General features: G+C 39.4%; 4 protein-coding genes, 1 non-coding gene and 1 pseudogene across 6 annotated transcripts; 3 read left to right on the plus strand and 3 right to left on the minus strand.

Moving 5' to 3' along the window:
* Nucleotides 1-23,589: 23,589 nt before the first annotated feature.
* On the minus strand, nt 23,590-73,352 carry PEX6 (peroxin 6). Its single transcript, XM_089163570.1, has 16 exons — nt 72,923-73,352; nt 65,524-66,165; nt 65,187-65,430; nt 64,604-64,745; nt 55,380-55,557; nt 41,660-41,851; nt 40,975-41,250; nt 40,657-40,728; nt 36,226-36,312; nt 35,989-36,111; nt 35,757-35,867; nt 35,619-35,657; nt 35,397-35,518; nt 35,166-35,310; nt 33,833-33,910; nt 23,590-24,084 (listed from the first exon to the last, which is right to left on the minus strand). Exons 1-16 carry the CDS (start codon nt 73,199-73,201, stop codon nt 23,995-23,997), a joined length of 2,820 nt encoding a protein of 939 aa, XP_089019696.1. The 5' UTR covers nt 73,202-73,352; the 3' UTR covers nt 23,590-23,994.
* LOC149010950 (transcription factor TCP4-like) lies at nt 36,486-37,681 on the plus strand (annotated as a pseudogene).
* A 17,189-nt stretch (nt 73,353-90,541) lies between the features above and the next one.
* LOC149010951 (uncharacterized) lies at nt 90,542-91,015 on the minus strand. Its single transcript, XM_089162518.1, has one exon. The coding sequence runs from the start codon at nt 91,013-91,015 to the stop codon at nt 90,542-90,544; it is 474 nt and encodes a 157-aa protein (XP_089018644.1).
* Nucleotides 91,016-98,987: 7,972 nt separating this feature from the next.
* Nucleotides 98,988-119,886, plus strand: LOC149010952 (ARM repeat superfamily protein). Its single transcript, XM_089160642.1, has 21 exons — nt 98,988-99,482; nt 100,018-100,150; nt 100,809-100,945; nt 101,063-101,108; nt 102,523-102,735; nt 102,823-103,326; nt 103,405-103,539; nt 103,664-103,879; nt 103,961-104,050; nt 104,157-104,404; nt 104,487-104,575; nt 117,063-117,103; nt 117,238-117,268; nt 117,375-117,497; nt 117,595-117,812; nt 117,912-118,007; nt 118,091-118,203; nt 118,735-118,870; nt 118,956-119,060; nt 119,172-119,479; nt 119,562-119,886. Exons 1-20 carry the CDS (start codon nt 99,208-99,210, stop codon nt 119,370-119,372), a joined length of 3,150 nt encoding a protein of 1,049 aa, XP_089016768.1. The 5' UTR covers nt 98,988-99,207; the 3' UTR covers nt 119,373-119,479; nt 119,562-119,886.
* Nucleotides 119,887-129,525: 9,639 nt separating this feature from the next.
* Nucleotides 129,526-198,988, plus strand: LOC149010953 (Glycine cleavage T-protein family). Of its 2 annotated transcripts, XM_089162986.1 has the most exons (13): nt 129,526-129,885; nt 132,283-132,384; nt 145,604-145,637; nt 164,077-164,256; nt 168,043-168,116; nt 168,233-168,298; nt 168,417-168,481; nt 172,648-172,735; nt 172,873-172,938; nt 187,836-188,001; nt 198,001-198,084; nt 198,159-198,286; nt 198,363-198,988. In XM_089162986.1, the coding sequence occupies exons 1-13, from the start codon at nt 129,658-129,660 to the stop codon at nt 198,540-198,542; spliced, it is 1,461 nt and encodes a 486-aa protein (XP_089019112.1). In that variant the 5' UTR covers nt 129,526-129,657; the 3' UTR covers nt 198,543-198,988. The 2 variants fall into 2 exon arrangements, with proteins under 2 accessions (XP_089019112.1, XP_089019113.1); XM_089162987.1 differs by lacking the exon at nt 164,077-164,256 and having other exon boundaries at nt 198,363-198,984.
* Nucleotides 198,989-201,327: 2,339 nt separating this feature from the next.
* Nucleotides 201,328-201,434, minus strand: LOC149010954 (small nucleolar RNA R71). Its single transcript, XR_016174883.1, has one exon. It is a non-coding gene; the product is annotated as a small nucleolar RNA R71 (small nucleolar RNA).
* Between the last annotated feature and the right edge of the window lie 18,910 nt (nt 201,435-220,344).

Genomic DNA, 220,344 nt, shown 5'->3' on the forward strand with positions numbered 1-220,344 from the left:
TCATCCAAGGTGGCATGCTTACTGAGTCTCTCCAATGTAACTCTCCAGGGGATGCCGTGTCTTTGGTAATGGAACATGTAATCGTTCATGCATTCCTCCACCACCACCATGACCATCATCGTCATCATCATCATCATCATCCCTTCGAGTTCGATTGGGACTGGGAACAAGGGTGTCATTTGGATCATCCTCGTGCATGCTAGGCTCCACCATCCAATCGTCACCCGTGGTGGCCGCAACCACATGTACATGTGTCTGGCCCTCTTGAGATGCCATGTACTCATCTACATCAACTCCCGTAACTTGAGCAATGACTGGGTCTGGCCTACCTCCAGGCTGATCTAACATCGTCTCTTCCCTATCCAACAACCAATCAGTGAGGGGATGCTGCTCATCTACAGTCATCTGCAGTGACCTTGTCGAGCTGGATGTCCCTGTCCATGTCTTAGTAAGCATGTACCCTGGCATGCTCCAACTTCAGCCTTATGTTGTTGTGGCAATACACGAGGTCATTCAAGCACTAACTTCCCAACCTGTTCCTCCTCTTGGAGTGAATCATGCCAAATGTACTCCAGTTCCTCTCGCACCCAAAGGCGAGCAAGTCTGGGAGAGGATATTCATTTCCACTCTTTGGAGGTTCTTTGCATGCCTCCATACAAAATCCACCACGTAGCTGCATTATCACAAATAAATTAAATTAATACTTTAATGTTGAACAAAAAATTATATTTATATAGTTATATACTTATATGTAAAATGTAATAATAATAGTAATAGTCATGCATCTAACCTGGATCATAATTTTGTCGATTATGTACATCAGCATCCGCCCCCAGTGCATCCCTAAACATCTTTATCTACAACCATTTGAGGGTATTGATGGTTAGCTAAACTCTTTCACAAATAAAAAGCAAGTACTAAGTTCTAACCTTCATATGGCAATTTGATTGGACCACTGGGATTAGCTCCAACATCAAGATAACCTACATAATGGCATTGAGTAGGTATGACTTCAACCCCAAATGTTTGCTATACTGATATTTGGGATTGAGATAACAGGCTGCATAATTCACAAACTCATAGTTAGACTTAAACCTTCTTTTTTTTTTTTGGTTGAATTTAGAGACTTAAACCTGCCATTGAATGAATTATTAATATCTACTACAAGTTACAAATTAATAACCCACACTAATTACTCACTCGCCTTATGCATCGGATGCATTAGATGAGCGGTCCATCTAGCTTGTACAATATTCAGGTAAGTGGTGCAACCTCTGGGGTTAGCTCTTTGTATTGCTATCTTCATTCGCTCAAGGGCTACATAAATGTGGGGCATAGTAACCCCCTCAGGGAGGAATCAACCATACGCAAGACATTGATATGGGATCCAAGATCTCCAGCACAATTGTCACATTCCTCCAAAACTCATCAGACGGAATCGTTGTCTGTGCGATGCGCCCGCTACTTGTACTGAATTATCACAAATGCATTAAGTTAGTAATAAATACTACATAGTAGATATTCATAGTATAAATGTATAAGAACTTGTTAAATAACTTAACTCCAATAGGATGAGCAGGAGAATATATATGAAGAACAACTATCTATGTAGAGAATTTCTGTATTCTAAACAAGAGAACAATTCCCTCCAAAGCCCCTAATAGACACAATCTCATACACGTAATAAATGAGTATCAATGATAATAATAGTTGAGTATTCCACCTATCTCAATTGATTGTTTGGGTTACCAACTTGATATGGGATTGATGGTGGAGTTTTTTAGGAATGCTTTTAGTAGATAAAGTCGAAATCCAAGGGTCATTCCAGAGGTCAATATTTTTGCCATTTCCTATTTGTCTGATAACAAATTTCTTAAGATGGGGTAAAGTAGATACTAGACTATTCCAAATCCAAGAGCCTCTCATTTTTTGGACTTTGGGGTCAAAAGGAAATGAATGGGGGAAATATTTTCCTCTTATTACCTTAACCCATCGTGAGTTGGGCTCTGATAATAGATTGCACCTTTGTTTAAGGAAGAGCATTTAGCTATGGATTTGGGAGGGATAGAGACCTTTGTCCCTTTAGTGTCGGGGGAAGAAGGGATTTTTTAATTGGTGATGATTTCTTGGTTGAGCTAGAGTTGCCATGCCATAAATGGTACATAATTTGGTCTAGCTGTTGGCAAGTTTTGATGGAAAATTTGAAGCATCTCATATAAAATGTGGGGATGGAGGAGAGAACCAATTTAATAAGGGTTTGTCTACCTACATAGGAGAGCATATTGAATTTCCAACTGTAATAGTAAGAATATTAATCTTAAGGAGTTTAATCAAACCACACTCCAACAATGACTTACCTATATAGCATATGGATCCTCCTTAGAATATCAGAAGACACTAATTGTAATAGATATTACTACTTTGTGTACTTGCAATTATAAGTAATATCAAGCTTCTATTCAGTATAAAAAAAAAAAACAGTTGAGACATGAAGCCACCTTTTCAATTATGAAGTTCAAATCTTTATGCTTGGAACGTGTGTTGAAAAGGTAAGTTCTAAAGTATTTGGACGAGACTTTATTTAAGGAATCCCAAGAATTTGAGATGAAAATGTTGATAATGGTTAACATTAGTGCTGAAAAACATCTTGTTTTGCTCAACAATATATTCATTTGTTTGTACCCAAAAAAATTTTTTGTCAATTGTACCGTTTAAAGTGATATGGTGGCTTACGTGACTTTTGAAAAGTTGTCTAATTAGAGTTTGAAAAACTCAAAGCAAAAGAATCAAATGTGCAACATTGAAGTCACACTAAAAGAATCAATAAATCATCTTCCATGTATAATAACAAGAAGTACTAACGGTATCCCCTAAAGAGCAAAGGATGTCCAGGGCGAACTACCCATCTTGTACCTATATTCATTAAGAGGATTCATTGACTAAGGAAGACAAGAATATCTATCAAATACAAATCATCAAATTTGGACATTCACTGGGGGCAAACCACCCATCTTTTAGTTCATAATAGTTACTATTGATACAGAATCCTGCTCGTCCTTCCCTGTCAAGATTCTGCAAAATACATGCTCGACCTTGTGTGGTCGAGGTACGTCTCCGATGAGCAAGTCAGTACCAAGGATATGATCTCAACTACTTAATAGAGAATTCAAGTAATTGATCTCACAGAATATGAATGCTTACCCCATTATGTTTACCTGAGATGTTTATATAATGTCAGATGGCAGAGTCAGATTCAGAATATGACTCTAAGACAAGTTACTCAAGGAGAATAACTCTATGAAGAGTTCTTTACTTGATCTATCACTCCAAGAAGTTAATAGATGCTAGGAGTTTATTTGTGTCAGGTTCCCTAAACATGTTGTTCGAGTACTCTTGACGTTGTGGTCGGTTCTACCATGAACCATATGGTCGAACCATTATAAGTAACAAACCTGGTCGGTTGAGTTTAGACCGGTAGATACAGAGTAACCAATTTTATCCTTAATATAAGCCCCCTAGTCCATTGAGGTCGAGAACTAGGTGTTCGGCTCAAGGGATTATAGCATTCTCGTACATGTATATTTTGGTCGTTCCGATCAAGATCATCTTTATGAAAACTGTAACGTCCCACTCATGAGCAGCCGTCATTTGCGCACGAATATCGAGGCTCATCTTTCAATGACTACGAGGCTTGGACACGTGTCATGTTATGTCCTATCGCATTAAATGCACGTCCATCATTATGGCAACCTTTCCTCTTCGGCCGTCCACCTGCTCCTTCATTTAGTCGTTAGATGAGGATCTTTTGATGACTCAATCTCCACTGTTCATTTATTGGGTCTGTACACCCTGGGATTGGAATATTTTGTATATATATGGGGATAACTGTTGTTTTCTTCCTCATTTCTTCTTCTGTTTCCTGCAACTTCGCGAGGGAGAGATTGACGTTGCTTTGTTTCCATTGACGGGTTTTTCTTCTTGCAAACCATTGGTGTGTTTTGTCTCCTTCAGCTACTTCTTTAAGAAGTAAGTCTTCTTCACCACTTTCTTCTATTTCCTTATAGCGTTGTGTGTATTTTTTCAACAGAAAAAAATTATGCATTTTTCTATTTCCTTCTTCTGTTTTTTATGTGCTTTTCTCCTCTTCTTTATTGTGAACTTCGTGTAATGACTTTTTAGAAAACCATGGTAGTGGTAAAGAAAGGTTCCATAGTCATGAGATTTGGGGATGACTTAGATAGGAAACCCTTTGTTCCGTCATCTTCGACTGGTAAGAAAAGCGAGCACCCAGTAGTTCCCGGTAGCCCTAGTGGTAGGTCCGATGAGACCTGTGAAACTTTCTCTGGTCATGATCCAACTAGCAATGATGCTGAGGACATAGAAACCGGTGTTGATTCCCGACCACATTTAGTTGGCCTTAGTGCTCGTGCTAGATTCAAGGCCGAGCGTAAGAAATGGAAAGATAGACTTACACTTGAAGAGTATAAGCTCAAACAAGCTAAGGACCTAACTCCCGATCATATCGATTATGACCCATATTCCATTGGCCCGGATTTTTTTCCTTCCCAAATGACTGAAGACCGACTTGATTACCTTGGCAAAAATATGAGATACCTTCTAATTTTATTCTTAGAGTCCCGTCCCCAAATGAGAGGGCTAACTCTCCTCGACCCGGGGAGTTTGCTCTCTATGAAGATGCTTTTAAGAGTGGCTTCCGTCTCCCCGTACAACCTCTCTTTAGGGAGATAATGTTCCATTTTAGAATGTGTCCGGGAATGTTTGTACTGAACAGCTAGAGAAACGTCATATGCTTCTGGGGGTTCTGTCAGGGAAAAATGTTAGGGCCCAGCCATCCCTTGCTTTATTTCTTCATTTTTTTATGGAGAAGAAGCAAGAGCGGGATGGGTGGTTTTATTTGTCTAAGAGGACGTCCTCCCAGTGTGGTTGGGATGGAAACTTCATCGGTACTAGCACCCTCCCGTCCAACACAAAAGGATGGAGACCCAAGTTTTTCTTCGTTCGACCACCTACCAAACCATCTTTTCCCGTGTATTGGGTTCGTGGTCCAGCTGAAGGATCAAATGATTTTCCCACTTTGACTGAGGTCGAGGAGCATGCCAAGGAGCGGATTCTCAGACTCCCTATCGAGGACAAGAATGTGTTTGCCATACATGGTCATTGTCCGGAATACTCCAATGTGCTCCGTTATTGGGGATTCCTCCCTGGTGAGTTAACAGCCATCTTTATTTTTTCGTTAGGATTTTTTCATGTTTGTTTGGTTGGTACTGATTGTGTATGCCTCCTTTGTAGTGAAGCCTTAGTTCATGGAGTATGAACAAGCAGCTGAAGAAGAGGCCCAAGATGCCGAGGCGAGGGTCCCGACTAAGGTGGTACGTAATCGTTCTGACCGCAGTAAGTCCACTGTTACTGCCTCGGTCTCGAAGAGATCTAAGGATGCCCCGGTCTTGCCTCCCCGTGCACCCAAAAGACAGTTTACCGAGTCTTCTCTTTCTGGCTTGGGAGTTGATGCTTCTCCTTCTTCCCCTCACAAAGATGTCTCAACGAGTGGATCACCAAGCACACACTCTTCGGTGCTTCAACCTTCTTGGTCGCTTGGTACTGATGCGCATGTATTAAATCACAATACGGATGGTACTGGGGTTGCTAAGGAATGGTTGTCGGGGGTCCTTCTTCCTGCCAATTAGAAATTTTTGCAAGAGATTGGTTCTTCTTGGACATAGGACGTAATGACAAGGTAAAAATTGTTAGTCGAGTGCTCCTCTTATGCAGCTTTCATTGAGTTTGTTTGATTCTGAATACTCTTTTTTCTTAGACTTATTTGTGTGAAATCCAGCCCAAAACCTAAATTAGACACCCTATTTGTTTTGGATGAAAAAGAACTTGTTTGATGTTTGACCTTGAAGTTGGACCTTGAGTATGGTGTTGATATGTTTAGAAGGTCCTAGGAAGTCAAGTCGGACCTCTCCCTTAGTGTAGATCTAAAGGCCCGAAGAGAAGTGAAAGTCAACTATAGGCCATAGCAGTAGAAGACATGGTGTTCGACTCCGAACCCATGGAGTTAGACAATGATGCCCCATACTTGAAGACCTTGGTTGATTTAGAAAAGAGACTACGCCTTGATGAAAAGAAGATTGGTTGATGATCTTAGAGCTTGGTTAGATATGATTCGAAGCCATTTCTCCATGCTAGGTAAGTTATAGTATATGTGTTTAAAGTTTCGTTTGATTTCGAGTAGTGGAAGGCCCTCAAATCCCTGTTTCCGGCTAAGTTGACAGCATGGGTCGACTGGGTCAGTCTACCCAGCCAATCAACCCAAGGATGCTGAACTCGAGCAGAATCTTCTAAATAGGGTTATGTTGCTATATATACCATAGGACTTCGTGTTTTTAGTATCCCTAGCCTCCAAAACACTTAGAGAACGAAGGGAACTCATCTCCAAGCCTCCATTGGTGTGGAAGAAGATCTACATTCAACTCTCAAGCTTTCTCTCTCTTGTTCTTCAATCAAAGGTTAGTATTCAATCTATTATGTTATTGATGCATTCTTACTATGATCATCCTCTTCTCTGAACTGAGATTATGAGGAAGATATTGCATCTTTGCAATCATATCTTCTACAATCTCTTCTCATTCTATATGCTATGATTTCATATTCATTCTCAACATGATTTTCATGATTTCTTCTTAAACTATGATCATGTTCTTATTTTGATTTCTTCTAGCATATTAGATGCATCTCTATGATCATTCTTACTCTTGATTTACTGTATTCATATACTAGAATGAGATCTCATCATCTCTAGTTCATCTCTTTCATTCATAGCATGTTTTCAATGAAAACCATGTTGTTTTCCAAATTAGAAAGTATGATTCTAAATTATAAAGTCATGAATTTTGATCATGGATGGTGTCTAATCCATGCTAGATAGTCTTAGTATGTTTGTGTGACGTTCTCCTTTGAATTTCGGATCAGTCGGACTTCAAACGAAGAAGTTATGACTGATTTGGTGTTGTTGTCGAACACTATTCTGGGCAGATTGCCTGGGTCGACTGAACCAGTCAACCCAGCCAATCAACCCGAGTGATAGCAACTCCGTTTTTGATTCGTTTCGACTCCAATCTTTTGGAATCGCTTCTTATGACCTATACATGTTTTGTCAAGCTTGTTTAGGTGATTTTGGATCTGTTCTCTGGTCTCTTATTTGAAGACTATAAGTTCGGATTACGAGGTGAGTATTCCAACTCACAATATGCCTATTTACATGTCTTTATGTATTATAATATGAATGCATGATTTAACTACTATTGTTTGGTTTTCTTTACATCATGATACTTTTGCAACTACAGTAGCTTGTCCACATTGTTAATTTCATATTAGAATTGATTATTGATTATGAGAATGTGATATGGACTATAATATGGATATGGATGTGAATATGACTTGTATGGAATCATGATGTGATGTGGATGCTTAGGTCGTAGTTGTGGAATGGGGAATGCCCTATTGGTGTTTCTGTCTTTGGACATCAGTGGAAGTGGCATGGGACGCTTTCCTATGGTGCCCCTTGACTCTTTCCTTAACTACTGGTTGACATACCTAGGATTGGTCTAGCAGTGTTTGGCTAGGAATACCCCTGTTATATCAGACCCGATTCGGAAGGGTATTGAGACCGAACGACCCGTGGTAGCAATGGGGATTCATGGGCACTCAAGAACGGTAACCAACCCATGAGGGGACATGAATCACATTGTGGGGGCCCTTTATTGGTAGGGTTGCATATGGATAGACTTGGGCTCACGGGCGCTCAAGACCGGTAACCAACCTGTGAGAGGACATGAGAGCTTCCCGTTTACTATATATGGATGACCAATAGGGTTGATGAGTCCGTAGTTTGGGACTATGCTCACTCTAGTGTGAAGGATACTGGAAAGGATCGCCAGGGGCGAGGAATGGACGTATCTGGATCTGAGTTGATATGACTAAGTAGAAGACTTGCATTGGGCTAGGCTTTACCCTGACATGCGCCAATACTTAGACCAAAATGTGAAACCCAGCCCTAACCTTGACCCGGAGACCCGTGTTAGTAGGCCGACAACCCGAAGAAAGCAAGAAGTCAGCATGGGCCATCCCAGGGAAGACTTGGTGACCGGCTGAATCCATGAGGTTGATGCGGTGTTCCATTATGGAAACCGATCCTGATGAAGACGGATAGTTGATGGACTTGGAGGCCTCGCATGGTTGAATGCATTCACCACTAGGTAAGTCACTGGTGTGTGTGCAAAACCCCTGATGTTTGGATTTGATCGAGCCTCATTTCCCGTTGGCTCTTGTTTTGATTGGTTGACTCATTGGTCGACGGACCAGCGACCAACCAATCGACCAATGGGTCTGTTTTGCAATAGGCGCTTGCCTATTTAAGTTCAATCTCGAGCTACCGAGCTGCCTCCAAACCTTGGAACGCCGAGCCCTCGCAAGTCACTCCCGCGCCTGGGTTATCTGACGGATCTTCGTCAAAACCGGCTCTACACAAAAAGGTAGTGATCCGTGTTTGCTTGATTCGTCGTATTCTCCTCGGTTGAGGACAGAGAGAAGATGTTGTATCTCGTGCAACATCTCACCATTCCTCCTCCTAAGGATCTAAAGCTGGTGGATGATCTCATCAAGATCATCACCACGAAGGAAAGCGATCATCTCCTATTTAGATTGATGTTCTTAGCCTAGCTCTATTTCTTTGAGAATCCAGCAGCATCATGATTCCTTATCACAAAGTGATCCACATCCATTGTTCTTGTCCAGATACTATGAATTCTCAAGAACCATGATTGATTAAATGGTAACGTCCAATGTAACGAAGACGATTTGATTAGTGTTGGAGTCATCAAACAGTAACGCCAGTAGACCCCGTTTAGTACCCGAATCACCAAACGGCCTCAAACTGAGAAGGCCACGCCGGTGGTTGACTCATGGTGCGAGGCGAGAGACCAAGTCAACGACCAAGAGTACAGAACCCATAGGCGGGATGTTTGATACTCCCAGGTACCCAATATGTTGTATACACTGTTTAGGACCCCCAAGTGCAAGACACTGATTCCAAGATCCTGTGGATAAAGTAAGGATGGTACCCAACACAAGAATGCAACAGCATATTGAACGTAGATCAAAGATCTTACAATGTTATACTATGTTGTACACTGATTAGAGCATTACTGTTTAATAAATTGATTCAGATGATTTACTACCAAAATAGAAGTAGATAAGACCCAAAGAGGTTACCAAATGGATGATGGATTGATGCGGTATGCTAAGATGGTTTGGAAAGGAGAGGTGCGACACCGCCGGACTACACGGGAAATAGGGGTGCAGAGATGTCCAGACACCCCAAACCGTGGATGACATATAGGACGCAGTAGTGTGGCAGGACTCCGAGCAAACCCAACGAGGGGATGAGACCGAACGACCCGGGAGCAAGGGGACAGGGCGCCAAGACCGGAACAACCGGAGAGGACAGGAATCACAGTGGGGACAACGGAGGGTGCAATGATAGACTGGGCTCACGGGCGCCAAGACCGGTAACCAACCCGGAGAGGACGGAGAGCTCCGACCAATGTAGATGACCATAGGGTGATGAGCCGAGCGGGGACTATGAGGACCAGTGTGAAGGAACCGGAAAGGAGCCGGAGCAAGGAATGGAGACCGGACGACGATGTAACCGAGAGGAGACGCAGGCAGGCGACCCAACAGGGGACAGACAAGGGAGGAGAGAGGGGACCAACCCCCAACCAGGAAGCCCGAGGGACGACACACCAAAAGGCGGGGATGAGACCCCAAAGAAGACGGGCAGACAAAGAGCAAAGAGACCAGCAACAAGAGAAAAAAGAAGACAACAAAGCAACGCGAAGCGCAAGGAGGAGGAGCGAAAACCGACAAGGAGACACCGGGGAGAAGGCGAGAAGAAGCGCAAGGAGAAGAGGAACCCAAGAAGGTGATGGGAGACAAACGAAGAACGGGGGAGGAGAGCAGCCGACCAAGAGGGAAGGGGCAGAGAAACAAGAGATGGAAAGAGAGAACAAAGACAGAGAGGGAAGAACAGAACGGGGAGAGGGGAGACAGAGAAGAAGACAAAAAGATACCAGGAGGACGAAGATAATGTCAAAGAGAAGGGAGGAAACCGGGGGGGGGGTCACACTTGGGATGCCGGGGGGGGGGTGTGACATAAACGGTTATGTGAGAGAGCAGTGACTTAAACCCCAGCCAAGGTTGTCCGTAAGGTGTACCGACCCATTGCAAACCGAGGATGAGTGAATTGAGACCTAGCCAAAGAAGTATGGTGCTATGACTTAAAGCATGTCTGCCAATAGAGACCAGCATACATAGATAGAGTTAGAAGCATATTGCATTTATTGTTTCATATCATTGCATAATGTTTGTTTGTGAATGCATGTGAAGATGCTTATTGTGTTTGGATTACTTGCTAAGTTCTTTTGAGCTTACCCTTCGGGGGACTTGTTTTTAGATGACATTGCAGGATCAAAAGAGAACTCGTGCCCAGCACGGAAAACCTTTCCTTATATGGTTCAGCTCCAGAAGTCCTTGGACAAGATAATGAACAGCGAGGAAGCCAACACTCGGATTTGGACTGCATTGATGGCTCCCATTGACGGCAGCCGCCATCGTCTTATTCGCCGATGGGATCGTGTGCTAGATGCTGATCTGAAGCTTCAAGAGCATGACCCTAAAGTGAAGAAGATGAAGACTGAAGAAGAAGAAGAGCCAACTGAAGATGTTGATTAGACTCTCTTGTTTCTTCTAGACTTTTATTGTATTAGCTTAGAGCTTTACTTAGATTTCGATCTACCTTCCGCATATGTTTGTGGGGTATATTTCCGCTATACTCTACAGTTGTCTTTTGATTGGTATCTTATTGTTCCGCACTCTGATATTCTTTAGTGATCCTTCTGAGATCCTTTCTTGACTTTTATTAATAAATACTGGAATAAAATGATTTGTTCTTGCTTTTGATTATGTTATTGTGATAAATGGATATGATCGTTCCTAAACTTGATCTTTGGGGCTGTGGATCACACCTCCGGGTATTCTAGATAGGGTACCGGCTGGCGGGATGTGACAATTTGTGCCTTAACTCAAGCCTGGGGAGGGAACGTGGAAGTTGCCCGGCAAGACTAATCCGCCATCCATCATCTTGAAGAACAAATAAAGAGTATGAGTGCTCGGATGGAGAGTTTGATCGGTGAGAACACAACAATTTTAGAGGAGAAAGCAGTCTCCGTTGCTTGGGCAAAAGCTGCCAAAGAACTTTCTTCTTCTCTTAAATCAGAGGTGACCGATCTTAAGAAATCCTTGGATGAAAAAGCTGAGAGCACTTTCTGTGGCTGAGCAAGAGAAGATTGAGAAGGATCAATTTATCAAGGATTTAACCGATCAACTTGCTCAAATGTGCTCGGCTTCCTTTGAATCTCTTAGTAATGATTTGCGTCATGAGGTTGTTGGGAGATGGGTTCGAACACGTGGATGTCGCGCGTTCATGGCTGAGGTTGCTACTCCGGGCTTCAAATATGGTCCGCGTGCTGCCTTCTCAAGTATTATTGGGGAGTTCCGAGGATTAGATCTACAGAAGCTGGAAAAATACATAGATCCGAGCATATATGATGACCTCAAGATTCCTAGGCTTGCTTGGGTGGTTGGCAAAAAGGCCTTTGCTTTACCGAAGGAAGTGGATGTTCGGGATTTTCTTGACTCCGACTGGGAGCTAGCCCCTGAGGAGGAAGATGAAGCCGGTCCTTCGACCAAGCTTGCTGATGGCAACCAGGAATCTTTGGAAAACGTGGCTCCCGAGTAGCTTATGTCTTGCTTTTCTCAGAACTTTGTTTTACCTGCTGTGGCAGTTTTAAGAACAATTATTTTGTTTATGTATGCAGTAATAGCTTTTTCTCTTGTTTTGAAACACTTTGATGGTTGTCTAAGTATATTTGTTCGGTTTCTTTGTCATAATATACTGCTCATTCATGACATGTGTATTTGTTCGGTAGTCACTTGATAGGTAAACAACAGTTCAATCAAATGCTCATGTTTTTTCATCAAGTATCTTTGATCGGGATATAGATTTCAAATGGAACATATGGTCTGCACTGTATAATTCGTGTATGCTGGTTGTCTTTATAATGGGTTCGGCCTTTGTTTTTGTTGGTACCGAACATCACAAAATTTCAACGCTTCTTTTATGTTCATCATTCAAGCCACGCTGTCCGGTAGGGTTTGTTCGGTCATAAGTCCAAGTACTTGTTCGTCAACAATTGCTCGGTCATAACCTACTTCCCCCCGAGCATGATAACTTTGAGTATGATGAAAAATTCTCTGAAGTTTTCGTGCCTAAGGAGTTTTAGGTCTTTTTTGCCTAAGAATCTTAGGTCTTTTTTGCCTAAGAATCTTAGGTCTTTTTGCCTAAGTAGTATCTAGGTCTTTTCTACCTAAGTAGTATCTTAGGTCTTTTTTTCCTTAAGATTCGTAGGGCCTTCCTAAGAATCTCAGGTCTTTTCCACTTAGGTCTTTTCTGCCTAATTATATTAGGTCCTTTCTGCCTAAGAACAAATCTTTGGACTTTCTGCCAAAGAGTAAATCTTGGGACTTTCTGCCTAAATATTTTAGGTCTTTGTGCCTAAGAAATTAATCATCTTAGGTCTTTTCCGCCTAATTATATTAGGTGCTTTCTACTGAGAATAAATCTTGGGACTTTTTGTCGAAGAGTAAAAATCTTGGGACTTTCTACCTAAATACATTAGGTCTTTGTGCCTAGGTCTTTCTGCCTAAGAGCTTAGGTCTTATCCGCCTAAGAATCTTAGGTCTTTCTGCCTAAGAGTCTTAGGTCTTATCCGCCTAAGAGACTTAGGTCTTTCTGCCTAAGAGTCTTAGGTCTTATCCGCCTAAGAGACTTAGGTCTTTCTGCCTAAGAGTCTTTGGTCTTATCCGCCTAAGAGACTTAGGTCTTTCTGTGCGTCTAGTTGAATTTATATGAAGTCGAGTAGCAATTTGTACGATTGTCTTCATTTATTTGATGAAAAAATTTGAAATATTGGGATTATGAATCTCCCATATTGTCTACACAGTGAAATAAATAACAAACTGAAATAAATAACAAAATTTGTCGTATATGCGACATTCTTGGTGACTATGCTCATTGATAGTATTTTCGGAGATTGTTTGAATTCCATGATCAAGGGATCTTGTCGCTTGTTTCCGGGTCTTGTAAATGATACGCTCCAGGGGCGACTTGTCATATGACTATGTATGGTCCTTCCCAATTTGGGGATAGTTTCCCTTGATTGGTTGGGTCTGAAGTGGCCGTTCGACAAAGCACCAGTTCACCAGGCAAGTATTGTTCATTTTGAACCTTGGCATTATAATATGTTGATATTCTTCGCTGATATTCTTCAAGTCGAATTGGGCTTTGTCTCTTACCTCATCGATCAAATCCAAATTGGTTTGCATTCCTTCGATGTTTGCTTCTTCTTTGAATTCTATTTCTCGAAGTGATCCAATTTGGATTTCTTACTGGGACTCTTGCCTCTACTCCATAGGCTAGTCAGAATGTTGACTCTCCCATGGTCGTCCTGGTGTTGTTCGGTACGACCACAACACGTTAGGTAGTTCATCCACCCATCTTCCTTTGAGCTAGTCGAGCCTCTTCTTGAGCCCATCAAGCATAGTCCTGTTAGTAACCTCCACCTGGCTGTTACTTTGGGGATATGCTATAGAGGAAAACATGTGCTCGATCCCTTGTTCCTTACAAAATGTTGTGAATGCTGCATTCTCAAATTGTTTTTCATGGTCGGTCACCAATATTTTTGGGACTCCATATCTGTATAATATGTTATGCTTGACAAAGTGCTTCATCTGCTCGGTATTGATAGTTGCAAGGGGTTCAGCTTCTACCCACTTTGTAAAATAGTCCACTGCCACTACCAAGTATTCTCTTCCTCCCGACGCTTTTGGTGATTTCCCTACCAAGTCTATTCCCCATCTTGCGAATGGTATCGGGGATAGAATTGATGTCAAGGGAACTGCTGGTGTGTGGGAGACCTTCGCGTGTGCCTGTCACTTGTCGCATTTTTTAACAAAGTCTTTGGCATCCTCTTCTAAGGTCGGCCAATAAAATCCTTAACGTAAAATTGTATTAGAGAGTGTTCGGGATCCTACGTGAGATCCACAGATCCCTTCATGTACTTCTCTTAAAACTTGTGTAGCTTCTAGTGGTCCAAGGCATCTTAGAAAAGGTCGGGTGAAGGATCTTTTGTATAATAATCCGTCCCTGATTGTGAATCGGGCTATTCTTTGTCTTATTGCTCGAGCAATTTTTTGGTCTTCTAGGAGCTGGTCGTTCTCTAGATAATGTATGATCGGCTCCATCCAGCCTTGCTTGGTTGAAATTTGCATGTGGTCGATCATGTTTATGCTAGGGCTAATAAGCTCTTCTAAGTAGACCACAGGTGCCCAAACATCCATACCTTCTGTGGCTAAGCGAGATAATGAATCTGCCTGGTCGTTTTCTGCCCTTGGTACTTGAGTAATTTCCAAATTTTGGAAGTACTGTTTTTAATTGTTGACTAGGTTCAAGTATTTCTCCATTCTTCTTTCTTTGGCTCCGTAGACTCCCTTTACTTGATTTACAATCAGTTGTGAGTCGCTTTTGATTTCTAGATGTTGAACGCTTAAAGCTTTGGCCATTTTTAGCCCTGCTAACATGGCTTCATATTTAGCCTCGTTGTTAGATGCTTTAAACTTGAAACGAAGGGCATATTTTATTTCAAACCCCCCTGGACTTTTCATTAACAAGCCTGCTCCGCTTCCTTGTGAATTGCTTGACCCATCCACGAACAAAGTCCATCTTTTAATTGATTCTGCAGTTTGCTCGATATCATCTTGGCCTAACTCTTGTGTTTCAACAATGAAGTCTGCTAGGGATTGAGCTTTGATACTTGGTCGGGGCCTGAAGTCTATCTGATGCTCGCTCAATTCTATCGCCCATGTTACCAACCTCCCTGCCAGGTCTGGTCGGTGCAATATCTTTTTCAGTGGTAAATTTGTCATCACTGTAATGGGATGAGATTGGAAATATGGTTGGAGCTTTCTGGCTGCTACAACTAGCGCCAATGCTTGCTTGTCCACTTCTGGATAGCGAGTTTCTGCATCATTTAAAACATGACTAACATAATAGACAGGTTGTTGTATATTACCTTCTTCCTGCATGAGAACAGCACTAACCACGACCGATGATGCAGCCAAGTATAATTGTAGTTCCTTTTTGTTGGTAGGCATCACGAGCAAAGGTGGTCGGGATAGTTTTTCTTTTGGTTCCTAAAATTCTTCCTAACACTCATCATTCTAGATGTTGCCTTTTTTATTCACTACTTGCTTTAAAACTTTGAAAAATGGCAAGCATTTTTCCCCTGATCTAAAAATAAACCTATTCAATGCTGCTATCTGACCAATCAGACATTGGATTTCTCTGATGTTTTTTGGTGGTTTCATTTCCAAGATTGCCTTGATTTCCTCTAGGTTGGCTTCGATTCCTCTTTGAGACACCATGAATCTGAGGAATTTTCCAGAAGACACCCCATTGTTCAGGGTTAAGCTTCATCTTATATTTGTGAAGTATTTTGAATACTTTCGCTAGGTCAGTCAGATGATCTTTCTTTGATATGCTTTTCACCAGCATGTCATCCGAATGTTGTATGTTTTTCATCTTCATAATGCATAAGGATCTGATTGTATCCTGAATACGCATCCATAAAACTGAGCATTTCGTGCCCAGTCGTTGCATCTATGAGAAGATCGATCCTTGGGAGTGGATAGTGATCCTTCGGGCAAGCTTTGTTGAGATCTGTGTAATCAGTACACATCCGCCACTTCCCGTTTGCTTTTTTGACCATCACCACGTTAGCTAGCCACTTTGGGTGATCAGTTCACTTTATAAAGCCAGATTGTCTTAGTTTTTGTACTTCGGTTCGAATGGCTTCATGATTACCTGTAATATCTAGCCCTATTCTAACCTTGACCCTGACCCGGATCCACTGTTGTATTCAGGTCCGAAGACCCGAAGCGGTGGAAAAAGAGATTTATGGACCATTCTGATTGATGATCATAATTCAGAGACTGAGCCCATGGACATTGACAATGATACCCCTTGCTTAAATGCATTGTCAATGTTTAAGGAAAGTCTGCGCATCGGAGAAGATTAATATAGTTGATGTACCAAATGACCTCCTGTGCACAATCCGAAGGTATTCCCCGAAACTAGACTCCTTGATTGAATTGTGGAAGAAAACCTCACTCAATTTGACCTTGTATAGCCTTTCAAATCCCTACTTGAAGTTGTTGTTCTAAACCTTAGCTTTCTGCTGGAAATATTTTGGTCGATCCTTTTGGTCGATACCATCGACCAAGGACCATCGACCAAAATATCCCAGTCTGCCAAGTTAATGATTCCATGGAATATTCCTTTTCTATTTATTATAACCTCGAGTTGAGCCCTTTTGCAATCATTTTTTCATCTGGAAACGTGGGGAGAGCTTCCCAAAGCAGCTCCTTGGCTAGTGTGAAGGGCACCTCATCAAAAACTCTTTGTTTATCATTGATTCTTGTCTTCATCTTCCACACTAAGGTATGAATCACCATTCCACTCTCTACCCTACCATTTTCTACTCTTTTCTATTGCCACCTTGCTGATGAGACATTGGGAATGGTGCTGCAACCTTGCAACCACCACTCCAAGTGTCTACTCATGTTCAATCCATGATTTCCTTAGCTATTCATTGATGCTATGCCTCTATCTCATGCCTAGCATATGTATTCTATGATTTATCTATTAACATCATGCCATTTGGTACCAAATTGAGTTATAGGATGTATTATGTTCATGCTTAACATTGGCATATGATTCCAATCGAATTTCTATTAGTTCCTCTAACTATTACATGCCATTCCTCATCAATGCAATCAATTCCAACTCATGCCATGATGTTTATCACTTTAACTTGATAGCTCAAATTGGGACTTTTTGTTTAGACCATTGGATTGGGTAAATTTCTTGATTTATAGTGTCCTACTACTATTGTTAAGTATGCTTCCAAGTTCCAGATTGATCCGAACACCGGAAGACTCATTTCGGATGAAAATCCACATTTCTGTCTCGAAGGAAATTTTGGTCGATCCTTTTGGTCGATACCATCGACCAAAGACCATCGACCAAAATGTTGGCAGACAGCAACCTTGGCCAATTTTGATCCAATTAACATCCGATCTTCCCGACTTCTTTTCTAACTTATTATTGATGTTTGTTTAGGGCCTTAACAATTCTATTGGACTATTCTTGGTATTCGCAATTCATCATCAATTCATCTAAGGTAAGGATGGTTATCTCCATAAACATATAAGTCATCAAATATTAAATTGTGTTTTATTTAAAGAATGAAATCTCTTGATTTCTTTCAATCATTATAAGACTATTACATATGTGTTAGAACAGTAGCATTTAAATCTTTATACTCTTGTTGTGTTACTTTATCATTTTGATTTGCTTATGTTTATAATGATTCATTTCAATATCATGATTTAATTACTATTATGGATATGCATTGGATGCATGACAAATGATGAGATTGGATATGTGATTGCTTACGTGTGACTTGGGATTGGGGGGTGTCCCATACCGACATCTTGGTCCTTGGGCATCGGAGGGAATAGTATGGGATGTTCTCCGATGGTGCATATCGACACTCTCCCGGGTTATTGGATGACATACATAGGACTGTCTAGTTGGGTGGCTAGGTTTATCCTTGTCGTGTCAGACCCGAATCGGAAGGGCATTGAGACCGAACAACCCGTGGTAGTGTATGGTTGGATGGGCGCTCTAGGCCGGTAACCAATCCGGTAGGGGACATAAACCATGCTACGGATACCCGAAAGGGGCCATTTATTGGTAGAGTTGCATATGGATAGACTTGGGCTCACCGGGCGCTCAAGACCGGTAACCAATCCGTGAGAGGACGTGAGAGCTTCCCGTTTACTATATGTGGATGACCAATAGGGTTGATGAGTCCGAAATCCGGGATTTCGCTGACTCTAGTGTGAAGGATACCGGAAAGGATCACCGGGGGCGAGGAATGGACGTATCTGAATCGACTTGACCGACTCGAGTAGATGACTTGCATTGGGCTAGGCTTTTGTTTGACATGCCGCCAGTACTTGACCAAATGGTGATTGTGAGAGAGCGGTGACCGATCCCCTTACCACGGTTTTTTGATGACTTTACCGATCTTCCCGGGCATTCCCAAGATATGGAAATGGGAGAGTGACTGATGACCCAGAGAAGTACGGTGCTATGACTTAAAGCATGTCTACCCTAGAGACCAGCATTCATAGAGTTAGACTCATATTTGCATCATATGTTCCATATCGCATTGCATTATAATATGTTCTGAATGTGTATGATTTCTAATTATGGAATAACTTCCTTGATGGGTTCTTCGAACTCATTCCTTTTGTGCAAATGTTTTAGATTATATTCCAGGTATCGAAGACTACGATGGCACCTCCTTTGAGGTGGACTATGATTCCACATACTACCCTCCGGGTAGTGGCGTCGGTGAGGATCCGTATATTGGAGCCGAGGAGGATTACTCCGCTTTCCGCACCGGGTTTAGCCTACGTCTTGCGGGAGCGGCATGCATTGGGTTTACTTCATCCGTACTATTGAGGAGACTACCATTAGTATAGAAGAAACCCTAGCTTAGTGCCCCATTCCCCTGGTGTATTTATGGAACCTTGGTCTTGTAACTAACTTATCTTTGAGATTATCTTTTGACACTTGGACATGTAATTGACGTTATCACACTTCTTTTCCGCTGCTCTGAGAGAGTGGTTATCATACCCTCTCTCGCCTTTATGATTTTGATTATACTTTACTGTTATTGTCTTCCACACTCTGATTTATTTAATCTTATCTTATTCATGATACTTAGTATTAATTGTTTTTACCACTGATTATTATTGTTCATGATTATGTTACCGTGTATGTGGGAGGCATGGACCTCAGATCATTGATCCTTGGACTGTGGATCACATCCCGGGTATTCCAAATGGGGTACCGGCTGGGTGGATGTGACATTACCAATGGCGAAGTTTCTTCTTTTTTGAACCACAGGAATGGCCTGTGGATCGATACAGAGTTTATGTTTAGCAACCTTCCTGTCAATCCCTGGCATATCTTCAGCCGACCAAGCGAATACGTCAGAATTTTTCTTTAGAAAATCGGTGAGCTTTGATTTGAAATCTGCTTCTTGTTCGGACCCAATCATGGTGCTTTGCTCCTTCTGGTAGGGATTGAGGTAGATTCTTTCTAGCTTTTCCACTGGCTCAGCTCTTTGCAAAGTTTCTTCATCGCGATCATCCCTGACTTCAATAGTCATTGTTGAGTTCGTCCTTATCTTCTTTGGCATGTAGTTGTTGTAACTTTGCCGGCTAGTTTTTTGGTCGGCCGTACATTCTCCAATTCCCTCTGTGGTCGGGATATTCATCTTCATGTGCAACAAAGAGACCACTACTTCGAGCGTGCAAAGAGTTGGTCGTCCTAGAATAGCATTATATGCTGATAAGTCTCATACGACCATAAAATTGGATTGTATGACCCTATCTCTTGGATGTTCTCCGATCCGCAGTTCTAATCTAATCGTACCTTCTGCTTGGGTGGACGAACCTGTGAAACCGTAAAGTTGGGTTTCACATGGAATGAGCATATCCTCCCTTAATTTCATCTTTCTGAATGCCTCCAAAAATAATATATCTACTGAGGATCCAATATTTACTAGAACTCTATGAACTTCAATTCCTGCCAGGGTAACTTTGATTACTAGAGCATCATCATGAGGGATTGTGATGTCTTGTAGATCTTTAGAGGAAAAAGTAATTGGTTTCAACGATATATTTTTACTGGTTTCAGTATTTCCATTATATCGTGCCTTTCTCTTTGTCTGTCGGTTTGATTCCTCCGCCGAGCCACCGAATACAGTGTATATTGGACTTCTTTTTCTTTGATTCTCATCCGCCTCAGGTTGGCGTTTGGCCGGACTTCTTCTTTCCTCTTTATTATCCGATCTCCCTCTCTTCCACAGACTTGTCTTGTGGTCGACCTTCTTGCTTAGGTTGGATGTATTTCTTCAAGTGTCCTCGAGAGATTAAAATTTCAATCTCCGTCTTTAGGTTTCTGCAATCGTTTGTCCAATGAACGTGATCTTTATGATATTCACAGTACTTTTTCTTATCACGATTTCCTGGTGGTGCTCGGATTTTACCCGGCCACCTGAGAAGTCCTTGATCTTTGATTTGCATCAAGATCTCTGACATTCTTACATTGAGTGGAAGATTGCCGACCTCTTGATTTTTCTAGGGTTCTACTCGACCATTCTTGGTCAAACTTATCCCTAACATTCTGGTCGGAGGTGCTCGTTCTCGACTATTTCTTCTTTCAACCCTTGGCTCTCTCTTCCGAGATTCTAGAGTCTTCAATATCTCCGCTTGTTTATGGCATCTTTCGACTAGTTCTGCATATGTTTTTGGCATATCAAGGAGCAGTCGCTCGAGCAACCCTTCATGGGTAAGTCCCTGGCACAACGCATGGAAAGCAATCTTATTGTCCAAGCTTTCAATTTGCATGGTAAGATTGTTGAATCTGCCAAGAAAATTTCGTATGGACTCTGTTCAACCTTGTTTTATAGAGAACAAAGTATCTTCTTTCTTCTTCATTCCTACTCTGCTCTGAAAGCGTAATACGAATACTCGACCTAGATGATCAAAACTTTTTATTGAACCCTTTGGTAGTGCCAAAAACCAATCCAGTGCAGCACCGGTCAGAGAAGCCGGAAAACTCTGACACATAATTGCTTCATTGTGTTTGTATGTAGACATTGTCGATTTGTAGCGTGTGATATGGTGTTTTGGGCATCGCGATCCATTGAACAAGGTAAGAGTAGGGCACTTGAAGCTTTTTGGCATCTCCACTTCGGATATAGCTTGGATGAAAGGATCCTCTTTCAGAAAAGCATATAGCTCGTCTTTGTTCGGCTCTTTCATTTTCTTTAATCTCTCGTCTAATTCTTTGATCTGTTTGTTCATGTGCTCCTCACGTTTACTCGGACCAGGATCGTTTCTTTTGTTTTTTGGATCTTTGGTTGGATCAGCACTACTACCTTGATCACTATCCTTGTCATTCAGAGGATCCTTTTTTGGAATTGCTTCTTCTGGTGTTCGGGATTTTTCGCCAACCTTCTCTTTCAGCTTTTGTCGGCTTCCTTGAGATGGTCGAGGTGTTTGGTCGGGAATAATTAAGAGGTCATTCTAGCTTTCTTCTGGTATCTTCGGATTTTCTTTGGTGCCTGTCATTGGTGCAATTATATGACGCATGGCCATTCTGACCAACTCGTTTAGAGATGAAATCTCCTTTCAAAGCTCAGATTGTTGCTTCTGGAGTCCACCAACTTGATTTACTATTGCACCTTGACTGAATTGCTCCAATGGTTCAGTATTCTCCTTTCTTTGCTCAGGATTCTCCCCTTTGTCATTGGGATTTTCCTCCCTTTGATCGGGAATCTCTTCCCTTTGATCAGAGTTTTCCTTCCTTTGCTCGGGATTTTCCAATAATTTTTGGCAAGAAATCTCCCTTGTTGACCTCATCCTCGACCTCTTTTTCACTCACGATCTTTGATCTTGTTCGCACCATGACTCTTTGATACAATTTCCCATAGACGGCTGCCAATTGTTGATACGGAATCCTGCTCGTCCTTCCTTGTCAAGATCCTGCAAAATACGTGATCGACCTTGTGTGGTCGAGGTACGTCTCCGACAAGCAAGTCAGTACCAATGTATGATCTCAACTACTTAATAGAGAATTCAAGTAATTGATCTCACAGAATATGAATGCTTACCCCATTATGTTTACCTGAGGTGTTTATATAATGTCAAATGGCAGAGTCAGATTCGGAATATGACTCTAAGACAAGTTACTCAAGGAGAATAACTCTATGAAGAGTTCTTTACTTGATCTATCACTCCAAGAAGTTAATAGATGCTAGGAGTTTATCTGTGTCAGGTTCCCTAAGCATGTTGTTCGGGTACTCTTGACGTTGTGGTCGGTCCTACCATGAACCGTGTGGTCGAATCATTATAAGTAACAAACCTGGTTGGTTGAGTTTGGACTGGTATATACAGAGTAACCAATTTTATCCTTAACAGTTACTACCCATCTTCGTTAAAGGATCCATTAAGGAAGAGAAGAATATCAATTTGGGCATTCATTGATGGTTGAAGGTTACTATGTGGCTGATTACTCCAGATCAGCATTTTGCCTAGTCTCCAATGGAAGGTGTGTCTTGATCATGGTGACCTCACAAGGGACTGATCAGACATAAAGAGCATACCAAGGGACCGTTCAGACTGAAATTAAGGAACAATAGATGCAAGGGTTCAACTCATCCACAAGGCTGACAGATCCGACTCCTTCTCTTATAAGAGCATTCTCTCTCTGAGACCAGCTTTGGACAGCAAATTCTGCTCCAAAGCTGGTCTTTATTCCCAAGAAAACCAAATAACAATCACATTGTTATAATGATCGTACAACACATTACATCAATTCCAAAGGAAACGTCTATTAGACATTTATAATAGGGAAAAACAATCAATTGTAGTTCAAAAATTGACTAATGAAGTCCCTGGCTTGAGGAATTTATATGGTATCAGCTGGTTTCAGGCCGATCCTTGTATCTTTTTGTTATTCTCCATTTCTCTAAATAAATATAGAATCGCTACAGTTCCATTTGGTTTTAGGTGTTGCTCCAAACACTTGTTCAACGTGCAGGTGAATCAACCTGCAAAACACGAGTTCGACCAGGTTGGTCAAGCATCGTCTCCCACGATCAAGTCAGTAAAAGCACACGACTTTAGAAGAAAAGGATACTAATTGCAAAGCTCAAAATGCTAGGGAATAACCAAATAGTGCATACCTGATAATGGTAAGAGTGCAAGTTTATATAGTATTTGAGAGAGGTTACCTTGTTGGTGCAATTATAGAGTTCAACTTGAACTCTATGATTGTTTTCCACTTCCTAGAGGAGTCGTATCTGCCGTGTTTTTGTAGCCGTTGCATCCGAGCATGACTTCTTACCAAATATGGACTCCGTAATTTGTCAAAGACCTTAATTACTTGATCCTCGGATCTAAACATTCCGTATTTAACTATGAGTCTATTCCGAGGACTCCCAAGGACAGTTGAACTCTACTAACGTCCTTCTGCTCAAATCATACGATTATAAACCTTGGTTTGTCAATGGTTCAACCAGACCATGGTCGGTCCGCATCAAACCTGGTCGAATCTATATGGTCTATTCATACTCCACCATATGACTAGTTAACAACCATTTAAGAAATTTCATTTAATATGGTGATGTTTTACGCACAACCCTAAAACTTATAGGGCAATAAAATGCTCCATGTGATGGTAGTATCTTTCACTATCTGATAACTTCGGTCTATAGACAACATTACATGGTTTACACAAAGCTTCGGTTGAAATGGATACAGGATATATGAGAAAAGAAGAATCTCATCATACAATAGAGACACGCTAAACCAGTCTCACCACGCTGTAGGTCTTCCACCAGTTATGGTAGTCATCCAATCAGGGATAAAAATGGCACTGCACTGGCTTCTCGACATTCATGTGCTAATGCCAATTAACTTTGTTCTTCATCACAATCCTTTAGAGCACCAAGCCAGTGACAATAACTTCATACAGAAAAGCAACATCAGGCATACACTGAATTTCAAGGATGGATGAGATCCAGCAGCAACTGATACTCTGGAACATTCGAAACAGACAGATGGTCAGCAACCTGTTGGTAAACTCAACTTTCATCTTGAGGCTCCTTCAAACTGATCACGTAGCTTTTCATATCTCTTAAGTTCAGCTAATGACAAGGAAGGAGACAGTTCACCCAAAACCTGTTGAAGACCCAAAAAAGTAATGTGACCAAAAATAAAAAGTATTTAGCAAAATGACAATTATTCCAGTTACTCTACATGCCGCACTAAGATATTGTAAATGTATCTGCTGGATATAGTATATTCCTGGTACACTGAAACAAGATGTGACGAAGCTGGACTGATCACCCATCAGTAATTGGACCCAGATGCTCTATAGGTTCTTTGTGGTCAAACCACCATAACAGGTTAGTGGACCAGCCATCTACACTGACAACCAGACTATTCAGATTTCAGACCATATGATTTGATCCACACCTTCAGTCTATAGTTTTGAATTTTATATTTAACTGCCACAAGCTGGTGTGGAGGTTCCCTCTAAAAACAACAGTATTTGGGTCCACTGGTCATATACTGCATTTAAAGGACTCAATCTACCATCAAAGGGTTGCTCAATTGGCAATGACCAACACCTGTTAGTGAAGAGGTCAAAATTTGACCCCACCTGGTGGTATATGTAATGTTCCCACACCCCCTGTATTAAAAGCTACCAGATCCCTGGAAAAAAAAAAGGACTCCATCTAGATTGTCGAACCACCTCATAATCACTCTTGGGTACCGAGGAAAATCTGAAACACGGGGACAAGGCAAAGCCAATGATCCAACACTTGATGGGAAACGGGAAAGGAACCTGCATGTGGTAGACAATTGGCACCCTATTTGGCTCCTCAATTCTATCAAAGCTTGTGTTGATCGCAATTTCAAATCTATGAAATCAAAATCCATAGAATCACAGTTCAGTATAGTTAACTATTTGGTTACCTAGATCCTAGGAACTGATTCATCTTGGAAATTACCAATGATTATGTGAGTCAAGGGTGTTTTCAATTTTTGCTACTCAGGGTCAATGTGGAGGAATCCATGGATTTACCTCAAACCATGAAAGTCAAATAATTCCAATTTTAGCTAAATTCACAACTCAACGTGATAGTTGATCCTGATGCAAATCCTTTGACAAAACCAAATGGTTATTAAAAGTCGGATTCATGATTCCATGGAATTGGAATCCATGGAATCATATAATTAAATGCCACTATAGGGAGTCCTTATCAAGAGACATGGGGCACATCAGATGTAATGCTGGACCACAACAGTTGGAAAGGGTGGCTAGAATCCCACAGAATGGTGAATGACGGGTTAGTGCAGGCAGATCTCCAGCTCTATTCAAAGTTTGGAGGAATCTACCAAATTTAGACAGAATCGGAGCTGGAAAGCAAGACCTAGTGGTGTGGAGAAGTACAGGTACAGGCTTATTTACAACAAAGTTAGCATGGGAGCCCATCAAACAGATTTCTCCTAGGATGGACAAGGTGGGCAGCAGTGCCTGGAACAAATCCCAAGGCACTCCTTCACAGCCTGGAGATGTCTTAGGGATGTTCTACCAAGTAGGGAACTACGCTTAAGGAGAAACATCCAGGTGCAACCAAAGTGCATAATTCTATTGGGCTGGAATCGTAAGAAAAACCACTTCTTCTTCCAGTGTAAATTCAATTCTACTCTCTGGAAATGAATCTTTGTTCAAGATTGACCGACAACAGTAAGAGTCTTGACCTGAGTAGAAGAGGCAGCTTTATAGGTGTGATACTATCATGGGACAAATGGAGGAAAAAGCAAGCAATTGTTTCCAAACAATCTTCAAGTTTCGCTGAGACTTCAGCGAAATCTGAGAATTATGGAAGTATTGTGTCTAGGTCTGTTATGGTCAAAATTTCGACCGAAACAGACTGTTTTGATGGGTTCGACCGAGTTGGACCATTTTGGTCCATCTTCTTTACTCTTAAGTTACTGGTTTAGACCAAGATCTGAGAGTTTCACATTTCTCAGTTTCAATTGCCAATGTAGTTTCACAAGTTTTGACCTTCCCAACCCCATTGTTTATTCTAAACTTCTATCCTTCCACAGTCCTATTTTAATGGATTGTAGTGGACCAAAGCTCATTTGAAGTTTTGGTATGTGTGTTCTTCCCCAAAGCTTGGATTCTTGATAGTTGATGCAACAAATACATGTTTGTTCTTGGAGAAGTTTCTATTATGGAAATGCTGCCTTGCTACCCAAGTTTTATGGTACCATATGTTGGCGACATATCGCCGTGTTGTTGGGACCCGACGCGACACAAGGGGGTGACATGAGATTTGCCAAAAATCAGCGATAAATCACCCAAATTCAAAATATCAAAGTTTTATAATCTATATCTGCATCTGCTCTCTTCGTTTTTCACGGGTTCTCATCTTCTTTCTCTTTCAGAGATTTTGACCTCGAAATTGATGCACCGGCGGTTTGAATCTCTTTGTAGTTGGAGATTATCAATCAAGCAAAGGCGCGGGAGGTGCTTCTATGCTGGATCGAGCGGATGCAGATTTGTCCTCTCTCTCTCTCTTTCTACACCCTCTTATCTCTCTCCCACTCTCTGCACCGTCTTCTCTCTCTCTCTCGCTCCTCAAACTCCTCCTGAAGACTGCCATGACAACGGCCTTTCTTGAAGAGAAGGAAGAAAGAAATATCGATCAAGGAAAGAAAGACTGACTTGATCAGTTGATCTTTGGCCATTGCTCTTGTCCTCTGCATTTTCTTTTGTTTCTTCACTTTCTTGTCTTCTCCACACCGACAACCCCATTTAGATGTCGGCAATATTTTGCCGACATTTCTGGGTTTCGGTGGTTTCTCCATCCACCAACACCCCTTGTGTCAGCTATATTTCGTACCCTGGCTGCAGCCTAGAGTTTCCTTTTTGAATACTTCATATTGTCCTTTTGTTTCTATTTTAGTTACTTTCTATTTTAGTTGCTCTCTATTTTAGTTACTTTTTTTTTTTCTTATTGCTTGGTCGACAAGTAATCTCCCTAAGCTAGTTTCATTTTTAGTAGATTTAGGAGATTTTATGCAACATGTAATTTTCCTTTTTGCTATAACTCAGAGACTTGATTTTACATTATATATAAAGTACTAGGGGAGGGCCAACATATACATAACAAGCTCTCTCCCCCTTCTCTTCTTCTTCTTCTTCTTCTTCTTCAGTCTTCCTCTATTCTTCTTCTTCTTCTTTCTAAATTTCCTTTCAGTCCCTACGTTGATTACAGGAGCTGAAATTCTAACAACTATAAATAAAGGGATTGAGATTACATTGATCATCCAAGCATTCAGCCTAAATCATTTTTCTCCACATGGTAACAGAGCCAAAAATTGATTAAGGAAAATGAACTCTCTCTCTCTCTCTCTCTCTCTCTCTCTCTCTCTCTCTCTCTCTCTCTCTCTCTCTCTCTCTCTCTCTCTCTCTCTCAACTTCCCACCTTACCGCTGCCTCTCTCTTTCTCTTCTTCTTCTTCTAATGCCGCCACCGCAACAGCTGCAACCCCCTCCCTCTCTTTTACTGCTGCTTGTAGTGTCGATCTCTTTTTACCGCCAGCAATAACCCCCTTTTTGCCCTTTTTAGGGCAGCATCTTTGAGGTGATTCTATACGAATCGATGTTGTCCCTTAAGCTACCTCTATGAAAACCTAAACCTATTCGATTGTTGAAGTTTTTTTCCAATTCCTGCAATGTTTCAATTATTTCGAAGGGCTGAAGAATAACAGTTTTTCTTTTTCTTTTTCTTTTTAGAAGAGGGGGGGGGGACATGTAACAATTAATGGTACTACTGCTCCAACTGGTTATGAACATTACCTTAACCTTACCCCTCTTTCGGCAAGATTTGATGGGACAAATTATTTGATTTGGTCTCATTCAGCATTTCTAACTATTGTTGGAAGAGGACTTATTGGCCACATTATGAACACTACAGTCAAGCCTACAGCTGCAAGCACTTCTCAGGATTACTGGATTTTAAACAACTCTTATTATGTCATTTCTTCTGAATTCTATGCATCCAAATCTTGCCCATAGATATTTATTGTTTGATACAGCAGCCCTGAATTGGAGGGCTACTACACAGACATATGGACAATCAGGGGATGATGCACAGGTCTATGAGCTACAAAAGAAACTGCGTGAGACTACCCAAAAGGAATTAACTATAGCTTAGTATTATGCTGAATTGAGATCTCTCTGGCAGGAGTTAGATAACTATGGGATTACCAGCCCACTAAGCCTAACGGTGTGGCTGCTTATAAGAAGCATGTTGATAAGATTCGAGTCTATAATTTTCTGATTGGTTTGAATGTAGAATATGATCAGATCATAGTGCAACTGTTGAGCCATTCTCCCTTTCCCACACTGAAACAGTCCTATGCTCTTGTTCAGTGTGAGGAAAGTCATCGTTTGGCTATGCTCCATGCTCTTATTGTGGAAAAATCTGATCTTCAGTCTATGAACACCATCTCTTCCAAACCTAAATTAACTAAAGAAGTAGTCAAGTGGGAGCGCTGCCACAAGCCTTATCATACCTGTTGGCGTCTAGAACTTCTTCAAGAGTCGGATAGATGAATAATCTCTTGGAGGCTTCTCCAACCGAATAAAAATAGCTAAGATGCTTGCACTCACAAAGATAACAAGAACGGACCGGCCAAGTCTTGGCCGGGGAACCGCCTCCAACGCCTAAATTAGTCTAGGTAACAATAGAAGACCTTGAGAGAGTTCTCAAGGCATAATGAATAAATCGTAAGATGACTCTCGTACCTTTCTCCTTGTAGGATGAGGGTTTATATAGAAGATACCTGGAGGCGGCATTTCCTCGGATTTCGCATATTCAGTTGAAGAGTGGGTGAGATATCTTAGGAATCACGTTCCCTTCTTTGGTGGGCCTAATAGAGCCGTTATTTGCTTATTCATCTCCCCAATTCTCGGAACGGATATGTTGAGTAGTTATCTGTAACTAGCTCTTTTGACTTGGTCGTCTTCAACGTTACTCTTGAACTTAATCTTGAAGGTCTTCTCATCTTTCGTACTCTTCTCAAGCATGGCTCCCGAAGGGTTAATACGCACTTGCCCGAGTGGGTATGTGCTTTCTCCCGAAAGGGTTCTCTGAGTCTTCTAAGGGAAGGGAGCACACTTACCCGAGTGGGTGGGTGTGTCCCTCCCGAGGGGGCTCTCTGAGTCTTCCCGAGGGAAGGGAGCACACTTACCCGAGTGGGTGTGTGTGTCCCTCCCAAGGGGCTCTTCAAGTCTTACCTGAGTGGGTATGTGTTTCCTCTCAAGGGGGTTCTCGGGTTACATATCCTCCACAACAATACCAAAGCCACGTGTTAAAAGCTCCATGGGAAGCCAGCTGATTTTAAGCAAAAAAGGGCACAACAAAAGGGCAAATCTAAGGCCAATCTTTCCGAGACTGTTCCTCCCGCACCTACTGCAAACATTGGTTTTTCCTAGGAGGATTTAGCTACTCTACAATGTATTCCGCAGTCTTCCACTACTAATGCAGCCTCTACTAATACTCCTTCCACTACCCATTCAAAACCCTTATCTTCCTACATCAGGTAAACCTTTTATAGGCTTCTATGTTTCTTCCATTTCTGCTTTACGGATCATCAATACTGGAACCACAAATCATATGACAAGTTCTACATCTTTTTTCTTACATTATTCCCCTACCTAAAGTTCGTATTACTGATGGTTCTTATTCTTCCATGCTGGAAAGGGAACCATTCAGCATTCTCCTCCACTTTCTTTATCATCAATTTTGCATATTCCGTCATTTTCTACTAACCTTCTTTCTATCAGTAGTCTCACAAATGACTTGAATAGTAAAGTGACTTTTTTCCCTTCTTAATGTGTCCTTCAAGATCTGGTAATGAGGAAGGAAATTGGATGTGGTAAACAATGGACTTTACTTGTTAGAACCAATTGGAGGATCTACATTTGATATGACTGCATCTCCTCATAGGTCAATTTGGCTTTGTCAAATCTTCATCAGCGCCATCATAGAATAGGTCACCCCCTATAGGAACTCTAAAGAAAAATTTTCCAGATTTAGTTTCATCTTCTAGTAAGGAAGAGTTTTTTTGTGAAGCTTGAATTTTAACTAAGCAAACTTGTTCTAGTTATTTACCTTCCATCGATAATAGAAGCTCCATTTCTTTTGTGTTGGTTCATACTGATGTGTACCTTACAAACTTGTGTTTGTTACTAGCCATAGATATTTTGTCACTTCAATAGAATGTCACTCTCGTTCCACATGGGTTCATGTTTTAAAACTAAAAAAAAAAAAAAAAATCAAACATTTTCAAGATTTTCATAATATGATTAAGACTCAATTCAATGCCACTGTCAAAATCCTTCACAGTGACAATGGAACCGAGTATATTAATCAAGAATTTCATAGGTACCTCTCTAACTCTAGCATAATACACCAGATTAGTTATGTTGATACGACTACCCAAAATGCAATGGCCGAAAGAAAGAACAAGCTCCTCTTAAAGATAGCTTCTTCTCTCATGATTGTCATAAATGTCTCAGAACAATACTGGAGTGATGCTATACTCATAGCTTCTTACCTTATAAATAAGATGCCCAAGTCGATACTTGACTTTAAGTGTCCTAATGAGGTTCTCCAAGGAGCCTCTTCATTCATTGCCCCCCCCCCCCCAAGGTCTTTGGTTGGGTGTGTTATACCAGAAATACAGCCCACAAGAGCAAGTTGGCACCCTACGGCCTACACTACATCTTTTTGGGGTACTCTGCTACTCAAAAGGTTTACAAATGTTATCATCCTCCTTTTAGGAGGACAATAGTATCCATGGATGTCATTTTTAAAAAGTCTAGTCCCTACTATAAAACTATCCAGGAAAGAGTCCTCGAAGAGAGGTGTTCTTTCCAAATCTAGACGTTCATGCCACATGTATACTCACACATACCACCACAATAATAATTAAAAGTTCAAAAGATTCCTATCCAGAGAAGAATTTGGCCAGCATACCCGAGGACTCTAATTCTTCCCCTCCCTTTTTTGAACCTTGTGAACATCCTATTCAAGGGAAGACCACTCCTATGAGGCACATTATTAAGGTCTTTTAAAACAAAATCGATCAGAATAAGGAGGTGCAAACTTACCAGAGAATGAATCACAATCAACAAAAGCATATGGAGAAAATTTACATGTTTCCACTTCAACCTGTTGCTCCGAAATTAGATTCTACTATTTCCCCTAAAGGTATCTTCTTATGATCTTCCTATTGCTATTAGAAAAGGAGTTGGATCTTGTTCTCAGCATCCTATAGCTAAGTATGTCTCATATGATTCTTTATCTAAATCCTACTATGCTTTTATATCCCTCTTTATCATCTATATCTATCCCAAAAAGTTGGCAGGAACCCTGTGCCGATAAAAGATGGAAGGCAACAATGGTAAAGGAAACACAGAAAATAAAAAAATGATACTTGGGAGATAGTTACACTTCCTTCAGGAAAAAGCCAATGGGTTGTAAGTGGGTGTTTGTGGTCAAATAGAATATAGATGGTTCGATCAATAGGTTAAAGGCTAAAATGATTGCAAAGGGGTTAACCCAAACCTATGAGATTGATTATCAAGAGACTTTTACCCCTGTTGCAAAAATAAACACCATTAGAGTCCTTTTGTCAGTAGCCATAACCAAAGACTCGGACTTGCATCAATTAGTTGTAAAGAATGCCTTATTACATGGAGAATTGGGAGGAAGAAGTCTACATGGAGATTCCACATGGCTTCTATAATAACGGAACAATAGGAAAAGTTTGTCAGTTAATGAAGTCAAATTATGGGTTAAAACAATATCCTAAATGCTAGTTTGGACGTCTACAGAAGGCCCTAGCATCTATTAGCTATAAACAGAGCAATGATGATCATACACTATTTGTTAAGAAGTCAGGTACCAAAACCACTCTTCTCATTGTTTATGTAGATGATATTGTCATCATTAGGAATGATGGTGAGGATATACAAAGGCTAATGGACTTTCTTGACAAAGAATTTGAAATTAAAGATCTAGGAAAGCTACAATACTTTTTAGGAATTGAGGTTACTAGATCAAAGAAAGAGATCTACCTATCCCAGAGGAAATATATCCTAGACTTGTTATCTGAAGTGGGAATGTTGGGGCGAAAGGCAGTTGATACCCCTGTCGTAGCAAGAGCTAAACTTAAGGAAAAATAGGGAGAACAAGTGGATAAAGGAAGATATCAAAGGCTGGTAGGGAAGCTTATTTACTTGTTCCACACCAGGCCTGACATTGCATTTGCAGTAAGCCTGGTAAGCCAGTTCATGCATGACCCACATTCAATTCACATGAAGGCTGTCACTAGGATACTTAGTACTTGAAGGCTATTCTTGGAAAAGGAATTCTTTTGTCACCTATAGATACTTTGAAAGTAGAGGCATACACAGATGCAGATTAGGTTGGGTCTCCTAACATGAAATCAATTTCAGGTTACTATACCTTTGTTGAAGGTAATCTAGTTACTTGGAGGAGTAAGAAATAGAATGTGGGAGACTTATCTAATATAGAGGCCGAATATAGAGCTATGGACAGAAAAGTACATGAGCTACTATGGCTAAAAGCTCTATTAAAAGACATTAGAATCCAATATCCAAGGCCTATGATGTTGTATTATGACAATAAGGCTGCTATCAATATAGCCAATAATCTTGTACAACATGATCAAACTAAACACATTGAGATTGACAGGTTTTTAAGTCTAAGGGAAGTTGGAACAAGCGCTGATTTGCACGCTTTTTGTAAGGGCTGGAGACCAAATGGCTGATATTTTCACCAAGGGGTTGAAGGAAATAGACTTTCTCCCTATTTTGGGCAAGTCTGGCCTGATTAACATGGTTCAGTTATTGTTTTAATTTAGTGTCATTATTTCAGTATGTTATTTCTTATATTGTATTTTTCACATCATTATAAATAAAGGGCTTGAGATCACATTGATCATTCAAGCCATTCAGCCTAAATCATTTTTCTCTACATTGTTTAACCCTAATCCTTGGGTGATTTGAATACCCCAGTACTAAGATCCCCTACTTCGGTTTCCAAGATGATTAGATCCATCATAAACCCAGAACCAACAATTTCTAAGATGATGTGGATATGGATACTGAGTTATCAAAATTTAGTCAACACAATCTCTATATGATTGAAATGTCATTTATAATCTCCATCCAACCTATCTAAACCTCACAAATCCTTTCCTAAGACCCAAAATTTTCCTCTGAAGAATGTCATCAGCACTTCTCTGTTTCTTAATTGAGTTCCTCCCCTCAATAATGCCATGTTGGAGGAGTGGAAAACGACTCCAGGTGGGCGCAAGATGGTATAGGGCACTGCACATGTTGTTAAGGTGGAATGACCACAGACAGTAGCTAAGGGGGTAAGGGAAAACCTCAGTGGAGAGTTTTTCAAGAAAATGCTTTATTGGATAACTTTTTAGTTTCAACCCAACCTGTCAGCACTTTCCTAACCCTTAACTCAGACCTGAAGAACATTGCCAACAGTCCTCTATTTCTTACTTGAGTTTCTCCCCAGGGTTGAAGTGGATAAAGGAGCTAAGGGGAGGTTAAAAGTCTGTGTGGAGAAATTTCCAAGAAAAATGGTCCATTGGGTAGAGATGGTCTTACAGAGTATAGGGAACAGTGTATGGTCATTGCCTTGGATACAAATATATTTTAAGTGCAGATGTTCTTAATTTTTTCCACCACTCAAGACTCAAAAATATTAAACCAGGGCAGTGAATTCTCCAAACCAAAACTTAATCTAGAAATGGGATAGATGAAAATCAATTAAACCTGGAAGGCAAGGCATTACCTTTATAAAATCATCATATTCAACAACAACTGTATCAGCATGATCATCCTCGTGCAATTTTGAATCTGTTCCCAGAACCTACAAAAAGGATGGTGATTAAAAAGTAGAACTGAATTTCAATAATAAAAAAAATAAACCAACTGAATCATTAGGAGTAGCATAACATCTGAATTCCCTAAAGATTATGGACCATTTTAATGAACCACTCCCTTGAAGCCTGATTAGCTTCCATGTTTTAGGTGCATGTATAAGAAATGGTTGTCACTGTTGAAAATTGTTTGTGCGGCTCCAATTCCAATACTTGGTCCAAAATTTAAATTTCCTCTACAACCTAGTTCCTCTAGGGTACTTTTTCAGTCAATAATGCAATTCTGGAAATTTCCTCACAGCTATACACCTGGCCTAGCATGTTAAATGCTACTTTACTAGGATGCACGTGGGGCATCATCTTTCAGCGACACAGTGCCCTAGACTCAGCAAATTCCAAAAAATAGGAGAGGACACAGCAGATGTATAAGGTTATTGGTATTTTGGAATACAGCTAAAATTATTGGAAGGTCAAAATTAATATAGGTTAACCTACGAAGTAGGATAACTTTTGACTACCCAATGACTAAGGAAGAGCTTCTGACCCACAGAAGAAGAATATTCTAAGAAAGATTGAAATTGGGGCAGCTACTTGTAGCTTAGAACCTGAGGTTCATTATTTTGTTTAAATCAAGTTTTCAGTGAGGAACCATAACCTCAGATGCAGCTAAGCCTTCTATATAAGGTCCACAGAGAGAGCACAGGGAGGAATTTGGAAAGCACTGCTGGAGAGGAAATAGTGACAACCAGGTACACCTCCACAACAAATCTTCTGTCTCAGTCATCACTATTGTAATATTCTTCTTCTCCTCTGGTCTTGCCACATATTTGACTATTTTTACTTTCAAATCTTTTAATAGAATTAGAACAACAAAGGGCTCAAGAAATCCCCAACCATAAAGTAAGAATCCAGGTTAAGGTAAAAAGAAATAGAAATAAATTCAAGATCCTAGTTTTTTACCAAAATAAACTAAAACAAGTAGCACCTATGCTCCCACAAGTCCGAGCAAATGCTGATAACATGCGAACCACCTCTTATATATCATATGGCAAGTGCCTCCAGGAAAGTGAATAGTGTACAAGCATCACTCATTTGAATTGGACTCATTAATATACTTATTTTCTATTTAACAAAAAAGCCTCTCATGTCAAACCATATCTATTGCCACTAAGGTCCAATAGAAGATCCAAAGCCAACTGAAATAGAGAAACACTTATAAGGGATTTGATGCCTTCTATAACTCACCTTATGCTGTGCGGCATGAAACCAAGCATCAGCACATAACGCATACATATCTGCTCCAGTGAAATTTGGTGGACATTTCTTTGCTATAGAGTACAGAGACACATTTTCATGCAGTGTAAACTTCCGTGTAAGTGCAGCCAAGACTCTACAGAAGAAAAAGAAAGGGGGTAAGGCAACAAAATTCTCTCAAAGTTATGATGAAGTAAACTCAAAGGAGAATTAGAAACTCACCTCTCCCTGTAGGAGGCGTCAGAATTAACTCCAACATACAGCAACTTATCAAAACGACCAGGACGCAGAAGTGCTGGGTCAATGAGATCAGGTCTGTTGCTTGCACCAATTATAAACAAATCCTGAAGATCCAGGATGAGTAAGGATACAAGACTCAGTTCAATGATGACAAACACAAAATGAGCAACAGAAAGATGAACAGATAAATCATATAAAAAAGACCTGTGTGGAATCATTTAGGCCATCAATCTCTGCAAGCATCTAGAACCAGGAAGACAAATCACAATCAATAAATGCTGAAGCGAAGAAGGTAGAAATTAAAAGAAAGGCATTGGCATAAAAGTATAAAACTATTTTCACCTGAGAGACCACTCTGTCCATTACACCCCCAGAATCTCCAGAGGCTCCACGAGCTGGAGCAAGAGAATCAAGTTCATCAAAGAAAATAACACATGGACGTGCCAGTCTTGCCTGTAAAAAAATAAGAATCGCAACTATAAAAATCTGGTAGAGAAACTTGTAGTTTCAACTTCACTAGCTTCACGGACATGCACAAAAAAGGGTCTTCCCCTCAATTTAAATAAAATTATACCTTCTGAAAAATGTCTCGAACATTTTTTTCAGATTCTCCTATGTACATATTTATTAGCTCTGGGCCTTTTACACTTAGAAAATTCAACGAGCACTCAGTTGCAACTGCCTTTGCCAATAGAGTCTGAAGTATCAGAAGAAAATATCAATCAGAATCATATAGATTCCTAATCAAAACAATAGAAAAGAAATGCCAGAAAATTATCCATAGATGCTCCATGATGGTAATGAAAACTACCTTCCCCGTCCCAGGAGGACCATAAAGGAGGACACCAGAGCGCTTACGCAATCCAGACGAAAATAAATCCTTGTGCAGAAGAGGTAACTGCAGCCATAATATTTAAAATTAATTAAAAAACACAAACACGCGCGCGCACAAGTAACTGAAAACAAAGTAAGGAAAATTTCAGGGAGACCCCAAAATAAATAGCGAAAATCAGACACCCAAAAAATATACCAAATTGGCAAACACCCCAAAATGTCTATTAAATTGGCATAATGGTATACTCCGTTAGTAGATTCCGTTAAGTCATCATTAGGTAATTCATAATTCCTAAATTGCCCTTAATGTCTTGTGACTTTACAATATCACCTTTTATCACTTTTGTCTAATTCTTATAATTTTACAATGCTGGCCCAAGTGGAATGAAATCCTAATTTGATAATTCCAATTAATAGATACCTGTCATCCATCTTCTTCCTCTAAAAGGAAGAAAGAAAAAACAAAAAAGTCATCATCTTCCATTGCAAAACTCCTGTTAGCATGCCCTAAAGCCATCAATTGGATCATCAAGAAGGCCAATGCCTCAATAGACAAGCTCGCCCAGCATCTCTCTTGGACCCCAACCACTACCACCACCACTAGCAGTACTGCAGCAGCTCCTTCCACAAGTAGTGCTACTAATCCAGTTGAGCAAAGGCCAGAAAGAGGAAAACATGCTTCGTTCTCTACACAAAACCAAAGCTCCATTAGTTGATTCAAGTAGGAGGCCAATGGGGGCTGCTGACCCAAAGGATTCTGGCTACGATTTTCAGCATCAGAAGCAGGTGAACAATCCAAGCACAGGTCTAGCTTCCTTCTGCTTTCCCTAGATTTTGACACCATTGCCCACACCATAAAATCCTTCTTCCCAACAGGCGCTGCCACATCCCTGCACTCCAGTAATTTCCAGAACTACCCACCAGACTTAATTTCTAAAAACAGTAACCAAGCCCAAGACCTTCGTCTCTCCATTCACTCATTCCAAGATCAATTCTTCTTAACCAGCAGCAGCCACACCACCATCCACAGCCCAATCCTTTAGCCAAAATGGAATACAGGCAGCACCTCAGGAAGAGGTGAAGGAGGATTCATTTTCCATTCTCCACTGCTGCCTCAACCTTCTCTTGGCCAAATCCAGTTCTTTTCTCATAGGGGACCCCTTCAGTCCAGTAACTCACCTTCAGTTTGCGCTTGGATTGACCAGCAGATTTCTGCCTCCAATCATCATAATCATCCGGCAGCTTCAGTTCACTATAACTGGCTTCAGATGTGCTTCTGGTGAATTCTTCAGCATCCCTGCACGAATTCAGCTGAAGAGGAGCACAATGCTGCGTCTGACAAGCCGTCCACAGGCTCCTCTGCTTCTTGCCATTCATTTAACAAACCAGAATTCTCTCTTCGCATTATAAATCTCCTCTACTTTCATCCTTAAAATGTTTGTTTTGGTGCACTTTTCTATCATATGCACTCCCTTACCCTCTTCTTCTGCTTGTTCTCATAAGGGCGTATGTCCCAAAGAGAAGATAGTACAATTTGATATCTTTCTTAATTATTTAATTTTAGTTGAAGCCATTCTAAATTCAATTTTTTGTTCACAATTCTGATTTTGGTGAATGGGTAAATGTAAGTTAACTGGAGAAGTAGAGTCTTAATTTTTATTTAAAAAAAAGAGAGAGAGAGAGAGAGAAGAAAGAAAGAAAAGAAAAGAGAAGAAGAAGAAGAAGAAAGAGAGAGATCAAAGAGGAGAAATGAGGAACGGAGATAGTAGATTTTGATAGAGGGTATATTGGTTAATCTAAGTTATAATATATTAAATCGGGTAAAATTGTAATTATAATTTTTAGTATAGGAATACTACTAAGGATATATTAGTCTTTCCCTCCAATTCAATTCACCATTTAATGGAAAAGGGGGCGGTTACCAATTTAAGAGACATTTTGGGATGTCTTTGCCAATTTGATATTTTTGGGTGTTTCTGATTTTTGCTATTTATTTTAGGGTGTCTTTGAAAATTTTCCCTTTTTATTATAATAATGTTCTATTAGAGCAAATGTTGTACCGAAATGGACAGGCAATTCTCAGCCCTAATTCTAGTCTAAACCTAACCCTAGACCTCCTCACAATTAGAGATCCAAGCATTGGGACCCAACCTGACCTAGCAGCAGGGTTCCTTGAGAGTTTTGAGTATTTTATCTGCTGTTTTCTGAGTTTCAACCTAAGACAGAAGGGTTTAAGGCCTAGATTGCTTCTGGTTCAATTCAAGAGGGTCCTGAAGATTGGTCCAGACCCTGGGTTACATCACTGGTACTGGCTGTAATGCCACATGACTTCTCATGGGCTGAATCAAATAACAAAATAATGGTAGAAATAGAGTCCTAATAGAATTCTGCTTCTAACTAAACCAACTTGGACTGGACTAGCTCTGCCCAAAAGGACCAAAATGCCCTTGTTGATTGAAAATTACTCCATGCGAGGCTGGGCCATAAGGTGCTGGCTTGCAACCCTAGGCCCAATTTCAACCATTTGAAGCCCTCTTGGGGTGGTCTTGGAATTTCACATCAGACTCCCAGAAAACTTATGACTTGGATAAAGAAACAAATACGCACATTAAATCATGGAAATCTTACAAGCTATTAAACTGGCAAATAGATAAGCAATAAACTATTCAACCCTTAACCTAAATTGGACCATTTACTAACTTATATTGAACCAGAGCTGAACCATTGGTTCAATTGAGTTGACTAAGAGACTTAAAAATAAACAAAACATAAGGAATTTCATGTTCATCATGTACCCAAGTTTTAGGTCCATTAAGTTGGGGAATTACGTGGGAACCCATGGCATGAAGGCCCAATACCTACATGACCCAACCCAGGACCTATTCCTACAAAACAAAACAAAACAAAAAAGAATCCAATTTGGTGGTGAATCTGCATCACGACGAGTTTGTCAAAACTTAATATTCAAGTAAGTGAAATACCCTCCATGTATGTCCAATTATCCTCACGTATATCCATAAAAACATCAACTCTGCAGTGATCCAACCACTATTATCAGCATGGTACAAATTTTGCAGACCTCACTGAAATAAAATTCGAACCGAAATGAAGTTGTCAGTTGACTGATATTTCGGTGCTTCAGTGAAATCTTATTGAAATTTCAAGAATCTCACGGGTTTTAATTGTAAATTGTAATTGAGAATTGACTACTTCAGGGATGTTCTACTTATGTATTTGTCATGTACATCTTAATGAAATTTCAATGTTTCCTTGATTATCCATTGAAATTGCTTGTCATTTATGCCAATTGATACTTCAACCATATTTAGATTTGTGAAAATACAACAATCAGTTTCATCCATATACAACCGAGCATGTGCAAATCAAGAAGACCAATTTGTATTAAGTTTTGGTAAGAAAATAACCTTGGAAAGGTGTTCATTGACCTTAAACTAGGTTGTCCACCAAAAACCAGGTTAAAACTAGCACTAAAAGTTAAAACGCACCAAAACCATCAACTGTAGCCTTGCACAATCTTGTACCAGGTTTTGCCTGAATTTTGAAATTTCGGGGTCTCAACTTGGTCCAACCACCAAAACAGGACGAATTTTTTCAAACCTTGACTATGAGTCTCCCATAGTCTTGGATTCTACAGCTTTCTTCTGGCAAACTACTTCCTGCCTGACATGTGAACAAGGGCCTACAAATAAACCTGCCACATGGACAATTTTTAAAGCTGTTCAGGAAAGCCTCCTAAGCAGACTGTATGAATGTGTACTAAGTCCATGACAGTTCATATTTATTTCTGGTTGCAGATACAACCAGAAAAAAGGGGTGTTGGTTTGGCAGATGATACAGCTAAAAAGAAAAGATTAACAAAGGGAAAAATAAACATTTTCAGAAGCGTTACAAATGACATTAGGGTAATGATCTTAAAGGAGACTTTGATAAAATGTTTGTAAGACTTGTAACACCTAACACAGCAGCGTATAACTCTTTTAAATGTGCTAACAGCTTTGACAAAGTGCCCAATCTGAAGGTACCTATCCAATATTTTTTTAGCAGACTTGGCATGAAATCATTCAGGCTGAATGATTGGCAATAAAACAATCTCATTGCTCAGCCCAAATGTCTGACAGGAAACAAAGAATTGGTAGTCAGGAGCATTGACCATGGCATTTTTGCTTGATGGTCTAAACAGTTGGGACATAATCCATCATAGTTCAAGTTCCCCCAGAAAAATCGCTGTCTATCCAATGGTCAGAACTGCCACAGTATCCTTCCATGCAATTCAAACAGGTCTCACACAGAGCTTGGCAGGTGGATGAAAGAAATGCATTTGTAGTAAGTCACAAAAATATGAAGAAACTGGTAGTTCACGCAACAATGTAGAGACTAGTAGCTGTACCTGAACCGTGTCCAAGATAGATTTCTTCACATCCTCTAGTCCACCAACATCTTCCCATTTTACATTAGGCACCTATCACAAGTATATAGTGTCAACATCCCCTATACAAGCTGTGAAAAAGATGTTTCCGCCTGGGAAATGAAAAAATTGTGTTCATTCATAGGATTTGAAGTCCAAAAAGAGCATCTTAAAAATTCTTCAGAGAAAATTTACCCAAAATACACCCCAGAAAAATCTTTTGGTTAACTGTAAAATTACCAATGACAATAGCACATCAGGAAAAACTGATACTACATGAAATTTCAGAACTTATATCACCTTTGGAGTACCCAATGCCGATGCATTCCTCTTCTTCGATCGTTCCAGAGCTTTAGTCAAGTCTTCTTTCCCCAGATCCTGAGTTGTATGTTCCTGAATCAGCTTAACCTGGGCCGAAATGTTACCACAATTGTCTTTTCGCTCAGCCTTTTCATTTATACCATTAAGTCTAGAAATTAGATTTGCACCAGCATCAGCAATTAAAGCACGAATGTCCCTTGGCATGAAACCAGATGTCTGTCCGGCTATATCCTTAATAAGGTCCTTCCGATCACTCTGCAAGGAAAAATTGTATGACACATCAAAATCAACGGCAAACTGGAGCCTGGAACTTTCCTTGAAGAGATTCGGGATCTCAACATTTCATGAAGTCTACTCCTAAAAGGACTTTATTATGAGTTATGACAAAAACCAACTCTTAAAATTTCAGTCACTAAAACCAAAAAGAAGCATGAATATTATACAGTCTATGAAATGGTTCATTATAATATCTTGCAAGTTGCAACCAGAGAAAAATCTAGTTTGATCAACTTCCAAGGTCAGAACTGCCAAGAGAGAGAGCCCAACCTACACTTAAAGAGTGTCATGTACATCAGAATTCATTCTGGTTTATACTTGAAAGGGGTAAAGCTTGAATTTGATTAGTAGATCATAAAAGCATAAAGGATAGGTTCTGTTCACGTACATGAGGAAGGACTTCCAAAAGACTTCGCATACATTCGGAGAGCATTTCCACCCTCTGTTCCTCATTTAGAGGGCCCATGTTTACTTCATGGCTGAAGCAGCGTCTAATACCTGGTGGTAAACCGTCACAACTATCAGCAGCAACAATAAGGAGCACTCTGTGGCCCGTTGTGATTTGAGAATTATCCACATGCTGATCCAGGAAGATGTCAGAGTAAGCACATTATCATCTCTAATAATCCTACAGAACAAAAGGCTTACTCAGGGCCTTTCATAAAATTTATTTCGCAAAGTCATCTTCTGAATTGAAAAATCATAGAGATAAAAGAAATGGACTTGGGATCTAAAGGAATCTGCAAATATTCTGTTTTATTAGTTCATACTAGTGAAACTTTTGCCAAGACTGTAGAAGTTAAATTCTAGCAAGATGGATGGTGTGCATTATCTGGAGACTGTTTCCAAAAATAAGGAAATAAATTCATAAGCCACTAAAGCAGAAACCAACTTGAGAAAGATTTTAGTGATTGACTCTAGATGCCAACTACCTATCACTACCACAAACCCCTTGATACACGTTAATCAGAAACCTAAGCTACCAATTTCAGAAGCCATGTTCAAAAATGTTAAATGTGATATAAGCAAAATATGACAATGTTACAAGTCTCTACAGTTCAGGGATACCAATTTCAGGTATCAGGTCAAATTTTATTTTATTTTTAAAATGAGGTACATGTACAGCGAGTTTTAAAACATTGTTCAGTCCATATAGTGGAACCAGCAGACTAAGCCTAATACACAAGATTAGACTGAAGCAACAGAAATCAGTGCCACCTATCAATCAAACTTATACCCAGTATGCTGATTTGCATTTGGAGCTAGTTAGATTGCAGCAGGGCCAAGATCCTACCTGTTCAGAAGTTTGGTTTTTTGCCACTGATGATGCAAGAAAATCTGCCACTTAATTTGTCTTTCAGTAACAGTGGGTAATCATTCATATGTGTGCAGATAAGATTGTACCCTCTCCCATCTTTGTAAAGCAAAACATGATAACTGACATTTGTATACCAACACTACTGCTGCTGCTGAATGTGTTTAAACCACAACTTCGCCCCTCTGAGTTGCCTTGCACACTCAACATCTCAAATGCACACTCAAACGTTCATCCGTACACCCAAGAATGCTCTGAAGTGATAGATGATTTTCAATGTCAAATCTCTTATCACACCCCACCCCACCCCCACCCCGCGCAGCTGGCCTAACTGGGTTACCCATGGAACTGCCTGCCGTCAATATTTAATTTCCACCATTTCTCAATGGCAACATCCAGTGCACTTCAAAATTCAAATGGCATCCTCTGTTGCCTCGGAATGAGCTTAACACCTATTCTTCAATTATTATTAGTCCTCGTGTAATATAAGAGCACCTCCTGTTGTACACGATGGAATGGGCAATTCATTTTGGAGAAACCCATCTCCCTTCATGTAGAAAATCTGCTATGTGTCCCATAACCTGTGAATATATCCACCAGCAGCAAAGTACACTTCTCAATTGCTAAAGGGCCAAGCAGTTGGTCCTTCCAGAATTTTACTGTTTTGCAATTTCCCAGTCCACTGATCACATGCAGAAGTTGTTAACCAAGTTTTTCTTTCCTCATGTAATCTTGAGGAGCCTCAGTAGGAACTTTTCAACATTCTATCTGCATTTAGGAAGCGAGCTCACACAGCAAAGCAGGGGTAAGGCTGCCTAGAAAGTCCCATTATGGATTTTCATTTTTTAATTTCCAAACTAGTGGACATAGGCAAGCAACGTTTACATCACGTAGGCAATGAATACCAAGGCCACCCTCTTCCTTTGATCTACAAACATGATCCCATTTAACGGTTACTGTCTTTCCATTCTCAATGTTCATGAATTTAAAGTAAACGCAAAGGCAAGGTATCATGTAGCCAACAAGTCGATCTCAGGGAGATATACCACTTAACTTTAATCCTCTTAATGGTAATGCGAGAGTGAGAAGTTATAATAAAAAATATAAAAAAATGGTTAATTAATTACTTAAACTAAATTAGTGGTCCTAACAGAGTAACATATACATCTAAAGAATTGAATCGTGAACAAAAATAACCTAAGACCATCTAGAATGAAAAAAAGGGATAAATAAAGAATAATAACAAAATACTAAGTGGAACAACAATTAAAAAGGGAAACCTTAACCAAAGAGAGGCATGACTGTAAGCACCTCTGACCAAGGACCTAGGGGATGGGGAAAGAGTAATAAAAATAGCAAAAGAAAAAAAACAAAATAATAGATACACAAAATAATAAATAAAAATGGAACCAAAACCAAAAAGAGACACGATTGTAGGCATCTCTGATCGAAGACTCAGGGGGTGGGGGAGACAATAATAAAGTGTTGAAAAGTAAATCCTAAATTAAGAAGAGAGAGGGGTAAATAGAAGCAAGAATGGAGGGGGGAAAGAAGATTATTGACGAATGCTTTCTTGAAATCTTAAATAACAAATAAAAACTTGATTGATTCGAAATAGACCCTAACAACCAAATCTCGAGTAATCCAAATATGGAATTGTTAGACCTAGAGAAAAACAAATCACTTCGAACTTGAAACTTGAACTTGAACTCGAAATTGCATTAATTGAAATATAAAAAGTACACTTTCATTAATTAAAGACAAGGAACAAATTTCGGTCGATATGGGAATTTAGACCTTGCAAAAGGCTGAAATTCCCATAATAAACACTATAGAAATACTATTTTACTAAAAAAACCATTGAAAATGTAACATCCAACTTTCCAAGTATATACTACATATGAGAAGCGAGAATGTTACTAATTACAAGTGTACTCTATTCAATGTCTCCCTCTTCCATCTGCACCCCATACAAATGACAATACAAGTCCTATGATGTTTGCCCCATATAGTTGTCAACGTAGTCAACAGCTGCAACTCTGTACGTGGCCTCATCCACATGTCTAAGATTTCCTAACGGTGGGAAGTTGTGAATCTCCAAATAAGGAACTGGCTCAACTGCATATGGAAAGATTGATGGTGGGCCTAGTGGCTATGGAATAGAGTGGAAGATCTGCTCAACAGAAGGATAAGGTCCATATTGACAATAAGGTCCCAGTGGCTAACTCCAATAGATGACAGTGGGAGGGACACCAGGAGCTTCATAGGCTGCTCCATAACCATAAGGCTCCACTAGTGGCTAACTAGCCTGACCCTGATTCTGATAGCCAGGGGGGACACCATATGGTCCATAACCATAAGCTCCATAAGTCGACCCAATAGAACCAATACTCTCCATGGCAATATCATATAAGGACTCTGCAAGCCTATGCCATCCGGATCCTCTGGAGGTGGAGGAGTATCTAGAATCATCAATGCTCATCGATCTCATAGATCCCACCAAGCTCTCGGCATCAACCGAATGGTAGGACCCGTATGATGGCGTGTCCTCGTGCTACAGTCGTGCTGTCTCCCCTTCCCCTTCCTTGAATATGTAGAGGAAACATTTTGGCCTCGAGATGCAGCTCCAATATGGTCTGAATCCTGTGTCGCATGGGTGAACTGACTCTCGCCTGTGAATCTCGGTGGTCATCCTCCCCCCTTAACTCTCATGTATTGCCGGTGCTAGTGGTCATGTTGGTCATGGTGGTGGTGGTCTGTCCCTAGGATCAGCTGAATCCTGATCACGAGGTCCAACACCCTCCTCATCTCCTCCATCATAATCATCGTCATCGTCATCATCACCACCATCATCATCATCGCCGAGGCCTGAGTCACATCATCCTTAGTGTGAGGCCAGACAATCAAATCCTCACTCTGAATGGATGCACTAGGGTGTGGCACAAAGGGACGTGCAGGCACTACATGTGCACTCCCCTCCTGGGCCATGAAGTCCTCCACATCAACCCCCATCTCCTCTGGCAACTGTCTACTAGGACGACCTCCCTCCTCATCCAGCAATGGCTCTCCACCCAGATCCAGTCAACTACTGGGTTATCATCATCATCCATCTCAAATATGTGAACCAACTCGATATTATTACTCTCTCTGTCCATCCCCTGTCTAATATGATCCTCTCTCAGTCTCATATTATAGTGTATGTAGACTAGGTCCTCTAAACGTTTCACACCCAATCGGTTGCGCCTCTTCGAGTGAATGAGGCTGAAGATGCTCCAATTTCGCTCACAACCAATGGCAGAACATGTCTGGGAAAGCACTTTGCTTGCAATCTCACTCAACTGGGGTGAGTCACGTCAAAATTGCAACCACCACTTAGCTACAACAAACATAGACTCCAAGTCATTTCAATACTTAAATAACTAAATCAAAGATAGAATATAATAATTAACTATATAATGAAATAATGAATGAACCTACCCCCGGGGGCGGATTCCCGTCCCGATACGGCCAAGGAACGACCGAAGCTCCCAATGGCATCCCTAAATGCCTTTATCTAATATATAAAGAGAAAAAACAATAACTAGTTACTAGGTTAATGACTTAGTATAAAACTATGAATTGTGAATATCAAATGATTCAAATCACTATCTCACCTCCATAGGATGATACTTGTTTATATGGATCCGGTTCCAACTTCTCCACTACAGTTTGGACGGCATCCATCAAATCTTGCCTCATCCCAAGATTGTCCTTGTAATGGTACTTGGGATTTAAATAGTATGTTGTGTAAGAAAAAGTATATCATAAAAGGGAATAAATAATGCTTAATAGTGTGATAACATAATGAAAATTATTAAATACTAGACTTAACAACTCACCAGCCTTATGCAGTGGATGCCATCTAACTTGGATGATTTCGAGGACTTTCTTGTTGCCGTGTGGGTGGACCTGAGCAACTTGCTGCTTCATCCTTTCTACTACAGCAAATATGTGTGGTAGGGTAGGTTTTCTCTATTGATCTACCATCCTCAACACATGCACCACAGGCTCAGGCATCTTCACCACTATCCTCACATTATGCCAAAAAGTCTCATCGAGTATGGTCAACTATGCTCTCCTTCCTCCCACGGATGAAGAACCCTCCCAGCTAAACCACTACTTTGATGCAAACATGCTCCTAAGGCCAGTTTTCCTACTCTCAAAGCTCTGCAGTGCTATCCAATTAGTAGCAAATTTGGTTACGCCTAGCCTCACTAAGTCATCCTGACACTTGTTCCTCATCATCTTTAATGCATATGTGTGGTTATAGATGAAGGTGTTAACTTGTCGAGCTTGCTCCACGGTCTTCTTCACAAGCTTGACCTTTCCAACGTCCTTCAGCATTAAGTCAATGTAGTGAGCAACACATGGAGTCCAAAAGAGCTTATATTTGTCCATCCATCAAGCCAACACTACAAAGTCATAAAGTGTACATGTAATGTAAATATATGTATTTAAAAGTGAAAATTAATACTATATGTTTAGATACTGGTGTTCTCTTGCATCTTCAACCCAGCTTTCTTGTAGTTGGAGCCATTATCAGTCACAATTTGGACCACATTTTCCACTCCAACCTCCTTCACCACTTGCTTTAATAATTTATAAATATATTTTGCATCCTTCTTATCACCGGATGCATCTACTGACTTGAGGAACACTGTCCTCCCATCATAATTCAACATGAAATTGATAATGGACTATCTAATGGGACCAGTCCAACCATCAACCATTATAGTCACTCCATAATAAGCCCACATGGGCTTTAATCCCTTAATATACTCATTTAAGTCATCTTTATACTTAGGCAAATAGACATTATATAACTCATATAGTCATATGGAGTGGGTCCCCCTGTATGCCACTCCCACTTTGCCTATCTCCTCAATCATATTTCTATAATAGGGCCCTTGGGTTGTATGTGTTGGAATACTATGGTAATAAGCCCATTTGGAGAAAGTCATCCCCACTTTTTCCTTCACGCTCCCCCATAAGTGCTTCAACTTTCTCTGCTTATGCTCAAGCCTCGCAAATAGGGCCAAATCATTGCGAAGAATCTCCAGATCCGGATCTGTAGGATGTGCTAAGGAAGCTCGACCCCTTGTAGGGGCCCGTGGGATAGGAACCTCCTGCCTCACACTCTGACTCCTCATAGAGACTTGGGAGCCGCCTGTGCCTCCTATACCTACTGGCTCTCTAGAGGATCCACAACCAGAGACCTCTGTTGCCTCCTCATGTCATCAACCCTTTGTTGCTCCCTACTCATCATCGCCCTCTTGATCTATTCGGCCTTTGGTTCAGGGTCACATCCATACTCTCCTGGCCCATCTAGACCATAATCCTCGGGATCTGGAAGGTCATCTAATTCTAAGCATGCATCCTCGAACTCCTCCCTTTGTGTTCTCTTCTCTTTCCTCTTTTGCTTTCTCCCACTAATATATGAGGCCATTGCCTTCTTGACCTCTACGGGCACCTTTTGGCACCCTACTACATCCCTATTTCCACCAACTAGATGCACCTTCAGTCTAGTGGTCTCACCTCCTCCTATTTGTTTCTTGCAGTAATTACACTCGCTCTTCTTTCTATCAGTTGTCAGTGGCCTCCCGTGTTGCCAAGCTATATCTAGCATCTTTGAAAGAGAGTGCCTGATACAAGAAATACACACTAAGTATCTTAAAAAGCTCCACAATATGCTCTAAAAATGACATATATGCTTTTAATAATAACCTCCTATTTTTAAATATTAAAAAAAAAAATTATATATATATATATGACATACATGCTTCTAATAATAACCTCCTATGTTTTTAAATATTAAAATATATATATATGTAGTTTTTAATATATAAATAATTTAAAAATATATAAAATATACACTATCTATCTTAAAAAGCTCCACAACATGCTCCAAAACTTGCATACATGCTTCCACTAATACTCTCATATTTTTAAATTTAAAATAGAAATTAATTAGTCTTTTTAATATTTAAATATTTTTTATTATTTAAATATATATTAAATACAGTAAAATTACATAATTAATAGGAATAAATTAATTCAACACCATCACAGCAATATGGTGTATCAACTCTCACATACATTAATTTCAAGCTCATACATCTACTATACATATACATTTTTAGCAAAATACATAATTTACTAAATAATTTTTAATAACAGAAAAATAAAAAAAAATAGTAGGAAGAATAAAAAATTAATTTTGACACTACAAATTCATAGATCAACACTCTAAAGTAAACATACTTCATTTGGAAGCAATCTAAGATGATTTAAGGCACAAACAAAACAAAAATCAAAAAATGAAGAAGTTGGTTACTCACCTTGCAAGATTTGAGAAAATGCACAAATGGAGGAGCAAATCTATTGTTTGAATGAAATGGAGCAGTAGAAATTAGGTGAAATGAGGGATGAAAGCAAGAGAAATCAACAAAAAATTGAAAAGAGGGTCGAAATCACCCTGGCAATATCGCTCGAAACAGATAAAATCACCGATAGGTCAAAAAAATGGTCGACACAAGACACTTTATAGGCTAGCAATGTGTCATTTTCGGCTCGATACCATATCGGGCCGAAATATCATGTCGTATCGACCGAAATATCGGTCGAATTTCTGTCAATACGATACGATACAGAGCACTTTTCGTGCCTTTCCTTGTGTTTCGTTTCGATTTCAAAAACGCAGGCATTTTGACGAAATTTCGACCATTTCGGTCAAATTTTGTTCCATGATTAAAGAAACTAAATAACATAAAATAACTATTGCATTAAATAAGAAATTGAAACCTAAACATCCAAACTAAAAACTGAAACCCCCAACGAGGGAGAAAAAGAGAGAGAAAAAAAAAAAAAAAAAAAAAATAAAAAAAAAAAAAAAAAAAGAAGGAATTAATGTTGTTGGGGGGGGGGGGGGGGGGTGTGGGTGGGTGGGGGGGGTGGGGGGGGGGGGGGAGGGGGGGGGGGGGGGGGGGGGAGGGGGAGGAAGAGAAAAAAGGGGAAAAAAAAAGGAAAGGGAAAAAAAAAAAAAAAAAAAAAAAAAAAAAATATAGAGAGAGAGAGAGAGAGGAAGAAAGAAAGAAAAAAAAAAAAATAAAAAAAAAAAAATGAGGTAAGAGAAGGGGGGGGGGGGGGGAGGGGGGGAAAAAAAAAAAAAAAAAAAAAAAAATTAGAAATAAAAAAAAAAAAAAAAATAATAATAATAATAATAATATAATAATAATAATAATAATAATAATAATAATAATATATACACACACACACACACTCAGAGTGGACGGAAAAAGGGAAAGTGGATGGAGAGAGAAAGAAAAGGAGAGAGAGATTGAATGGAGAAGGAAAGGAGTGGTACGTTTGGAATGGACTAGAATGGAAAAGAAAAGAGAGAGAAAAAAAATAATAATAATAATAATAATAATAATGCTAATAAAAAAGTAACCTAATGAGAGTGAGAAAGGTATTCCTAATCTTTAATTGCTTGTGGACCCCATACATACACTTGGATTTTTTTCCTTTTTCAACAAAGAAACAAAATTCTTACTAATCTTAGCCGTCAATCAAAATTGCCTTCTTTACTTCAAAGATATGCTTGGAGTGAGACGATCTGGCTCAAAATAGCATCTCGATCCAGTCGTGGCCCATCATGCTCAGAATCAGGTATCTCCATACATGAGAAATCAAATTGAACCTCTTTACATGTAAAATAGCATCATTAGCATGTATTGTATTAGAAAACTCCAAATATTCGCTTAACCCCTAAAACATCCTAAAATCTGCAAAAATAACAAAAAACCCAAGGTAGCTCTACTCTAAGTGTGTAAAATGCATGCTTTATGCCATAAAATTTTATACATAACTCAACTTTCCTAGTGCACAAAAAATTCATAATCCATGTACTAACTGACCACTAATATACTGAGAAATTATGAATTGGTACACTAGAGATCACTGATCGAATTAATTCCAGCCTCCTTGCATGTGATAGGAGTTTCCCCTTCCATCCTTGCAGACGGTTTTTTATTTTATCAAGGACTGACAGTAGTTTTCCCTAGAAGGTTTTCCTTTAAACAAATACATCCCAAGATATTCACTAGGAAGGGATGCAGACACAATATGTAGAACCTCTGAAAAATTCTTTCTATGTGGTGCATCCTTTCCAAAAAATGATTTACTCTTCTCGTAGTTTATTTTTTGGCCTTCTATCTAGCATGACCTCAAACAGACCTTATTGGAAGGCAAGAATCCATACAGTCGACCCCATTTAGTTGGGACAAGGCTTACTGCTGTTGTTGTTATTATTGTTGATGTTTATTTTTGGGCCTATAAACTCTTAGTACCTCTTAAAGAAGTCTTCTAGGATTTTCATGTACTCCATAGAAGCACTGGAGAAAAAAAATTAGACATATCATCAGCAAATAAAAACAGAGTAGGAAGCTCCACCTCATGTGGACCTGATAGGGGTCTCAGTTGCCCATCCACCACCAACTTCTTTAAGTTCCTACATATTTATTCTTCTGCAGTGATAAACAGCAGGGGGGTAAAAGGTACCTAGTCGTAATCTTCTCCTGACACTAAATTAACCAACCACACTACTCAAAAGCAAAAGTACTAGAGTAGATAACATAAAGCAGCGAACATTTTCAAACCATTTTAGTGTATAACAGCAAATAAAAAGTCCCATGAAACTGTGACATGGGCTCTTTCAACATCGAGCTTCATACCCAATCCCCCACCTTTTACAGTTGTATCCATCAAGTTTGCCAACTCAAATACCAAGTAGGTATCCTCTGTTATAATTTTTCCTTTTGAAAGGCCCCTCATTCTTCAGAAATCAATTTTGGCAGTCAAAAGTGTCAACCTTGTTGTCAATTTGTCATAACCATGGAGAGCAACTTGCAGAATAAGTTTGCCATGCAGATTCATCAAAATCCCTCTAAGCTTGCGGCTCCTTCCACCTTCAGAATTAGGGTTGTAAAACAGTTATTAACACCCTCAGGAATGAAACCACATCTGAAGGAATATTGCACTGCCCTACACATCAAGATGAATTGTGTCCCTTTACTTTCTTAAGAAGGATCCTGGTAAGCCCCATCTGGCCTTGGAGAGCTCTCTGGATCCAAATCCCATTAAGGGTATCAGTTTGGTAACAGTAGTGAAACTGCCCATATAAAATTGTCCATCCAAAACCATTTCAAAAATGATATGGTACGGTTTTTAAAAGCAGTTTCTATCGCAGTACAGGACGATGACAGTTTTGGGTGTGTATCGCAGTTTGTTCCGAAATTGTACCACATAAAACCATTAATAGCATTTTCATAACATTTATACCATTTTACCATTTTTATACCATACCCACACCGTAACTTGATAGTACAGTAATGATTTGTAACTGTAGGCACAAAATGATACGGGAAGGTTTTGATTTTGTGTATTCATATTCTGTACCATACCACTTGACATCCTTAAATCCCATACAGCCACTTTGATTTCTTGCAATGAGGGAATTGTGCCCAGAGCCTCTAAACCTACTTCTAATAGGCTCAACAGGATCACTTGCAGGATTTCTGGATGCTTTCTACTTTCTACATATCGATGGAACTCCTCAAAATGATTTGATATACGGTCAACCATTATATAAATTTCGGTCAAAACCACCGAAATTTTGGTTTGAAAAAAAGGAAATGAAACACGGGTGGAATCAAAAAAGTACCCAGGTTCGAGCAAAACAGTCAAAATTTCGACTGAGATGGATCGAAACCTCAAAACCTCCAAGATCTCACAAGTTTCAACCACTTCCGCCAGATTTTTCTTTTTGAGTTTCAACCCCTAAATCATTTTTTTGCTGGTTTTTTGTGATTATAATCTCTTTTTCACCCTAAATCAGTATTCATTTGCCTTCAATCACACCATGTGCTCCTCCTATTGGGATTTTGGAAGATTCTTACAAGATTTGTTCCAAACTTCACATTTTTTCTACTTTTGCTTTACTGATGGCTTGAATGGTCTTGATTTTGCTTTGTTGATGGCTGGAGCAGGTGTAGTATAGAGTATTTTTGCTTAGACACATTTCCTAGGATGGGATATCTACATTATATTAATGACTGCACCTATAGAACACAATGAATCAGTTCCTAGACGACTTTAGGCATAACATGTCATGGGAAGCTTTCATCCCGTATTCATAGTACTACTATAGACAAGCGATGGATCCCCCAATTCCAGCCAGGCACTCAGCTTGGATCTAAAGCCTGGGACTTTGTTTTTGGTTATTGTATATTGTTGTATAAGTAATTTCAATCAAACGATTCATTTATGCAATATAGTTTGTTCAATATTACAAAGTTTGTATTTCTCAAAACCTCTCATATGTTAGCATACTTGACTGATAACTTCTTCTTCTTCCTCCCCCCCCCCCCCCTCTTCCAAAATCCCAGTTCCATTGTGTTCATTATGCTTTAAATAGATTGGAGGCAAGAAATAAAATGAAAAACACATCATATAAGGGTTGGAACCTGCTGTCAAAACTTGGGTCAAAATGTTCCAAGTTTCGACTGAAATTTCTATTTAAAACCAACATATCTCAGTTTCTAGCTTGGTCGAAACTAGCCTCTACACAGATTCTGATCCTTGCATTCAACCATAGTTGCCACAGCGACAAGGCAAGGCGAGGCAATAGAAGGCAACGGAAAAAAAAAGGTGACACCTAGAAAACTATGCGTTCAACAAGGTTCGATCGACTAGAAAACATGGGCCATCATCCTTCTTCAGAGTGCAAATTTTAGTTTTCGTATGAACTTTCGCAGAGAGGAGGAAGAATTTTGAATTTTATCTCCATCTCTCAACCATCTCACTTCAGCTTCTTTTCATGATCTTCTAGGGCCTTCCCCACAAATAGATCATCACATATTCAAATTGATCAATAGACTCTTGTACCTTGGTGAAGTCAGAAAAGCCTTCCCTAAGGCCTCAATTAGGTTAGAAAAGAATGTACTCGCCCAAGGTTTAAGAGCAGGTTTTAGCTCTTTTAAGCCACAACAAAAGACTAAAATCAGCTGACCTCCTTGCCTTGGATTCCAAGAGCTTTTCACAAACTGCAGGAACACCGCATTATCCATCCAAAAGTTGTGGATCTGAAAGGGGCATTTATAGTAGCTTTGTACTTTATCTGACACCAGCAAATCAGTAAGTCATCTGAGGCTATAGTTTGTAGGAACATCTGGAGGAAAAAAAATCAAAGTGGTTCAGCTACTCCTCTGAATAGAAAATTCTATCTAGCACAGCAGTAACATAACCTCTCCATCTTTTGTTTGACCATGTGAACTTTCTCACCTGCGAGGATGCCTCAATCAGTTCCAGTGTCCAACATGTCGCAGAATTCTGCAACTGACCAAAGGTTAAATGAACCAAGCCACTCCTTTCAGAGTGACCTCAAGGTAGCGTTGAAATTTCTCATAATAGCCACCCATGCTTCAGCATGAGTGGAAGGGTCGTACAAGGTTACCCAAAGAGTTCTTTTTACCCTGAGAAGAGTGCATGCACAAACACATTGCCCAATTTATTATTCAGCCAATCTACTTCCACAGCAATCACATTGACATAAGCCATTATATATAAAATTCCATCAAAGGTGTCAGCAAAAGGATCCACCTTGGGATCTCCTATTACCTGCAACACCAGCGCAGTCTACCTTAGAATATCCAACCAAAACACTCGGCTGATGGGGACAGTAAATGCTCCCTTGCATGCAGTTTTATCCCAGACCGCCTCCCAGGGACTCTTATCACTAATGGGGTAACCCAGAACTCCAACAGGAAAAGATATGTCAAGTTTGGTAACAATAAGGTAAATGAAATTTCTCTACTTATCTCCTGTTCGTGTGTTTGTCATCAAATCCCTCACAAACATCTGACCCACTCTTGTGGTTTGGATCCATTGGAATGTCAACTGGTTTAGAAGCAAGCATACCAGTCTCAAACAAAAGATTCTCATACACATTTTCTCTATGATGACAAATCAATCTCTTTTCTCCTTTGAAGTACTTCAATGCCAAGAAAGCACCTTACGGCATCCAATTCTTTCATCTAAAGATATTGTTGTATATAAGATTTCACCACTGCAATTCCAAATACATCACATATGATAATGTCATCAACGTACAACCAACATCGTAAAATCCCAGCAACAAAAACAATGTAGGATAATAAGAAAAATACTGGTAGAATATGCACCAAGTAAGTAACATTGACCTGGGCTAGAGTCTGAAGCAAATAGTTCTCATGGTCCTGAGTCCATTTTTGCCTTACCTTTAATATTCTGTATCCTACTCAGAGCTATCTCCTCAGAATGTAATCTTCCTCGTGCAATCATTCAATAAAAAAGGCTACTCAAGTTCCTGGAATATAACATATAGGAAGAGGAAGAGGAGAATGTCTAGTGAGTGGCAGCCATCTTTGCAACCAACAAGGATCATGAGGTTTTCAAATAAACACTACCTAGTCTATCCAATCCCCATCAGAGATTGCTGAGTCCTTTATGTTGAAATGGGATGACTTCATTTATCCTACTCTAAAATTTTTCTATCAACCTTCAAAATGTTCAATCCCTCTAGCATCAGTTTGAAGAACCCACAGCAGAAAGAATTCATAAGTACTACTTTTTAAGCCTTTAATATAACAACACTATCAAGATTTTATCTTTTCAACCACTACTTTTCGTCTAAGAACCCATCAAGAGTGGAACTTACAGAGCCGTTGTTTATGTTTTCTCCATCATTAGAGAATTCCTCTTCAGCCATTGGCTCGGTATATTTTCTTATAACAGACGCAACTTCAGAGATGACACCAACTTGATCAGATCCATCCTGAGAGGATATATTCCGGAACACATCAAAATGGTGAAGAAGAAGTATTGTTGGAGCATATCTGTTTTAAAAAACATGTTCAGCAACAAAAATAACTTCAAGAATAAGACTAAAACACACCCAAAAAGAGAACAAAAAAATACACAAATAGAAAGGTACCACTATCAAAATTTATGTTTTGTCCACCGATCCTACAATAAGAGGCCTATATTAGTGATGGACAGAAATTCTATTGTCACATGTTACTGTCACCTTACTAGATTGAAATTCAAAACCGCTAGAAGCAGGACAAAGACACTTATAGAGTTGTTAGATCACCCGATCGAAGTATATTCCAAAATCGAGGGTCTCTTGGAAACCATCAAACCTTAGACCAGACTATTCACTAATTGAATTTCATTTGTTAAGAAACTTATCTGAAGATTTCACTTGGTGCATTAGTCAAGTGCTTGCCTGCTGAACACTTGGTCATGGGTTCAAGTCCTGGAAACAGCCTAGCTGAAAATAGGGGTAAGGCTGCTTACATTTGACCCCACAACCTACTACGTGTGGGACCCTTGCAAACATTCCTGTTTCCCACCAGTCAGCTTCATGTTATTTCCTACCCTCAAAATCTGGGAAGTTTACAACTGAGAGAGTTCCGGCCTCCCTTTCCCTATCCCTATCATCCATCTGGATATATTGCTAAAGAAATGGTGGGGTATTTTCAGGAAACTCAAAGCTCTACCCCAACCTAAAATTTTCTTTAGGAGACTTGTTAACAATGGTGTGCCTTGTTGCGACCACCTTGACTAACTGGGCTAATATTAACCCAACTTGCTTATTCTGCCAACAACATGACGAATCAATTCCTCACCTTTTCTTGACCTGTGACTGAACAAAGCATGGTTGGGCCACAAGACCTCTAGGATTAAGGATGGACACTTTTGATACCACCTAATACCTTATAAGCTTCTGTATTCAAATGCATCAAGTTCACAAATGGAATTTATCCTCTCTGCTTTGGTCAAGAAGAAATGAAGGTCGATTCATGAACTCAAATGGTTCCAATCTGACTAGTTATTTCATTATATGCATATTTTTAGGACCGTTAGTTTAGTTAAATTAATTTTTCTTTCAAATCCATCTCATACTCTATGAGAGTAATTTAGTGGTATATCTCCCTGAGTTCGACTCATAAGCTACATGATGCTGTGTTCATGCAGGTACTTTTATTTTTCAAGAACAGAAATGTTAGTTTTTGGCTTGTTCGGCTCATCTCAAGTGTCTGCCTTTTGCAGCTATCTCACTTAAATAATGAAAACCAACAGTCAGCATATAGAGATTCCAGCTCAAGTCTTCTGTGATGCAGATCCACAACCAACATGGGATTTTAATTCATGAAATAAACCTAGGGTGTGTGTCTTATAGGGAATGTATCCTTTGTTCCATGGAAGCTCACTTGGTAATGGGCCTCTTCCATGGAGCTAAAAAATGTCTATCGATATAGTACACAAATTTAATTCTTTTCATGGTGTAGCCTCTAGATTGGGGGGTAGTTGTAACCATGGTCAACAGACACAATAAGGCCCAAAATAGCCCCCTGGGCTTGCGGCAGCAACAAGGCCTAGCCGAATGCTCTAGGGGATAGTTTGGTCATTTATCATACCCCTTGAGGTGTCCTAGGTCCAAACAAATTCCTTACCTCTTAAGAGTCTAGAGTTATTTTCTTTTCTGTAATTACTCATGTCATGGTCAAATTAATTAGGAGTCCTAGTTGCAAATTCCTTCTAGATAACTAGTATTTTATTTTGTTATTTTTTGTGGTCTAAATAAGTTGGCAAAGTAGTTAGAAGTTTACGAGTGTTTTGAGCATTGAAAATTTTTGGTTGAAATTATCGAAATTATCAAAATTTTGACCGAAATATCCGGAAAATTTGAAAACGATACGAAATCACTTTTTTCCCCTAAATTCCAATGTTTTGACTGAAATTTCAGTACCGATATGTTTCAACAAAAACACTACTTTCATATCTTATAAAATCACTAGTTTCGAGTGGAAACTCCAGATTTCAAGTTTACACCACTTTCGGTTGTTTCGCCAATGGAGATTCCAACTTGTTTCTAAAAAATTTGGGTTTTCTTGCTTTCATCTCTCATGTCACCTGATTTGTGGAACTCCATTTCAGTCAAACACTAGATTTGGTCCTCCATTGGTGGATTTTCTCAAATCTTGCTAGGTGAATAACCAACTTCCCCTTTTTTTATTTCTGTTTTGTTTGTACCTTAAATCTACTTGGATTGCTTTGAAGTTTAAGTATGTTTACTCTAGAGTATTGATCAATGAATAGTGGTGTCAAAATTAATTTTTGGTTCTTAATAGCCTTTTTCTTTTTCTATTATTAAAAATTATTTTATAAATTAGGTATACTGCTAAAAACGTATATGTATAGTAGATGTATGAGCTTCTAATTAATGTATATGAGACAACATATTGCTGTGATAGTGTTGAATCAAATTTTTTGTTGTTAATTATCTATTTTTATTATTTGAAAGATATTAAAATGAGCTTCTAATTAATATATGTGAGACACCATATTGTTGTGATAGTGTTGAATAAAATTTGTTGTTAATTATCTATGTAATTTTTTAAACATTTAAATATTAAAAAAAAACTAATTAATTTCTGTTTTAAATTTGAAAATAGGAAAGTATTAGTGGAACCATGTATGTAATTCTTGGAGCATGTTGTGGAGCTTTTTAAGATACTTAGTGTGTATTATTTATATATTTTTAAAATTATTTAGATATTAAAAAATACTAATTAATTTGTATTTTTATATTTTTAAATAGGAGAATATTACTATAAGTATATATGCAATTTTTGGAGCTTATTGTGGAGCATTTTAAGATACTTGATGTGTATTTCTTGTATCAAGCACTCTCTTTCAAACATGTCAGACATAGCTTGGCAACACGGGAGGCCACTAACAATTGATAGGAAGAAGAGTGAGTGCAATTACTGCAATAAACAAATAAGAGGAGGTGGGGCCACTTGACTGAAGGTTCATACAGCGGGGGGAGATAAAAATGTCACAAAACGCACCAAGGTGCCCTTAAAGGTGAAGAAGGCAATGGCACAGTACTTGGCTAGTGGAAAGCAAAAGAAGAAAGAGAAAAGAACACAGAGGGAAGAGTTCAAGGATGCATACCTAGATGACCTTCCAGAGCCAGGAGAACGGGATTTTGACAAAGGAGCCAAAAGAGTATGGATGTGACCCTGACCCAGATTCCACACGGATGATGAGGGCAATGATGATGAAAAGGGAGCAGCCAAGGATTGATGACATGAGGAGGTAGTAGAAGACTATGGTTTGTGGGTCCTCTACTGACCCAGTAGGTATGGGAGGCACACGCAGCTCCCAAGACCCTATGGGGAGTCAAAATGTGAGGGAGGAGATTCCAATCCCACGGGCCCCAACACTGGGTTGAGCTTAATCAACACATGCTACAAACCTGGATCTTGTGATTCTTTGTAATGTTCCGGCCCTATTCTGGAGGTCAGAGCACAAGCAAAGAAAGTTGAACCACTTATGGGGGAGTGTGAATGAGAAAGTGGGGTTGGCTTTCTCCAAATAGGCTATATACCATAGTATTCCAACAAATACAGTCCAAGGGGCCTACTATAGGGATATGATTAAGCAGACAAGCAAGGCTTGGAGTGGTGTACAAGGACCCACCATACATGAGATATATAATGTGTATTTACTAAGCATAAAAGGACTTGAATGAGTATATTAATGGATTAACGCCCATGTGAGCTTATTATGGAGTGACTGTGATGGCTGATGGTTGGACTAGTCTTACTAGAGAGTCCATCATCATTTTTATGTTGAACTGTGATAGGAGAACAAAATACATCTACAAATTATTGAAGCAAGTGGTGAAGGAAGTTGAAGTGGAGAATGGGATCCAAATTGTGTCTGATAATGGCTCCAACTACAAAAAACTTGGGTTGAAGATAATGGAGAACTCCAGGTATCAAAACATGCTTCTACCTACTAATTTTAATTTTTACATACATATTACATTACATATACACTTTATAACTTTATATTCATGCCTTGATAGTTCAATACATCATTACTAATTTGGACATTCTTATCTGGACAGATATAGGCTCTTGGACTCCCACAAGTAGACATGATGATTGTTGCATTCAAAATGATTGCATAAGTCATTGAACAACACCAAAATAATTTTTTCTACACAAATAAACAATCATGTATGATGTACCTAAGTATAAATGTATAACTAGCAATTCTTCATTTTATTTCGCCCACCACAAAGACCAAACTATCCCCGGACGAGCCAGAAGGCGGTGAGATTAGAACAACTCCGGGAACCCAAGCCTCGGTAAGTCCGGACCCTCACCAATGCTCGTACCCTCTCCTGAACCATCTCTCATCAATGCATTCTCATTATCATTTATGCATGAAAAAAAAAAAAAAAAAACCTAAACATCCCCGGAGCAACCACAGAGTCTCCAACAAATCCAAAAACAATCCGATTTGACCATGGACGAATATGCAAGCATACGCATGCTTGTGAGTAATAGCAATGAAATCCCCAAATCATGCAAGAATAGCTAGGATTCGAAGAAGATGCCATTCGTGATGAGAAATAAAAAGGAATATCGAAAACAGGAAAGACCACGCAGGAAGAAAAGCAACCCGGAGGGGAAGCGAGGAAAGAGGATCCTCACCTCCTCATCAAAACCGGCAGAGACCACCGCACGGCCGTGATAAAAGAAAGAAGAACCACTCTTCTTTGAACCCCTCGCGAGATAAGACCAAACCATCGACAAAAGGATACAACCAACCGAGAACCCATCGGGGGGAATGACGATTTTCAATCTCGACCTTGGTTCCGAGGAGCAGCGAAAGATGGAAAGAACCATCCGATTGATCGCTCAAGCCATGAGATGATCATCTTGGGTGATCCTTGTCGGTGGATGCTCCTATTACACTTGTAGTCTCTGAAGGATGAGAACCAACCATGTAGCATCTAAAAATAAAATGAAATTTTACAATTTTTTTGGCAAAAAAATAGGTTGTCCATATCAAAACCGATGATGAAGCCACATGGGCAACACTTGAGAAATACTTACATAATTATTCCATAATTTTCAAAACCTTTTTCCCCATTTTCCTCTATTTTCTCCATTTTTCATTATTGATATTTTATTAATATTTTAATAATTTATGAAAAATAAAATAATTATCTATTGGGTGGAAAAATATTTTGACTCCGTGAGTCCGTAGATCAGCTCATAGAGTTCCACATATGTTTTTTCTATCATCATACAACAGATATATCACTTAAAAAGTAAGCATTTTAGGTGTAAAAAATACAATTTTACTCCCAAAAATAAAAAAATAAATTACTTTGCGGAAAAAAATTCCAACTCCATGAGCTAGTAAATCGGCTCACAATATTCAACATACTTTAATTTCATAACCATCCAACAATATTATGGCATGCATTTTGTCAAAAAGTAGTTGGAGAAGAATAATTACTTGTGAGACGAAAAAACATGCAAATCTATGCGAAATCCCTCTTGATCGACAGAAACAATGTGATATCCACCAATAATTAAGCAAAATGTACTCATAGATCTCAAAGATCGGACCAAAATATGGTGAAAAGTGCAAGAAATTGGAGAGAGAGGCTCTAGAGAAGTTTGAAGAGGAGAGAGAAAATATAAAAAATCGAATTGAAATTTGGTCTAAAATTCAATCGACATTTCATTATATCAACAGAAACTAACGATATATCACCAATTTCTCAAAGATATATTGTCAACTTATGGTATAGATCATTTCGGTTGGGGGTCTCATGTCGCCCATAGGCGACATGGCGATATTTCGCCCTGTGTCAACTATATATCGCCGACACATTAAACCTAGGTCATAGGTAGTTACGAAAGAGCCACTCTACAAAGTGGGAGCAAGGTTGTGTATATTATGACCCTCCACGTACCTTGCAATGGTGGGTGCACTATGCATTGTTTACACTCTGTAAAAAAGATTTTAAAAAAGGACAAACATTTCATCCGACATCTATTCATTTACAGAAATTTGGTAAAGATTCATGACTTTTTCAGCTTTTAGATTGTTTATGAGTAGCTTAATGATTAAGTTCTGCATATACATGAATAGAAGTATTCATTTAACAAAATAAATTATACCTACTTTATCAAAAACCGAACTTCTCTTCTCCTAACCATGGTGGGAGATCTCACGTGATATCTCACTTTTTCAAAGAAGCGAGACGAGATGGAGACCGAGAGTAGAGAGTTGGGAAATCTCGCTTGAGATCTCGCCATATCTCGTCATATCTCATTATATTTTGCTATATCTTGTGCTGGATCTCTTTGAAACTCTCAATTTTCACCCATTTTTTTGAGGATTTCGGCTGGATTTTCACTTGCAACTACTCTCCTTTTTTTTTTTGGATGAATAAATAATTATATTAAAGACAACAAGCAATACAAAGCCACGGACAAAGTAGCACAAAGCACTCAAGCAAGGGAGGTAAAAGATGAGCGGAGATCCCAAAAACTAACAATTAACCTATTTCTGGGGGAGTCCGCCACAAGGGGATGGGGGATAGACAACAATCTGGAAGATACATCAAAGCAGATGGCGTTCCAAATCAGCTCAAGAGAACGAGATTTGGAGGTCCATCTTCTAATGTTTCGCTCCACCGAAGACTAGCTTGCCAAGGCGATCGCAAATAGAGTGTCCGGAAAAGTTCCTCAAGATCCATGACCAATCCCTAGCAAACCCAAGAGATCAGCAAGCGCGAGGCCAAATGGAGGAGAGGGCTCTGTCCCAAATGGAACGGGAAGGGGGCAAGGAGAAGAAAATGTGCTCAATGTCCTCAGAGGCAATCCAACAAAGGGAACATGTAGGGTTAGCGGGAATATGGCGGCTAATGAGAAAAGATTGGGTAGGGAGGGCGAGATTGAGAGCCCTCCAAAGGGTGAGTGCATGGTGGGGAATGTGACCTTTAAAACCAAACCAACCGGGACCAGGGAATAGAGGTGTGATGGGATCGAAGGAGGTTCCAGGCGGAGGCCGTGGTGAATGATTTGGTGGGAGAAGGGGACCAAATAGTGAGGTCCAAGGGATGGCTGGAGATAGGTGGAAGGGCACTCCAAACGAGAGAGAGGTTGTGATGAGGGAGCGGGATCCACGAACCATTGGAGATGAAACTATCCAAGGTGCAAGTCTTGGGGATACGGGTCTCGTAGGCAGCACGGGGACCCAGGAGGTATAGAGAACACCCATCGGATGCCAGGGGTCTAGCCAAAAGAGGGTGGAAGATCCACTAGAGATCTGAATAGAAATAGCAGAGGAAGTGCGGGGGCGGAGAAGAAGGATTTTCCTCCAAATCCAGGACGGGTTTGGGGGGCAAGAAACCATCCAAAAAGAGTCTTGTTGAAGGAGGTAAGAGTAGACCCATGAAACCCAAATCGAGTCATGCTTCGAAACTATCTTCCAAATGAGCTTCAGAAGACAAGCCAAATTGACATCAAGAATTCAACGGATCCCCAGACCTCCCTCGGACTTGGGACGATAGACAGAGTCCCAAGAGATGGGGTGGAGGAAACGAGAGGATTCTTGGCCTTTCCAGAGGAAGGCACAGAACAGAGATTCCAAGGAATGGATGACGGATTTGGGGATTGAGAAGATACCACTCCAATACAGATAAGACGATTGGAGGACTGATTGAATGAGCACGACTCGACCCGCAAAGGATAAAAGCTTGCATTTCCAAAGTTGAAGTCTTTTCCTTATATGGTCGAGCATTGGGGAGCAGTGGTGGCGGGTGAGCCGACCAGGGATGAGGGGAAGACCAAGATAGGTCACAGGGAAGGAGCCAGGGCTAAACCCTGAGAGCTACAAGAGGGAGCTACGAATGGTATCCGAGACTCCAGAGAGAAAGAGAGTAGATTTGCTAAGATTAACACGGAGGCCAGATAGGACTTCAAAGGAGTTGAGGGAAGAGACAATGGTGGAGATAGATTGGTGGTCAGCCTTGGAGAAGATCATGAGATCATCCGCAAAGGCAAGATGGGAGAGGTTGGAGGATTTGCACTTAGGGATGGGAGAGATACTTGCAACTACTCTTAGCACGTCTACAACATCGAAGGAAGATAAATCATTCTCTACTTGTGTTATGAACTTATGATTTAATGACTTATATAGAACTTCTAATGGTTGTATAATTTTATTATTCTATTCTTGAAAATTGAGATTGTGATACTCATATAGATGGAATTTTGATGACATTTAGGTTATTTGATGCATTTGATACACTTGTTTTTCCTTTATATGCCTTAAAGGTTCTATATTACATGTTATATAACATTGCATTCCCTAATCCTACAACATTTCGTTTTCACACTATGGGTAGACTTAGAAATCATACTTGAGGTTGTTTTCTGACAAATCCAAGGCCACCAATGTGTTCAAAAGGCCTTAAATATGCTAAATACCACGTTTAAGCCCAATTGGGACCCTAAAACCCACCGAGATGGCCATTGAGTTGACGCCAAAAAATTGCATATCTCGACCAAGATCTCGCCATCTTGGTTTTTCAAGATGGCGAGATCTCTCTCGAGGGCAAGATCCTCTACCATGCTCCTAACAAGACAAAGATGAGTTTGATTATTGTATACTTTTTTTTTTCCCAACATCTGAACGGAAGAAAAAAACATTACTATGCTCAAAAACCTCTAGGGAAATGTTCCTTTAATTAATTTTATGTATGCAGGTATTCCTATAAGCATATTTGACTAATGAAAAATATAACTTTATACTTCATTGGATGGATAAAGCTCTATACTCCATCGAATAGAGTTTTATATGGGCAAAAGGTTAATTGATGCACAATGCTGGGATGAATTAGCCACATTAATTGGAAAGGCATTACAACACAGTACGACGAAGATATGATCAACCAAACTAGGGGGGGGGGGGGGAACTGAAGTTGGAACAGAGATCTCAAAAGAACACTTGACAATTCCTTAACAATATGCTCTAATGCTTCAAGAGTACCTTTCAGCTGTCTTGAAAGCTTGAGCTAGTGCTTCAGAAGTCTTTCTTTCAGAGGAAGCCAAAAGATCATGACAGCTATATTCAACCACATGCAGGCCCAAATGATGAGCAACATACCTAACAACAGTCCGCTTGCCAGAACCTATAGAACATCAATAAATCAGTTGTTCCAATGAAGCCTATATTCTATATGATAATTGTTCTCACAGCAGAAGAGAAAAGATTAACAAAATATTTATCATACTAATGTAGTCAAGTGACACTGACACATAGCACGTTTCTCTACTAATGTATAGCTTGTCATCTAAACCCAACCCCACCCCAATATATACTGGTAGAACAATAAATAAAATAACTAAACAAAAGTGAAGTTGAGCATCCAATCATAGATATACAATAATTCACATCAAGAGTAAAATCAGTGACTAGGGTTTTGACTTTAGGGCTATAATTTTTTGAGTTATATCTTAATTTCATAATTCAACAGAATAAACTACATTGAGAATAATGATAAGCAAGCTCATCAAGAAACAAAATTCATGCATTTATACGGCTGACTAATACACCAGAAATCATTAATTACCTGCCAAACCATATAAAAGAATAGCAACTCTGAATTTTGAAGAAAGTGCTGATGGGCATAAGGGCGGGGTAAGTATGGATGCCAAACTCTTCACAATATCCCCCTGCAAAGGCACCAAGCCTTTTGAACCACCAACCAACAAATCAGGGGGGATAGCTGCAGGTATACTCCCTCCAAGCACCAGTGCTGTTTGATTACAATTTACACAAAGAATGGGAACATCCACTGGCTCCATAGCCATGACCTGTGAATGAAGAATTCCCATCAGTAAATGCCTGTTAGAATTAGCAAAATTTCCTGTTGTAAGCAATGTCTAGTAGTGCTAAGGAAAACTTACCTTGAAGTATATAACGCTGTCCATGGCATTTTCACATGTTCTTTGGCTACATGGGATGCACAGCTCTGAATTGCAATTCCAATTTATGTGAATGCAGAAAATGTCACCTCTAGCAAGATATCTATCAACTTTGAAGTAATTGTGCAATGCAGAATCAATCATTTCTTGACGCTCTTCAGCTTCAAGAGAAGAACTCACACTGAAAGACTTTAAGACACCAGATTCTGGTATTTTTACAAAAGAAATCCTCAGATGCGAAGCCAATCTAGGGAAATGAGACCAGGGAGCAACTTCTACACCAACATAGGAGTTCTCACCCAACTTCAGTTTGGTTTCATCCTCTTCAGCAAGAAACATAGAAGTTAAAGTCTCATGTCCCTTGTGAACAAGAAATTTCAGGCATGACAAATGCAAACCAAGGTTAAATGCAAGGAGAGGAGAAAGATAAGAAGCTTCTCTATCCAAAGGATTGGGGAGGTTTGGAGGAAAATTATAAGAAGGGAAAACAACCATTGCACGGGAAGATTGGGAAGGTGATTGATTAATCTCAGACTGGCATTCTTGGGCAACTGCGTTGGGTGGGTCTAGGACAACAACTCTACCAATCCTCTGTGTGCTTGTCTCAATGTTCTTGATAATTACCTTATGCATCAAAATAAAGGAGACTGTTAAATATTTGGAAAAAAAAATCAACAAGAAGAGTCACAGAGACAAAGTACAAAACTCTACAAATTGAACCAATGCAGAGTGACAAAGTCGAGGAGACATAATTGACAGATTTCAGATGGAAATCCATACCATGTAATCCAAGCCAAACTGAAACAACAAATTCCGAAAGAAAGATTTTCCTAGTGTTATTAGTCAAAAGAGAAACTGAAACCTCTTATCATTAACCTTCCTATCAAAGGATATGGTAGAAATTTTCCTAAGGGAAATCAAATACATAATAAACTCACTACATAGCATTTAGATCCACGCCCAAACACTTCTCCCAATTACATTAACACTATGCTTGGGTTGTGGACTTTTAGATTATCCTCAGTCTACAATCATCTTTAATACCTCAAAATATTCTCCAATACAAACTCTTGGATCAGCTTCTTACTGGAGGTTTCTTCTGCTTTATTTAAGCTTGAAGTTGGCATTTTTAAGTGGAAACCCAATTTGTAATGGCTTTACATAAATTGTGTACCTCATAGTAGTTCCTAATCTAAAGAATCCAAACAGACAAAATCTTTTTACCTAATAGACCAATCAGCAATCAACAATGACAAGTGAAATAGATTCGCTGCTTAGCAATTTCCAAATTGTACCTACCCTTCCAAGTTCCAATCAAACAAACTTTAAATCCTTTCCTTCATAGTCCCCACCACTCAAAAAGGACACCAGGATGCCATAGACTAAAACAATTTACTCCAACAGTAGTGCACTGTATGGTCATATGATGAATACTCCATTCTATCAAGTATAATTGCTTAAAGCAACTCCAGTCATCCAAAATATGCCCATTCCAGGAACTAGTGACACATCTATTGGCCAATTAAACTCCTCAACTTTGAGGGTATTGACATATTAGCAATTTATCTAGCACAAATATCAAGGCAACGGCCTCTACCCCTGTAGGGAGGCTTACCCAAACTCATACTGATGATAGAGACAGCTCTCCTGTTAAGGCCCATGAATGGAAAATAAAGTAATGTAGAAGGAGTGAAGGACCGAAGAAGTTATTGATAGATTGTATCCAACTTCTCAAATTCAGCACCCAATTAATGCAGTGCCTAAAGAAGCCTGCTGAGGTGGGCTGCACTGAGAGAGAATTGGAGAATAGGAAGGCCAAGGGGAAGGGAAAAATCACTCTGGAGTTTCTCTACTAAACTTCAATAATCAAATTGCATAACCAAACTCTAAAAATCCTCATGCAGTTACATAATAAATAGGCGAAGGCCTTGGCTCAAAAATAGAAATGCAGTAAACCAGAAACTAGCTGAAATAGGAAACTATAATTCTAGGCTAATGCTGAGAAAGGGATATAACCTATAACATAATCAACCTAAACAATAATAACACTCTAATAAAGTAATACTAACATTATAACTAATATTACTAATTCCAGCCTTTTCCAGACCAGAAATCTGGCTTAGCCCTAGCCCTTGGTCTGAGTTTCCAGAGTGGCTCAGATAGGTCCAAGCGAAGGCTACTGCATCACCAATCCTTTTGGATCAGAGTCCAAGATTTGAAATAAATTATTCTCCGTTGTTTGTATGCAGTGGGAAAGCTCTTGAGAGGATGCACCCCAAATCCCATCCGTTGTCTCAAAATGATTACTGCTACACAAGTGATGCAAGAAACCAGCTGATAGATCCTAGGGTGATGCAAATGTAGGTCCAAACTAGAAAACTAGAAAGTAAATAGCAAACCAGGACACAAGAATAGCTGAGGATCACATCACAAGCGCTGTTAAATGGGCTTGTCTTTTTACCTCCCTAGGTATCCTTACTAAGTGCCCTAAACTAACTTTTAGCTTCAATTCTATTTGAAAAGAAGTTCTAAAACTTCAAGTTTACCATGTAAGTATCCAAAACTAGCTCTGGTTAAGTCATCTAACATAAAGTGGTCACATGACCTCTAAAATATAATTATTAAAAAACTAATTAAAAGATTTAAATTTGTGTAACCCCCTTGGTATACAAATTTTTAGGCCCACAAGTCAATTCCATAACTAAGTAAACCCATGGAACAAATGGGCCCAACCATGGGCTATTTCTTTAGAAAAGAAGCCCATCCAAGTTTTGAATCTGCATGACTCTATTAGCTGGGCTGGTGTTTGTTTCCCCAAGGAGGGAAGTCTTGGTATTCACAAAATCAAAGAAGCCAATTCAGCGAGTATCATCCAGCTGATCTCGAAGTTTCCATCCAAGAAGAAAAGTCTCTATGTTGATTGGGAATATTCCAACCTCTGCGGTTGGATTCTAATGGATTAATTTTTTTTACTTTTTTTTTGGGGGGTTGGGGGGGGGGGATTAATGATTCTGATGGATTATACCTACCTCATTGGTGAATCTTGGGTTTGGGGAAAGATCTTGAATCTTACACATTCTATTGCTACGGCCATCTCCTCCCAAACTGATGATGGTGCCACCAGCTCTGTTTTGCTTAAAGAATAACACCCTAAAGCCATTCTCCTTTACTCTGTAAGTGCCAGAACCATCTACACTTTTGGTCATTCTAAACAGACTGTGGTTTCAGTGATCAATAGGGCCCCACCAGCTATCTCCTCCCCCTGCTTTTTGAAGTTCAGAATGCCTCGCAATTTGTTCATTAAGGACCTCAAACTAGGAAACAAAATACAATCTGGACTCCCGCTACCTCAGTCTTTTCAGCTTCAAAGCACCTGGAACTTCATCAAAACTCCTAGCTCCCTTGTTACTAGGCAAAAGTTCTGTGTAGTTCAAAAGCTACAGTCCATGCCTGCTTCACTGTCAATCAGGACTTATCCAATTGTCCACCAACAAGATCTTTCCTCATCCACCATCACATCATATTCCCCCCCCCCCCCTTTGATGTCTGTATTGGAATGCTATGGAATACACTGATCATCACTCTTCCTTGTTTGCCCCTTTTCCACTACCATTTAGAAGGGTCTGTTAGCCAAATTATAGCAAAGAAATTCTGGTGTCCCTTCCTTCCAAAGCGATTGGATTTGGGTGGACATGTCTTTTGCAAGTTTTTCAATGTGTAATATGGTGGACAAGCTAACTTTTAATGCCGCCATCAATCATATCGGGATGGAGAGAAATCTGAGGAAATGATCCTCCTCATGTGAAATTCTAAGGCCAGCCCGAGAGAGGCCCCAAAGGCAGAAACAGGGTCTAGGGTTGCTGCCCAGCACCCTATGGCCCATCAAGAAGTCCGAACAAGATGAAGAGCGTTTTGGTAATTTGGGCACCCCAAATCAAGCCCAACTAGGTCTAGTTGCATTCAGCATGTTAGTAGGAGTCCAACTCTATTCTTATTTTGGCTTTTGAATTAATCTTGATCAAGCTGTGAAAGAATCGTAGTCTAGTTAGGAGTTGTTAAGTTGGATCATATCCTAAATAGGATTCCTTCTTAGGATAGAACTACAGAAGTCCTTTTGTTCTGCAAGTCTATTTAGTTAGCAGTTCTTTTTAAAAACAATTCTTGTTGGTTTTGCTTTCCAATTTGAGTCCAAGGAAAAGTCCTTCAATGTAAGGCTATAAATGTAACCCAACACATGTAATCAAATCAGCTTGATGATTAATAAAACTGATTGAAGGAGATACATCGAATAGAATTAAGAGTTTCCAAGGGAGGAAACCATGGGAAGCTTTGGCTTTGGTATTTCTTCAACAAATTCAGCATCCCCAACTGCAGTAAGTTCTCATCCCCCAAAGTCCACCATACCCTACCCATGCACGACCCTAATTCCCCCTCCCCTCTTGCGGCACTATTTTCTCTCTTCCCGAAAACCTAAATCCTAGATCTCACAAACCCCTTACCCAAATCCCACCCCCTTTTGGATTCAACACCCCCACCTCCCCTAAGCTTCAACCCCAACATTAATCACACAACCAAACCCTAAAATCTGACCACCCTTTCCTTTCCCCAAACCCTAGTTTCTAGATTTCCCGAAACCACAACATAAAATTTCACGAAATTTTGCCATCTTGGTAAGTACCGAACGAAATGGCTGGCAAAATGAAAACAATACAATATCTCAACGAAATCTCGTCGAAATTTCAAAAGGCGAAAGTTTGGAAATTTTGCCGAAATCTCGAAAATTTAGGTGAAATTTTGAAAATTCCTAGGGGTTGCACCATACAGGGATTATGGCTATGGATATGGAATTGGTGGAGCATATGGTGGTTCATTTGCTAATCACAGTAGCATGTCTGCATATGGGTATTGAGATGGATCAGGTGCATCATTTGTAGACTCCTCCATCTTTGGATATCCACCATGACTATCACCGCCAATTATACCAGTTCCGCAATCGAGTCACAATCCATGGTCGTACAACACATTCCTTAAGGTAAGATATCTACTTAATGTTGATGGTGCTACATATAGAAGGGCAATGACAGACTATATGGATAACTTTATCCAAACCATGTCATGGCCTACCTTATGTCCAGTATTCAAAGTACTCGATGACCCAGGGGATGGATCCAGCCCGACACATACTTGTAAACTGAATTCTATTTGTTGTTGCATTTTAATGAAATCTTAGTATTGTCTTACATAATATCCATATTTAAATTTGTGAAAATGAATGTTCCAGACTTCAAGTTTCATCCATATACAGTCAAGCATGTGCCAATCAAGAACACCACATTGGGTTAGGTTTGAGGCAAAAATAACACTTTCCTTGCATTTACTAGCCTAAAATTAGGCTGGACACCAAAAACTAACCCCCCCCCCCCCCCCCAAAAAAAAAAAAGAAAAGAAAAAACCCACCAAAACATTGAGGCAAAAGTAAAAATTCCAAAATTTCAGCAAACTTTCAGTATTTCGGTCACCTCGCGGAAGGACAAGATGGCAAGATGAAACGAAATTTCAAAGCTCACTGAAAACCCACCACCAAAGTTTCTCTCCTTTTAGGATTGCTTTCTCCTCCCTTCCCCTAGGACTCAACTTGCCAGTAACAACCTTAACCACCACCCATCCCCCCCCCCCCCCCCAAAAAAAAAAAAAACCTAGAACATTGAAATCCTAAGTTTCTCTAAAACCTAGACTTGTGAAAACTGGATCCAAAATTGGAAATAACAGAAGTAAGATTTTAAGTTTAGACAATCCTAGACCTCTAAAACCCCACCCTAGCCCAGTAGATCATCCCTACAAGCCCTAAAATCCCTAAGGAATCCCCACAGCCCCAACCATAGGGTTTAAGAAACAGTAATTTTACTGCTTCAATTGAGTGATCCTATCACTGGCCCTCAATTTTGAGGCCATATCACCCTCCTCTAGATTCTTTCAACAGATCTAGGAAGCCATCTCCTTTGACATATAAGCAAGAGTTCTTCTGTCCCCTCTCCTTGTATTGACTTCAAAGGAATAAGCATAATTTTGTCTATCAGGATCTAACTCTTTGGATTATACTGGTCTGCTCTTCTGTTCCCTACAATTGCCTTGTTGGATTTGTTTTTTCATTGGCTTTCCCTCCCCCCCCCCCCCCCAAGCCTAGCATCTCTGTTCTCCTTGGTGATGAATTCTTTATTCATCCCCTTGGGAAAAAGAAAAAAAAAAGATTTAAGATACCATGAATTATTTTAGGTTTGATACTTCTCCAGAGAACTGAAAACCTGATGACATGTGAGCCATATTTGCTCAAAAAGTGATGCTTCAATATTGATTGTGCCTTGAGTATGACAAAGCCACTAATAATAATGAGAGAGCAAAACAAACAATTATTAAGGCAGCACCCCCAGCCCCCCGGTCCCAATAAAGACCAAGGGCCATTGATGCCGGATTATGGGATGAGTCCCCCCTTATCTTCACTTGATGACAAATACAAAGACTAATGATGAAAAACTAGCAGCCATGGATTCTTACATAAACAATATAAATTTCTGGGGTCTTGGAATCTGATTTATTTTGGTTGGTAGTGACAAGCCAACCACTGTATTTTGGTTCTTACATGATCACATCAATGTCTAGCAGCTTGCTAAAATGTTGTCACTTGCACTACTATCCTCCCCTATAAGGAGCTTATATTATGTTTCTCCCCTGCATTATTATCAATCTTTATTCTATCAAAATTCATCTATACCCAGCTTTCCAAGCAATTAGTTCAATATCATCCTTCTGCAACAAGGATGGTGGTCTTATCTATAACAGAAATTTTTGTGCCTCTTCGTCCTATCTAAATATTGGATAGTTTCTGCAAAATTACAGCTCCAAATCCTGGTCCACTCCATAACAAACCTCATTCTTGCCATTTATCCTGTATCAAATCAGTTCAAACCTCAAACTGCAACGTCTCTTATTAACTTGGCTAAAGACCACAGCAGTCCATACCTTTGATAGTCCTTGCTAATAACCACAGACCACCAAACAAAAGACGAAGTTCTGAATCGAGGTAGGCTCCCGTAACACATTTTCTCGTACCACATAACATTTCATTCGAAATGATTTCTTCAATTACTTTCTTCTTATATATTGAGGAAGATTTACTCCCAAACAAGCAGGGAAAGAAAGCATTTCTGCTCTCTAGGAAGGTATAAAAACAATTAACCTCTACTTAATACTATTTCAGGAATCGAGCTATTGAAAGTTATCATTTTATACCAATTCCAGAGAAATACTCAAAGGGCTACAATCACACCAACTGAACTAAAAAGGAAAAACGAGAAAGACAATTCAAGCAAGATAAAGAATCTACCAGTGAACCGGAAGTAACAGAAAGACTTTTCAGGGTCGACGCAGAAAGTCCAACTAACGTGGAATTATCAAGAGAATCCCCCTTAGGGCCCCAACTCTCAGTTTGATCCTCCAAACAACGGAGTATCCCTGCGTGTAACTGCAGAAACTGCAAGTTACCATTGTCTGAGACTCGGTTTCGTTCGACTCCTTCCGCATCAGTGGTCTTCGATGAATTCAGAACAGAATTGAGAAGGTTTTTGGTCGAAGAAAGTATCAGCGGCTTCCTTCTCTCCACCATTTGATGGATAATTAACAACCGAATGGAACGAATGCGTGTCTGGATTTTATATTAGGTGAGAGACGGCGGGTAGAAAAAGCTCAAACGAGTAAGATTAAGCTGTGAAGCGTGGGAAAAGCACCAACCAACAGGGATCGATACGACTGAGCTGGCTTTGAGCAACTCGAGGCCTTACGAACGTATTTGTCACGTGTCAGAAGCAAAAAAAAAATTGTTGTTGATACAAGCAAACAGAATATTAGAAAGTATAGGATTTTTTTTTTTTTTTTGGTAGGACAAAGTATAGTAATTGATCAGAATCAACTAATCCCATACCGTAGAACCTTTTGTCCCTAATGCCAAAGGACTACCTTATATAATACCTCCGATAACTTTTTTGGCGTGGATTTGTTAATAGATAACCCTTCGAGTTTGGGTGCCAGAAGCAAAAGATCCGGAACTAAACTAATTCTGATGGCCATGGTTTGTGAGGGAATGCTAACAAGTCCGCAAATTGATCCCAGTTTGTCCAGATTGAATCAATATGAATTGCATATTGTTGATCCAGGTTTATCCCATTAGCCAGGCCTTTGACAATAGCCGTAGAGAATGCAACTCCAGCAATAGACCACACGCCCCTTATGTATTATTCCCTAGCAACATCCGACCCTTGGTTCGTATGATGCACCACGCCTACATAGAATATTGTCGTAAGATTAGAGAGGGGTATTGTTTGAAGAATGGGATAAGGGGCAAACCTATCATGTTTGGGCAGGATGACTAAATTTGAAGCATCATTTTGCCCAGGTGGTTGTAGATGTAAGTCATGACACCATAATTTTATATAGTTCAAAGTCCTATATGGGGGTGAGGTTGATAATTGAAAATTATACCATTATGAGTTTGTCAAATACTATAACAAGTGATGATTATTATAGAGACAAGCCATCGTAACATTAGTTTGTCAAGGTGGGAATTATATAACAAGTCCAAACATAATGCAGAGATGGAAAACAGTAGCATTTCAACTCGTAATCATAGAAGTCCAGCTGCCCAGATTCGTCATCCATTCACATGTGAAAAATATGCCAACTTGATTCACTACTTCTACCACAAAGCGCACAACAGTTGAAATTTGTATTCCATTTTGCGAGAACCGCATTAACTAGAATTCTTGCATTTATAAGATGCCAAATTTTTTTTAATTTGGAATGGATATGCAGTTTCTAGGAAAAACAACCACCAGCTTTTGTATAAATTAGGGGGGGTAGTTGAGGGAAATAGATAGTAACGGTTGATAAGGTAACTTAGTAGTCAGGCGAGGAGTAGGAGTAAAGCTTAACCTCCAGGAATCCTGTTCTAAATTCAGCATAATATTATTGATAGCGAATGAAATTAGAGGGCAAAATGTAAGTGAAATTTCAGAAGCGAAACGTCTTCTAGTTCGTACGACCTCTGCCAACGTCGCTCCTCAGGAAAAAAAATGTCTATTAAAATCACCTACCGAGTGGTCAGTGGTACCCACCAAAAGGAAGTATCTTCCCCATTGCCCACTTTTCTAAGTACCAATTTCATTACCAAAGGAAACATTGAACGTAAACTATTCCAAACAATAGACCCAGCCTTGGACTTCACCCTAAGATAAAAAGTGGATGTCTGGTTAAAATATTTGGCTTTAAAGCATTGGGCCCAAATAGAAGATGGCTCAATTAAGAGCCTCCAACTCTGTTTAAGAAGCAAGGCTTTATTCATTATCCCATTCTTTTGAACCCCAACCCCCATGAGTCTTAGGTAAACACCAACTATCCTAAGAGATGAGAGTAAGATTCTACCTTGACCAGATTTACCTACTAGAACCTTTGGCAAATAGAGTCCATGGTGGACTTGCAGACCTGTTTGGGAAGCATGACATATTGCATGTGATAAAGAGGCACTGCTTACTTCACAGATTGAATAAGAAAAGCTCTCCCTGCGCAAGAGAGGAAATGTGCTTTCCAGCCAACTAACTTAACCTTCATTTTGTTCAGGACTTGAGAGAGGCTATTAGATCTAGCCTTTCAAAAGAACAAGGAGATACCCAAGTAGATACCAAATTTACTCATTTCCTTTATGCCTAGAAAACTCAGAAGTTTTTGCTTTGTTGAAGGGAATGTATTTCTACTAGAGAAAGCATCACTCTTATCCAAATTAATCACTATCTAGTAATATTACCAAATATATCTAACACAGTTTTGATCATACAAACATCATCCAAAGTAGCATGACAAAAAATGAAGGTACCATTAGCAAAAAACCGGTGAGCGATTTCCGAAGCCGTCCTAGCAATTTTAATGCCTTGAAATGCCTTTTTAGCCTTGAAGGCTCCAAGGAGCCTGGACAATATCTCCATGATAAGCAAAAAAAAATATGGGCTTAGTGGACACTCTTGTCTTATTCCTCTAGCTCCAAAGAACCAGGAGTAAGGAGATCCATTAAGTTTGATTGAGAATGAAACAGAAGAGATAAGACATTCTATAAGAGCACATAATTTGGAATCAAAGCCTAGGCATTTCAAAATCTGTAAGAGCACACTCCATTCCACTCTACATTATGCTTTTGACATATCAAGTTTAAGTGCCACAAAAACCCTGTTTAGCCCTACGTTTTTTCATGAAATGGAAAATCTCATGGGCAATCATAATATTGTCATTAATTTATCTACCAGGCACAAAAGCACTTTGAAGAGGAGAAACAATGTCATGAAGAAAAGGTTTGATTCTAAAAGCCAACTACTTTGCAAGAATCTTGTATGATATATTACAAAGGCTAATGGGTCTAGACTCATAGACTTGGGCTGCTTTCTTAGTTTTAAGAATAAAAAAGAAATGAGTATGGTTAGTCCTAGGGGGTAAAAAAGCATTACTAAAAAAATTAGTTGCAAACTGTACAATATCCAATTTGAAGTCCCAAAATTGTTGGAAAAAGCAAGCTTGATACCCATCGAAACTTGGAGCTTTCGAGGCCCCAATTGAAAATATAGAATGATGAAGTTCCTCTCGACTATGGCAGTTAGATAAAGAAGCATTAGCTACAATAGAATTAACAAGGGGATATAGCATGCTGATGAACACATTTATGTGTGAAATCTTAGGGCATAAAGCATGCATTTTACACACTTAGAGTGGAGCTACCTTGGGTTTTAAGTTGTCTTTGCATATTTTAGGATTTTTCAAGATATAAGCAAATATTTGGAGTTTCGGGTATGAACATGCAGTTTTACACGTCAAGAGGTCCGTTCAAATTCTCAACTGCGAAAATGGGTCTAATTTAGAGCATGATGGGCCAGAGATGCGATTATGGGCCAACTCCAAAATATTTTAGAAATAAAAAAGCCAATTTTGATCTGCGGCTGAGATTAGTTAGGATTTTTATTTATTTTACTTTATTGTAATTGAAAAATGTATGTGGCCCCAAGTAGTCAAAGATTAGGGTTTTCTATTTTTTTTTATAGATTTTCTAGAAGATTTTATATATTTTCCTTAATTATTTTTCTCTCTCCTCACTTTCTATTTTGTTTACTTTATTATTTCTTTAATAACCTTTTTTTTTTTTGCTAATAAAATATATTTTATTTTCTCTTTCCTCCCCACTTTCTTCTCCACTTTATTCTCTACGTTTCTGTAGCCATAATGTTTTTTTTTCCCAATTATTCTGTCTCTCTCTGTCTCCTTTTTTTTTTTTTTTTGGTTACAAAACAGGGTCAAAAGACCTAAAAAACAAAACAAATCAAACTAGAGCACAACTCTTGAGACAATCCTCTCTAAGGATGTCTGTCATTTCCTGCGGGGGATCATTGAAAAAGACCAGATCATCTCTTCCAATTAGCCACCTCTTAGACAACCAATCAGCAGCCTTGTTATTTTGACGCCTCACATGACAAGCATATAGGCTTCGAATTTCAGCAACTAATCTTCCCATCGATCCTTGCTCGTTAACTTCTGGTTCCAGTAACCTTATGGCCTTCAGCGAGTCTGATTCTATTTGGATTGGCCATGCTCCCATATCCAACGCTACCTTTACCCCTTCTTTGATTGCGTGCGATTCCGCCTCTACTACATGGCATAGAGGAATCTTGATAGCAAATCCTCCTCTGAACATGCCTTCTTGATCCCGAATCACCCCAGCTAATTGAGCGTAGCATTCCTTCACTTTCACAGCAGCATCCGTGTTGCACTTAAACCATCCTCTTCTAGGGCATGTCCACCCTAAAACTTCCAATTCTTTACTTGGATCAAGAACAGGGCTTCGGCATGTTGTCCAAACTTCCTTATTGGCTCGATAAAATATTTCGATAATGAGCATACCATTCCCTGGTCTGGAAAAATCTACCTCATGGATATCTCGATTTCGCCATCCCCACAGAAATTGTAGGGTACACACAAATCGCTTAGGCCAATCTTTGCTCCATTGTGGCAACAAACCTCACGATATTGGCATAGATCCATTCCTGCTTTTCGCACCTAAAAAACCATATTTGATTTCGTGATTTAACCATACGTTTCCAAATGCTTCTTGCAAAGCAACAATCCCTAAATACATGTAATACATCTTCCACCTCTGTCATGCAAAGATTGCATTTATCATTATCTTGAAGATGCAAGTGGCGCTTTCTAGCATTAGTCATCAACCTATTCTTTACAACTAGCCAAAAGAAACTGCAAAATCGGTTTGGAATATGAAGTTTCCAAGAAGTATTCCAAAATTTTTCATCGAATATTCCCATATCTACAGCTGGTTCGTTCTTTATCAATGTCTCATATGCAGAGTGTATCGAAAAAATACCTTCAGTGGATGGGATCCAAGACATCACATCAGATCCATTGTTACTAGAGGGAAGTGGGATATCCTTCAGTTTGGTGCAGATTTCTGTAGGGAGGTATCCCTCAATTTTTGTTGTCCATTCCATGCCATTACTTTCCAAGTATTGGTCTCTCTGTCTCTTTATTCCTTAGAGTTTCCAATGAAATTAGGTTTTCTTTGTTTGTTTGTTTTTCCTTTTTCGTATTTCACTTATTATTATTATTATTATTATTATTATTATTATCATTATTCATTTGTTATTATTCTTATTATTGTGAATCATTCACTATCTCCTATAAATATACCTTCCCCTCTTAGACTTAGTTTTTACACTTACTTTTTCTTCAGTTTTTTAGGCCGTCTACACTTTCTTTCTCTTTAGTTTATTTAAGTTTTCTCTAGTTCTTTGATTGCTTGGTGGGGTTCTAGTTTCTAGATTGAATGTTTCAGTTCAATTTTTCTATGTAATGCAAGGAATATTGAAGTTGTTTAGTTTATTTTATGCAAGTGTATTTCCTTTCTTTTGAGCAATGCAATTTCAATTTCAATTTCAATTTCGAGTCCAAGCTTCAAGTTTCGAGTTTCAATTTTCAAAAGGTTTCATTTTTATCTAGGTCTAGCAATTGCAGATTTGGATCAATGATCCAAATCTGGTTGTTAGGGTTGGTTGAGATTCGAATCGATTGTTCAAAGATTATTTTTGTCATTCAAGATTCAAAGATGCAAGTAAGTAGCCTTTGCCAATAATCTTCTTTCCCCCCCCCCTCCATTCCCGTTTCTGTCTACCCTCCATATTCTTAACTTATGATTTATTTTTCAGCATTTATTTATTGTTTTCCTTTCCCCCTGGGTCCTTGATCAAATATGCTTACAATCGTGCCTCTCTTTGGTTAAGGTTTCCCTTTTCCTTTTATTGCTTTGTTATTTACTTTCTACATTTTTTTCTTTAATATATGTTCTTGCGATCGGTGGACTGTAAGCTATGGCAAAGGGTCCAAGGTCAAAGTCATCTTAATCATACTCCCCTTCCCTCGAACTAGAGTTGACACTCGGATCACTTCCCTTTTATTTATTTATTTATTGTTCGCATTTTTTTTCTTGCGTTTTATTTATGCGTTTTTTTAATTTATTTATTAGGTGATGAATGGTTAGGTTATGTTTGTTTTATTTTGAGTCTCAATTCGATCTCATTAGATGTATGTGTTAGGACCATTCATTTAATTTAATTAATTAGTTAAAATTTTGAATCATTGCACTTTCGCGTTACCATTAAAAGGTTAAATTTTAAAGTAACATATCTCCCTGAGATTGACCCGTTAGCTACACGATACCATGCGCTTGCGGTTATTTTTATTTTGCAAACACATGTCAATAAGGGGAGGAATCACAAGATTACTGGAAGTATAGAGGTCCTGCATCAGTTAGCAATACCTGCAAGGTCAAAAAAGTACTCACTTACATTCCTAATAAATTCAATTTTCCATTGTTTTAGATGAATTCTAGCCACTTTGTGATAAAATTTTGTGTTTTTATCTCCATCCAAAACATAGTGTAGTCTAGATTTTTGGAACCATAAAGACTCTTGAGCATCATAAATCCATTTTAAACAGTTCTTCTTTTGATGATATAGGTTCCAATAAGGAGAAAGACAATTCTCAACTGCAAACAATTTCAGTTCAATTCTTTCACAAATGTTGTTCAAATTACCAAATTTGGAAGCATTCCAGCCTTTAAGGAAATTAGAGAGAGAAGCTAGCTTAGCAATGAAACCTCATCTCTCAAACCACTCTAGGCCTTACCTACATTTTATGAGAAATCAGGACGCCCTTGCCAAGCCAGCTGATAATGGAAAAGTTTCCTTCCTAAGACGAAAGAGCTATTAGTATTACTTAGAAGACAACAGTGATTAGAACCAATTGCAAGCAATTTAGACAGTTTTAGATTTGGAAATGAAGCAAGAAAGTCCGGATTAGCAAAGGCTTTATCAAGTGTTTCTTGTGTAAGGTGAGGGGGTTGCTTATGATTGGATCATGTATGTTTGGGGCCTTCCCCAAGAATTTCGAAGAGATGAAGCTCGGTAATGAGAGTACTCAAGAGAGGGAGGGCCGACGACGGTTTATACACACCCCCACACTTATCATCCGACGAAAGCAACTCATTGTATCCAAACATAGGATGAAAGGATCAGCTATCGACAATAGCTGATGAGCAAGGTCTAACCATACTTGCTTAAGAGGAAAATATCAAGGAGGTGCAAAGATAACAACAAAATTGACATTAGCCGAGTATACTTGAAACGCAACAAAATGATTCGAGGAGAACAAGACGGGGATCGATTGTTGTAGGTTTGAAATGACCCAAAACCCTCCTTGGTATCCCCTAGAACCCATACTAGGAAATTCATGCAAAGAATCATAGTGTTTCAATGAGCCATGGAAGTGATTTTGAATAGCATTGACGTTTTTGCATTTGGGTTCACAAATAAAAATGAGATTAGGGTGATATGTCTTACATAATTTATCCAATCTCATTTGATTCTAAGAACATTCCAACTTAACAACAACATTACAAACTTCTTCTCTCTCCACCACCCCACAAAAAGAAACCAAGTCCACAAATAAACAGCACACCACAGAACACCAAGGAGAGATAGCAAATAGAAAAAGAAACTACTACTAGAGATACTAGTTAAAGGGTAAAACACATGAAAGCTACCGTTGAAGACCTGAAGGAATACACACAGTCAGCAACCAACAAAAGTTAGATAACAAAAGACAAATGCATGTGAATTAAGAAAGGGTTTTAGAAAATTTATGGACACACTGAAACAAACAAGAGCAACAAGCAAGTATAAATAAAGCAATAATATTAAGGAACCACAAGAAGTGGGAAACATGGTCACTTGGTTGTCCATCAGGGTTTGATCCGGTGCTGGATAAAATGCATTGGAGAAGGGATGAAGCATATTCTAGTTGTCTCTATTATAGATTCGCATCAGGACATCTTCTTTCATGGAGTTCAAAAGGGAGTCACGGTTGATAGAATTTGAGAGAAGAGAAGTGACAAAGAATTGGAAAGAATCCATAGAGTCAAAAGGCTGGATTAGGTGATTAAAGGACCGCTTCCTCTTGCGGGTGGGGTGTCCATGTTCAACCTCGAGTTCTCAATGGTTTCAGATGGCTCTTCCTTTGGAGCTTCTGTACCACAATTGCCATGATAGCCCCCCGTAGCTTTCTCATTACAGCAATACACATGTATAGATGTTCACAATCTAGACCCCTCCACAAGTTCCTTTTCCACAAAGGCACCACACGTCCTTGGATCACAAGTTTGAGTGTCTTTGTCCTAAAGTATACTTACCCTTAGTTTTAATTTTTTTCCCTCAACCTTAGATTCTTCTGCAAAAGAGTTCTGTAACTATACCCTCAGAATACACATCAACTTCTTTTTCAACTTCTTTCTGTGTTTCAACCCGCGCCTCATCACACTCCATTGCCACAAGGATTATCTCGTCTGGGTAAAGATTTGTCATCACGCTCTTATGGTTTCCATCTTTAAAGTTTGAAACTTTTATTCTTTTCAACTCCAAAAATTTCTCCAATGATTTGGTAGAAAATTTTTTGGATGACCCCGAGAGGATGGGTTTCGTCTTTTCTTTGGCAAACAAACAAGATAGTGGAACATCAAAGTTAGGTGTTCCATCTTGCAGCTTTCTCTGAGGACAGGAGTTGTCACCATGAGTGACTCGACCGCAACGGGAACACAACATCTTTAATTCGATGAAACATTTGGCTTGAAAGCTTTCGCCCTTTGAATTGCATATTGTTAACTGCAACTCCATAGACATTTTGAGGTCATACATGACCTTGACTTGAGCTGCTTCAAGAGGGGGGCCCAATGCCTTGAGGTTTAGCTGAATATCCACCACCTTGTCGAAGACAGACACCACCTTCGACATCAACTGCTCCTTGTAGCAGTCTTCACAAATGTTGTGGATATGGATCCAAAGGGCCAATGGGGTGCCAGATCTCCAGGTGTAAACTTGTCAAGAAAGGGGGTGAACGTAAGGTGCAACAGACATGAATCAATCCACCAAGGTGCAAAAGAGAGGGCTTGATTCCAATGTTCCTTCGAGACAAACTCAATAGAAACCAAGGTCACGTTGTAGCAGATGATTTAGGTTGCTCCACCATTTCCCACATGTGAGCCAACCATTCAAACACCTCAGAAATAGGGAGAAGTTTGTATCGCATCACCTTACCAAATAGAACACGCTTTCTTCTCTTGTGGGGAAGATATTGAGTGACAGAACCTTCAAATGAAACCACACCATGGCAAAGAAGGGCCAGTAAGCAGCAATAGCATCCTTCCCCATTTCATCTCCAGTAGTGTGGATGCTGTTGAGGTATTTGAGTCATACCCAACTTATGTTGAGGTACTCAAGTTATACCCAACTAATTGTTGAGGTATTTGAGTCATGCTCAACTTATGTTCTAATATGAGCCATCAGATTAGTTACAATCTAACGGTGTAATGGGCCTTTATAGGAGAGTCCAATTACCAATAGAACTCAGTATTTATTCTATAAATACTAGCTGGCGCAGCGGTCTGGGTATTCCAATCTAGACACTCAGGGTGTAATGCTTTAAGCAACCTTGTGCTTAAACCCTAACCCTAACAATCTTAAAGCATTATGATTGAGAATTTCGTTTCAGTGAAATTCTGAAAAGGAATCAGGTGCTGCTTGAAGTCGTTTGCGATTAAAATTGATTTTGGAGGAATGATTTAGTCTGAGTGCGGCTTGCAAATTCTTTCATGTAAGTAAACTTATCGTACGGGTACATTACTCATTCCCTCTCACCTTGTTAGGTAAATTCATGTTGCACTGATAGTCTTTTTTCTCCAACCATCCAAATTTCAATTTCGTGTTGTTGTTTTCCTACTTCACGATATCTCGAGTACAAGTGATGGAAATTGTCAATTTCCCACTTTCCTTGAATATTGGTGGTCGCTGGTGTGGTTTAGTCGCAGCTTGGCAGCGACTCTCTTTTGTTATATTCGTTTCCATATTGTGATGTCACTTATGTTTTATATTCTACACATATGGAAACGCATGCACATCTGTACTTCCAATGCGGCTATAGTTTTTGAGTTGTGGTCGTTGGCCTTCGATGGCTAGGTGTCATTGTGATAGCATATGCTGCATGGGAAGATCAACTTGCCATAATTGTTGATTGGGTTTCAAGGAGACTCAATGATGGCACAACTAAAGAAGTTAGTGTTTACTTTTGTTGTCTGTCGCCTATGGCAAGAGCGAAATGAGAAAATTCATGGTACTTCACCGTCTAGCGCGATGGCGATTGTACTCATGATTGCCATCGGAGTTTCTGTGATTGGTGTTGCCATCAAAGAGTCACGGAAAACTTCAAAGAATCTCATTAGGTATAAATCTAAGATGAGATCATTCAAGCATATATTGTGCTTAAAGCCATGAAATTTGAAATAGGAGACCCATCTTGTCTAGGTTGCTATTTATTCTATGTTTCTATTGCATGTTAGTATACAAAAAGAAAAGGATTCGATTAAAGTGAACAAAGTGATGCCTTTATCACTGTCGAAATCTAGAAAGATGCCTTTTACTCTCTTTTGTCAAAAAAAAAAATTTTTAACAAAAAAAAAGTGGAGGGGAAGAGAGAGAACACCTGAATGATGATATGTGTCCAATTAACATGACCAAGTTAGATACCTTCATTGGGTCTAAAATCAATGCAAGAAAGAGAAAACAAAATTGGGATGAAAGAGTCTAAATTTGTTCTACAGAACACTAATGTGTTTTTTATTCAATCTCATGATTCTTGTGTCGTTGATTCTTGGTCTTGAAAATAAAAAGGACATGTCTCTAAGTTTTTTGTTTTATATCAAGTTATTCATATCAGTTTTAAATTTTGTAGATTCCGATAGAGTGAATGATATGAACAAAGAGTATATAAACTATAAAACCTACATGAGCAAACTTGAAGGGTATGTCATGAAGGGTTTCCAAACATAAAGACGACATGCTAAATTAATTTAGTCTTTTATGGTCTTAAATAAGCATCTAAATTATGGCACAAAAATTTGACAAAATAAGTAAAGAGCTTTGGGTTTCAAATGAGTAACTCTGATAAATGCCTTTACTATAAGCCTATGTCGAATAAGGTCATAATTATTTGCTTATATGTAGACGATATGCTGATTCTTGGTTCTGATCATTCTGTAGTGAGTGACATCAAAGAAACCTTAGCTAAAGGATTTGACATGACGGATCTTGGTGTTGTAGACATCATTCTTAGCATGAAAGTAAGTTTTTCTGGGCAGGGAATTACCCTTAACCAATCTAGTTGTGTTGAAAAACTACTTTCTAGATGGGGATACAGTGGATGCAAACCAGTAGAGACACCATATGATTATAATAGCCTGTATCGAAAGATGATAAAGCTGTGAATCAGTTGGAATATTCTAAACCAATTGGTAATCTTATGTATGCAATGAGTTGCACTAGGCCAGATATTGATTCACGATCAATTGAGAGTCACTTCGAACTTCTAATTCTCAAACTCTTAAGGCTCGGGCAAGTCTTAGACCTACTAGAAGGACTTCATACTCAGCCTCATTGTTGGAGGCTCTAAAGTTAAATGTTAGAGCGTAATGGATTGTGAACCCGTCTGGGCTAATTAGCATTAGCCCTGCTCCACTCCCCGAAGAGATGCTCAAGCCGTTGACATACAAAATCCATATTTCCCGACTGAGTTGATCTTCTTCTCCCGAAGTGGGTATGTTACTCTCAAGAACAAAATCGGCCAATACTTGCCCTTTGATAGCTGGACGAATTCTAAACTCGATTTGGTATTTGCTTAACTCAATAGCCAATGTTACCATCCTTCCCGCCAAGTCCGGTTTCTATAGGATCTTCTTCAACGGGAAGTTGGTCAAGACTACAATTGGATGTGCTTGGAAATATGGCCTAAGTTTATGAGATGCGGTTACAAGAGCTAAGGCTTGTTTGTCCACATCCGGATATCGCGTCTCGGCATCCACAAGAACATGACTTATGAAATAGATTGGGTTTTTTGAAGTACCTTCTTCCTTTACTAATACCGCGCTTACTGCTACCGATGAAATGGCTGAGTACGTGAATAGTAGTTCTCCAGGTGCAGGTCGGGCTAAGAGGGGCGGTGACCCGAGCTTCTCCTTCAACTTCTCGAACGCTTGCTGACTCTCTTCGGTCCATAACATGTCCTTAGCCTTCCCGAGGTCCTTAAGAGCCTTGAAGAAGGGCAAACATTTTTCACCCGATCTTGAAAGGAATCTGTTTAATGCGGCTACTCTTCCGGTTAGGCATTGAATATCCCGAACTGTCTTTGGTGATTCCATCTCAATCAAGGCTTTAATTTTTTTCCGGGTTTGCCTCAATTCCCCTTTGAGATACCATAAATCCAAGGAATTTCCTGGAAGATACACCAAACGCATAGTTCTCCGAATTTAATTTTGTTTAATATGTTCTCAACGTATCAAAGACTTCTTCAAGATCTTCCAAATGACTTCCTCAGACTATACTCTTTGTCACATCCACCCAGCCGGTACCTTATCTAGCATACCCGGGAATGTGATCGACAATCCAATGATCAAGCATCGAGGGACCATGCCTCCCACATACGCGATAACACAATCGTGAACAATAATAATCAAGGTAAAAGCAACAATTAATAGATTTCATGAATAAGATAAGATCAACTAATTAGAGTGCGGAAAAAGATAATACCAAAAGTATAAGTGTAATCATAAGGATGAGAGAATAAGTGAAAGTCACTCTCTCAAGGCAGTGGAAAAGTAGTAAAAATTAAGTTAGGTTACAATCCCATGTTTAAAGAGTAATTCAAAGAAAGTTAATTACATATCTAAATGTTTCACAATAAACCAGGGAAATAGGGCACTAGACAAAGGTTTCTTCTATCCTAATGATCGTCTCCTCATAGGTGTGGACGAAGAAAGCCTAGCACGGCTGCTCCCTCACAATAGTGGGGCTAACCCTGGTACGAAGAGTAATCCTCTTCGGCACCATAACTCTGATCTTCACCGTAGCTACCACCCGGAGGGTAGTATGAGGAATCAAAGTCCGTCTCGTAGAGTGTGTCATTAGAGTCTTCAATATCTGCAGGATAATAACAACATTTGCACAAAAGGAATGAGTTCAAAGAACTCAACAAGGTAGTTATTCCATAATTTAAAATCGTAATAATACAAATCATAACATAATGCAATGTGATATGAGACATATGATGCAAATATGATTCTAGCTTTATGAATGCTAGTCTCTATGGTAGACATGCTTTAAGCCATAGCACCATACTTCTTTGGGTCGTCAGTCACTCTCCCTCAACCCATTAAGTATCTTGGGATTGCCGTGGTAATTGGGTAAAGTCCTCTCAAACCATGGTACGGGATTTGGTCACCGCTCTCTCACATCACCATTTGGTATAAGTATTGGTGCATGTCACGGTAAAGCCTAGCCCAATGCAAGTCATCTACTCAGTCGTATCAACTTAGATCCAGATATGTCCATTCCTCGCCCCCGGCGATCCTTTCCGGTATCCTTCACACTAGAGTCAGCGTAATCCCGGATTACGGACTCATCAACCCTATTGGTCATCCACAACTAGTAAATGGGAAGCTCTCACATCCTCTCACGGGTTGGTTACCGGTCTTGAGCGCCCGTGAGCCCAAGTCTAGCTATTTGCAACCCTACCAATAAATGGCCCCTTTCGGGTATCTGTAGCATGGTTTATGTCCTCTCCCGGGTTGGTTACCGGTCTTAAGTGCCCATCAAACCATACACTACCACGGGTCGTTCGGTCTCAATGCCCTTCCGATTCGGGTCTGACACAACAAGGACAAACCTAGCCACACAACTATACAATCCTATGTATGTCATCCAATAACTCGGGAAAGTGTCAATAAGCACCTTCGGAGAACATCCCATTCTATTCCCTCCGATGCCCAAAGACAGAAGCGTCAATAGGACACTCCCCAATCCCAAGTTATACTAAGGCAATCACATACTCAAGTCCATCATTTCTCATACATTCAATACATCTTCATGATAAAAGTTAAGTCATAATATTGAAATGATTCACCATGAACACAAGTAACAAGACTAATAAATCATTATGACAAGAGTATATGAATCGCATTACTACTGTTCTAAAACATGTATAGCAGTCCTATAATAATCAAGAACAAATAAGAGATTGTGCTCACTAAGTATAAGTACCAAAACATAAGTTCATAGCCTATGTGTTTATGGAGATAATCATATTACCTTAGGTTGAGTTGATGATGAATCGAGAATTACCAAGGAATGGTCCAAAAGTAGTGTTAAGACCCTAAACAAACATAAATAAGAAGTTAGAGAAGAAATCGGGAAGATCGGATGTCGAACTGGTCAAAACTGGCTGAGGTTGCTGTCAGCAACAAGTTTGGTCGATGGTCCTTGGTTGATGGCATTGACCAAAGAGGATCGACCAAAATGTCTTCAGGACAGAATAGTGGGTTTTGGGGATTTTGGTCCGAAATTGGTCTTCCGGGGTTTAGATCGATCCAGAACTTGGAGGAATGCTTAAGAACAGTATGAGGACACTACAAAATCAAGGAATTAACATAATCTAATGGTTTAAATAGAATGCCCCAAATTGAGCTACTAAGTTCAAGAGACAAACATTGTAGCATGGATTGAAATTGATTGCATTGACATTGAAAATGCATGCATTAGCTAAGGGAACTTATAGGAATTCGATTAGGATCATATGCTAGTAATAAACATGTACATAGCACACTATATACCTCAGTTTTGTACAAGAAGGCATGATGTTAAGAAGAAAATCAAGGAATGTATATGCGAGGCTTGAAATGGGGGCATAGCATCAATAGACAAGTGAGAGGATCATAGGTTAAGCAAGAGTGGACACTTGGAGTGATGGTTGCAAGGTTGCAACACCATCTCCAAGGTCTCAACAGCAAGAGAGGGATAGAAAAGAATAGAGAGTGGAAGTGATGAATCATACCTTGTAGTTGTAGATGGAGACAAGGAACAATGATTAACAATGAGTTTTGGTGGGATCTTCTTCACAAATGCCTAGGAGTTGCTTTGGGAAGCTCTCCCCACGTTCACATGAGTGATAATGATTGGAATAGGGCTCAAAACACAAGGCTAGTATAAATAGAATAGGGAATATTCCAAAGAATCATCAACTTGTCTGTCTGGGAAACTTTGGTCAATGGTCCTTGGTCAATGGCATCGACCAAAGAGGATCGACCAAAATATGATTCAACAGAAAAATCAGGTTTAGTTCAGTAACTTCAGACAGGGTTTTGGACGGCTATACAAGGTCAAATTGAATGGGGTTTTCTTCTACAATTCAATCAAGAAGTCTAGTGTCGAGGAATACCTTCAGATTGTGCACGGGAGTCCATTAGGTACTTCAACTAAATCACTCTTTTCCAATGCGCAAATTTTCATTAAACACCGACAATGTACTCAAGTAAGGGGTATCATCGTCAATGTCCATGGGCTCGGTCTCCGACTCATAATTATCAATCAAAAGGGTCCATAAGTTTCTTCTACCACCGCTTCGGGTCTTCGGACCTAAAAACAACAGTGGATCCAGGTTAGGGTCAGGGTTAGGATAGGGCTGGATTTTACACTCTTGATGAGCATATCATCAACATATACTTCCATATTCCTTCCAATCTGGTCTTTGAAAACCTTATTTACCATTCTTTGGTAGGTTGCCCCGGCGTTCTTCAACCCGAAGGGCATTACTTTATAGAAGTAGCTTTCTCGGTCTGTCATGAAGGCCGTATGCGTCTCGTCCTTGGGATTCATCAAATCTGATTGTATCTCGAGTAAGCGTCCATGAAGCTCCATACTTCATGTCCTGTTGTGGCGTTGATCAACAAGTCGATCCGGGGAAGTGGATAGCAATCCTTTGGGCATGCTTTATTCAAGTCTGTGTAATCCGTACACATTTTCCATTTGCCGTTGGATTTCTTCACCATTACAACGTTTGCCAACCAAGTTGGGCATTCTATCGACTTAATGAAACCCGATTGCTCTAGCTTCTCCACTTCCGTCCTGATGGCGGCATGTTTCTCAAGCGAAAATTTTTACCTTCTCTGGATCATCGGAATTGCATCTTCTCTAATCCACAACCGTGTTCTTGCAATTCTTTGGTCAATTCCGGGCATGTCTTTGGCCGACCACGCGAATACGTCAAGATTATTTTGGAGAAACTCGGTCAGCTCTTTCTTGAAATTTGTTGGTTGTTCTAAACCGATCATAGTTCCTGTCTCGGGAAAATCCGGATGAAGTTGAATTCGCTCAAGCTTCTCAATTGGTTTGGCTCTCTACATCGCTTCTTCATCTCGTTCATCTCGAACTTCTATACTCATCGTATTGCCCGATCTCTCGGATCTTCTTACTTTCTTGAGATAACTCACGTAGCATTGTCTTGAGAGTCACTGATCGGAAGAGCACTCCCCGACTCTTGTTGTTGTTGGAAATTTCAATTTCATATGCCTTGGAGAAACCATAGCCCCCAAGGCGTTAAGAGTTGGCCTCCCGAGTAAGACATTGTATGCCGAGAGATCGCGGACCACCATGAAAGTTGACTGGATAACAGCGTCTTGAGGAGACTCCCCGATTCTTAAATCCAACTAGATAGTTCCTTCGAATATGGCTGAAGATCCCGCGAATCCATATAGATGAGTCCCACATGGAGTCATCATCTCATCTTCAAATTTTAACTTCTTAAATACTTCGTAGGATAATAAGTTGGCAGAAGACCCCGTGTCCACAAGAACTCGGTGAACTTCACGATTCACCAATTTCACTTTGATGACTATAGCATCGTCATGAGGAGAAGTTATGCCCTTGAGATCTTCATCCGTGAAGGTTATTGGATCTGGACATAAGTCATTTCTTCGTTTTCTTGGCAACTGCATCGATCCCACGAATCGTGCTTTTTGTTTAGCCTTCTTAATGGATTCCTCGGTCGGATTTCCCAAAACAATATAGATAGGAGAGTCTTCCCGGCGGTCTGGCTTCTTCTCGGGATGCTTATCTGCCCGCTCAGGACTTTTGGATCTGGGTCTTTTGGTTGCTCTTGGTGGAGACTTCTCTCGATCTTGTCGCTTCCTTTGAAGATATTTTTCAAGATGACATCCTTGGATGAGTTTCTCGATCTCCACCTTGAGATTTCTACACTCATTCGTATGGTGGCCGTAGTCCTTGTGAAAACGACAATACTTAGTCATATTCCTATCTTCGGGTTGGGCTCTAAGCTTACCCGGCCACTTCAAGAGGTCTTTATCTTAAATTTGCAATAGGATTTATGACCTCTTAGTATTGAGAGGTGTAAAATCCTCGTTGGCGAGTCTTTCTTTCCAACTTCCTTTTTTGTCATCCTTTCCCCGAGCGATTGAATTCTAACCCTTTTCTCCATAATTCTTCTTCTCCTTTATTCCCCTTGTGGACTCTTCGTGAGCCTCGATAACTTCTGCAACTGTTGCTTGCTTTTGGCATTTTTTGAGAACAGCTCCATATGTCTTGGGCTTGTCTTGAAATAACACTTCTAACAAGTGTCGTTGAGTTATTCCACTCCATAGTGCATTGTATGCCACCGTATCATCCAACTCCTCCACTTCAATAGCTACTTTATCAAATCTTAGGAGATAGTCTCGAACAGACTCATTCGGTTTTTGTCTAATGGCGAAGAGGCTATCTGCCATCTTCTTACTCCCAATACAACTTCGGAATCGGGCAATGAATTTTCTCCCAAGTTCCCAGAAGTTTCGGATGGATCTTGGCCGTAGGCTTGAAAACCACTTTACTGCTGGGCCTTTGAGAGAAGCTGGGAAGGTTCGGCATAATAACTCATCCTCTCGGCCAATCATAGCCATGACGGACTTAAAATAACTAATATGCTCACGAGGATTAGACTTACATTCATAGGGAGTAAACGTCGGCATGATTGGGTGGAAGAGGTGCTCTCATGACTTCCTCTGAGAAGGGTTCTTTGTCGACCACATCATAGTCGTCGTCAAACTTTCTCTCCAAGTCATCTAATCTTCTCCCAAGTCCATGCACCTCTGGACGCCCTTGCGGAGACTAAACACTTCCGAAATCTGATAATTGGGAAGTAAGTCCATGAGAAGATCCAAATTGGTTGACTGACCCTCTCGGGTTATCATCTCTTGTATCCCGTCTTCCTTGGCTTTCTCCTTCCTGTTCTCGAGTTCTTTCATTTCGACGCTCTCTTCTAGGTAGATCCTGAGTCTGCCTGAGACCGGCCAAACGCTTGAACACACTTCCCCGAGTCCGATTTCCTCGGAGAGGTGGTCTCCACTATGGACTCCTTGAGATCCTTCTCTAACACGTTCGATTGTTTGTCTGGGTCCTCTGGGATTTTGCCTTTCTTGAACTTCGTTCACTAGGCATTGCCTATCCCGAGTCTGTTGAACAGCTTCACGCCTCCGTCCTTCTTGTGTATTTCGAGAGGGTCCGGATGGTACCCCGATTTGATGAACTAAACCTCGAACAACTCCTTGGAGTTTCAACATTTGTTGTTGGACTTTCCTTTGCATATTTTGTAAAACAACAACTGTTGTTGGAATTGGGGGTTGATCTGAACCTCCTTCTCCAAATGGAGTCAGTATGGTTATTGGAGGATTCTCTGGAATTCCTTCTCGAACTTCCTCTGGAATCGAAATTTGTTGATCTGGAGAAGGGAGAACCTGTTCTTCAACACGCCCATTTTCTATCTCCCTTTCTCTTCCACGAGTAATAACTTGATTGGAATTCGTCACCTGGTTAGTGGTACGTCTCGTCATGACTTTCTGTGACGTTTCCCCCGGCGCGCCCAAATTTGGTGGGGTCTAGAACTCCTCTGAGGGGTTTTTTTTAAAAACATTTTTTATTCTCTTCTCCTCTCTAATATAATTAGATATTTTTTTTTTTTTTTACTTATTTAATCTATTTTTTTTTTATTCTTTTTTTTTTTTTTTTTTTGGGGGGTTTGTTTAATGTTGACTTTGAAGTTTGACCGTGATTTCAGTTTTACTATCTTTTAAAATATTAGGAAGATGTCTTTGTGGGCCATCTCAGTAGAAGATATGGTGTTTGACCCAAAACCCATGGATATTGATGATGGTGTTTCCTTATGGAAACCTTACTTGATTTGGTGTTGAACTATTTATTTGTGAAGAAGAACTTGGTTGATGGACCTAAAGCTTAGTTGGACCTAGTTTGAAGACTTCCCTCCATACTAGGTAAGTAGTACGATGTATTGAAAGAAGCCCATCCAAAAATATTGAAGTTAGGCCCATTAAATCCCTATTTTTGAACAAGTTGTCCCGAGCAGTGGCATTTTGGTAAATATCTGTTTTGAAGGTTTTCAAAAGCTTTATTTCTTTTAATTTCGTGGTAAACTATTCCCACCATGTTTCTAAACCTCTAGATAGTGTGGGATCGACCTTTGAACTTCCTCTTTGGCAACCAATCAACCACCGGGGTCAATTTGGTCAGTTCGGTGAAACCCTAGTAACTCTTGAACTCTTTGTGCTATTTAAAAGGGGGAACTCCAAGTGTTTCACTCTCAATCTGTTTCTAAGCCTTGGGAGAACGTGGGAAGATCCCTAGATCCTCTCCTTCGAAGCCAAGAAAGATCCTCAAGCATCTCTTCAGATTTCTTCATCGGTTTCTCTTCTAAAATGTTGGTATTCAATTCGCTTCTTCTTTAATTCATTCTTTCTTCTCTACTTCTGATATTCTGATTTTGAGAAGGGTATTACACTACTGTAATGACCTCTTCTTTAATTCTTTTAACCCTAGAGTGAATCCCCCAATTCACTCTATGATCTTGAAGCCATATGGCGATGATCCTTGAATTTGATTCCACCAAAGTTCTTAATGATACTTTCCCTAATTTCCTACCTATCTTTATTATTGTGGGGAAGGTCTCATATTATTACCATGACCTTCCCTTGTGTCCTCATGATTGAGGAGTTGCTCCTTGTTTTTCTTTGGAACAATTGGCAACTCTTTTATTTTCTATTAATTCATTGGACCCTCCCCAAAACCTTTCTTGATTGTAAATTCCTTGCCCTAAGGATGAATCTTTATTCTCCTTAGTCTTTTCGTGGGATACACGGATTCTTGTTAGTAAATCCCTAATTGTATGATTTGAATTTGTTTCCCTTCACTTTAATTGAGAACCTTATTTTCTCTCATTAGTAGACCCTTTCTAATTCCATTCTTTATTTTGAAATACTAATGAGATATTCCTTTATCTATCTTGGGTTGTTTTTGTGAGAATTAATTATGGGTAACTCTCATGAGAGGTAACCAACTCTTATGAGAGGTAACCATATATGAAACCCTATTGTTCTTTTATTTGTTGGAAACTCCCCAACACCTTTTTCAGATTGTGCATTCTTTGTTTCTCTTTCCCATGGGTGAATCTTGATTCGTTGTTTCTCTTTCCCTTGGGTGATATTTGTGTTAACCTAAACTTGATCACTATATTTTATTCATGATCCATGTTTAACCTAATTAGGATTTCTAATTATTCTTTCTTCGCTCTTATTCTTGATTGAGATCGGGGAAAAAGATGATGCATCCTTGCAACCATCTATTTCATGATCTCATTCTATTCTTTGAGATCTATGATCATCATCATGATCTTAACCCTAGCTAATAGATTCTTGAAACCTTAACCCTAACCCTTGAATGATCTTTCTGGAAACCTCTTGTAACCTTCCATGTGAGGGAAACCTCATGGGTAATGTTTCTGTTAACATAAACTAGATTTCCTATGATTTCTTGTTATTTTCTTGATAACAATCATTCCCTCTCTTTCCGTGATCATAACCTTTTCATGAGCCATATGTTATGATGAAACCCTAACCCCTTTATTACAAACCTATTATGATTGATTTTTCAGACTATGATCTCCCCCATGTCTTCATTTGGGTTTGGTTGTACTTGGTCTTCAACCCCATGAGCAAAGCACCCTTGTATAGCAATATACTTGGGGGCGGTTACTAGTGGCGGTTGATTAAACCAAGCGACGCCCTTAAGCGACCGCCTGGGTTTCGCTTAGGGAAAATGCCCTATTTTGCCCCCGTTCGTTATAAATAGCATCCCTCGCCCTATTAACGCATTATTATGTTCGGGATTTCTATTTTGGGCGATTAGGCGGCTGTGGAAACGTGCGGGATTCAGGTCTGAAGTGTTGTTAATGATATGAAACCTTTTCTCTTCTATTCTTGGTGATTCTGATTAAGGTAATGAATCTCCATCTTCTATTCTCTTCTTTTTAACCTCCGATTGATATGAACCCATCCCCATTTTGTTAGTGATTACCCAATTGATTTGTTGTATCTCCTTTTCAATGTTCTTGATGAGATCCTGTCCGGGAAACGAATCCCCGTATTTGTTTAATGGATGGATCGCATCAAGGGGAATGATTTGGGTAATAAATCTTTGTTAATTTTAGGGTTTCTTGTTACCCCCTTGTTCTAGACCTATTAAGCTTGAAATTCGGACTAAGATCATCCCAAAACGGATTGAAATCGGATGATAAAAAGTCCGATTTTCGGAGTTGGAAACTGCTCGAACAGGCGGTCGCTTGTGGAGGTCGCTTAACTTAAGCAACCGCCACAAGCAACCGGCTGGTTTCCAGTAACTGTGTAGGTTTGATTTTTGAATTGTTTTGACTCTTGACTCTTATACATTCTTGTAGCCCTATGCCTAGGTGTTCTCTGTTTCAAATAAAAGTCTTATAATAGTTTTTGGATTGCAAGTTAGATGACTTCTACTAAATTACAGGTAAGGACATGCATTCTTATTTATATGCAATTACATATACATGATGATTCTCGTTGTTCTATTTACTATTCTTTGATCATGTAACTTGGTTGTAATTGTATAAAGTATGTGAATCTTATTGTACACTTGCTGTTTGTGGTATTCCTTGATGTACTTCATCTTTCATGATATTGCACAACTGTTCATGGTATGATAAAGAGTGTTGTAGTGTGATTGTGATGGAAAGGGTATTCCATTGGGATATCTTGGCTTGGGATATCAGAAGGCTGTGGAATGGGACACATGCCTGCTGATGTCTCCAGCACTATCATGATTACTTGATGACATACTTAGGGAGTCTAGAATTGCATGGCTAGGTACCCCACATGCTATTACCCTTTCGGCAGGGGAATTGAAGCCGGGTGACCCGTGACAATGGTGACGTGACTATGTTTCATCCAACAGCGGTAACCAGTCCGTGCGGAGACTCAGTGGTCCACTATTGGTCATGTAATGGTAGGGTTGCATATGTTAGGGTTGGGCTCATGGACGTCCAAGGAGCGGACCGGGTGTCGCGAGGAGTCATGAGAGCATCCGCCCCAATAATATGTGGATGACCATAGGGTTAAGGAGTGGAGTCCAACAGAGGTATCCAGTCCGTGAGGATTCTCTCTCCTAGGTTGCGAAGGATATTGAACCGAGTTGGTTGGTGCCATAGGGGAAGTATCTGGACTTCATATAGTATGTTACCATTATGACCTTGCATTGGATTAGAAACCCCGACATGCGCCAGTACTCATTGCCAATGGTCGTGGTGAGAGAGTGTTGACTTAACCCCCTGACCATGGTTTGAGAGCCAGTGTGGACTTACCCCTTTGCCCAGGATCCCTACAGAGGTAACCAGTCCTTGCCGGATCAGAGTGATGAGACTTACCCAAAGGAGGGCTGGTGTATATCTTAAAGCATGTCAGCCATTAGAGACTTGCATAGTTAGATCTTAGTAGCATTCATACTTCCGCATATCATCCATATCATTTCATATGTGCATTCGTGGATTGTATTGACATATATATGAGAATTGCTTGTTCCTCATCGAGTTCGTTGGAACTCATTCCTTTCATTGTATGTATTATATAAACCGTACAGATGGTTGCACAACGTCGGAAGTTGGAAATGATTCGTATAAAAGAGCCTTCTCGTTTGAAGCGATGTGGCACAGACAGGTGGTACATGGACTTGCAGAGCATGAAGCCTCCTGAAGATGAAGATTATTTAGTTATTCTTTTTGCTTCTGCTGAACTCGATATTACATTTGATTCTTGATTCTTTCCTTTGATTATTTCTTGGATATTTATTGGAGTATTTGGACTCCTGTAACCTTTTTATTAATTATTGCACTATTCTTGCTCTTGATTACAGGTATTTGTATTTATTATTATTGATAGACTAAAACCATGGACCCGGGGGGGGGGGCCCCCCCCGGGGGGGGGGGGGGGCCCGGCCGCGGGGGGGGGGGGGGGCCCCCCCCCCAAAAAAAAAAAAAGCGGGGGGCCCGCCGGGCGGGGGGGGGGCCCCCCCCGCCCCCAAAACCATGCCCCTGGGGCCCCCCCCCCCCCGGCCGGCCGGGCCGGGGCCCGGCCGCGGGGGGGGGGGGGCCCCCCCCCCCCCAAAAAAAAAAAGGGGCGGGCCCCCGCGGGGGGGGGGGGGGGGGCGCCCGTTAGTCTAGGCAACAATAGAAGACCTTGAGAGAGTTCTCAAGGCGTAGTGAATAATGGTCAGATGAATCTCGTACCTTTCACCTTGTAGGATGAGGGTTTATATAGAAGATACCTGAAGGTAGCGTCTCTTCGGATTTCGCATATTCAATTGAAGAGTGGGTGAGATATCTTAGGAATCACGTTCCCTTCTTTGGCGGGCCTGATAGAGCCGTTATTCACTTATTCATCTCCCCAATTATTGGAACGGATATGTTGAGTAGTTATCTGTAACTAATTCTTTTGACTTGGTCTTCTTCAACTTCACTCTTGGTATTGAAGGTCTTCTTATCTTTCGTACTCTTCTTAAACAAGGCTCCCAAGGGGATAACGCACCTTCCCGAGTGGGTATGTGCTCTCTCCTCAAAAGGGCTTTCTGAGTCTCCCGAGGAAAGGGAACACACTTACCCGAGTGGGTGTGTGTGTTCCTCCCAAGGGAGTTCTCTGAACCTCCTGAGGGAGGGGGGCACACCTTCCCGAGTGGGGTGTGTGTCTCTCCCGAGGGTTTTCTCTGAATCTCCTAAGGGAGGGAGGCACACCTTCCCTAGTGGGGGTGTGTGTCTCTCCCAAGGGTCTTCTCTGAACCTCCTGAGGGAGGGGGACACACCTTCCCGAGTGGGGGTGTGTGTCTCTCCCGAGGGGACCCTCGGGCTATATGCTCTCCACAACACCATCCAATGGTAAGAAAATTTCATGTATATTTTCCTACCAACATAAGAAAATACCGAATAAACACACATGTACGAACCGTTTATTTGATGGAATAAAGAAAGGGTAGGAAAAAGTAATCTTTTCAACTAAATAGGAAAATCTGGATAATAAAGAGACAACCCTCATTTAATCAAATTGTTTGTATACATGGCCGAGCAAAATTTTCCATCCATGTAAGGATATCAAGTTGCCATCCAATGGTTAAAAATCCTCACGTATATTTTCCTACAAACGCAAGGGAACCCCAAATAAACAATACATATATGACATATTTTTTTCATGGAATAAGGTGAGCTATGAAAAAGCAACCTTTTTCACTAAATAGGAAAATCTATATAATGGAGAACCAACCCTCATTTAACGAAATTGTTGGCTTACGTTGTTGAAACTTGTTGAGGAATTTGTACAAACACTTAAACGGTTGTTGTAATCACAGTACTTCTTTAGAGCTGAAACGTACCAAAGGGTAATTTATTTAAGGTATTTAGACACCCCCAAATTGTGTAATATGGGTTCTAATTGTGTCTTCACTTCAAGATCAATTAACTTTTAAAGTTGCACCTCAGAAAGGTTACTTAAGGTGTAATCAGGTTATGTTCATTGTTTAATAGAATAATAACAGGGAGAGAGAGAAAGAAAAAGGAGGAGGAAATTCGATGTAAAGAATGAACTCAAAAATAGGTTTATATAGAACCCCAAAGACTGCGGATGAAAGGGTAAGGTCACCTCTCTTTGTGAGGGTACTTATTCAACTCAACTCCCTATAAGAAGGTACCTATTTAGCAAACCTTCCAAAAGGAAAGTGCCTATTTAATGGCATCTCCATGTTTTCACCCAGCAGTGAGCTTTTTGGATTAGGCCCATGACAAAATGGGCCTTTCGGATCAAGGCCTATGACCACGACCCACATCCTAAGTCTCCAAGTTCGCGTCACACAGGGTTCGATCATGAATCCCAAAGTAATATTCCATAGGTTCTTACTATATATAAACGAGATTAACACCAAAGTAATATTATATAGGTTCTTATATAAACGAGATAATCAGTCCGATGTGGAAATAAAGTTTCCGTTATGAAAACCATAGGATAAAAGACATGATTAAAACATATATTTATATAAACATATAAAATAATATTAATTAAAATTTAAACATATTTACATCATACGTAGCCGAGCAAATTTTTCAATCCTATTTCTTGTAAAAATCTTACATCTTTTATTATTTTTTAAAGAAATAAAGTCCTACATTTTTAGTAGGAAATTTATGAAACAGAATAAAAATAAAAAATAAATATTATTTTATTTAACATGAAACCTATATTTTTAATTTTACCTTAAAATCATTTTCTTTTCTTTTGTATTCTCCCATGGTACCATCCCACTACCAATGATTCCATCTTTCTATCTTTCCCGATTTTTAATGTTCACTAAAATTTTCTTACAAGCAAACAATTTGGTACTTTCCCAATCCAAATTTCTTTATTAAGGAAGAAAAAGGATGATTCTGACTGTAAATTCCCACACGTACACAAACTTAAGGGCACCCATCCCATATATCTTCTTTTGTTGGATTTGGGGCGGGCGGGGGTTGCCGGGTTGGTGTGTTCCAAGACTTGCAACGCCATATTCCTGTCCCGCCTTCAAAGGACGAGACCCAACGGCTACGATTATTTTATTGTCGTATAAAACCATCAATCAGAATACTTGTTACTGCCGCCGCTCATTTATGGAGGAACCAAACCAACAAAACCTTGTCACTGCGTAGGGTTTTGCGCCTCTTCTTCTCACCAGTGATTTTCTGAATCACAGATACAGAGAGATGTCTCAGTCGCTTGAGTTACTTCTGATTCAGTTTTTAATGCCAGACAACGATGCCCGGAGACAGGCAGAAGAGCAGATAAAGCGGTTGGCGAAGGATCCTCAGGTTATTCCGGCATTGGTTCACCACCTCCGCACTGCTAAGACCCCTAATGTCAGGCAGCTTTCGGCTGTTCTTCTACGGAAGAAGATCACTGGTCATTGGGCAAAACTTTCACCTCAAATGAGGCAGTTGGTCAAGTCTTCTCTTGTAGAAAGCATTACCGTCGAACATAGGTATATCTCACTGAATGTTTGATTCAATTTGGTTATTTTGGTGCATATATGTTTTTCTCTGGCGACAATGGATGCTATCACTTAACCATTAGAGCATTTTGTGCCGTTTTGGTTCTTCATTTGATAACTTCTACAGCTCAGTTCAAGAGAAATTAAAGTCTGATCAGTTCCGATCTTTTTTGATGATATTTTACGAGTTAACCACTAGTATGCTTCAGATGTACCCTTTTAACTGCGCCAGTCTACTAATGATACAGTGTAAACAGAATTAGTGTCGCGCCTGGGCTTTTCTTGTCACTGGTGTGTTGTGTTTCTGGATGATCGCAGATTTGATGAGTTTGATCTTTCATGATTAGAGCCTTACTAGTCAGTCCTTGCACTGTTAAATTTTACATCATGTCGTATTAGTATGTGTTTGGTGACTTCATCTTGGGTTGGTTAAACTTATGGGTTGTTATTGCAATTTTGCAACATGTATGATGTTATTTGTTTTATTTGCTTAATTTGGGACGTTGCTGTTTTTTTTTGTTTGCAGTCCTCCTGTTAGAAGAGCAAGTGCAAATGTGGTGAGTATTATTGCCAAGTACGCTGTTCCAGCAGGAGAGTGGCCTGATTTGTTGCCTTTTCTGTTCCAATGCAGTCAGAGTGCTCAAGAAGACCATAGGGAAGTAAGTATGACAGTAGGAGCCTTTTTCCATTAGTCCTTGTGTGTTTTGTATCTATATTATATTTTACTGTTGGGTTTCTCTGCCAACATAGAGCACTAGTGATGAGATTTTAACTTGTCTAAATACCTGAACAATGCAAATGGTTCATGATGATATGGCAATAGCTTTTTTTAAAATGCTCTGTTGTAACTCCCGTTAATTCTTCTTGGTGAGAATATTTTTCAACTGCCAGCGTTGATCACAGAAGTGTATGAGGAAATCCTAATGATTGAAGTTGAACAACATATTCTTCACCACTGTGATGCAAGAACCAAGCCTTGTTGTATCAAATGGAAGGCCACGACTAGGAAAAGCCCTCATGGTTGCTGCCCAGCAGCACATCTTTAAATTCTCCTGCTTTTTTATCTTAATTTGATTGAAGAGTGACAGTTTTGTAATTCTGCCCAATTGGAAGGTGTATTTTTGTAATTCTTTAAATTGTTCATTAAGTTGTTAAAAGGCCCACAATTTAGGGTCAATGTGAAGGTCTGATTTATAAAGACCTATTTGAATCTACATACATGATGGTTTGGAACTGATTTTTTGGATTATTTGTATGATATTCATTGAAGCTACAACTGCACTAACATATGTCCCTATTTGGTGTTGATGATACAAGGTGGCTCTGATCCTTTTCAGCTCCTTGACGGAAACAATTGGGAATACATTTCAGCCATATTTTGCAGATTTGCAATCTCTTCTACTCAAGTGTCTTCAGGATGAGACAAGTACCCGTGTTAGAGTTGCTGCCCTAAAGTAATTGATTATCTGTGTTTTGTTTCATGTTTCAATGTTTATGCCTATCATGTACATACATGTGCATTGTTTGTTTTTGATTGACCTTTTTCTATTTTTCCCTTTTCATGTAATCAGGGCAGTTGGTTCTTTTCTGGAATTCACTCATGATGGGGCTGAAGTGGTTAGTTAATAATTTGATCAGTATAAATAAATGCAGTTATTGATAATTTTGTTTTTTTGAATATATCTTGCTTTCTATGTCTTATCTTTTTCCTGTCCATCCAGAAGAACAGCAACTCAGTCTTTCACAATTAAATTGGGTTGGCTACATGGATCCTTGTCTGCTAGCCACTTCTATTTGAAGTCATCTTTGACCCCCCCCCCCCATTTTTCCTATTCCCCCCATCCATCATTTTTTTTGTGTGTGTGTGTGTGTGGGGGGGGGGGAATGAGTGGGTGTATTTGACTATGCGCTCCTGAAAACACATTCTATTTACCTGTTGTCTGAACAGATAATTGTGACAAATGCTTCACAAACCTTCTTGTGTTATGGTTCCCTATTCTATTGCAACAAACCTATAAAATAGCTCTATTGCATAAATCTATAAAGGAGGCCTTCACTTAATGTTAAATATATTGCTTGATGTTGCCATCACACTGGGGCCTTTTTGGCTATTAATGTTTCTCTATGGATCATATGACAATCGCTAGACTTGTGGTTGAACTGTTCGGATTGTTAGCTCTCTGGCACAGAGAATCCCCATAAAAGGCATATTAGTTCACAAGGCTCTGGCCACAAGTTCTTTGGCATGGTTTGTAATCTTGGATTAGATTGGCCAATATTGATTGGATCAGATTGGTATCATCAGCTGAGTCTGTTCCCATGATTAAGCGATACAGCAAGGTTATTGTGGAACAGTTACTAGATGGAAGGATCATTAGCATTTGAGCAATCAATCTGATCGTCACCTAAACAGGACATTGATCAATCTGTAAATCTCTTCTGTTCCTCTGATCTTCTGTGAATACTGCAAAGATGTTAGATTCCTTTGAAACATTTGGTTCCTCAATTCAGTGGTTTTTATGTTTGATTCAGAGTTTATCTCTGGTGAATGTAATTCTTGTGGGTTTGTATATCTAATAAAATAACTGTTCAGTTACCCTGATTCTGTCAATGTATTCTTCCTAAAAACTGTATGATTAACTTGATTTTGTATACTACATTCGCCTTGAGTCTGTTGGCTGAGTCAATAGATAGCTGTCTTCCATGTCAAGTCATTGATCACTCAATAGCTGCACCCAAGAGTCATGAGGAAGAAGAATTCAGCTTAGGAATCAGGTGATGAATGAATCTGATGAGGCTTGCAAATCTTCTTTTTTATTTATCATCTTGAGTGGTACAAGGTCATGGTGATGAAGTCAATTGTATTTATTTGCAATCTTTTCATTGCATGGGCTCTGAACTTGTTGCTATTTTTGCCAATCCATTATCTTACTCTGATGTTCTGAAATGTTGTTGACTCATGAGTGTGATAGCAAATAGTAGTTATCTTTTTTTTTTCCCTTTATGTTCATTCTTTTGTATGTTTTTGAAGGTGAAATTCCGAGAGTTCATTCCCAGCATTTTGAATGTATCACGGCAGTGCCTTGCTAATGGTGAAGAAGATGTTGCTACGATTGCTTTTGAAATTTTTGATGAGCTAATTGAGTCTCCTGCCCCTCTTCTTGGGGAATCTGTAAAATCTATTGTACAATTTTCTCTTGAAGTTTGCTCTAGTCAAAATTTGGAGTCAAATACTCGTCACCAGGTTAGCTGGGATTCCTTCCTTTGATTTATTTTACTGTGGTCTTTTTATCCTGAATCTTTAGATTTCAACTGCCACTTTCTTTTTCAGGCTATTCAGATAATCTCATGGCTGGCCAAGTACAAATTCAACTCCCTGAAAAAACACAAGCTGGTCATCCCTATCCTGCAAGTCATGTGCCCATTACTTGCAGAAACTACTGATGGAGATGAAGATGACGATCTTGCAGCAGATAGAGCTGCTGCAGAAGTCATTGATACAATGGCTACAAACCTTCCAAAACATGTCTTTCCACCAGTTTTTGAATTTTCTTCAGTTAGCTTTCAAAACCCAAATCCAAAGTATCGGGAAGCTTCTGTGACTGCTTTGGGTGTTGTTTCAGAAGGTTGTTTTGAGTTGATGAAACATCAATTGGAACACGTTCTTCATATTGTCCTAGGAGCTTTGAAGGATCCAGAGCAAATGGTAAGGGGTGCTGCATCGTTTGCTGTGGGCCAATTTGCAGAGCACTTGCAGCCTGAGATTGTAGCTCACTATGAAAGTGTTCTTCCCTGCATTTTAAATGCCCTGGATGATGCATCTGATGAAGTGAAGGTAAAATACACAAGATTCTGGTCTCGAATAATTAGTGTTTCTGCAACTTCTTGAGCCATAAACCATTCTCTTTTACAGGAAAAATCATACTATGCTTTGGCAGCATTCTGTGAGAACATGGGGGAGGAAATACTTCCTTTCCTTGATCCGCTGATGGGAAGGTTACTCGGAGCGCTTCAAAATAGTCCACGTAATTTGCAAGAGACATGCATGGTATGCATTAATATATTTATGAGCTGAAACTTAATGTTTAGGCTTAATTTAACTAGTGAGTACCTCTTTATCTGTGCTGTATTGCTGTAAGTTAAAACTTCTTTTGTCTGTTGATTTCGTGCAGTCTGCTATTGGTTCTGTGGCAGCTGCTGCAGAACAAGCTTTTGTTCCTTATGCTGAGAGAGTTCTGGAGTTGATGAAAATTTTCATGGTTCTTACCAATGATGAGGACCTGTGCTCGCGAGCAAGGGCAACTGAGCTGGTTGGCATTGTTGCAATGGCTGTTGGAAGAACAAGGATGGAGCCGATATTACCTCCATTCATTGAAGCTGCTATTTCTGTAATTAATGATTAAAGCTTTTTCCCAGTTGGCAGACATAAAAACTTTTTCTGTGGTTTATTCTGTTAATTGTATTTGTAGGGATTTGGGTTGGAATTCAGTGAACTTAGGGAGTACACCCATGGATTTTTCAGTAATGTTGCTGAGATTTTAGATGAGGGTTTTGTGCAGGTACACATTTTCTGTTAATTACTTCCATTATTAAATAATTTATGCCTCTTTTATTTTTCTGTTATGGAGGTTATCTTTTGTAATGAAAGTTTGTTTTGCTGAACAGTACCTTCCACATGTGGTTCCCCTTGCGTTTTCATCATGCAACCTTGATGATGGCTCTGCGGTGGACATTGATGAGTCTGATGATGATGAGAGTGTCAATGGATTTGGAGGAGTATCTTCGGATGAGGATGCTCGTGATGAACGAAGAGTCCGCAATATTAGCATCAGAACTGGAGTCTTGGATGAAAAGGCTGCAGCAACTCAGGCCATTGGCTTATTTGCATTGCACACAAAGAGTTCATATGCACCGTATCCTTCCCTCTATTCTTTTGGCTTGTAAAAAGAAAAAGTTCAAATCAAATCAGTTTTTGTGTTCTTTAATTGCATGAAGCTATTTTGAGGAGTCATTGAAGATTTTGGAGAGACATTCCGGGTACTTCCATGAAGATGTTCGTCTTCAGGCCGTAATTTCCTTGAAATGTGAGTGTCCATTCAAGCCATCTTCTTTGGTCACGGTCCTGACAATACCATCAATATTTTGGTGCTTATCTTCAGTAATTTTTTCTTATTTCGTATTATAATTTACTTGTTGTTTACATAAAATTTACTTCCAATAGAACATAATCATTGTCATAAGAATGACATACCCAGAATTGTTTCATGATGAATTTTATTCTCTGGTATTTTTTTTAATAGTAGGTATTAGGTATTTAACCAATGCTTTAAAAGTTCCAAAGCTGATGGAACGGCTCTAGTCAAGCCCTTTAACCTATCCCATATTAGATGGCCCAATTTAGGGTCCATACACCAAAGTAGGCCCCATTAGGCACATAACATACCGATAGGCTTCTGCCCTCTCCAACTGGTTGCTCTATGCTCCCCCTTTTTTGGTGGTAAGTAGCCCTTTCTTGGTTTCAATCTACTCCAGGTAGCCCTTCACCTAGGTATCCCTTTCAGGGATTCAGAAACTAGACATTGTGCCAGCTCTAATATCAAATCTCAGCTACTTGGCCAATGCTCTAGAAAGCTCTGAAGCTGATGGAACAAGTTGAGTCAAGCCTTTTAACCTATCTTATACTAGGCTGGCCCAATCTTGTGCCCACGCACCAAATTGGGCTCCATTAGGCACATAAGAATAGGTCATGTTAGGGTTGGAGTATCCTCTTCAATATTCATTGGGTGTAGGAAACCTACTTTAACTACTGTTATCAAGGATTTGCGTATATATCTTTCATGGAAATTTTGCATACTTAGTGTGTTGACTTGCATTTTGTTTTGTCCTTTGTCAAGACTGAAATGATTCCACTGAATTTTGAAATCCTCCTTGGCATTTGTTGGTTGTCCATATCCATCTGATGCAGGCTTGAAAACCTACATCTGCAAGAAGCCCAAATAACAGTAGTAGTGCTTGTAGAAGTATTTCCGTTCTTTAACTCCCCCCCTCTTTTCCAGAGTTTAAGTATCGGTTAGTTTTCGTTTTGGTGTGGTCTAGCCTTTGGTTCAGTTGCTCTAATTATTGTAATTCTGGCCCAATTTTTATGAGGGCAGAGAAGTCTTCTGTTGTTTTTCTTGATCAGTCACATAGGCTTATTCAAGGTCACCATGTCCAAGTCCAAATTAAAGTTAAATTTCTTTTTCAATCAAGATTTTAAGTTATATTTGTAGTTGAATGGGCGTATAGCCTTTATTTAAGCCCCTAATTGCTTATGATGTGAACACAGGGACCCTCTGTCCAAAATCCCAAGTGGGGCCCCCAAGACGGATCCAAGAAGACTGCATAGGCTGGCCGAACCCTACAGAAGGGATATTTTGGGCATTTTAGCCCTCAATTTACTCCTGAATTTAATTTAGGATTTATTTCTGATTTCCGTGAGTCAATAGAGTCTAATTTGGATTTGGTTTGGAGTATTTTGCTTTTAGTTGAAGTTGTGTTTGGAGTTTGAATAGTTTGATATTAAGTTGGTTGTTTAGTCTCAAGTGTTCAATTACCATGTGCTTAATTAGATGACTTAAAGTGTGTGAGTGAGGTCTCATATCCAAGGGCTGAGATCACGTAGTAGTTTGCTTCCATTAGATAAGTGTTAAGAGTCCAGAATTGTAGAGGAATCCTCATATGTTTAGGATTTCCTAAGTTGAGTCAGAGTCTGTTCTTTCAGGCTATAAATAGCCTTTGCATTGTAAGTTATCTTCGGTCTGGATTGAATAAAATTTGAGTGTGATTGCCAAGGTGACAGGGTTCCTTTGAGGGGGACTTTGCGGTTGTCTACTGAAGGTGTTCTCAGATATTCCAGCATTCAAGCATTCTTCATTCAAGTTCTAAAGCTCAAATTCTGCAAATTCCAGCAAGTAATCTCAAGTCTTCAAGCCTTCCACAGCGGCCATCAGTCAATCAAGCAACCACAAGTAAGTTCAGAGCCCCCTGCCATCCCCTCTTTCTGCGCAAACCAGAAAACCCCTCCCCTGCTATCTCAAACCACCTAAGACCCCCTCCCTTCCCTGCATGGACCCATAACCCCCTCCCCACTGACCTATGACCCTTTAGGATCATTCCCCTCCCCTGCCCAGCCCTACGACCCATCCCCTTCCCTCCCAATCCTCTTGGACTCTCTCTCTCTCTCTCTCTCTACGCCCCTGATTACACAAGTGTATCAACGAAAGAAAAGGAGAAGAACAGCGGAGACATTGGCTGGAATAGAACAAGGGAGAACGGGAGATGTGGGACACACCAGCAACGGTGAGAGGAAGGCCAAGTGGCAACCCGAGGTGGGCAAATACCACCATTTTTATTATGCAAGCGCCAGCGGGGATAAGAGAACAAGTGTTCCTCGGGGGATAGGAGAATAATATAAGGGGTGCCGATAGTAAGGGGGAGAAAGGAAGAGAAAGGCAAGTTGATCTTGCGGGAGAGGGCCCCGAGAAGGACTACCCGGGTTACGGCTTACATCTGTTTATCATTCCAAGAATTGTAATGGAGCGTGTAGTGATTCAAGTTGGATTGTCGTCTTAATATATATGCAATGATATTCAACTCCTCATCCGTCATGTTCTTTATTTATCAATCCGAGTAATCTTTGCGCCGGAGGAGTTTGGTGGGAGACAAGTAGGCAGTGAGAAGGGGTCCAACACGGACGAGCACGCGACGGGGAATGGTAAGTAGAATGGAGTCCGAGTTGAATTATGGAAGACGAAAGACCCAAACCCAACCGCATTGTCGACCGAAAATAGACAAGGGAACAGTGGCATCATGAGGCGAGAACAACCGGCAAGGGAAAGCCCTGAGATCGATAGTCCATTGCCCGAAATTACTGGGAAGCGGCACCAACATCCGTGAGGGATAACTCAGCACGCACCGCAAACCACACCCCAGGGCGCCCCGAGGTATCCGGAGTTACCAGGCGAAGATCCAAATGGATGGTCGGCGAGCGGAGAGATATCGGGTGCAGGGCTCACCGATGCAGAAGTATGGCAGCGCGATGCTGAAGGACCCGCAACGGGTGGGACAATTCCGAGAATACAAAATCCCCCATCGTGGGAAGAGTTGAGCGGAGTGAAGCGATCGGTTCCCAGCAGAACACCACGAGGCGATCATGGAATTGCGGCAGGAAGCACGGCCGAGATCCCAGAGGCCCCCGGGCAGGAAGAAGAATGGTTACAGGGGCAGGGCGGGCGATGAAGAAGGCGAGTTGCGCCTTCCCTGCCGGCAAGGATATGGCCCAATCCACGAGTCAAAAACAACACCCTGGGGCCAAGAAGATTCCGAGCAGCCGCATAATGTTTGGGGACGAATACGGCGGCACCGACACCCAGCACGGTCCAATCAATCGGTCCGGACCAACCAATACCGGTCGAAGGGTAATCAAACAAATAGGGCAAACCACGGGAATAGCGCGCCCAAAAGGGCCGCCCACGGCGGGCAAGAGCGGCCGAAGGTGGATTGCCCACTCCGGGTTGCCACTTGGCCTCCCCACCTGCTGGTGAGTTCCCATCCCCCTCTGCCGCGCCAGCTCTCTTTCGTGATACACTGTGTAATGGGGCCTCTCTCTCTCTCTCTTATCTCTCTTCATGCTGCCGAAAAAGGAAAATAAGAAGTAGAAAAGAAAACGAGAGGAAAGAAGAAGGAAAGAAGATCAAGATTCTTGGGATTCTTTTAAGAATCCAGCAAGAAGCTTACCTATCTCAACCGCTAGATTCCCTTCCCTCCTTCCCTTATCCAAATGCTTGCCATCCCAGTTTAATACTTAATTTCCTCCTATATCCCTTCCATGGGTTTTTCTTGATATCCATAATGATATTTTGGTTACCCCGGTAAAGGATCCCATCCCATTCCCTAATTTTCCCTTCCCTTTACGCAAGAATTATCCCTGAACCCCTCCACACCCCACCACACCCCAACTGTGGGTTTCTTTTACCTTTCCTAGCTTCTCTAATATTGTTTAGGCTATCCCATTACCTAGTAAACTATATTGGCTTGGTTTTGACCACACCCTAACTTTTCCTTCTCTTTTCCCCAAAACCCTTCCCATATAATTGTATTATTTTTAGCTGGAATTTTCCCTGGAAACCTAAAGTCTAGGGAAATTACCTCACCTTTAGCCCTATACCTGGGTTACATCAGCTTACCACCTTTCCTGTTTTCCTCCGAGGTTGTCTAATCTAAGGCTATAAAGATTGGGTTTTTCTTGGCATTTGAAGTCAAGAAGCATGAGATCTTTGGTGCTTAAAACCAAAGGTGGTTTTGAAGGCTTTTGGTTGTTCAAGCACATGATCCTTGCTTTGGCTGTTCGGCCTAGATCTCCATCGATGCACCTTCTAACACTGAAGAATGAGTTATACCGCGGGTTAGTTGAAAAACCAGCTCTTCCCAATCAGCTTTCCATCCGCCCTGATGTAGCTCTAGATTGAGTAGGATCAAGTAGGGACTGGTCTCCCTGGATCTTAATTTGATAAGTTAGGGCTTTAGTGTTTTAGGATTTTGTGGTACTGTATTGGGTTACACAAGAATAGTTCAGAAAAAGGTGAAAGTGGATCTGGTTTAGAAGGTTAGGAGAAAAAGGATTTGGATTAGACGATTAGAAGAAGCTCTTGGAAAGAAAAGAGAAGAGGATAAGAAATCAGAATGCGGATACCAATCTCGTGTGCATTGCTCAACATCATCAAAGCTCTTACAGAAAAATTAAATTATTAAATTATATCATCTCTAACTGATGGGAGGGATGATGCAGGACTGAAGACATGCTAGAAAAAACAAAGCCCAACGTTAAAGGGTATTGACCAAATCAGCCCATGGCTTTCTTGGGCTAGGGCTATTTTGGTGTGTTAAAGTTAGTCGACATGTTATGGTCTTCATGGGCTAGACCTAAGGCCAAGTCTAGTCCTTGAGAAATTCATTAAAATTATTAAAAGGGGCTGTGGTTTGAAAATGTGGAACTCATTGCCTAAAGGAGATTTCCTTTGTCAAGAACCAAGTAGTGACTGATAAGTAAGCGTTGCCTAGTGGTTGGATGATGTATTTAATGTTAGAATGACTATATAGAGGTATTTATGTGAAAGGGTGGATCAGTCACTCGTTAATTCAAATCAAAGTTGCCTTTCTAGCGCTTCTTCTATTTGGAGAAACCTTGTGTTTTAATCAAAATAGGTCAGTGTTTGAACCAATTGATCCACCTTGCGGTGTGAGGCCCGGGTGTTACTTACTTATTATTATTGCTCTGTCAATTCTCTCATATTGTTCCCTCATGTTCTTTGTCTATTAGCAAGCCTACTTTAGTGACCATTTTCTGTTTTGGTTACCATTCAAAACTGTCTTCTACTGGATGTCAAATCTTAGGGTATCTTTCTCATGTCATAGTGGTAAACCCACACTTCAGCTTAACTCTAATCTGGTTCATAGTTCTTCCCCAACTTTAAGGGCTATCTGGTCCCTGTTGTTAGGTTGTTTTCTTTGTGATTACTCTCGAGGTTGGGGGGGCGGGGGGGGGGGGGGGGGGGGGGGGGGGGGGGGGGGGGGGGGGGGGGTAATAAAAAGAGGGGGGGGGGGGGGGGGGGGGGGGGGGGGGGGGGGGGGGGGGGGGGGGGGGGGGGGGGGGGGGGGGGGGGGGGGGGGGGGGGGGGGGGGGGGGGGGGGGGGGATGTTTTTTTTTTTTTCTTTTTTTTTGTTTTTTTGTGGGTTGGTTTCCCCTTCCCCCCCCCCCCCCCTCCCCCCCTTTCCCTCTTTTCCCAAACCCCCCCCCCCCCCCCCCCCCCCCCGGCCCCAAACCCCCCAACACCCCCCCCCACACGGGGAACCAAACTCATTCTTATTTCAAATCTGAATTACTATTTCATACTTCGTCTGTTAAATCTGAAATTTATTCCCAATGAAAAGATCTTGATTGGCTACTGTTTTGATCATTCAAATACAATACTATATTAGGGGATGCCTAAAATTCTTAATTTGACTTATAAAAGGATTGCCAATCCCTGACTTAATAAAGTAAGTGAACTTAAATGAGAATTTTATCTAGCTATTAAACTGTCCTACTCTAATTCAAACACTAACTTAAACACTAAATTTAACTACTAATCTAATGTACTAGCATTCCTCCGACTTTTTTTTTGATAAAAGAAAGAAAATTACCATTCCTTAAACATCCTGAAAGCACTTACAACTATTAGATAATGTTCTATTACAGTCATCCATTAGATTAGATGCTATATAAGCTAATTGTTCAAAATAAGTTTGGAGCATTGAGTTTGGGATTCTGTCATAGTTGACTTCTTTTGTTGTGTTGGCAAGTTTCATTAGCATAGGTAATTCCCCAAGGGACCATGTTCCTCTTGACGGCCGAGGTAGAAAATTTGATAACTGATGATGGTTAGTCCATATTTCTTCTATCTCTACCCCATCGTTGATTGCTTTTTCCACCTTTATTTGTAACCCAAAAAGTGTTGCGTCCAACAGTTCCTTTGTACTTCGTTTTCCAAAATTGATAGGCTGCAGATGTCCATCTTTGCATCTCCCAATGCTCCATCCTGCCACTCCTAGTTGTTGGTTAAAAATCCCTGCACGTATCAACACATTTTTGTTATTTTGCAGTATATTAATGCAATAATTTTCTTCTATTTCTTGAGGTACCACATGATTAATGTACATTGGTACATTCACTCTTCTTTCCTCCTCTTTTTGTAGTTTTAAAGCTACAATCCAATGTTGTATGTTTGCTAGCACCTTGAGGGGACGGGGTGTTTTCTGATTAAACACCCTATCATTTTTTTCTTTCCAAATGAAATAGCATGAGATTATGAACACAAACATAAACCATTTGATACTAGACATATTTAATTCTGAGCATATATTCTGACACAAACCCAATAGAGATGTATCACTCTAGTTTTCAGTGCGTAGCCCTAGTGGTCCTGCTGTGTGAATTCTCTTCACCCATTCACAAGAGAGTAGTATATGCCATATTGTTTCAATTTCCTTCCCGCATAATGCACACTCAAGTTGAGTATGTGACCATTGAGCTAATTTTGCCTCGCATCGGCAGCCCTGCATTTAAGACACTCCAAAAGAAAACTTTAAATTTTGGGTGTATTGGTAGTTTCCACATATGTTTCCACCAATTCGTAAATTGGTAATCATTGGTCAAGAAACATTGTTTGACTACTTCCCTAAAAGCCAATTTGACCGAGAATTCTCCATTTGGAGAAATTGATGAGGACCAAGAATCTTCTTGATCCGATAGATTAACTAGAACATATTATTGGGGTGGGATTAAAAGAGGTTGAAGATATCTTTCTGATAAGATTTTGCAATTCATTTACCACCTCTATCACTATTGCTTGTCTTGGCCACCTTGTGAAATCTTGTATTGTTGTCATGCAGCTAGCTTAAGATGGTGCCAATGGGTCAAACCAAAAAGAAGTTTTATCCCCATTCCCAATTTTGCGGGTTACCATATTCCTTAGCTGGGGAATAATACTCACAATACCATTCCATATCCATGACCCTTTTCTTGTGTATACCTTAGGATCAAAGATACTTTGTTCCTTGAAGTATCTAGCTTTCAGGACTTGTACCCATTGTGCTTCTAGATTTGAGAGTATTCACCAAACCCTGTTTCAGTAATAAAGCAGAATTGTAATCCTCCATTATTTTAAAACCCATTCCTCCTAATGATTTTGGTTGGCATATCTTTCCCCATGAGATGAGATTCATTTGTTTGCTTTTGTTGGGTTGTCCATCCCAGAATTTTTGACAAAGTGCATCTATTTTCTTGCATGTTGTCTTCGGGAATGTTAGACATTTCATTTGATAGAGTGCCATTGATTGAATTGCTAATTGCATCAAAACACCTCTACCTGCAAATGACAAGTTTGATGCCTTCCACATTGCTAGTTTTTTGGTCATTCGATCCATGAGTGTTTGCAATGCTTTAATTTTCCCTTTGCCAAGCATCAGCTTAGATCCTAAGTACATTGTTTCTCCTTTGATTTCTAATAACCTCAAAATTGATAATATCAATTTTTGCTCTTCATTGGGTACATTCCGACTGAAGTACGCTCCGCTTTTGTCTAGGTTAATCTCCTACCGTGTGAGATCCGCAAAGAGTTCCATAACTGCTTTTAGCGCCAGAACTTCCTCTGTATTTGCTTTGCAAAATAAGAACGTATCATTTGCAAAAAACAAGTGGGATATTTCTGGTGCACCCCTCCTAACCTTTATTCCACTTAGAATTTTAAGAGATCTATAATCATCTAAGAGACGAGATAAAATCATTCCTCCGACTTGAATACTAAATTTAACTACTTACTTGTGTACTAGCATTACCCCCCATTCTATGTGATCTAATCCCCAAATTGAGGGCCAATTACATGATCATTTCAATTTATCCATTAGTAAGTAAACCCCCCTGCAATTTGGTATTCTAGGGAAACTTAAAGTGGACAGCGGCTGTTTAGGGCCAGATACACCTTGCGGCTAAGGGATTGGCCCTGAGGGAGGGGATGGGTGGAAATCTTAGGGTAATTTAGGCTAGTTGGGGGAAGAGAATTGGGCTCAGCCAGGCTGCAATAGGGTTGGGAATTGAGGGAATTTAATCAGATTTAACAGAGTTTTTATTTCAGATCTAACTCCCACAACTAGGGTATAAAAAGTTAGGGTTTTAGAGTTTTTAGGGTTTCTAGAGGATGTTTAGGATTAGGGTCAAGTGTTAAGGGAGGAAATATGGTGATATATCCTTGATGGAATGGGGTTTGGATGAAAATCTGAGGAGAAGTAGGTATTTGAAGCTTTAGGGGTTTAGGGTTTTTGTGGAGAAGATGGAGTGCAATTTTTTGGGGTTGTTTAAGGGGATAGGGGTGGGAGATGGGAGTCGAGTATTAGTGAGGGAAAGGGGAAAGGTGGTCCTAAGAGGGTAAGATATTTGGGATGCGGGTTATAAAATATAGAAGAATTAGGGTTTTTTTTTTTTTTTTTTTTTTTGGGGGGGGGGGGGGGGAATTTGTTGCCACAAGAAGAGAGAGGATTGTGCAATGGGGAAGGGGGAGAGGGTAGGGGGGATAGGGTTGTACTGACATGTTTGATGGAGGGGATGGTTTAAACAAAAATCTGAATGCTCCAAGGTGTTGCATGCCTTCCTCCTTGGAAGCCTTCAACAACACTACACAGTTCTTCAATTCAATTTTTTTTATTAATCATCAACTGTTATGATTACATATGGGAAGCTTTATTTATAGCCTTTTCGTTGAAGGAGTCACACTAGTTCCTCAAAGGAGTTCTGTTCTAAGGAATTCCTACTCAGATAAGAACTCAAAATCCTAATTTAAGAAGGAATCCAATTTGAAATAAGATTTTGTTGTAACTTAACAATCAAGGACTCAAATTCAAAAATAGAATTAGATTTAAACACCTAATAGCACTCTAAGTCAAAGGTCAGATTGGGTTTTATTAGGGGACTCAAAATGACCAAAATACTCATGCATAGGTTTGGCTTCCTTCTTGGGCTGAAGGGTGCTGGACAGCATCCCTAGGCTCTGTTTCAGCTAGTGGGGACTTTTCTAGGATTGGCCCTTTGGGTAAAATCACTATGGGTCTATAAATCAAGCCCATTAATCAACAAACCCAAAAACAAAAAGCCTAATGTCTATGGAACCCATTCGTGGGCCAAAATTAAGTATTTTGATGAGCATATTTATGTGTGAAATCTTAGGGCATATTTTGGGATTTTGGTGAGAGTATAGATGATATTTTGGACTATTAAACACCATATGTGCAAATTTATATGTAAAGTGATCTAATTTTCTTTTGTAAGTGTGAAGAATGCTTAATTTTAAGCAAGATGAATGTGACACATTAAATTGCACATTTTTTTGGGCACCTCTACATGTGATAATTCTTTGTGGGCTAAAAAAAGAATAATGGGCCAAAAGTGGACCAAAATGCAAGCCTGGAGTGGATCAAACTTTTCCTAGGGTATGGATGAATTAACCAAAGACAATTCAAGATGAGGTCCCTTGGTGTATGTTTTTTGCTGATGATATTGTGTTGATAGATGAGACTCAAGTGATGATTAATACCAAGTTAAAATCATGGAGAGCAACTTTAGAATCAAGAGGCTTTAAATTAAGTAGAATGAAGACAAAATATCTAGTTTGTAACTTTAGTCATGATTGGGCAGATAATGAGGTGGTGAAACTTGACGATAAAGAGATTCCTCGAAGTGAATCTTTTAGGTACCTAGGTTCAATTATAAACAAAAGAGGTGATATAGAGGATGATGTATTTCAAAGAATTAAAATAGGAAGTGGAGAGGTGTGTCTGGGTCTTGTGTGATCGACGTATTCCATTAAAGCTTAAAGGAAAATTCTATAGGACCGTCGTTCTATCATCTATGATGTACGGTGCAGAGTGTTGGGTGGTTAAAAAGAATCATATAGATAAACTCAGTGTAATAGAAATGAGGATGCTAAGATGGATGAGTGGCAAAACTAGGAATGATAAGATAAGGAATGATCATATTAGAGTTATGGAACAAAATTCGGTCGAATTTAACGAAATTTCGGTCGAGATGCTTGCACTTTTCCCAAATCGAAACAAAACACAAGGATAAATACCATATTGTATCTTAATCTTGGTCGATACGATACTTAATATCGACCGATATGATATTGCACCGAAACAACACAATGTTATGCTATAAAGTGTCCATTTTCAACCTGTTTTTTGACATATCGTCAATTTCAAGCCTACCTAGCCATATTTCCTCAGACATTTCGACCCTCGTTTCACCTAATTTCTACAACTCCATTTCATTCAAACACTATATTTGCTCCTCCATTTGTGCATTTCCTCAAATCTTGCAAGGTGAGTAACCAACTTCCTCAGTTTTTTATTTTTGTTTTGTTTGTGCCTGAAATCTTCTTGGATTGCTTCCAAATTTAAGTATGTTTACTTTAGAGTGTTGATCTATTAATTTGTAGTGTCAAAATTATTTTTTAATTCTTCCTACTATTTTTAAAATTTTTTCTGTTATTAAAAATTATTTAGTAAATTATGTATATTGCTAAAAATGTATATGTATAGTAGATATATGAGCTTCAAATTAATGTATGTGAGAGTTGGGACATCATATTGCTGTGTTGGTGTTGAGTCAAATTTTTTCTTTTGTTAATTATGTAATTTTACTGTATTTAATATATATTTTAATAATTTAAAAATATTTAAATATTAAATAAATAATTAATTTCTGTTTAAATTTAAAAATAGGAGAGTATTAGTGGAAGCATGTATGCAATTTTAGGAGCATGTTGTGGAGTCTTTTAAGATAGATAGTGTGTATTTTATATATTTTTAAATTATTTATACATATAAAAAAAATACTTATATATATATATTTTATATTTAAAAATAAGAGGTTATTATTAGAAGCAATTATGTAATAGAGTTGCGGTTGCTGACTACGTCGACAACTATATGGGGCAAACATCATGGGACTTGTATTGTCATTTGTATGGGGTGTAGACAGAAGAGGGAGACATGGAATACAATAGACTTGTACTTGTAATTGGCATTTGACGATATTCTCGCTTCTCATGTGTAGTATATGCTTGGATGTTACATTTTCAATGGTTTTTTTGGTAAACTAGTAGTTCTATAGTGTTTATTATGTTTAGAATAGGTAGTATGCAAGAATCCAAATCATTTTGAGTTGATATGAGGCCTGAAATTGAAGTTACAATTTTTTGAAAAAAAAAAGTGTCCAATTTCAGGCGAAATTTTGACCAAAACATAGGAATTTTGGCCTTTTGCAAGGTTGAAATTCTAGTTTCGACTGAAATTGTTCCTTGATTAGAGCTGGTCTAGGAGTTGCTTCCCTATAAGTGATAAGCTTCAGGAAAGTTGTTTGAGGTGCTATGGCCATGTTCAACGGAGACCTATAAATGAGGGGTATACTTAAGATAACCTTAGGAGAAGTGGTGAGAAATGATATGTATAGCTTAGTCCTTGTATCTAGCATGGCCTCAAACAAAACTGATTGTAAGGCAAGAATCCGTGTAGCTGACCCCATTTAGTTTGGACAAGGCTTATTGTTGTTGTTGTTGTTGTTGTATTCTTAGCATCAATTGAATCCTTTATGATCAAGGGCTGAGATTTATTTTTGTGTCCCCCCCCCCCCTCTTTTCTATTTTTCACTTTTGAGGAGGAAAGTCCTAGTGTAACAGATGGAACCCACACACAGTCAAGGATTGAGATTTTCTCTCCTCATATGAATTGCCTCCTTCCAATTCATTCAATTTAGTGATGTTCCATATATTGACATTCCTAGGTTCCTCAAAATTGCTATCCTTTTTCATTTATTCTTAATTATGGATGGGATGTGAGATAGACCGCAAGTCTGATGTTAATGTCATTGGCTCAGTAAGCTGACACTTTTGGAAATCCCTTTTTAACCAAGTCCTAAGAATATGTTGATTTATGTCTCTGCAGATATTCTAACGGCAGCTCAAGAAGTCTTTCAAGGGCACAATGTGAGCATTCTTTTAGATCCAACAGATTTTCGTTTTTGCCTTTTGCCTTTTGTGACTTAGAGGTGTTACTTTCGAGTAGTTGAAATGTATGAGAGGTGCTGATGGTCACATGTATTTTGCTTCTTTTCATGTAGGATGGGTCGCTGAAGGTGAAAAAAGTTCTTGGTAAGGAAAAAGCTGTAAAAGTTGTATTTTAGTAGCTTATATCTATGGTAATTCATATTAATTTTTAGCGGTTTTCTAATCTAACTCATTATCTTATGACTTGAAGATACTGTGATGAATATCTTCATCAAGACAATGACTGAAGATGGTGACAAGGAAGTTGTTGCACAAGCATGCATGAATGTGGCAGACATCATCAAAGATTGTGAATACATGTTAGTTGAGCCCTGTAAGTTTGGAAGTGTTTGCCCATGTCTTCTGAGGTGTGTTTTGTTTAGGTATCACTCTTTGGTTGGAATGTTTCTCATCTTGTGATCTGATTACAGATATGTCACGGCTTGTTGAGTCGACTTTATTACTACTGCGGGAGCAATCAGCGTGTCAGCAAATAGAATCTGATAGTGAGATTGATGATGATGATGCTGATCATGATGAAATACTTATGGATGCAGTTTCAGATCTCCTTCCTGCATTCGCAAAGTGCATGGGGCCTCAATTTGGCACCAACTTCTCTAAGATGTTTGAACCATTGATGAAATTTGCGGTAGGTTGCAACTTGGAACTAGGATCTATGGGACACACATATATCCTTGTAATCTTTGTGAGATTCATCTGCCACCTTTATTTTCATTGGCTATTGCAGAGAGCTTCACGTCCTCCACAAGATAGGACCATGGTGGTTGCATGCCTTGCGGAAGTTGCTCAGGAAATGGGTGCCCCAATTGCAGGATATGTGGATGTAAGAGTTTTCTTAGAAAAGTCTCAAAATTACTGCTATTATGTATATGGAACATATAGTTGGAATTCTACTTTTTGTTTCAGGCTATAATGCCCTTGGTATTGAAAGAAATGGCTTCATCAGATGCGACTAATAGGAGGAATGCTGCATTTTGTGTTGGCGAATTGTGCAAAAATGGAGGCGACCCGACCCTCAAGTATCCTTTTTAAATAAGCAATTACTGTGGGTGTTATACTGATTTTCTTCACATTTTTAGATACCCTTTACTTGGGTTGAGTTTTTTACTTTTCTTGAGCCCTCTGTGGACCTTACAGCCCAATATATATAATTATGATTATCATTCAATACTGAAGAGAAGGGCAACGACAGAGGTCCCCTAGGCAGTCCTAAACCTCAGACGAAAGAGGATAGATTTGAATAGAGGTTAGGGAGTGGCCCTATAGACAACAATATGATTGTTCCTTGTGGTGCCCAAATGAGAGGAGACTGCAGAAAGCTTGAGTTTAATAATAGAATGAATGGTGTCCCAGATCTGACCAATCGATGGAGATTTTATATTCATTTCCTGATTTTGCAATCCATACAGATGATTGATAACAGCACAAAAGGCCAACTCTTCAATGGTGTCGTAAAATAGTTTACATTAAGCTGCTTTGTTCGGTGCATATCTTACATTGTATGGTTTACTTGCCTATCCATTCAGACCTTTCCCTTTCATCTAGACCAGATATTATGCAGACATTCTCCGTGCTCTTTACCCATTATTTGGGGAATCTGAACCGGATGATGCTGTAAGAGATAATGCTGCTGGTGCTATTGCAAGGATGATTTTGGTGCATCCAGAGGCAATCCCGCTGAACCAGGTAATTTTGTTTCTAGCCTTTTGCTGTTGATGCTAAATTGCTAAAATTCTATTCCTGTAGCTAATTATTTTCATTTGATTCCCAGGTTCTTCCTGTGTTTGTGAAAGTTTTGCCATTGAAAGAAGATCATGAGGAGTCTTTGGCTGTTTATACTTGTATCTGCAATCTAGTACTAGCCTCTAATCCCCAGGTACTGCCATTCTCTATCTTACATAAACCAGTCATTTTACGAAAGATAGATTCTAGAAATCAGTATTTTGAACAGTATTACATGTCACATTATTTGTTTAACTCCAAACAGATACTATCTCTAGTCCCTGAGTTGGTGAATATATGCGCACAAGTGGTAGTTTCTCATGTGGAGACTCCTGAAGTTAAAGCTCAAGTTGGCACAGCTTTCTCTCATCTAATTTCTCTTTATGGCCAACAAATGCAACCCATTTTGAGCAACCTTCCTCCTGCACATGCCAATGCTCTGGCGGCGTTTGCACCCAAAAGCTGATTACCCATCATCACTTCCTTGTTCGATGTTTGTTAGAAAGTTTCCTATCACCCATTTGTGACTGAGAAAAGGTTGCATCCTGTGTGATGGTACTTGTCACACCTAGGGTATGTATACTTGACAGACTTCGTAAAATTTCTATATTTTTACTACTAGTAATGCTACCTTCTCTTTGTGTCCTTTGTGTAGGATTTGCTGCCTCTCAAGCTGTCTTCATTTTTCCCCCCTCATCGGGGCATGGTGTCGCTTCGTCCATATTTTCAATAGGCTTTTTGGGTTTGTTTTCAATTTTTTTTACCCCCTTATTCTTTGAAGTAGTTGTGTATAGGGAACGTGTATTTTTCTTATCATTTATTTTTATTTTTTATTTTTTTTATTTAAACGGCATAGTCGTGCATTGCGTGATCATTATGCTCTCTCTGGGTAATAAGATGATTTTGCTTTGTCAAGTGTAGCAAGTATTGTTTTGTATCATTTCTGGTGTAATATATATCAGATTTTGGGATTTTGTATTGTTCAGACTCTTTTTCTTTTTCTTTCCTTCTTTACTTGCAATTTTAATTTGTTATTTTTCTTTATTACTCTCCTTGTACTTAGAGACTATGCCATGCATTTAGATCTTTATGTGGGAACACAAACAAATGAAATCAATTGGAATATCGGCAAATTGGATTCTTTTCGTTATTCTCATATGTATACACACCCCACCTGGTGTGAGGCTTGCCTTACGCTTTCTCCTCTTTTATTTCTGTGGCTATGGATAAAAAAAAATTGCTCCAAATTAACCAGTTAGTCTCTGCGTTCGAATTGCTCTCGAATCTGAAAACATAGGCTTTCGAACATTGTCATTCTAAAGACATCTATTTTCCTCATTGTTCCTTTTTTAAACATACAAAAAAAAACCCTCACAGGCATGGAGAAGTATATTGGAAGGACGAGAGGTACTTGAACAAGGACTAATATGGAAGGTTGGTACCAGAACATAAGTGAGCATATGGAATGCGAAATGGGTACTGGACTAGGACAATTTTAGAGTTACTTCTCTTAAATTGGAGGAATGTGATATTGATGTGGTAGCGGACAACATTCATCCCTAAAGCTGAACATGGTTAGAAGAGAAGATAAAGAAGTATTTCTTATCATATGAGGTTGAAGCAATGCTTAGCATACCATTAGCTCTTTTCCCTACTCAAGATACTTAAGTGTGGGGCGCTAGCATTGATGGAAGATTCTTTGTCAAATCGGCCTACATGTTACTCGAAAGAAGCGAAGAAAAAGAGGAAGAAGAAACCCTTCATCATCTAAAGGGCACAAATGAGATGAGATGAATTTAGCAGATTGGATGGATATATGGAAATGCAAAACTCTTCCCAAAGTGAAGAAGTTCTTGTGGAGAGCATGTAATGACAGTCTGGCCACTTCAGAGGAGCTAAATAAGAGGGGTATGAAAGTAGATCAGCTCTGTGAGGCTTGTGGAATGGAAGAAGAAACCATCACTCACACTCTTTTTCATTGTGAATTTGCTAAAGCAGTGTGGTTTGGGAGCCCATTAACATGGAGAAGCTCTCATAGAGAATTCACTCTCATGGCCAATTGGATGAAGACTTGGCAAACATACAGATCCTAGAGAAGAAGGAAGGCAAAAAAGTGAAGAGCATGATATCCTTCATCCTATGGTCCATGTGGAAAGTTCAGAATTCAAGAGTAATTGGTGAAAACTAGAAGTCACCAACTGAAGTAATGCAAATGGCGATACAAGCTCACTCTGAATTTTGTTTAACAGTAAAAAAGGTGAATCAAAGTGCCAGTAATGAGTTGGAGAAAGGGATGGAATGGAAGAAACCAAATCACCTTTTGTTAAGGTGAACACTAATGCAACTTGGCAACAGAAAACAAAAAAGGGTGGTATACGGATCATCACTAAAGATTGGGAAGGAAAGCCATTAGTGGCAACATCCATTCTCATATCATTTTCATTTGTGATTGAAGGCGAAGCTAAGGCTATGCGAGCAAGGATGTTAGAAACTATAGCAAATGACTTTGAGAACGTGGAGGTGGAAATTGATTCCCAACTACTAGTGAGTTATTTATCTAAGTTTTGCTTACCCCCCACCTTTAAACTACCTGTGATTGAGGATATCAAATTCATAAGCAGTAAGTTTTTGGGCTTTAGGTCCATTTATGTTTTTAGGAGATCCAACTATGTTGCGGATCATCTAGCACGGAAGGCCTACTCGATTCAGGGCCCGAGTTATTGGCCATGTTCCTTTGATTGAATCATGAGATTATGTTCAGTTTCCAATCCTGCCCTGTCTCTTAATGAAAGTTCGATAAAAAAAAAAAAAACATTGCCATTCCAAATGTTCATTCCACTTTATCATTGAAAACATTGTAAAGCTGGATTCAATGGACATGTCATTTTTCAAAAACCCTGAAATTGCTTATTGAATTATTTAAAATTACTTCATAACCTATGAAAATCTGATGAAAAGCAAGAGGTTGGGGTGAGAAGAAAACCGTAAAGATAATAAATATAGGTGTCCATAGTCTTAGACAATTGTACCGTTGACCATTCTAATGGAATTGAAGCTAATACTCTTCCAAAACAAAATGGCAGTGTTAATATTTAAAGATATTTATTTTGAGGTGTTGGAATGGTTTGCTCGAATACATAAATCTAAGTCTCCATGAATTAGTTGGAAAGCAATCAAGTTATTAGCCGGAATGGTGCAGAGTAATAGAAGAACCCACACAGGAGAGCAAAATCTCAAATATGACATATTTCCAAGGTCTAGAACCTCAGTTGTGAAACTAAATTTTTTTTTTTTTTGCCAAAACAAAATAGAAGCTAAGAGGGTGCTTGCAGGTTTCTCATAGATCTTGGTAGGGTATACTACCTTTGTTTATTGTGGATTCTTCTCGTTTGTATCGGTCCCATGACTCTATGAATTAGGCACCTGCCTTTTGATATTTTTCATTAATTTTGGTTATGCATAAGTTTGGGGACTCTTTTGAACGTTGAAGCATTCTGATGTCATTTGGCTGCAAAGGAATACGAAAGGGAAGGGGAAAGTGAACATTTCCCCATCTTTTATGTCGTTTGGTTGCAAAAGTAAAAAAGGAAGAATGCCGCGCGGGCGAAAAGGGCAGTTCGCCACAATTAAGCCATTTAAAGGCCCTGAGACCCATGAACAAGAACTATGAAGTTGCAACTCCTCAGCAATGGCAACTGAAAAGAAAGAAGAAAAAAAAACACTCAGGAAGTCCAACTCTTTTTTTTTTTCCTTCTTTTTTGGTGACTGGGGAGGGGAAAGGAAAATGAGTTCCACTTCAATAGAAGTTTGGAATATATTGCTCTGCAGGTTATCTGAATCTGAATCCTCAAACTTGAATCAAAACCTCGAGGTATGTTACAAGCAAGAGAATCTAGTAGTAGGGCCCTGTACAAGAATGGATGGCAGGTGTTCAGATATAGAAAAGATTCTTGAGTTTTTAGCGGCTGTCTTGGCGAACACATCTACTGCAATGTGATATCTGTAAAGGAGGTAGGTAGCCAAGTTCTGGATATCTCTAAGTATTGGAGATACCTTCTAGGCCGGGATCAAAGAAGAGCTGTTGAGTAAGTAAATAATAGTTTTGTTGTCACCTTCATCTAGGAGTCAAGGTGTGTGCAAGTCTATTGCCAATAGGAAAGCCTCGCGAATCTCAATGGCTTTTGTAATAATAAATTCTTGAGCTCCGACTCCTTGATTGAAAGAGTACAATCCTGCCTTCATGATCATGGGGCTATGCCACCAAAACCTGCTAGGTGGGACTAGGGGATAGACGAGCCATGCACATTAATCTTCATCCATCCTTGGGCAGGTGGTTACCAATGAACCAGACTCATTGGAAATTTTCTATTGGGGGGGGGGGGGGCTTATAAACAAAGTTGGCTAAGGCTTTGAGAATGAGAGTAGAGATTTCTTGTGCGGTTTTCTTTTGATTGGATGGGTCAAAAAGTGAAGTATATTATCCCCAGAGGAGCCAAAGAAAGATGAGTATGTGAATTTGTTGGGAGGGTTGAGAGGTGCAGGGCGTAGGGTCCAATATAAGGGTTTGAATGTGTGAACTAATGGTAAGGGATGGATTCAACGTGGGAAATCCCAGTGTTGACCAAACCTGCTTTATGAAGGGGCATGCTAGGAAAATATGGTGTGCGGAAGCTATAGGAGAGTCATACAATAAGAAAAAGTTAGACATTGCACATCCTCTCGAAGACAGGAGATCCGAGGTGGGGAGTTTCTCATGTATGGCTTTTCAAAAGAAGTGCAAAATGCGGGGTAGAAGGGGGAGGTGCCGTAACTTTAACCAATTAAAGGTGGATGGCACAGTAGTGGAAGTGGAAGTGTGAGTCTTGGCATTAGGCAAATTGAGTGCAAGGTAGTAGTCAGACTTTATGGAGAATAAACCTAAAGAGGTAGGCTTCCAGATAAACCTAACATTGCAATCACTAGAGAAGAGTTAATAATTAACAATCAAAAAGGAAAGACCAACATGTTCCACTGAGGAGTGAACAACCAAAGGGAGGCTAACAGACTTGATTCAAGCTAGGCTAACTGGAATGAAATCTAGGACAACAAAGCAAAGGGTTGAGGTTTTATATGGGAGAACACTACTTGGTTTCACATCCTCCATAAATATTAACAATGGACACTAAATCCATTAGAAAACCAAGTTGAGATCTTTTGTCCCAGTGGAACTGATTATAATAAGCAAAACTATGAATGGGATTAGAATGGAAGAGAGTCCAACCTAATGCCTAAAGGACTATTTAGCCAAATGTGTTTGGTCCAAGAATATTGAAAAAATAGATGAGACATAGCCTCAATTTCTTTATCATAACAGGAAGAAACACTGTTAGGAGGAAGAACAATCTTAACCAGGAGACCATTATTGACTAATCAACAGAGAAAACTTTTAAATCTAGCAAAATATTTGTGCTTCCAAAACCAACGCCATGATCGACAAGATTGAGGAAAACAGGAAACCCTAGGAATTAATGATTTTGCAGCAAGATGGGTTAAAAATTTAACTGATTTAGCTAAGGTACATGTGCAATAATCAGATGGTATAAAGTGGAATTTGAACTATAAGATTAGCATAAGGAGTAGGTAACCACTGTATTAGTTTCTCAGGACGTCATTGAGTATTATACATATTAGGGGGCACAAAATCAGTTACTGGAAAAGGGAATTAAAGGAGAAGGCAACGAGGACAAAGCAAACCTTAGTATCCAAGGGTTGGACTAGAAATATGTGGATTTCCCAATCCCAACTTCTTTGAAAATTCTAGATTTCAATTCGTTATAAGAGAATGAAACGATACTATTCCAAATATGTGATCCATGCTTCTTTTAAAGATGAGGATGGAAAGTATTTTCCTTTACTAATTGGCCCATATAGAGTTTAGGTCAGAAAATAATCTCCAGGTTTGCTTCATGAGGAGAGCTTGATTATGTACCTAGGCTCTCCGAAAACCATGAACCCTAAGAAAGAAGGACAACAAACATAGTTCCAACTGATGAGAGCATGGTTAGAAGACTTACCACAATCCATTTCAGAAACATGATGCCATTGAGTCTAATTTAAGACAGATCTGTTTAGGAATGCTAAAACAAGACGCATGGTAAGTGAGCAAGGAGGCCAAGACTGATTTGATTAAAGTTTTTGAACCTGCAACACTTGAGCAATTAGCCTTCCATCCTTGCATTGTATAAGCAACTTATCTAAAAGACAGGAATTTTTTTTTTTTTGTCATAGATCTTGTATTAAATAAATATGTACCCAAATATTTACAAGACCTCTTCATTTCGGGAATATCAAGTAAAGCGCACAACTGTTCCCTAGTAGGGGGAGTATTCTAGCTAAAAAAACACTTCTATTTTTAAAATTTATTTTCTACCCTCAAAGGGAAGAAAACAAGTCAAGTGATGCATATGGGGTGGCACATGGGGTAACTCAGGGTCCTGGACTTGAAATGGGATGAAATTCATCATATTGGTCCAAAACGGACTTGTGAGAAGGACACACGTTGCAATGAAGAATGTCTTTTTTTGGCATTTTGGGCATTTTACCGTTTTCAATGGCATTTTGTAATTTTGTGTTTTTTCATTTTAGGGTTTCTTGACACTATAAAATTATGTTTTGTGCGTCTTTTTGAGGGTGGTTGAATATTGTTGCTTCTAAAGAAACTTTTGAAAGATAAAGTTCTCCATTTTTAATCCGTGGGTGATTTCAAGGGTTGCTTTAGCCACCTTAATGCCTTTAAAAGTCTGTGTAAGCATTGAGAATAGGAGAAGACCTTCATTGCACATATAAAAAGATAGGGACTCAAGGGACAACCTTGTATTAATCCTCTAGAAGCCCCAAAAATCCCAATGGTGCACCTTCTAAATTAATCGGAAAAGAAGTAGTACAGATGAGGGAAGAGACCAGCTTGATAAATGATTTTCAAACCTGAGAAATCTCAAAAACACCCACAATAAACTCCCATTCCATCTTTTCATAAGCCTTGGCAAATCTAATTTAATAGCAGCATAGCCAAGCTTTCCTCTCTTCCTATAGGACAAGTAATGGAGTACCTCATGCGCAATAGAGATATTATTCGGCATCTATTGCCTCGGAATAAAGAATACCTGGAGGGTAGCAATGAATTTAGAAAGTAGAGGCCTCAGCTGGTTAGCCAACAACTTGACCGACAGCTTGTATGTGACAATACACAAACTAGTTGGCCTGTAGTCTAAAACTTGAGATGCATAAGGGGTTTTAGGATCAAGCAAATAAAGGTGTAATTGGTTCTAGGGGGCGAGGAGCAGAAGCAAAAAACTGAAAAGCATTCAACCTACCTTGTTGGAGAAAGCCCGACACCACACTTGGGGAGCATTCAACCTTCCATGTTGGAGAATGCCTGACACCACATCTGGGGAGTTAACCCTCCATACCATATGCTGAGAAAAAGAAGCAATTGGTTTTCGCCTTTGATATGATGAACCAGATGACGAAGAACCCTGAGCCATGGCTGAGTGAGAAGAGAGAGATTAACAAGCAGAACAAGAATGGGTGAGGGGGGGGGTGTCATGTTGGATTTTTATCACCAGCAGTCCTAACATGCTCCTATTTCATCAGTTGACCGTTAGATGATGAACACCAAACACGTGTCTTATTCTAATGTTGTGGTTGAAAATTTTCCTATCCTTAACCATTTCATCCCTAATGTATCTTCTCTCCTCTCTCTCGGCTCCCTTTGCCTTTTCCCTCTTCAACTCCGGCAACCCACTCGCCATTGGCACCACCTGCACCAAGTTCACCTCCACTACAACAAGAGATGTGGACGATATATCACAAAAACCATCCAAAACCCTAAAAATTGAACGAAACCCGTAAGAACGGCTGAAGGCAGGAAGTTGATGTTGTTGAGATGCTAAACATCAGCACCAAACATTAATGACTAAAATTTCAAGAACCTTCTGATCCATTGTCCACAAAAGCATCAAACAATTCCAATATTCTCTCCACTCAACTCTCCATATAAATGGAAATTAGACTCTAAAATTAGAAAACTCATTAAAGATTTAAGCAGGTGAAAAAGAATAGGCAAAGAACGGCATTGATGTTCTTCCTTTCATTTTCTAGATTTCAATTTAGATATGATGCTGTAATTTGTGGTTTTTGGAGACTTGTTCGTTTTAGGGGAAATAGAAGGGGAAAAAAAAAAGGAAGAAGAAATATTTCAGCATTTTTTTCAAAACAACCTCTATAGGCTCTGAGATCTGCCACTTGACCTTGCTGAGCCATTTTCCTCCCATACTCTCAAATTTTTTAGGATTTTCTGTTGAATGTACACTAAAAATTTGTCCTTTTCTCTTCGTTGGTTTTGATTCACTTGTTAAACATTGGATGAAGACGGAGATGTTGGCCACTCGTTTTGCCTTCTTGTTTTTTTTGCAAACCTGGTGGTGTGGTGAACTTGGTACTTCCAGAGTATGTAAGATAGCGGTAGGCATCTACTGGCCCGCATTGAAGCAAGTCTAAATCGTTGTACTCCTCTCACATATTTTTATTATAAATCTAGGACGTGTGCCCATTTCATAGTATTTATGTATGCTTTATCAATGCTTAGAGGTGGACTTCCCCTCTTACATGTGTGGTGGAGGCATGTAAAAGGAGCATAATTTTGTACCCGTCGTCCCAACTCCATCAAAGCTTGCCAAGTGGATGAGCTCCCATTTGTGGGGAACAACTATGGTTTGAAGTGTCAGCGATATATCACCATGTCGGAGTGGGGCGACACAACACCCCCCTTCGACACGAGGTCCAAAATAAGTCGACGATATATCGCCGATATGTCTCCAATATTGTTGGCTTCTCTCTCATATTTCTTGCATTTTAACCCATTTTTGCTCCTATCTTCGACGTTTATGAGTATATCTTGCTTCATTATCACTAACTATTACATTGTTTGTGTCGATCAAGCGAGATTTAATACAAATCCGCAAGTTTTCTAGACTTCAAATTTCGCCTGCAAACAACTAGGCATGTGTCGATTAATAACATTAGTTTAGGTGATATTTTAGGTCAAAATAACGCTCCTTGTGTGTTTATTGGTTTCAAGTTAAGCTACACAACAAAATTTAGACTAAAACCCCCCCTCGAAACTAGGGGTCAACTTTTCATTGACACCGCTCCAAATGTCGCCCGACATATCGCAATATGTTGCCGTGTCGGTGGTGTCGCTAGCCACCATCACAACGACATAGAGTGACTTTTTAAACCTTGGGCACAACCAAGGTTCTTAATTTCGCGAAATTTTAGCAAATTTCGCCATCTCTGTATTGGGCGAAACGAAATAGTGACTAAAATTAAAAAGTTTGAGATTTTGGCAAAATCTCACCGCAATTGTTGGACGAAATCTCATAAGAGATTCCAAATCTCATGATATTTTGCCTGAAATATAGCATCTGAAGGCCAATCTCGGTTGAATTTCACTCATTTGGGTGAAGTTTCAACCTTCTAGACTGATTTTGCCTTGATTGAGTCAATCTTCGATATTTACCACTTGCTCTTGTGTGGTTCTAGAGGGCAAATGCGTGCATCTAACTATTCGTAGAGGTAGGACTACAAGGTTTAGAAAATGAAGCCACCACAACACAAAAACTACTATTAGGTTCTAGTCGGCAAATGCGTGCGTTGACTATTCGTAGAGGCAGGATCCATTTCGGTAATTTCCAAACATATCTACCATGAGGCAAGGAAAGAAAAATCGCCAAATTTGGGGATTTCGGTCTCTGGGTGAAACAAACCCAACACCGAAATCCGATATGGCGGGATATCGGTGATTTCTCGACGATATCTCACCATTTCTCACCATTTCTCACGATATATCGCGATATAACGATATTTTCAATTTTTTTTTGCGATTTGTATGTTATTTTTTGCACTTTTTAGGCGATTTCTCTCGCGATTCTACAGCAACATCTTTAGAATCAATGAACAATCGTACCAATTCTATCCCAATGATTCAAGACTCAAAAGGTAATGTGCTAAATGTAATTAGGTGGAGAATCTACATAGAATAATTTATGGAAATAATTCAAATTAGGAAGACATTTTATAGCAAAAACTTCAAGATTAATGAGCAATCTTACTAATTATATTCTAATGATTTAGTCCTCAAAAGTCAACATACCAAATGTGATTGGGAAGAGTATATACATCAAATAATTTATGGAAACAATTAATATTATGAAGGGATTTTGTAATAGAATCTTCAGAGTGAAAGGAATCATTCCAATTATGTCTGAATGATTTAGGCCTCAGAAGGTAATATGTTAGATGTGGCTAGGTAGGAGAATTTAAATGGAAGAATTTATAAGAAATAATTTAAATTTATCACATATTAGCATCAAATTAGGACATGCATCATATTCTTGTTCAAAATGACCAAAAATACATTCGAAATCGGGGTAAAAATTTGACGAATTTTTGTGCAGAATCTCACTGAAATTTCAGCTAAATTTCGCCATATGGCTTGGTTCGCTGGGTAGCGAACCTGGCGAACCGGGCGATATATTTCCTTGCCATTAGGTCCATGAAAATACTCTTTGGAAAGGTAGTGCTGGCTCAGGCGTGGGAGCCACGCGAGACACTGGCGTTCCGGTCAAACTTCCACCGGCGAGCTAATGGATATGATAATGTAGGAGAAATGCGATAGATGGAAGCAGAGTCGCAGTGATTCCCGATTCCAAATGCCTCGCGTTGGGTCAGTAGTTTCCTGCTCGTCAGCCCTTTCTCTCCCTACCAAGCATCAATGTTTTCTCTTCTCACACTTCCAAAAGTGTGGTTCAGTTCGGACCCAGAAGAGACTATCCTTGTTCAGTGCCATAAAACTCAACAAATTCTCCTCTGCAACTACTACAGTTGTTGCTGCGTCTCCTTTCGACATCGCTCCTCCACCAATCGATAATGACTTCCTTGTACGCGCTTTCTCTTGCTCATTGAAACTTTGTTCTCCTTCCTCTTCAAAATTATGGGCATTGTGGTTGAAATTGAATTGGACAATTTTATAACCGTGTTGATTTTTAAAGTCTGCTTTTGTAGTCTTGCGTAATATGAATTGAAATTTCAGTTTTAGACTTGTTTTTAATGGTTTCCATTCACCTTTCTTTATTCAACCCTTGGTAAATTGATACCTTTTATCATTGAATCCGTTCTCCCTTTTTTCTTTTCGAGTACGTAAGGTCCTGGCCAGCATACCTTGATTAACCCTCTGGAGGAGCTTATGTATTTAGGGAAGGTCCTTGGAGGTTTGAACTCATGATCTCCTAAGTTTGAGGTGTTGGTCAACTGAGCGAACCCCTCAGGGGTAGAGTAACGATACTTTGCTGTGGAGTGGAACTAACTTGATCCCAATAATAAGCCCATTTGAATCTTATGATCTGTAAGGAGAAAACTAGAAAAGTAATTATACCTTTCTAAAATGAATTGGTGATGAAGAAAACAGATGTTACTTATTCCAAGTTACGATTTTCCTTTCCAGAGACATTGCAGAATGTAACTGCTTGATTTTGGCTCATGGAGCAACAACACCTTCCATTGATGGGTCTACATGCTGACGAATTTCAGTTTTAAGCACTTCAAAAGTTTCAGTTATACATGAATCAGTTCAATATATTTTGGCTTCTTTGATCAGAATCTGCTGCAGTTTTAATAGATCTTAATATATTGGTGATATGACTGAAAACTCGTCATACTTGGAAACATTTTGATGTCAACCATAGCTGGAATCAATTTTGAAAATTTCAATTTAACTCCTTGCCATCTTGATTCATGACTTATATCACTGTCTGGTTTGTGTCCATTGACTCCATTCAGAATTTTTTTTTCTTCTTTTCCCTTGAGTAAGCTTTGTAACTTACACATTCCCAAAAGGCAGATGCTGGATCTCATCCCTCCTGATGCCATGGCTAAGCTTTTCAGTTTAAAGTAATTAGTGCCAAAGTTAATTGACGTCCTTCATGTAGCTTCCTGTTTGGAAAAGGATTAACACTGCTAGGAGTGAGCTGCTCTTTCTGACATTTTATTTTTGAATAATTTCTTGAGTGATTATCCACAATTTAGATGCTTGCTTTTCTGGGTGTATGTGCTCCATAGACCTTGTAGTTTTCTTGTTTGTTGCAGTCCAATGTATGAAATGTAAAGCTAAGACCATGGATGACCTAGCCTCAATTAACCAACAAAAATAGAGAATCAGAAACTAAGCTAGAAATGGTAACTTTAAGGTTTGAAACAAAACAGCCACCAAAACCATGATTAACTTTGGTTGAAATAATTCTCTACAGTAGTTATCAACTGTTGCAAGTTTCACTTGATTCCAGCGGTTGGGTTGAGAGATATTGTGGTGGGCTAAAAATAGAAGCTATGATTTATGGGTAGATTTTGGTGATGGATGGGTTGATTGATGGAATTAATGAAAAAGAGGTTGATAAACCCAACAAGTTTTGGGAGATGGAGGGAAGAACGGATAAATTAACCAGTAATATTCAGACACAGTCCTGGTTTAAATACCAAATTCCAGCAGCAGTTCATAACAGCATGTTCACGAAGGATTGATGTCAGTTTGAGGTTTCATCAATCAACAGCACCAGTTACAGAGCTCCAATACAAAGTTTGGTTTGAACACGAGAAGAGAAAATAGTAGGTGGATTTAGCCCTCTCAGCAAGGCTCCTTCAGTCCTAGATTTCCCAATCAACAGCAAGGTTCCTTATGTCCTATGTGTTTAGCTCTCACAACAAGGCCCTAGCCCCTCTTCTGACTCAAACTGGATAGGAGAACAACATACTCAACACTAAGCTTTATTAATTAATATTCAAATCATTCTGGACTGTGAATACCGTTACATATTTATATGGCAGATGTTTACTCAACAAAAATAGGAACTCCTAATAGTTAATATAGAAACTTGACTTTGCTGAGTTATTTAGCCAATATTCTCAGCAATAACAGATTAGAAAGTTACCAAGATTATAATTAGATACTACAGCTACATGCATGAAGAAGGAGAATAGAAAACAACTTATGGAAACTAGGAATGACAAAAAAATAGTAACTAAACAAGATCTTCTGTCTTTGAAAATGTCTTCACAGGTTTTGGTCTTGAGCTCTTTAGAATTTTTGAATAATATTCCTCCAAGGCCAAAAAGGGCCCCTGACACTGTTCACATGAACATTGTTTTGACCTTTTTTGGCCTTTCTAGAAGACCAGCTGGGCTGGTTTAAAAACATGGCCCGGTTGGTCCAATTGAATCTCGTGAGATTCTACGTCATTATGTCTTCATGCCCATCTGAACTTGATCTTTTGGATTCTTTGCAGGAAAAGATGGCAAATTTGGGGGCAAATATTTCAGAGGATGGGACAGTTGAAACATTTGGCAATGATGATATTGCTCTCAAGGCCATTGATGATGGGGCTGTGGTATGTTTCTTTTTGCCTCTGTAAATAAATGTTGTGACTTTTTTTCTTTTCCCTCTCTCCCTTTTTGGTGATGAATAAATGTTGTAACTTTGTTCACCCGCTACCTCCCTCCACCATCTGGACTAATGGGATAAGGTTGGCCCTTGAATTGATTTTTCTGTGATGCTTTTCTAGATCTACAAGAGCTGAAGTTGTAACAAAATTTGGGCTTCTCTTGTTGGAGTTCAATCTGAATTATTCAGATGAAACTTAGTAAATCAGTCTTACTTCATCTGGAAATGTAAATGTAGACACATGAAATGGATGTTTTTAGTGTTGATCCTTTTGTAAGTCATTTTTTTTGGGGGGGTAGGGGGGGGGGTTGTCCTTGGGGGGAGGAGAAGGGGGAAGGTATGTTGTCACACCCCACCCAAAATGGGCCAGGTGGTTGTGCCTGATTCGGTGCCGAAAGCCACTTGATCCTCCCGGGGATCATGAAAGTAGTACAATCTAACCCTAACACATAATCACAGGCAAGATCAATGAGAAACAAAATGTCTGAATAAAATATAAATAAGGAAGTCTAATGATATTACATTACCCGGTCCAACTAAATTCCAAAATTAAGTTAAACTATTAAAATACATAACAATATGCCTTGTCCCAACTAAATGGGGTCGGCTACATGGATTCTTGCCCTCCAATCAGTTCTGTTCGAGGCCATGCTAGATACAAAGCCTAAGCTATACATATCCTTTCTCACCACTTCTCCTAAGGTTATTTTAGGTCTACCCCTAGCTCTTCTAGTTCCTTCAATATGGATTATATCACTTCTCCGTACAGGAGCATTTATAGGTATCCGTTGAACATGGCCGTGCCACCTCAAACGACTTTCTCTAAGCTTATCACTTATGGGAGCAACTCCCAGACCAACTCTAATATGATTGTTTCTTATCTTATCCATCCTAGTTTTGCCACTCATCCATCTTAGCATCCTCATTTCTGCTACACTGAGTTTATCTATATGATTCTTTTTAACAGCCCAACACTCTGCACCGTACATCATAGCTGGTCGAACAACAGTCCTATAAAATTTTCGTTTAAGCTTTAATAGAATACGCCGATCACATAAGACCCTGGACTCACCTCTCCACTTTCATCCACCCTATTTTAATTCTTTGGGAAACCTCATCTTCTAAATCACCTCTTTTACTTCTGATTGAACCTAGGTACCTAAAACAATCACTCTGAGGAATCTCTTTATCGTCAAGTATCACCACCTCATCATCTGCCCGATCATGACTAAAGTTACAAACTAAATATTCTGTCTTCGATCTACTAAGTTTAAAGCCTTTTGATTCCAAAGCTAATCTCCATGATTCTAATTTGATATTAATCCCCACTTGGGTCTCATCAATCAACATAATATCATCCGCAAAAAGCATACACCAGGGGACCTCATCTTGAATGTCTTTGGTTAATTCATCCACTACTAGTGCAAATAGATATGGGCTTAAAGTTGAACCTTGATGTAGCCCAACTGTTATCGGGAATTCATTACTTTGTCCTCCCACTGTTCTAACACTAGTCACCGAACCATCATACATATCCTTAACTATATCTATATATTTACTTGCAACACTTCTTTTCTTTAGTACTTGCCAAATTAACGCTCTAAGGACTCTATCATAAGCTTTTTCTAGGTCAATAAATACCATATGAAGATCTTTCCTACATTCTTTATACCTTTCCATAAGTCTCCTAATTAAGTAAATAGCCTCCGTTGTAGATCTTCCCGGCATAAATCCAAATTGGTTCTCCGTAACTGTAGTTAAGTGTCTCAAACGGGTTTCAATTATTCTCTCCCATAATTTCATCGTATGGCTCATCAATTTAATGCCCCTATAATTATTACAACTTTGGATATCTCCTTTATTTTTGTAAATTGGAACCACAACACTTCTCCTCCAATCATCTGGCATTTTCCCTGTGCTCATAATCTTATTAAACAACTTAGTCAACCAAACTAGTCCATGGGTTCCTAAGCTCTTCCATACTTCAATTGGGATTTCATCAGGACCTTGTGTCTTGCCGAGTTTCATCCTCCTTAAAGCTTCTTTTACTTCGGACATCGAAATTCTACGTATATAAGTTCGGACATTGGTTCCTTGGTGAAAAGTGTAATCGTCCGAAACATAAGTGCTTGAAGAATGCTCATTTAGTAAACTAGAGAAATAGGTTTCCCATCTTTTCTTAATATCCTCCTCACAAACTAATACTTTACCATCTCCATTTTTAATACATCTAACATGGTTAAGATCTCCTAATCAACTGTTCCAAAATGGTGATTTCCTAATCAACTTAGCAAGATCCATAAGAGCATGAGTAGCATGCACACACATCATGGCCAGTGTCCTATTCTGTGACCACCTCTCCACCATCGCCTCCATATCCCTAGGTGTCACACCCCACCCGTCGGTCTTGGTTACCCGCCCGACAACCCGTGGGTGCGATCCGTCACAAGATCCAAGGTTTTAGTCTATCAACAATATTTAAGACAAATACAGATAATCATAAGCAAAGAATATTCAATAACTGAATTAAATGAATTACAGAAGCCCAAAATGCTCCAATATCAAAGGAAAGAAAATAAAGAATAAAGAATAAAACAAAAATGAGGGCAGTGGAATAAAAGTATTTATATCAGTTTCTTTCCAGTTTGTTTCTCTAAGTCAATGAACTTAGATTCCTGTTTAATAAGGTGAGGGGTTCTCCAATTCTTCTCCAGTCTCAGTGCGAACTGCTTGACCACCTTTCGCCTCTGACCATCAACCGGTGCGATAAGCCCACTCCATGCACCCGCAGAACTCCCGCACATGCTATTTCCATCTCCCACTGGCGCTGCTACATCTTCTTCAAACGGGATGGTTCCTTCATAGGGAACCAACCCATCTTCAGATACAAATCCTTCTTCTGTATAGGCTAAAAACATACAAAGAATAAATGAATGAGTTCTAAAGAACTCGATAAGAAACAATCATATATCTCATCCATCATCCAAAAATGCCATGATACAACAGTAATATGAATGAATGCAAAACATGAATGATGCTATGATTTCTAACTATGCAAGTCTCTAACAGCTGACATGCTTTAAGATATACACCAGCCCTCCTTTGGGTAAGTCTCATCACTCCGATCCGGCAAGGACTGGTTACCTCCGTAGGGATCCGGGGAAAAAGGGAAAGTCCACACGGCTCACAAACCATGGTTAGGGGGTTAAGTCCACACTCTCTCACCACGACCATTGGTAATGAGTACCGGCGCATGTCCTGGGTTTCTAATCCAATGCAAGGTCATAATGGTTACATGTCTACATGAAGTCCAGATACATCCCCTATGGCACCAACCAACTCGGTTCAAGTATCCTTCGCAACCTAGGAGTAAGAATCCTCACGGATTGGCTACCTCTGTTGGACTCTACTCCTTAACCCTATGGTCATCCACATATCATTGGGGCGGATGCTCTCATGATTCCTCCCGACACCCGGTCCGGTCCTTGGACATCCATGAGCCCAACCCTAACATATGCAACCCTACCATTTCATGACCAACGGTGGACCACCAAGTCACATCACTTGTCATCACGGGTCACTCGGTTTCAATCCCCCTACCGAAAGGGTAGTAGCATGTGGGGTACCTAGCCATGCAATCTAGATTCATCCTAACAATGTCATCAATTAATCATGATAGTGCTTGAAGGTATCGGTAGGCATGTGTCCCATTCCACGACCTCCCGATAACATCAGCCAAGATATCCCAAAAGGAACACCTCAACTATCATAATCATAAACCAATTACCATAATCATATAACATTCACAATTCATCATGTAATTATGAAATCAAAGCAAACAGCAGTAGTATATTAGAAATAAATACAACTACAGCAGCATATAACAATATAAATCAAGACTAACAATTATCGATTAACATGTTCAAGTATATGTAGATAGATAAGATAGATTTGTCCTTACTTGCATATAACTGAAACGTCCGTAAAATGGAATCCAAGTAACTATTAGTAGACTTTTCTTATAAACAGTAATCACCTAAACACAGGGTTATTAGAATATATAAGTCACATAAATCAATTTGAATTAGAACCGAAATCCAATTGGTCACTGTTTACCAGCCGGTCTCTTGTGCCGGTCGCTTAGGTTAAGCGACCGCCACTAGTGACCACCCCAAAAACAGTGAGTTTCAATCCGAAACTCAGGCTTCTGATTACTCGATTTCAATCCGGTTTTCGAGTAATCTCATCCTAAGTCTCGAATTAAACACTCCCTAAGCCAAAAGGGTAAGAGAAAACAATCCACTAACATCAATAGATTACCCCCTAACCCTCTCCTTGATTGGATTTACCATCTCACGGAAGTAGGGTTCCGTTTACGGTTATTCCATCTCAAGTAGATTAATAAAGAGGTAAAGAATATCCAAGGGGTAATCACAGAGACGAGGGAAAAAGGGTAAAACCAATCTAACGGAGAAAAGAGAGTAGAGAACGAAGGGTTAGTTCAATACCTCGCACCAAAAGCCAGAGAAGAAGAGAACTAATCTTCCAAGCCACTGTCAGTACTCCAGAGACTCTTTCGGATCTTCCCCGCAGCCGTCTAAACTCCCAAATAAGCAACCACGAATAAAGTAATCGTTAATGAGACGGAGGTTGCCTTTTATAGAAGTCTGGGGGCAAAATAGGGCAAAATCTCCGAAAATAGACCGGGCGGTAGCTTGGGCCGGTCGCTTGGGTTAAGAGACCGCCACTAGTAACCGCCCCCATGTAATTTGCCATACAAGGGTGCTTTTACTAGGGGCTGATACCCAAGGCCAACCTAGCCCTAAATAGGAGATGGGGGAGATCTTACCTTCATTCCGGACATCTCTGAACAACATCTGACTTCCGGAAATCCCCGCTCCAGCCAAGACAAACTCTTTAGAAAAAGGATCCAGATCCATGGGTCCTGGGTATGGATCATGGGCTTCAATCCGGATACTCCACAAGTTCACCCGACTAGACCTTCGGGTTCTCGGACCTGGAATACGGATCTCGGGTTAGAAATACGGGGGGTATTACACTAGGTCTCTTGCTCCATAGAGGCCCCTACACCTATCCCATCGTTTAAAAGGAGAAATATTTATGGGCTGAACTTGTGAGGGGAAGACACAAGTATATGTATGAATGAATCTAAACCCTACGAGCCGTTGCAAGTTTGCTAACTATGTGTCATGCATATAATTATTGAGAACCAGCCCCTCATGGGTTCGGCCTTCACTCTGGGTCATGAGAATCAGAGAACAGTGAATGGTGCATTGTTGTGGGATTGTGTCCTCACTGATTCGGCTTTTGCTTTGGAAACCCACAACCAACATGATGGATGTTCTAACACCCACCATTCAACTACCATGGGATACCCAACTATGATACCCTAGTTGGGCAAGGTCATGACATGAGGAATACCTAGCTATGCAGTGGTCATCTACTTATCATGCTGCTCCGAGAAAGTGAAATACTAGCCCTCATTGATTCAGCTTTTGCTTTGGGCCAGCACTCCCAATAGCCCTATTTGAAAACATTTGGACCCCTCTCAAGAATTTGGCCTGCGCTTTGGAAAGCCCCTTGGTAAACAATAAATGGCGTGCCGGTGTTACCTTGAGGTTGTTCATGGATTTTGCCTTTGCTTTGAGAAACCCACAAGTAACACTGAATTCTCAATCCCTCACATCTAGACTTGTAAATGTATAGCTGAAGTCACCCTCCGAATTTGCATTCGTATTCGTTTAAGGGTGTTTGTATCCGGAATTTTTCTTACAAAAAAATATCCTTATCCATCCGCTAAGAAATTGGATTTGGATTCGGATAATTGCTTATTGGATTGGATAATATTTGGATAAACATTTTCCTAATAGAGTAAATTATTCAACATTTTTTTCTCTGAAAATGGATGATAATCGGATTCGGAAACTAGATAATCGAAAATCGGAAATCGGAAATTATCTAGTTAGAGTAAAGTATTAAACACTTTTCTATAAAAAAGGGGCTAATAATCGGATTCGGAAACCGGTAATTAGGAATCGAAAATTGGAAAGTGGAAATCAAAGATAAAAAATGACAATCACCAATCAATAATTGGATAGTTTATTGGATCGAATTATTATCGGATATCTGATAAAGTTCCGGATTCAAATTTGGATGCCTTCTCTAAATTTATTCCGGATTTGGATAGCGGTTTTGCTAATCAGATTCGGATACACTGAATCCGATCCATTTACAAGTCTACTCACATCTTTTATCACCTCACATCACTCATCGCCTCACGTCACTCATATCTCATCACATCACTCATATCTCATCACATCACTTCTTATCCCCTCACATCACTCATATCACTATAACAAAGAGAAAAGAAAAAAAAAAAAAAAAACCCACACCACGGGTTGCCCTAGCACCATAACTCTTGTTGGTAGGGCTTCTTGGGATCACCTATCCGTGCAATCTATATGATGTCATGCATCCAATCATGTTAAAATGCAAAGATGTGTGTGTGTGCTCCTATAGATGCTGCTGCCCTCATCCCATCTTATAAACATACATGGCAGATCCTACTCCATATATTCAATCTCACCTTTCAATCCATGTCAACTCCACTACCGAAAAGAAAATACAGCACTGCAAAAGTTTTGACGTTCAAAGTATAACATGTGTGGATGGTAATCATTCTAATCAATCCACAACCACCCCGCCCCCATGTTCTCAAACATGCATGTCCATAACATAATTTAATTTTTGGCATTCAAACACACACCATCAATAAACATCGGAATATATGAACTCATCAGAAAGCATTACCTATTTATAGCACACAACCCCTGACCTATAGCGATGGTTGATGAAGATTAAATTTCAAGCATCTAATATCATCCCAAAATTAAAATCTTGGACTTCTTAAATGCATAAAAAATTGAACAAAAGCACCCTTGAGTGATGATGAATAGCATCCTAAAAGCACAAGACCTATTCTATACACTCATAGTAGAAATCTATTTTACAATTTCAGTTCATAGATTCTGCCTGATTCTATGCATCTAAATCATAAAATAACGGAAAAATAAATCCTGAACTCAAATAAATTTAAATTTAATATCGGTCAGAAAAAATACTTCAAAATCTAACATGCCTCAAAAGATCAGAGTCGGAATTAACTCCAAGTTTGGGTTTCAAATCCCTTAAACTATACCTTACATTTTTTTAATTTCCCCCCCTTATTTATTGCATAATATAGGTTTATTTATGAACTTACCATAAAAATTTCAGATTAATATTCATCACAGAACTCCAGATATGATTTTTACAAATACTGAGTCTGGAATACAATTTCAGTTCATCAGTCTGGTCTGTGGTATTTTATTACCCTATCAAACAAGACCAGAATGGTCTCGATTTTGGTGGAGATATTCATCTATGAGTCTTCTACTCAAGCAAAAAGTCTTAAATAAAGTTTACATGTGGATTTGGAGATATACTCATTCTCCCATGTTTTGACAGAATCCGTTTACAACTAAGACAAGGTTAAACCCTAACTTCACCCCTTGCTTGGTCTATTAATGTCAAACCTAATGAGTACTAATCTGATCATACCACAGTTGTTTTCATTCCCTTTTAATTATCCTCTTTCCAAGGAGGGGAATGCATATCCAATCCTCATATCCATAAACACTTGGGTTCCACCCTAGTTCTAGGCTTGATCTAATGAATTCCAGGATTTTAACCCATCGAATTCGATAGAAGTTTTTAGAATTGATAGGAGAATGAAGAAGAAGCAAGGCTTACCTGAATTCATTAGTTTTGCTTGAATCCAAACAGCCCTAGGTGACCTTGCAGCAAGATGTCGGCCTTCCTTGATCTCCTTAGTCTCTAGATCCTCCTTCTCTTCTTGTTTCTCTTTTCCAATATGAATTTCAATTTAGGGGTCTAGGTAGGGTTTAAATTAGGTAAATTAGGGGGTAATAGAGGTAATAGGGTTCCCCAATCTTGAAGTAACCCCAATTACATAGATGAAGGTAGTTGATTGGCCAATCAGCTGTTCGATTGGAATTTGATGGACCACGACCCATTTGCCAGCTCATAGGAATTGACTCCTTCCCATTGTTTGGACCATGACTCAGTCAATACTAACCCAATTTTCTTGATTCTTTTGCATTGGTTTTTAGACTTAAAGGGCTTCATTTCCTAAGAAAACTCGAGTTTCAATTCCAACTCTAAGCTGTCCTTTTTTGGCTGTGAACTTGGCTGTAATGTGGCTGTTAGATATCTCTATCTTCCCCCAATTTCCTCTCATTGTTTATCTCTAACTTCTATATCCAACCAAGTTTCCTATTGGTCAGGGACATTAATAGCTATCATAAGTGAACGGGCTATCTCTAAAAGATGCCGATTCTTTCTTTCAACAACCCATTTTTGGCAGCTGTATCAACACAACTAGTCTATAGTGTATTATGCTAGAGTTAGAGAGATATCTCTGAAATTCACCATCAATATACTTTGTGCCATTGTTACTGTGAAGGATCTTTACAGTGGCATTGAACTGAGTTTTAATCATATTATGAAAATCACGAAAACATCATTTTTTTGTAATTGAAACGTCGTAGAATACAATAGCCAAACCACCCAAACAAATGATAGGATTCAAAAAATGCTTATAAAGAGTACCATTTTTTTAAAACTATGGGAAATTACAAATAAGCCCCTGGAAAATTCAAATTTGCAATTAGGCCCCTAAAATATGCAAATTTACACATAAGTCCCTGAAACTATGCAAATAGGTCCTAGAAAATATGCAAATTTACATATAGGTCCTGAAAATATGTTGGTGCATAAGATCCCTGAAAGAATGTAAATTTACAAACTAAACCCCTCAAACATCAGTATTTGTTTGTTGTGTGGGCTAATTAAATTGCAGGGAGGAGGGAAAAAACCAGATGTATTGTTTGATTAAAGGCAGGAGCAGCGGCAGAAAAAACAGAGGAAGGCGGAGGAAATAACTCACTGTATTGCATGAGCAGCGGTAGTGCAGCAAGGCAGGAGCAGCTTCTTCTCTTCTGCTTTCCTTTTTGTTTTCCGTTCTTGTTCTTCCCGAATCAGCTCGAGGTGGAACTGAAGAACTGCCAGCAGCAAGGCAGGAGCAGCTTCTTCTCTTCTGCTTTCCTTTTTTTTTTTGTTCTTGTTCTTCCCGAATCGGCTTGAGGTGGAACTGAAGAACTGCCAGAAAAGACAGCGGGTAGTGCAGCAAGGCAGGAGCTGCTTCTTCTCTTCTGCTTTCCTTTTTTAGTGAGATTTTTGCTTCTTTTTTATTTTTTTCCTCTCTTCCCTAATCGAACTTAAGCTTTGATACCATGTTGAGAAACACAATGTTGGTAGAATGGCTTGTATTGATCAATGTGATCTCAAGCCCTCTATTTATAATAAAGTGGAAATAACACTATTACATAAATACCCTTACTTGGGTAACAAGAAAATATAAAATTACATGAATAAAAACTCGAATAGAGTTGGACTCCTAGTAGTACTCAACCAACCGAGAAGTTAAAATGCTAACATTGTTGTCGATCAGTGGATAATGCTGGGGCTGATGGAGAGATTGCTAAAATGAGGGACCGAGGGCGGGCATATGAGCAAGCAGCATGAAAGCTAGAAAAAGGCATTTGAACTAAGAGTAGGACAGAGGCCAGAACACAGCCAGTGGCTGAGAAATGAAGAGCCAGCTGTGACAAGAGCTTGACTGACACCTCAAGGCCGGAGCATAGGTAGGTTTGTGTTAGCAAATTGCGGGTAGCAGATTGAGTAATAAATGTAGGAGCCACTAAATGGGCGGACTAGACAGCTGCAAGGAGCTCGACCGCCTTACCTATCATGGAAACACAAGCTAGAGACAACCAGTTAGTAACAAGAAATTTCTCTTCTTTGTGGTTTACCTTTGAGAGCAATTTTTGATAAAAAAAAAGTACTGGGAAAACAAAAGTTTTCACTTTTTTATCTCAATTTATAAGCTTAAAAGCTCTTGTAACAGTTTTTCCGAAACAGCTAGTCGAGGCGCACTATAAATAAAGGAGGGGCAGGTCTCAGCTTCCATCAAGTGGGGGCCTACTCCACTAGAATTAGTAATTGCAAGATTCAGAGCTAAAGAATAGGGCTAAGCAAAACTATACAAAAATCATTTAGAAGGCTAAAAAATGTGATGCTTAACATATATTGATCATGAGTGCTGGGTGGGTGTCGTACACAAGCTATGATATCCGATCAAATGTATGATTTAGTGCTGGAGTGTAGCCAGGAGCAAGTGGAATTTCTCTGATCTTCGTCACAACCTAAGCCCTATTCTTTCTATCATAGCCAGTTGTCCTCTCTCTCTATGTAAATTTCTATTTCTTGTTACCCAAGTAAGGGTATTTATGTAATAGTGTTCATTCCACTTTACTATAAATAGAGGGCTTGAGATCACATTGATCACATTAAGCCCTTCTACCACAATCGGCTTTCTTAACATGGCATCAGAGCCTCGAGACGATTAGGGAAGAACAAGGACAGAGAAAGAAGAAGAGAAGAAGAACCACACGACTGCCGCTTCCTACTCTTGCAACACTGGAAGAACAAGAACAGAAAAAACAATGAGTTTATTTATTTATTATATATATATAAATAATAGAAACAATGAGTTTTTTTTAGCCAAGAAAGTCCACCGCCTTCCTCTGTTTTTTCCTCTCTTCGTCTGAAGCAAGAAGCTCCTTCAAAATTATTCGATCGACCCTTGAATTCATCAAAACATATTTAGGTTTTTTTCCTCCTTACTTGCGGTTCTATTAGCCCAAAAACAGAAAGAAAAAATTATGATGTTTAGGGGTTTCGTTGGTAAATTTGCATTTTTCAGGGATCCAATTGTAAATTTGCATATTTACAGGGACTTATTTGTAAATTTGCATAGTTTCAGGGACCTATTTGCAAATTTGCATAGTTTTAGGAACTTATTTGTAAATTTACATATTTTCAGGGACCTATTTTATAGATTTGCATATTGCAGGGACCTATTTGCAAATTCAGATTTTCTAGGGGCTTATTTGTAATTTCCCATAGTTAAAAAAAAGGGAGAGACGAAGAAGGAAGAAAGAAAAAACATGGTGAAGAAGGAAGAAAGAAAAAACATGGTGTTCCTTATATGCACCTTTTGAATTGTTGTTTGGCTATTGCATTCTACGATGTTTCAATTGAAGGGTGAAGACTGCAGACAATTTTTTCAACATGGCAACTACCGATGGTACTACTTCTCCCACTGTCTTCGAACATTACCCCACTTTTCATCCTCTTTCAGTAAGATTTGATGGAACAAATTATTTGATCTGCTCTCGATCTGCGTACCTAACTATTGCCGGAAGAGGATTTGTTGGACACTTTACGGGCACCACTATCAAACCTACTACCATAGGTGTTTCACAGGATAAATGGATCTCGAATGACTCTTTTATTATGTCATTCCTTTTGAATTCCATGAATCCAAATATTGCCTGTGGATACCTATGATTTTAGGGTTTCAAAATCCTTCAAATATTGGCGGAACCTTTCTGATGCAGATCCAGCCTAATTATGACTCTTAGACTTGCTGCCCTGCCCTTAGATGCCCGGGTGAAGCCCTTATGCTTGCTGCCCAGCAGCACTTCAAGTCATTACTGCTTTTTCATACTTCTTTTAGGTGTTAGCAATTTCAGTGGCAGTTTAAGTCAAGGTAATTTAGGTTAGGAATTCTGCCCAACTTTAAGTCATGACAATTTAGGTTATTAGTTTATCAAAGTCAGTTTTTATTTCAAATAAAAGCCCATGAGTTGGGTCTCTGGTCCACTAAAGGTCTAATTAGAATGACCTCTTTTAGTTGCTGTTGTCTATTCCCAAGTCCTAATTCTAGACTCTAGTAGGACATTTTATGTTAGGCTATAATTAGCCCCATCCGTTTATAATAGACGCCATTAGATTATTAATAAAGTAATTCTTAGTTTTGAGTCCCCTTTGTGAGTGTTGCGGCTGTAACCGTGTTTGTCCAATTTGAAAGGTGCAAGACCGAAGAAAAATTAAGGTCCAAGGTAAAATTAAGCTGGACTCTTGTTGTGGCTGAAAGAACGGCATCTAGAAGGCCCCACATTGAGGTATTTGGCAGTTTACCCTCCATTCCCCTGGTTGTATCACTTTCCCCCCCCTTATTTTCTTGGTTTTCTTGAATTCTTGAACTCCCCATATCCCCAAAAACAGGAAACTTCGTATCTTCCAATCAGCCATCCAACCCTCAAGAAACTTAAGAGGATTCTGTTTTAATTTTTTTGGTAAGAATCAAAGTTAGAGGATCATATTCCTATATCATTACTTACATTCCCTCCACAGTTCAACCATTTGTTGACACCTATAGATACAGTTCCCCATCTCTAAAAATGTTCAGTTCATATCTTCAGATTTCAAGATACCCTTTCTTTGTCCCAGTTGAGTTGGTTCTCTTTAAAGATCTTTGGTTATTTGGCCCTCATTCATCTACGGCTAAATCATAGATCCTATCCTCTTGCCAGGCCTGAGAGTAGGGTTTGTAAAACTCTAATTGGGAAAACAACTCTACTGCTTAGGTCCCCGTTGCCCATGTAGAGTATCCATTCCAAGTGCTGTAATCCTTCGGGAATCTGCACTTTTGAATTTTGAGGTAAAGCTAAACCTCTTTTGTATTTGTTTTCCAATGTTGTATTGCATGTTCCACTTATAGGGATGCAAGATTTTGTTAAGCATTCACCACCGCCAACAATATCTTCGTTTGTGTTCTGTATGAAGAATTTCCGTGAGGATAACAAGGCTGTAAATTATCATTTTAATTCCCCTACTATACTCATAAGGTAGTTAACTGCTGATGCTTGCTTTTACTTATATATGCTTGAACACATTTTGATTCTTGTAAGCACTTATACAAATTTAACTCATGGATCCAATGAGGAACATACATATTATCATTGGTGTTGTTGCATTTCTTTGTCTCTTTTGAATTGGAATCTATTTGTGAAGTATTCATGTCTAATCATGAATGCCACACCTTTTGAAACTCTTTATTTTGTGAATGCATATCAATTTTATTTATCTATTGTGTTCCCTTTCTTTTATAATCTTAGGTTGTGGACCTTTCACATTTTGGTCGTATAAGAGGTATCCTCCTTTCCCTGTTATACATTCTGTTCTTTCCTGATACATCAGGCATGCCGCAAGAGAGAGATCTCTATATATTTCCATTGTAAGTTGTGACTTGTGAGCCTTGTGACAAGAGAGGAGAGAGATTTCTATCTTCTGAGATTATTGCATTATATATAATTGGGGGTTTGTACTTGTGAAAAGGCCTACAATCTTGCTATTGACTTTGGCAATCTACTGATGGATGCATTTCAATAAAAAATAACATGAACTGAAATTGTTAGTATTGTTATTTGGCTGAAAGGTTTGAGTGTTATTCGTAGGATTCCTTTAGTTTCTCAATAGTTTCCATCCTTGAAAGGTTCCTTGCTGATTGCTAGTTGGATAATCTTTTCTCATATTCGTGGATCTATCATAACATGGGTGTTGGTTTCATTTTTTGTCAAATGAATGACATATTATTCTGGAAATCACAGTTATTCTTACCATGATATTGGGAATGCACGTGTTAGCACAAAGTTGCTCATTGACCCCCTTTTCGTCTGCCAATTGCTGGCTGGATTCTTACCTTAGCTGATCATGGACCACCGTTGCGTGTTAATGATTTAAGACTAACATTTTCTTCCTGCTGATGCTTTTTGGGGTGAATATACTAATATTTAAAAACCCAAAGAGAAAGAATGTACAATGAGGAGGGAGAGAGCCTACTAGTCGGCTGCAAGGAGGAACTAAAACTGCAGGTAACAACAATATGTCTGTTCCTTGGGTTGTCCAAAGTCAGGAGATGGGGGAACTGCTGAAGTCTAGAAGAGACGCCAAAGTAGATGGCTTTCTGAATTGAGTCCAAAGATCTGGAGTTGGAGGTCCATCTCTTAAGGTTGCATTCCCACCGGATGTGAGAGATAACTGCACAAGACATTAGATTCCCTATCATATCACAATTAGCAGGTTCAGAAGTCCTCTAGAACCATAACCAATCCAGGATAAAGCCAAATGAGCAGCTGGAGCAAGGCCAAATGGAAGAGATGACCTTCATCCAGATGTGGTAGTAGAAGGGGCAAGTGAAGAAAAGGTGGTCTATGTCCTCAAAACCATTCCAGCAAAGGATACAAATTTTTTTTTTTTTTGGGGGGGGGGGGGGGGGAGAAGGCAGGGATGTGGCAATGGATAGGGAAGGATTGGGCTGGAAGGCAAGCTTGAATGTTCTCCAAGCAGCGAAATCATGGCGATGTATGTGGCCTTAAAACCAAAATGGGCGTAGTGTATGCTCTTGCTGCTGATCTTCTGTTCTTTGTATAGTTCACAATTAGGACCCTTGCAGGTTTTCTAGGTAGTGGCAATTTACATGGCATCTTCAAATGGCACAAGTCTGGGATAAGAATATATTACACGTTAAACCCGGGGGGGGGGAGCAAGGGGGGCGGAAGAGAGAAATGAGGGGAAGAGTTCGAAGAAAGGAACAGAGCGACGGTTGAGGAAGATGAAGTTCTTAATTTATTGCTTCTTACCCTTCCCTTTACAATTATATAGGGTTTCTTGGGTTACAAGGAATATTAGGTGCATCTCTACCATTAATTATTCAGCCCAAATCACAGCCGCCAGCACCTAACCACCGGAAGAAACAACAGCGCCAAGCGGAAATATCAAGAATACCGGGCGTTGATACGCGGACGGCGACGGGGTGGTGTCTTCGCGAGGGGCCCGAGTCTCCACTACCGATCCATACGAACATTACCGCCGTCGGGGAAAGCACCTTGTCCTCAAGGTGCAAATGGGGAAATCGACGACGCAAAGCCTGGAAATCTTCCCAAGTAGAATCCTCCGCGGAAGACCCTCCCATGCACGGAACTTGGAGGATTTGTGCAGCGGCGACGAACCGACGCGTTGAATAATAACCGAGGCGACGGATCTGCCGGTGGAATGGGAAAGAATGGGTCGAAGAAGTGGGGAGGCGATCCCACATACGGCCAGCGAGAGATGTGAAAACGTTGTGGATCTGCGTCCCTCGGCGGCAAATCGAGCCGGTATGCCAAATTTCCCACTCGTTCTAGGATCCGATATGGTCCAAAAACCTTTGTGAAAGCTTGGGATGCAACCGTTTAACCAAGGAAGTTTGCCGATATGGTTGAATTTTTACCCATACCCAATCATGGACTTGGTACGCCCGATCGCACGATGATGATCAGCTGGGACTTCAGCGAGATTGGGCGCGGCAGATTTTGTTTGAGGAGTTTAAGAGCTGCATCCCTCGCCTGCAAATCTTGGTCAACGGCAGCATTAGCAGACGTACCTGGCAAATAGCGAATAATTGTTGGTGGAGGTCGGCCATACAGGATCTGGAAGGGTGTCGTCCCAATTGAGGAGTGGAAGGCAGTATTATACCAGTACTCCGCCCACGGCAAGTACTTGACCCAATCAGTTGGCACCTCATCAACATAGCTACGGAGGTAAGTTTCGAGACACCGATTTACAACTTCAGTTTGGCCGTCTGTTTGAGGGTGATAGGCCGTACTCATGGCAAGTTGTGTTCGTTGGAGACGGTGGAGTTCTTTCCAAAAGGAGCTCATGAAGATGGGATCACGATCACTGACTATGGAGCGTGGCAAGCCATGTAAGCGAACAATCCATGTGAGGAAGGAGGCAGCAACAAGATGGCTCGAAAATTTTGGGGGCAAAGCCACAAAATGTGCATATTTACTCAGGCGATCCACCACGACCATGATTGCGGACTTGCCGGAGCTAAGGGGTAAACAAGTGATGAAATCCATAGTGAGGTCCTCCCAAACCAATTCAAGGCACGATAATGGCTGTAATAGACCCGCAGGTTTGGTATGAATAGGTTTTACCTGTTGACACAGTGAGCAATCGGCCACAAATTTCTTCACATCAGCCCTCATCCCTTGCCAATATAAATTTGCTGAAATGCGCTTGTAAGTTCGAAGATAACCCGCATGCCCACCTTGAGGGGAATTATGAAATTCTTGCAGGAATCTTTCTCGCATAGGTGAGGGGATGACTAAACGATTCTCAAATAATAAAAGTCCATTAGCAGTGGTATACCCGGCGGTAGATGGATCATTGGCGAGTAAAGCTGCGTGAATGCGTTGCAACTCCGACGAGGCTTCAGTGGCTTGTCGTAATTCAGGTAAGAAATCCCAAATTGGTTGAGATGATAGCACCTGGTTCAGCATGGTGAGGTGACTCGGTGTGCTTGAATCAGATGTGTTAGATGCAACTTGTTGGGCTAAGCTTAGCGTTGTGGGCTCATGGGCTCTTGACAAGGCATCTGCAGCTCCATTTTCCCGGCCCGGTTTGTAACGAATCTCAAAGACATAGCCCAGAAGTTTTGTGAGCCACTTTGTTTGTTCGGGTGTTTGAATCACCTGGGCTGTTAATTCCCGCAAACTACGCTGGTCAGTGAGTATGTAGAATTTTCGCCCTAACAAATATTGGCGCCATCGTCCCACTGCTTGGGTTATAGCATACATCTCCCGCACATACGTGGAGTCAGACTGCATTTTAGGTGAAAGCTTCTTGCTGAAATAGGCAATTGGATGACCTGCTTGCATTAAGACTGCCCCCACCCCCAATCCTGATGCATCAGTCTCTATAGTAAATGGCTCATTGAAATTGGGAAGAGCTAACACTGGGTATGAGTGAGTAGGTGCTTGAGGTTGCCAAAGGCCACTTGAGCTTCTGATGTCCAACTAAAAGCCCCTTTTTTCAGCAAATTAGTAAGTGGAGCTGCCACCTTAGCATAATTTGGGATAAATCGCCTATAATAACCTGTCAGCCCAAGGAACCCACGTAGCCCTTTCAAAGTAATGGGCTTGGGCCATGACATTACAGCTTCCACTTTGGCTTTATCCCCTGCCAAACCTTGTGAAGAAACAACATGCCCAAGGTAATCCACACTTTCTTGTCCAAATGCACACTTAGAGATTTTAGCAAACAACTTATGATCCTGCATCACTTCAAGTACTTTCCTCAAGTGTTGTAAGTGAGTTAACCATGTTGAGCTATAAATCAATAAATCATCAAAAAACACTAGCACAAACCTTCGCAAGAATGGCTTGAATATTGTATTCATCATAGATTGAAAAGTTGATGGCGCATTGGTCAAACCAAAGGGCATGACCATAAATTCATAATGCCCTTCATGAGTTCGAAAAGCGGTCTTTGGTATATCCTTCTCATTCACCCGTACTTGGTGGTAACCTGACCTTAGGTCCAACTTAGAGAAGTATCGGGCTCCATGCAATTCATCAAATAATTCATCAATAGTTGGAATAGGAAACCTGTCCTTAACAGTGACTGCATTTAGAGCTCTATAATCCACACAAAAACGCCATGTCCCATCTCTTTTTTTCACCAACAAGACTGGGGAAGAAAATGGGCTCGGCTGGGCGTATAACTCCGGAGTTAAGCATGTCGCAACTTGCCTCTCTATTTCATTTTTCTGAAAATATGGGTATATGTAAGGCCTTACATTTACGGGCCCATTTCGGGTAATAGATGAATGGTATGGCTTGGGCTCGTGGAGGTGGAAGGCCCACGGCTCTTGAAAAATTGAGTCATATTCAGCTAACAATTGGGCATATCAGGGGTACGGGCTGAGTTCGAGCTGGTTGCTTGAATTAATTCAAGTTTGTATAAGGTGAGCCCAGTCCCATTTGCAAGTAACCTTTTAAAACCCTGATACACTAGTAATTCTGGTTCCCGTGGCCCATCACCCAATAACATGATTGTGCTAGGCCCATTTTCAAATTGGACTGTTTTCTTTTTGTAATCAAACACTATTGGGCCCAAAGACTCCAACCATTGCACACCCAATACCAAATCGGCTCCACACAAAGGAAGGATGAAAACATCAATATTTGTGGAATAATCTTGAATAGTAATAGGCAAATTACGTACCAGCCCTTCACAGTTAAGTTTATTGCCATCTCCCACCATTACCTTCACGTTCGCAGCTGGCTCCACCATTAGATTCAAATGCTTCACCACGTGACTCAGAGGAAGTTATGTGTACCGCCTCCATCTAACAGAATTTGCGAACACCGTCCAGCAACAACGCCTGTAAATCGGATCGTTGTCCGGGAAGTAACTCCGGTAAGAGAATGATACGAGAGACCAGTGGGCGAAGTTTCAGTCATTGGTGGCGTTTCTTCATCCATTACAGAGGCTAAGTTCTCTCCTGCGGCTTCATCTTCATCTTCAAATTCTAGCAACAACAATTGACGATGCTTACATCGGTGTCATGGCACGAATCGTTCGTCGCAATTAAAACATAGCCCTCGCCTCTTCGTTGTTGCTGTCTGCGTGAGTCTCTTACCGGTAAAGTTTGATTAGCAGAGGGAAGTAGGGTTGGCTTAGTCCACCACCGAGCCGCACTAAACGCAAGTGGTCGGGCATAAGAGGAACAAGACGTACGAAGGGTCGTTCGCTCATCATTTCTGCCGTGCAGCCTAGCTAATGCCACCGCCTGGATCATGTCTGCTGGCCGGAACGCCTTTACTTCATTTTGGAGTTCTGGTTTTAGCCCTGAAACAAAATTACTTACCAGAAAAGAAGTTGGAAGCCCTTCCACCCGAGCGAGCCTCATACCGAGCGGTATGCCACGGTGGTTTTGGGTCAATGCAGAGAGACGCCGAGGGTCTTCGAATCGTTGGTCCAAATCGACCTCAAAGCACGAGCGAAGGTTGCCCAATTCGGAATTAATTTGGATCGTTTCATCCATTGAAACCACTGCAACGCCTTACCTTCCATGTGAAACGAGGATAGTATCAATCGCTGTTCATCCGGAGTGAGATGATACTCGAAGAATTGTTCAGCTCGAAAGATCCAACCGGAAGGATCGTGGCCGTCAAACCTAGGAAAGTCCAAACGAATGGCACGAGTTTGAATTGCTCCAATCGCAGGACGAGCCGATGCCACCGGCGCGGCGATCCCAAATTCCCGAGTTTCATGTGACGGCGATGCACCCCCGTGAATCCATGGTCGTTAATTTGACCATAATCTCCGCAAAGTGCTCCTGTTCGCTATAGCATCGCGGTGAAGTAATTTGTTCCGCGGGTGCCGGTAGCGCGCGGTGGCGAAGAGTGTCGCGTATGTCGAGCTCGAGTACCCGGCCATGGTATCCGGCAGGTCGGACCAAATGATACGATGCAAACGAAGAGAGAAATGAGGGGAAGAGTTCGAAGAAAAGGAACAGAGCAGACGAAGTTTTGAGGAAGACGAAGTTCTTAATTCATTGCCTCTTACCCTCCCTTTACAATATATAGGGTTTCTTGTGTTACAAGGAATATTAGGTGCATCTCTACCATTAATTATTCAGCCCAAATCACAGCCGTCCAGCTACCTAACCATCGGAAGAAACTAACATGCGCCTAAGTCCGGTAAATATCAAGAATACCGGGCGTTGATTACGCGTGACGAGCGACGTGGCTGTGGTGTCTTCCCGCTTGAGTTGCTGCTGCCCGAGTCTCCACTACTCAGATCCATAGCACGCCGGGGGCGGGCCAAAGTGTTTTTTTTTAAAACCGGGCCCCCGGGGTCCGAAAAACACCCCCCCGGGGGGAAAAAAAAAAAGGGGGGGAGGGGCCCCCAACCCACCAAAAGGGATTTTCTTCTTCTCCCTCCCGTTCGTTTTGGCTCCTTTTTGATTTACCTAATAACTATTGTCCAACGCTTCATGAACTGTGTATGCCTTTCTCAGGGTTATTATCCAATTCATGCTTAAATGACCATATCCTCTCAAATATTCTTTCTTTTAAACATTTTCGTTCCAAAGTTTAAAGCTTAAAGAGGATATTTGGTGGTGGAACTTTTTTTTTTTTTTTTTTGGGATTGGGGAGGGAGAGTGGGGTGACTGGATTTGCCATCCTTTAGTGTGATCAACTTGAAGAGTCTAGAGTATGGAACGCTTCTTCAATGAATTGTATTCAATCAATGCAACTTGTACTTCTTGTACATCAGTACTTGTTTGTACTATTGACATGTTCTCCACTCTCTATGCCAAAATTTTGCCATCAATCTGTGCAGTTTTTGTGCCTTTACTCCTGTATGCTAGTTCTATATTACATGGTATCAATTACTACCCCAGTTTTATGCTTCTATTCTATGCCAAACTACTGCATTGTATGTTATAGAGCTAATGCTATTGTCCTGATCTGGTTTCTCTACCATGTGTCTAAACTCAAAGAGGAAACTACAACATTCATTTTTGTGGGAACCAAATAACAATCTTTCCAACTCATTGCTTCTATGGCTTTACTTTCTAATGACCCTGTTACTGTCTATATTCATTGGCTAACTAAAGGAAATGCTCTTTTGTGTAAGCAGTGAGGAGATTGGTAGGATTTGTGCAGTATGTTGGAAGTTCTTTGCCAGCTACAAACCTTATGCTACTATTGTTGAATTTGCCTGGGTTCCAACTCTTGATGTACAGAAGAAACATATTTTCCATGTTAAACGACATTGGGTTAAAAGTAGGATTTTCATTTTTTACCTTTTACTATTAGTTACTTGAGCGTGGAGCTAGGTTTCACAAGTTAGGCATGGCACTGACATGTTTCCAGTTTCCAATGTAATTAGTTCAGGAAACTTGGATATAGGTCTGATATATTTCTATTTTGTTGTGTAATTAGCTTAAGAAACTTTACTAAACTGAAACTGATTCTATTATGTTTTATTCCATGAGTGAGGGGGACATATGCAAGCAATTGCAGCTCTCCTCTCGTCACTTATTCTTCTCTTCTCTCTTGTCTCTCCATCTCTGCTCGGTTTTTCTAGTTTTAAACTGCTGCTAGTGTTGGAGCTTCAAAATCTGATCCTGCGCTAAGATAGCAGCCTGAAGTTCTGATATTTTTTTAATTTTTTTCCTTCGCTTGTCACAGAAGTTTCTGCTCATTGTAATTACATCTGAATCAGACAGAAGGAAATATGAAAAAATTAATCTTCAAGGTCTGGTTCTGTATCTACCCTATGCCTGCAACAGCTGAATCTAAGATTTAATTTTTCTGAAAGCCTTCTGCTTATTCATATCTCATAATGGTAAAACTGAGATTTGCTGAGAATTGAAGACTTGATCTACTACTTGATGGAAGACCTTGAAGCCTAATTGAAGCTCTCTCACTCTGGTTTCCTGTCAAGAACTTTTCTCCAACATGGCCGGTGAAATCTCTGTTTTGATGTTCTGCAATCTGAAATCTGCTCCTCGGGTACCATTATTTTGACTCAATCCATTTTGTTTTTTGGGGTTTGTTCCGCTACTAATATCGCTAATGTGCATCTAGTTACTTGGCTGTTCAGAGCTTTTGTTGGTTCAGTTGTCTTCCCCTGTACTTTGGTTGTTTGCTGCTGTGTCTACGTCTGTCATAGCTGATTTGAAGAGTCCTCAACTGATATGCTGAATGTACAAATTACCTCTATCAAACTCAGTGGTGTATCCAATTATCTATTATGGGCTTAAGCTGTTGAAGCCTAAACATAATGGACAGCATAGCCTTATATTATAGCCCATGATCTTGTGCATCTAATAAAACTCAAGTTTGGCTGCAAGGCTCAGTCTGTTTTAAAGTTGACCTTTTTCAAACTTTGAAGATCCTGAAATGGACTTTTCTTCTGAAGACCCTGGCCAAGATGGGCTTCTCAGAATGGATTTAGCTGGTACAGCAGTGTGTCTGCACATCGCGAGGTTCGGTCCTGATAAAGCATGAACCCTGTGGCTTCTTCTCCCCAGAATGTGGCGCCGTAGGAGGAGCAAGTCACAGGTCTAGTAGATGGGGATACCCTATATTATTCTATTCGGAAAGAGAGAGCCTTCATCAAGTACAGCTATCAATCATCTGGTCTTGAATCTCTTGTCGTACAATCAGATATCGAGTGCCTGCCACCCATAGGGATTGATTGCCCACAGACCCATTGTGAATTTGTGAGTGTGGGATAGCTGCACCTGAGCCAGAGAGGTTCTCAGGGATTTTTTGGGTAATCAGCCCAATGCATATGAAAGGGAATCCTCTGTCTCAGCATTTACAACCATCTGAAGAATCCTAAGACGAACGAACATCTCCAGGTTTTCCTGAACCAACATATCTTCTTGTTTTGACTGAATCATAACCATCCTCTCTGATTTCTACCAAGTCAACATATCCCGATTCCTCTACATCATAAGACACATTGGTAGACGCGTACGAAGAGGCAAAAGCTTATGAATCTGATTATGCAATAGTAGTTTATAAACCAACCAGGAAGGGGGGGGTGTTTCTAGAACCGATTCGACAACAGAGGTGGAATTGAATCATCCGCTTCAAAAAAAGGAATCGATAGCTTTGCAGCTAGCAATGAAGCAGCGAACAAAAGGATGTACTTTGAATCTGCCGACACAGGTTGCCTAGCAGAAAAGGATAAGTGAACATAGCTAGAGCGAATGCATATGTATAAGAGTTAGGTAAAGCTAGGTTTAGTTGGTTTATAACCAGAAGCAGATGAAGCATATGCTAATGGAGAATAAACGGACACAGATTAAACAGTGGCGGAAGATCTTGGGAGGGAGGTTTTTGGTTTTGATTCCAAATATGATGTTGTAGAAAGAAGCACTGTGCATTAGCACAGGGCTATATAAGGGCATAACCAGTATAGCACTGAAGCGACCAAGAAAGCAAGACAAAGCTCTACCGCGAAGAGCTGTTGGTCCTAACCTAAGGGTGAAGGAGGTTGATGGGTGCTTTAAGCATTGTAGCCCAGGCTGAGTTATGTTCAAACAGAGAGATAAAAAACAGACTTCACGCCAACTAAATCATTCTAATCTAGAAAGATTAATTCAAGTCCTTCGGTTTGGAGACGACCCGAGAACATACTTTCATCGCCATTTCCAAATGAAGGACCTAGGCACACTTTGATACTTCTGGGGTATTGAAGTACTTTGCCGCAAAGAGGGGATTAATCTAGTATTGAAGTACTTCGCTGCAAGGAGGGGATTAGTCTATCTCTAAGAAAGTATGTGCTTGACTTATTTAACTGATACATGATTTTTTGCTGCCAAACTAGTTGATACTCCTATAGATCCTCATAAAAAATTTGGCTCTAATAATGCAGACTTTGATGATTCTCATTGGTAACAAAGGTTAGTAGGAAAGCTGATTTACTTGATGATTATTAGGCTGGACATATCCTTTGCTATTGACTTGGTTAGGCAATTCATGAATTCTCCAAAGAAAATACATTGGGAAGTAGCCTACCGCATTTATTGATATTTTAAAGGTGCTCCTGGAAAGGGACTGATCTATCATCTGTTATAAGCCAGATTTAGTAGATTTACTTTCCATATTTGGGGTTTCCTTGTTTGGCTTAGATTTGCTAGGATCTTTTATTTTATTGTAATATTCCCACATTGGGAAGATTTGATTTGTTCTATATTTGGTAATTTATTAGCATAAATGATGTTCCTGCTGTGTCATTCAGTTACAGTTCGGGAATTTTCCAACTCTTCCAACATAGTATCGAGCCAACTCTGATCCATCATTGAGTATGATCACCATCAGCCCTTTCCCAACTTACACTATTTGGGATACCGGCAACTTTCAACACCTTTTTCTTCTTACACTATCGCACCTACAACTCCATTAAACCTGCAACCATCCTTCACTCCAGAACCATCTTCCGCCACCTGCGACCTTCTGCCGTTGCAACTTTCTTCTTCCACCGCCTCTCTGGCCATCGAACCACTTTTCTTATTGTCTCTTCTAATTCTGCTTAAAACAAAACCATCACATCTCTAGGTTTTTTTCCCCCTCTTAGAGAATTGATCCTTGTTTTCGGGCATCGTCTCAATGTTCTCTTCTAAGTGCAATCAACTATTTTTGCCCCTCCTTTTGACTTGAGAACACACTTTATCCGAAAAAGGGGTGGGGGGACAGAATAGAAGTCGCCTCTCCATTCCTATGTTCTAATTTTTTTTTCTTATCCTAAAACCATCCTTTATGAGTTATTTTTGGTGGTGAGCATTTTTCTCCCACCAAACTTATTTTTCCTCAATAAATGATCTATTATAGCTCCTGCAATGGCTGATCCAATTATCCCCGCCTTTTCTGGGCACTTCGGTGTTGAGGAACCTCCAGTTTCATCTATTTCTCAGGATTGTGAATCGTGATTTTCTCCTTTCCCAGATGACCACTATTAAGCTAATGGGACCAATTACCTTCATTGATCCTGTTCCGTTTCTTTTGCGATTGGTGCTCGTGGTCTTACTAGCCATCTTAATGGAACCTCAGTTAAACCTTCTTCATCTAGTACGGTCCAAGACAAGTGGGAAAGGATGCTTGGTTGTGGGATTTCGTTTGAATTCCATTGAACTAAGTATTATGGAGATTTACCTTCTTTTTCGTGATGTTGCTGCTGTATGGTGGATTGCCAAAGAGACTTATTCTAAAGTTGGGAATGATGCACAATATTTTGAGATTTGATGGAAGATCCATCGGTTGCAACAAAAAGAGCTTACGTTGTCTGAGTGCTACAACACTCTTCGAGGCTATTATGAGATCCTTAACTTCTATGACAGAGTTACTCCATCTTGTGCTACAGATGTTGTTGCCTATTAGAATTGGGAAGACAAGTTCAAAGTGTATGATTTTGTTGTTCCCTGGAGCCTTTTCCTTCTCTAGAGTAAGCCTATGCTATGGTTGATACTGGGGACAATTGGAGGACAACTATGGTGCACACTCTGACATTTGACAGGTCTGCATTAGTGGTTGGTTTTGGCAGCAATAAATCTAGTCCTGATCCATAGTCCTCCATAGGTATTTTCGGTTATCACAGTGTTAATTCAACTTATCACTCTAGGATAATAGACTTTGGGGCAATCACCCACATGATTGGTTCATCATACTTATTCCTTTATTCCTTTTACTCAGGATGTTCAAACAGTGGATGAGTCTCCTTCGCCCATCTTTGGGAAGGGATTTATTATTGTTTGCCTTCTCTTATTCTATTCTCTGTTTTGTATATTCCTAAGTTTTTGGCTACCCTTTTATCTATTAGTAGCCTTACTCATGATATGAACTGCAAAATGACTTTTTTCCCTTCCTCTGTTGTGTTACCTTTCCTCGTTGGTTACGGGGCATCTTCTTGGGTTATTCTCTTACACAGAAGGGTATAAGTGTTATCATGTTGGTTCCCGTCGTTTCTTTGTCTCTATGGATGTTGGTTCCAGGAACAAGTTCCTTTCTTTTCCCCTACACCTCTTTATAGGGAGCGTCTTATTGAAGAGGTTCCAGTCTTGATTGCTCTAGATATTTGTACTGAGATTCTTGCAAATGATCCTCCTTTGGAAGATGGAGTGATTGGACATGAACAATTTGTAGATGATGCATAGGGGGAACCTAGACCTCTGAAGACCTATCAAAGAAAGTAGTGAGCGACCCATTTAAATTCGAGCCAATTAGAAGCTTCCATTTAGTCCTAAAGAATCTGTTGCTCTAGTGAGTCTATCTCTGACCCTTCTTTTGATTCTACTTTGGATTTACAAATTGCATTGAGAAAGCAACCACGGATTTGCGCCAAGGATCCTATTTTCCATTTTGTTTTATATCAGTCTCTATCCTAGAGTTTCAAAGTTTGGTTCCCTCCTTGTCTTCTATTTTTGTATCTAACACTTGGCAAGAAGCATTATCTCATGCAATCTAGAAGGAAGGAATGGACAAGGAGATTTGAGCTCTATAATAAAATAAAATGTAAGAAATGGTGTCTTTGCCTCCAAGGAAGATGGCTGTTGGGTGCAAATGGGTGTTCGTTATCAAGCATAGGCAGATGGGATTGTGGAAAGATACAAGGCAAGGTTGGTGGCCAAGGGTTTCACTCAGACTTATGGGGTTGATTACCTGGATACATTTGCTCCAGTTGTTAAGATGAACACTATTCAGGTTGTTCTTAAATGTGCTATGAATAAGGGTTGGAGTCTGCAACAGTTAGATTTGTAGAATGCTCTCCTATGTGGAGAAGTGGAAGAAGAGGTAAATATAGATGTGCCACTTGGGTATTCTATTGCTGACATTGGTGGAAAGTGCCAAGTTAAAGAGAGCTTTGTATAGGCTGAAGCAGTCTCCTTGAGCTTGGCTTGAGATGTTTCATAGAACCATGATTTCCTATGGCTACAAGTAAAGGAGTCTGCAACAGTTAGATTTGTTAAGAAGATGGTTCCCATACTACTGTACTTTTGGTACATGTGGATGATATTGTGATTACAAGCAGCAGTGAGGAAGAAATTTCAGCCTTGGAGACTTTTATGGGGACTGAATTTAAGATAAAGGATATTGGCAAACTTAGATATTTCCTTGGTTTGGAGCTGGCATATTCAGCCAGTATTGTGTCTCTCTCTCTTAGAGGACGTATACTCTGGATTTAATGGAGGAGACTGCGATGGTAGGTTGTAGGATTGCTGAGACTCCTGTTGAGTCTAATCTATGCTTGAAGGCAAAAGTAGGGAACCAATTGATAAGACAAGCTAAAAAAAGTTGGTTGAAAAGTTGTTCTATTTGTCACATACTAGATTAGAAATAACATTTGTAGTTAGTCTTGTCTGTCAGTATATGCATGATCCCCATTCTTCACATCTGGATGTAGTGTTCTTCATCTTGAGACATTTGAAGGCTACTCTAGGGAAAGGAATTTTGATTTTAGCTCATGGACATCTTAAAGTTGAGGCACACATAGATGCAGGCTAGGCAGGATGTCCAGATGACAGGAGGTCTACATCTGGCTATTGTGCATATGTAGAAGGCAACTTGGTAGTGTGGGGAAGCTAGAACTAGGTGGTAGTTGCAAGGTTTAGTGCTGAAGCGCAATTTAGGGGGTTAGCGCAAGGTATTTCAGAGGTACTATGGTTGAAGAGGCTACTTCAGGAGCTTAAGACAGATTTAGAGGTGCTTATACAGATGTATTTGGACAGAAAATTTGCAATCAGCACAGCTCATAATCCGGTAAAGCATGACAAGACCAAGCGTGGAGATTCACAGGCACTTCATCAAGGAAAAGTTTGAGACTAGGCTGGTTCAGATTACTTTTGTTACCTGAGATAATCAAAGGGCCAATGTGCTTACAAAGAGCTTAAGTGTCAAGATCTTCAGTAATATCATTGGCAAGTTGGGCATGATAAGTATCTATGCTCCAGTTAAGGGGGAGTTTTGTAAGACAGATTTATTAGATTTACTTTGCATATTTGGGGTTTCCTTGTTTAGCTTAGATTCACTAGGTGCTTTTATTTTCTTGTGATATTCCTATGCTGGGAAGATTTGATTTGTTATGTATTTGGTAAGTTATTAGCATAAATAAAACTCTTGCTGTGTCCTTCTGACACAAGTCAGATTTCTCCAACTCTTCCAACATCATCCTCATTGTCTATTGATGTAATAGGATACTATGATGCAGGTTCACTGTATATTGTACCTTTATGGGTGACAACCTTGTTACATGGCGAATCAAGAAGCAGCCCGCTATTGCTGAATCAAGTGCGAAAGCTGTGAATAGAGCAATGAAATGGCCCAAACTATTGCAAAACCAATGTTTTGGGAAAATCAAGCTGCTTTTTCAGTTTTTTTTTTCTTATTTCCTCTGAGGGTAATTATGTAATATTGTGTTTTTGTTACATCATTATAATTTATAAATAAAGGGGTTGAGATCATTATAAATTATAAATAAAGGGTGTGAGATCACATTGATCTTTAAAGCCATTCTACCTAAATTGATTTTCTCAACAAGTATTTTAAACCAATGATTGGACCAAGATTTGGGTAAAACCGAGATCTTGACTCGACTGAAATCTCTGTTGAGTTTTACAACTCTAACAGACTTGCATGTAACCTTGTCTCAGTTTTTCAAATAACTGAGATATCTCATGAGATTTTGCTGAGATCTTGCAAGTCCTCGAGTCATGATTACAAGTAAGCTTGTGTTCCGTAAATGAACAAAGCACATTGAAGTTGATTGTCATTTTTATATGTGATGCTTTCCTTATGAAGAAAACTGAAACACCCTTCGTTTCCATTTTAGACTAACTTGGTGATATCTTTACCAAACCTCTGTTTGGTCCTATCTTCAAGAATAATTGTTCCAAGCTGGGCGTGGGTCACTTATATGCTCTAGCTTGAGGGGGAGTGTTAAATGATGTTGTTTTAAAAGTAGTATTTTTACTTTTAGTTACTTTAAAGTGTCAAACTAGATGTCATAGGTTAGATGTGGAATTGATAGGTTTAAAGTCTCCTATGTAATTAGTTTAGGAAACATGGATGTAGGTCTGCTATGTTTCTATTTTGTTATGTGATTAGGTTAGGAAACTTTCCGAAACTGAAATTGCTTTTATTATGATTTATTCCCTGCGTGAGAGGGAGATTTGCAACCAATTGCAGCTCTCCCTTCTCCCATATTCTTCTCATTTTGTGGTACCTATGCTTAGTATTTTATATTTATATTGCTTTGTTTTTATTTTTATTTTTTTTATCATAACTTACAATGTATCCCAATTGTTTAGTGAATTAATTAGATGTAATAGGCTTAGGGTTCAAATCCTAAGGAGTGTTGTTGTTATTTATTTTTGGTTTGTCTTATTAAAATCATTTTATATAGACAAAAATACAATAATAATGGTTGGTGTGCCACATTCATGAGTCCTAGACAAAATAAGGTTAAGTCGTGAAATATTTATGAAAAGAAAAATGTGGAGTCTTTAGGAAAGGGGAATAAAAAAGGAAAAAGGAATCCTAGATGAACTAAGAAAAGAGAAGAGAAAACAATATATTTTTTTTTGGGGGGGGGGGGGAGTTGTAACCCTAATCCACAAACCAAGAAACAAAAAGGAGAGAGAGAGGGAGAAAATAATAAATGAAAGAAGAAAGAAGAAGAAGAAGATAAAAGAAGTAAAGAGGAAGAGGAGATAGGAGAGACAATTCAACCTCGACTGGTATCTATCATGTTCTCCTTCCTTTCTTTTGTGACCTTAATAATCTAAACCTAAATTTGTTGGTTCTTCTATCAATGGGGTAAACCTAGATGATTGTTCCTTCATCTCTTTGGGATGATGGTTGAATCCCTTGATGAGAAAAACCTGTGACCTTTAGTTTCAACCCATGGCTATAATAGAAAATTTAGAGGGAATATATAATGACCCGATTGATAGAAAGGATTTGTGTGGATTATTGTTTATTTTAACAATTACATTGACCTGTGAAATTTATAAAGTCAAATTCCCATATTCTTGATAAGTTAGGTTTGATCTTTTATAGAATGCGTAGTGATTTTGTCGAATCATGGGAGAAGAGCCGTATCTCCTAATGTACTTTGATTATTGACTTTAAACTTTTTGCATACGTTCATGGATGAACTGTCATACCAAATTTGGGACCATTCTTATCTTGTTTGATAAGATGATAAAGCACTAGAAGTCAGACTAACGAACTAAATGTGCTTTCTGATCCAATTTTTTGTAAAAATCATATCTGACGTTCTATAATGAATTTTAATAATTTTTTAAGGATGGGTTTGTAACTGAACCTATAGTCCATAATAAATCAGGTAAAAATTATTAAAAATCGTAAGGCATTGTTTCTAGAGTTGTTTTTCTACTATGTGCAGAATCTGAATGAATCTGGACACTGTAGTTTAGGAGATCTGAAACCCGACTTCGGAGTTGATTCTGACTGTGATCTTTTGAGGGAAGTTAGATTTAGAAGTCTAGTTTAATTGGATATAAATTCAGACCAATTCGAGCGTGGGATCTATTTGTACCATAATTTACGTTTTTGGTGTGCGAAATTGGGCAGAATCTCTGAACTAAAATTTTGAATTTGGTTATCAGTTTACGACCAGGAAGTATAGAGATTAGGTTTTATGGTTTTATGGTTTTAGGGTTTGATAATTAGAACATAAGTGTACCTTCGGTTTATTGGTTATATCTTATTAGGTCCAAGGGCCAGAGGTTGTGGGATTGTGTTGGGTGCTTGATTCCTTATATACATTGACCATCACAGGGGGGGGGGGGGGGGGGGGGGGGGGGGGGGGGGGGGGGGCGGGGGGGGGGGGGGGGGGGGGGGCCCCAACAACAAAAAAAAAAAAAAAAAAAAAAAAAAACCAAACCAAACACACAAAACAACAAAAAAAAGAAAAAAAAAAAAAAAAAAAAGGAGAGGGGGGGGGGGGGGGGGGGGGGGGGGGGGGGGGGGGGGGGGGGGGGGGGGGGGGGGGGGGGGGGGGGGGAGGGGGGGGGGGGGGGGGGGGGGGGGGGGGGGTGGGGGAAATTTTTTTTTTTAAGGGAAAAAAAAAAAAAAAAAAAAAAAAAAAAAAGGTAAAAAAAAAAAAAAAAGGAAGGGGGAGGGGGGGGGGGGGGGGGGGGGGGGGGGGGGGGGGGGGAGGGGCATCACTATAGGTGAGTGGGATTCGTTTTGTTTTCAAGGTTTTTATCTATTTATACAGGTTATGCATCATTATTGTTTTATGATCATTCTTAATTGGGTGGCATATATGATTATTATTGTGATAGTGAATGATTGCAAATGATAATGACAATTGACATATGTGATTGTGATACTAATGGTGTGGGTTTATAATGATTATCTGCTTCACTCGTTACAGCAGTACATGTGGTACGGGAAGCATGTTTAAGTGTAATGGGTCATAGCATCATGTGAGTTGTGTGTGCATCTGGTTGAGTGAACATACCAAGTATATGACCCCTGCCAACAGGGGTTTAGGTGTTGGATTACTCTTATTAGACATGGTGGTTTGGAAAGGGATTGGCACCGATTTGTTCACTAACAAATTAGCTTGGGAACCATCCGTCAGAAAGCACAAGAGGTGAGTTGGTGGAAGTTGGTGTGGTTTGCTTATAATATTCCTAGACATTCATTTACTGCTTGGAGATGCTTTTAGGGATGCCTTGCTGAGTAGGGACAATCTTCTGGAAAGGAAGATGACGATGCTACCTAATTGCTTTTGTTTTTTGTTGGGTGGGGGTTGAAAGTAGGGACCGCCTTTTCTTTCGTTGTCAGTTTAGCTTCTTGGTGCAGAAAGCTATCTTTAAAATGTTAATTGATGAAAGGAGGGCAATAACAAGGTTGTTTGATGTAGTTGTGTAGGTAAGGAATTATATGGAGGAAAAAGAGAGAACTGGAATTTGCGAAGCTGGTATTATGTGGGACTATGCTCTACCTCTGGACCGAGAGGAATTATCGGATCTTTAGGGATTGTTAGAGATAATGAGATAATATGATGTAACAAGATAGAGGGATTCCCCTATTGTGGTTTACTTATTGGTTTAGACGTTGGTAGTTTTCTTATTGGTTTAGTTTTTGGTTATTACTGTCATTGAGTTTCCTACTAAGATTTAGGTTTAATTAAGTGTTAAGAGTTATATTTGAGTTTCCTTTTGTAATTCTATTTCAGTTTATTATAACTATTTGTTTGCTTGTAGGGCGGAACACACAAGACTCTATCAGGCCACCCTGTTCTCCAACTATACTCTCTTCTTCTCCCTCAATCTCTCTTTCTTCTTCTCTCTACCTAGTACTGGTTACAGATGTTGGGATTGTTTACAGGGATAAAACCTGGACAGAAGAGCAATTAATTTCAAGCCATTGTGGACGATGTGAAGGTAATGTGCTGCTCTATGCATTGCTACTGAGAGAACTACCCGGGCTGTTTATTTAGCTGAGAAGTGGAATATTTAGGTTGTTTGGAAGAAAAGGACTCCAAAGGTGTTTAAGCCTCTTGTACATATGATCTCATTGCACTGTGACAGCACTCTAGTGAATTCAATAGCCTCATATGATGGGGTTTTAAGGAATAATTCTGGCAGTCCTATTATGGCATACGCTTGAAGAGGGGCACAAGTATCAGTATTGGCAATTGGATTACAACCCATACTTAGGGTTGGTGCAACTATGTTCTCAAGAAGGGTATTTTGAGGTATCCATCAGATCTGATTGTAGATTAGCAGTAGATATGCTTAATGGGTCAATGTCAACGCCTAGGAGTGTCAAGCTATAAATGGGAGACTTTTACTGGAGGCAATGGTGCTAAAAGGGGTAGAATTTAGGCATGTGTGTAGAGAATTGAATCAGCCAGCAGATTACATGACACGGATTTAGATGGGGCAACATCAAGTGAGATGGGATCCTAGTGGTTTTCCCAGAGAGCTTGACTGCTCCCAGCATCAAGCTAGTGTTTGATCTTCGAGTATATATTTTGCGAGCAGAATTATGGTAGTTGTAATGCATTGTATGTAGTACTATACTAGCATTGACTTAGAAATTGTTTGCAAGGATTTGGGGTGGTGGGGGGTGGTGGTTACTTTCTAATAACTTGATTATGCATTATCATGGACTATGTGGTTTTGTTTTATCATTTGCTTTGTATGTGTTGGATTCTATTAGGAGTCTAATAAGAGTTTCTATAGGAGTTAAATTAGAGTTTGCATTCATGTAAACTTCTATTCCTTGTAATAGTCTACTTTCCACTTTATTATAAATAAAGGGCTTGAGATCATGGATCAATAAGCCATTCTGCCAAACATTGTATTTCAACATGGCATCCGAGCCTAAGTGCGATTAGGAAAACAAAACGAAGACCTACCTCCTTCTCTGAATTTTTCAAACCCATCGCAAACCACTTCAATTCTCGATTTTCTTCAAAACAGCAGTTCTTCAAACCGGTAGCAATTTCGATTCTTTCCAAACATCGCGGCGCTATCGAGGAAAAAAAAGGGGGAGAGAAAGCATAGTTCTTCGCTGAACCTGCTTCACCGGGAAGTTCTTGGTAAGAAAGGAAGTTCTTCGGTTCTAGAATCTGCGCTCTATTGTCATTATTGCTACTGCTTCCCATCAAGAGAAAAAGAGGAGAAAAAAGAAGAAGAAAAGCCACGCCGGCCTCAACGGATCTATCATTCGCTTTTCTACCACCAAACCGACGGAAAGGAGAGAGAGGACGAGAAAGGGGACCGGAGAAGAAAGAACGAAGAACACCACCAAGAAACCAGGGAGAAAAAGCGAGGGGAGAGAACACAAAGGGGAAGACGAAGAAGAGAAAGCAACAGACAACAGAGAAAGCGGACGAAAACCACCGAAGAGACGGCACAAAACGACGGCGACCCAGCGGAAGAGGACAGGAACAACGGGCACACACAAAACGCGAGGACAGAAAAGGAACAAACGACCAAGCATCGAACCAGCACAAAACCCGGGGACCAACGAGCAGCCCAAACAGAAGGCACCGAAACATATGGACAGGGGGAAGAGCACGAGAGAGCACGAAAGAAGCAGAGACACCCAAAAGGAACAGCGGGCCCACAACGAGGCGATCCGGCAAGAGTGGAAAGGGAACACCCCACTAACCAGATGAGTGGCGACAATAAGAAGACAGAAGATGAGAAGACCGGCAAGGAACGGAGACGACAAAAAGAGTGCAAGCAAGCGTCCCACACAGAACAGCAGCTCGCAGGGAGGAAAGGCGAAGTCAGCCAACCAAGGAGAAACAGCACGACGCCACACAAACCGACCAGCAAGGAGATTGTTAAGGGAACACAAACCATACATACCAAGGAAAATTGGGAAACAGGGAAGCCCGCGAGAGCAAAAACGAGCACAAAGACGGAAAACAAAAGGCAACCGAACAGCACCACACCCCAGACGGGCAGAGCGCACGCGAGAATGACCACGCAGCGACAGCAACCCACCAACCACAGCACCAGGATCGGGAAGGAGAGGGTGGAAATGGACAGCAAGCCGAGGAGGACACAGCGACACATCCAACCGGCCATGGAAACGACCCAAGGGCACCGAGGCCGGCAACCCCAAAGACCAGAGTCGATACACTACATTAAACCCCAAGCCCAGGAACCGAACCCACGGAAGCACACGGAGGGGGAGAAAGATGCTACAAAAAGACCAGAGAAGATCGACCGAAAGGCCACCGCAACCCACGGAGATCAACATGAGAGCATGATGGGAACGACCAACCCCGGAGAGCCAAGAACCCGGAGATCTAACCTGCAAAAGACGCGTAACCGAGAACGACATACCGGAGATTGTCACATCTGACAAAACCCACCGGAGATTGTCCCGGCAAACCCAAAGATCTAACATGCACAAATCAAAACACGGCGACCCAGCTAGACCCCAAAAAAACCCTCAAAGGCAGAAAAGTACTCAACATTTGAAGACACACGGGCGCCCGGAGACATAAAGGCAGAAAGATGAGGACAAATCAAATGGAAGTCAAAGGCAGATGAATCAAAGTTGAAGACAAAGAGAGACGGAAGATGTAACGCAAGTGGACAGGGATACAGCCCAACGAGGGGGAGTGTGGATTCTATAGGAGTCTAATAAGAGTTTGTATAGGAGTAAATAGAGTTTGCATTCAGTAAATTATTTTGTAATAGTCTACTTTCCACTTTATTATAAATAAAGGGCTTGAGATCATGGATCAATAAGCCATTCTGCCAAACATTGTATTTCAACAGTATGATTATTCGTACTGATGGTTTTATGGATGCATCAGTAGATACAATGCGTTAGAGATTTGCATTGCACTTGCATCTCCCCTCACTCAGCTTGTATCGGAAAGCTGACCCCTTAGGGGTATGTTTCTCTTAGATTGTGTTGCAGATTTACCGGTGATACTCCAGCCATGAAGGAGTATTTGGTTGGCTCAAGATGTTGACACACATGATGTAGATTGTGTGTGTGCTGATTGTGCTTTTGGAGTATAGAAATTTAGTTGTCCTTTTCATGTGATTTTAGATTCTACGAACATTGTTTTCTTAACCAATTTTGGCATCATGTAATGGTGCATTATATGTAATATGACAATAGATGATACTCTGATAATTAGTTTGAGAGAACCTTAATCTTTGTTAATAAGATTTATATTTCTTTTGCTGCTAATGATTTTGGATTTCTCTTTATGCCATTGATATTAAGATCTATAATATGGTTATGAGATTGGTTCAAAACTATGCAATCTTGGATTGTTTGGTGTGCTGATGTAGCATAGCAGTCATTCCTTGAACCTATGTAGTTGGGGGAGGGGGTGTGACACATTCTCCCCTCTCATCTCTCCATCTCTTCTCTGTTTTTTATTTTGTTGTTTTGTTGTAAACTGCTACTGTTACATAGTACATCATTTTGGTAGCATTTTTTGCATAATTTTCTACAATTCTACTGCTTTAATTCTTTTTAGATGTTCAGGGGTCTTACCCATGTGAAGTGTTTGTTACATCTTGATGCATAAGCAGATATTTTGTATCTCAATATGCACTATATATATATATATATATATATATATATATATATATATATATATATATATATATATATTTATTTATTTATTTATTTATTTTTTTTTTTTTATTTTTTATTACTATCTTTTTATTGACATGCAGTGATAGGAGAAGACCGAATTCAGTTTCTTCATAACCAAAGCACAGCAAATTTTGAAAGCCTCCGTGAAGGACAGGTTAATTCCTGAAACATTGCTTTTCCCATCTACATCTGATTTAAAAATTTTCTCATGACAATTTTACATTTACTAAAAGTAGTATTTTTTCCTTTGGTTTCATTTGACACATGCAGGGATGCGACACTGTTTTTGTTACACCAACAGCTCGTACAATAGACATTGCTCATGCATGGGTTATGGTAAGTATTGTGTGAAGTTTTCTAAACAGTTTTCTGTTATCCATGGTGAGCGTCATCTCTTAAATTAGTAGCTGCTAAAACATTTATTAATCATAACCAGTTGATGTAAATTTGACAGAAAAATGCAGTAACATTGGTGGTTTCGCCTCTAACAGGAAAAAGCATAACCGAAATGCTTACGAAGTATGTTCATCAATTTCTATCCTTTCATACATGGCTTTGACCTATTTTTGTTGTGGCTTGCTATTATTCTATTAGATGGGTTGTTCATTTTGATGACATGCTTCTGTATCATTTTTTTTAGTTTTTCCTTTCCCTTCTTCTGTTGGGTTTGAGTAATGGATGGTGCAGGAAATAAAAGAACCATGCATGTTGTTGCTATGGCCTGAATAAATTAATCCTGTCAATGAAGTGTTGTTAATTTCAGCTTACTGTTATACGCCGAATGTGAATGTGGATGTAGATGTAGAGGGATGGCGGGGGGAAGCATCCTGTATGGAGTTAACACCTCAATGTGGTTGGAACTTGGGCTATGGCTGCTGATGCGGGGTCATGAGGGGCATTAAATTTGTGTTAGTCATATTCATCTTCATTAATTTTTTGCTGCTACAAACTCCAGTAGCATAGTACTGTGGCTGTTGTGCTTAATAAGCGAAATGGGAATGGTAAATAGGAGTTGAGGGGAAAATTATGATTCCAAATTATCTAATCCTATCGGTTGTTGGTTTTAGTGTTTTGGCTTGATCTTTCACCAAAAAGTTGGTCCAGTCTCTACCTAGGCTGCATCAACAAGCTGTTTAGCTCATTTACAATAAAGACCTACTGATTTTGAAGCCAGTATTGAAGCAAGTTAAGTGTTTTTCCCAAACTTCATTTTTTAAAAAACTATGTTGGAGGTGACCAAACAGGAACAAATAATACATGATATATCAAACAATGTGGAGGTAGTGTTGGTGGAGCACAAGTTGGAGGAGCTTACTCACTGATTTTACTCTTGTATTCTCGTGGTGTAACTTATAAGCACACCAATGTTGTAATATGAAATTATGAACAATTGGACATGTTTGATGTATTATTTGACTTTAAACATTTATGTTTTAATTTATATCAAGTAATGGTTGTGTATTTCATGTTTTATAAGTGTTGGAGGGCATTTTAGGCTACAAACATTAGACTCGAGATTTAGCATCAGGCGCTATATCCTGAGCTGAGATCTTAGTTCTTAGAGTCCATATTGGACTCTTCCTTCTTTGTTTATGAGTTCGGTTGTAAGTACTGCACCTATATTATACAACATGAACTATAGAACCTTTAAGACATAAATGAAAAACAAGTGTATCAAATACAATTAAATAACTTAAATATCATTGAAATTCCATCCATATTAGTATCACAATCTTGACTCTCAAGAATAGAATAATAAAATTATACAGCCATTAGAAGTTCTATATAAGTCGCAACTCATAAGTTCATAAACAAGCATGGAATGAGATAAAAATTCAATCAAGCCCTAGCTCCACCACCAACTCCAGCATCAGTTCCAGCACCAGGTTCACCAGCTCCAGCAGCACCACGACCATGACCACGTCGTATACCGGTGCCTACATGTTGGCCCTCCAACTCTATGAGGTGGTCTACCATATGTTCCCTCATAGGATTAGGGCACAGGGGTGTATTGTAGTAGCCACCAGCCAAATGTCGCTTGACTTTCGTCTCCATTGAGGGCTCTGTGCAGTAGTGGCATATAATCCTTTGGCTCCATGGACCCTCAGGGGAACTCTGTGTTGCCAAGCAACATAATTGTCCTTGGTTGAAGACCTACTTGAAATGGGCTTGATTAATCTTCCTTTGGTGTTGTAGATATGCTAAGAATAGTTGCAAATGAAAATTCGGTTGAAATCCGTAAGAAATCTAGCGAAAATTGAGAGTTACGATGAGGTATGGCAAGATATGGAGAGAGATTTGGCAAGATCTGGTGTGATCTGGCGAGATCTCAAGCGAGTTGTGGGAACTCTGAGATCAGGTGAGATCTTGAGTGAGTTGTGGGAACTTTGAGATCTTGCAAGACATCTTGTCTCACCTTCTCAGAGAAACGAGATCTCGCGAGACTTTGCTGAGTTCTCAAACCATGCATATTAGAATTATGACAGAAGAGATTCAAAGAAATCACATTCCCAAATTTGTGGAAGACAAGGAGGAGCGCCAAGCCGCCAAGCCCCCGAAGACAAGTTCATAACTGATGCGAAATATGCCTCCAAGAAGTACTAGGACATGGTCAAAGCAACAACGCCAGTTGGAGACTTGCCTAAAAAGGTAAGTTTTCTCCTTGAACATCACCATGCCCTTGCTGTTGAAGATAAAGAGTTGCTGTCCATGAGTTTCAGAGAAGGACCAACCCCTATTCCATACTACATTGACCCCACCCTTGGTCTTAAAGGGTTTTTTGGACGAACCACAACCGGAAGTCATGAAGACATAGCCAAGACAGTAGTACACAACGGAAATGTGGTGGAACAAGAATGTAGGGGCATAACTAATGACGTGGTGCTTAAACATGTTGTCTTCATCATCCCTCCTTGGTTCTTTAAAAAAAGAAGGCTCCTAGACTCAGAATTCTGTCTGGGAGCAGTACTAGCAGCAATACACCTACTACTTCCACCTACTACTTCCTCCCCAACTGCAAGATGAGAGGTCGAGTTCACACTAGAGATTTTCAATGGATTTACCTAGGAGCACATGATTGGCACATTCATCAGGAGATGAATGCTTTCGGGGGGGGGGGAATTGATGTGAACAGGGCCCTCCCCTTAGCCGAAACAATGGTTTGGGCCCCAAGACCCAACCAAGATGCGTTACCTATGGCTGGCCGAGCCCCTGTAGGGCAATTTTGTGATTTTCCAGCACTAACTAGTTGCTTATTTTATTTTCAGAAGTTTTGTTTTATTTTTCTGTGTCCAATTCTGTATTGAATTCCTAGTTTGAGATAGTTGTTGAGTTTTAGTGTCATAGGGAGTCTTTCTTTTAAGTTGGACTCTTTATGGATAATTAGGTGTTTTATTTCATGTCTAAGTTCTTTCATTTTATGTGGTTGTTATATAATTCTATAGGGTATCCTAACTTATGAAGGAAACCCTAGTTGAGTAAGTTTCTAATTCCTAGTTGAGTCTAAGTCAATTTCCTAGTTAGAGTCAGATTCTTTGTTTCTTGATGTAAGGGTATAAATAAGCCACTCTTTTCATTGAAAAGGCAGTCTGCATTGAATTAGGATTGTACAGTTCTTGTGGGAAACAAGTTGTGGTGTTCTTGGGAGGGCCAAGGTGGACTTCTAAGTTTCTTGCCTTCACTTCAAAGAACTAGCAGCCATCTCCTTCAATGGCAGCTCCACCAAGTAAGTCCAACACATGTAACCCCTTCCCCTGTCTCCTACCTCCGTCACAGCCCTTCCCCTCTCCTTCTCTTTCTTGCAAAGCCTAGGAAACCCCACCTCCTTGCATTGCAGCCCCCTAATTCCTTTCCCCCACCCCTGCCAGCCCCTTAGATCCCCTCCCTACCCCCTGCGACACACCCAGGCCCTTCCCCCACCTTCGTAAAACCCTGCAGCACCCCTCTCCTCCTTGTTTTGCTCTTAGCTCCTTTCTCTTCCTCTTTCTGACTTGCTACAACCAGAAAAAATAGAAGGAAGAAGAGAAAAAGAATGAAAAGAGAAGGTAGAAGAAAGAAAAGGGGGAAAAAGAGGGGAAAAAGAGAGAGAATAGAATAAGAAAAGAAAGATTGCCCAAGATCGTCGAAGCCCTACCTGAAACCCATCCTCAAAACCCTAAAATCTTCCTTATCTTTTATTTCATCTAGGAATCATCCCCATAATCTTCTCTAAACCTTCCCATATCAATCCATTAATCCTAAAAAATCTCCTAGAATCATCCCATGGGAATTTGGTAAAACCTAAATCTTTAGCTGGGTTACATCATATTGTCTTGGAATGAAGAAGGCAACTGGATGCCCAGGCAACTCTTTGACTACTATGGGCCAGTTTATGAAGTATTTTTTTTTTGGGGGGGGGGGGGGGGGGTGGTCTCTAGTTTTTGGATCTGTCATAGAGGTTATTTACTGGGTATTTTTATATATGAAGATCAAAACCTGAAGCCTGCATTTGGATGATGCTTTTAGTCATTAAATTTGTTTTTTGGATCTGTCATAGAGGTTATTTACTGGGTATTTTTATATATGAAGATGAAAACCTGAATCCTGCATTTGGATGATGCTTTTAGTTATAAAATTTTCTATTTTTTCACATTATGTGTCTGTATTTTATGTCTGCTGATCATTCTTGTCTTTGTTGATGATTGCAGGTACATATTTTTTTCTGATAAGGTAGAAGTTCATGACATCACAAAGCAAACATGCTTTTTCATACTCATTGGACCCAAGAGTAAACAAGTACAGAATTTGTGTACTGCTCCAAATTTTGTTCTGCATGTCTGGTTTTTAAAATTTCTTTTTGTTCTGACTCTGGTCTTCCCCCTGGGATTCTGGATTTGACTTGGTTTGAATGCCTTTTATTATGATGATTTCAGGTAATTGAGGAGTTAGGTCTTGGGGATCTTCTTGGGAAATCTTATGGCACGCATCTACATTACAGTGTAAGTCTCGAGATTTTACATTGAACATTTTTGCTTTGTCACAGGTTACTGTCCTCAGGATCACACTCTTCTCTTTTCTTTTAATGACTTAAAGAATTTATTCTTGTTGCGGCATCTTCTGTGGAATGACTTACAATGTTTAGTTGGAGCTATATTGTGTACTCTTTTCTCTTATGCATTTATTGGAGTATGTCTGAAATATGTTAACTCTAGCATATAAGAAGATGTCTAAGATATATTTAGTGAAGGAAGGAAGAAAAGCTATCAATAAGATAGGTATAGTGGGAGAAAGAAAGAGTAGAGATTAAAACCGTATCAAATGAATTGAAGGTGATGATGGTAGAGTACTTATAAGGGATTAGGACATTAAAGAGGGATGGTAAAATATATCTCTAGTCTACTTAATGGAGATTCTTCACGTAAAATGGTCTTGGAAAGCCACCTTACTCTTTTTGATACGAACACAAACAACAACAACAACAACAACAACAAGCCTTTTCCCAACTAAATGGGGTCGGCTACATGGATTCTTGCCTTCCACTCTGTTCTATTTGAGGCTAGGTTAGATATAAGGACTAAGCTATGCATATCCTTTCTCACCACTTCTCTTAAGGTTATCTTTGGTCTCCCCCTAGCTCTTCTAGTTCCAACAATCTGGATTATATCACTTCTTCGTATAGGAGCATTTATAGGTCTTTGTTGAACGTGGCTATGCCACCTTAAATGACTTTCTCGAAGCCTATTACTTACGGGAGCAACTCCCAGACCAACTCTAATATGATCTTTCCTTATCTTATCCTTCCTAGTTTTACCAATCATCCATCTTAGCATCCTCATTTTTACCACATTAAGTTTATTTATATGATTCTTTTTAATAACCCAACACTCGGCACCATACATCATAGTTGGTTGAACGACGGTTCTATAGAATTTTCCTTTAAGCTTTAATGGAATACGTCAATCACACAAGACCTCGGACGCACCTCTCCGCTTCATCCACCCTATTTTAATTCTTTGGGAAACATCATCCTCTATATTACCTCTTTTATTTATGAATGTACCTAAGTACCTAAAACAATCACTCTAAGGAATCTCCTTATTGTCAAGTTTCACCACCTCATCGTCTGCCCAATCATGCCTAAAGTTACAAACTAGATATTCTGTCTTCGTTCTACTTAGTTTAAAGCTTCTTGATTCCAAAGCTGCTCTCAATGGTTCTAACTTGGTATTAATCCCCATTTGAGTCTCATCTATCAACACAATATCATCAACAAAGTCATGAATGTCTTTGGTTAATTCATTCATTATAAGTGCAAATAAATATGGGCTTATAGTTGATCCTTCATCTAGCCCAGCTGTAATTGGAATCCATTACTTTGTCCTCCCACTGTTCTTACACTTGTCAGTGAACCATTATACATGTCCTTAACTATGTCCTCAAATTTACTTGCAACACTCCTTTTCTTTAGTACTCGCCAAATTAACTTTCTAGGAACTCTATCATAAACTTTTTCTAGGTCAATAAATATCATATGATGGTCTTTCCTACAACTCTTTATACCTTTCCATAAGTCTCCTAATTAGGTAAATAGCCTCCATTGTAGATCTTCTCGGCATAAACCCAAATTGGTTCTCTGTAACTGTGGTTAAATGTCTCAAATGAGTTTCAATTACTCTCTCCAATAATTTCATATTATGGCTCATCAGTTTAATGCCTTTATAGTTATTACAACTTTGAATATCTCTTGTATTTTTGTAAATTGGAACCACAATGCTTCTACTCCATTAATCTGGCATTTTCCCTATGCTCTTAATCTTGTTAAACAAACTAGTCAACCAAACTAGCCCATGGGTTCCTAAGCTCTTTCATACTTCTATTGGGATTTCATTTTGCCTTGTTTCATCCTCCTAAGTGCTTCTTTTACTTTGGACATTGAAATTCTCCGTATATGAATGATGTAATCGTCTAAATCACAGGTGCATGAAGTATGCTAGTTTAGTGAACTAGAGAAATAGATTTCCCATCTTTTCTTAATATCCTTATCACATACTAGTACTTTACAATCTTCATTTTTAATACACTTAACATGATCAAGATCTCTATACTTCCTATCCCTTATTTTAGCTATCTTATTAATAGATTTTTCCCCTTCCTTCGTGCCCAACTTATTGTATAATTCTTCATACTTTTCCCGCAATTTTATTAGCTTCATTTCCAGCCAACCTTATATCTTTGAAGATCCTCAACATATATTATGCTATTATATAAAAACATGAAATTGAAGAACATGGCTACATTTTTATTACCTAAAATAGCCTAAAATAGCCTAAAATGTTTTTACTAAATTTCTTATGCCGTTTAAGCTCAAATACTTATCAAAAACATTAATATATTTCTTTACCCTTTATTACTTCTCAAAAACTCATATATTCTTTTTTTTTTCTTCCTGCTAAAAGGTCATTAGTATTAAAGCATAGAAAAATAATGTTATTCCTGCAACTTCAGTTGCCCCAATTTTTCCAAATCTCATCTGGTTCCTCTAAGAAAATCTCATATACACACACAAAATCAGATTAGAAATGATACCGAGACATCTAGAGCATCCCAGTCCAATTCACCTTGAATTGTTGCTGACTTTGGGGAATTAAATGCTGAAATTTCTAGCTTTGCCGCCGAACCAGCCAAGAAGTCAGCGGCCACATTTGTCTCTTTGTAACAGTGAGAGGTCTTCCATTCAATCACATTTTAAAAGCCCTCAATCCCTCTCCACCAAAGAGTACACCATGGAATATGCCTCTATTTGGTTAGGTAAACTACCCTGCTGAATCACATTGCTACATTAAAAAAAAAAAAAAAAAAGAAAAAAAGAAGAAAAAAAATAATTACATAATAAAATAATTAAAACATCTTATTTGTAGGTTCAATAATTAAGGTACTCCTTAATGGCTAATACAAATTGATTCAATTAAAATGGACTTTGTTCAAGTTTAGTTTGGACAATATGTAATGTAAAAGTGAATACATTTTTAATACCTAAAATGCCCTTAATTTTTTAAACAAATTTTCTTATGTACCCTTTGATTCTTACACTTCATAGTAATCCTTAATACACTTCATTACCCTTTGTTACTCTCTATTATTTTTTTTGGGAACTGAGGTCTCCTTGGGCTAGCTTACGAGCAACTTAACTACATTCTTTGGAGGTAATTTTTTACATATAATTTAAATATAAGCTAGGTGATGTGAACAGGTTTGAGACCCCATGACCGAATCCTAGAGTGGGCCCCAAGGTCCCTCCAAACTAGCTGGCCAAACCCCTATGGAGTGTATTTTGGGCATTTTCAACCCTGTTTAGCTGCTGAAATTTAGTTCCAGAAATTCAGTCCTAATATTAGAGTCCAATTTTGTTAAGAAGTGTTAATTGGAGTCAGTAGTTGAGGAGTCCTTAGTCCAGCACATGACAATTAGAGTTTTAATTAAATAGAATTTTATCATATGCCAATTAGAGTTTTAAGTTGATTAGAAATTTATTTCTGCATGTGTCAATTAAGGTCGATTAGGTCTTTTATTTTTTTATTTCAGTAGTTGTGATTGATGTGATCCTAATCTACAAAAGAATCCTACGTAGAGTTAAGGTCTTTTAGTAGGCTGTAAATAACTTACTTTGTTAACTTGAGTTTGCCTGAAAAAATTTGAAGCCTTTTGAGAAATTGGATTGTGGTTGTCTTTGGGAGGGCCTTGATGGTTTTACAGCTCTTCAACTTTCAATTGTGGCAACCTTCCTCAACAACCAGCAGCCATCTTGCACTTCCAGCTGCCTCCAAGTAAGTACACACACCCCCAGCTTTCCTGCACCCTACTTCCATCGCAGCCCCTCCCCCTTACTTCCCTCCCATCATAAGGCCTAGGTATTCCCTCCCCCTCCCATTCCCCTGCTGTTACAGCAGCCCTCCTCCTTTTTTCCCATCCCTGTTCTGCACACCACCCTAGATCCCTACCCATTGCTGCCACATCACAGCTGCAGCATTCCCCAGCCCCTTAAGACTCTGCTATACCCCTCCCTACCCCCTGTGGCACCTCCCAGCCCCTCCCCCGCCTCTCTGCTACCCTATAGCTTCCCTGTTCCGCCATCTATCACACCCCTCCCACCCCCTTTTTAACTTGCGACAGAATCTGAAAACAGAAAAACAAAATAAAAAAAAGAAGAACAGAGAAGGGGGGGGGGGGAAGAAGAAGAAGAAAAGAAAGATTTGAAAAGATGGGCCAAGATCCAAGAATCCTCTTCCAAGATATCCAAGAACCAACCATAGTGATCCAAATTATCTCATTCTACTTCCCCATCAACCCTAGGGTGATTTTGGATATCCCAAAACCATCCCATAGGGATTTGATAAAACCCTAATTTCACCCTTCTTCCCAATTAAACACAACCCATTTGATTTGTGATAATAGAGTCTTCCCACATAATTTTAGATTGATCCTTTTCATCCCATAATAGTCTTGGAATCATCCTTGCTTCCTTACCGCATCCCATTAATTTGCTGGAAGATTCTAGGCGAACCCCAAATTTTGGGGAATTCATCTTAACAGCCTTAACCCTAGAATTTGGTTCACATCAGCAGGGCTTTGCCTCTGGCCCTAAGGGGATTCGAACCCTTGACCTCATAGTTATTAGGCGTGGTCTTACCAGCTGAGCAACCCGTCGAGATTTGTTACTCCGTATTCATTTCTTTGGATTTTACATAGAGAAATACTTATTACAATGAATGCATTGCTAATTTGCTATATTTACTAATTACAAAATTAAATAATTACAGCATCTTATATGTAGGTTCAATAATTAAGGTATACCTAATGACTAATATACATCGTTTCAATAAGAAGATAGAATTTCTTCACGTTTGATCTGGACAATATGCAAAGTAAAAGTAAATTATATGATGGATTTTAGGTAGCTCATAGTTGAAAGGATTTATATTAGCCATTAAGCGTACCTGAAATGTTAAACCTGCAAATAAGATGTTAATTATTTTAATATTTATTATTAGTGATTGTAGCAGTGTGATTATTCTAATAAGTTATTGTCTTGGTAAAATATAGGGATGAATAGAATATAGGGTGAAGAAGTATATAAAAGTTTACTGAGGAGTGTTGTAGTGAATGGGTATATATGGAAATTGGTGAAATATCTGAGGGTACTTTAGGTGGTTATCAGTTTTACATTGCATATTTTCCAATCTAAAGATCAAACTCCATCTTTTTTATTGAAACGATTTATATTCGCCATTGGGTGTTTCTTAATTATTGAACCTACAAACAAGATGTGCTAATTATTTTAATATATAATTGTAGTAATATTTGTTATTAGTAATTGTAGTAATGCTATCATTGTTTAAAAGTATTTGTCTAGTTACAATCTAGGGAAATGAATAGAGAGTAATACTGGGTAAAGAAGTACATTAAAATTTATCAAGAAGTGTAAGAGTCAAAGGCTATAAAATGAAACTAGTAAATATAGTTGAGGATAATTTAGATAGTAAAAATGTGTTAGGACCCTGCTCAAATTCACCCCCAAACCTCCCTAATGCAGTAAGTATAGGAAATGCTGCTCGGAATACAAACTCAGACCATAGAAATAACTGCTACACAACAATGGCTGCTTGCATTAAATTTAGAAATGAAACTGACAAGAAACTTCAAACAACTCTACTGATTCACTCAATATCTATTACCCAAAACAAAGCAACACCTCTAAACCCCCAAAACCCTACTCGAGAGAACTCCCCCCCCCCCCCCCCCAAAAAAAAAAAAAAAAAAAAAAAATCCACACTCCATCATCCATGCATAACCTTCAGCTCACTCCTTCCCCCCTTACATACAGACATTCCTACAACCTCTTACACCTCACACACATCTCCTTTTGCCAAGTGGACCATCATCTTTGATCCTCTGTCCTCAGCAAGGTTGTGGCTACTGTCCACTATCATTTGGTCACCTGTCCCCCTAGTCGATTCTGTACCCTGTATGTCTGGTTGGCCTTGATCTCCTCTACCTACTGATGATGATCCCATGCTTCTCCCCATATACTTACGTTCGTATGCCCAATTTATTAGGGGCTTATCAACACTCCCTCCCTTAAGTCTCACCTTCTCTCCAAGGTGAAAATTTGGGAATTGACTGTGCAGCTCAAAAAAATCCTCCCAAGTGTTACCACAGGAGGGTAGGTTCTTCCATTGTATCAGCACTTCAAGCGTGCCACGAGATGAGTAATGGGTGTCCAACAACTCCTCTGGAGTGAGCTGTAATTCCCATTTCCTCAGCTAAGCAAGATGTGTGGGGCTGAGTCATGATGTTGTTTCCCACAACCTTCTTCAACTGGGATATGTGGAAGACCTAATGCACTTTGGAGTTGGGTGGAAGAGTAAGTTTGTAAGCAACGGGATCGGTTTGAGCTGCAATTGGATACGGTATAGTAGTGGTGGCTGAGCTTCTCATTAGGGCATTTGGCCAATTTTTCGAACCGTTATGGCTGGAGTTTGGGGAAGGCTTCCTCCCCTACTTGGTAAGTGACATGTCGGCAGTGCTGATTTGTAGGGGAGCTCATGCGGTCTTGAGCCACTCGTAAGCTGGTCTTCAGCTCATCTAGAACACCATCCTGTTCGCGAAGGAAAACATCAACTTCATCCACCTTGGATTGATCCCCGTCCCACCTTAGCAATGTTGGAGGGGGGGGGTGTTCTTGCCCATAAACAATTTGAAACAGGGTCATCTTGGTAGCTGAATAGTAGGTGGTATTGTACCAATATTCAGCCCAAGGAAGCCATGTGGTCCAGTCACGCAGCTGTCTAGTATAAAAACAGTGAAGATAATCTCCGAGCCTCTATTTACTACATCAGTTTGGCCACCATTTGTGTATGATAGGCACTGATGAATTTGAGTTTGGTTCCCTCCAGTTTGAAAAGCTCCCTCCAAAAGTTACTCATGAAAACCCGGTCTCTATCAGATTTAATTTACTGAAAATCAGAGCGAATCCTTTGCTGAATACGGGTGAGTAATTGTGATGAGATGCCCATATTTGGAGAGCCGATCAACCACTACCAACACGGTATCTCCCCCATTGTTTTTGGGTAGACCTCCAATAAAATCCAAGCTGTCCTCCCAGACATGATCCAGAATACATAGAGGTTGAAGCAGCCCCACTGGTTTCATAGACTGATGTTTGCTTTTTTGACATGTGCCACAGCCTGCCACAAACTCCTCAACAGCCCCCTCATACCCACCCAGTACTCGCCAGCAGCCAACCTTCTATAGGTGTAAAGATACCTAGAATGACGTCCGAATGGGGTAGCATGAAATTCAACAAGCAGCTTAGGAATGAGCCCTCAGGGAATACCAGCCTCATAGTTGTCAAAGTGGCAAGGCGACCAAAGCGAGTGGGGGTCCGGTTAGGCAATTAGGAGGCAATAAGGCGACAAAAGCGATTGGGTCAAATTTTTTAAATATAATTAGTTTTAAACTATTTTCTATAATAAGCTAAACAAATATTCAATAGTGACATTCATCCTAAAAAAACAAGCATTCAAGAATCATAATTATGAAAAATTATTCAAAAAAAGAACCCAAACATAAGTTCATCTCATCAAACCATGGTTGTCAAAGCATTTGCCTAGGCATTTACTGATTCATTGATTTTTGATGTTGAGTATGGCTTATGCTTCACATTCTGTTGCCGACGGGCATGAGGGTCCCTTTGGGCCTTGGAGTTCCTTTGCAGATTGGTCGTCAATTAAGTGGTTAAAAAAAAAGTGGTTGAAAAACCGCTTTGCTGCCTAGGTGTGCCTAGGCAGACGCTTTGACAACTATGACCAGCCTTCGTTTATAAAAAAGTGTCCCATTTTTCAACTAATAATTGGGGAAAGCCGTAGAGCCATGTATCAATGACTGCACCACATTTTTTTGCATTTGGAGCCCAAATTTCTTCTTATAAGCCTTCTTCTTCCATATTGCTGCCAATAAGCTGGAGAGCTGTACTCCCCCTCCCATTCGATGAGAAAAAGCATCGGCGGCCTTGTTCTCACATCCTGGTTTATAGTGATGATCTCAAAATTAAATCCCTGTGATTTCATGATCCAATTTATTTTTTAATCTTCAGCCACCAACCTCTGGTCCATCAAGTACCACAAACTTCTTTGGTCAATACACACCTTAAAATGCCTTCCTAACAGGTAATGACGCCATTTGATTGCTAACACCACTGTCGTCAATTCCTTCTCATAGACTGATTTCGTACAGGCACGAGGTGAAACAGCTTAGCTCTAATGGGCAATGGGATGGCCCTCTAGTATAAGGACAGCACCTAAGCCTAACCTGATGCATCCTTTTCAACCACAAACTTGACGCATTGCCAACACCAGAACAGTAATTTCTGTCTTCAAGGTTTCAAATGCGGAAGTGGCAGTGGATCTCAGTGAAAAGCATCTTTCTTCAGCAAATTTGTGAGAGGAGCTGCTATCGTCCCATAGTCTTTGACAAACCTTTGGTAGTACCCTGTGAGACCAAAAAACCCTCTCAATGCCCTGACATTCCTTGGCTGTGGCCACTCAACCATACAACATATTTTTGTGGATCTGCTGCCACCCCATCAGCATAAATCACATGTCCCAAGTAATCTAAAGTAGCAACCTCAAATTAACATTTCTTTTTGTTTACCACCAATTTATGTTGTCCTAGGATATTGAGAACAACCCGAAGGGGCTGCAAATGATCCACCATCAATCTACTAAGCACCAAAATATCATAAAAAAACATTAACACAAATTTTCTCAAGTGTTCTCAAACTACCTCATTCATAAGTGCCTGAAATGTGGTGGGTGCATTCAAAATTTCGAATGGCACGACGAGGAACTTATAATGGTCATTGTGAGTGCAAAATGCTGTTTTCTCCAAATCCCCATCTGCTACTTGAATTTTGTGGTACCTCGACTTGGGGTCTAGCTAGCTAAATACTTTTGTGCCACCCAACTCGGCAAACAGTTCATTTGTTGCAGCCTTGCTGGTATGGAAAATTTGTCAGGTATAGTTAGCTTGTTAAGCACTCGGTAATCAACACAAAACGCTAGCCACCGTCTTTCTTTCGCACCAACAACAGAAGGCTGGAGTAAGGACTACTCGGCTTATCAATCTTGCAGCCACCATCTCCCCACCTAATCTCTCCACCTCATTCTTTTGCGAGTAAGTGTAGCACTACAGCTTGATGTTCAGTGGATTGCTGCTCTCCACCAAGTGGATGCAATGGTCATAAGGGCATCTCAGTGGCAAGCCTTTGGGTTTAGCAAATGGGGACTTGAACTCTATAAGTAACCCCTGCACCTCCCCATTGCTGTCTATACCCTTTTCCATGTCTGTGCTCATAAGTTTCAACCAATACCCTTCACCACTTGCCTGAATCGACTTCCATACCTGTTTCAACGTTGTTTCTAACCTGAGCAGAGATGGATCACCATTCAGCCTCACTTGCCTTCCTTCCCTTTCGAGCTGCATGGTCTTGTTCTTCCAATTGCTGTGGATGTTGCCCAGAGATGACAACCAGTCAACCCCCAAAATTGCATAGATGCTGGCAAGAACTTGACCTCGTTGACCTCGATGGAGATTGCTTGGCACATCCCTTGACCACCGACACTCTTCCCATCTCCCAACACCACATGAAAAGGTTTCTTCCCCTCGACTTTTAGTCTTAGAGATTGTACCAGTGAACGAGATAGAAAATTGTGTGTTGCCCTACACTCTACCGAAGCTACCACTGGTGCCCCTTTGATTCGACCCTATACTTTCATTATGCATGGAGAATCAAACCTTGCAAGACAACTATGAGATAGTTTGACTCCAAGCGAGTCGTTGAGCCCTTTCACCTTCTCTGCTATAGCCCTCACAACCTCCTCGTTTTCCTATATTGCCTCCCCTTCATGGAGCAACATCACTATGAGTTGTTTCATGGGACATTGTTGCCCTCGAGAGTATGACCCATCACACCAAAAACAGAGGCCATTATCCATTTCAACTTTCATTTCTTCAAGAGTTAGCCATCGTGGCGACTGCTACCACCGGTAGTTGTAGTCGTTCACTTGGAAGAAGATGATGGGTTCTTCGAACTTCCCCTCATCTACCCTTGGTTGGTTTTTCTTGAACTGGTCGAATTAACCCTGGTTTGGTTTGTTGAACCTGTATACTATTGGGCTGTGGTCCACACAAATTGGTGTTACTTAGACCCGTGACTCGTTGGGCCGAGCCTTGTCCCCATACAACTATGGGTTGTGCATTTATAGGTTTCTTAGGCCCACGGAGAGCCAAGTAGCTTTTATAGATTGGGCTAGGTCCATAACTTGGGCAAAGTGTTGGCTTAAATAATCGTATCTCAGCCTTGATTTCTTCCCCAAGACCTGACATAAACGCCCCTCACAATCATTCTTCTTCCCTAACATTGTCGATGATATTGATAGCTAGCGTCTTGAACTATCCCTTGTACTCATTGATGGTTCCATTTTGCCAGGGATCCATCAGCGCTTCTTGCAGTGATTTCGTCTACGGGGATCTAAACTAGCGACACATCCTCTTCTACAATTCTGTCCATGAAAGGAAAGGGTTCTGCATTTCTCTGAATTGAACCCATCCTAGGGCTGGCCCTTTGAAGCCAATCATTATCGCCTGCAACCTCTCTTCCATGCCAAGCCCCTGTACCGTAAAATATCTATCTACCCTAGCAGCCCACCCAATCGGATCTTCCCCTTTAAAAATGGCAACTCAAGAAATCTCGGAAGGTAGGCACGACGTTGCTGGGTCGTGGTTTCACGTTGTGGCTCCCTCTGAATCACTCCTTGAATATTGTCTCAACGGTGGTTTGCAGGCCTTTCAACCATAACTTCCTGCTATTGTGAATACACCTCCACTGCTTTGCCCTTCATCATGTATGCTTTAAGCTCATTCACAAACGCCAAGCAACTTTGTTCAACTCTATCTAGCTTTGAGTCTATCGCCGGCATTTTGGCTTTGAAGATCCTTCTCTAGCTTCCAAGACTTCCACTCATCGCTCGATTTTGCTTCTAACCATTCCCTGGATCAAACGTGCTCTGATACCAAGTTGTTAGGGCCCTTCTCAAATTCACCCCAAACCTCCCAAATGCAGTAAGTTATGGGAAATGCTGCTGGAAATACAAACTCAGACTACAGAAATAACAGCAACACAGCCACAGCTACTTGCATTAGATTCAGAAATGAAACTGAATAGAAACTTCAGACAACTCTACTGATTCACTCAATAAGTATTACCCAAAACAGAGCAACAACTATAAAACCCCGAAACCCTTCTGGAGACAACTTCTTCACACCCCCCCCAGGCAAGCTCAGCTTGCTCCACACTCTATCATTCCCCGCATAACCCTCACCTCACTCCTTCCCCCCTTAGATATAGACATTCCTAACAACCTCTTATGCCTCACACCAATCTCCTTTTGCCAAGTGGACCATCATGTCTGCTCCTCTGTCCTCAGCAAGGTTGTGGCTGCTGTCCACTATTATTTGGCCACCTGTCCCCCTAGTTGATTCTGTCCTCTGTATGTCTGGTTGGCCTTGATCCTCTGTAGCTACTGATGATCCATGCTTCTCCCCCTATTCTTGTGTTTATACACCTGAGTTATTAGGGGCTTATCAAAATGTGGCCATGTTCTTTGAGTTCATTCTTTTATATAATAGTAGGATATACAAAATTGGAATTTTTGGAGTAAAAATAAGCTTTAAGAAAGATGAAAGTTGGAAAGGCTGTTAGGAACGCTGGCCTAGACGGGTCATGATAGAAGTGTAGTAGATCTTTGGAATATATGGTCCATCTTGTCTAACCAAGCTGTTGAACAAGATTATGAAAATAAAGAGAAAGCCAAATGAACTGAGGAGAAACATTGTGGTGCTGTTTACAAAAACAAGAGTGATATTTAGAGCTGCAATAGATATAGAGGAATAAAATTACAGAGAAGCACATTACAATGCACGTCTACTTCAGCTGTAACTTTATTAAAAATGGGAGCATATGGGTTGGTTAAAAAAGAAGGATTTGAAAACTACTTTCCCAGTGGATTTCAACCTTATTCTTGGCAGGTATTCCTTCTACAGTGTGTTGGAGTCGTGCAATATTCAGGACTCCTGATTCTATCATCGACTGCAAGGGCACATCTGTCCTTGCTGCCTCATTAGTTTGGGTTTTATTTGTTGCATTATTATTGTATTTCTGCCATCACTTAAGTCAGGCAGAATAGTCCTTTTACTGTTGGGCCCTTCATTTTGCAATAGCTAGTGCTTTTCTTCCTCTTCATCTTCCCAGCCTTCATTCTTCTTCTTCTCTGCTCTCTAGTCCCAGACACTTGAATTCTAACATGGCATCAGAGAAACTACAATAGAGTTAAGGGTTTCTTCCTCATTCCTTGCCTCTGGTCAAACCTTTTCTCTTTTTTCTTCTTATCTGGTGTGCAGCCACCTATAGCTGCTATAATCATGTGCTAGAAATTTCTCCAACTACACATGAAGTCATCTGCCATTCCTACTGCTGAAGATCACACATATGAAGTCATCTGCCATTCCTACTGCTGAAGATCTAGGGAGATGTGTTCTTATATTTAACAAGATCTGGATTGCACATGACAGCCTCTGTGTTTTGGATGAATCTGCTGGACTCTGTTCTGCTTTATTTTTATTCTCTTTGTTATGATGGGTATGCCACCTTCCCATACTACAATCAATGTTAGTATCACTGCTGTCTTCTACTGCTGCAATCGATTTTAGCACTACTGCTTTTGGCATGATATTAGTCTGAGTTAGCTGCTACTACTGTTATTTTGGTTGCTATATATACCTGTTTACCAAAATCAACTGCAGCCCTGTGTTTCCTTTCATAAAAGGTGCTTTTCTTTTGGTAAAAGGTATATTGAAGAATTATATTTTGCTGTTAGCACACTAATTCTGCTGTCCCATTTACCAAAATTGACAGCAGCTCTATATTCTCTTGGTAATAGGAGAAGATAACTTTGATATATTTACTGCCCTGAGCTTGCTGTTACTGCTGTATCATGTGGTTTATTCCCTTGCTGTCCTTCATATTTGGGTCCTATGTTTTGCTATTATAGACCAATGCTACTGCTGCACCTTCAGAAACTATTACCTCTTCAGTCTCATCTGAAGAGCTTAATATTCAGGTCATATCCATAAAGCTTAAACGAAGTTCCAATTATCTTCTATGGGCCCAGGTTGTTAAGGTATATATTTTGGCTAAAGGCAAGTTGTCCTTCATTGAGATTTCCCCCCCAACCTCTAGAGATGAAAGCTATGATGCCTGGTCTAAAGACAATGCAATAATTATGATATGATTGTGGAATAGCATGGAACTGAATATTGCATCCAACATCATGTTTCATTCCACGGCAAAGGGAATATGGAATGATGGAACCGAATATTGCATCCAACATCATGTTTCATTCCACGGCAAAGGGAATATGGGATGATTTGGAGACATATTCACAAGAGAAAATTATGAACCGAATCAATGATTTTTATGAAAGACTCAAGCCGTCAACGTTCAGTTCAGATAAGTGAAGTCCCTTCGCTCGGTTCGCTCAGGTGGTCTTCCCTTATCTTCCCTAACATCAGAGTTGTTCTGATTTGGGAAAGGAGCACCGGCCGAGCACCCTGAATAAACAAGAAATGGACAGGGGAATCAATGATTCTTATTCGACCGATAATCAGCTAGCTTTCAGTTTCAGCATTCTGGTAAACCTTATCAAGACTATTGTAGCACCTTTAAAGGTATGATGGAAGAACTAAATATTTTTCGGCCTATCACCACTGACATTGGAAAACTTAAGACTCAATGCAATGAATTCTCTCTCCAAATTCCTTGCTGGACTGGACCCTGAAGGGCCTGAACACAAGCATATAAAGGGAGACTAGTTAGCTGGAGAAAGTGTACCTACCCTGAATGATGCTTTTCTTCTGCTTTTAGTGTTACTGATTCCTCAGGGGACTCTAGTCCATCAAATATCTCTAAAGGAAATAATTCAGTATTTACCACCTCCTATGGCCGTGGTCATGCTTTGGAGGGAGGTCATTCATCTGCTAGTCATGGTGGACAGCACATTGATCGAGCCTCATGACAGTGCACCATTTGTGGCAAGCCTGGTCATCTGGTGGACGCCTATTGGGCGCAACATGGGAAATCTAAATAGGCTCATCAACTAGTCAATCATGCGATGTCTGATGGCGGCACTAACATAGTATACCCTACCAATACTACACTCACTTCTACATCGGGAGATTCCTTCAGGAGTCTATGTGATGATGTAAGCCAACTCATGCGTTGTTTACAAAATTTCTACTTCAGACTTTCTGTTTTGAAGACTCAATGATTCTGTCCAGAGTTCATAAGTATATAAATTTAGAGCCTATGATTCTAGAAAAATTGTCTAGAATCACCAGGAACTTTTTCTCCCAAGTTGGTTTGATCTCCTCTTTCCCTCTCCATTCTTTCTTATTGTCTTGGTATTGGTTATTAGTGCTAAGATTCTCACAGTATACATATAACTTAGAAGCATTATTAGTTGGGAGTTATTTAATGCAAGGGATGAGGAAGATGGTGGGGAGGTTATAGAGGGAGAGCGGAATAGAGAATGGTGTAATGTTGATTGTTTTGATTAGACAAAAATTACAACCTTGCCTCTATATGCTGATATAAGGTAGACAAGGGAGGTAAAAAGGTAAAAAGATAAAAAATTACATAAAGTTATAGTATAGTAGGCACTTGGCTAAAAGCCACTTATGAAACTCACAGCTCCAGCTTTATTGGAATCCTTATAATTCGCAGGTGCATGGAATGCCAATTACTGTAGGCGTTGGCAGTGTGATTTTTGAAGAAGGGTTTTCCTTTTTTTCATCGTCGGCTGCTGCCGGATCTGTCTGGGATGCTCTTGTAAATCTTGGTGTCATCCCAATGGGTGCTAATGCATTTGAAAGATTAAGAATTTTACAAGGTATGAATCTCTTGATGACAGTTCTCATGTGGATGCTTAAAGGCTCTGTTTTTCATCTATCTTTCTTTCTTTTCTTTTCTTTTTTTTTTTTTTTTTTTGGTGGTGGGGGGGGGGGTTAAAAGATGCTTAAAGGCTTTGACTTGTATGTTTCTTGAATTGTCCAATAGATTGCTGTACCAATTTGTACACTGCAACAATTTTCTTGGTTATTTGTAAAATATTGCTCATATAGCCTATTTAAGTAATTTGTTGGATTCACCAGTCTCATTTGATCTTTGACTGTCTAATGTAGTTGTCTTTGTGATGGGTATGGCCATATGAATCTAAATGTTTGGGAGAAAAGTAATCTCATATGATGATATTTGTAAAGGAAATAGATGAGTGTACAGAAAATTAAGGAAAACTGATGGGGAGTCATAACATTTATGATGAAATTTGGAATTATCATGTTGAGGTCCTGAAAATGCTAGAGAGCAGTAAATATTTTGAGTTTGTCTCAAAGCCATGGTCTGTTGTTGCAACTTGCAACCAATGGTAGGCCTTTAGAGTTTAATCCTCAGGAAGTAGCTCTAGATTTTGATTATGTCATGGCATCAGCATCCAAAACATTGCATCTTTTCTCAGCAATAATAGGACATGACAGATCGAAGATTCAGATGTATCATATATGGCAAGGTGAACATTTGGTGCTCTTCATAGTTGTCATGACATAGCCTGTGTGCTGCATAGGGATCCAAACTCTTTCTTGGAATAAGAAGCCTTGTTGATACGAAATTGGTTAATACTGTTTTTTTTTTTTTTTTTTTGCTTATATTATATCCTATGCTTTGTTATTTTATGTTAGTTTCTCATGCTAAGTCATGACTAGCATAACTATATGTTGAAAGAATTTTGGAGATCCTGACTTGTATCTAAAGGACACAGCAAGAGCCTTATCTATGCTAAGAACCTTCCAAAAATAAAACAAATCAAATATTCCAGTGTGGAAATATTACAAAACTACCCTCAATGAGGAAACCTTCAATATGGAACATAAATCTTAACTACTAGATCTACGTTACAACACTCTCCCTTAAGCTTGGAGTATATATATTTATCATGCCCAACTTGCCAATGATATTACTGAACATCTTGACACTTTTCTCTTTGTAAACACATCAATCTGCTGATTATCTATGGCAACAAAGGTGATACGAATTAGTCCAGCTTCAATCTTTTCTTTGAAAAAGTGCTTGTCCATCTCCACATGCTTGGTCCTATCATGTTGTACAGGACTATAAGCTATGCTGATTGCTGGTTTTCTATCTGAGTATGGCTATAGAGGTGTCTCTAATTCTGTCCCAAGCTCTTGAAAAAATAACTTCAACCATAGTGCTTCACAAATACCTCGAGCCAATACTCGAAACTTTTCTTTCAAACTGGATGTTGCAACTATTGGTTGCTTCTTGCTCCTCCAACCCTTGCTTCCTACATATGCACAATAGCTTGAGGTAGAGCTCCCATCATTTGGACGTTTGATACTACAGCCCAAATCTAGAAGGCTACTACTGAAAGTCTGAAACATATGGATAGTAGGAGAATAATGCACCAGGTTTATGAACTGTGGAAGAAGCTTCATAAGACTACCCAAAAGGAACTGGCTATAACCCAATATTTTGTTGAGTTGCGATCTCTTTGGCAAGAGTTGGATCATTATGGGGATTATCACCCCACTAATCCAAATGATGTGGCTACTTATAGGAGGCATGTTGATAAGATTCGGGTATATGACTTCTTGGCGAGTTTGAATGTGGATTATGATCATATCAAAGTGCAAGTATTAAGTCGTTCTCCCTTTCCTACACTAGAACAGTCTTATGCCTTTGTTTAGTGTCAAGAAAGCTGTCGATTAGCCATGCTTCATACTTCTATTAGGGAGAAATCAGCCTTACAGTCTGTTAGCACTAAATCTGATTCGGCCAAGGAAATTGTTAAGTGTGAGCACTGTCACAAACCATGTCATACCTAGGCCAATTGTTGGAAGCTCCATTGGAAGCTTGTTGATTTTGAGCAAAAAAGGGCACAAAGAAGGGGAAAATCGAAGGCTAATCTTTCTCACACGGTTCCCACAACACCTTCTGCAAACGTTTGTTTTTCATAGGAGTTAGCTATCTTGCGACGTATTCTGCAGTCTTCTATTGCCGATACAACCTCTACTACTGCTTCCTCTACTACCCATACCAACTCCTACCTTGCTACTTCAGGTAAAACTTTTACAAGCTTTCATTTTTCTTTAGTTTTTGTTCCCTAGATCATTGATACAGAAGCCACAAATCATATGATAGGTTCATCCTCTTTTTTCTTACATTATTCTCCAACTTTTAGAAAAGATAAAGTTCGAATTGCAGATGACTCTTATTCTTCCATTGCTGAAAAAGGGACCATTTAGCATTCTCCGTCACTTTCTTTGTCTAAAGTTTTACATGTTTGGTCTTTCTCTACTAACTTGCTCTCTATCAGTAGTCTTAACACATGACTTGAATTGTGAGGTGATTTTTTTCCCATCTTACTGTGTCTTCCAGGATTTGGTAATGGGGAAGGAGATTGGATGTGGTAAACTAGGCAATGGACTTTATCTGCTGGAGCTAATTGGAGGATCTACTTCTTCTCTGATTGCATCTTCTAATTAGGTCCATTCGGTAATAACAGACCTTCATCAGTGGCATAGTAGGCTAGGTCACCCCCTTAGAAACTCTTAAGAAAGTATTTCCTGATTTAGTTTCTTCTTGTAACAAGGATAATTTTTTTTTGTGAAGCATGCATTTTTGCGAAGCAGACTCGTTCTACTTGTTTACCTTCTCTTCATAATAAAAAATCTATTCCTTTTGCGCTAATTCATACTGATGTGTGGGGCCCTTGCCGACGTGTGTCTATTACTCGCCATAGGTACTTTGTTACTTTTATTGATTGTCACTCTCGTTCTACTTGGTTGTCTTTTAAAACAAAAAAGAAAGAAGAGGTTTTTCGATGTTTTCGTGATTTTTATAATATGATTAAAACTTAGTCAATGGCACAGAGTATAGTGATAGTGAATTTCAAAGATATCTCTCTGACTCTGGCATAACACACCAAACTAGTTGTGTTGATATGGCTGCCCAAAATGGGGTTCTCGAAAAAAAGAATTGGCATCTTTTAGAGATAACCCGTTCAATTAAGATTACTATGAATGTCCCTAACCAATACTGGAGTGATGCTATACTTATTGCTTCTTACCTTATGAATAGGATGCCTAGTAGAATAATTGGTTTTAAATGTCCTAATGAGATTCTCTTGGAAGCCTCTTCCTTTGTTATTCCCCTAAAAGTTTTTGGATGTGTGTGTTATGCCAGAATCACAGTTCACTAGAGTAAGCTGGCTCCCTGTGGCCTATGCTGCATATTTCTAGGGTATTTTGCTACTCAGAAAGGGTACAAATGTTATCATCCTCCTTCCAGGAAAACCATTGTATCCATGGATGTAATTTTCATTGAGTTTTTCCCTTACTATACACTTCTCCAGGGGGAGAGTCCTACAGGAGAGGTGTTATTTCCAACTCTAGACTTTCCTATCACACACATAGACTCCCATACACCACCACAACACAACTTAGGAGTTCAAAAAGAGTTTCCTGACCAGGGGGAGACTTTGGTTAGATTCACCTGAGGACTTTAATTCTCTCCCTCTATTTTCTAAATCATATGAAGAACCTGGCCAGGGGGAGACTACTTTTGTGAGGCACACCATTTAAGGTCTTTCAAAACAAGATTGACCAGAATAAAGAGGTGCAAACTTATTAGAGGAAGAATTACTACCAGCAAAAGCAGGTGGAGAAAGGTGGCATGTTATCATTTCAATCCCTTGCTCTAGAATCATATTCTATTGTTCTCTCGGAGGTATCTTCTTCTGATCTTCCTATTGCTATTAGAAAAGGAGTTAGATCTTGTACTCAACATTCCATAGTTAAATATGTCTCTTATTACTCTTTGTTTAATTCTTACTGTGCTTTTATAGCCTCTCTATCATCTATTTCTGTTCCTAAAAATTGGCAGGAAGCCTATGCTAATAAGAGATGGAAGGCAACTATGGTAGGAGAAATGGAAGCAATGAAGAAAAATAATACTTGGGAGTTGGTTACACTTCCTCCAGGAAAAAAACCCGTGGGCTGCAAATGGGTGTTTGTGGTTAAACAAAATGTAGATGGATTGGTCAACAGGTTGAAGGCTAGACTAGTTACAAAGGGGTTTACCCAGATCTATGGGATTGATTATCAGGAGACTTTTGTCCCTATTGCGAAATTGAACACTATCAGAGTTATGTTGTTTGTAGCTGTGAACAAAGATCGGAACTTGCACCAAGTAGACATAAAGAATGCCTTCTTACATGGGGAGTTGGAGGAAGAAGTCTATATGAAAATTCCACATGGTTTCTTTGATGACAATGCTGCAGGGAAAGTTTATTAATTGAAGAGGTCAATTTATGGGTTAAAACAGTCTCCTAGATGCTGATTTGGACGCCTCCACAAGGCAGTGACCTCTATTGGATACAAGCAAAAGCAATGTTGATGATACACAATTTGTCAAGAAATCAGGTACTAATGTCCCACTTCTTATTGTTTATGTGGACGTTATTGTCATCACAAGGAATGATGGTGAGGAAGTTCCTAGGTTGAAGACTTTCTTGGTAGAAAGTTTGAGATTAAAGATCTAGGGAAGTTACAATACTTCTTAAGGATTGAGGTGGCTAGATTAAAGAAGGGTATACACCTATCCCAAAGAAAGTATGTCCTAGATTTATTTTCAGAAATGGGAATGTTGGGGTATAAAGCAGTTGATACTTGTATTGAAGCTGGAACTAAACTTGAGGAAAAAGAGGGAGAACCAGTGGACAAAGGAAGATATCAAAGGCTGGTAAGGAAGCTTATTTACTTGTCCCACACTAGGCTAAACATTGCTTATGCCATGGGAATATTGAACTAGTTCATGTATGATCCATATTTAGCTCATATGAAGGCTGTTACCAAAATACTGTAGTAGTTGAAAGGAACTCCTGGAAAATGAATACTTTTATCACCCTCTGATAATCTAAGGATAAAAGCATACACTGATGCAGACTAGGCTAGATCTTTTGATAGGAAATTAATTTCAGGTTATTGTACCTTTGTTGGAGGAGTAAGAAATAGAATGTGGTAGCTTTATCCAGTACCGAAGCTAAATATAGAGCTATGACTCGTGGAGTTTGTGAGCTACTATGGTTGAAAGGTTTGCTAGAAGATATTGGAGTCCAAGTTCCAAACCTTATGATGCTATATTGTGACAACAAGGCTGCTATTAGTATTGCCAATAATCCTTTGCAACATGATTGAGCTAAGCACATTGAAATTGATAGGTTCTTTGTCAAAGGAAATCTGAAATTAGGGCTCATCTGCATGCTTTTTGTGACGTCTGGAGACCAAGTGGCAGATATTTTTGCTAAAAGTTTGAAGGAGATTTCCTTCCTATTGTAGGCAAGTTAGGCATGACTAATATTTATGCCTCAACTTGAGGGGGAGTGTTGGTTGAGTTCTACTAGGAGTTCAACTCTATTGGAGTTTTTTCCATGTAATTTTCTATTTCTTGTTACCTAAGTAAGGGTAGTTATGTAATAGTGTTCTTTCCACTTTATTATAAACAGAGGGCTTGAGATCACGTTGATTTATTAAAGCCATTCTACTAAAATCGTGTTTCTTAACACGAACCCTCCGTGAGCACTTGCAGGGCTTATGCGATAGCTCTAGGGCTATCGCAGGTGGCTATGGTTGATGCTAGGAAAGATCAGTGCCTCAAAGAGCTTCGTCGGATGGAGGCGATGGCTCTTAGGGGTGTGATTGACTTAGTGGAAGGGGTGGAAGGGAGGAAGGGGAGATTAACACCTCTTAGTGTATCGGCCAAGTCTTGCTATAGTCATAGGAGTGTCACTGGATGGTGGGAAAGGTTGTTGGTGGTTTTAGGCAAGTCACAGAATTCTTACAATGGGATAAAAAAGAAAAAAAAAAAAAAGAAAAACAACGCTGCGATGGGTGTTGTGGTGGTGGCGATGGGTTGAAGGAAGTTCAGGTGGTGGCGTTGGCGGAAGGGTGGAGGGTTGTCTTGTGGTGGTGGTTGGAAGAGAAAGACATGGCGGCTATGGTGGTGGTGCCTTGCGATGGGAATCCTTAGTATTCCTGGATTACAATTGGCTTTGATACCATGCTGAAAGAATTATGGAAATCTTGACTTTTGTCTAAACTCTGAAGGTTAAGAGCTTTATTTATACTAATAACCTTCCAAAAATAGCACAAATCTTATCTTTCCATGTGGGAATATTACAAGAGAAAATAAAAGATCCTAGCAAATTTGCCCTCAATAAGGAAACCATCAACATGGAAAGTAAATCTACTAAATACTAATTATGCCTTCTAACACTATCTTATATTGCATTGATATGGGTGTGACGCTACATCTGAGTGTAATTATAATATTGTCAACCATATTACATTTGGTCATATACCACTCAACTAGGTGGGTGACTTGTTGCCTAGGTGTTTCTTTGACGGTTTGACCCCTATAGATCACTTATTCTCTATGACAACTACGGTTTAAAGTGGAGAACCAATAGGCACAGTAGTGGAGTCATAATCATGGTATGAAATTGTGAAATTTTGTCAAAATTTTGCCATCTCGGTAAGTATTGAAACGAAATTGCCTGTGAAATGAAAAAATGTAATACCTCGGCAAAATTTTTGAGATTTCGGCAATATTTTGGTGAGATTTTGGAAATTTTGCCGAAATCTCAAAAATTTTGATGAGATTTTGAAAATTCCAAGGGGTTGTCCTTTATAGGGCTTATAGCTATGGATATGGAACTAGTGGAGCATATGGTAATTCATCTGTTGATTTCAGTAGCATGTCTACATATGGGTATGGAGATGGACCAGGTGCATCATATGTGGATGTCCATCTTTGGATATCCATAAAGACTAGCACAACAATAATGCTTGTTCCAGTATCGGGTCACAATCTATGGCCATATGACACATTCCCTAGGTAGGGTATCCACTTAATGTTGTTGATCCTGCCTATAGAAGGGCAGTGACGAACTATATGGATAACTTTGTACGTACCATGTCATTGCCTACTTATTTCCAACATTCAGAGTACTCCTCCATGATCCAAGGGATGGATCTAGCTTGACACATACTTGTATATTGAATTCTACTTGTATTTGTTGTTGTATTTTAATGAATTCTTAGTATTGTTTTGCGCAATATCTATATTCACATTTGTGAAACTACATGTTCCAGACTTCGAGTTTCGCATGCAGACAGTCGAGCATGTGCCAATTAAGAACACGACTTTGGGTTAGGTTTTAGGTAGAAATAACAATTTCATTATGTTTGTTAGCCTCAAATTATGCTAGACACTAGAAAACAGCCCCAAAACACACACACGCACACACACAAAAAAAAAACATTCAGTCAAAATTATTATTAAAAAAAGAATCTAAAGTTTCATTGAGATTTCGGTGAAATTTCGGTCATTTTGCCAAAGGGCGAGATGGTGAGATGAACCAAGGTTTGATCCCAAGTCCCGGCCCTAACAATTTGAGGTCCTTTCTGTTGGGTCAAGCAACACATTTAGCTCCTCCTACAATTCTTTAGTAGTGATTGAGACCTATAAGGGAGTCTCATTTCAAAATTTACATGGTGCTATTTATGTTGGAGCTATGAAAATCCAGTTTTAGATTATAAGAGTTGGTAAGGGAGCCTTTGTATCTCAGATCCTTGTATGGGCTTAAGTTAGCTTTCCAAAGTTTCCAGTTGAGTACATTCCTAGCTGCCATAATTGTTCTGTCCATTTACAGTTAATACAGTTAATTGTTGAGAGGCTATGATTATTTTACCTACCTCAAGTTTTCTAAGACAAAGTTGTTATATATCCAAAAATAGAAAAATTGCAAGGCTTAAGCACCTGTAAGCATGGTAGAAGATCTCACTCTTGAGAGAGATCTCGCCATCTTGAAAAAGAGAGATCTCGACCATCTCGGTGAGATCTCGGTCGAGATATACAATTTTTTGGCGTCAACTTGGTGGGTTTTAGGGTCCCAATTGGGTTGAAACTTGGTATTTAGCCTATTTAAGGCCTTTTGAACATGTTGGTGGCCTTGGATTTGTTATAAACAACCCTATGTATGATTTCTAAGTCTACCCATAGTGTGAAACCAAAATGTAGTAGGATTAGAGAATGCAATGTTATACAACATGTAATATAGAACCTTTAAGGCATATAAATGAAAAGCAAGTATATCAAATGCATCAACTAACTTAACTGTTATCAAAATTCCATCCATATGAGTATCACAATCTCATTTTTCAAGAATAAAATAATTATACAACCATTAGAAGTTCTATATAAGTCATTAAATCATAAGTTCATAAGACAAGTAGAGAATGATTGATCTTCCTTGTTGTAGATGTGCTAAGAGTAGTTGCAAGTGAAAATTCAGCCAAAATCCACAAAAAAAGGTTAAATTTGAGAGTTCTAGTGAGATCCAGGGTGAGATATGGCGAGATATAGCGAGATATAGCGAGATATGGCGAGATATGGCGAGATATAGCGAGATATAACGAGATATGGCGAGATCTCAAGCGAGATATCCCAACTCTCTGCTCTCGCCCTCCATCTCGTCTCGCCAAGGTGAAAAAACAAGATATCTCCCGAGATCTCGCCGAGATATCCCACCATGTCTGTAAGTATCTAGACAGGAGAAGTCAATTTTAATGGTTTGACCTTTTTCAGCAAAGATTGAATTTGCACCAGTGAGGACAAAGGAGTATTTTCCCAAGACAAGTAAAAAGGACAAAGGAGTGATATGGTGCACATCAACATGGTCTAGGTTGAAGCTGACTGGTGTCAAAATGTGAGAGTGCACTTAGGTTAATAGCATCTTAGGCTTGTATCAGGTGGATGGCAGGACACAATAAATGCATTGGACCCCAAGTAGTTGGCTTCGTACTTTTTGCAATAGATATTATCTTACTTGGTCTCTCCACCCCTTTTCTTTTGGATGCTTAAAATTTTGAAGAGTTTCCCTCAATGAATCACAGCCACGGGAGTTGAAGATGGAATTTGAATGAGCTGGAACTTCTAGAGTATAAGTTTGACATGTTCCCTTTATAATTTACTTCATATTCTGCATATATGATGTCATTTTCCCGGGAGTTGTTCCCCCTGTTTTATAGGTTCAAAAGTTACATTTTTTTTTTCCTGAATGAAAAATAATATAGTATTACCTGAAGAAGACAAGGGGAGGAAGTTCAAAGTTACATTTTCTTTGTGATAAGATCTATCATTCTACTGGAGAATTATTCCTTAATCTGATACATAACTCCTGACTACAATATGTTACATTCATTTTGACTTGTTAGCACCCAAGGTCACCAGTCAGAAATTTTCTATAGAGAATTCATTCATAAACATGAAGTGAAAGGTTAAATGTTTTAGTGATAAGTTGCAGAAGGTTAGTCATAAAGATGGACTTTTTCTGAGTTCCTCTGGGAAATTGTTCCTTTTAGTATGCAATAAAACTGGATGATCTTGTGAATACAGTAGTTGCATGTAGAGATTCCCTCACCTCCTTTGCAAACAAGAGCCCAAACTTACGTGTTTGAGGATATTCTTGTTAGACCTTATTTCTCTTTTGCTGTCAGTTTATTTTTCTTTGTTATTTTTCTTATGTTTATCTGTCAAGTTTTTCTTTCTTCTTCTTCTTCTTCTTCTTCTTCTTCTTTTTTTTTTTTTTTTGGTCGAGGTTTTTCTTTCTCTACTCCTTTTTTTTTCTTCTTTTCTTCTCTCTCTCTCTTGATTGCATCTTTTAAAGTTTAACACTACTGCTTTATATTTAATCACTGAAGATGCTTTGAAGGCTTCATACATTCATTTGTTTGACACAGAGTAACTTGTACAGGAAGGCCATTCCCTGGCAAGGAACTCACTAATGAATTCAATGTGCTAGAAGCTGGTCTCTGGAATTCAGTTTCTCTAGACAAAGGTATCTCATTTCCATGAAACTACGAGTATGATGAAATCTGAGGGGAACTTGTCTGACTCAAAAATTCTCCTCAGGATGTTATAAAGGGCAAGAGACAATCTCCAGGCTCGTGACATATGATGGGGTCAAACAAAAATTGTGGGGCATTCGTCTCCCCACCTCTGTAGAACCAGGCGGCCTCATCACATTAAATGGGAAGAAGGTATGTCATTTGCCATTCATGATAATCTTTGAGAATTCTTCTTGTCTTAACAAACAGTATCCAAAATCCTATACAGATAGGAAAGCTCACGAGCTGTGCTGCTGGGAAAGACAATTCTGAGTATTTTGGCCTAGGTTATATCAAGAAGAACACAGCTTCAGCTGGAGATAAGGTTGATATTGGAGAAACAGTTGGTACAGTAGTGGATGTTCCCTTTCTAGCAAGGCAGACTCCTCTGAGAAACTCCAAAGCATAATTTCCTTGAGTTGGCAGAGATTTAGCTTTTATGTTATTTGTAAGATCTAGTGTATTATATAACATATTTAACTACAAACAGAACTGACAGTTTGTTGACAGTTCTGCAATGGAAGTGCTGTAATTTGAGTGTCAAATTTTTCTTCAACTGAATAATTTAACTTCGTAAATGGTTTGGCTTGAAATCTTTAGGTAGTTTCATGGTTTTTTGTGTCAGTTTCCGATCAGTGAAACTGGCATTTTTTTATATTGACACGAGTCATACTGTCTTGGTGTTCCAGAAAACCCTTTCTCAGAACAACATAGAACGGTCCAAAAGCACTGTATCAATATTTTTGAGGGCAAAATGATCAATACAGTTGATCCGTATCAGTATCGTCCTTGAAATGTCTAATATTGCTGGAATTTTTATTAGGTTTATCCTAAGCAATATATGGGCTTTGATTAATTACGGGGGTTAATAATTGATGGGAGTCTCAACATATTGGGTCGATACACTGCCAATAAGTTTGAGATGGGTCAAACAGGTCCATTGTGGAAGTGGATTAGGGTTTGAGATGCTATTATAAATAGCTATGATGGGTTCCTTCAATCACTTAAGTTCTGTTGTTCTTTTCTCTCTCCACAAAAAGAAGTATGGTAGAAAGTCGAGGAGATTGGAAAAGGCTTCGTTACCCTATAGATTTGGCATTCAAGGTTTGGATTAATCTTCAACATACGTTCCTAAAATGCTAGGGTTGCTGGAATTTTCACCCATTATAAATAGCTATTTTGGTTGAAGGAAGTAACACGACATTCTACTTTTTGTCATCATCATTAATTTCTATAGCCGAAAACAGCTTCTCATGAGTGATCATAAAGCCTTTCCATTGCCAAGCATCCCTATGGAGTCTGTCAGTTGGAGAAATTGGAATTTCCAAGAAACACTCCAGACTTGCATTTTAACTTTTCATAGTGAAATGAATGCTAAATAGTTCACGAGGACATTCTAGAGTCCAGGTGAGTTTTCATTCAGTTTTACACTAGTGTGAGTGGACAAAAATGGAGTATTTAGGTGAAATCTATCATTTGGGATCAATCCCCGGTTCAGTCCATCTCGATTCCTCACATGCATTCACGTTATTTAAAATATTTAAATTCCCTCCAAAAGAAAAAGGTTAAGAAGGAAAATTTTGAAAGCCATGTAACTAAAAATTCCATTACAAGGTTTAACATTGAAATAAAAATGAAATTGATCGAAATGATTGCTGACTATACTGCTTAAAACTTTGAGTTATCTTTTAGTTATTTTATTTCTTTTTAACTTGACAAAATAACTTTGATGGTTTAATTTATTTACTTAAAAAATTTGTTCTTGATGAAGGTTTCATTGATGTAATTGGCGAAGGACCCCCAGCCCACAAGTCCAAATCCTCCCCACCCAGCTTGCCTTTGCACCCATGCACTCATACTCGCATGTGGGACCCACACTCACAAAATTTGCTTCTTGTTAGGTAGGGGCAGCGTGAGACCCACACATGTGAGTGTGGTTGTATGGGTGTAGGGGCAGTTTGGGTGGAGGGGATTTGGACTTGGGAACATGTAGAATTGTGCATTAGAGCTCTTTAAATCAATGTGACTCATAAGCCACCTAGATAAACGAATTTATTAGTTGAGTCAAATTAAGAACTCAGAGTTTCTTTCAAATTATATTTGGAATCATATCTCAAGTAACCTAGGAAGTCACTCAAAACTCTAGTATTTTCATTAATTGATTTGATAGTATTATCATTCGTGTTTTTGTTAGTATAATTAATAGCTAAATCTTAGTTATTTCTCAGTTTTGTTCAACTAGATAATTAAAAGTGCTTTTAAAGTTAGTACATAGTTTGACTCAACTCGATCCTTGTGAGAATATCATCCCCTGACCTCTATATTACTTAGGCAACCTCGTGAACTTGCAAGTACAAACGCAACAAGTTTTTGGTGCCGTTGCTAGGGATCGATAAACATTAAAATTGCTACTAACTAAAACTATGTTTTGTTAATATAGTTCTTTGTTCGTTAAAATTCTGGTTTTTTCGTTTAGTCTGTTTTTCCCCCTCTTTCTTTCTTTTTGCTGCTACTTTTTGGGTTTGATTATTTTTCTAGAATTTCAGTTTTTATTTTATTCTTCATGTTAGTCATAGTTCGGTTTGTTTTAATTATTGAATATAATTTTTCTGATTTTGCTTTGTTCTGATTTTGTTCTCTTCAACTTGTTTTCCCCGTAGTTTTCTCTTACTTTTTCAGGTCTGGGTAGTGCATGACTCGAAGGTCTTGAAGTTGTTCTCAAAGCACCTACTTTAGAAGTAGCAATGGGAGATCAAAACACCTTAAACATTAACTTCACAATAATGGACTGCAAGACGTAGTACCAGCAACACCTAGGAGGACTTTGAGAAACTACACAGACCCTTTTTTTAGAGCCCAGTGTCAAGCATTAGAAGGTTTGCAATCGAAGCAAACAATTTTGAATTGAAACCCGCCTTTAGTTTAAGATGCAGTGCAATTTCATGGATTGGTCATTGAAGACCCAATGCACACCTAGAGGCATTCCTAGAAATTTGTGATATTATCAAGTACAATGCAGTTAGTGAAGACGCCATCCGTCTAAGACTTTTCCCTTTTTCTTTGTGTGACGAAGAGAAGACATGGCTATAGTCCTTACCTCCAGATTCAACTAGGACTTGGGACTCTTAGGTTCAAAAATTCTTAAATAAATTCTCCGCCCCCCTCCCCCTCCCCCCTCTCCCATTAAGTTTGCTAAATTGCGTAATGACATTGTTACTTTTGTGTAGGGAGAAGGAGAGTAATTACATGAGGCATGGGAGCATGTTAAAGAGTACTTACGAAGATGCCCACACCATGGTCTTCCCTAGTGGATGATCGTTCAGACCTTCTATAGTGGGTTGAATGCACAATTCAAATCCATCATAGATATGGCTGTAGGTGGATCAATCCATAACAAAGAACTTGACAAAGTCTATGAGTTGATGGATGAGATCGCAACGAATTCCTACCAATAATCATTAGATAGGCAACCAAGAAGTAAAGTTGCAGGGGTATATGAGATCCATGCCATGGTTGCAAATGAAGCTAAGCTTGATGCAAAATTGAAAACTCTTGGAAAAAGAGTTGAAATTTTAATTGTTTCTAAGATTCAGGGTTTTTTTTTTTTTTTTGTGATTTGAGCAGTGGTAGCCATGATTTTGATACATATTCTAACAAATCAAAAAATGAATATTTTGTTTCTAATAATTTTAGCAACTCTTAAGGTAACTTGTACAACAATAATACCACCCTGGGTGGAGGAACCATCCAAATTTTGCACAGAAAGAGCAAGAACAACAAAGACAAGAACCCAAAGCCCCATTCCCTACTAATAATTTGGAAGAAATGATGTCATAGATGACAAAGACTTCTACTGACTTTGTGAAAAATGTGGGTGTGCATAGCCAAAATCAGGAGGCATCGATACATAATTTAGAAAAGCCAATAGGCAACTAATTTCTGAAAAGCAAATCCAATGGAGAACTATCGAGTAACACAAAATCAAATCCAATGGAGAGAGCACAAGCCATTACATTGAGAAGTAGTAGAGAAATAAACACTCCTGTTGTAGTAGTGGAGGGGGAGAAAAGAAGCAGCCAGAGAAGCAAGACAGCTCTAAACCTATTCATTTAGATGTTTTTACCTCCAACCCCTCATTTAATATTTTTTCTATTCCTTTTCCTAACAGGCTTGTTAAAAAGAGAGAGGACCAACAATTCCTCAAAATTTTAGATGTCTTTAAAAAGCTGGAAACTAACATTCTTTTTGCAAATGAATCTTTCAATGCAGAGCTATGCAAAATTCTTGAAAGAGATCATTGCAAAGAAGAGGAGACTTGAAGATTATAAAACTATCAAATTAAAGGATGAGTGCTCAACGATCCTTCAACAAAAGCTTCCACAAAAATGAAAGATCTAGGGATTGTTACTATTCCTTGCCAAATTGGTGATCTTTCATTTAATAATGCATTACGTGACTTAGGAACTTCAATTAATTTAGTGTTGTATTCAGCGTATGAAAAGTTGGGGATTGGGGAGGTTAAACCTGCAAGGGTATCGTTGTTATCGGCAGATCAATCTATCAAGTACCCATGGGGAATTTTAGAGGTTGTGCTAGTAAAAGTAGACAAATTTATTTTTCCGGTAGGTTTTGTAGTGCTCAAGATGGAATAGGATATTGAGGTCCCCATTATTTTGAAACGACAAGGAAAGTTAACACTTAGGGTAGGAGATGAGGATACCACATTCAATGTCTTTGAGGCTATACACCACCCTAGTGCATATATGGATTGTTTTGGAGTGGATGTAACCCTTATCCCAAGCAATGATAGACCATGACCCCTTAGAGATGGTATGTGAGGAGTATGGATTAGATGTGGTACAAACAATGTTGCATGAGCTAAATTCAGGGAAATCTTTTACTAGGCTGTTTGCACCTTGCTGGACTGAGACAATGAAGGAAGGGTATAAACCAAAACCTTCTATTTAGGACCATGGGTTGCGTCTTAACCACTAGTTGGGAGGTGGCTTCGATCCCCAGAAGTCACTCCTATCTTTGACCTAAAAGTTGGGGGTAGTTTGGTTGCGAACTATAACACAAAACTATTTGGGAGGCAATCCAAAGTTTTTCTTTTCATTATTTCTTTGATTTTTCACTTGTTAATTTTTTTAGGTTTGATGTTTTTATTTTCTATTTGTTTCTTTTTCCTGAATTTTTTTTAAGGGAATGAAGAGAGGAGAGCGAAGTTGAGCTACTTTACTCCTAGAACTATGAATCAAGGGAGTATCCTAAACCTACTTGATATCTTATTTCTTGCTTGTCTCACTGTATGCACTTTCATTCTATTGTTTTTTTTCGACACATTGAGGACAATGCTCATAATAAAGTTGGGGGTGGATATTTTACTTTTGGGATTAAACTCATTTCGTTGACATTTTTTCAGACACTTTTTCAAAACCAAAATTTTTTTTGTTTAAAAGTAGTTTTTCAAATCTTTTCAAAACTCTGTCATTGGAGCTTACTTATTTGTTAGTAAAGTAAAATAGAAAGAAGTGATGACATTTGAATTTCTTGTCTTATTTAGTATTTCGTGTTTTAGTTGTGTTTTTCTAATTCTCTGAATAGCATGAAATTTGCTAAACATCAAATGAGTAAGTGAACTATGGACACTAACTATGTGCCCAACCTTTTAGCACAACACCTTCCTACTAAGTCATATGCACTTAGAGATAGCCAAATGAGACATGCAATCTTGCTTATTCAATCAACAAATTAGAACCCACCTTGAATGCTCTCTTGAGGTGAAATTCACAAGAGCTCCACTTGTTTGGGGATATGATAAAGGCCATTCTTCTTGAGCTAAAATTTTGAAAACGATATATTCTCTTCTATTTACTTCCACCCCTACCATATTTTACTTCATCTATTATTTCATAGAGATGCACATGGTGTATTTGTTAGTATCTCATTAGAGACTCTCCCAAGTTGTGTGATCCCTTGAATAGACCAAAGGTAACTTGGATTGTTAAAAACATGGTGAGGATTAAAAGCATTGTGGGTAGATTTTCCTTGCATTTGCCGGTCCGTATTTAATGCCCAGGGGTGTCAATTTCCAACCTGAACTGTTAAAATTGGACCAAACCGGCCCGAACCAAACCTTAATAGGCTATGTTTGGGCTGAGGGTCCTCAACCCGAATGGTTTCGGGTTGGGCCGGGCCAGCCTAAACCGATAGGCCGGAACTTGAACCACAGTCCGTTAACATGTTAATATAAATGAATTAAATACTTAAATGAACCATTGAACCTAATTTCCCTTATGGTTCCGTTTCGCTGTTTCAAATTTCATTTCATTTTAACCGTTTCACTATTTCACCAAATCAAGGTTTCACTTTCACCGTCTCAGGTTTCACTTTCACAGTTTCATTTTTACCTTTTCTCTTGTTCATCCTCTCGGTGATGGTGACTCTAGCAACAACAAGCAAGTAGTGGCAACAATTGTGCTCGACTGCACTTCAGTCTTCAACTTCTTGGTTCTTCTTTCTCGCGCTCTTAATCGCCTCAACGATTCTAGGTAACCTTACATCTTGCTAGTTCTTCTTGCCACCCTTCTCTTCCCTCAGCCAATTTATTTTTTGGAGTGACAACCACAGACCGTCATATATTTTTCTTATTATTTACTAATTTGGAAAAAGATATTGTTGTGATTAAAATATCCACTGCCGGTTCATACTGGTCGAACCAATCTTAACCGGGTTTGATTGAGAGATAAAGGAAGGATGATTAGCGACGTCCAAAGAGGAGCGATGATCCGACGGCTATGATTGAAAAAGTGTTATAAGCGGGAAAGCTAGTATAAAAGCGAGGGAAGATTCGTAACAAGGTAAGTCTCTAGAATCAACCAAAACTCTAAGCTCACTCTGATTGAATTCCATTACTAGCATTTTAGAAGCTCTAGAGAGCTCTGAAACACCATCTACACCATCTTGACTAGATCGTCGGAGACGAGACGCCGATCAAGACGATCGGCTCCGTTTCTTACTGGTATTCTGTTTCTTTCAGGAGTGAGAGGTTGATCGATCGAAGAGCAAACCAGATGGAATCAGATCTGAGGAGTTCGGTGCAGAAAACTACGGTTCAAGGCGATCGGTAGAAATAGCACCAACAGATATCATATTTTGAAAATGGAAAATTCAACTCATTCGGTCATCCCAAACAAGTGAAACAAGTTTCACTTGCATAGACCACAAGGTTTTGTTGAGAATAAATAAAACCTGAAAAAGCCTGATTTTCAAGCAATGATGAGTAGTCTAACATACTCTCAATATCTACTCTTAATATGTTTGAAGGGTTTGTTTCACAAATAAGACTGATGGCAAAGGAGAACAATACTTTTCTACCCAAAAACAGAGGGGAAAAAAGCCTAAAACGATAGATCAGTTCACAAAATGCTAATATCTGAAAGGGGGAAAAGATCGAGAACTCCATCCAACATCTTCTTAATTGATGTTGTGATTTTCTTTTCATTTTTTGACTTGGGATTCTGAGAAGGCAAGAAGCAATCGTGAACAGTAGAGATTGAGAATGAGAAGTGAACCGTAGAGTCATAGAGATTTCTTTGGCTCTCTGCCAATTTTAGCCATTGTTTTAACAAAAAAATGAATCTTTGGCAAGTCAACCATCATCAGCATATGTGAATAGTGAACCATTGAGAATGAGAAGTGAAAATGGAAGACTTACTTGTGAAGATATTGCATTGGAAAAAAGATACAAGAATAGTAAAGAGAGAAGAAAATGTGAAATTGTTAGCTATTAGTGAGAGAACTCATCTTTGGTGGATGTTGGAGCATGAATCGAGAATTCTAATAGTATTGTACATCTGAAAGAACTCATCTTTGGAGGATGTAGGAGAATGAATCAAGAGTTTTAATAATATAATATATCTTAATATTTTATTCTAGCTAAACAAAGTGACAGAACAAATCACAAATGAGACAACATAATATGTTTAAATATTTTTTATTTGATTGAATCTTACAACAATCAAAAGTTGGAAAGAGGTTATGAAAATAGGGATTTGAGACTTGGGATCCTAGATTAGAGTCAGATCCACCAATCTTGAGAAACCGAAGTGAAAGATGCACAATATTTTAGTACGTGCAACCTTGAAATAACATTGTTTAATAGTGTTTGTCTATAACTTTGTTTGACCACTTTTTGCCTCTTAGAGTCTAAGTGTTGGAAATGAATATGCATCTTGATTATACACATAAATGATTTGCATTACCATATAAAATATTTTATTTGTTTATTTTGCCTTGTATTCATGATCCATCAAATCTTTTCATTATCATATTCTAAATGTGTACATGAGGGTGTTTATTATGATGATAATTATAGACTACCATTAAAAACATTTCCATCTTATTTTTTTATTAATATTGAATTTTATTAAGTGCGCTTAATAGTACATTATTATTTCAGTTGATTTGGAAAATGTCAAGAAGACCTATCAATGTAGACGAGCATGATGTTGGGTCTGATACTGATAAGATGTCTGATGATGCATTGAGATATTCTAAAGTGTCATCCATGGCATCTCAATCTAGTGAAGCTACCATAACTACTGCAACAACTTGAAAGAGAGGTAGGAGAAGTACAGTATGAGATGACTTCAATGTACTTGATGCAAAAAATTTTGAGGATAGAATAAAAAGAGCTGAATGCAAAAAATGTGGAAAGGTATATAAGGCTAATAGTACTAGAAATGGAACTAGAATTCTTCAAAGACATCTTAAAACTTGTCCAAAGAGGGAAAATGCTGATGTGGGACAAATGCTTATTGTTAGAAATGAAGGGCAATTGATGGTAAGAGACAAAAAGAAGGATTAAGACTTTGTATGTGACAAAATCATCGGGCTTGTAGTTAGACATGAGCTTCCCATTAGCCTTTGTTGAGTATGAGGAGTTTAGGAAATTGATTTCTTAATATTTTTTGGATTATACTCATATAAGTAGAAATACAGATGACTAAGATTTTGAAGCTTTACCGATCAGAGGGTAATAGACTAAAGTATTTGCTTTACTCTTTTAATTGAAAGATCCCTTTTACAAGTGATTTGTGGACATCCTTATCCAATGATGGGTACAATTTCATTAACTGTATATTACATTGATAAAGATTGGGTGTTGTATAAAAAGTTATTGAGTTTTTGTATAATGCTACTCCCTCATACTGATATGCATATTTGTAACATGGTTTCGTAAATTATGAATGACCAGGGTATTGAAGGAAAATTATTCTCAATTACTTTGGATAACGCTACTTCTAATTTCAGTTTTGTTGAGATGCTGAAGAGGAATTTCAATTTCAAGAATGCTCTTCTATGCAATTGGTATTGTGTACACATTCTTAATTTAATTGTGTAAGATGTATTGAAATGTATTAATGAGTCTGTAGGAGTTAGTGCAATCCAATGTAACCTATGTGAAAGCATCTCAAGCAAGGAAGGTAAAGTCTTTGGAATTTTGTAAGCACGTGGGATTATAAAGTAATAAGGGATTGCGTAGAGATGTCACCACAAGGTGGAACTCAACTTATTTTATGTTTGAATCCCTAATCTTTTATTGAAAAACATTTGAGGTTCTTAAGGATTTGGAGAACAACTACCAGGCATGCCCCAATTCAGATCAGCAAAGATTGAATGTTTGATAGGCTTTTTGCATCCTTTTTATGAAATTAATGTTTTATTGTCTGGCTCCAAGTATCTTACATCCAATATATACTTTGTTAATATATGGGAGATACATATGAGTTTGTTAGAGGAGATTTCAAATGAAATAAGTTTCATGAGGTCCATGGCAGTGGAGATGGAAAAAAAAATGATAAGTATTGGAGTGGTTATAATACGATCTTAGCCATGGTTTTGATATTTAACCCTCATTACAAGCTCAATTTTGTAAAATGGGCATTTTCAGAAGTTGCTACATTAGATTCAAGTGCTGATGTCAAGTTCAACAAGGTGAATACATGAGGATGCATCAAAGTGGATATGAGAATCTATCAAGTGTAATGCCTCAACGTCCTGGGAAATTTAAAACAAGAACTGTTAGTAGATGTGATTTCTTAGTCTCTACTTAAATTCCCTTTTTTTTTTTTGGAATTGTAAATTTCTATATTAATTACTAATATTACTAACAATTTATGTTTTCCTTAGGAATTTACAGCTTCTGTGATAGCTGAGATAGATAATGGAGGCACATCTCAATTGGATGTATATCTGGCTGACCCAAAGATCTCATGCACGAATAATGATGATAATTTTGATGTGTTAGCTTATTGGAAAGCAAATGGGTCAAGATATCTAGATGTTGCTTGGATTGTTCATGATGTACTAAATATTCCAGTTTCAACTATAGCATTTAAGTCAGCTTTTAGTGTTAAAGGTCGTGTCATCGAAGGTGGACTCATTAAGGGTCCGGGGGGCCCCATTTAAAAAAAATTATGTTAATGCCTTAAATGTCTCATTGTTTTTCTCTTTTTCTTGTGAAATACAAATATTTGCCCCCCATAATATTGGAAACAAATTTAAAGGGAAAAATCAAAGATTTACTTGTCATTCTAATTTTCTGTCTAATGATTATAATTAAAATCCAAGTTTTAAGGAGGAAACAATTAATTCAATTCCCAATTGGAAAACTAACTCAATCCCTAAATTTCTCCCTATTTATTCTCTTTTCTTCCTATTAATTCTCTCATCTTCTCTGATGCACGACTAAAGAAAAAAATTTCTTCCTCACACACAAACTTTTCTCCTAGATCTTCTCCACACGATTACAACTAGGTATTTTTATTTATCTCTCTCTTAGTCTCTTTTTCCGTTTATTTTCTTCTTTTCTCCCTTGAATTTTTTTATTATGATGCTTTTTACCTTTTTTTTTTTTTTTTTTTATTTTTACTGTTGAATACATGCTTTCTATTTCTTTTTCTAATGTTGAATATGTCTTGTATGAAAGTTTATTGCTGTTTTTTTATTAAATTAATTATTTTTATTTGTGGTTGATTTGAATTTATTAAGTTATTACTTATTAAATAATATAATGCATTATTGTAAAAGAAAATTACAGTTTTAGGCATAAATTAATTATATACACTTATTAATGATGGTGGTTAATCTTGAAAAATAAGGAGACTTTTAGAAAATCTTGAGAGGCTTATAGGAGAGGAAAATAAAAGAATCCAAAGAGAGATGAATTTTTTAATTTTTTTTTAATTTTTGTAATCAAATAGATTTGAAGACTTTCAAATTTCAAAATTTAAATGGGTTAAATTGACTCATGCGACTATAACTAAAATTTCATAATTGTTATAAAACAAAGAAGAAAGACAAGATGAATCAACTCTTCTATTGAGTTATTCAATACATATTTATAATGGAACTAACATCTACTCTAATATGGAAATATCAGAGTCTACAAAGAAATACAATATATGATTCTCACATACAATAATATTATTTTGATATGGAAAGATAGATTGCCGCCCAAGACAGAAGGTGCATTGAATGGAAATATTGACTGCCAACATTGTGTAATTAAATGATTGTGATCTTCAATTAATATGAGAATATGAATCACCAAGATTGCATCTGAGGTAGTCGAGATCTTCCATTGGAAGTACAACCTCTTTAGGGGTAATAGACATCCATAAATAAATATTATTTATAACACTCCCCCTTGGATGTTCATCCATAGATAATGTACCTCGTTAAAACTTTACTAAGAAAAATCCTGCGGGAAAAAAATATTAGTGAAGGAAAAAGAGTCACATATATCTAAATAATACATATTGATAGCTGCCTCATTAAAAACCTTATTGGGAAAACCTAGTGGGATAAAGCCTTGGTGAAGGGAAAAAGAGTGCAGCATGTATTTTACTCCCCTTGATGATAATATCATTGAGTATTTTTGAATACGCATATCTCAATATCATATGCCAGCTTCTCAAAATTTGAAGTAGGCAACTTCTCAATAGATAAATCTGTCAAATTATCACTTGAATGAACTTGTTGAACGTCAATTTCACCATTTCATTGAAGATCATGAATGAAGAAGAATTTTGGTGAAATATGTTTTGTTTTATCTCCTTTGATATATCTTCCTTTCAATTGAGCTATGCATGCAACATTATCTTCATTTAATATTATTGAAATCCTTTCTTCTTGTAGAAGACCACATACTTCCTTCATTTGTGAATAAATAACATGTTTGAGATTTAGTTTTATGTAGATGAGATAAATATCTTGCATCTACAAACTAGTAAGTTGATGTTTACATTAATAAAATAACATCATGTCAATAATTCCTCAAAGATACTGAAATACATGTTTAACAACATTCCAGTGTCTTTGTATTGGAGAAGAGATAAATCTTCTAATACACTTTTAGAAAATGCTATATTCAATTGTGTACTATTAGCAAAGTACATTGTTGCCCCAATTGCACTTAGATATGGTGATTCAAGACCAATAAGTTCTTCATTGTTTCCATGGGGTTGAAATGAATCTTTTCTTCACGTCGAGCGATCTCACAACCATTTGGATACTCAATAGATGTGTTTTATTCATGTAACATCGCTTCAAAACCTTCTCTATTTGATTGATGAACAAATATTTTGTTCATCAAATGATCAATTTTGCAAGCTTAGACAAAACTTTGTTACTCCAAAATCTTTCATTTCAAATTCTTTCTTCAAATAGTATACTGCGTTTGGAAGCTCTTCAGGAGTTCCAATGATATTTAAGTCATTATTATGTGCACTTATTAAAATTAGATTCATATCCTTTAATAAAGACACAATAATAAATTGGATCATTTTTATACTTTTTATTTAGTAAATATCCACTAAGGAGATTATACCATATATGCCATGATCATTTCTAAAGCCTTATTGAACATACTTCCCAATAAATTTTATGTGTTTTAGACATTTTGAATCCTTCAGGGATTTTTATATAAATTTCATACTCGAGTAAGTCATATAAATAGGTTATAATAACATCCATTAGACGCATATCAAAATTTTCATGTACTGCCAAACTAATAAGATATCTGTATCCACTATAAGAGAACATGTTTCCATATAATCAATGCCAGACTTTTGCGAAAATTATTGCGCCATAATTCATGCTTTATATATCACGATTTCATTCTTTTTCTCATTTCATTTTTCACACAAAAACTCATTTGTACCTCCACTAGCTTTATATCTTCAAATGTTGGACTACAGGTCCAAAAAATTTTACAGCCACAAACAGAAGGAAGTTTAGATATTTTCTAAAGAACCACATTCATGGCTTTAGTTCCCCTAAAATAATAGTAATAATATCAACAACAAAATTCAAGTAAAAGCAACAAAAACATAATGAGAAATTCAAAATAATTCCAGATCAGCAAGAATTAAGCAGCCGGCATGATAAACCTCATGAAACCATCAACTATAATTAGAGTAAAAACGAAGAAAAACAATTAGGATTAGTAACACTAGTAACATAGCATCTCCACATCCCACACACACCAAAAAAAAAAAAAAAAAAAAAAAAAAAATCTCAAGAACAACTGGTAGATCAAGGACATTTCCTACTTCCAATGAAAATAAAAAAAAAATACTAGAACATCATAACTCAATTGGTGAACCCTTCGCGGCAGTTGGATGGAGAGTAAATTAGACGAAAAGAGAAAATAAAACTTCAAATCTCTTGGAAACTTACTTCGAACCTTAAAGAGCGAGACTCATCAAAGCAGAATGATCTTTAATCAAATAGATAGATAGATAGAAAGAAATGAATTCCATACCTTTACGGACTTGTAGATCTTCTCTCCTCTGTATACTTGGTCTACCTTCCACCCCGATCTCTTTGTACTCAGATAAATGAAAACTTAGCAACGACACCAAAGAAAACTATAAGCAAAAGAGAGATGACCAAACGAAAGAGAAAACTAAATGAAAGAGAAAACTATCTTCTGATTCAGCGAGCAAGAGCAAGAGAGTCGAGCTTCTGATCGACCAAACGAAACCTCTGAACGTCTCTTTTGAAAACCAAAGGGATTATGAGAGAGAAAGAGAGAGGGATCGCGAGAGAGAGCGTGAAAAATAGAGGGACTGCGAGGAATTGAGAGAGAGAGAGAGAGAACCAGAGGGATTGAGAAAGAGAGAGCGACCTAGCGAGCGGAAATGAGTGGGGGTTACTCCTCATCTTATCAAAAGTGAAAAATAGATGCGGGTTTGGATGGGAGGAATTAGGGCAACGACGACATTTCTTTAAAACACGGCTAAAAATAAAAATTTTCTTAAAAGATAAAGCTAAGCATTGGCTTCATTCCTTAAACAACGTTAAAATTTTCACGTGGGCAGAAATGCAATAGGAGTTTCTTAAAAAATTCTTCCCCATGGCCGTACCAATTGCTTTAGGAGAGCGAAAACGAGTTTCTCCCAACAAGAAGGAGAACAATTTCATGAGGCATGAGAAAGACTAAAAGAATTACTTAGAAAGAGCTCCCACCATGCTGTTCCTATGGCAATTAGTTCAATGCTTTTATGATAGCCTTAGAAACCGACATATGTAAATGGTTGATTCTTCTTGTGGTGGGACTTTTATGCATAAGAATGAGAATGAGGCATGGCAACTTTTTGAGACCTTTAGTGAAAACTCCCAATACCATGCCTTAGTAGCTGGAATTGAGATTCTATCCAATGGGCAACCAAAAAGGAGCAGTTTCTATGAGATCAATTCTATTGTTGACATAAGCACTAAGGTTGACTTGCTATTTAAGAAATTGGACTATCTTTTTGCATTAGGACAACAAACCTCATCTCTGCTTCCTACAAGTTTTCTCCACCTAATCAGACTGAAGCATGTGCTTTATGTTTTAGCCTTTCCCATAATGTCACTGATTGCTGTTTGGTTGCACAATACCTTGAGTTTGTTCAAGAGCATGCGCATTTGGACCAAGGAGTCTCTAAACTAGGCAATGATCCATATTCGAATACCTATAACCTAGGATGGAAAAACCACCCTAATTTTTCATGGCAAAATTCAATGCCCAATCTCTCTAATCAATTACCTTTTAGGACACCTCCGTTTAATGCACAACCTAATGCCTATAGGATTGGGCAACCATCAGCTCACCAACCCTCATGAAATTCATCATTTGAGGATAAGGTATAAAAGGTGCTTAGTGGACTAGAGAAAAACACTCAATTGTTACATTCTCATCCTCAGTCCATTAACAAATTAGAAACCCAACTTGGTCAAATAGTTGATGCCATTAGTAGGAGGGAGGCTATCTAGTAACCTAGTTAGCCAATAAGTAACCCTAATACTCAAATTGGGTCTTGGAAAGAATAAGTCCAAGTAGTTTCTGTTGTGACACATAGTGGAAATGAATATTATTCACCTTTGCCCATTCCTAAGCCATAGCCCATTGATCATGAGAGTTGATAAGAGGATTGATTTTATTCATGAGACTGGTGATGATTCACACAAGCCTCGTAAAGAGACACCACCTGTGAGTATTCCCCATCAATTTTTTTGTAAAGAGTTGCACATTCCAATTGTCGAGGGTCCTACTCTTGAGTCTTACACTCCAAAAGTCCCCTTCCCTGAAGCTCTTGAGTTCTCAATTCTAGATTCTAGAAAGAATGCTAAAATACAAGAGATGATTGACTTATTCCAACAAGTTCGTATCAATCTCCCACTATTGGATGCTATTAAGCAAGTCCTAGCTTATACTAAATTCTTAAAAGATTTATGCATCGAAAAGTGTAAGTTGAGAACTCAGACTCCTAAAACCGTGCACTTAACTGAACACGTTAGCTCGGTAATTTCCAACCAACTACCCCCTAAACTTAGAGATCCAGGTACACCTTTAGTTTCATGTGTCATTGGAGATCTATCTATAAGCTTTGCTTGATTTGGGAGCTAGTGTGAATATTTTACCTAGTTCAGTTTATGATAGGTTTGGTCTAGAAGATTTGAAACCCACTGATTTGATCTACAATTAGCAGACCGCTCAATTAAACGACCTAGTGGGATACTTGAAGATGTTCTGGTAAAGGTTGAGGATTTATATTTTCCTATAGATTTTCTGATCCTAGATATGGATAACCCTTTTTAGCCACTACAAATGCCTACATCAATTGTAGATCGGGTGTCATGGACATATCATTTGGCAATAAGAAACTTAGAATCAACATCTTCAATGCATCCTTAAGCCCAAATAGGGATGAAGAGTGCTTTGCGATTAACCTTATTGATGAGGTATTGGCGGATTATACTTCAAACATGCTTATTGATGATCCCTTACAACAATCTTAACATTTGGGGAATTTGACCTGGATATATTGAAGAAGTCAACATATTGCTGGACTCTTCCACTCCATAGGAGTAGACACCATTTACAATTAGATTCGAGCCTCTACCTCCATTAGGTGCATCTCCCCAACCCTCATCCCTCATATCTCCCCGTAAGTTGGAACTGAAACTTCTCCCTTCCAATATAAAGTATGCATTCTTAGGGAAAAATGAAACCTTGCCTATCATTATTTCTTCTGATCCTATCACCTAGGCAAGAAGACCAATTTTTTAGGAATACTTTCTAAATTCAAGGCAACCATTGGCTGGTCCTTAGCTATTCTTAAGGGCATAGACCGTTCTATATGTATGCATAGGATATATTGTGAGGATGGAGTGAAATCTTGTAGGTATCCTCAGTGTCGTTTGAACTCTAACATGAGAGAGGTAGTGACAAATGAGGTGATTAAGTGGTTAGATGCAAGAATTATCCATCCAATCTTTGATAGTGAATGGGTCAGTGCTACCCAGTTTGTCCCTAAGAAGTCCGACATTACTGTGGTTTTGAATGACAACGGAGACCTCGTCCCAACTCGTACCATTACAGGTTGGTGTGTCTGCATAAATTACCAGAAGTTGAACAAAGTCACCAAAAAGGATCTCTTCCCCTTGCCATTTATTGATCATATCTAGAGAGACTAGCAGGGCAAAGTCACTATTGTTTTCTCGACGGTTAACTCTGGTTATAACCAAGAGTCACTATTGTTTTCTCGATGGTTACTCTGGTTATAACCAAGTTCCCATTTACCCTAGTGACCAAGAGAAAACGACCTTCACTTGCCCTTGGTACATTGGCATTTAGACTCATGCCTTTTGGATTATGTAATGCTCTGGCCACCTTTCAAAGGTGCATGATGACCATCTTTTATGATATGGTTGGCCAATCCTTAGAGGTTTTCATGGATGACATCTCCGTCTTTGGATCATCCTTTGATGAGTGCCTCAACTAGTTATCACAAGTTCTTAAAAGATGTGTGGAGACCAACCTTGTTTTAAGTTGGGAGAAGAGCCATTTTATGGTTCAAGAAGGAATTGTCCTTGGTCACATAGTGTCTGCACATGGTGTTAAGATTGATTCAGCCAAGGTTGAGGTTATTGACAAACTACCCCCTCCCACTTCTATTAGGCATGTTTGATCGTTCTTACGCCATGCTAAATTCTATAGGTGTTTCATTAAGAACTTCAACTTAATTTCTAGACCCTCATGCAATTTACTTGCAAAGGATGCCCCTTTTATCTTTGATGAGAAATGCCTTCATGCTTTCCATACCCTTCAAGATTTATTCTCTAAAGCACCTGTTGTGGAGAACATATAGCTTGAGGGGCCCCCCGAGACAAACATACACCCCCACTCGGGATAGAGAAGTCTTCTTAAGGGAAGTCCTCTTAGGAGGATTTTGAGAATCCCTTCTGAAGTAAAACACATACCCCCTCGGGACATGTGTCTTCTGCATGCTCGGGAGGAATAGTGTTCTCCCCCGGGAGGAACCCCCCCCCGGGACATGTGCTCTCGCATGCTCGGGAGGAATAGTGTTCTCCCTTGAGAAGCACAGAAAACCCCCTCGGGAGGAAGCATATTCACCCCTTTAGGGAACATGCACGGAATAAGCTCAAGAAGCCCATTTGGACTAAGTCCAAGAGAGACGTTGAAGAAGACGGCCAGGTCAAGAGAGTTAGCTACAGATAACTACTCAGTAAGACCATTCCGAGAAATGGGGAGATGAGCTATCGGATAACGGCTCTATCTGGTCCGCCAAAGAAGGAGCCGTAACTCCGAAGTCATCCCACTCACCCTTCAACTGACGATCCAAAACTCAAGGAAGCGCCACCTCCAGGTAACTTCTATATAAACCCACCTCCTACATGGAGAAAGGGATGAGAAATCATCTGAGTAATTATTCATTACGTTCTTGAGAACTCTCTCAAGAACTCTTATTGTTGCCTAGGCTGACTTGGGCGTCAGAGGCGGTTTCCCGGCCAAACCTTGGCCAGACCATTCTTGTTTTCTTTGTGAGTGTAGGCATCCCAGTTATTCCAACTTAGCTGGAGAGCTCTTAAGGCGGTCATCTTAGTATCCGACTCTCGAAGAAGTTCTAGATGCAACAAATTGGTGCCGTCTGTGGGAATCATCACAAAAAGTCATGACGAGACGTACCACTAACCAGGTGACGAATTCCAATCAAATTACTACTCGAGCGAGAGAAAGAGAGGCGGAGAATGGATGTGTTGAAGAGCAAGTTCTCCCTTCTTTAGATCAACAAATTTCGATTCCAGAGGAAGTTTGAGAAGGAATTCGAGAGGAAGTTCGAGAAGAAATTCCAGAGAATCCCTCAAGAACCATACCAACTCCATTTGGAGAAGGAGGTTTGAATCAACCCCTGATTCCAATGACAGTGGATGATTTACAAAATATGCAAAGGGAAGTCCAACAATAAATGTTGGAACTCAAAGGAGTCGTTCAAGGCTTAGTCCATCAAGTCGGGGTACCATCCAGACCCCCTAGAAATTCACAAAAAGGACGAAGGCGTGAAGCTATCCGACAGACTCGGGATAGGCAACGCCCGACGAACGAAGAAAAGGCAAAATCCCAGAATACCAAGACGAACAGCCGAACGAGTTGGAGAAATATCTCAGGGAGTTCATATTGAAGAACCACTTCCCTGAGGAGATCGGACGAGGGGAAGTGTGATCAACCATTTGGCTGAGCTCATGCAGACTTAAGACTTACTTAGAAGAGAACGCCGAAATGAAAGAGTTCGAGAACAAGAAGGTGAAAGCCACGGAAGAGGCCATTCCAGATCTGGTGACCCGAGAGGATCGGTTAGTCAGTATGGATCTTCTCATGGACCAACTTCCCAATATTCTGATCTTGGAAGTGTTCGGTCTCCGCAAGAACGTCAAGAGGCGCATGGTCTCGGGAGAAGATTAGATGCCATGGAGAGAAGGCTTGATGATCGGGACCTTGACGATGATTATGACGTGGTCGATAGAGAACCCTTTTTAGAAGAAGTCATGAGAGCACCTCTTCCACCCAACTTTATCATGCCAACATTCACTCCCTATGAAGGTAAATCTAATCCTCGTGAACATATTAGTTATTTCAGGTTTGTCATGGCTGTGATTGGCCGAGAGGATGAGTTATTATGCCGAACTTTCCCGGCATCTCTCAAAAAGGCCCGGCAATAAAGTGGTTTTCTAGCCTACGGCCAAGATCCATCCGAAACTTCAGGGAACTCGGGAGAAAATTTATTGCCCGATTCTGAAGTTGCATCGGGAGTAAGAAGACAACAGATAGCCTCTTTGCCATTAGGCAAAAGCCGAATGAGTCCGTTCGGGACTATCTTCTAAGATTCGATAAGGTGGCTATCGAGGTGGAAGAGTTGGATGATACGGTGGCATACAATGCACTATGGAGTGGAATAACCCAAAGACGTTTGCTTGAGGTATTGCTCCAAGATAAGCCAAAGACTTATGGAGCCCTTCTCAAGAAATGTCAAAAGCAAGCAACGGTTGCAGAAGTTATTGGAGTCTGAGAAGAATCCACAAAGGGTGAGAAGGAGAAAAAGAATGATGGAGAGCAAGGTCAAAGCTCAAATATTCATGGGAAATATAGACTTGCCAATGAGGACTTTACACCTCTAAATACTAAGAGGTCAGAAATCCTATTGCAAATTCGAGATAAAGACCTCTTGAAGTGGTCGGGCAAGCTTCGTGCCCATCCAGAAGAGAGGAATATGACTATATATTGTCGCTTTCACAAGGACTATGGCCACCACATGGATGAGTGTAGAAATCTTAAGATTGAGATTGAGAAACTCATACAAGCAGGTCATCTTGAAAAATACCTTCAAAGGAAGCGACAAGATCGAGAGAAGTCTCCAGCAAGAGCACGCAAAAGACCAAGTTCGAAGAGCCCAGAGCATGTGGAGAAGCTTTTCGAGAGCGAATAGACAGATCTTAGAATTCCACGAATCTTCAAAAATTCTATCAATAGAATTAATCAAGACATGTAGTTCTTGCTTTGCAAATCATGCAATCATTTGATTTTCAAAAAAGTCTGTGTTTCCACCTCCAATGTTCACTTTTCCATGAAGAAAATTATAGCGAAGAACACACAAGTGTTTCTTCAAATCAAGAAGAACCCAAGAGAGTTCTTGACAAGTTCAAGAACCCGAGAGCGTTCTTAAGATCAGGAAGAGTCCGAGAGAGTTCTTAACTTATAACAAGTTTAAGAACCTAGGAGCGCCCTTCAAAGCAAAGAAGAACCCAAGAGAGTTCTTGACAAGTTCAAGATGAGAGCGTTCTTAAGATTAAGAAGACCCCAAGAGAGTTCTTGACTTAAGATAAGTTCAAGAACCCGAGAGCGATCTTCAAGTGGAGAAGACCCAAGAGAGTTCTCCAGATGAAGAAGAACCCAAGAGAGTTCTTGAACTCAAGATAAGTTCTTGAACCCGAGAGAGTTCTTCAAGTGGAGAAGACCCAAGAGAGTTCTCCAAGTGGAGAAGACCCAAGAGAGTTCTCCAGATGAAGAAGAACCCAAGAGAGTTCTCAAACTTAAGATAAGTTCTTGAACCCGAGAGCGTTCTTCAAGTGGAGAAGAACCCAAGAGAGTTCTTGACTTAAAAGATAAGTTCAAGAACCCGAGAGCGTTCTTCAAATGAAGAAGAGCCCAAGAGAGTTCTTAAACTCAAGATAGTTCTTGAACCCAAGAGAGTTCTTCAAGAGATCGAAGAACCCAAGAGCGTAGTTCTTGAACCCAAGACGAAGAGTATAAATATCAAAGTCTCCAATAAGGCGAAGCGTTTTAACATAAGGCATTATGCCCGGGGAGTAACTCGGGGAAGGCGTCAACGATTGAAGAACCATAATGCCTCAGTGTTAGCCATTTATCACACAACCTTGAAAGGTAGCGTCATCTTGAAAATTTCATTTACTTCAAAGCATTTGGGTGTGATGACCGAAGTTACAAAAAAAAAAAAAAAAAAAAAAAAAAAAGCAAGGAAGCAAAACAAGTTTCTCTTCAAGAGACAATAAAAGAGATTGATCTTGTTTCTCGGGAGGACGAAGGATCACCTCAACCATGTTTGCTTCTCGCTCAATTTTTGGAGTTTCCCGAACTATTGAAGTCTTCTTCTCGAAGCTATCTCTAGTTTCTTCTTCTTCAAGAGGCTCGGTACAGTCAAGGGTCAAGTGGGTGGAATGGCTTGAAGAGCAGGACACCCTTAATAGAGGCAATAGCATCTCTCGGAGAACCCGGCTGGGGGCTTCTCGACTCGACAAGACTTTAGAGAAATGATGGCTATCATTCAAGACGATGCATTGGAATTTCTTCAAAAGAAAAAACCTTCAAAGAGGTGTGAGAAAAGCATTCCATACACTCGGGAGACCGATCGCACGGAATGGGGGGCTCTGTTGTGGAGAACATATAGCCTGAGGGGCCCCCCGAGATGAACATACACCCCCACTCGGGATAGAGAAGTCTTCTTAAGGGAAGTCCTCTTAGGAGGATTCTGAGAATCCCTTCTGGAGTAAAAAAACATACCCCCTCGGGACATGTGTCTTTTGCATGCTCGGGAGGAATAGTGTTCTCCCTTGAGAAGCACAAAAAACCCCCTCGGGAGGAAGCTTATTGACCCCCTCGGGAGGAAGCATATTCACCCCTTCAGGGAACATGCACGGTATAAGCTCAAGAAGCCCATTTGGACTACGTCCAAGAGAGACGTTGAAGAAGACGGCCAGGTCAAGAGAGTTAGTTATAGATAACTACTCAGTAAGACCGTTCCGAGAAATGGGGAGATGAGCTATCGGATAACGGCTCTATC

This window comes from Hakea prostrata, chromosome 7 (genome assembly GCF_041222555.1).
Source record: "Hakea prostrata isolate BN-2017 chromosome 7, UWA_Hpros_2, whole genome shotgun sequence".
Lineage (NCBI taxonomy): Eukaryota > Viridiplantae > Streptophyta > Magnoliopsida > Proteales > Proteaceae > Hakea > Hakea prostrata.

What these genes read in the sequence shown, in the direction of transcription:
- LOC149010952 (XM_089160642.1), top strand. Translation starts at nt 99,208, where the DNA reads ATGTCTCAGTCGCTTGAGTTACTTCTGATTCAGTTTTTAATGCCAGAC. An exon ending in ATGCATCTGATGAAGTGAAG is followed by an intron (nt 103,327 to 103,404) that starts GTAAAATACACA and finishes TCTCTTTTACAG; the next exon opens with GAAAAATCATACTATGCTTT. An exon ending in AAGTCTTTCAAGGGCACAAT is followed by an intron (nt 117,104 to 117,237) that starts GTGAGCATTCTT and finishes CTTTTCATGTAG; the next exon opens with GATGGGTCGCTGAAGGTGAA.
- LOC149010951 (XM_089162518.1), bottom strand. Translation starts at nt 91,015, where the DNA reads ATGGCTATGATTGGCCGAGAGGATGAGTTATTATGCCGAACCTTCCCA.
- LOC149010953 (XM_089162986.1), top strand. Translation starts at nt 129,658, where the DNA reads ATGCCTCGCGTTGGGTCAGTAGTTTCCTGCTCGTCAGCCCTTTCTCTC. An exon ending in GCACGCATCTACATTACAGT is followed by an intron (nt 172,939 to 187,835) that starts GTAAGTCTCGAG and finishes TATAATTCGCAG; the next exon opens with GTGCATGGAATGCCAATTAC. An exon ending in AAGATTAAGAATTTTACAAG is followed by an intron (nt 188,002 to 198,000) that starts GTATGAATCTCT and finishes TAACTTGTACAG; the next exon opens with GAAGGCCATTCCCTGGCAAG.
- PEX6 (XM_089163570.1), bottom strand. Translation starts at nt 73,201, where the DNA reads ATGGTGGAGAGAAGGAAGCCGCTGATACTTTCTTCGACCAAAAACCTT. An exon ending in ACAGCGTTATATACTTCAAG is followed by an intron (nt 65,431 to 65,523) that starts GTAAGTTTTCCT and finishes CTTCATTCACAG; the next exon opens with GTCATGGCTATGGAGCCAGT. An exon ending in AAAACATAAACAACGGCTCT is followed by an intron (nt 41,852 to 55,379) that starts GTAAGTTCCACT and finishes TTCCTGGATCAG; the next exon opens with CATGTGGATAATTCTCAAAT.